The sequence below is a fragment of the Orbicella faveolata genome, unplaced genomic scaffold (assembly GCF_042242905.1).
Source record: "Orbicella faveolata isolate gen_17 unplaced genomic scaffold, um_ofav_v1 contig_12, whole genome shotgun sequence".
In the NCBI taxonomy this organism is placed as follows: Eukaryota; Metazoa; Cnidaria; class Anthozoa; order Scleractinia; family Merulinidae; genus Orbicella; species Orbicella faveolata.
Genome location: NW_028301539.1, coordinates 1,229,119 through 1,512,834, shown reverse-complemented (window position 1 = coordinate 1,512,834; position 283,716 = coordinate 1,229,119). Strand labels below are relative to the sequence as shown.

The following is a 283,716-nucleotide window of genomic DNA, read 5'->3' as shown; positions in this document are numbered from 1 at the left end:
TCAGATGCCCCTATATCTCAGATGCCTCTATTTGTCAGACGCCCCTATTTGTCAGATGCCCCTATATGTCAGATGCCCCTATATGTCAGACGCCCCTATTTGTCAGACGACCCTATTTGTAAGACGCCCCTATTTGTCAGATGCCCCTATATGTCAGATGCCCCTATATCTCAGATGCACCTGTTTGTAAGACGCCCCTATTTGTCAGATGCCCCTATTTGTCAGATGCCCCTATTTGTCAGATACCCCTATTTGTCAGACTACCCTATTTGTAAGACGCCCCTATTTGTCAGATGCCCCTATATCTCAGATGCCCCTATATCTCAGATGCACCTATTTGTAAGACGCCCCTATTTGTCAGATGCCCCTATATGTCAGACGCCCCTATTTGTCAGACCCCCCTATTTGTCAGATGCCCCTATTTGTCAGATGCCCCTATTTGTCAGATGCCCCTATATCTCAGATGCAGCTATTTGTAAGACGCCCCTATTTGTCAGATGCCCCTATATGTCAGACGCCCCTATTTGTCAGACCCCCCTATTTGTCAGATGCCCCTATTTGTCAGATGCCCCTATATGTCAGACGCCCCTATATGTCAGATGCAGCTATTTGTAAGACGCCCCTATTTGTCAGACGCCCCTCTATGTCAGACGCCCCTATTTGTCAGATGCCCCTATTTGTCAGATGCCCCTATATGTCAGATGCCCCTATATGTCATGTGCCCCTATATGTCAGATGCACCCATTTGTAAGACGCCCCTATTTGTCAGACGCCCCTATATGTCAGATGCACCCATTTGTAAGACGCCCCTATTTGTCAGACGCCCCTATATGTCAGACGCCCGTATTTGTCAGATGCCCCTATTTGGCAGATGCCCCTATATGTCAGATGCTCCTATATGTCAGATGCCCCTATTTGTCAGATGCCCCTATTTGTCAGATGCCCCTATATGTCAGATGCCCCTATATGTCAGACGCCCCTATTCGTCAGATACCCCTATATGTCAGATGCACCTATTTGTAAGACGCCCCTATTTGTCAGATGCCGCTATATGTCAGACGCCCCTATATGTCAGCTGCCCCTATATGTCAGACGCCCCTGTTTGTCAGATGCCCCTATATGTCAGGTGCCCCTATATGTCAGATGCCCCTATTTGTCATATGCCAGTATATGTCGGAGTATACAAGAGAAATGCCAAAACATTAATATATGCTGTTTGCCGTAAATGGGAATTATTAATGACTGGAATCTTACCTCTCTAAATACGTGTACGTAGACAAAACTTGAGAGCCAGGCATAAGAGATGGTAAATTTATATCTGTTTACAATTCAAACAGAGTATTTTGATGGCAGTGGAGCGTGACATGGAGCTACGATCGCGTTTGTAGAAAAATATATAACTATCTCAAGTTTTGTAGCCTTTTTAGAAGTTGGAGCATTAGGAAATGTGCTTAAATCCAAATGCTCGTTTGCTCAATACAGATAATCGATCGCCTAGATAGGCAAAGTAAGTTCCAGATGTTTAAAATATTTCCGGCCGTCATATTTAGTTGACCACGAAGGTAATCCAACACGGCGTTTCCGTACTGTGGGCTCCGTAAAGTTCTGTGAAAAATTTATACGAATGTCTTAAGTTTGGGAAAACGCAAAGACCTAACTCTACGAAAAATAATGATCTTCTTTACCTATTTCTTGACTTTATCCACTAGTACTGTATGGTGTTGTATTTATTTTCTTATTGCGTGACATTGAAAACGACCTACTGTATTTTTCCCGTGATAGATACGATGTAGATTCCTTCGCAACAACGGCTGCGAAAGAGACTACGCGATAGATTGATCAGTTTTGAAAACATGAAACATTCATGAATTTGCCAAAACGCGTGGCTTAAGTTGTTTGTAACAATTCTGTGACAATTTCAGGAACAGATCGCCCCATTCAAATTAAAGTTTACTGAACTTGAGTCGCAATACATGTAGGAGGAGACTTCGGCCATTTATGACTCTCTTAAGAATTATGAAATTCTGAAAAATATTCCGAATTTAGAAAGTTTAGGACTTAACAAATACTGACAAAGAAAGCATTCGTTGTAGTGGATCTAGATGGATCTTTCTTCAGTGGATCTAGGTGGATCTTTCTCGACACCTCCATTCTTCGAACCTCAACTCAGCGAACCAATTCATTATTAGTTTTTTCCTTCCCCTAGAAATCAAAAGCTGTCGTTTTGACACTTTTTTATAAGTCCAAAGCTGTCATTTTAAACCTTTTATTAGTAGTGTGACACATCAACCATGCAGAGGCAATGATAAACTTTTGGTATTTTGATATAGCGCACCTATATGTCAGACGCCCCTATTTGTCAGGTAGCGTTACCAACCCCGTTCCCGATGTCTGCTAGAATTTGCTGTGTTTAGACCGTCAATATAGCCAGAAATATGTTCAGGATATCAGGAACATCTGCTTGACTGAAATGAAATTGAAAGTTCCATCTTCTCCATTTTTCTCGGATGATATTAGTCCAAAAAATTAACATCGAATGGCGCCAAAACTTTGCATTGATCAAACGATCGAAAATGCCACCACTCGTCGACTCACCCGCCAAAACCCTACGCATGCGCAGTCGTTTTTCAGCTCTGTCCCCGGGCGTTAATTTTTCCCACCTCGTGCGCGGGAAAACATGGCGGTCGATACGAGACAAATTTTATCACTCTAAAACCAGTTCTCGCTTTCCAAACTTTGACGCTAGCAACGCTTGGCAAATTGGCCACAACTCACCAGAGGGTATTTTTCTTGGGCAAGAACTGTTCTTTGACTTTGCTACCTGGATCGATCTGACTTCGAACGCCGATAACACGATTACGGTATATCAGCTGCCTTCGAAGTTCCAGAACACATTTTGATTCTTTAAAACGTGCTGATGACTTACGGGTTTATCGAGGCTTTATGATGCCTCTCAACCACCAGGCAGGCATACAAGGTACTTTAAAACAATGCTTAAGATATTAGTTAACAGAGCTCTAATGCGGCACATCTCTTTTTTTTTTGATGGCATTTCGTTTGACGCTCGATCGATTCACGTATTGTGTTCAGGTCACAATAACCGGTGTAAACAATCCGTTCCCAGATTTCCGCTCTATATGCTGTGGGATTTGGTTTTGACTTCATACACTATAAACAGTCTGCCTGTTTGCTGTTCAACAAATAAACTCCTAAAGACATGGCTAGGAAAAGCCAAGTTTTTTTGCCTACGTTTTAACTCGAAAACAAAGCAAAACCAGCGACAAAAATACAGAACCATGTTTTTCTATTACATTGAAGGCCACATGCAAAAATTCAGCTAATTTGGAGCAAGAAAAAAGAAAAGCAACCAAAGTCGTCACTTATCCCCTTTTATGACTAGCTTCTTCATATTTCGAAGCAACATAACGCTCCAGATGCTCCGATCAGAAAATGTATTTGAGTTAGGAGGTATAATAAATTTATTTTAACACTGTTGACCACTGCTGATATTTTAAATCTCACTTGCCAGAAAGACAAGAAGTGAAGCCAGGATTCTTCCAGAAACATTCAATCTACAAGGACGTTGGCGAGGATGTGAGAAGCAAGGTAATGATTGTGCACATGGTAAATGGACATCCTTGTGTTTATTTATAACTTAAGCTATTTGGCTTACTTATGTCACTGGTCAGGAAGAGTTTTCGCCTGATAACAGGAGTTCTGATTTGTTTTCCAATTGGCCCAGTTCAAGCACTGTAAAATAGTCTTACACACATAATCTCCAATTCAACTGTATGTTTTGGCATTCTGAATAGACTTCCTGGTGGTTGTCTTGTTTGAGTTTTGTGCACTTAATAGCACTGAACTTTATGCTGTCAGGCAAAGTGAGCTGCAAATGGGAATTGAGCAGAAAGGGGGCGGCAGGAGGTGAAGATTTCTCCCAATCATTAGTTCATGTGTTAGTCTCACACTTGTCATCTGGTAACATGTTTGAAGCCAAAGCAAAGAGCTTGTTAGGACATTTGGATATAAAAGTTTCTTTTATTAGGTCAATCAGCTGGAAATAGATAACAGTAGACCTCCAACTGGGACTTCACCTTCTGAGGAAATGCCACTTTGGAATGTGGCACTTCTGCAAATTCTAAAGAAGAAACTGGAGCAGAGGAAGAATAATGTTGGCGTGCAGCCAAATGATCCCAGTTCACCTTTTTACTCGGTCAAATCATTTGAAGAATTGCCTCTGTAAGTACCCTTACTATTTTATGCTTCCTTTGACTTTTGACTTTGACTTTCCATTTTTATCCATCTTAAAGGCTGTAGTCGCTCAAGACATACAGTAGTTTACTGTGCATTTCATAAAAGAAATCTGTTGTTTTAAAGGGCTTTCTCTCAGTTTAAACCCAAGATCTCTTATGTGGGTGTTCTATTTTTAGCTGGCCAATCAAAAACCAAGTTAGTCTAGGTGGTGGAGAAATCAGTCATGTGACAATAAATTGCATGTGCGGTTGTCAGCGCTAGCAGCCCTTTGATTGGCTTGCAGATATCTTTTAAAAGTTTGTCAAAGTTATTGAAACTTTTTCCATGTGCTTCATTTTCCATTCTGAATAAGAAGGCTTCAGTTAAACGCATTGAAACAGTCCGCATTGTTTAAGAACCGTGTCGCGACTGTATCTAGCCTGATTTGTTAAGCACTCCGGATGCGATTGCTCTCTAATCTTGGAATTCTGTTACAAGTCGTTTTTCGTTCAGCATTTAAAGGTCAAACTGACAATACTGTGAACTGCTTTCTACAGTGTGTTTGCCTTGGCTACTCTATTAACTCTCTAAACGAAAGGCGAAGAAACAAAATAACAACAATAAAGTCTGGGGTAAATGGGAAAGGGCTCGGAAGTGATCCCTTCCAGTTAATAGAAATTTCCCGCACTGGAAAAGGTAAATGTACAAGGAATATAACAACAACAAATAATTAGGGAGGGGAAGGGGGGGAGTGAAGCTACGTTGTGCACAAGCACATGGCGAATGAAGTACGTAGAGCGCATGTCAGAGAAAACTAGTACCAGTCCTCTCCCCCTTCCTCCAGAGTTAAATACAAATAAATGTAATTATTTTAGACTTAACTTTATGAACGAAAGGCGAAGAAACAAAATAACAACAATAAAGTCTGGGGTAAACGGGAAAGGGCTCGGAAGTGATCCCTTCCATTTAATAGAAATTTCCCAAGGGAGGAACGACCTAACCCCAGATGAAAAACAGAGCAAGGAAGAAAATCTAAACAAACAAAGCCAGCCGACTAACTGCTTGCATTCTGTCTTTAACTGGGATGTGAACATAAGATCTATAAGCATCTGACTGCCAGTCTCCTAAGCGTTTGATAAGTTCTGCTGGGATTTGAGCTTGAAAGGCCAGAGTGGCCCCGCCTGATCGAAAACTATGTCCGCTAAATTTAGATGGATCTAAGTTCATCGTGGTTGCCAATAATTTAAGTAGGGAGTTAAACTTTCCATACGTCAGAGGGACCAGACCTCCCTTGGTTGAAGCTGGGATGACAAAGGCTGGGCCTGATAAGGAGGCTGGTACTAAGCTGAAAGCATGCTTGAGAGCTGTATAAGGGCAGAGTGGGTGCTGGGCAATGTGTGGTAAAGGTATAGTCAAAATGCGCTGACTAAATTGGATTGTTTTTGACCATCTGTTGATAATGATGGCCCAGTCTGTAAAGAAGAAGATGTCCCCTCGACGCAGATGCTTTGATGGGCTGAAATGTGTTAATCCTCTGCATAGCAAGTTAGCTTTACGTAGGAGGCTGATGAAAGCTACCAGACAGACTGCCCAAAATGTTGCATGCAAAGGATCATCTAAGTTTAAGTGATTCTTGAAGGCTAACAGGATCTGAGGCGTAATTGGTTTCTTTTGGGATACTGATAAACCTTTTATACATTTAATTCCCCAAAGTATAGTTGCCAGCTGAAAATTGTTTTTGGTTGGGTCTGCAAGTCCATGTTCAAGATGAAGGATGCGAACTGCATTCAAATAGGCTGGGATGGAGGATGCTGAAAGTGATCTTGCTAGGAAGGCTGTGTAGCAGTTAAGGGTTGATACTGATGCTGGGATAGGCTGGTAACCATAGTATACACAAAAGGAGAGGTATGAGCGGATTTGACTAGGTGGACTTGGTAGTAGGGGCATATGCTTGACGCCGGAAATTGATGACTTCGCGGTCAAGTTGCTGCTGATCCTTTGTATCTAAGGAGTGCAAGAGACAATGAAGACATGTGAGATTCTAAATCATATGATACAGGGGATTCGGAGAGCCATGCCTGGAATGTTGGCCAGTAGTGTACATTGTCAAGGCGTGAAACACTATCTGCTAGGGTATTGGTTGTTCCTGGAATGTGTTTGACTAACAGGCTGAAATTGTAATACTCCTTAAGCCAAAATAGAGAACGAATCCAGTCCATTATTACTGGGCAACAGGTTGAACCTTTGTTTAAGATAGCCGCAGCCACCTGGCTGTCTGACTTGACGACCACTTGATAACCTGACCAAAAGGGTGCCCAACGATGGGCTGCCAAAATGATTGTGAATGTCTCCTTGTAATTGATGTGCAGAGAGCAGAGAGCTGGGTAGTCTGAGGCCCAGTTAACATACATCCAGTCAGTTTCCCATACGCACCCCCCACCAGACAGGGAAGCATCCGTAAGCACTGCTGTAGGAAGTTCTGGGGTTGCTGAGGGGAACAATGTTTTACAGTTGTGTGCAGGTAAGAGGGAGGTCCACCACAGGAGGTCAGCTCTGGCGCATAGGTTTAAATAAACATGGTGGTGCGGGCGTTTAACAGCATTTGCCAAGGTGATAAGACGCCTGAGAAACGTGCGGCCCCCTCGAACAACACGTGCTGTCCAATTGAGCTTGCCAATGAGTCAGAGGTGAAGCTTGGAGCATTTACGTTTTGAACTGGTTTCCTTGAGAACGAATAACAACTCAGATACACGATCCTCTGGGAGGCGGAGTTCACACTTAACAGTGTCAATTTCAACTCCCAGAAAAACCAGACATTGGGCTGGGAAGACAACTTTTGTCCAGTTGACAGTGAAGCCAAGAGACTCTAGTAAGTTTAGTAGAATGTCAAAAGCTGCTTTGCACTGAAGCTGAGTTGGTTCAATGATGAGGAAGTCGTCCAGGTACGCCAACACAGTATACCCTCTTCGGGCCATCATTCGACAGACTGATTGTGTAAGGCGATGAAAAATTATTGGAGAGGCCCTGGCTCCAAATGGGAGTCGCTTATCATAGAGGTAGGTAGAATGTTTAGAGTCCTTGAAACACCAAGACATCCCTGTAACTTGCCAGCTGTTGGGGTGAGTACCAACACTTCTGTAAGCGTGTTTTAAGTCAACTTTTGCCAACCAACAACCTGGTTGACAGAGGTTTGCTGCATCATCAACAGTAACATACTTGTAATGTTCTAAATCCATGTATGAGTTGGCATTTGCCATTAACAGTCGGCTGCAATCCATGATCATCCGTAATTCATTCGAGTCCTTTTTAGGTACAGCCCCAAGTGCATTAACGATTATGGGCATGTGGGACTTGTCTGCTACAGCAAAATGGTCTTCTTGAAGACCCTTAACCAGTTGCGCTTCAATTTGATCTTTAGCTCCAGGTCGTCGAGCAGATTTATTGTTGTGTGTAAAGGCATGTGAGACCATTGAATCAGGAGGGAGTAGCTGAAATCCATTTTGAACACCATCGAGAATAAATTTCATGTCCGGGTCATTTGATAGTTCTGCTGCCCAGGTCCCAAAAATTAAGTCTGTGGAGACCTTGGCTGCTTGGGGCTGCTGCATAGATTCCAAGAAGGCCCCTACTTTAATAGGTAAACTTTCCCCACACTCTGCGGGACAGCATGTCATTAAGGCGGGATCGGTCCCTGCATGTAACAATGTGGTCGAGATATCTCCTGCTAGTTCTGCCGTTAAAGTACAATTTGGAGAGATCTCTGCAGTTGAGTGTGGGTTCAGTATTGGGGGTCTTGAGCAGTAGCAGACTGGTGTTGCCATTGTGGGTGGGTTCCCATACAATGTGGTTCAATGCAAACATGATCATATCTACAGGAGGAGCCAAAGTGGCAACCTTCACGCCATTGGAATTCAAAGCAAACCTGCTTCCCTGTTGCTTGGTTTATGACTGGGCGGGACGCTTTGCAAAGAGGTGGGCGTGTGGATGTGGGAGTTGATGGATCTGGTCTGGGAAGCGTTTGATGGGATATGAATTGGCTGTCAGATCCCCATTTACAGCTTGTGGCAAATTGCATTTTGCAGTACAAATCATCATACTGCATCACTTTTGGCAAAGGGTAACACTATGCTAGTTCAGCAATTTTTGAACTGTACACAATATAATCGAGAATTTCCTGGGTGGACGAAAGAAGGCCATCTTTCATGAGAGTATGGATAATGCGAAAGTTAGCCGCTGACCACTGTGGGAATGAAATTTTGTCAAGGGATAGCTTCTTTTCTTGAGGGGATTTTAACACAATTCTAACATCACCAGAGGTTCCAAGCACGGTCTCCTTATCCTCCTGCAGAATGATGGGGAGGGAACTAATGAAATCAGGTATAAGTAAAGGACGTTTACCTCTTGAAATAGTGGGCTCTAACAGCTGTTGAGCTGGATCCTGCTCCTCTTCAGTTAAACCCAGTAAAACTGGATCTCCCAAAGAGTCCATGAGAGATTTAAGCTCCGATTGAACGGTAGGATCTTGCTGAAGGCTTTTTAAGGTTGGTTTTGCGATAGGATTATCATTAGGTGTTGTTGTGATCGTCGTCGCCATCTTGGGGGTACTGGGCTGCACTGAATCTTGCTGTAGCTTCAGCAGCTCGAGTTTGGTACGAGTGAGGTCCAATTCTAGCTTCAAGTTCTGGTTTCGAAGATCTTCTACCGCTCTCTCTTGCTCTACAGTGGACTGCTCTGCTTTAAATTTTGTCGGAGAGAGGTCTTTGATCATGGACTCAACCTGACTCAGTTCACGTTCAACTGCTTTGCTCATCTGTTGTGGTGTTGATTCTGCTATGAAGCCGTCGATGTCGAAATCTTTCAGTTTAAGCGGAGGTTTTGTTCTCCTGCTGCTCTTTCTAGAAGCCATAGTGTAAACATTGAGATACGTATTGTAAAGAGGAACTCTGGAAAGAAACTTGCGTTGAGCGAAGCTACGTTGTGCACAAGCACATGGCGAATGAAGTACATAGAGCGCATGTCAGAGAAAACTAGTACCAGTCCTCTCCCCCTTCCTCCAGAGTTAAATACAAATAAATGTAATTATTTTAGACAAAAAATATCAAATACTAACCAGAAAGATCGAAATTGAAACAGCGGCACGTTCAAGCATACATGCTGCGAGAAAGTGTCGTCCAGTTAAAACTTTAGAATGTTTAGCTCTAGTACATCATGTGGCTAGAAAGATCCATTTATCCATCTCTCTGTTATGGTTCGATCTCAAACTCGACAGAAGTTGAATTAAATTTGTTTAGGTTAATTCTTAATTGAGCAATCGTTCATTAGGCTGCTTTGAAATTTTTGCTGCAGCGATTTTGAATGCATGCTTGTCATTTGTTACTATATGAGTTTTGTTCACTGATAGTTCATTTTGTTCCAAGAATGAAACGATAAAGAAGCATCAGTCACTACTGGAGGGTGCCATGTGAAATGTATGTGAAATGTATGTGAAATGACCATGTGAAATTACAGACATTTCACATGGTTATTTCACATCATTTCCATTTGAAATGACCATGTGAAATGTTGTCCTCCTTTCCACATGGTCAAAACATGTGAAATCAATGTGAAATTTTTTTAGATCAAGTAGTCATAAAACATGTGATCATGAAATGGGTGTGAAATTTCGTAAAACACAGGCTAAAACTATTCCGGAACACACAAAAAGAATCTGGAATGAACTAATAAGTATGCGATAAACCAATCACAGATCGCTAACTCATTAAGTTGACTTCACTGTACTGAATAAGTATTTACCAACCAATCAGGAAGTAGGATGAAGACAGGTCACCAAATTTGAACTCAATGAGTAGAAGGACGACTTCTTTAGTACAAAATAAACCCAATCAGTACGATTGTGAACTTAAAAAGTCTGCCAACAGCAAATCAAAAGCTAACATTCAGAATGAAGCGTTCGTGTTCAGCTTTGCTCACCAAAATATGGCAAAGAAGGTATTAGTTGTCAATCATCGTTTTCCTTAATAAAAGCGCGTTGATAAATTGTAGCGCGAAAAGTTGTCCTGAATATTATATCCTAAAATGTCGCATATGTCAAGAAATTAAATAATACAGCATTTAAGTCGTATTGATGGCAGCATTTTCGGCGAAAATTGTGCTGTCCGTTGATGTATTTTCAACTTAGGATAAACGCGGCCTCGATCGCCTTGGGTTATCAACAACCTCCCGAGAAAACCTACAATCCGGCAGAAACAAATATCTCAATTATTGGAAAGCCGTTATTTCTAGCTTAGTTTAACCTCGCATTTAAGTCGGAATTTACAACTAAATAAATTACGGTATCAATTCTCATTCTAATTTACCAGAGCTCTGTATTATTCACGCTTACCTTGGAAAGTCGGAAAACCCTGCCGCCACTAGCGCATCGAATTCAAGGTTTTAACATCCATCCTCATGACTCGAAGCATTAGTTTTCCCTCGATGTATATGATATATTTCCCCTCACTTTCGTTGGATTATCAATAATATTGATACACTGGAGAAACACAAGTACTTGAGCACAGGTACATGTAAGTTTTTAATCGTTCAGCCTTTGCACAACATTGAGCACTCGACACGCGACGAAATTCGAGACTGTTCACGCAAAAGAGTACGTCACTCAGCAGTACGTCACTCTTCAGGAATGAATGTGAAGGTGTCATATGACTTAATTTAGTGCCCGAAAACTCTCACCTTAGTATTAATTGCCTAAATTTCCACTTGACGAAATACTTCTGGGACTAAAAGTGACGTTGCAAGTAATGGCTAAGTCGCTTCTATAATTGTTTTCAGGGGAAGAACCAAGAATATAGTAAACAAGTTATCATATTTCACAGACAACAATTCGTCCCAACACCACGCACTCTATTTCTTTGTTTGTTACCACTGATACTTTCTACTCGGTAATCTTGGTGTGAAAGAGCAAGTGATGGCAATGTTCTTCGAAAGGTCCGTGAAACAGCTCAAAGCATCTAGTGCAGAGCAGTGCTTATATTTTATTGCGAGAATATAATAGTTCACAATACAGGACCACAGCTATGTGCGTCTATGCCGCCATTGTGATGCTCAGTACTCAGTGAGTGCAAATGATACTCTTTAAGTAAACCCAGAAGAAGACTATCAAACATCGACAGCTTGACTGAAGATCGAGAATTACGCTTAACATTAAGTCAATCGCTATCTCGTACTCAATGAGTACAAATTATACTCGTTAAGTAAAACTAGTAGCAAGGCTACTGAAGATCGAGAATTACGCTTAACATTAACTCAATTGCTATCTCGTACTCAATGAGTACAAATTATACTCTTTAAGTAAAACTAATAGCAAGGCTACCGAAGATCGAGAATTACGCTTAACATTAACTCAATTGCTATCTCGTACTCAATGAGTACAAATTATACTCGTTAAGTAAAACTAGTAGCAAGGCTACCGAAGATCGAGAATTACGCTTAACATTAACTCAATTGCTATCTCGTACCCAATGAGTACAAATTATACTCTTTACATGTAAGTAGAACCAGTAGTAAGACTACTAAACATTGACAGCTTGACTGAATATCTATAATTACAATTGAAAATGAAAAGGTTTCACAATTTCCTTTTTAATTACTTTACAAATTGCTACTTTTAAAGAAGGCTACCGAAGATCGGAAATTACGCTTGACATTAACTCAGTCGCAATCTCGTACTCAATGAGTACAAATTATATTCTTTAAGTAAACTAGTAGCAAGGCTACCGAAGATCGAGAATTACGCTCAACATTAAGTCAATTGCTATCTCGTGCTCAGCGAGTACAAATTATACTGAGTTGGCGATGTCATACTCAATGAGTACAGTAGATTTTTTCTTTGTTGTAGAAAAGCGAATATTTTTAAGCCGTGTTTCTAAATAAATTTTTCATCTATTCATCGCAGTTGAACGCACTGAGTACATGATTACGTGACGCAGGGAACTGCTTGGAACATAAGAAGTATTAGAAGAGCACTAAGTTATAGCCGAGTGCTGCGCCAGTTTCTCGGGCCAAATAAGTCTTATTCAGTTTGTGTTATACTCTGCATTTCAGGTAGCAAAGAAAAAGAACGAGATAGAAACAGGGAATAGAAAAAGAAACGGCGACCAAGAGGAATCAGAACAAAGCAGAAATATAACGGCAAAGAGAAATAAAACAGCTTAGCAAAGAAGTTGAGGTTGCAACCGTTTGTTCTCTGTAACCGTACCGTATTGCTTTTTACTTACACAGTATAATGTATAGTCACTGAGTTTCACATCACCAAAGATTCAACTGCAAGTAAAATTCTTGGTCTTTGCTCATTGCTGTTCTTGACAAAAAAGAGCGGTATAATTTGTACTCATTGAGTACAATGTCACCACAGATTTATCTTAAAGGATAATGTTCGGCAGTCTTCATCATAGAAGCACTAGGCATGATGCTAAGACAGAATAAACCCGTATCAGTGACATTTCCAGGGCCGCTTATTCGGTTGCTTAGCTTTATCAAGATTTAAGATTTAAGCGTAATTCTCGATCTTCGGTAGCCTTGCTACTAGTTTTACTTAACGAGTATAATTTGTACTCATTGAGTACGAGATAGCGATTGACTTAATGTTAAGCGTAATTCTCGATCTTCAGTCAAGCTGTCGATGTTTGATAGTCTTCTTCTGGGTTTACTTAAAAAGTATCATTTGCACTCACTGAGTACTGAGCATCACAATGGCGGCATAGACGCACATAGCTGTGGTCCTGTATTGTGAACTATTATATTCTCGCAATAAAATATAAGCACTGCTCTGCACTAGATGCTTTGAGCTGTTTCACGGACCTTTCGAAGAACATTGCCATCACTTGCTCTTTCACACCAAGATTACCGAGTAGAAAGTATCAGTGGTAACAAACAAAGAAATAGAGTGCGTGGTGTTGGGACGAATTGTTGTCTGTGAAATATGATAACTTGTTTACTATATTCTTGGTTCTTCCCCTGAAAACGATTATAGAAGCGACTTAGCCATTACTTGCAACGTCACTTTTAGTCCCAGAAGTATTTCATCAAGTGGAAATTTAGGCAATTAATACTAAGGTGAGAGTTTTCGGGCACTAAATTAAGTCATATGACACCTTCACACCATTCCTGAAGAGTGACGTACTGTTGAGTGACGTACTCTTTTGCGTGAACAGTCTCGAATTTCGTCGCGTGTCGAGTGCTCAATGTTGTGCAAAGGCTGAACGATTAAAAACTTACATGTACCTGTGCTCAAGTACTTGTGTTTCTCCAGTGTATCAATATTATTGATAATCCAACGAAAGTGAGGGGAAATATATCATATACATCGAGGGAAAACTAATGCTTCGAGTCATGAGGATGGATGTTAAAACCTTGAATTCGATGCGCTAGTGGCGGCAGGGTTTTCCGACTTTCCAAGGTAAGCGTGAATAATACAGAGCTCTGGTAAATTAGAATGAGAATTGATACTGTAATTTATTTAGTTGTAAATTCCGACTTAAATGCGAGGTTAAACTAAGCTAGAAATAACGGCTTTCCAATAATTGAGATATTTGTTTCTGCCGGATTGTAGGTTTTCTCGGGAGGTTGTTGATAACCCAAGGCGATCGAGGCCGCGTTTATCCTAAGTTGAAAATACATCAACGGACAGCACAATTTTCGCCGAAAATGCTGCCATCAATACGACTTAAATGCTGTATTATTTAATTTCTTGACATATGCGACATTTTAGGATATAATATTCAGGACAACTTTTCGCGCTACAATTTATCAACGCGCTTTTATTAAGGAAAACGATGATTGACAACTAATACCGTCTTTGCCATATTTTGGTGAGCAAAGCTGAACACGAACGCTTCATTCTGAATGTTAGCTTTTGATTTGCTGTTGGCAGACTTTTTAAGTTCACAATCGTACTGATTGGGTTTATTTTGTACTAAAGAAGTCGTCCTTCTACTCATTGAGTTCAAATTTGGTGACCTGTCTTCATCCTACTTCCTGATTGGTTGGTAAATACTTATTCAGTACAGTGAAGTCAACTTAATGAGTTAGCGATCTGTGATTGGTTTATCGCATACTTATTAGTTCATTCCAGATTCTTTTTGTGTGTTCCGGAATAGTTTTAGCCTGTGTTGTAAGCAACTGATCAGCATTTTGATATATATAAATGATAAATTAAAATAAATTAAATTAAATGTATATATGTGTGTGTGTTCAAATATATATAGCAGGAATTGAAATTAAAACGATGTGAAATAGATGGGAAAACATTCGAGTACATGTGAAATGGATGTGAAATGACAAAAAAATATGTCAGATCATGATCATGCATGATCAAATAATTAATTAATTATAAATGGGATGGGGATGTATGTATAATCCTAGCAATGTTAAATAGCCATCAAAGCATTTTAATCACATGGACACTGACCACCCTTGTGAGATAACTTTAAGAATTCCTAGGAATTCCTAGGAAAAAATTCCTAGGAATTCCTAGGAATCTAAGGTGTGAATTTTCACGGTAATTCGGACTCGGAATTCCTAGGAATTCCTAGGAATTCCAAGTTTACATAGAGCTGACTTGGAATTCCTAGGAATTCCTAGGAATTCCAACTGAAATATACTCACCTTGAAAATTCCTTAAAATTCCCAAAAATTCCTAGGAATTTCTGAGAATAACTTGGAATTTGTAGGATTTTTTGAGAATAGGTTGGAATTTTTTGGAAAATCTGAGAAAAACTGGGAATTATTTGTAGGCCAGGCAAAATTTTGATGATTAATGCCCGGCATTAAAATAACAAATAAAGTCACTGATATCACATCAAACAGGTGTTAAATCAATGGTTTATTACATTGGTTTTCATGAATTTAAACATAAGAATAATTATCCTGTTTCTTTTTCATTACATCAAGAATCAAAAGTTAAAAAAACAGATATAAAGGTCAAACTTTTACATGTTTGATAAAAAGAGAACTTTTTCAGATAATTTACTTACTTTTTTAGTTTTCAAATCCAACAATTTTCCATACACAAGATTTTAGCTTAAACTATTGTTATTATGTGGAACAAATCTGGATTTTCATGATTGTACAGAATCAATGATAAGAACAAAATTGAAACATTCCATAAAATTAAAAAAGGCTGAGTTTGGGCAAACTTAGCTGCTGTTCAGTTATTTCTGTTGATTCCGTAGCTTCTTTTGTTGCCGTCTAATTAGGGTGTCAACAGCTAGCCTCTTCATCTTCATCTTTGTTGTATGACATCTAAAACAAAACTAAAAAAATACATTACATTGTGATATATATGAGGTACTGTAAGACTGAGATCCAAATATTTATGTGCTCACAGTTTAATACATGGAGCTAATTAAGACCTGACTGTAAGCTGGTTGAAATGTTAAAGGAGAAGACTTGATAATTGTGAAGGTGCTTGTATACCATTGATAAATATGTTACATAAATCTTGAGCTTACAGTAGATTAAATCAAGGTTTTCCTTCTTCTATAAGTGTATCAACAACTCTCGAATTGGAGGATATATATCACGGTTTTTAGCCAAATTTAGACATTAGAAATATTAAAAAAGACACTTAAAACATTAAAGGAACATTTAAATAACAGAGTAAACACAAAAGAATATACGGATCGACAAAAATTGAAGATCAACACGGATTGCCATACAGTCAGGCTGAAACACCCAGGAGATATTATCAAACTCATGCACACTGTGGCTGCCTCGTTGGAGTTTTTGTCAAGAACTTTGACTGGGATCAGAGAGAACTGCTATATTTGTTTCGTTTGAACAAGTGTGGCAAGAGAAACAACTTGTTATTCGCAAATCAAATTGTTTAGGCACACACTCTGGGCAACCTAAATTGTTTAAACTTTGCTTTAGCCAGAATTCATTTCATGCCATGACTGAGTGACCCACTCGTGTATGATTCGTGATGATAAAGTTCATTGAAAAGCTTTTGTCTAAATACAAGAATTTACTTTGTATAATGTAAGGTTACTTGAATTTGATTACTCACCAAATAATTTTGTATACGGCTAATCTGTCCTTTGAATTTTTCCCCGTTGAAACATCCACAATAAGACTTTCTTTTAGCTCCAAATCTTTGCCAAGAATAACTTGTTTCTCGATAATGACACTCACGCTGTTTTCTTCTGGTCACAGGACCGCAGCAAAAACCATTTTGATATAATTTTGGAAGTGAAATCTACTAAAACGCACAAGCGATCAACCGTTAACGATGAATTCAAAGATGGGCGCCAAAAGAGAATGAATAAAGTGATCTTTGTCACATTCAGTCACTACGATAATCACGTGAAAATTCGCGTGCTGTGATTGGTGCAGTCGATCAGTTGAGGAGAGAATGGAAACAGGAGAAGAAGGAGAGAGAGACTGGCAACGAGGTTGCCGGACCAGTCACTTTCGATGGCAATTCTGTTTCCATTTGCACGCTGTTTTGGTGGTCTTTTGAGAGATGGGTCTTGCTTCAAAAGGAAAAAACTACACAAACTTTTTACGAAGAAATCAAGGAGGAAAATGGAACGTACTTTAAGTGGTTGATCTGTTCCCGACGGTTGTCAAGATAATAAAGGATCGTGAGGCACTTACATCAAGTTCGCTGCAAAGGTAAGGAATCCAGTTTTATAGGGATTTTCTGTTATGATAAGCTATAATTGTAAATAAATCAAACTAAGCAATGCATTGGGTGCTCTTTAAAAACCCCAAAAGCCGAAATTCACCTAAAAGGTTTAAGATCGACTTGAGGAAACGAGATAAATTCTGCGAAATAAGCTTAAGCTTGTTGTAAGTCCACCAAATCTATTTTCAACACCCAGTCAGCACAATGCAGCAAGTATAAATTTGCAATGCTTGTCATTTTTCCTTTGAATTATTTATAAGTATTAACATGATATGAGATCTATAGTCTTTTCAATACATCAAGATGTAGGTTTTTTTTATTTGTCATTTATTTATGTCAGTTATTTATTTGTTTCCCACTGACTCATAATCTTTTTGATTCTTTTGATTTTGTTGTGTCATGAATTAAAGTGACTGTGAGGACAAGGAAATGCAAGAAACATATTGATGATCCCACTATACCCATACCAAAATCTACAAGATTCGACCACATAAATCGCTTAAAGCAGTCTTCCCAGGCCAGTTGACGTCATCTCCCTCCCGTGCATCCCTTTTTCCTGGAGATCATTTCCAGCACCATGAACAGGACACCTCAGAGTTTTCCGCTCACCTGAGTGAGATGGCTGTTGGCAAAAATGTTGTGGATGACTTTGATGGATTATGAAGTGAACCTTTATGCAAGAATTGAAGCTTCACAGAAGCATTTGATGAAATTGAGTTCCCTATACCTGCAAAGACTACAGAAATACCAATTGATGTAATACACAACAACTCAGATTTGTCCACAGACAGTGATTTAGATAATGATGTTGAAGTTTCAGTTCCGACTCCTCTGAAGAAATTGAGAACTCTTACACTGATGGCCATTCACTGGACTCCCCTGATGAAAGTGAAACTAATGGTTCCCGAGAAAAAAAACATTTTCTGCCAAAGAATATGCCTGTATGGCTATTCTGGCCTTAATTTCAAGACATTGTATGACAATGACAGGCTGCTAAAGATATCCTTGTTTCAATGAAACTACTGGTAATTTGTCCAGAGAATGTCACCGTACAGTTTTACAAATGTACAGCAAGAGTGTGGAAACTGTGAGCTTTTCATTTATGACATCTGTGAGAAATGTCTTCCTCTTTTTCCTAAAGTCAGAAAGGATCAAGTCAAAAATTGTTCAACAGTGGGCTGTGATGGGTATGTGTGTGAATCTACAATTATATTAAATATATACATGCACATATATACTTTTGGTTTTATTGAAATTGTAAATAATATATATTCATTTATGCTGACAGATTTTTTTGCTTAATCTATTTATCAAATCTAAGAGCATCCATTTTTCTATCAGTTAAACTCTGGGTGTTTGATTTAAGGGTCCATACGGGCACATATACACTAACAAATCATGTTGGATCTAAAAAGCAGTGTTATCAGTGCTATAGCTTTATGTTGAGTTGTCAGACTTAAACTGGAATTAATGGACATTTGTTTGGAAATAATTACCTTGGAGCTTGACAACAATAAAAAGGTATGGAACTCCAGAGAAATGATCCTGTTGATTTTTACTAATTCACAGAAACTGATTCATGCACTGAGTTCATCTTTAATTTTGACATTTTGGGAAATTTACAGAAATTTCCAACAATGTTTCATGTGTTTTAGCTATTCTCAAAACTTCCTAGATATTCCAAACACATTTTTTAAAACAGTCTGGAAATTATAGGAGTTCCTAGGAATTCCCAATAATTCCCAGTCATACTTTTCACTATTCCCAAATATTCCAAAATATTCCAAAATATTCCCAGAAATTCCAAGGTCTTGGATTAAGCATAATTTGCATGACTTGGAATAACTTGGAATTCCTAGGAATTCCCAATAATTCCCAGTCATACTTCCACTATTCCCAAATATTCCCAGAAATTCCAAGGTCTTGGATAAAGCATAATTTGCATGTCTTGGAATAACTTGGAATTCCTAGGAATTCCCAGACTACTGGGAATTTATTTCGCAGGGGCATATAATTATCAAGATTGAATGATCATGATCATGATCATGAGTGAAATTATATAGAAATACATGTGAAATGAATGTGAAATCATACAGAACATTTCAAACATGCATCTTTGTAAAGGTACCCTAAAAAAGTGTCATTCACTTTAATTTCCGATGGTTTAAGTTTGGTTAAACTACTTCATGAGTGAAGACAATAAATGAAATTCAAAAACAGCTGGCTAGTCATAGGCACTGATATTGTTTATTACTTTTTTCCTTATGTACAGCTCATGATCAGTGCAGGTCGGCAATGTATATTCTCTTCTTATAAATATTTATACCAAAATAAAGTAATGTTGCAATCATGAAATACATATGCTTATAAAAAATAATGTTTGGAAATCCAATACAAACATTACATAGGGAGTATCTTACACAAGACCAAATTTCAGTCTAAGATGTCATACACGATTGCAATGGTGTACCTAAAACTAAAAATAACGTACAATCCAGTCTATAATTATTTAAATAATTCCATACAGCACTCATTAAAAAAAAATGTCAGCAACAATAGAGAAAAGCCAAGATCGAGAGGAATTATGGGTTTTTGTAATCCATATCATGCTCATAACACGTACAGTACATACATTTTGGCCAGACTTGTAAAGAACAAGAAAAAGACATACTTGAAAAATATAATTGAATGCAATTTGTCTATATATTTTTATATATTTCAGTTTAAGGTTTTGACCGTAATTTCTCTCGACCTTTGCTTTTTCCTTTTAACTCTTCAGCACTAGTGTAGTTTAATAACTGACAAAGTCCTCATTCTTTTTTTGAGGCCGATGTCTTTTTGGTGGAAGTTGTTCCTCAACTTCAGTGACAATAGGAACATATTCCCAAGATGGTTTCTTTCTCTTCTTGCCAGCCTCACCCAAACCTTCACCAGCAACAACACCCTTAACATCACTGCCAGCCCTCTTGTTTTCCTTTTACATTTCCCATTTTGAAATTAGAATTTCACATGTGGATTTTGTCTTTATGTTATTTCACATCCATTTCACATGCTTGTGATGAGTTATTTCCATTCCACAGCAATTTCACATTCATGTGAAATATGTTTTTCTATGCTAGAAATATTTCACATGTGTTTCACATGTTTCATTATTTCACATCATCAATTTCACATAGTAAATTTCACATGTTTTGCACTTCACATCCAGTTCACATGGTATTTCACATGTTGCTGCCCAGTAGTGAGTATTTATGACTGTGGCTGGTTATCTTCGCGATCAACATGGTATACTTTGTGAAGGTGAATTAATCAACATGACACGAGCGTGGGACAAAGAAAAATTCTGAGTCCCCGACAGGAATCGAACCCATGACCTCCCGAACACCGGGCGGGTGCTCTATCCACTGAGCTACGAGAACTCATGGAGAGCAAGGTCATTTAACTGAGTTCATATATGACAGGTGTCCTGCATACTGCTAGGATCAACGCTATCGAATTCATCGAGAGTAGTGATAAGTTAATAAAGATGGTGAATTTTAAGCTCAGTAATGAAATGTGAAGGTGAATTAATCAACATGACACGAGCGTGGGACAAAGAAAAATTCTGAGTCCCCGACAGGAATCGAACCCATGACCTCCCGAACACCGGGCGGGCGCTCTATCCACTGAGCTATGAGAACTCATGGAGAGCAAGGTCATTTAACTGAGTTCATATATGACAGGTGTCCTGCATACTGCTAGGATCAACGCTATCGAATTCATCGAGAGTAGTGATAAGTTAATAAAGATGGTGAATTTTAAGCTCGGTAATGAAATGTGAAGGTGAATTAATCAACATGACACGAGCGTGGGACAAAGAAAAATTCTGAGTCCCCGACAGGAATCGAACCCATGACCTCCCGAACACCGGGCGGGCGCTCTATCCACTGAGCTACGAGAACTCATGGAGAGCAAGGTCATTTAACTGAGTTCATATATGACAGGTGTCCTGCATACTGCTAGGATCAACGCTATCGAATTCATCGAGAGTAGTGATAAGTTAATAAAGATGGTGAATTTTAAGCTCGGTAATGAAATGTGAAGGTGAATTAATCAACATGACACGAGCGTGGGACAAAGAAAAATTCTGAGTCCCCGACAGGAATCGAACCCATGACCTCCCGAACACCGGGCGGGCGCTCTATCCACTGAGCTATGAGAACTCATGGAGAGCAAGGTCATTTAACTGAGTTCATATATGACAGGTGTCCTGCATACTGCTAGGATCAACGCTATCGAATTCATCGAGAGTAGTGATAAGTTAATAAAGATGGTGAATTTTAAGCTCGGTAATGAAATGTGAAGGTGAATTAATCAACATGACACGAGCGTGGGACAAAGAAAAATTCTGAGTCCCCGACAGGAATCGAACCCATGACCTCCCGAACACCGGGCGGGCGCTCTATCCACTGAGCTACGAGAACTCATGGAGAGCAAGGTCATTTAACTGAGTTCATATATGACAGGTGTCCTGCATACTGCTAGGATCAACGCTATCGAATTCATCGAGAGTAGTGATAAGTTAATAAAGATGGTGAATTTTAAGCTCGGTAATGAAATGTGAAGGTGAATTAATCAACATGACACGAGCGTGGGACAAAGAAAAATTCTGAGTCCCCGACAGGAATCGAACCCATGACCTCCCGAACACCGGGCGGGTGCTCTATCCACTGAGCTACGAGAACTCATGGAGAGCAAGGTCATTTAACTGAGTTCATATATGACAGGTGTCCTGCATACTGCTAGGATCAATGCTATCGAATTCATCGAGAGTAGTGATAAGTTAATAAAGATGGTGAATTTTAAGCTCGGTAATGAAATGTGAAGGTGAATTAATCAACATGACACGAGCGTGGGACAAAGAAAAATTCTGAGTCCCCGACAGGAATCGAACCCATGACCTCCCGAACACCGGGCGGGCGCTCTATCCACTGAGCTACGAGAACTCATGGAGAGCAAGGTCATTTAACTGAGTTCATATATGACAGGTGTCCTGCATACTGCTAGGATCAACGCTATCGAATTCATCGAGAGTAGTGATAAGTTAATAAAGATGGTGAATTTTAAGCTCGGTAATGAAATGTGAAGGTGAATTAATCAACATGACACGAGCTTGGGACAAAGAAAAATTCTGAGTCCCCGACAGGAATCGAACCCATGACCTCCCGAACACCGGGCGGGTGCTCTATCCACTGAGCTACGAGAACTCATGGAGAGCAAGGTCATTTAACTGAGTTCATATATGACAGGTGTCCTGCATACTGCTAGGATCAATGCTATCAAATTCATCGAGAGTAGTGATAAGTTAATAAAGATGGTGAATTTTAAGCTCGGTAATGAAATGTGAAGGTGAATTAATCAACATGACACGAGCGTGGGACAAAGAAAAATTCTGAGTCCCCGACAGGAATCGAACCCATGACCTCCCGAACACCGGGCGGGCGCTCTATCCACTGAGCTACGAGAACTCATGGAGAGCAAGGTCATTTAACTGAGTTCATATATGACAGGTGTCCTGCATACTGCTAGGATCAACGCTATCGAATTCATCGAGAGTAGTGATAAGTTAATAAAGATGGTGAATTTTAAGCTTGGTAATGAAATGTGAAGGTGAATTAATCAACATGACACGAGCGTGGGACAAAGAAAAATTCTGAGTCCCCGACAGGAATCGAACCCATGACCTCCCGAACACCGGGCGGGCGCTCTATCCACTGAGCTACGAGAACTCATGGAGGGCAAGGTCATTTAACTGAGTTCATATATGACAGGTGTCCTGCATACTGCTAGGATCAACGCTATCGGATAGAGCGCCCGCCCGGTGTTCGGGAGGTCATGGGTTCGATTCCTGTCGGGGACTCAGAATTTTTCTTTGTCCCACGCTCGTGTCATGTTGATTAATTCACCTTCACATTTCATTGCGGAGCTTAAAATTCACCATTTTTATTAACTTATCATGGTATACTTTGTTGTTAAAACCAAATTTCACAATGTTTATTATTGTTGATAATTAATGAATCATGCACTGCCAGATAACAATTCAAAGCTGCTCTCCAAACAGAATTCTGTTCTTTCAAAAAAAGAACAATTAGCTATTTATTATTGACACTTACATATATATTTTTCCATTTTAATATTATTCTTTCTCTTTTCCCACCTATTTTTGTATATATTTGTAGTTGTCATTTTTTCCATTTTTAACCATCTCAGGCTGTAGTCACACGGCCAAAAGCTCACATGTTTAAACTTAATACATAGCCAGTGAACATTTTTATAAATTTTTAGCATTGATTTATTGTTTTATTTTCCATGTATATAACTTTTTAGGTCAGAACAGCTTTGCCGTGGTCTATATGATATGGGCTTCAACAAACCATCCAAAATTCAAGAAACAGCCTTGCTGAAGCTTTTGGTAGACCCGTGAGTATGGTGTTAAAATGTTACACTTCTTGAATGTAAAAACATTTTGAAATGGTTCTGAAAAGCTAAACCGTTACACCACAAGACCATATGTCCTTCTAGATTTGCTCTAGTTTCATCTAACAAACATTTTGACAAAGACAGCAGCTTTCAAGTGGGTTGTAAACTATTCTGAAATTTCAACAAGAGAAGAGGCTCTGCCATTCTGATGAACGTAGACATTTCTAACAGTTCTTAAACCCTTTTAGGTTTGCTATTATTTTCAAAACAGTTAGTTACTCTGGAATTTCAAATGGTCCATTGATAAAGTGATGAACTAAAACAGAAGTAGAAAAAATGCTTGAAAAGTGGACCCTTTTGTTTTCCTTTGTCTAGGCAAATAATAAGTAATTGTGCCAACTCTGTAAAGAAACCCTGAATTTAACAAAACTGCCATTTTTTTCTATTTTCTGGCAAAAGAAGTTATTATTCTGGTGACCAACACAAGTTTCCAGTCTCAGAATGCAAAAAGCAGGCTCAAATGCAGATTATACTTGATGTAGAAAGCATGTTGTGTCCCCCAAACTGTGCTGTGATATTTCAGGGGTTTTACATGAAGTGCCAATCAGTTTCATTCATAATAACATAAAGTATTTGCCTATCTTGCCTTGTATGACTGAGAATCATGCAGAAAACCTGATTTGTCTTCTATACTTGGCAATGATTCACATAGCGTAAAGTCCGCAATGTTGGTTGTAATTTATGTGACGTCAAATTTCAAGTACCCTTGCAAAATTGTGAATGTTGGTTAAAATGAAATCAGCCTTTTTGGGTCACACAACCACTAAACTGCATATATTTGGAACAGTTGATACAATGCAAAATCCCCTGATACTTCACAGGAATTTTGAATTAATACTATGTACTTAATATATATTGTGGTTGTTTTTTATGTAACGTCCGCGACAGTGTTTTTTTGCTCTATATTTCTAATGGAAATCGGTCAATTGGAAAAATTGTATAGCCCACTTAACATGTCAGTAGGCACAAATATGTTCATAAATGGAAAACTGGATAACTCCTTTTTATCCTTTGTCTGTACTAAATTAAAGTTTCAAAATTGAGTCTGAATGTAACGTCTGCGACGGTGGAATTGCCCTGTAACATGTTCCTTTTAAGGACCAGTCCCAAGCAACTAAACTGGTTTTATGTTTTGTTTGGTTCAATCGATATTTAGATTCAAAAACATGATATTACAATCTCAGTCTGGAACAGGAAAAACAGCAGTCTTTGTACTGTCCATGCTTTGCAGAGTAGATGCAACAAAAAACTTCACACAGGTAAACTTCCAAAAGTATTTAATTATGATAATAATATCGTAATCACTCATGCAATAAATAAACAGTACTGTTAAGTTGCCGAGGAGGTAAGGGAGGGTAATCTAAGAGTTGTTTTATGGACACACTTGAATGTCAACAGAAAAGTTATTATTATTATTATTATTTGTTGCTGTTGTTGTTTACATGTGCTTGAAACAATTTGTTGATTTTTCTTCTGTTGTGTTGTTGTTGTTGTTTCTTTATAAGGCGATCTGCCTTTCGCCAACATATGAGCTGGCATTGCAGACAGGCCAGATGGCAGAAAAGATGGGGAAGTTTTGTCCTGAGGTTAAGATTGGTTATGCAGTGAGGGCAGAAAAAGGTAAGAAACTTCCTCCAGCATCCAAATATGCCATAGTTGTCTCAAAAGCTGATCTTCCTTCTAATGTAATTTATTACGAATTTTGTTTCCCTTCAGTGTCAAGAGGCCAGAGAGTGACAGATCATATATTATTTGGCACACCAGGAACCCTGCTTGACTGGATTTTACAACACCGTGTTATCGATTCAAAGAAAATCAAGATGTTTGTATTGGATGTAGCCGATGTCATGATTGCTTTACAAGGACATCAAGATCAATCTATCAGAATTTACAAGTCAGTAAACTATTCTTGGAAGGTTACTTTCAGGGATTATCACTTCCTTGTGCTTCTCAGGAAAACATTTTTTGCAAAATTTGGAATTCAGACTTTACATCTGGGAACAAATTTTGTTGCCTGGATAATTCAAGTTCTGTCTGGTATTAATTATTTTCACGATCAGAATTTGTAAATAACAACCAGGAGATGTAATGTTGCCTTGTTTGTTTCAGTCATTCACTCTTTCCTGTTTCCTGAGTACTTTGGCCAATGTTCATAGACAATTTTACGATAACTGCAGAAATTCTCGCGTGCTCATTGGTTAATTTTTATTGTTAATAAGCGGGCAGACACATGAATTTATAATTTATATGGTGCGTAAACGAGCGAGAGTGGACAATTTGTCAATTTGTTATCGCAAAAGACAAACTGATGTGGATCCACAGCTACTTTGACAATGTTATGACCAAATTCATGATCAATAACAGGACAGACGCATGAAAAACTGACGTCAATTTGTTAAATTGCATGTGAGAAAAATCGTTGATGGGTTATAGCGCATGAGAGTTTTATACTTCTGCTTCTTTTCCCACACAGGACATTACCAAAAGATTGTCAAATGCTGCTGTTCTCTGCAACTTATGATGAAGAGGTGATGAAGTTTGCAAAATCAGTCGTGCCTGATCCACTCATCATTTGACTTCGCCGGGAAGAGGAGAGCCTGGATAACATCAAACAGTTTTACGTGGTGTGTCGTGATAAAGAAGACAAGTTCCAGGCCCTCTCCAACATGTATGGAGTTGTGTCTATAGGACAGTGCATTGTATTTTGTCATGTAAGAACATCTTCCTTGTTGTAAAAGGCCATTAGTTTCGGTACTACTTAAGTTTGTCAAACCAGGGCTGAGTCGTTTTCCTTTACCTTACAGTGAGTCAGGTTTTTGTAATCATTGGGGGAGCAGGGATAGCAGAGTGGTGAGAGCACTTGTCACCCACCAGTGTGGCCCGGGTTCGATTCTGGCCCGGTGCCATATGTGGATTGAGTTTTTTGTTGTTGGCTCTCGCCTTGCTCCAAGGGTTTTTCTCCGGGTTCTTTGCTTTTCCTTCCTCCACAAAAACCAACAATCCAAATTCCAATTAAACCAGGATAGAGGACCTGCATGAAAATCAGCTAAGACTGATGTGGCTTCCTCTCTAAATATTATAATATTTTTTATTCTTAGGGGTACAACCCAACTTTAATTTGAGGATAACATTCATTAAAACAATTGGGTACAGGGTGATCCCGACCATAGTTCCCACCACAGCTGATATTTCATGACTTTATTTCGTTTATTTTCTCTATGACAGTTGTTTTTCTGTTATTTCAGACTCGTAAGGCAGCCTCGTGGCTGGCGCAGAAAATGACAGAGGATGGACACGCAGTGGCGCTCTTATCAGGCGAGATGACAGGGGAGCAGCGTATAGCTGTGTTCAACAGATTCCGTGACGGCAAAGAGAGGCTGCTCCTCACAGATATGCCCCTTTGGGGCTTAGATGTCGAGCAGGTAAATAACGCGCATGGATCTGATCGGTAGCTGCCGGTTTCGCCCCATGGCGAGTTCGCCCCTACCGAGTTCGCTCCCACATCGATTCAACTTGATCGAGTTCGCCCCCAACTAGATCGAGTCGCATACAGAGACTCCCTGGTGGTGGCGAGATGACCGGTACCCGTTTGACTTTGTTGCTATGTGCGCGCCGGCTGCAACAAGCGAACAATCATCATCTAAGCTTGTCAAATGTACGTAGACTGAAATGGTTCTTCGAAAACGTTTAATAACTCGATAACAACTACGTAAATACGAACACAACATTTTGGGGCGAACTCGAAATTGAAATTTTATAGTGGGGGCGAACTCGCCATGGGGCGAAACCGGTATCATTCTGTCCCAGATATGGGCGAGAAGGCGCCATGTACCTCTCCAACGGCTTAACAGGATTGTTCGAGAAGGCAATAATGAACAAAAAACAGATGCAATGAGCGTAGCCCTTAAAACAATAGAACTATGATAGCGAGAGCTATTAAAATGGAATTGTGTATAGGTTCTGAGGAAGTGTGTGGCTTCTTGTGGGTGAGGGAAGAATGGGGGCGCACTATATAAAGGCGTCGAAAGAGGGAGAGAGGGGTAGCGAATGGGTCGTGAATGACTTCGGACGACATCTTGCTTTGCTTAACGATCAATTATATATCATTTTAGATAAATATGATAGTCATATGGTTGCTTATTGCAGGTAACAGTTGTGGTAAACTACGACATGCCCGTTGAGCCCACAGGCAAACCAGATTTCAAAACATACCTGCACAGGATTGGCCGGACCGGCAGGTTTGGCAAGAGTGGCATTGCAGTCAACTTTATTGTTGATCAGCGGTCGATGGCGATCATGAAGGAAATCGAAGACCACTTTGGAAAGAAAATATTACTTTTGGAGACCAATGATGTTGAGGCATTGGAGAAACTAGCGTAATATGATCACTGTTTCAAGTGGTATTTCAGCTGCAAGACATTTTTCAAACTTATTTGAGACTTGAATTCAAGACATACAGTAGTTTACCGCGCATTTCACAAAAGAAATCTGTTGTTTTAAAGCGCTTTCTCTCAGTTTAGACCAGAGTTATGGCGGTGCGTGACATAAAGCCACGATCGCGCATGTCAAAAAATATATATTCTTAGTCATTTGAGAATTTAAAGTAGTCTGAAGATTAAAGTGTTTATGTAAATGTACGTTTGTGCAGTACAGATAATCAGTGGCCTAGATAATCAATGTAAATTTCAGATGGTTACACTATTTTCCGGCCGCCATATTGGTGCACCAAAGAGGTACACCAACATGGCGGCTCCAACTGGGCTCTGTAATTTTGTGCGAAATATTTCGACAACTATCTGAAGTTTAAGATAGTGCAGAGGCCTAAAACTTGAAGAGGTGTTTTCTTTATTTATTTGCTAGAAGTTCTCATTTTCTTGACTCCATTTACTTTTTTGTATTGCGTGACAGTTAATAACGATCATTATTATATGGCTAGCTCCGTGACCGGCAAGATGAACCAAGTCCTGCGCTGTGATTGGCTACCCGAGCGTGCAAGATGGAGCTATCTTGCCTGCTCGGGATTATCTGCTGTGTCCTGCAAGAAAATATTCCCCGAAGCCATATAGTAAGTTCGTTATTGACTAAACTTGTTCGGTCAAGATGGCTGGATATTGGCATATTTTTGCGAGTTTATGGACCTGGACACCGTCTCGGTCCATAAACACGCAAAACAAGAACTTTGCCAATATCCAGCCATCTTGACCGAACAAGCTTGGTCAATAACCCACATGAAGCATAAAAGATAAGAATCAAGTTTTACAGTCAAAACAGCTCAAGCGTTCCTGCCAAGGGTGAATGAATGAGTTCATTATCGGAAATTTGATTTCATTACTCGTTTCAATAGTCCGTTCTTCAAGTGAAGAGTAGAAAATTCAAAACAAGACTCGATCCAATACTCGAATTTTGATTGGATTAATGAACTTTATTTAAAACGAACCTTTTCAAAAATAGTTAGGTATGTTGACGTAAACCTACCTTTTCTGTCCCTTCCATAAAACTTGCTTCGATGTCAGCCATCTTTGATATCTTTCCCGCCACTACGGGAGAAGTCCTGGTGCGTAGCATTCCAAATATGGCATAACCGTATTGTTCATTAATCCAATCAAAATTCGAGTATTGGATCGAGTCTTGTTTTGAATTTTCTACTCTTCACCTGAAGAACGGACTATTGAAACAAGTAATGAAATCAAATTTCCGATAATGAACTCATTCATTCACCCTTGGCAGGAACGCTTGAGCTGTTTTGACTGAGAAAAAGGCGTGTAAAGGAAATCTAGCCCCACAACCTCTAACCGACTGGAAGAGATTTAAAACGGTCGTATTCGCCCGCTGGAGGGGATGAAAAAGCTTGTTTGGCCCCAGCCACCGCCTTTTCAAGTTTCGTTTTGCCCCAAATTTGAACAAGAAACCTGGTACAAAGTTCGCTTCATAAAGCGTTCCGTTCAGGCTGCAACGAAAGTCTTGCTCAACAGTTTGAAATACTTTATTTTTCCACTGTATACATTGGCGAACTAAACTTTTGTTCACTATGTCACATGATAAATTATTATTTTACACATTTAAAATGAAATCGGTTCGCTACTAACAAGAAAACCATGAATGATTCAGTGCGGTGTGCTGCTTGCACCCGTGTCAACTTTGTCACAATTTTTACTTGGCGCCCGTCTCTACTAATATGGATTACGTGATTGTGTGACGGCATTGAGTTCCTTGTTGCTGGGTCATAAGTGATGCCTAGTCAAGTTTGCTCTAAGAGCCAAGGTGTATTCCGATTGGTTAACTCAGGAGGCAACTGAGCCCCATTAGCATAAAAGACATTTTAAAAGACTTTTTTTTTTTTTTTTTTAATTCAGCGAATAATTTTACTCTGTTTCTCATAACTGAGCCGGCTTTGCACCCAATTATCGTTGTGTTCTAGCCAGTTGTAACCATCTGTATCTCCTAGGAGTGACCAAGTAAACCAGTCCCTGAAAATCAAAATTTAACCTGTCATTGTATAAGGTACAAGTCTCGATTTAAAAAAATATATATCTATAAATTACCCTAAGTCCTCGAATTAGCGCCAGGGGCGCTTATTTCAAATTTAGGAGAAGACGGGAGGCGCTTCTTTAATTTTACCCAAATCGTGGCCTGACATGATCATTTTCTTAATACATCATCTGAGCGTAAACAACAACATAAGCTGTTTATTGACATAAAAAGCTGATCCTAAAGCACCGTTAGTACTTAACGTGTTCACAAACTGAAACAACGTACAAATCTAATACTACATGACGAAAACTATACATCCTTTGTTGTCTCATCACTCGTCCACAAAATGGGGGAGAGGGGAAGGGGGGGCGCTTATTCGAGGGGGGGCGCTAATTTTAAATTTTGGCTGATGAGAGGGGCGCTTATTCGAAGTGGGGGTGGGGGAGGGGGAGACTAAATCGAGGATTTACGGTACTACTGCAAAACTAAGACATAGTTACTTGCCAACAGAGATTTGGAAACTTCTCAGGTCATCGGAACATACGCTTACCTTTGAAACCTTCTTCAGGGGCATTGCTTACTGTTAAAAGGAAGAAAAGCAGAAAAGTTATGAAGAAGGATAAACCTATCAAAGTTGAGCTGTTAATGTAGCCTGTACTGAATGGAGAGCCTTTTCTTTTGTGTACTTAGTCCACTCGGTTTCCAAATACTTCACGAAAGTAGCCGACAGCAGTCGGGAAACCATTATTTCAACGGAATATTTACAACACTTGGGGGAGCAGGAGGGTTTTTCTGCCAGAGAATTTGATTAGCGAGATGAAGTAATTAAAACTGACGAGACAATTTTGAAAGCACGCTATTACTATGTTTCGATTGGACAATAATTGAGAACTATTCCGGTATTATTACAAACGTTTGCCAATAGCAGTGCTTGTTAACCCAACCGATAACAGGTCGTAAACCTCGTTCTCATTTTCGATTTCCGAATATTTTCCGACGGCGAATGAACTGACGTGACGACTTCCGTTCGCAGAGGAAAAGAGTGCGAGTTGCAATCTAGTTTCAGGTAGAAAACAGTTCTAAGGATGATTAAAGAAATGAATAACGAAACGAAATATCAGCCAATATTACATGGCAAGGTGTCCTTAAGTAAATTCGAGCGTTCTGATTGGTTCTTTCTTAGTCGGGATTTTGCCATACGGACCGTTTCGTGAATTATTTGGTTTGGGAAGCTGGCAAATTCAATAGACAAGCCTGACCTAACTTAGCTTGCTTGAGCCGTACTTTTGAATATTGGCCCTCGGTCGTTTTTGTACGGACCTCGCTGCGCACAGTCCGTACTGAAACGACCTCGGGCCAACATTCTCCCGTGCGGCCCTCGCGCTCGGTTAGTAAGAGGTTAATATCATGGGGAAGTATTAAGTCTGTCAACAAGGAAAATCACGGCGCAAATTTGCTCACCTGGTAAAGCGTCCTGTGAGATGGCTCCCTGTGGTTCATCAATCTGCAACAGAGTTCAACACTTAAGATTAAAAGCTTTAGCAGAACGATCTAGATTTTATCAATTAACATCGTAAATAGCCGAGTACGTAGTTAAACCGAACCCGTGATTTTGATTATGGTGAATTCTCCCCACTTTCTGCCATACTTTATTTGTAGTGCCAGCTCTGACGACAAGTTGTCATTCTCCAAAACTGTTGGAGTACATCAACAGGTATTGGTCACCGAAGAAGTAATGCTCCTCCTCTAGTTAGCTTAAGACAAACCTGTAATAGCAATAAAGATCCTGGCTTGATTCCCAAAGTTATAAGCGTCGCGTCATTGTTTGAGAGAGGCACGCCATTTAACGTGAGATGTTGATCCATGGGCATCACAGAAAAACTCTTCATCAGCTGAAAAAAAGGGGCGCGTTACAAGATATCCTGATGGTTTGGCTGCCTCCTATCTCGCATAGCCAAAACGATGACGCGCGCGATGAGAGTACAGGCGTGACAAAATGTCACGCACGACGTTAAGTGCACACGAAGATCAGTTTAAGGAACTCAGTCACGGTATTTTGAGTTATTTTGGACACGCAAAAGATTACATTTAAATTGAAGGAAACCTGAAAATAGAAGTTTACTAAGAGAGAAAAACAACACAGAGATGACAATAAACCATAAAGGAAAAAGGATCTTTAAGGATGGAGAAGATTAACACGGATTACAAACGACGAACTAAACTTATCAAGATGGGCAAACCGTGACGCAGATGCAGAAGACATAACAGAAAGAGAGACAATACAAGAAACACCACCAACAACAACATCAACAACATCTTTCATTTAAACACGGTGGGTTTTAAAGCTAATATAGCTTATGGGGCCGTGTAAAAAATGTTAATAAAATTATTAAAAATTATTAAAACTGAATGTAGACAATAAAAAGTAAGATATGTACAATAAAAGATATGAATAGATTTAATAAAAGACGAAATCCCTGTCAATTTGGGGACGGCCCATTTGCGGTGACTCTTCATTAAAGTTCAAGTTTCTGAGGGCGTGAGACTTTTTTGCTCTCTTGGCGTAGTCCCTAGCGCTGGCAGCGGATGGTTCTAAAATATTCCAAACAATGGATCCTCTGTGAGAAATAGAGTTTTTCATATAATAAGTTTCAAAACGTTGTATGTCAACACGATGTTGATGACTGAGGTCATCCTTAGACTCTTTCCTTTGGATTATATGTTCCAAGCATGATGGAGTTATGCGGTTGTAGATATTATACCACATAATAAAAAAAAGATAAAGAATGTTCCTCACTGATTGAGTTATGTTTCGTTTTTGTCACAAAATTCCGCGGACGAGCAGTTGATGAATTTCTTTATTCTCATCACCTGTCTGTTTGACATTGCCTTGCTATTGTTAGTTGAGAAATAACATGTCGATGCCACAAAACAGAAGTTCACGATTGTTACCTGTAATTTGACATCTCGTAAAGTCTCGGTTGATCCAACAGTCAGTGAGACTTCTCCGCGCTGTTTACGGTGCCTGTAACGGGCGAAGAAATACTGAATATCCCATAAAGAGTAGCAAAGGGGAAAAAATAAAACAAAAACTGCAAATACCTGGAACTTCGACGGGCTCGACTATCACGATTCAGCTTTGGTTTCTTATTGTTCGGTGGTGTCTGCAAATAGAGAGTGGACTGGTGAGATGCACGTGACATGCACATGTTTGAAGGCGCGGTGGCCTAGGTTATGATACTTTCAAGCTCACAGTGTTCTGCTTTACTTCTAGCAGTGCAAAACGTTGCTAAGCTCTAAAATTGTGACACATAACTACCAGGTAATGTAATCAAGATCATGGTAATTTGTTGGACACCAACCTGGAAATCTGGATCGAACGAATAGACATCTTTGCTCGAGGTACTCTGTTGACAAAAAGCGTAAATGACAGGGGCAGTTACTAAATATACTGTAGCTAGCACTTTTGGACTCCTAAACGTACCTTTTTGGTACGCTTCGGCGGCATATCAAGCTCGTTTGGTCTCGCCATGGGTATTTTGGCTCAACTACGTCTCACCAAATACGAACCATGGCTCGACCAAACTCGCTTGATATGCCGCCGAAGCGTACCAACAAGGTTTGATTGAACTATTGTCCTGAATTGAAGGGAAAGTGCAATGTTCTGACCCAGGCTTTTCAAGAGCTGAAAAAGGACTAGGGAAAAACAGAAAGACAAAGCTTACATCATTCAAGGCTTGCTGTATGTCCTTCTCGGTGTGATCCTTTGTTATTTTGCGCACGTAGATTGTTCCGTAACGATAATTCTCCACGTGATGTGCTCGTTCCTGTATCCGCGCATAGCAGCATTCCGTGCACACGTCTGAAATACAAAACGTACTGTGAACAATCCTTACGGTTTTAATTAAGGTTGAAATGTTCCCACTGCTTTACTCATTTCTTGGCCAATCACAATCAAGTTGATCAGGGAGACGAAGAAGGCAAAGTGGCCACGTGATGATAAGTTGCATGTGTGGTTTCTAGCTCTGTGATGGGCGGGAAAGTTTGAAAAACCAACTAAAAGATATCAAAAATTAATCGAAAACTCTACCAAGTAGCTGGGTATCAAGTGTCTCAGTGAAAGATTAAAATTCAAACTATGAAAAATTAGACTCGATTTAATCTAGCCTAATAATATGCCTACCTCTGGATGAATGTTGAATACATTCACTTGCTCCTCCTACAACACAAAGACTTACCGGGACTAGTCACCAGTTCTCTCACGTCGTCTTCTGTTACACTTTTAGTAACCGTGATCACGTGATCGTAAGGGTAGGTTTGGGTAAGTGTGTTCCACTCGTGTTGCCAGATATAACATAACCTGCAACAAGAGTAAATAGTGTGATTTCTGAGTTCACATAAACCGCTTTACACTGGACGCGCCGTCAAAGTCGTGATTGGCTGACTGATTGACTGACTGACTGACCGACTGACAGACCATCCTAACACCAGTTGAAGTGATTTCGGTTGTTATCACAACACAAAGGCACGTGCGATTTGTCCAGATTCTGCACCTGACTGGTTCCAAAAATTATCGCATTTGCTTTAATAGGCTGTTGTACATTGAATGAGTGTTTTTATTAACCTAATATAGAGAGCTCAGCATACCAGGAACGCATGTAGTTACTTTTAAGCCTACACTATTGTGCTTCCAGAGACAGCAACTTACTCTTCATTCGCACCATCCATGTCGTCATCACACTCCGGATTGAAGAGGAACTTTTCATGGGGACACAGCAGAGGGGCATTGACGATACTGTCCGGTGGGACATTCCTTGCGGGGTACCTGTTGAACCGATTAAGAAACCTTCAAAGGCGTGAATCGTATGCTTATACACAGTCATTATCGATTGTCTGACACAGACCGCAGAGGTTCAACCTCTCCCTGACCTGGAGTCAAAAAATAATTGGCGTAGTCTGATGACCTATATATATACTGCCACACACGCACGCTTGCTTGCGTGCGAGGAAGCGTGCGTGCGTGAGCGATAAGTGGTCGCATGTTGGTAAATGCTGTAAATCAAGAATAAAAAGAAGCCCCATTACTGTTTTTCTGGATCAGTGGTTGACTTTAAAGTTCCTAGCTTTTTACCCTTTCTCCCGTTTATGACATACAGTAAAAACCGCGTGTAAGAACCTACTATGGTTTCAGAACTTGCTGGCAGAAATTTGCCATTTTAAAACCCAAAAATATAACCTGTTTAGTGTTAACAGCACCATTAGCTCAATGCACCTTACCTTAAGAATTGCCTCCACTGATCAAGAAAACTTTTTGAAATGGCACAGGCAACGAATGGATCCTGACGAAATGTAGCGAAAATTAGAATTTTACTGCAGGCTACAAATTTTTTTGAACGGAAACTAAAAAAAATACTAAGAAATGTATTTTTTTCTACATCTTGGAAGGATACAGCTCACTGGAAGGCTATCATTTTCCCGCCATTTAGACTGTTGCAGCTCTATTTTGCCGCCAAAAATGACCTCGAGATGAACTAGACGAGCAAGGCTTTTGCGACTGAATTTTAGATAATTAAATATGTTACTTACGTCGTTATCAAGTGACGGCCGATTCCTGTCGAGATACAGTTGACTAACAGCAGCTCTCTGCTCTGATGCGAGCAATTTGTACGTCTCATTCTTCAGTCGTTCTTCCTCGTCTTCTGCCTGTGTAGTTAAAAAGAACATCTTTAAACAAAATCCCATCTTCTTTAGCAGTCACTTTTAAATACCTGTTTGCGGCTATTACTGGTATGGATCTGTGTCACTATGGCATATAAGATTCGTACCTGGCACGACCTACATACTGGGTGAACAGCTTGAAACTCGGGTGCGCAAGAAAAGTAGTACTTTAATCTCTGCCACACGACATCTGGTACAAGCCTCCGGCAAGACTCGTCCGAAGAAAGGTCTCCTGCAATGTAATCAAGAAAAAACGCCTGTTGAAGCTATTCTAGAAACCTGTTTCGCTGCAAGAGTTCATTGGTGAATCTTCTGTTATTACGTTTACTCTCCCTGTATTACACTGTCACAGTAACGCAACATTGAATTGTTACCTTAGCGCAACATTGAATCGTTTTTGCGACGCAACATTGAAATGGTACAGAATCATGATGATCATGCAAGAATGTCGAAATCCGAGTGTTGAGCGGACAATTGTAGTAGTAGCGCTTTCGTCTTATGGCAATGATGTGAAAAGGATGGTATTGTAAATACCTGAAACACCGACATTCCTCATGTAAACTTACCGTGCTCACAAAGCAAGTCTTCGTTGAACTTAGAATCGCTGTCATCTTCGTCCTCCTCAGCACCAATCTCCTGTGGATTCTCGTCTATCTGCTGAGGTGCCTTCTCTTCTTCCGTCATGCTAACATAATGATCTTCAATTCCTTTGACCTTAACTTCATCATCTTCCTCCGCGTCGTAATTGGCTGTAACTTGACATCTGTCCATCAAACTCTGGCGTGCCTCTTCATGATGGATTGCTAAAGCTTTCCATCTCAGAAGTGACCGCCGACCAACCCAAAAGAACTTGTCACTGCAAAAAAGAACGAAAAAACGAGCTTATAAAACAACCATGTGAACCAGAATCATGTGACCATTGGAATAGCGCAGCACTGGGGTTGCTTGTTTTATTTTGTTTGCTTTATTTTTTGCCATTTATAAATATATTTACAAACTTTCAATGCATAAGACAAGGAAGCCAAAGGAACCTCAAGGAAAGGACTACCTAAAGATACCTAAGACTTAAACAAAAAATGCTGTCATCACCACACAAAATGATCATAATTTAGGATAAAAAGTAGTTAAGCATAGCAAAACGCGCAAATGCGCAAAAGCAAAGAAAGACAAAAAAGCGAAAAGAAGCACACACAAGCACACTAAAAAAGTAAGATATACTGATACCAAGAAAGATGACGAGTGTAGAGGTGAACACAGCAGTACTATGGGCACTTTGAATTTCAGTGCTCGGAGACAATTAATATAATTTGGGGCCTTCAAAACGGAGTGCGAATTTCCTTAAATTTGTCCTACAGCAAGGCAAATGGAAGGTTAACTACCTGAGTGATGTTTGAGACTTCAAAGTATCGGACACAAACTTGTAATCTTCAGCCAGTCTGGATTCGAAACGTATTCTTCTGCATTGTTCTTTGACACAGTTAATACACATTGAGTCACTAGATAATAAAAGTATAAAGTAGCAAGATTATTCACTCCGGCAGTGAGGCTGAGACATATTTTGGCATTTTTAGTTTGTTTTCGCCGAACAAAATGAGTCTTAATTCCCTCATTAAACCTTTTTTTCATTTTCTTATATTTTCTGAGTATTATAGAACATACAGGAAAATTATATAACTACCTTTGAAGTCTTGGTAGACCACCATATTTTCTGAATATTTCATCTGCCTATAGAAAAAGCAAGAACATGAACTTGAAAGCAGTTGAAGTAAATAACTGGGAATTTCTCTAAATATTGACAACTTACAGCTTTGATGGTAATTCGCTTGGCATTCAGAACTTGACTTGGATTGAGTCTGGAGTAAAAACGAAAAAACTAGTTGGCTCAAAACAACATTATATTGCACTTTGTAACCTCCTAAAAGCGACCTGGTTGCCTACGGGATGTGGTCGCTTACGAGGGCTTAGACCATATTGGGTCATAATTTTGCCTCGTTAGCATATGGTAACTTCCGACACTTTAAACTGTTTTATTCTACTTCCCGTTGGGGAGGTGCGGTGGCCTCATGGTTAGTACGCTCGTCTCCGGATCGAGTGGTCCGGGTTCGAGCCCTGGCCGGGGACATTGTGTTGTGTTCTTGGGCAAGACACTTTACTCTCACAGTGCCTCTCTCCACCCAGGTGTATAAATGGGTACCGGCAAACTTAATGCTGGGGGTAACCCTGCGATGGACTAGCATCCCATCCAGGGGGGAGTAGAAATACTCCTAGTCGCTTCATGCTACAGAAACCGGGATAAGCTCCGGCCTGATGGGCCACTTGGCTCGCATGCAGACTTTACCTTATTCTACTTCCCGTTGAGAAAATTTTCGTCTCTTGTACTAACCAGGAATGCGATAATGTTTCAACACGTTATTATCCAGTTTCCGCTCTATTATCTGTCAAGTGGTTGCTTACAAGAGGTGAAAAACAAAAGAAAATTTCAAACTTTCAGCCCTAAAAGTGGTCGCAGTCGCATATAAAGTGGTTGCTTACAAGAGGTTCCAAATATAGTGATTTGACTCGGAAACTTTTGGTATTTTGGAAACTGGTCGCTGAGGTGAGGTGAGTTGGACTATACTTGTAATCACTTACTTTCCATGACAACAGAGCAGAGACGAATTGTCCACTGGTGGTGTTTCAGTTTTCTCGTTCATCCAATCTTTCAACCATTTTGTCAAAATCCATTCATATTTGGTTTCTGAATAGTGAAGAAAAAGCAACAAATCTCTCTCTATTTAACAATTAAATTATGAGCTCGAGATTTCTACGGATTAGTCATACAAAGGCCTCATCAACTATCGCCTCATAGAAATCGAGAGCAAATAATCTAATTGTTTTAGTAGAATTCTCACTAAAATTTCCTTCAAATAATGATTCCAACTATTTCTGGTGTTAGTAAAAAACTTCATGCTTTAGAGGATTCTCGCAGACTAAATTAATTGAATGTAAATTTAACATTTGCAGTTGTGTACACTCATTTATCGGTTTCTTTCAAGAATTTCGAACTTTTTAATTCAAGAAACTGTAAATGCCCTCCTTTTAGTCTTCCCAGGAATTTTGTTTATTCATTTGTTTCTAAATATTCTTTCAAAACTTCGGAGAAATGAGGAAACATTGCAATTTTGTCGACCATACCAACTTGAAGCCACTGCACACCAATGGCTGATAGTGTGCAGTGGCTCAGCCAATCAGATTACAGCATTTGCGTTAGTATACCAGTAGAATTCTACTAAAAGTCGTTGCTGGACTGTTGCCTAGCAGCAAAACTTTGATTAGTTGTTGGCATCTTTACATAAGGTTTCCCTTTCTTAACCAATCAAAAGCCAAGTTAATCTGGGACTAGGAGTAGTCAAAGTAGTCACCTGCTGTTTAATTACACACATCGTTTTTCTGTGACTGACATGTCTTGTACTCTAAGCGCTCCCCAATCTTCTTATGACTGTATGTTGATCATAGAAAACATGAGAGTTCTAACCATTATCAACTTACCCGAAGTTACTGGCATGTCCTGATATAGCTTTCTTATCTCAGCTTGCCTTGTCTTTCCTTTGGAGACCAACTTTGCCTTTAAGTCAAACACAGAGTGTATGCATTATTTCACAGCTTTAACCCACCAGCTGAGTGCTGCCAAACCCAGGCCTTCAAATCTGAGGTTTAATACACCTTTTAGCCAATGAGATCAACATACACAGTTACATTGCACACAGCTCAAAATAACCTTGAAATCCATCTTGCCCTTCGAACAAGTAGCTCTAAAATGTTGTTTGCCCTGGGCAAGTCTTAGTTAACTTTCTTTTTACTTACTTGGTAGAAAACTTGCTTGGGCCTTTGCCCATTGGGCAAATGAGAATGAAAACTTACTTGCCTGGCAGGAAAATCTACTTGTCTCAGACGACCAGATGGCACTTTTTTCAAGCCCTGATTATACACATATCATGCCCTTACCCGAAATGCTTTGACTTGCGTAACCCAATGTTCAAACCGACTATTGTCAGTTGCTACCAGCTCTAGCACATGAGACGGAACTTCAACATCATCATCCTCACTCCCTTTAATAACAAAGGCAAAGTTTGCATTGAGAAACTTAACCTGTCCAGAGGGTGAATATCTGTTATTCAAAGCATACATCATTTACATTAAGGGTGGGTTGGCCCAAGATTTGTCCAAATGCTCAACCAGGAATTTCTTTAGATTAGTTTTCAACTGACAACAATAGGGACAGAAAAATGAGAAAGAAGTTGTGGTTTACCTTCCCCCTACCCCCCACCCCTTTGCAAGTGCAGTGTATAAATTATACCAGAGGCAATTAGGGAATATAATTTTTTAGTGATTCAGCTTTACAGACTAGCTATCAAAACTTTTGTCTTGGTCAAATTTGCCCTTAAAATTAGAGCGAAAACTATCAAATGCTCCCTTACCAACACCCTTATGTCCTTGGAGGGTGTACACCAACGTGTAGGCATTCTTGGACACATGGTAACCTTTTGCACATTTGGGTCTTTTAGCCAGCTTAATGGTGGTATCTGGAACAGATAAAAGGAGCATGGACATAACACAGCGGTATTATACAGGTCTGTAAACTATCTTAGTTTACTAAAATATCTGGAGGTAACTAGTGTTGGAAAGATTTAATTTTTTTATTATATCAAATGAAATAAGAAATCTATTAAATGGTGGCATGTTTGAGGAACACGCATACAAGTGCTTCCACACCAGACTCCTCCCCACTGGATCAATTAACTTGCCGACTCACTCTTTGATCACATGTGAGTAAAGAAAGCTTAAGAAAAGAAATAAGCTTGACAATAACTTAATAAAGGGTGCATAACCTTCATAAAGAGGACGAGAGGGAGGGGGTTACATACCCGCAGAATCTTCATCTTGCGACAGTTTTAACTTTCCCTGCATCTTAACAATGTCCTCATCATTAAACTTGTACCATGAGCCTGACTGAAAAAAGAAAAAACATTGGCAAAGCATCAGAATCAACAGCTTTCCAACACATCTACTGAAGATAAAATAATTTCCTGTTGAGTCTAAGGCAAACCTTTTTATCTCTGATGTGAGCCACGTAGTGTCCTGAATAAGCACTCACTCCAAAGTGGATCAACACTGCACTCAACTCGTAAACTGAGTCAGATCCTGAAGATAAAATGAAACATATTTCATTATACATGCAAGCCTGCAAATAATTTTTGTCTCTAGGCAGGTCATTTGTCAGGACAAGGACCAGTTTTGACCTGACAAAAAGCCAGTCTGGTTGGACAAAAAGAATTGTTTGTCGTTAGAAATTAAAAAGAGACATTTGAGACATTTTGATATTTTAGTGTAGACTCTTCGCCAAAATATTGGTTGCAAATTCGAAAAGCTTACAAGTAAACTGAGTGTAAAATCGGTACTAGCACCAGCAAGGGGACCTTTACATTACTTCTGGTATTATTTTACCTGTTGAAAATTGACAAATTTACAAATGTTTATACCCCTAGTCACACAAGCGTTTCCAACGTAACAAGTTTCCCAAGATGTGTAAGGAAAATGGGAAAAGCGATGAAACAATCTCCTGCGTGGACATTCAGAGACTTGAAAATTGGCTGAAATGAATTCTTCGACTTTTTCTGAAAGCAAGTTTCCTCTGGATGTTTTTGGGGTCAATTGAATAAAAAATTTACGTAATTATTTAAAATGTGGAATTGGAGGTGGTCGTGACTATAAAGCGTGACTAATCTGTACATTCACGCTTTTCACAAAAACATTTCTGTGGTACGGAAACTGTATTTCAACCACACTGACAGACATAAAAAAAACTATAAGAGTTAAAAATTAAACTCATTTTTGATCATATGGATTAGAAAAACATTTGGTCACGTTTTAGAGGTTTTAAAGTTTTTGAAAGCAATTGCATTCCTGAAGATAAACGAAACGTGAGTATCTGGGCCTTGTATTCAATTTCCATACTATTATAATTTCGGGTCAATGTATTACGACGGAAAATTAATTCCACAACACTTGGTAGCAACAAACAACGAGTAATTAAATAAGACCTCAGTTTTTAGTAGTTTTTCAGATGAACGTAATTCAGACTAAATGGGGCTTCATGATCTTTCACAACGCCACCGTAAATTAACATGTAGGGATAGTAGCGCTGATGTGATGTGTTTACAATTCGACATAATTATAACATTTGAGATGACGCACTGCACGTGATAAAATTCTTAGAATTAGAATAAAAACAAAACTGATAACAAAGCTTTTTTGCGTAGTATTGTGTGGCAGTATAACTAAATAACTTGTCCCATATTTGGCCACAAATTTCCAGTTAAAATATTTCTCATTTTAGCAGAAATGCCCGGTCAGAGTGTCTGACCAGGCTAAACTTTTACCTGTCAAAACCTCAAATTTACCGGACAATTGTCCGATGACTGACTGTTATTTGCAGGCTTGTACATGTAATTACTCAAACATGTATCATATTATTTTATAAAGTTTTTCAATGTACATGAGTTGCTTACCAATGCATCCATTTTTCACATGGTCCTTCATATCAAGGACATCAGGAAACTGAATGAACGAGTTCAGTTTCTTCTTGTAGCCTGTTTTCCTGTTAAAAAAATAATAAAGAACATTTTTGGTTTATACATCCTCAGAGAAAAATTCTGTACTTTTATTTTTATTTTTTTCATCCAATCAGCAGTAAAACCAAAACATATGCCCACTTCATGTTTATGCTTGATTGGTTAATTAATATTCTGTGTGTTACTTACTTGCACTTGATATGATTTAAAATTTTAAAAAGTCATTATGCTAAGAAAACACAGTACTCTGATATTCCCACCTGTCAAACACAAATCGTAATAGTTGAAGATTGAGAACTGGAGGCAGGGAGTGCAATTCAATGTAGCGAGCAGCATTCTGTTTGCTGTTACAATGGGTACAGTAATATTGATTATCACCATCTAACTTCTCTTCCTGTAAAACAAAATGAGAATTAATAAAAATTAGTATTTATTACCAATCACATGCTTCAAGACAAATACAACTTGAAACAAATATAAAGCATAGCAGGTTACAATTTGAAATATTATACCTAACCTTTAGAAACTCTTTGATGCACTGGTTGAGTGACGAGTGTCCTTGTATGTTCAAATCCAGCTCGTAAAAGCGAGATAGCCTCTTTGATTTGTTCCCACAGCTGTGACATCTAAAAAGAAAAGAATTTTAGAAGATGTACAGCAAAACAAACATTTCACAATATTGATTCAAAGAAAAATTCAAATTGCAGGAGGAGTTATTTTCAAGAAGTCTTCTTTTGAGTTTTCATTAATAACTCAAGGCAGCCCTGAAAAAGTGCAAGGAAAATTTTATCTCCGTGGAAAACCCATGTTTTACCAGCTGGCCTGATTAACAGCTCTGTAATAGATTCAATTAGTTACAACTGAATTAAATAAACTTGGAAAAAAAAAAAGAAAAGATTTTTATCAAATGAGAACATTTGCACTCTTGGCTTACTCTGTGACGTAAAAGTATTCTCCACCAAACTGAGTCTGAACAACATTCTGCACCTCAGGCTCAGCCTATAAAAATAGAAGTGAACAAATTATAAGGACCCTTGATCTTACCTGAATTAAGTTTGTTGTGCATTATGCTCAAATTTAACTCAGTATTCATATACATGTTTAGAACTAACCTGTTTTGAGAAAGTTTCTTCAAGTAAAGATGTAAAAAGTTTGCTAAACTCCTGTGCATCCTAAATCAGGAAACATCCGATTGAAAACAACAAGACAATCAAAAAGCATAGCAACCAATTATCAGATTAATAGACCTTGTAGATTTTGTGGATGCAAAAACAACAAAAATATTTTCCACATACAAGCTTTGGACCAAAACAAAAACAAAATTGTGAATAAGAACCTTTAAGCTTCAATATTTCAAGTCAAGTAATCTTGATTTAAGTAAATGTTGTAGAAATCACCATGTACCTGCTGCTGTGCAGTATCCAGTCCTAAACTGTCCACAAATGGACTGGGATCAATGTATCTAAAGAAAGTGAAATGTACTGTTTACACGACTGAAGCAGATATTAAGTCTTTCCTGAGCCTGATGGTTCGACAGGTCTGTGTTTAATAAATTATTCTGATGTCTGTTGCACAAAGACACCATGAGACAGTATTGCTACAGGCTGTTGACGGGAAGTTGGTCTACAGTAGTTTTGTCAGGGTTATCTTTTTGCCAGCTCAATATGCCGTTATAGAGCTCACTTCCCAGTGGAGGGAGGACTCCCATTAAACAAGGATGGGGATGTTCCTCGGAAATTTTGAAAAGAACCCCCAAGAAGTACCAATGCCCTGTTTTGTGGGCATGGCTTGAAATTTTTTACATGCCTAAGCAGTACCAATTCTTAAAAAACACATTACCTGACATTGACTTAATTTTTTTGGCTCAATACCCTGAACACCCTATGAGGTACCAAAATCAATTTTTTTTTAACCACCAAAAGGTATGATGAGCACCCCTGCGCTTCTTGCATGTATATAGGAGTCTCTACCCCACTCCTTCATGGCACACTTGCTAAAATAGAGAAATGTGGGACTGTGGGAATTTGTTGATATGCTGAAAATCTGTTCAGCTGCCAAACTAACACTATGCATTTGGTAAAACTACTAGCAATTTATTTGAGTTGTCCTTTGATATGACAAGCCATATTCAAGTTGCCAAATAGTCAGGATTTAGTAAAACACACATGGACATTTTTATTTGAACAAGACTATACAGCCCTGTTGCATACATGTACGTACCTTCGAAAACTGTATTGTAACTGAGCAAACAGCAACTGAAGATGACCGCAGACTGTCGTTGGTGCTTCCTCTGAGCTCAGCACGGCGGTAGAAGGAAGTAATGGGACCAGTTGGTTGTTTGATGCTTGATCGGGTGTTACAGCAATAGAGAAAGGCTCATCCAGTGCTTTGCTATCCTCACTTTTGTGGTTGCTCAGCTTAAGAGAGTCTTTTGTGTTTGTAACACTCTGTGATGTTGGCAAACCATTCACAGCTAAAGATTTAAAGGAACAAAAGAGAAGATGGATTTTAGAATAATTTTTAATATTAATTAAAACAAACTTTGAGAACCTTCGGTTAATGAGTTAAACATATCACAATGTAGCATCAACATCTAACTTCATGAGCTCATTGAGGTTATTTGCATTGCACCTAAAAGCTGAATGGTAAAGTCACCAGGGAGTACTTACATCTGTTATCTTCTTGTTTTGATTTACATCCAGGAATCGTAGGAGAGATATATTTGTACATAGCTGAGCGAAAAACAGGATTATGAAACCAGACCTACAAGAAGAAACAAAAGTGATTTGTGACATGTAGAAAAAGACTCATGTGTATGTTGTGTCTTATTTGTGTTTGTAACACCTCCATGTGGGCTTACAACATTTAATAACAAGAGATTTTGCTGAAAGACATTTGGTACTTCAACACGCTTCTCTTTAAATTAGCTTACCTGTAGAAATGTGTTCACATAGCATGTGGCACCAAGGTTCTTGAGACCAACAAAAGCATTCTAACAAGGGGAAAACAATCCAGATGTTCAAATCTGATATAAGATAGTACTGTACATAATCTATCAGTGAAGACAAGGCTTGAAAAAAACTTGAATTCCAGCTAACCCTTGGGACAAGTAACTCTCAAATTTTGCTTGCCCTGGGCAAGTCTTAGTTTGCTCTTTTAACAATTTAGTTGGCAGATAACTCGCCTGATCCCTTGTCCATCAGGCAGTAAGAATGGCAAGTTACTTGCACAGAAGGAAAATCTACTTGTCCCTTTCCGTGCTTTTTTGGAAATATATGCTATGCAGGCTACCCCCTCCCAGGACCATGTACTAACATGAAGAACGCAAGGTAGATACTTAAATTGCTTATAAATGTGTTACCTCAGGTCTTCTTTCATTTTCTGGATCTTCACAATTCAACCAGTAGTCATCTGGGAATGGAATAATTACATATATATTGTTTTGCGCATCTTACAACTTGAAGTTTATCAATGCTGGTGATTAATTATTTTATTAATTAAAACAGGACCAAGTTACTGGTAGCCATGAATAGATGAATTTCTGCAAACTAATAAGCTTGAAACTGAAAATGACTGAAAAAGGAAACCACAAAACAAACCATTATTGATCCAATCTATATCTCAAATTCTAAAATTTTCATTTTTCATTTTTATTTTTTCGCTTTTGTGATAATTGCACAGCACAAAAACTTTCTTAGTTATAATCAGCCAAACCCTTGTGAGCTGCATTTAAAAATTCATGCAACAACCCAAGTATGCAAGTTTGACAAGCATGCATCCCTTAAAGGTGGCAAGTCTCTCAAGATTTTTTGACACATTGTCTAGGCTAACTGGGCGTTAAATGGTAGATAGACTAACCAAGGCGCTATCAAGGCTGACTAAATAATTTGCTATTTGGTCTTGCACTGATAAAAGGTGCTTTTGCTTCTGAAACGGCCACCCTGATATAAATTAAATATAGGTGTCTGTCTGTCTTAAATGACCAGTGATTCATTGAGATATGAGTCGTCGACTCATTTAACCCTTTCATAAATTGGGGGTCACCTTAGCTTGATAATAATTTATGCTGCAGCTTATTAGCTAAGTACCTTTTATTTCACCAAGCCAAAACTTTTCTCCAAGGCAATTGAAACAGTTAGGATTGGCTTTACAATTCCTCCTGTGAAAAATTAGAATAACAATAAACAACTAGTATAAATTTTTCACGGGATGTACGTTATTATAGAAACCAGGAACTATCAATTTTAGCGTTACTGTAAGTCATTTCAATGGATCAATGACAGACGGAGCGATAAAAACACAGACAGTGTATCAAATATCACCTGCAATTTCCCTGAGAACAACCAGTCGTATTTACCCGGTAGGCGCTCTCGATATTTTCTCTTGTGATATTTTCGGGTTCCGTGTGATCAGCCCATTCCCAAGCTTGCTTTACTACATTTCCCTGTTGTTTCCGATTTGTTGTTCGACGCGCCATCTTGGATTTCTCCTTCCCGCGCCGTGCGCGCGCATTTTGGAGCGTAAAACCGGCGAGTCCGTGGGCTCAAACAGTCCCATGCCGCTCTCCCCGCTCTCCTCGCTCTCTCCCCGTTTCGGTCAGTTCAGGCAAATTTGTCAGAAAACACATTTGTGCACTACGCTATAAACCAACTACAGATCTGTGATAAATAAACCGACCATGCGACCATGGGAAAGCTGGCGTGGAGGTGGGGGGAGGGGGGGGGGGGGGGATTTGATCAGCATGCACCAAAAAGACACAACGTATCTATATTGAGTTTCATCATTATTCAGCGCACTATCATTTCGAGAAAGACTCGACTGCGTAGCAGCTGTTTCCTTTCCTTTTCCAGGCGGACTGATAAAACAAGCGAGCGAGCAAGCGGGCGAGCGAGCGAAACGCTTGCTACCAAGGCTACTTGGCTTTTCGTTATATATGTGAGATATGTGTAGAACTGAAGATTACCCACCACAATATTACGAAACATTTGAACAAATCTGGCACTGATTCTTTTCTTTTACGTCAAGATTTTAATCAAATTTCCGCTCTCAAGTGGAAGCAGGTCAGTGACTGAGTTCAGACAACTGCGCCTGTCAACACACTAATCCGTCACGAAAACGGAACTTCTCGAAAACGCTCTTCAAACTGGTTTAATTTTGAAGACGAATCTTTTCGAAAACAATGACGTTACGATAATCATGATATTTCGCTGCCCGAATTTTCCTCAAACACATCACCTTTTAATAGTGTGGTCGCCTCTACAGTGCGTGACAATGCTTGACAATGCGTGACAATGCGTGACGAAACGTGACGGATCATTGAACCGTAGAGGCAGAGCAGGAAAACAAAACGTGACGCGGGTAATTATTTTGGCTGGATCGTTGTGAAACAATGCGTCATATCTTTGGTAATTGACAGAAATTTCTTTTTAAGTAATTGGGAGTAATCCTCTGCCCGTATTTAATTTGACGTTGGCTATAAAGCTCAACTCGATACACGACCGAGCTCCAGGCGAAGGCATACAAAATGTCGCAATACGCCGGTGGATATCCGTCGAGCGATTTGAGCCGTGGAATGACTCTGAGAAATGCTAGCGAAAATCGAAGGCTTGTTGGTCATCTTCAACATCTTGATCTGCAGCTCCATCAGAATCTTGTGAATATGCAAGCAGAGATTATGCACTTGAAACTCTCGCGCAACGGAATGCAACACTCACGAATACGGCGACCCAACACAACAATGGGAAAGAATCTAACTGATCCTAGACACGTGCAAGAAAGGCAGCTTCGCGCGGCTGTTAGGATCTCACCTCTTGCTGTACAGGGCAGCAAAAGAGAAATTTCAAAGCCGTTTTTACCACAAATTAGCACAAAACAAACTGCTTTGGTTGGCAAACGAGCGGAAGGTGTCGAAACGAGACCTAACTCCTCAAGGCATCCCGGCAGTCCCCGACGATTTCGGGAACTATCGACCGATGGCGCTAATCCTTTGTCCACTAACACTACAAGTAATCTATACAGACCGAGGTCCACGCCAGACTTATGCATATCGCCAGCAAAATCAGAAAGCAGGCCAGCTACAAGCAAACCAATGTCTGACTCTGTCGCGGATGGGGGAAGCACTCGTTCTCTTGATAAAACCACTTCGCGAAGCCGAAGTTCCGAAGTTATATCGCAGCCCTCCTTGGAGTTAAGTGACCGAGTTACTGATTTCTTAAAGAGACCTAACACCAGCTCAGGGGAGCGAATCAAAGAGGGGGAAAATGAACAAAAGCAGTCTGAAAAATGCGTGGTACCCACGATAAATGTCGAAGATCAAGAACAATCTAACGAAGAAATTGAAGAAAACCCTGACGAGAGCATACAAGCAGTCAATGAGGGCGACAAAGGTTATCTGCTAGACGCAGAACTGTTTCGAAACTCTCTTCTCTTAAAAGCTAGTCGAGATGATGACTTTTCTAGATCTATGCCGGATTTATCGAGTCTGGGATTCATGGACTTTAATGAAGTTATTGATCAGCGTCTTCGAAAAGTCAAAGAGGAGATTCCTTCTGAAGAAGAAATGAGAAAAATTCGTTATCTTAGATTTCGGGACGAGCCAGCACCCCTTCCTATTTTATCAGTCTTTGAGAAAGAGAATATTCAAGAACTGGATAAAATTAACGAGTAGAAATTAAATTTTGATAAATGAGTAGGAGACCTATAAAAGATTTAACAATGGCTACAAGTTTATAAGCCGTTACGGTATCAGACACTTGTCTTATGGACAAGCAATAAACCCTACTCATAGCTGACAGGACGCTTTACTATACGGTATGCAAGCAATATTTTGGTGTCTAATTCCTTTTACTATTGCATGCTAAGTCTTTGTTATTGTGTTTTGACAGGGCTGGCTTACCTACCTACTTAGAACAACATAATAGAGAACCTCGGCGTCTTTGTGAACCACAAAAGAAGAAATTGAAGTTTTAATACTAAGCGTTGTTTTTACATTAGCGCGTCTTATTCTTGGAGGTCATTGAAACCTAAGAATTCTCTTCTTCAGGCAAGTGTGAGTAGACATGACGTAACAAAAATTGCATACTTTATAAACCATACTTTCACACTGTTCTTCTTCAGCTTCTTTGGTCCATGAATTACTTTTGTCAAGTAGGAACAAAACAATTTCCTTGACGACTTCGGAATTTTCGAAAAAATGTCGAAAACTCTTTGTGTTGTTTTCTTTTTGGCTGAACTCGTTAAGTTCTGCCCAGTCGCACGAATCACTGAGATTTTTGAAAAAAAATCGTGAAGAATTTGAAAACAGCGTTGTTTTTTTGTGTGTTCCTAAAATATTTACGTATTCTTTAATTTCTACTTGAGCATATAGTTTCACGCTAGAGGGGAGAGCTTTGTTTTATTAAGAGAAATAAACAAACAATTTATCACAGGAACCAATCTTTATTATCCAAATGTTTGTAAGTCTGGCATGATGTGAATACTATGACGTCAAACAAGGTCACTGATGTTATTAGACAGTTTGCGGTCCTTTGTCAATGAAAATCCAGGTTATTACCGAGTACATTGTAGAAATACACATTGTAAAGGGTTTTGTGTGGCTTGTAACCGAGCAAGCTTATATTTGGGAGAATTTATGAGCGGCCTAAAAGCATTTGGAAACGGAAGAATGTCTCTTTTGCTGTGCACAGAATTCTGTAACGGTCTTAGTTCACTTTCTCCTCCGATCCGAAGAGCTGCCTTGACCGTGGCCTGCTATCGCAGACGTATTTCCGGCTCCGCGGACAAGCGACAGCCGGAAATACGTTTGCATTCGCAGGCCTGACCTTGACTGTGTCAGCTAGCAGTTCGGGGGTTGGGGAGAGTGGAAGGAGAACGCGCGGGAAACGCTTCTCGTCCACCTTTTCACACCTAACAGACCTGGTGGGACCCGACCCAGTGGGTTACTTTGCCCTCCCTGGTAGATATTTGTTTCTATAGTTATATCAAGATTAGGTGGAAAACAAGTATAAAAATGTCGATCAATCTGCCGAACGTATTTGACAAAAATTGTCGTTTTAGAACACTAGAAATGGCGTTTCAGAGTATCAAGATTCCAAAATGTATTAATTTTTCAATAACCGGTTTAAAAAGTTTCTATTGTTCACGAACTTTGCTGGAAATAAACGCTTCTTGAAGCATGCAGTGATCACTAGGAATGATGACAAACTATGTTTTCCAGTGGTTCAAATTCTAAGCCTTGCATTGTTACTGAACCTTTCATGCTATGATTCGATCCATGGCTCAAAATACATCCCTCTTTTCCACTGCGTTCTGGCCAAAACCTTTCGGTAGCAACTTATACCAAGAGAATGGGTTCTAAAGAAACCGTTACGCTGAGTCACCGAGCAAGTGGTTTAAGTTGTTACCGTGTACTGTTATAGAAAGCTTGACATAGTTTTGGGAGCTTGCCTGTGATGAATTTGCAATATTTCTAGCCGCGTTGGGAGAATTCTGATCCAAGGAGCGCTCTGTTTGACGGTAAAAGACAAGATAGCTCAGAGGTCCTTTGGTTATATATTTATGCCTCTCTGGAGAATTTGGTTCTTGGTCAAAGTGTGCACGTGTATTTCTTCATTGCTGTCTTTTTCAATTTGTTACTGGAAGTGTTAAGAGTGTTAAAAGTTGATCATCGATGGTTTAAGAGGGCATGCACAGTGGAGAAACAAGAAGGCAGCCAGTGCAAAGGATAACTGATTATCCGATGCTTCGGAATTGTCACTTGGTGCAAAATACCCACGTCTAAAAAGCTATACAAAGTTTTTCAACCGTTCGGTAAATCTTAAGTTTATTTTAGTATTTTCGTTTCCTGTCAGATCCCTAACTGAGTAGAAAAACTGGCTAAGACCATGTAATGGGTGAACGAAGAGCTTTGAAAAAGTCATTTCACGTTTTGTAGCTCTTTTTTAAGCGAAGTACAGCAAGGAACGTTCATCGACACGCGCGAGCGCGCGCGTGTCGGCTTCCGCGCAAATTAACTCTAGCGCGAGGTTGGTTTTTCCATTCATTTAATTGCTTCTGTGACGTTTAATTGAATTTTAATGAGAACATGGATTGAACACGATCACGCCAGCGCCACTTATCACAAAGTGGCCAGCCAAGCTACCAATCCATCTCGGTATGGATTGTTTGCCAGAAATAGTCATTTTACAAGTATTTTCTTTCCTACCAGTAGCGGACTTGGGAAGGGCTGCCAAGGTTTGCAATGACTGGCGGAGACTGGCGTACGACCACTCGCTGTGGAAGCGGGTCAACATAAAGAGACAAGCTGCTAAACTTGACGAAGATACCTTGCACATGCTTATAAGGACAAGGTTTTCTCATTCCCTTTCAATACTTCACTTGGGTGGCTGTAAAATTTCGCTCGAGCTGCTAAGTGAACTGAACAGAAAATGCAAAAGTTTGAAATATTTGATATTTAGCCGTGGGTCAAAACTCCGACCGCCGACTCCACCTCCGAAGTACTCTGAAGTTACATATGAATTCCCTTCCCAGCTGGAATTGGTGGAATTGAGGCCGATCAAAGGAGATTTCGCCTTCCTGGGACGGATATCAAGGCACTTCTGCGAAGTAAAATACTTGGGTGTTGGAAATAACTCTTCGAAGGGCGCGGTTCCCTCAATGTTTACCAAGATGCAAAGACTGGTTATCCTGGACTGTACGAACTGCGATACAATTACAGACGATGTTATTGGTAAAGTCGCCGAATGCTGCCCGCTCCTAGAATCACTTTGCTTAAACGGATGCAAATACGTCTACGGACGGACCTTTTGTACGCTGTTCCGATCGTGTTCTCGGCTGCGTACGATTCTCCTCCGCTACACGCCAGTGCGAGATGACTGTTTCGTGATCCCTGAGTGGAAGTACGTTCCTGTAGAGGAATTGGATATTTCTGCGTGTTCAAACATAACACAGATAGGCCTCATTAGCCTCGTCACTCACGCCAAGACTCTGAGGTATCTCAATTTGTCCTACTGCGGCGTGGGTCGCGCGGTTACAGACTCGGTTTTACTGCAAATGGCGCGACTCGACACCGGGACTAACTTAGAAATGTTGGACGTGCGGTGGAGTTTAACTCTGACTCCAGAAGCATTGTATATTTTGTCCCGATCCTGCCCTAAGCTGAAATGCTTAGGAGTGTATCAGTCTTCAAGCATCAACCCATCAGCCATGGCAGAGGTCTTAAGAATGCTTCCCAAGCTAGAGGTTCTGGAATACGGAGCGTTTGGTAAAGCCAGTATCTCCGAAAGCATGTTTTTTCCGAACCTCATTCGCCATTGTGAATCTCTCGAGGCGGTGTCCCTCATAAACTTTGCTTCAATGGACTCGGTTGCGGACGCCGTGTTGATGAACGCGCTGGTCGAGAACTGCCGTTGTCTTAAACGTATAAATCTTTGTGAGCCAGATCCGACATTACTCGATTTAGTGCAAGAATTACCTCCATCCTCCAGGGCAAAGGTGACGCAAAGATGGCAGTGTGTTCTACCGCCACCAGATCACACTCTAGATGCTATTATCGCCAGATTAAAATACAATCCTCCACATCCTCCTCATCCTTAGCGCTATAATTTCAAAGACGCTGCAAAAATGAATTTTACATATGCAATCTTAAATACTTTATTCGTTTATGTGCGCTGGTTTTTTTGTGTTACTATAGACCAGAGTCATTGCAAAAATACCATGGACATTTCTCTACTGAAACGTGAAAGATTTTTTATTCAGACAATTCATTACAGAATCCATGAATATCATGGTGTTACCTGTAAAGTTATCAATTTTCACTCTCAACTTCATTCACATTCGCATTCACATTCGCTTCTGGTCGATTTTAAGTCGTTGTTAGTTAGGCGAAGTTATCATTTTTGAATTCATTTGCAACTGGACTGAGTGGATTTCTGGAGTTAACACTAAATGAAGAGAATTCATTGCATATGAGTATTTTCAGTTAGGAATCATTTTTTTTATGTGCATCACTGTAATAAAATGGCAGTTTGTTCTTTGAGCTTTGTTAACAGTCTTTAGAAGTTCTTGTTTTCTTATAAAAATTCTGTTGCAAGCTTAAAGAGGGCAGACACTTTAATCGGTAGTGCGGTGTGTCGAGCTATGTATAGTGAGATAGGGAGCTTAGTCCATACAGTTTCACCAACCCTTTCCCCTCCCCAAAGTGTACCCTTTTAAGCTTTTAAAAATCTGCATTTCGCACCAGCAGTGCAAATCAAGAGTCTAGGGAGGGGTTGGGTCGAGAATCGAGCCGACGTTCGTCACTGTCTGAGAGGGCGCGGTTACAGTGGTCTTACAAGTCATACAAAGCCCGCCTTCTTAGACAAAATTTGTCTATAACGTAAGAAATAACAGGGATGTTTAGAACGCAGACAATTTAAAACGTTTGCGCTTTCCTTAATTTTTATTGTACTTACCAAACAACAAACAATGTCATATATAGTATGTACGTCCTTGCGAAAAAATAAGGATAAATAATGTACACAAAACTATCAATTACAAATTTCGACACGGTTTTGAAATGATATCACTTAACTATCGAGCCTGATTTTAAAAAGAGGAGGAAACAAAGAAGCTGTAGTTAAGGGGATGTGTCTTATAACAATGATTTCTGACGCAAATTAATGGTTTAAAAATATCCACTAATTATTTGAAAGACCTAGGCATCTGTAATGATCCTAATTAATTCGGTTTGCGATTACAATATAATCCTGTATAACGATTTCTCAATAACGTGTGTAAATAGAAGCCGATAATTTCTTTGAAAAGTACTTAATGATAGAGAAACAACGAAAATTAACAAGATATAGGAACCGAACTATGTAAATGCATATATCCTCACATGAATTCAAGATGCAAGTCTTTCAGTATAAGATGTAATGAAATGGCTTATCAATTATGAATGAGATGTCGACAAAAACTACATAAATCATGAAATAACTCACGAACAAAGCCGGTGAAGCTTTGCTATGTTCGCTCCCAAATTACCAAAAAGCAAAGGTTTTTTTAGAAGAGTTTCTTTGCCGACTGAAAATACTTTCAACATTGATAATGTTTTCTCGAACTGCGACTTGAGGCGGTTTGGGATCAGTGTACAATCATCTTCGCGATGGATTCTTCCGGAACTTCTTTCACTGGCGCATGTTTTAATAGTTTCTTCGCAAATTGCTGTAGAGTCTCATGTTGCTTGTGTTGCCGAAAATGTACGTTCTGCTGGAGAGGGTTGTGTTACCGAGACGAATTCCTCTTAGAAAAGTAAGTTGAAATTAAATCTAAATGTGATTACTTTTAGTTGAATAAATTGCTATCATGCTATTGTGATAATATTAGTTTAACAGTTTTAAAACCCAAACGAAATACGTTTAAATTGGAACGCGAAGTATTTAATCAGAGTAAATCGTTTGCCAAGTGATTTTACGTGAAGAGTTTTAGTTTGCGATTTTACCTAAATTTTACGATAGTTTGGTCTGTGGTATGTTATGGCTTGAGAAATTCTTCCATGCATGTGTGAAGGATGACTAGATCAAATAAATAATTCAATCAAATCGCTTCTTTCGGAAATTTCTAACGAAACACACGGCGAAAAATAAAATAACCACGCATTGGTCGTATCATGGCTCATTGAAGTGCATTTTATGCTCTTAAAAGGTTGTAAGAAAAACTTAAAGAAAGATAATTTGCTTTGGGTGCTTTGCAAATCGTGGGTTTAAGGTTTAAAGTTGCTTATTGTTTTTAAAAAGATGGGAAGAAAATTGCCATTGGTACACAGTGACAACGTAAAAAACTTAACTATCAACAATTCCTTAGATTCGTAGAATTCTTTCTCGTTCACAGTTTTTATGAAGAAATTTCACCTCAAGAGTGGAACATGATTGAAAAAGAGGCTAGGAAGGTAAAAGGTGAGTTCAACGGGAGTTTCAACTAATATAAGGCATAGAACTGCTAGCCTTCCCTTCGGGAGGGACTCGCACATGAGAAGGACAGGAGTGCTTGTCGTACCTTTTAGGGGTTAAAAAAACGGTTTTGGTACCTCTTAGGGGTGTTCAGCCGCAAAAGGTCCACAGCGGGAGTTTTTACGGTACGTTTAAGGGTATTGAATCGGAAAAATATGACAGGAGATTACGTGTTGTAAAGAATTGCTACCACTTAAGGGTGAAAGAAACTTTAAGCCACGCCCACAAAACAGGATTTTGGTACCTCTCAGGTGTTCTTGACAAAATTTCCCACGAGCAGCCCCGTCCTTGTTTTATGAGAGTCCGCTTCCAGGAGCCTTGCATTGGATGTTAGTATTCTTTCTTAATAATCAAGACGACTAGAAAACCATTTCGAAAGAATTTATTATTCTAAAAACCGATATGTTGTACTTTCCAGGCGACCTAGGGGAGAAAATTGTTTTGGTGGAGACAAATGTTTTGCCGTCTTTCCGAGAACATGTCGCCACCGCAAGCGAGAAGGAGATAACCAAGCCTTCGCGGACATTGGTGGATTATCGGGCAAGCGACTTCATCAATGACGAGGAAAGCCATGAAGCTAAGTCTTCCAAGGAGCGCTTAAACACAAAAAAAATTCGATCGTACACTGAGCCGGATTTCATGGCCGAGATGTGGAAAAATCCTAGCAAGACGAAGCATTTGAGTGGGATATTTCGGAAAAGAAAATATTCGCGTTTTACGAATGAATGTGATGAGGAAGGTTCTTCCGGGGACGAGTACCCACAAGTCAAGTCAAAATTAAATTTGCGGACTAAAATTCTCACGAGGAGGAGTCAACGCCAAAGAAATGAACTAGAAGTTGCCGAGAATGGAACTAGAAGTTTATCTCCTTCATCCATGTTTAACGATTATCATGGACAGATTGAAGCTAGCTTCTCTTTTGCAGCGCACGTGCGGAGGCAAGGTCCCGGATTTTCAGCTAGTTGTACCCAGACCTTGCGCACAGGTGACCTCTGCTCTCTCAGCGACTTGTTTGAAAGCGAAGTTCACAGCAACGTTACTTTTAACCCTCTCTTCGAGGACGACGACGGCGAAGACGAAGAAAACGTCAAACGAACGCGACCGAGGAGGTATCGATTGTACACTATCGACGAGGAATCGGAATATTACGATTCGGGCCCATGATTTTCGCCTGGAAAAACTTATGGGGCAAGTGACAGATAAGCAAAACCGATATGGAAGTAAAAAAATGATCGAATGCCCGTCAAATCTAAATATTAACGTTGAGTTGAAGACTTGTACATGAAGTTTATGTGCAGCATGAAAGTTGATTGCCCGCAAAATTTCCGATTCCAATCCTCAGTCTACCTTTGTTTTATAAAGCGTTTCCACCAGGAGCCCTGTTTCCACTTATCACGTCAATAGCAACCATATAAATTTATTGGAAGAAAGGAAGGTGTTTGCGTAAGAAAAGAATTAAACTCCCACAGGATTGGTTTGGTACACCAGCGAAGCCGCCTTTACATTGTTCCGGGACACCGAAATGGCTGCCGTGACGTCATGTAAAAACGGTCTTTTTGTTGCCTCGGAAATTACTGCTGTCTCCATTGTAGGTCCGCAGGTGTACTTAAGTATTCATCATGCAAAGAGTTTTTGTTTCCCTTGATCAGCGGCGTTTCTGCGCCGGTCGCTTTAACTTTCCCAAGGGCTGAGCTCTGGGTATAGTTAAGTATGGTAAAGTATTTTCATTTCTAGGAGAAAAATAAAAAAAAAAATATAGAGAACTAGAAAAACCATTGCCTTTATGTTTATAATTTAAGAAGCACTGTCACAGTCACTTTTGAACTGCTATAGATTAACACGAATAGCGAACGAACTTCCTTGAAAATAAAGCAGTCTGTATTCCTCTAAGCTGCTATTATTCTTCGAAAAAAGTTGTGTTGTGTTCTTTTTTTATACGAAATAATTTTACCGAACAATTTTCTTTTTTAAACAAGGGAAACGGTATTTGTTCCAAGGTACAAGCTGTCACCTGTGCAGTTTTGATTTTGATATCAAAATAAACGTATTTTTGGTGTCGGTGAAGATCAGTTGTTTGTAATTTTTCGAGCGAAGTACCCGCTGTTCACAGGTCACGTGTGATCAACAAAATAACGAGTGAAGATCGTTCCTTTGAGGGTGTTTGGAATTTCAGTCTCATGACATAAATTCCAAGATCAAAACTTCTTCTAAGATTAAAACTTCTTTTCAACGACAAAAAAGACAAGAAATAAAAAAGGTAAGACATTTCGTTTGCTTCGTTTCAATTTTTACTGAGTAAAGCAACTTTTTTTTATAAAGCAATTGTCTTGGTCGGCTTGCAGTTTTAGCGTTGAGGTTATGTTATGGTGTCAAGGTTATTGTTTTAGAACTGACAAGTATCATTGCTCTTCAAACTGCGTATTTAAAGTCCACGAACGTCCCCTTTCGGAACTTGAAATCACTCAAAGCATTTTATAATTCGTGTTGAAGTTTGATTTTATAAATAATATCTGAGTAACCTTAAACGTTTTCCAGAAAAAAAGAAAAACCGTTTTGGAACGTAGGTGTCAAAAGCTTATAAATAGTCTTCTTTACGGTTTTTATGAAAACAGTCAATTTTGAGAGGAGTAGTTCTTCTTTTCCTGTACACGTTTTCAGTTCAGTGGTTGGCACTAAATTTTTACTTCATTTGCTGTTTCTTTAACTATAAAATTATGACATGTGCTCTATGCCTTTACTTGCCAAAAGTTGCGTCAACCGACAATATTCTTTCCTTTTAAGGCCGGCTTAAACAATTGGTACAAGTTAAAAAACAACACTTCTTAGACTGTGACTGTAATAATGTAAACCTCAGGGCTTGTGATTAACTTGTGTCGAGGGATAATGTGAATCGAATGTTCAGTATTTGTTGTTGACGCAAGGTGCTTGTCACTCGTAAAGGCCTCCCTCGATGATGATGAAAGTTCATTGGAAATATTTTATGACAAACTGTCAAATATTATAAAAGAACGAGACTAAATTAAACACTACTCGATTCTGTGCTCACTTTGCCATTAAGGAGATATACATTACCTGCAAAAAATTTCGGACGTCTTTAATTTCGGAAACTTTCCTGATAGAATTTGTGTTATCCTCCCTTCGGAATATCTGTAAAACCTCGAGTGTGCTGCAAAACTATCCTTTTCACAGGTGTTGTTTCATTCTAATTCTTGTTTTGTTGGCGTAAATTTACTTCAGCTATGTTTCAGCAAAGTGTTTGAAATCTTTGTCCGAGATTTGTCCGAAATGAGATAAAAAGTGTCCGAAAACTAAACGTGCGAAATTTTTCGCAAGTAATGTTAAGTATGCTGTGATCTATCGACGTACACAATATTGTATGAATCGAAATTCATTCGTCTAGCTAAACATTTAGTCTCTTAATTGAGTGTCTGATTTCCCTCTTAGGAAGGTATAATGGACAGACGACAGCTCCTATTGGCTGCTGTGCTGTCAATCACGTGCTGTGTTTATGCTCAGCAGGCACAACACACAGGTGCGTCATTAAAACACGGGAAAATTTTGTCGCTGTCGCCATCTTGTTCATCAATCTCAATTAACCCTTCCACCCTAAAGGAACTGAGCAAAGCCCCCCTCAAAGTATACCATAGAAGTATAAATATCTCTTAACTCTCTTAGACACAATCATCTCAATTGGGTCAATTTTTGCTTAACACAAGCAGAAGTAGCTTACTACATAGTTGTTTCCCCGATAGTTGAAATGAAGAACGTTTTAGAAAACTCTGCTGTAGACTGTAATTTGATTACTTTTCGGTTTTTGCCATGGTTCTTGGAAAAGGAGGGAAAAAGTTACCAGGTAGGCTTCTGATCAAATGATTAATTTACTGAAAGCGGTTACAGCAATTGCTAAGTTTCATCATGTTTAATTCTAACAAGTTAGTAACTCTTGTCTTGTAAAAAGAACGTTTCGCCCCAAAATACATCAAAGATCCAATTAAATTTCTTTGAAGTAAGTTTCGTGAACTCTTTTCACTTCTTCTCTAATTTATGAAGCTTCTTACTTCTTTTTTTTACCATTTCAGACATCAAAGTTAATGGTGTCAAAATGAACTTGCATGCCCCTCAAGCAAACACAGGGGCTCAGGAACCAGGGGCTCTTGTGCAAGGACCTCCAATAGGTACACGAATGTTGCACTGTTCATAAATTCAGCTTGTGTGAGCATTTTTGAGCAAAATATCTCAATATGGTGTAATTAATATGCGAAAATTGTTCTATCTTTACAGAGACAGCAACATTCATTGTTGGAGGCAAGGCGTCTAATAACAAGCCTCCAGTGATGGCAGGTCAGATTATAACTATCATATCTTTCTGATAGAGCGGGTTTCAACTGAGTGTGGTAAAACCAAAACCAATGTAATCCCTGCGATCGTCACAAAGGACACAGACAATACAGTGAACCAATCAAAACTCGAAGTTATTACATGTAGCTGACGGATAGCGCGGGAAAATGAGTGTGAGCGAGTCACAGTTGGCTTGGTTTTACTTCTGATTGGATGAAAAATTGATGCCAGTTTTTTAAGCAAATCGTGTGCCGTAATGAGTGTAAAACCAATTACTTTTCGACAATAAGTGAAAACCGCTTTCTAACTTGAATAATCACATGTAATGACATATGATTAACTTGAAGATAATGGACCGGTACTTGCAGTCTCATAATATCGGCAGCAAAGTTAGTTAACCTTTCAATTTCTTGTTTTCTACAGAAGCTTTGGTAATGCCTGCAGCTAAAGCGAACAAGCCAAAATCAGGTTCGTAAAATGAAAAGCTGTTTCAAAACTATTATTATAGTATTTTTTTTTGTCAAAGGACAAGTGTGCTAGGTATGACATGACGAATACTCAGTATTGATAGCCACGGTCAGAAGATTGGAACGAGTCACATGAAAGTATGGGAAGAGTGGCCGAGTGGCCAGGGCGCCGGACTTGAAATCCGAAGGTCGCGGGTTTAAGTCACGCTCTGACCACTTAGCTGGAGTTGTTTCTTGGTAGACCCAAGTTCAACTCCTCTGTCATGCTTGTAAATAGCCAAATGGTCTGCCTGCCGCCAGTAGGCATTTTTAAGCCTATTATGTTTATTTGAAATATTATATTTCTTTCTTTCAGTTTAGGTGGCATGCCATGCCTGAGAACTAGCAAGTTGTAGCTAAGCGCATCGACCACTATAAACATTCAACGTTTGACATTTTTTTTAGGCTTCCCCTACCTTCCTTGATCGAAATGCCTAATTATTGTAAAATGATTTTTTTTTCATTTAGCCGCACCGAAAGCAATGGATGACCTTAAATTAACCAAAGAAGAGAAAAGTAAGTTTACATCCCGACTACTTTGGCAGATATTTCTATCAGCCTTGGGTTTGGTTCAAAGAGATAAACAGCTTTCATCGAACTCTTTCTTTTGCAGAGAAATTGTTTCCGTGCCATGATTACAAACCTTACTGTAGTAATTACGCCAAAACTGGCCAGTGCAGAGATGTATGGATGCAGAAAAACTGCAGGAAGAGCTGCAACTTTTGTGACAGTAAGTCAATAGTGTTTTTGCATGACGTCACGACAGCCACATTGGTGTTCCAAAACAATAAAACTGCGGCGATTTTGTGTTCCAAACCAATCCTATGGGAGTAGAACTCTTTTGTTATGTAGACACTTTCTTTTGTTCCAACAAATTTATCCTACGTGATTCGTTAAGTGCGCCAAGCGCTAATCAAGTCAAAACAGTGTATAAAAGTCAATATGTAAGCCTATGCCTAAGTTGGCTGTGAATCCTCGCAAAAGAATTACAAAAAAACGATTAAAACTCCTGCTTGGTTGACAGGTTCAAAACTGGTCAAAACACAAATTGGTCCTGTGGATGAAAATATTACATACTTTAAAATGCGATTAAAAAAAGACCATGCAACAGCACTGCATGACACTTAAACACTAAAAAGACTAAGCGAATTCTTTGCATTTCTCTTCAGTTCCTTATGGAGTGTTCATTGGCTGTCAAGATTTAGATGTCTGTAAAAAGTTTGCCGCCTCCGCTTGCATGGTCCGCTGGGTTAGGGAGACTTGTAAGAGCAAGTGTGGACAATGCGGTTACGGTGAGTACATAAGGAAGGAAATGTTTGCATTTGGCTAAATAAGCGTCGAGTCAAGCCATGTCTTGCACACGTAGTGTCACCTAATGCCACAACCTTACTAAAGAAAACAACTGAAAGAGACAAAATTCCAAAATAGATTAAGGTGAGAATCGAAAGATGTATCTTCATTTATCATCTGAAGAAAGGAAACATTCAAAGGCGGCCAGTGCTTTTAAATATGAAGTGATCAAACCGTTATTACTCTTTAGAAGAGCAACAGATTGTCCAATAGACAGGTGATGAGAATAAAAGATTATCATCTGGGAGGCGGGTCTCAGAAACAGTACCAAATTTTGAGAACCAAAGAAAATAGAAATTATGGCAATCAAAAAAGAAAATAAATATTTCAAGTTTTGTACTAAAACAGTTAGCGTTTCATGAGCAGCGTTGTAAATAATTTACAAAGTAATCTTTTACCTCTAGAACGTCAAGCCAACTCTCACATTACGATGGGCAAAAAGAGACATTTCAGTGATGGTAACACAAAGCAATCAGACCAGACCAAACATGTGGTGAAGGCTAAAACACTGAAAAACGTCCTTACAAAAATGACCCAGAAAGCAAAAGATACAGTTAAACAAGCAACAGCTAAGGTTAAACAACAGAGGAAGGATGACAAGCCTGCATTGAAGCCTAAAGTTGCTGTTGTTGAGAAGCCAGTGATCAAGGTTAAAGAAGCTCAGAGTAAGGACATCACTGAGGAAGAGAAAGACAATAGCAATGATGATGATGATGATGACGATGATGATGACGTAGCTGATGATAACAATGTTAATAATGACGAGGTAAGAGTAAGAGAAATAACTAACGTAGTGCTAGAGGGTTGATTGAAGTTTGACAAATATACGTCAAGTTGTTATGTGATTGCTTTTAATTAGAAACGAATCCTCAGAAATATAGCCCAAAGTCTCCTATAGTCTCCCACCAGAAAATATACTTATGACGTCACTTTCTCACCATTGTGCCGAAAACTGCACAACCGTAATTCGAGTGAGAAGTAATATATCAAACACGAAGGACAGTGTTTGACCACATTTCCAAACGTCGAGAAGAGAGTGAAAATACGACGCGTAACGGAGTATTTTTGATGAGTTTTAAAGTGTGTATACGGCCAGCAGGGTTTTTGTGGTTTTGGTATCTCTATAATGCGTAAAAAGGTATCCTAAGAAAAAAATTGGATTCCGACATTTTAACGCCCAAAGATCTAACTTTAAAGTTCCCGCTTCAGCCACGCCCAATGAAGTTGACCGTGAGTCAGTGCAAAAAAAGAGTCTGGGTTTCTGAATGGGTCGTGATGTCAAGTCAGGAATTGCCAAATCCTGCTAGTTCAGGTCACTGTTGTTTCAGTAGTGGTTAGGAGTTTTCTTCAACAAAAAGCAAACAAACAGAAGTTGGTGAAACAAGAAAAATAAAAACATGAGGCTCTAAGATGTTCCTGAAGTGACGTCATTCGTCACCAATCTTTCATTACGCGGTCAACTTCATTGGGCGTAGTCGAAGCGGGAAATTTAAAGCTTGATTTCATGGCAAAAAAGCACCGGAATTAATTTTTTTGGTTTGAATACATTTTTAGATGTTATAAAGATACCAAAACTACAAAAACCATGTTGGTCGTATAGACACTTTAAGGTGTTTGGAAATGTGGTCAAGCACTGTCTTTCGTATTTGATATATCTTCTCAATCGAAACTAAAACTAAGGAGAAAACAGAGAAATAAAATCCTAAAAATCTAAGTTAATAGGCCAATTCCGATAAATTAAAATTCTAACTTGGCTCCGAAGCTTAGGGGAATAAAACAAAAGAAATTGCATCGAGGATGAGGGATGAGTAATTAATTTATTTTATTTTATTCCCCTAAGCCTCGGAGCCTAGTTAGAATTTTAATATATCGGAATTGGCCTATTAAGATCAGATATCCAAACACCGTCACTGTCGTGATTTCCTTTGTTTAAACTTAATAAATTTTTAGTGAGTTTGAAGGATTTTGAATGATATTCAAACGCGATCAAGAACGAGTGCCTATGGGAAATGAGATATAATCCAATGATTTTCGTTCTATTAATAATAGTTCTTTTCGTGATATTGAAAAAGGACCAAGACGTTAGTGGAGAAGGAAGCTCGCAAAATGAAGACGAAGATAATGACGATGACCAGGATAAAGCTTCAGGGGAAGCCAGGACTAAGGACAAACCAGACGAGCCAATCAGATTGGACACAGATCCAAGAGGCGAGCCAGTGGTTACTAAGCTGATCAACCAGCCAATCAAGTTTAACGACGCTCCAGGGAAGGCGATGCATGTAAAACACGTGAAGAATAAGAAACACATCAAAACCGTGAAGGACGCGCAACCAAAAGTTGAGCAGCAGAAGAAAGTGGCTAAGAAAGTTGAAAATGATCAAGTCGAGAAGAAATTCAAACAAGTTAAGAAACTACAAAAAAGCGACAAGCCAAAGACCACAAAACCGAAAAAGCTGAAAAACTGACTTCGATCAGTACAACGTTTTCCTTTTGATGGAAAGTTTTCTCTGGATTAAGTTGCCTGAGCATAAGTTTCTTTAAACAAAGGTCGAACAATAATTTATAATCCTCAATTTTTAATGATAACTTTTGCTGATGTTAGTACTTAGTTTTCTGTAGGTGGTTTAATTTGAGACTTGAGAAATTATTCAGAGTGAACACGGTAATAACACTAGGAGATAAGTACTTCATGTAAGACGCACGATATTTTGTTAATCTTGCTCCTTAATTCAGCTTGCAAATTGATTAACTGACTATAGGCTTTGAAGATGTACGCTACAGATTCAGAAATATACAAAATAAACATTTTTTCTTTACCTTACTCTTTTTTCTTTATCTTTCTCCCATTGATGTGTTTGGAGTTAGCTTTTTTCTTTCCGTCCCATGCACTAGACCCGACTCTTCACGAATTACCATGAAAATATTTTCAATCGTCCCAGGGAAAAGCAAGCATAATTAAAAAGTAACTCATTTGAGACAAACGCCTCTTTCCCTATCCTAACTTTTTCAACAATGTAATGTTTGGCTCAGTAGCAAAACATCAGCACGACGGAGTCCATGTCTCGCACTGAGAGCCTTTGTTCACCTGACCAGCGGTCTTGCTTCTCAGGTGACCGATGTTCGTGGCATACGTATGTACTGCGTAACTGGAATGTTGTTGTTTTTTTTAGCCTAACATATTCATCAGTTGTTCTTTTAAAAGCCATGAGCCCGACAAGCAATCGGGAGAATGAATGTATTTAGTCCAGTTCGTGACCTATTTGACACAGAATTACGTTTCCATTGATCAAAATAGCATGGAATTCTCACTTTAAGGTGGCGATTATCTCGCAATAAAACATCTACATTACTCGCAAAAAATTTCGGGTGTTTTATTTCGGATGTTTAGTTTTCAAACACTCTTTCATTTCGGACAGCAATTTCGGCCCCTATGCTGAAACAAAGCTAAAGCACATTTACGCCTACAAAACACAAATGAGACGGAAAAAGATAATTTTATTGCACCCTCGAGGTTTTACAAATGCACCGACGAAAAATAATGAAATTCTATAAAGCCAACTTTTGTTCGATCCATAAAGCCCGGCAGAAAGGAAACTAGGAGCTTTAATTTTTAGAGCGAACTTCAAAGTTTTATCACTGTTTATACTGTCCTGTAAATATTTCGGACGCTTGAAATTTTGGACTGTTTTATTTAGCTCTTATTAACCGAGCAGGAGGTCTGTATGGGAGAATCTTGACCGAGGTCGTGAGTACAGACCGAACGCAGTGAAGACTGTACACACGACCGAGGTCAAGATTCTCCCATACAGACCGACTTAGCCCGGTTAATAAGATGTTTATTATATGGCAAAGAAGAAAACTTTAATTCGTTTAATTTAACTGGTTTGCCGACATTTTGCTTGCAAACGGAGATGAGCTTAACTTAAACCTGCCGAAATTTGCTCGTCTTCTTTACTTTTTTTTGTCATCAGGTTTTTGGTACTTCCATAAATGATTGAGAAGAAAGTAAAAAAAAAAAAACGGTGAACTTTTTGTATTTGAGTTTGCCACTTTTTCAACGCAAAATGAAACCGGTCTAGACGCCGATCTAGATGGGAAAATCTAGACCGCGGTCAATATCGATTTCAGCCAATCAAATTCGTGAATTCGGTAGTTCCCAGTCCTTGTGAGACACAGCCATATAATAATTGTCCGAAATGAAAATCGTTCGAAAGGTTTTTTTTGCAAGTAATGTAATACATAAGTTTCTATCATCTGTTTTAAGTACGTTTCTTCATGCAAGGTTAAGCAGAATCAACTTCCAATATTCAAAGATGTAAGCATTAGAAAGTGACAGCTATTAGAGTTATGCAAACAAGCCAGTTTTAAATTCATACCCAGCTCACAGTGAATGGAATATTCCTCCCGGACAAACAAGCACGTGACACGCCAAGGATCATGGGAAGTATCTTATCTTAATCAATTGAAAGAGCTGCTAAATTATTGTTTTAAATCTTATCATATTTTTGAAATTCAAAACAACTTAGCGGAGGAGCCATTGATAATTTCCTTTATGTCTTCTTCATAAAGATAAAGTTATCAGGTAAGCGATAGCCATTTAAAAAGTTTCTTCAAGAGTCAACGATTCAGTTCTTTTACGATCACGAGCTGGGCTCGAGTGACATTGACAGAAAGGTATAACAGCTAGTCAGAGTTTTTCTGACCTGACCTGTTATTTCGATTCAATTCCTTTATTGAAAGACTACGTTTCAAAGATCATTTGATTTCTATAAATGCATTTCTTTAAAATTGATCAATGAACAAAAAAGTATATATGACATTTGTAGCACGCTTGCTAAATAAATCAAGGCTAATTGGCATTGTTATTTACTTCCTAGACTGTGATTTATGTGAATTACTTGACGACAGGATTATACGTGCAATAGAAGGATTGTACTTGTTTGGTTCTATTACTTGGCTAAACCTATGTTGGCAAAATACGTGAAAAGTGCATAGTTAAGGGTAAAAGTATGTTGTTAAGGGAAACTTTGGAGGCATCGTTGCGATTGAGTGCATGCAAATGAAGGCTCGATCACTGCTAACAACCAGTGCACTTTCACAAACTGGTCTGTAACCTGCTCACCCTTTGTTTAATAGAAAGCGATATGTGGTTGACGAGGACAGAGTACGGCATAAAGGCACTGTTACTACTACTTTGCTTTGGCCTACAGAACACGCTCTTGGACGCCAAAGGTAAATACGTGATTTATCCACTGGTGCACTTCAATTTGGATTTATTTAATTTAATTACTGAATTTATTGTCTTGAATGCTTTTCTTTCTCGCGTTGATCTATAGGAAGTTTATTTACTGGCGTATAAAATTAATTCAATGGATAAAAACATAGCGAGGTTTTTCAGATTTGAGCTTAAATGGGGATCGGCTCATATAGTTGATTCCGTCCATTGAACTGCAAGCTTTTCATACAACATTTCTCCATGTATATCCATTTTATTATTCGTCTGACGAAATGGTTTCTCTCCCATCGCTTTGAATAATTTATAAGGGCAGTTTTGCCATTTTCTTAAAACAGCACCCGTTTGTTTTTACATACAACCCGATCAACGATACCTGTTCCTGCCTTTAATCTCTACGAAAACATCATTTCGTGGGCAAAAATAAACTGGGCAACGACGACGAAATAATATGTCTGTTAACATCGCCTTTTGGATGCGCTATAAACTGTTTAACATCTATTTTATACATATCTAACTATGCGTGCGTGAAGTAAGGAATGCTTGTTCATTGCTCCTGTTTCGCTATGAACCGAGTTGCCTTCGAACGCTCCTATCAAGTTATATCGTTGTGTACAGTTTGATAACCATTTAATTCTCTCCCAAGTTATCTTCTGCGCCTGAAGAAAATCCTGCTTGAATATCAATTTCCGTCTTTTTCCTGACGGTGATCAAGAGCTGAATTCTCTTATGATATGAATGTGTTGCCAAGCACACAGGTGATGAAAAGAAAGACAATGGTCCACTAGTGTTAGCTGTATTAGTAGCATTTTGAAGTCTTGCAAATTTTTCAGAGTCAGCATTTAAAGAAATGAGTGCTCGAAAAATTGATATTCAGTTCAGCACAAGGCTGAATAGTTCTTTTGTCCATTTTTTTATTTTACCGATCGAAAGATCAAAAATTACACGGGTACTTGTCAGTTCATTAAGAGGCGGTAGTTCGCGAAGAAAACACCCGCTTTCTCAATGAGATCACAAGCTGTGAAACTCTACACATTGAATTGCATTTAACGAACATCAGTGTAAGACAATGACAATTGTGATTAGTTGTTGTTGGGTGCATATAGAAATCTGGAAAGCTGTTTCTGACTGTAAAATGTTCGCTGTGAGCGATATGGCCTAGGAGGGGGTGGGGGATGACTTTACAACGCCAAACAGGTTGTCACCGGCTGAATAAACAAGGAAACGATTAAAAGCATAAAAGCCCGACCACATAAAGTTTTATTTCAAGTTTTTTTTGGATAGAAATGCCCATTGAAAATGTCAGAAAAAGCTCCTCATCGGCTGAATCAGTGCATGCAGCCGAAAGCGTAGCTTTCTTTTACTAAATGACACTGTTTCGTATCGCCACACTTTCGGAAAGGAACAAAGCTTGATTGCAATCACGAATGGTCAATTCTCTCTATGAAGCGCCTGCAGGGAATCATGGTAAGTTGCAGTCATCACCTTGGACTGGATAACGTTCACTGCCACTTAGAAGCGCCCCTGCTTCTAAAGTACCCCGGGTATGGGCCCAGTGACCTGTAAACCATAAAATAAATCCGGTTATAAGCCTCCTTGGATACAAGCCCCCTCTAGTTAATTCTCCTTGTTTTGAATTCGTTTTATTATGATGTTTTAAAGCTTCATTAAAAACCAGTAAATGAAAAACCTATTTCGATCAATACAGCTGTAGCTCGTTTCCAAACGGTTGTTTATTCCGGTTATTAGCCTAGTCATATATAAGCCCTTTCGTTTATAAGCCCATCTAAAAGTTCTTACAAAGTTGTGTAAGCTCTGGGCTTACAAGTGGCATTTTGTAGTATTTCTTTGTATGAATACAACTACCATGATTCCCTGCAGGCCCGTCTCATTAAGGGAATTGGCCATTGCTACATGCACTGATCAGCATGTAGATTGCAACTACTCAGCGACATTGTATATAGCACCTTTCTTGTCGCCTATGTGATCTTGAAAAGCTAAACTAAGCTTGTTTATTGACATTGAGTTGCTATGCTTATTGTTCCTTTGAGCAGCTATCAAGAAATCCAAACATGCCATCCATAAAAGCGCGAGCAAGAAACACGACGGTAAGTATACACTTTTAACTGCAGATGCATCAAGTTACTTTCTCTGCCAGATCTTATGGAGGTTACGTTTTTTCACCTGAGTTTCACAGGGTTCATTTTGCCTTCTCACAGCTCCGAAAGGAAGCTTCTGCGTCAACCACTCATATTGTGTCAAGTATAGCGATTTGGACTGCGCTTCTGAATGGGTTGAACTGAATTGCCCCAGGATGTGCAGGCTCTGTGAATATGAAGGTAAGCGAAATACGCGTTAAAACGCAGCAATGGTTTATCCGCAGTCTGCCGCTGTCACTTATATTGATTTCCGCAACGCTTGCAAGCGAGCTCAGTCTGTAGCTTTTGTTGGGGATATTCACTTGGATGTTCTGTCCTTAATTTCTTGCTAATATTTCCAATGTTAACCGGGAGAACACCCCGCCCTATAGGTAGCAGTGACTCAATCATTTTAAGAGGCATTACTGATGCAGTAGCAAACACTATTATAGGCCCTGATATCATGAAGCTTCCAGCAGTCTTGTACTACAAGAAGGGAAACAAGAAGCATGGAATCACCAAGAAGGGAGACAAGAAGCATATTGTTACTTCCAAGAAACACCGGAAACACAAAATTGAACACGCTTCCAAGGTCATCGATAAGCGCGACAATGATGATGGCGGCAGACGTGACGTAGTGTTCCTCAGTCGTCCATCCGACTACTCGCCAACCAAGCCTCCATCTAATCCCCCGACCACCAGCTACTCTCTCTTTGACTACAAAAGTAATTACAGGAACTGGCTTTTCCTGTACCCTGACCAGCATCCTGTCAATATGCAATATGTTGACCAGGGAAAAGCTGCGGACCCTAATCAGCAAAATGGTGCTCAGCAGCAGGCTGCCGCTACCCAGGATGCTTCTGCGGCTGCTGCAGCTCCAGCAACTGGTACTGCTGAACCCGCAGTAGGTGCTTCGGCTGCTACTGCTCCTGCAGCACCAGCTGCAGCATCCGCCGTTTCCGGTTCTGCACCCGCGGTTGCACCTGCAGCTCCCGCTGCGGGTCAAACAGCTGCGCCTGCAGAGGCTGCTCCTGCTGTCGCCGCCGCTCCTTCTGTGGCTGCTGCCACTAACCCAGTCGCTCCTCAGGTGGGGCAGGCGGCTACTGCTGCTCAGCAACCTGCCGCACCGGTTGCAGCCCAGCAACCTGCCGCACCAGTCGCAGCTCAGCAACCTGCCGAACCAGCTGCAGCTCAGCAACCTGCCGCACCAGTTGCCGCTCAGCAACCTGCCGCACCAGTTGCAGCTCAGCAACCTGCCGCACCAGTTGCAGCTCAGCAACCCGCCGCACCAGTTGCCGCTCAGCAGCCTGCCGCGAACCAAACTATCCAGTTGATCAATCAGACAGTGTCCCCAGCAGTTAATACCACCTTTGAACCGAGTGTGGCTAATGTGAGCCAAGCAAATGAGACCATCATGGTTGGAGGAATGCCTGTTGGAAACAATACCTCAAACCAGACTGTCGCAGCGGGTAATGTTGTACATACGTAATGTTAAATAATTTGCTGATCTTTAAGTTATGCGAAACATAATATTTAAACCTTTATTACAACGGTCAGCATTTGCTAATCAAAATTGACAGTGCGAGCGTTTAGAGGGCGTAACTGGTGCTCTATTAGGACGATTTCGAAATTAATCCCCGAGTTAATTTCTTTGGCTTTGGCTTTGGCAAACGCATGCCAATGGGAGAGGAATTGTTTTATTTTGCCATATTGCTTCCATCAAAACGATCCTTTTTGTTTTTGATCGCCATGCATATATTAAGAACATAGTTAGCGACCCATATCTGTTCTCATCACAAGCTCGTAACATAACATAATATTAAGATATTGTTTGGAGAAACTAGATGCTCATGTTTTCTTGCACAAGGTAACATCACTTCACAAAATCAATCTCAGTCATTGGTAGAGACACTGCCACAGAACTCGTCAATATCGCAGAATTCATCTCTGTCACAGAACTCGTCTCTTTCACAGAACTCTTCTCTGTCACAGAACGCATCTCTGTCACAGAACTCGTCTCTGCCACAGAACGCATCTCTGTCACAGAACTCGTTTCTGTCACAGAATTCATCATTGCAAAATCAGACAGAAACACCAGCACTCCTACACAATGAATCCAGTTCACAAACCACATCAACTGCAAATGCACTTGGCACCTCAGAGCCCCGCAAGGATGAAACATCTCATAGTGAATCACTTGAATCATCTTCGAGCTCTTCATCAGTGCAATCATTGCACGTGTCAGAACAAGAGGTAACATCTCAGCACAATCTTCATCTTTTCAATTCGGATGAATCGAGTAAGATGCAGGGACATTTTAACCCTAACGGTGCGAGTGTGGCTTTGTCCGGTCCAGGTACCATGGATCTGACAACCACAGGTCAGTCCTTTACTCAAGATGTCACGATAGATCCACAAGCAGGATCGGATGATCAGTCTGATTACAGCTGGACATGTTGCAAGAAACAACCAAGGCCAAAGGATTGCAAAAAATGCCCCGACCTACCAAAAGCGCCACCACGTGAGTAGTAGCATTACCTTAGCTTTCTCTCAGCCACGCTCGATTGTAAAGCCTTCGTCAGTGAAGCCTGCAGAATTTCTTCACTTTAGTATGCGGAAAATGGGAGAGATGGAGCAATATGATTTTGCCTGAAGGAAGGGGTGATTACTTGGGAGGGAGAATAATTAAATTTAATCTGGACCAACAAGAGAATTGTTAATACCAATAAGCTGTAAATTCATTTGAATCATTGGTTGTTAAATTTTTCTTCGTCACCGCATATTTCATGGATTCTATGTCTCTCGCGTCCGTACTTAAAATCCTGATTAAAATACAGATACCTTTTTCGTAGTTGATTTCACAATAACTATGAATTACCTTTGTCGATTACATCTCTTTCGGAAAGGTAACCTAGTCTTATTATGCTATATTTTGAACCATAAGTGCATCAATTATCGGCTGGAAAAATTTGTCAAAATTGCCATGTTAACATTTATTTCAAAGGGGACACCTTTAAACACGTTGTTGACCACACAAAGTTGCATCTCCTGTAATTCTCGTTTCTTTAAATATAACTGATTAATACATTCATATTTTCATTTCCATTCCAGTGCAATATGTGTTCAACGTCTACTGTGATGACTTATACAAAGATTGTGCTTACGGATACTCTAACTGTAACGACACCTGGTGGCAGATTCATTGTCCTAAGAGATGCAACCTCTGCAAGGGTAAGATTAAAATAGATTGAGCTACTTTTAAGGGTTTTGGGACTTAAATCGACGCACATATTAATTTACTTTTGCTGTGTTACTAGTCGTTAAATGGAAAGCCTTATCTTGATAGAAAGAGGTGATTATCAAAAAGAGGAGAGGGTATGAATAAAGGAGGGTTCTTTCTTATACCAGTAAGGGAGGGAGCGTTAAAGCGAAGATAAACGGTAGCGGGGCACTCTTAAACAAAGACTGGAATAATTGTGTTTTAAATTCCGTAACTAGCAATACAGTTAACACGTACTGAAGTCGGCATTACAACCAGGTTCAGCTATTGCAGCCTTTGTGAGCCTCAGTAGCATTGAAGAACAGATGGAAGAGGAACTCTCAACTTTAATAGGATTTCTAACATAAACCATTTTGAAAGGATGAAAATGGTCTATATTATCCGAAAGTATTACACAGTTGACTGGAAACTGGTCCTGAAACTGGTTTGATCCATTTAACAGCCTTTAATGGTTGCATTGTATTGCAAACTTAGTTCCCTAGCCAGAGCCATTTCCACGACTCTCGTAAAGGAGATAGGTTACGGTTTGCCCATCTTGAAAAGTTTAGTCTTGTTAATTTTGTCGTTAATTCTATAATAGGCAATTTACATGATGGCGTCATTTGACTACAACTACCAGAATCCTCCACTTTTTCTGTTTCTTATGCTAATTAGGGCAATTGTTGTTTAAACCCCACTGGGAAGTCAAAATTTGAATAATAAAGAAGAAAACGAAAGGAATTCTGATAGTTGTAGTCAAATGACGACGACGTGCAAATCTGCTATTCATGTCAATCTTCTACCATTCTCGTCCCCAGAGCCTCCGTTTCTTTTGGTCACGTGGTCGGAGAAATGGAGGGCTCTGGTAGCAGCCATTACCGGATGTCCGTAAATCACGGACATCCGGTAACGCATGCGTAATTTTGGCCTGTATATCTGCTCATGCTCAGAAACTAATCCTGAGGGAGGGGAGAGAGGAATAGAGAGTATTCTTCAGATGTAAACAGATCGGAACGCTGACATGTGTTTTCACTTCGCTGAAGTTAGGTGATTTAGAGTTAAAAAGAGAGTAGAAAGCGGCCTTAAATGCCGTCGCCGCTTCAAACACGATTGCCAGCTTGTGTAATATTTTACCAACGGGTTTCGCGGTGCATTTTGTGGTGGACCGTCCAGAAAAATTCAGGAATCGATAGCTGTGTTCTAGTTGTTTCTTCTCTTCATATTCGATAAAAAGGAGAAGTTTAAAGAGCGAGGTGCAGTTGTGAGAGCTTTCAAGCAAAGTAATCAGGATACGGCATGTATTACGTCTATCGATGACACGGTAAAATTTGTTTATGGACACACGGAAGCGTTTGTGGAAATCAGCCGTGGAAATTGCATCACTGACCAGAGGATTTAAATATAAGCCGTGCTGATAGATGAAGGGAAAATTTTTTAATGGTAAGAACTATTTACTTCCTGGTTATTTACATAGGTTTGTAAGCTGCAGCAGAATAAAAATCTGTTGAACTCAGGAAAGTTTTGTTGTATTGGAGTTTTGCTCATGTTTCCTTGCAAGGAATGTAATAAAGGTGGTCACTTTCATATGATCTTTCATGTCCTCATTTTTTCAAGTAACCCCATTCTGTTCTATTTTTTTTTACAAAAAAGGGTCTTACACAATCAACAGATCATTAAACTGTCAAATTAAATCAATCGATCAACTTTTATTGTGCATTATTTACAGAATTAATTTACATCAGTATTATAATTAAATAAATATGAGAAGAGAAATCTATTTTGCATATGGCTATGGAAAGAATAAAAAAAAAATGTGTGTGGTAACCAGGGTATAGGGTAGCAATTGGCCTTTTGAAGTGGTTACAACCATGTTAAGAAAAACGCCAAGAAAAAAATAAAAGTCCTATGCCAGTTGTTATCGAGTGGTTATAGATGTGTGCTGGGGGCTTCCATAATGGCTCTGCAGCAATTTTAATTAGCTTATCTGGAACATCTAATGATGGTTTTTGTAAATTCAGGCTTGAGAAAAGCCTGTAGACACTACAAAACTAGATATAGGGCTATTCCACCATTTTGTCCCCCATCCCCCACTGCTTTTGTTGATGTAATTGTTTTTGTTCATTTTATACCTTTCAACCAGCTTATATAAAGCTTAATCTTTTGGGTGCTTTCAACAACAACAACAACACCAATTTATTTCAGTATTCCCATATGAGTACATGGTGTTACCAAAAACATAATACAGCTAAAATGATGCAACTATAACAATAGTATCTGGCATTGGTATACATGTAGAGGTTCCTGATGTGAAGAGAGTGATTCATATTGGTGTGCCTCAATGTACATTAAGGAAGATTTTTTTTTAGGAAACTGCATGAACAAAATGAATGGGAAACAATGCAATGACATTGCTCTTTTACAATTCATGTTACTTCATGGTAATAAGGCCTGTTATACAACCATGTGCAACAACAAATCTCAATGTATGGTTTCTACGTCTTGTGGTTGATCAGAACATCAGCCACATAGCTTTACTGTCAACAATGGTTCTTTCTCCATCTCCTTTTTTTTTCAGTATTATTTATTGAACTGCAAGAGCAACATTCCTATTTGAATTATCCATAAATGGTCATCCTTCAAGGAATTTATGTAGCACTATTATGGTCTGAAAATTAACAAAGAATAGTAAATAATGGCAGGAAATAAATTATCTTTCAAAGGCTAACAAAAAGATTATGATATTTTTCTTATGGGGATATTAATGTAACTCTGTACACCTTTAATGTTTGATTTGTTTTTAGTAGAGATAATTCCCACATTACATTTGGAAACCCACTAGTCCTGATGATTCGTTAACAGTTATACATGTATAAATAATTGTCTCTTTTATTTGTTCACAGTTATTTGCATGGATGATAAATTATTGTTATTTACTGATTAATGTTATTGTGACGGAATAAAGTTTTGCTAGTTGCAGTTGCTTCCTAACTAAAGTGGGGAAAGAGGAAAGGGCCTCAAATTTCAGCTTTGGTTATCTATGGTTATTTACCTTTACACATCATTTCCACAAGTAAATTATAAAAAAATAATAAATAAATTTGGGTGAAGGCTCTAAAGCAAACTAAACTCTTGCCTGACCACAAAAGGTTTGTTCGTGTTTTTTCGGGGGAGACTATAGGGGAGGTCTCAATAATAAAGAGAGGGGAGCTAAAAAAAAGATATTATATATATATCTATAACAGCAGAAGCTTCTTAACAGATAGTAAAAGATACATACATAACAATATGTGGAAGAAACAAACCAAACTTCATGTTCAGACCATTTGCTACAGCATCCAGGTACGTAGCAGAGTATTATAACACGGACCTTTGACTCATTTTGGCAAGTTAATATCAATACATTTTGGACTGCTAGAATCTGATCTCCTTGATCTTTCAGAGAGAGAAAAACACACTCACCTTCGCATTTCCAGTGCCACATTTGCTTAGCAAGAGTGATATTTCTTCGTCTTTTCACCCGGCTCTAGGTTTCCTTTTGAGCTTTTCATAAAGGAAGACAAACGTTTCTTAAAACCCACTGCCGATTCGAACTTAATTTTATGATTTCTTGGGGTATGGTCAGCGACAAAGTAATTGTTGTATTAGCTGGTTGATTCTCCGAGTTCTAAACGTTTCTTCCCACCTTCTCCGCTGCTACAACAAAGGACGATGATTACGATCGTGAATGACATCGTTGCAGGCGACGTACTCCTTTGGTTACGTGGAAACTTTAACGATTCCTTCGGATCGATTGGGAAAGGTCACCATTTGTTTTTTCGTAAAGCGCGCCTGTGTCAACTGAGCGAAGGTGCCGCCATCCGGGCCGGAAGTAAAATGGAATGCGTAGAGCTTTGTAATTTTCATTTCTGCTGCGCATTCATTTTTTGTCAGCCAATGAAAAAATTCGAATTTTTGGGTGCGTCCAGAGCTACTCGTCAACGACATTTTAAGACGAGTAGCACTGGGGACGAGAATGATCTTCTACATGCTTAACCGTGCTTGTTCCTTGATGGTTTGTCAGTATCTCTTTGGTGTTTTTCTATCTTAGTAAACTATTATTTTCAGGTTTCCTTCAGTTTAAAGGTAATTTTGTACAAGTCAAACTGCCATGACTGAGCTCCTTCAATGAGAAAATAAATGTCTTACAATTTACAATGTCTTTTCAATTTGTTTTTTCAGCCCAAGATCAGCAGAATACAACGGCGACACAGACCCAGGAGATTTACCCGAATGAGGTGAAGAGCCTTTCAGAAACTTCAAAGATTGAGTCTGATCTGGTGGCACCTGCCCCTGGAAGGAAACCACTGGTAGCCAAATACACTCTTCGAGTGAAGCCCAAGCTGTTGAATGGGGTGCCACAGACACAGGAGATCCGCATCATGCCACCAAACAAGGCTGGAACTGCCGGATATGTCAAACCACTGATGGTACTCAAGCAAAATATCACCAAGCCTATGATTGAGAATATCGAGATCGATGTTCCTCAAAAGGGCGCGAAATTTAGCTCCAAGCCGAGCGTGGAGGTTATTGAAGGAGATCACACAGAGATGCTGAAAGTAAGCAAGGGACAAGCGATTGTGGAAGACCCAGTACAGAAGTCCAAGACACAATCGGAAGGTATAATGGAGTAAAGGGGACTTCTTCAATTGTGGGGAATTAGATTGCGATTTCCTTTCATATTAAAATAAATTTTGTTTTCCCTCTACTACAGAAATCAAAGAAGCTGAACCCGAACAAGACGCATCCGCTCAAACCACCACTGATCAAACCCAGTCCTCATCCGCCACACAAGCAGCTGCCCAGACCACAGCTTCATATCAGCCAGAAACTCAGAGCCAGTCTCCACTGGACACTCAGGTCGCACAAACCACTGTTCCAGCAACGCAGTCCGCTGCTCCCGTTGCTCAGCCTGTAGCTTCAGCAACCCAAGCTGATACCACAGCAACCCAGGCCGATGTCTCAGCAACCCAGTCCGCCACTTTAACAACACCTCAGACAGCTGCTGCTCCAGTCACCCCAGAAGTTTCAGCCACCCAGACCGCTGCCTACACCAACAGTAAGTGGTTTCTACGCATCACAAAGAAAAACTAAAAGAATAACTCGAACCCTAGAAACGTTTGTTCCCTAAGTACACTTGCATTTAGAATGAAATCATTCTGATAAGCTGTTTCCTAATATAATCAAAAGCTTTAAACTCACTAATTTACAAACAAAGAAAGAGTGCCTAATTCATGTTTCGTTCTCAGCCGAAACCTGCACAGATGACGGCAGATGCAAATCATATACCGCTGACCGCTGTTCTGATCCATGGCTGACGAGTAACTGCAAGAGCATGTGTAAACTCTGTTAAATAAAAAGGTACAGACGGGTTTTTGTTGAACAAAAGGAGCTTTAAATAAAAATACGTAGAAACGATGGCCGAGACATTCTTATGTCCGGAATTCATCTGGTTACTTGTAGTTCTACTTGTCCTATTGGTGATTTATTAAAGGGGAGCAATATATAGCATGGTGGCAATACAGGAGACAGTGAGAGTGTGTCGGAGATAGGACCTAAGCCCAGTAAACATACTGAATTTTCAAGAATTTCTGTTATCTATTATTGCACCAGGAGGCATGGTGGAAAATTTAACCAAAATGCATCACGCTGGTCCTTCGTAAGACCTCTCAATCATCTCAGTCTTAACTGTTCTTGTTCACTTTTGGTTTGGTCTGACAACAGCTTTATTATGAAAATGTTTCATACAGAAGAAAGGTGGTAAATGTGGAGATAGGAGGGTGTTTGCGGAAGGGGAAGAAGGGGATAGGAGAGGGACGAGAAAGGAAGAGTAAAATTAAGGTTCTGTGCCATTACACGCTGTCCCACAGACACTAAGTTGATGATTTCTTCTCATTCTCAGATTTTAGACACGACTGCCAACTACGAGCAGTCATGTGATCCACCAGAAGCAATAAAGCCCAGATTTGTAGATAACAAATACTCTATACAGTAGTCAAGTCTCCCTGTCAACTCAAGTTTTAATCTCATTTCACAAAGCTGCTGTGGGGATTTCGATTTCGATGAAATAATTAGATTTTACTTTGATTCCCTTCCTTGGAAGGTTAGGTGCGGTTTGTTTTTCTTAGTTCATTGGATTATAATGTATACCGTTGGCCGATAAATCAACGCTTAGGTGCCCCATTATTCTACTTTAACATAGATAAAATGTAGAATTCAAAACGAGGCCATCATTAATCGAGCACAAGCTATTCTATGAATGCTATATTTTTGGATTTGTGAAAGTCTTTATTGCTTGTGAAATACACGCTTATTCTTTAAATAAAAGATCGTCCTATATAAGCGAGTTTGTAGTTAAATTGCGCGCCATTTTGCAGGCACGCGTCGATAACAGCCCCTACCAAGTTAAACGGTATAAATCCACGTTTATTTACTCTCTTCCTTTTGTCATAACTTGACACTCCACTAAGAGCTTACGGGTTTTTAAAGGGCCTAATTGAATGCGTCACATGTCAGTTGCGACCACTGATATTTAATTGAAGTTCTCGAAAGCTCTCTGAAATTGCGTGAAATGGGTCAATACCAACACTATGTTACCGTTATCGTTTATTGAAGTTAGTCACATCATTTTTCCTAATCTTCAAATTAAGGGATGTGTTTCTTTATTCTCCTGTAACAGCCATTAAAAATATGGCCTATCAGAGTATCGTTAACACATTTTTACATAACGCGTCCCAAAGTGCATGAAATTCATAAAATTGTCTCTGAGGATTCAGAAACGAACTGTTCTCCTTTTTCAACTTTTCACGTCAAAATCTACCAGCTAAATGCTTTCTGATTTTCTTCAGTATATAATAAACCATAATATCATTATTTATTCCATGGAAGGTTTTTAATGTAACAATAATATGTTTCCAGCTCATTAAGCAGAAACGTCACCAGTTGAGCCTAAAAGCTTCTTAAAATTTTCGTGACCTGACATCTTCAAGCGCGAGTTAGACGAGCGAATCCATTATCCCTAAATACGACTTTTTGTCGCTTCTTAAAAATGTTCAAATTTGTGCTATTGCTCGTCTGCCTGGCAGTGACTGAGGGTAGAAATATCCAACGGTTTATTCGAGGTAAGTGGGAAATATTTGTAGTTTTATCACTTGGAAGTCAAAATAATTTTGACGCGACATTATTAACATGCTCTGAACGGGTCAGTTTAGAAATAAGAATTCCAACAAAACTCATGATCAACCGCAACTGTGAGCCGAACGAACAGAACATCACATAAGGACTGGCAGATAGAATCAGCCGAATAAGAACGTCTTCGAAAACAAATTATGACAAGAGTTGTAGGCAGATTGCTAAAGTCAAGACAATGTCAAAAGATCATTAAATCATCATGGGTTTTCGAACTTGCCAAACTGGGCGTGAACGAAATAAGCGGTCACACCAATCAAGAGTTGCTCTAATCATATCGAACAACAAGAACGGACTGTGGACATGACTCGCCCTGCAAAAATATATTTTGAAACTGTCTCGCAGTTAAATCAGTGATTTATAACCTCGTTTAATTTAAAGACTGTTTTTCGGAAAAGACGAAAGATAAAGGCGATTTAGATGAAAGCACCGACTCTTTTGTTCTGCTTCCTAAAATTCACAACAGAACACAAAAAAATCTAAATTTGTTTTCACTTTTTTTATTTTCCATACTAAGTAAGAAAGACCACACAATGGAAATTCCTCGCATTTTCCGCTCTCAATTTTACATAGTATTTGGTCATGCGTGTCGAATTTCATACGAACACCTGTTGAAGGCTTTGAAAAAGCTTGGTTAGTTGTTTGAAGACAGAGGAGAAAGCGTTTTGTTCTGGTAAAACACAAAGAGAAAATGACATGTTGATATCAAAGCGAGTCTTATAATCCCAAAGGAACCTTTGTTAAATTCTTCTATGAGACCTTTCCTTGCCGCGGAGGTGGGAGACTGGGCATTGTCAATTTATTATAAAAAAAATACAACTTGACGAGGAATATGATACATAGGGAGAAAGGACTGGGGAGGAGTCTGTAACGAAAGTTTCGCAACAGCCTTTTTAACTTCTCATTTGTATTACTTGATCCAGCATGTATGCGAAGAAATTTCGGGCTATTTTGTAGTATCAACCCGAAATTGTCTAGCATCTAGGCTGGATTACATTGTAATACAAATGAGAAAACTGAACGGTGAAAAGAACTATTACTAGAGAGGTTAAGCATGACGTTAACGGCAGACGGCAAACGGTGATGATAACTTCTGACTTTGAGTTCTTTTCTTTTAATCCGTAAATAAAGCACACAAAAATAGAATAACTCCTCCTACTATTCGCTGCAAACACAAATAATTTCACTCTACTGTACACACAGCTGAAGAGAGACGGCGAAAGTTACATTTTTGCCGTTTGCCGTAAACGTCATGCTTAACCTCTCTACTAGCCAAGATAAAGAATCTCAAAAGCCTTAGGAGTGTTCAGTCAAAGTGGGGAAGATGACAGAACCTATTCATTATACGAAGTTACTTACTGATCCGATTAAAAATATATTTCTTTGAACTTACCAAAGATGAAAGCAGTAACTCCACGGCTAGTGATATCGATCTAAAGAACGCCACAGCGAACGCCGAGGATGCTCCGGAAGTCTCCGAGCTACAGGCGGACCTGGTCGCTCCGGCTTCGGGACCCAAACCACTGGAGGCGAAATACACAATACGAGTAAAGCCAAAGCTAAAGGATGGCGTCCCGCAGATCCAAGAAATCCGTATCATGCCTCCAAAAAGCAACTCCACGAACGGTTTCGTCAAACCACTGATGGTACTGAAGCAAAACGTTACTAAACCTTTGATCGAGAATATTGAGATCGATATTCCGGAGAAAGGAGTGAAGTTTGCCTCAAAGCCAAGCGTGGAAGTCATTGAGGGTCAACGTAAAGAGATGATGAAAGTCACTAAGGGGCAGGTGGTAGTGGAGAATGCGGCACAGAAGTCTGAAACGAATTCTGAAGGTATGTTGGTTTAACTGATACGATTTTATCGCGCTTATCACTCTCTCCAAATCATCAAGGTTCCACGATTCCAGAGAATATTGACTTTTAAAAGGTTTAACAACAAAAATTTGGTGGCTCGTCTGCATCGTCTTAAAGTAGATATCTACGAATCGAAGTTACCATTTCTCTGACTGGCAATATAGCATTCTCAAATAAGATTTAAACCTTAAGTCTTTATTGTAAGAAAACAGGCAGAACATGAGATTACAATAAAAACTGCGTGAACAAGCAATGATCTGGAAAACATTCCGCCACATAAAACATCTACTTAGCGACAAATGTGCTGCTCGCCTCATGTTTACTAACGTAACATGCTTGAACGTAAATAACCATATTAATTTTCTTTCACAGATAAACAAGCCAAGCCTCAAGACCAAGCTGTCTCTCAGAACACAACTGCTTCATCGTCTTCCCAGAATACAACAGAGCCATCTACTTCCAAAAATGCAACAGATTCAGCGTCTTCTCAGAAACCACCAGAGAAGTCAGCCTCCCAGGATGCACCAGAGAAAAATATAACTTCCTCAACTCAAACACAGGCGGCTAATCAGACACAATCACCAGCTACTTCCCAAACACAAACAGCAGCTGCTCCCCAGACACAAGCACACGCCGCTCCCGAGACACAAACAGCAACAGCAACAGCTCCAGAGACACAAACACAAGCTGCTCCTCAGAATACAGTCAGTAATTATTACCAGTCCACTTACCAGACCCAGCCCTCTGCTCCGGCCGCTCCGATCGCCCCAGTTTACTCGCCGCCAGCTCCAGCAGCCTATAGCAGTGGTAAGAGAAAACAAATTTAAATTTCATTGGATTTAATGTTTTATATCTAAAATTTAATTTAATGTTTTATATCTGTTTTATATATTTTTGTAGTCTTTTGGCTGATGCTTTTTCGTTTTGTATTCTCCATTGTTCAGTAAGTCGAATTAAACTTCATTAAACACGATAAACTCTTGAAAAGAGGAATTAGAATTAAAAGTCGTTAAATAAATGTACTAGATGCCTATTCTTAGACGAAACGTAACAGCACCTTTAGGAAAGAGAGTAATTATACATCTTGTTTACACGAACACTGTTATTTGCTGGTAGCATTTTAGAATAGTTTCGATGGCTTCTATAAACCCGCCTTGAGACCAAACTGTCAATGATACCCCTATTATGCCTTATAGTATCAGTGAATACTGCTGCTTCATTGTTTTAACTCGTTTTATGAACTTGTATTCTTCTTGATTTTAGCAGTGCCTCAAACTTGCACCAATGATGTCCGCTGCCAAGTTTACCCTGATGACCGCTGTAGAGAGCAATGGTTGATGACTAACTGCAGGCTCAAGTGCAGACTTTGTTCGAAGTAAACACGAAAATAACCTGGAAAATATTTCAGTATAAAAGGCACCATTACATTTTAAACAATTTGTCTGTTCCAGACTCTCAGATCTTAGGGAAAGAGGCCAGACTAACTGCACCTGCTCCCTTGTTTTCTTGCATTTTTATCCCCAGCATGGAAGCATTTAATTTTCTTTGACTAAGAAAATCAAGTGACTCGAAAGATGGCTAGTGTTCCTTATAATCTGAAACGCCTGGAATGGACTGAATTGGGCTGTTATATATAGAGAGAACCTCCAAGTGTAACGTTCAACTATTTGCAGTATATCTATTTTTAGCTGGCCAAGAGTCAAAGTATGCTTCGATGAAGCCCTTTTATCTTGCCATTCGATTGAAAGCTTTTAAATGGAACGTCCCTGTGGGAGGTTTCAGTACGTCGCTATAGAGTGGATGTAAAAGTTGTTTTTCGGCGTTTTAATTTAATTTAGCTAAGTGTAAAAGAAACACAGAACGTTGCAGGGCCACGGTTACAATTGCTTGTGTAGCGTCTTAATGTTTTGCTACCTAAATTGCTTGTTATGTTTGTGAAAGTTTGTAAAGCACTTTGTATTTTTATTTTTTGTTTTCGCTCCTATACTTGCTACTGAGCATTCTCGTGAAATTCCCTCTATTTACTCTCCAAGCATTTTTCCTACCCGTATTTTTTTTGTTTGAGTCTAATCGACGGTGATGGTTAGAAATTATTTCCCTACAGGTTTTAAAACATTCTTATACCCCGTTCACACCAACATCTCAAACATGCTTAAAAGTGGTTTAATAAACAAGGTTAGAGATTAGTTGCTCATACTGTACACGCCCCACAACTTAACAAGGTAAAAACTTGTTTGATTAAAAAATATTGGCAAAGTGATTTGAAATTTATCTTCTCAAAATGACTGCAAAGTGTAATCGGCAAATCGGAAAAACCTGACCATGATTTAGTTAAGCTAGATTAGTTCGTGTGAATGGGGTATAAGTTTACTTTTTTGTGTGCCAACTTCCTTTTTACTACCTTTAGCGCATTTTATCCTGTCTAGCTATTTGTCCTAAAATAAGCTTTTTCCCAATTCGGTACCAGGAAAATAGTACCCATCGGTCAAGTGTGTTTAAAATCTGATTGCACAGGAGATTTAGGGCCCCCAATATGGAATATTAGACTTACACCAACAATAAACGCGCATAATTTAATAACTATACAGTATTTCATATTCTATACTCAGTATATCTCGCATTCCTTGTGATCATTCATGACAGATTGCCGAATTTATTTTCAATTGCCCAAAAATAGAAGTTAAGCCAAAGAAATAAAGCAATAAATAAATAAGGTCACTCTGATGCATTATTTTAATGACAAAATAAAATCATCGAGGGCAACACTGGGGTAGATGGTAAAAATCCCGTTTCACGCACGAATTTTAGCTAAATTCACGCGTGACGTAGACATTCACGCATTATTTTGGCCCTTTCGTTACTCTTCAGTCGTCACGCACTAACTTTTACCCTCATCACGCGTCCCGCATATCTCATAAATGTTGGAAGAAGCTAAAAGATTACGAAGTATGGTGTAATTAATGGCAAAGATGTCACAGTTACATCCGGACAGTCCTACTAACTACCAAATTTGAAAAATGTACGCAAACCTTTTTCCAATACGCTGTTCGCAGATAACCTTTGCTACTTCGTCTTATGTTAATCCACAGATATAATATTTTCATTCGCTTTCAAGAGCTAAATACCGGCACGGGGAAAACCCAAACTGTATATAGTTGTATCGGACTTTTTTACCTGTGTTTTTGTGTCATCTTAAGGCGTTTTAGAAAGGATTTCACCAACGCCAAGGCTGTTAATTCCTTCAAAGACCGTTTCTTCCAACGCGTTGGACTCAATATCCTGTTTCATTTATTAACCATTCAACTTTCTCATTGATATTTAAATCGTTTGTTAATAATTGGGAAACATGTGAAAGAGGAGACCTAATTCTGTTCTCTGGAGTCCAGAAGACTAAGCTGTGGCGATCCCGAGGAAAGGGGTGCTATGCAAAGTTTTATACGGGGGAGCTCCGCCCCGAAGACCAATCCCTTACCCTTGTATACCATTTTGACAGAAAAGGTACCCGTTTCGTCCTTTAGTATTGAAAAAGATCCCCCTTTCACGTACTCTCATAACTGGCCCTTATTACGAATAAATCGTCAACAAAGGAAGTCATCTTGTCATTTCATGTAATGTCTAATAAATGAATTGATACAGCCATAAGGTGAGTCTGTTCGAAATATTTTCAGTAATAAAATGCCCTTTAAAATAACTAGATGACAGATTTCCCTACCCTTTCATGTACCTAAACATGTGAAATCTCTACCTTTTTATACACTTGAAGCCTGAAAAAGTTAACCCTTGCAGGCGTAGGTTCCCCGTATAGGCCATCATACGGAGTGCCCCCATCCCCCACACCGCACTGGCGATCCTGTTCAAAAATCGCTTGAAAAAAAATATAAAAATACCCCTTTATGTTCTAAAACACCTCGAGATGACCGCCAGTATTCGGGTAAACCAGTAAGTCTGAGCATCATTAATATTCGGCCGGCTATAGACCGTATGGAAGCCTTTGTACGTGTCATGAACCATTGAAGGGCGTTTACTGAAACTGTTATTGTACTAATAAGACCCGTTTAAGGAACCCCCATTGAGGTAATTTCAATAAAGTTTGTAACAAGTGTGATCACTGTAGTAATGTTTGCGTAGAACCACTAACTCCATAACACTGGTAGCTTAAGTAGTAGACAGTGTAAATTTTAGTAGCCATTACTTGAACTAAGGTTAAAATAAGGTCTCAAACTTATGGGGTTAATTAACCGTCAACCAACAAACGGTCTTGTTGAGGTAAATTCAATAAAGCCGGTTTCTAACAAGTACAAGCACCGTAGTCATGTTTGCATAGAGCCAGTAACTCGATAATAGTAGACAGTTTAAATTTTAATAAGAGCCATTAGTTGATCACTTAGTAGCTAAGGTTAAAAGAGTGTCTTAATGGGGTTAATCGTCAACCGTCAAATGGTCTGATAAGAAAAAAAACCCGAACATTTAGCTGTCAACCGCGTTAAAAAGCTATAATTGTTAATAGATAACCTTCTAAGGTAGCCCCCCATTAAGACCATCTTAAAAGTTCTAGTTGAATTAAAATTTAAAACCAAAGCTTTCTAGACTCCTCCAGGTCCTTTTCAATGGAGTTAGGACTAGACTCGACTTCGCGAACGGATCCTTTTCAAACAGTCAGGTTCGCAGCCAGAAATGACTGAGGCAATGCCCGTGAAAAAATTATGATTGAGGCAATGTCCACGGTTAAATTATCTTCCGAAATATTAAGGGTGTTTATTATGACTATATATAAACAGCAAAAAACGAAAACTCTGAGACGCATATAACCGCTAAAAAAACGAGACTGCGAGACCCGCAAAATTAGACGAAAATTTTGCGAGGCCCATGAATGGTTTTTGATGGACCATTCACCACCCTTGTTCTGGAATTCAGGAGCCTAAGGACTTCTCATTGAGGTAAATTCAATAAAGTTTCTAACAAGTACGAACACTATAGTCATGTTTGCGTAGAACCCGCCGACTATTTCGATAAGACTAGTAAGTTAAGTAAAAAATTTTAGTATTCATTACTTGAATTAAGGTTCAAAGGAGGTCTCGGTCTTATGGGGTTAATTAACCGTCAACCATCAAACGGTCTTATTGAGGTAAATTCAGTAAAGCCGGTTATAACAAGTGCGAGCACCGTAGTCATGTTTGCATAGAGCCACTAACTCGATAAGACTAGTAGCTTAAGTGGTAGTAGACAATGTAAATTTTAATAAGAGCCATTAGTTGATCACTTAGTAGCTAAGGTTAAAAGAGTGTCTTAATGGGGTTAATCGTCAACCGTCAAACGGTCTTAATGAAAAGAAAAAAAATTACCGAACATTTAACCGTCAACCGTGTTAAGAAGCTATATTTGTTAACAGTTAACCTTCGCAGGTAACCCCACATTAAGACCATCTTAAAAGTTTTAGTTGAATTAAAATTTAAAACCAAAGCTTTCTAGACTCCTCCAGGTCCTTTTCAATGGAGTTAGGACATAGAATCGACTTCGAGAACGGATCCTTATCAAACAGGTTCGCAGCCAGAAATGACTGAGGCAATGTCCATGAAAAAATTATGATTGAGGCAATGTCCACGGCAAAATTATCTTCCTAGATATGAAGGGTGCTTATGATGACTATAAACAATAAAAACGAAAAAAAAAAAGAAAAAAAAATGACTGAGGCAAGTGCCTAGGTTTGCTTATTACTTGTTTAAGATAGTTCAAGATACAACTGAGGCTCTGAGTTTCTGGGCGTTGAAATTAAACGCTGTTCAGCCATATTCTTCTGCTGTAGGTTTAGCCTGGTGCAGAGGTTCGATTTAATAGCAACCAGAAAAGCGGCGAGGGAAAAATACTGAACCGTCCTATTTTTTATTTCGCCTTTTTTTGCGCTGCTGCCAACAAAGCTAACTCCTGACACAGGCTAAGGTAGATTCCACATTCCAAATAAAATTAAACAAAGTCGAACTACGCCGATCTTCGTAACTCCTGAACAGAGTAGTTTCGGGACAAATCAGACAACCATTCTCTTTTGCATGGATGCACGGGCCTTGATTCGTTATGACTGCGAGCTCATGCGTAAAATAAAATATTAGGATGTAAAGGAAATAAGGCAAACCAAATTTCTTTATGATTGTGAGGTTTAAATTAACTATGGCTTTGTCAACTTACAGACGCTAATTTCAACATAGGGGCATGAGTAAAGCACAGCAACTGCAACAGCGAAGAAAAACTGCGTTGAGGACGTCGCTGAAAGGAAAAGGTTTTTTTGAAAGAGCAGCGCTATAGTTTTGCACGTGCGTTATATATCTTGGTACACTTCGTTTCCGTTTCCTGCAGACAACAACGTGCATAATATCAAGTTCTGCTTATTTAGCCGACAACGCATAACACGATGCCGCTAAGTATATATCTCTATTTTTACCGACACTTTTGAATGGTACTAGAAAATGTCAAATTCTAAAGTATTTACGGAAATAGGCAGTACATCTCATCGACGCTTCCCTGTATCACCATTGTGTTTTATCTCATTAGTGGTCAAAGTATAAGAAGAACATCTTTGAAACTAACAGAGTCCTCTTCGAAGATCGAGCAAACGTGAAGTCTTCAGTCTTCTCAGAGTGGATATATGTTCAAAGTGCGAGTGAAAGAGATGAAATGCTATGACTCGAGCTTGGCAGGGTTCCTTGTTTGAGATGCACAAGTAAGACTTCAAAAACCTTGGTAGAAATGATTACGCATGTGATAAATTTGAAGGTGACGAAACAGTAGTCAAGTTTTGCAAGAATTATTGGTGACCCATGAAATTCTTCACGAGCTAAAATGTTTAATGATTACACCTGCGCCCGAAGAAGTCTTAACCTTTAAATGGTACACTAATTAACGAGTAAACAAACTTGACGGAGTCAATCAAATTCTGTTCATTTTTGTACCGCACCCAAGTGTTTGGAACAGGTACTGGAAGTAGCCATTAAAACTATATGAGTGAACGTTTGTTATTAATAAAAATAATACGGAACACAGAACGAAAAAAGTTTATCCAGTTTTAAATAAATTCAGTAATGCCCTAAACACGATGATCTCAAAGAGCTTCTAGCACTTAACAGGTCTGGTAACCATGCAATGTAAAATTATAGTACAAGCATTTTAGCAACGGAATTATTCAGTGATGTCGTAGACAGGTTCGGGGTCATTCGGTCGCGCACCTGAAAAAGAATATTTTATCACCGAAATAAAAGTCGAAGCGAGTGGCGCTAGGTCACAGTAGTTTTCGGTTGTTCTTGCGGTAAAATGTCTCGTTTTTTTGTTTTGCTGATTTGTGTGATAGCAGTTGTAGTACAAGGAAGGCCGCGGCTACATCACAAGCACAAACAAGGTACGTATATATTTCAAAGAAACACATATTCACAATCGAGAAGTGTAAAATTCATTGACAAAATCGCACATGAGACTCACATAGAAGAGTTTTGTATATAGCTGTTTCTTAAAGCAACAATTGTTAATTACATTTTTTGTGTTGGTTTGTGTGAAAGCCTGAGGTTTAAAAAAAACTGTCATTGACTAAATACACGAGTACTTCCAATCTAGGATAAGATGAACGGGCAAGAGTTATTTAAAAGGCTTGAAAACAGCAGGACGTTCGGGGCGTCAAATTGAGAAAACTTCATTCCACACTAAAAAAATGTCTTCAATTATATAAAGAATGAAATTCCAATTGCTTATTGAATGGCTCTGGACTAAGTAGGGACGATTTTCCTCCGTGTCTTGACAGAGAGACTTGTTTATATTTCCATTGTTCAGACAAAGACAGTACATAATCAGTTGTGTCTTCAGTCAAAAGGCCGTAAATTTTAATAGAGCGTAACTTTTTTCCTGTCAAACACTAAGCAAATATGTCACAATGGTGGCAGTACAGAAAGAAGAGATAAACGAGGGCATTATTAGTTTCTGACATTATTAGTTCATTTTCATGGTCTTCAGCCGGAGAACATTGTTCATTGATTCATTTCAAGCAGGCGTCGCCACCTGTTGGCCTTCTTCCTTTGTTCTCACACATAAGAAGTACCGCTGCAATCTAAATATATTCTTGTCACGAGTTCAGTGGATCCACTTTATTAACTAATAGGTCGAGAGAAAAAGCCTTGTACTTGGCCTACCCTGGCTGCTCAAAGGGGTATTATCTGAATTATTAAGTACTTATTTAAATTATTACTAAAACGTAAACAGGAAAGAAACGCGAGAGAGAGCGGATGTAATCTTGGTTAACAGTTTAGACTTGGAATAGCACTCATAGATTTTCAACAACACAGCCAAGGGTTTGACATTCTTCTGAATTTGAATAGACTGAATTTGAATTGGAAAGACTTTGCTCGGAGTCAGTTGTGATTTGGAGTTTAATCAACCATTAAACTTTGACTGCATGATTCAGCTCGGTTCCTCACATGTATCTGTGGAGGCGCGTTGGCCTCATGGTTAGTGCGCTCGACTTCGGATCGAGCGGTCCGGGTTCGAGCCTTGCATCGCGCAGAATTCTATTGTCTTTCGCGACATATACTTGTAGTGCTAAGTTTTGCAATGCGCGGAATAATAATTACAAATATTAGCTGTCGGAATTCCGACTGCTCTCGTCAATGAATCGGCGGCTGTCAATCAAACGGTCTGATGTGTGAAGTAAATCCCAAGGTGTAATAAGCTAACAAAAGCGCTCTAATTTAAAGGCGGCCTGCGCTCTTCACAAAGACTTTTGTCAACAAAGTCGTGTGCAGCGACATTCTCACTTTTTTTGTTGACATGTCACACACGAAATGGTTTGAGCGCGGGAGCCAAAAGTTCTCCCACAAAAAATTCTTCTTCCAAAGCGTTGCCAAATGGAAAGAACGGTGCGTATAAAACTTTCTTCTACTTTATCGTTGTCCTCTTTTACTCGACCGGTCAAAGCAGTTCATCAGACGTAGTCTTTTACTCGATCGGTTCACGTAGTCTGTCGTTGATCGAGGACTTAAAAGAAAACACAGGTCTTTATCTATTCGAAAGATGAAGAGGAAAATAAATGACATTTCTGTTTGAAATCCACAGCCGAACAAAAAAAGCAAAGGCACGCAGCGCGTCTTACGCCTGAGTGAGCATTGTTCTCCACTGCATGTGTGAGATAATTATTCAAAATTGGAACCGTTTTAATTGATCAAAACATTTAAAAGGCCCAGGTTCGAGTATTTAGTTATTAGAATCCTCTTTGGAGTAACATGTCAAAGCGTACGAGACAGCAGCTCGGCTTTTACGCATCACTATTTGATGACGCTTATGATCGTCGCCTCAGTTATAAGTACCGACCCAAGCAAAAGCCCGTTGTTATGGGTATTTATGAAGTTAGGTGCATAGTCTCTCAACGAAATCAAGGGGGCAAGGCAGAGTATTTTATTCAGTGGAAGACTTATCCTTTAACTGAAAACACCTGGGAGCCGTCCGAACACTTCTTATGTTGATGAAATTACATGTAAAGTGATGTTAAAACGACGTTCCGAACACTCTGAGATCTTTTTTTCAACGAAAATCAAAAATGATCTCTTTGAGACCAGCTGAGGATGAAGTACTCTGCTTCGCTTCCTTTAACTCTTTTATCTCTCTGAGATCATTTTTGCCTGACATGTGCAAGAAAGCGGAGTTAACCGGGGGTTCAATGAGCCCTAAAAAGAGCTCCCGATCAACGCGCTGCATTTCTTGCACAGATGACAAGCTGAAAATTCGTTTATTGCAACTCGCGCAAAGCGTTACTTTAAATACGATGGTTAAGTGATACATTTTATCACCTCTCAATTTCAATGCCTTATAGCGTCGGCGTGTGTCCTATTGTTTGTGGAGGCGGAGCTTGGTATATATTAATATTCTGCCGGGAAATTCAAAAGAGTTTCGCTCTATTGTTCTTCTAGTCTCCGAGGCGAACGAAGGTTGAAAGATCGTTACGAGGGTTCGAAAGTTGGCAGAACGACCACTTCGAAACATTATTTTTCGTTAAAACTTGGCATAAAGCTTCCTTTAACAACATACATTCAAAGCCGTATGATAACCGTTAAGAAGGGCACTTTGAAGGAGTAAAATTCTTCCTCCAAATATTTCCTCATACAATATTTTCCCTCAAATGGAGCAAATTCAGGAAAAGAAAACGACTAAATCCACTTTTCGTAAGATTTCAAAAAATGTCTCCTTTATTCCATCAATGTCTCATCTACAAAAGCCCTATGATAACCACTACGAAACACAAGTATGAAGCACGTAAACTCTAAACAAGTATGCCTAGTCGGCCATTTTCTGGTCATTTTCTTTATTGTTTAACCATCGGCAGCCGAATTAATAATTAAATTTCGCGCGCACTCTACATTTAAGTCCCGGATATGTCGCGGCATTCTGCGCGATGTGGCTGGGGACTTACATTGTAGTGTGTTCTTGGGTAGGACATTTTACTCTGAGAGTACCTCTCTCTACCCAGGCCTAGGTGACAAACGGGTACCGGCGATTTTAATTGGGGGGGAGGACTGGCGATGGTCTAACATCCCATCCAGGAGGGCAGGAGGGGGGGGGGGGGAAGTAGAAATACTCGTAGTCGCTTCACGTTACGAAAACCAGAGATACAGTAAGCTCCAGCCTGATGGGCCACTTGGCTTGTGTGTAGACCTAACCCTCACATGCATTTTCCTACAGCTCATGTACAGAACCCAGGAAGTGAGGATCCGCGGGCACATCGGAGGCAGCCCGCAGATCACCATCCACTTTCCGATGCTCCAGCAGGCCCACAGGATTTGAGCATTTTCGACGTTAACGTGCATAAAATGGCAGACAAGAACAAGGTGTCTGGTCACATTGCTCCGCACAGTGTAGCTGTGTCCATGCAAGGTCCTGGTACGGTATCTCTGAGCACCACTGAGCAGGTGGTAGGACCAAGTGAAGCCAAACCAGACCATACCGTTAGCATGGTGAAGGACACTGGAGGCTGCAACGGTCCCGAATGCAGCATGGTCAATGTTAAATCAGGTAAACCAAAAAATACTTTTTCACACTTGGTGCCCAATGTGGACACACCGGCTTTTTTCTTAGTATTGATCACATGCACAAGAATTCGGGCACAGTGCCCGTGCCCGGGTACAAGATCTTGACTTTGTACCCAGGCACTAAATGGTATTTGGGTACTTGGAGTACCCAGTGTTTGAACACAACACTAATTTTGTGCCGGTGCCCAGGCGCCAGTGTTTGGGCACCAAGTATGAACACAGCCCTCGCTGTCTTTTCTTTTTGAACTTCGTGAGAGCCACACTGTACTTTCTACCTAACACTAAGAAGTTTAATTCATCAACCATTGCATCTCCATGCTCTGCTTAAAATGATCTCTTCTCCATTCTTGGTACTTGAAGGCAATTTTCCCTGACAACACCTTTATTTGTATCCAAGACTATGCTGCATCTAGTTGATAGTTTTACTTAGTCTCATCACATTTCAACTAGCAAAATTTACTGATATTGTGGGAAGACAATAAATCTCGATCACTATTGCAATTTATGCCGTAAGCATCACATTAACATTTACTGTATTTTTTGTTCCATGAGACTACTTAGACTAATTGAAAGCTTTTTGTCTTTCCTCAAGGTCACCAACTTCCCATGGCCCTTCCGCTAACAGGGCCATCAACACCCATACAGGAACCAAAAGAGGTAAAACTCCATGATCTGAAACCTCTAGCTCAAGCCTCAAAAGAACCAGCTAAACTTCACGGACATGCTGCCGCTGATCATGGAAAGATGGGCCATGTTGTTGTACATAATCAAGTGAACAAGAAGCAGGCTAACGAAATAATTAATGGTCTAGAGACCAATATACCTGTTGCGGCCCATAAACCAAAATGTGAGTAGAAATTTAAAGAATGTTTTTCAAAATTCGTGCCTTCAGCTGATATTTTGAACCATTTTTTTCTGTTCAAGACGAGCATCCGTCCTTGGAAGAGAATGTGAAAGTGCATGCAGCCGCTGAACGTTCTGATCACGGAGTAGTCAGCCATGCTCATAGTCACATGACCAAGGAACACGCTAACGACATGATAACAGGTGTACAGAACGGTGTACCTGTAGTAACCCATAAACCAAAAAGTGAGTGGCAATTAAAGAGATGTATTTGAAATTTAAATTCTTTCAGTTGCTATCTTGAATTATTCTATTTTTCTTTTTAATGTATTATTAACTAAAACTTATGACTGTTCCAACTTGCCAAATATAAAGAAAAACGGTGATAAATAATAACATGTGTTTAAAGCTGTGTTCAAATATTCGGTAAATAATGGTAAACCACAATGGAGCAAGTCTAACAAAGACCAATTTCCTGCGACGATATCAACAGCGCCTCAAGTGCCTTTCATCAATGACAACAGTATTCTGTGGATTTTACTGACTTAAAAAACTTATGCACGTTGCTTTGTGCATGATTAAAGATAATTAGAGAACTTAGAATACCAGCTCTTGATGAGTCATGCCTGCCCTACTAAAATACAGTTTCTCACTTGGTGCAGTCTCAAAGAAATCTATTGCACCGAAAACAATTTATTCCATCCAAAAGCGAGCTGGGTACAAGTAGAGTCAGAGTTGGGTAACGTTGTGTACACAGTGATGTTTTCATCAACATTTGGGACAAACGATTCTAAAGTACCCAGTGACATTTTGAAAAGAGGAGTTGGACAGGGTACAAATATAGTTTTGTTGAGATATTTCTATTTTAGTTTCAAGTAACCTCTATGGTTGACTCTGGAGGGTCAGGGAATGATGCTGTAATGATCTTTTCATCATGTTATCCTATTATACAGAGGATGTACAAGTTAACAATGGCCATAAGGTCTTCATAGGCAACCCAGGCAGTCCGCAGAAGGTGTTTGGACAAATGGACTCCAATAATGTGGGCGTTACATCGCAAGGACAAGGTACAGTGACTGTGACGTCACAATTTGACATTCCACAGCTTAGCCAAACTGTCGTTTTCGATCCCATGGAACCATGCTCCGGACCGTCATGTCCGCCAGGCACTGCAAAGGAAAAAAAGGGTGGAAAGCACCATTAATAAATTCCGGTAAGGAATTGAAGGTTTTAATTAGAAGTTTCCCAATTAATCAGTATGCATTTCCTTCAATGTTAGTTCCGAAAATTTGCTGATACATAGAGACAACACCATCTGCAACAGGCGAATCTTTGCTGACGTCATTGTTTACATTTTTGCTCATGATTAAAACTTACGACTTTGCGTACACAAATTGACTACCAATATAGCTTGTGAAACTTAGTAATTGGTGAAACTCTTGACTCTTTGAGTGTAATACTCGACGGGAAATTTGCTTCGAAAACTGTAAAATTTCTGGGTAGTAAAAGCGCCAATGATCTCATACATTCCTTGTTACAAAAAATACTCCATACATCGGGCTCAAATTCATTGGCACAGTTAATCATGCTGTACCCTTTCGCTATTGAGAGTTAATGTTTTTATGATTCCATCAGAAACTGCATCGCTTATCCTAATGAGGAAAATATTGTAAACAAAGATTCTCCTATAACGGGGTAGTATGATCTTGACAATTGCTGGTTGAGGGTATTTATCATGCTTCAAAAGAGGACATCCTCTTTTTTGCGTCATAGGTTCCGGGTGAGTCGTACCTAGACTTCCCCACACTACATAACTGAGAAAAGATGGAGGTACAACATTACGCCCGACTTAAATGCTTTCCTCCACTTGCATCACCAGGCGAACTTACGGCTATTATCTAATTGCTATTTTTTTTTTAATTTTCCTTCTTCACGCAGACAGAAGCCGGTTTTACAGTGGTTTGACCAAACAGGACATTCACCAAGAAAGAAAAAAAAGAAGAATTACTAAATTAAACCTGAGAGACACACTCAGTGAAGGATAAAATAAGAAGATATTTGAGTTCTGCCAATTTACTCACATTATTTTATTGCAAACATCATCGCTTAACCCTTAATGCAAAAAGCTCGGCCTGACGGGCGGTTTTTCTCGCGAGATGAAAGATTAATAGTGGAGAAAAAGCAAGTAATCCAGTCTTAAGTCATTTCCTGTCCTGTCCTCTCGTGAACGTCCCAGTCTTATCCTATCCCGTCCCGTTCCGACCCGACCCGTCCCGATCCGACCCGTCCTGTCCTGTCCCGTCCTCTCTTGCTCCTCCCTGTCTTGTTCTGTCCTGTCCCGCCCTGCCCTGTCCTGATCTGTTCTCTGCTCCATCTTCTCTCTACTTCACTACTTCGCCACCCATTTTCAAGCTTTCTTTGACCACTAGTTATCTTGCAATCGCGAAAGAAATGCCTCCAGTTATGTCGTTTATAAATGTAAGTCATGAAATTTTTTCACCCAAAGTGGGTTTTGCCTAATAAAGGTCTTAAACTTAAAACACCAACGTGTTCTATTTCTAAGGAAAAGAAAAGCTGTTATGTCGTTGTTTGAGATCCATCTCTGAAGTTTTGGTTTGGACTATTGTTCAAACTAATCCGCCACGAAAACGGAGCTTTTCAAAAACGCTTCTCAAATCGTAGGAATTTGGACACGCCAGCTTTTCGTTTCCGTGTGGACGTAAAACAATTTGAAAACGGGGCTTTTTGAAAACAATATAGTCACGATAATCATGGGACTTTCCTGATCGAGTTTTCCTCGACTGGCACAAATCTAAAGTGACTGGTGATTGGTGCGTTTCTAAATTCCTTCGGTGTATTGTGGATGGGGACTTCGGTATTCTGTCGATTCCGTATTTGACCACTGCCACTGCATATCAATTGCTGTCTATCTTTAACAACAGGCTCGTTTAGCATCTTCTCGTCTCTCCTCCATATCGGTATCAAGTCGCCTATCGTAGGGAGCGCTTGATTTGAGAAGTTCCCATAGCGGTGGTCTTTGATCCTGAATACTGAAATTTGTTCATATCATGCAGACTGTTAAATATCATGATCGATGTTTTCCTGATTGCTAAATACTAATATTGTTGAAAAAAGCAAACTAAATGATCAGCTTTTGACTTTATTCTTTCTTTGCGCCATGTAAAAGATTCGGACAAACCAGTTCAATATTTACACTGGCAGCTATAATTATTTGTTAACGGTCTGATAATCTATCATATCCCAACGACCGTCTTTCTATCCTCTGGAAAATACCAAAACTTTAAAGTTTTGCTACACTAGCTATAAAGCACAATAATGTCAGGAACATGCAAGAAAACTTAAAGAAAGGTAGTTTCTTGGTATTGTGGATGGAATGATCAGCAATTGACGTACAACGAGACTCAAAAAAATAAACAGTAACATCGCAACACCAACATTCAGCGTTAGCAACACGTCAAAGACCAAAGCATTTACTTTTAAGCTAGAGGGAGGTTGCGCGCTCGTTGTTCTGTCATGTCCTTGCCGAGGAAGATGAGGGGGTCTGGTGGCGCTATGCATGTAGCATTGAGGAGAATCCGTGTAACCCTACCGAGGTAGACAAAATTGTTTTTTTGGTAGTAAAAGTTATAATCAAGGAACAACTATTGAAAGCGGAGGACCAAACAACGCACAAAGGCATGTTTGTTTCCAGATCTTTCGTTTCCCAGCTGCTCGTAGCAGAGGTCGCTTGAGGTCGTGACTAAAAAAAAGTGCTTGCAAAACTCCCACTGTGGAAAAGTTAAGGTAATATTTAGTGGACAATATTTTAATTAGCAGAGCTAGTCTTCAGTGACCTTGCGGGAGATCCAGACTAAAACTCTCTCAGTTGAAATATTGGCCAATAAATCCGTTTTTTCCTTTTTCCGTTGCTTTGCAATCAATCTGTCATCGCGATGTTTTAAAGCTGTATCTCAGATGAGATGAATCCTGGCTGCTCTGCTCGTGAGGATTAGGCATACGACAATAAATTAGGTGAAGATTACCCAGATTCGTTAAATAATGAAATGAATCAATGAAACGAGCCACCGTAAATAAATTCGACGTCACGTGACCATAGAACTGTCGCAACGGAACGCGGGGACCGAAGTGTCTAAAAATGCGACTTTTATTTCATGACCGGGTAATACCCGAGTTATTCATATTGCTGATTTGTTTTGTATTAAGCAAAGGAGAAAGGCACGTTCACAAGAAGGACGGTAAGTTTTGAGATTTTTATCTACTATGTTTAATCAAAATATTTTTTCCAAACATGACAATGTTACGGAATGGGAAATTTAATCAAGTTCTTGACTATATTTTGGTTGTTTCGTTGTTGTTATTTTCCAATGCGTTTTATCTATGAGCAAATTTAGTGCACTAGAGAATTTTCCATGGCGTTGAAACAGGTGGTGTAGTTTTATGTTCATGAGACATCGCTGATAAATGAACGATACTTTGAGAAGGCAATTGCCGTCTAATTGTTTGCTTTGTAAACGAAAGTTACCCATGTCTAACATGTCTGTTATTACATTTCATAACTCAATAGTAATTAATCGCTTCTATTATCTAGAAGTGGATTAACGAGCCTCGAGGTCGTCATGAGGGAATTCCTGACGATTTTAACAATTTTACGATTTGATCATTTGTAGTTTGCTACGGTTCTCCTTACCACCTGTTGAGCTAACATTTCTTGTCAACCTACCTGCTACAATACAAAATGTTGTTTGCTGATCAAATGATTATACTGCAGATATTTCAAAGGAAAGCAAGTCAACATTTATCACCATCAGAATTCCTGCAAATGTGGCAACACATAATCAAGGTAAAGAATGCTCTTTTTATTTCATTTCTTTTTGTAATTTTGTAAATTATAGGATGGTATATGTAGGACTCTTATTTAGTTATGTAAATCAACTCCCACTGGCAGGAATTGCACTTTCTTTCAGACTGGTGTGTAGTTCACGGATTTGATTCAAGCTGGAAGATTTCGAGTGTCTTACTGATAAAAATTCTTTCTCATATTTCCGCTGAACGTTACATAAAATGTCATCCGTTCCCGATAGTTTGTTGTTATTTGTACCTTCGGATCAAAATCATTTCAAAGTACATTTGCTTGATACTGTAGTAATTTGAATTGATATTATACTCTCTTGCGTCCACGCAATTCACACAGATTGTATGTATGAAGGAGTGGTCCGCCATCACGGCGATGCCTGGTCTCCAGGACCCTGTATTCCCGAATGTCGATGTAAGCACGGGCACGTGAAATGCTCCAAACTAGAATGCCCGGATTTGAATTGCGATAAGCCTATCAAGAGGAAGTGGAAATGCTGCCCAGAGTGTTTACCGGGAATGGAAAACGGTTAGTACTATCAGTATCTGGGCTGGGTTGTTCAAAGCCCGATTAAGCTAACCAGGATTAACGAGAAGTTTGATTTCATTTTTGTAGCCTTTCAGCAAGGTGTTCTGTTTATATTTTTTGCCCTTCAGTTTTTAGCACGAGTAATCTCAAACTACACAAAACATAAGCGGTGGATAACATTTTTATAGAAGAAAAATTGTTACCCCGGTTAACTTTTAATCCTGGGTTAGCGTTAACCAGCTTTTGAACAACCCAGCCCACCACTGAGTCCAAGTGACATGAATTTTCTGTTGCCACACTCATCTCTTGTTATGTACGTTCTGAAGATTTTGGTAGTATAACAACACCACCCATGCCCTCTCTCCTCTGTAAAGGTTCGTAACGTTCGTTATAGAAAGCCGTTTTGTTAGGTGAGTGCAGGCGCAAACCATGCGCTTGCACTTGCACTATCGTTCAGCGAATTCTCCCCACCCAGAAAAATCCTTTTGAACCTTTGCAAAGGAGAGAGACCCGTGCCCATGATTAGTTTTCTTTATTTTTCTCAATATTTGATAAATGTTTTGACATTGCGAGGAAACATTATCAAAAGGTTACTGCACAATTATGATCACGAATGAGTTTCTTAATTTGCTTTCACGGCCTGCCGTTCCATCGTTCCACAGTTCCAAAGTTTCTGTCTGGCCACTACTGAGTTGTTCTCATATTACTATTTCTTTTGTTTAGGAACCTCATGCGGCGTAAGGACCAAGGACGGAAACGCTTATGGCGGTTGCTGTGTGTTTCCTTTTAAATACAATGGCGTGATGCACTATACGTGCACCTATCTGGACCACAATATGCCATGGTGTTCAATCACAATGAATTATGACCGGGATGGAGTCTGGGGAGAATGTATAGGTACATATAGTAACGGCGACGCACCGCCGACATTCTTTTCTTAGTTTAGCGTATTTGTAAGATGTTAAGTGCACTAGGAGCATCTAAGACAATTTTTGATGAAAAAAAGTAAGCAGACTTAGTGTCCTGTATTCATTTAATTCCACAACGAAGGTTGTGTGTTTTATCAAGGTTAGAAAATCTGCTTGTCAGTATGGCGATATGGCCAGACTTGCAAGCGGCGTTTATTAGTTTTATCTCAAGAACTAGGTACTGGAAATGAACTTGGTGATCATTCTCATTGAAAGACAGACGGAAAGATGAGGGTGGCAAAATACGTAAGAGAATATAACATCCGAGGACAAAGTTGGAACACAGACAGAAAATAGACGTCCGCACTTTGGTAGTCAGCTAATGGTTAGCGGGTCGTCAAAAGTTCAAGCGCAGCGGACGGTTAATTTCCTATTTTATAGTGAAATCTCACAGAGCCATATTTCTATCGAAAGATGTACGATGGAGTACCGGCGGATAACTTAACTACATGTTCAGAAAAGCTTCGAAACCAGGACATCAGCGCCGGCTGTTTTAAAGGAACATATATAATCGATTATAATGCACTGAATCTCTATATACTTTCGTTTAATATAGATAACGGTGATTCAGAAAAGACATTAAGATTCAAACATCACAGAGGGAAAGCAAAGCACAAAATTCATCACCAAGACAACACAGAGGCTCTGGTGTCCAACATAGCAAACAAAGTGGCAAACGGTCTTGCGAACGAAACGGCCCAGCCGACAACAAACATTACCAGCCTCATTCCAACAGCACCGGAGCCAAGTGTGCAGTATGGTAACGCTACAGAACTGTTACCGGCACCTACAGCATCAGCGACAACACCAAACGCTGCTTCCAGTGTCCAGCCTTCAGCAACCGAAGTCGTACCAGTTGCATCGTCACCATCATCAAACGCTAGTGCAGGTGTCAGTTCCCAAGCTGTTCAACCATCACCCGCAACGTCACCTCAACCACAAGCAACCAGTTCAGGAGGAATTCCCTATGCCAATGCAACGGGATTAGTCCCTGCAGCAACTTCAATACCATCTCCGTCTCCGAGTGCTGGAGTCCCTGTGGTGCCTATTGCTTCTGTTGTTCCATCAGCCAGCGGTCAGACTACCCCAATGTTAGAGACGTCAGTAGCTGTAGCACCAACTTCTCAGCCGACAGCTACCCAGCCAGCTCCTCAGCCAGGACAGGTAAAAGGAAAAGAGTTTCTCAAGAATATGCTGTTTAGTTACAGTTTTTATGGGAAATAGAAGAAAACGTCCATCCTAGCTATTTTAAAGTGCGAATAAGTACGATCCTTCTTCGTGTTTTTCACTCCCATAAAATAATCAACACAAACAGTAAAGGGAGAGAGACATTTTCTTCGTACCTAAACTGGTTTCTTCTGAATTTCGATCTATATCTTCTATTTGATTCTCGAATTTCTGAAAACCCTAATTCCTGCCGTTACTTAGTCTCTTTTATTTGTCGTTGTAAATTACCGCACCAAGACCTATTTGGTAAGAAATCTTATATTGAGAGAGAGTTTTGATTTCTTAACAACTGTTGTAATCTTAAAGTCTGTAGTGTCAGGACAAGGAGCTGTACCGACTCCATCCCTTGTAGCAACAGTCACCGGTGGCACCATACCCTTATCACCTGCACCGGTACCACTGGTAACCCAGGAACTGGTACCACAGCCAACCCAACAACCGGCTCCACAGCCGACCCAGCAACCGGCTCCAGAGCCGGCCCCTGCACCAAGTCCACCAGCTGTGGAAGGCGGAATTCCCGGGTACCCTTTTCCGATATCTCAGACAACTCTTAACCCAGGGCAGACTCAGGCTCCAGGTCCGCAACCCGGTCAAGCTGTTCATGAACTGACGACAACAGAGATGAATGTCAACCACAATATTACTACTACAGAGTACTGGTTTGGCAAGGCTAACGAGACTCTAAATAGAACCAATGGTAATGTAAAAATAATAAATAATAAATTACAACATTAGAGAGGAAGCAACATCAGCCTTAGCTGGTTTTCATGCAGGTCCTCTATCCTGGTCGAATTAGAATTTGGAGATGTTGGTTTTTGTGGAGGGAGGAAACCCAGAGAACCCGGAAAAAACCCTCAAACTCAACCTACATATGGTACCGGACCGGAATCGAACCCGGGCCACATTGGTGGGAGGCGAGCACTCTCACCTCTGCGCCATCCCTGCTTCCCTAGGTCCGCAATCACAATTTACTTTTCGTTCTTCCTGGGAAGTTTTGATGATGATGATGATGACGACGATGGTACTGATGAAAACAATCAACTTGTTCATGATGACCTTTTTCTTGCGATGTAAATACAGCTACTAAAGTTTGCCCTAACTTTTGAAATAGATTTGCTTCTTCAAGACGAAACTAGCGCTCTGCAAAACAAAAGTTAGTGAGATTTATGGAGTGCTATGATATGTAAATTAAGATAACTCTGAGAGGCTTAAAGATTGAAGATATATCAAACAAACCAAAACTGATGAATGTTTTGATATTGAAGAATAATGCTTGACAAACGGTTTGAACCCAATTGGAAGTGTATTGTAGTGGGGACAAAGATATCGATTTCAATATTACTTTTTGTTAGAAGCGAATTTCTTAGTGCCGGAGTTTGAATTCCAAGAGGAAGCTCTGAATTTTGTATTAACTGCAATTTCAGTGGTAGTAAAATATCGTTCAAGAAAGTATATGTAATAAATATTTACATTATTTGTTCTCAGAGATTATGAACCAAACTGAACCGTTACCGGGAGGAACTGGGAACCAACAGATCCTAACCAATCAAACAACAGCAGGAAACGAGACTGTGACCAACCAGACCGTGACCAATCAGACCATGAGCAATCAGACCATGAGCAATCAGACCATGAGCAATCAGACCATGAGCAATCAGACCATGAGCAATCAGACCATGAGCAATCAGACCATGAGCAATCAGACCATGAGCAATCAGACCATGAGCAATCAGACCATGAGCAATCAGACCATGAGCAATCAGACCATGAACAATCAGACTCTGAGCGACTCGTATAACAATGGACAAGGCAACCAGGCGTCGTATGGTTACCAAGCAGCCGCGTCTACCAGTTACTACCAAAGTCAGAGCCCGGCTCCCTACATGGATCAACCGAGTGCCTCGCAAGGAGGCTATCCATCTTATAACACACAAGGATACAGCGACAACACAGCTTACCAGGGATACAATGGGTATAGTAACACAGGTTACCAGACAAACAATGGGTACGGTGACACAGGTCACCAAACTAACAGTGGGTACGATAACACAGGATACCAGAGAAGCAATGCATATGAAAACACAGGTTACCAGACTAACAATGGATATGAGAACACGGGCTACCAGAGAAGCAATGCATATGATAACACGGCTTACCAGCAATACGGGGAATCACAATCTCAAAGCAACGTCGGACAAGCCGGATACTATTTCAACGGCCAGCAATATCAGAATAGTGCGGATCCAGGATCATATTACACGGGATAGAGCATGAAGTACACATGGCAGTTTCCGTAAACTGGCAGAAATCGTCGAATGGAGTTTTGAACAAGACCCTTCAAAACTGTGTTTTGTAATAACTTTTTGAAGCCATTTGACTCGCTGAAACGCGACAGAGTGTATTGAATGACCACCAAAAACAGGAAATGATCTTCGTTATCCGTCTTGGACTTGCGTTTCTGCGATGGCAGAAGCACAGCGTTTGGATTAAGCACTATTGCTCGGTTTATTTAGTGACGTTATTAAAGAAAGAAAAACGATTACCGGTCGTTTTTCAAACACTGCTGTAAAACTGAAATTGGAGAGTTAATAACAAATGTCAGAAAACTTTTATTTATAACTAAACATTAATTCTTATGACTTGAGTGAGAAGTGCCTTGAATTGAATCTCACTGGTTCGTGTTCATGCATTATTACTCCGAGATTACAGGATCATAAATCTGTCCCCGCCCAGCGATTTAATAAGCTCAGCCCCCTTGTAATCGACGCCTGCTGCATAAACTTGAACGTATAGAACTGTTACCACGCATGTAAAGGCGAAATATCACTCACAATTTTTTAACTAAAAAGAAAATCCTTCCCATCTCTTTCATTTTCTGATCTGTTCCAAGGTCCGATAGCACGATCCGCTTAGCTGTGTGATAATCCATGCTACTCTTTCAGTAGAGAACCAGGAAAAATGTAATAAGATGATGAGGAAGGCTTAGGCTGTTCCCGCCTTAGAAACGTTCGTCTCCGGCCCATACTTTTATTATTCGTTTCTTCCTTCCTCAAACGTTTTAGTGTTGTAATATGTGGAAGGGTGACAGAAATGAACCATCGCTGTATAAGACCTTCGTAAGATATAAGGGAACAAGTAGTTAGAGTCATGCACACCGGGGCAGTCCGATACCACCTCTTGCTTTGCTCAGTTTACTTACAATCCGTCTGCGCAGGGGTGGGCCAGGGGTTAATAACCGATTGGGAGAGAATAAAATAGACAATAAATAGCCTGAGGGGGAAGCTGCTGCCCAGTTTAGCACACATCTTCAATGTATAAAAGGGTATTGAGACACCTGTGTTGAGAACGGTTCGTACAATCGCTTCTATGAACTTTTATCAGCTTTGACAGGCACGCGACTGCCATTGAAGGGCTGTAAAGATTTGTGTGTACTGGCTTGAAGATAGTCGAGAGCAATCAAAACAAACAATGATCATTATAAACTACACCACTTTGCGTCATTGTTAAGTCCCAGTATACATCATGTGAAATGAATACCACACCTGTCGGTAAAAGAAAGTGGGCAATTACAAGCCCGCTCGTTCTTAAATTTTGATCTTTGATCTTTGAAAGTTACCAGTGCAATGCAATTCGATAAAATTTTAACTGAAGAGGTGCGAAAAAAAATTCAGTTTGTTTCAACTAAAAACTAAGAAAGGAAAGGAAATTCACTCAAATTGAGCTTTTCAATCAATTAAGCACTCCAAAATTGTTTTATTACACTTTCTAAGCAGCGAGTGAAATCGATGACAGACCATTTTTTCGTTTTTTTTTTTCGCTTCTTGGCGTGCAGCTTATCATAGAGGGGACCTTGCACTAGTGAATAATAAAATCAAAACAAATGAGTTTTGACGGCAAATTTCGACAAGCCTATCAATTGATTGTTCCAAACAGAATGACGGTTGATACATTTACTACAGTTTTCTATCAATTATTGTTGTGTTAAAGATGGACCTTATTGAATGAAGTGCTTTCATAATGTTAACTTTCATTATTGAGACTTCTCTAACCGTGAAGTGTTACTCTTCAAATTTGAATTAACCTAAATCTAGCGAATGCAGCTTAAAGCGAAAATGAATAAAGCCGAAACCTTTCGGTAACAGCCGTGCTGTTGTATGAGGGGTGACTGAAAAACCCTTTCCACAGCTGTCTGCTGTGAACCTGTCAGATCAGCAACAAATCTGCGGCTTCCGGTTTTCCTGTTAGTCGTGACCCTACCAGAAATGCTAAGAGTTCTGTAATTGGTCCACCAGTCACATCACAGAAAGAAGACACAGCTTGTGTAAACAGTTGGTGCCTTATTTGATTACATACGTGGCCTTCCTAACACGCATGCGCGAATGGCGAGCTCGCATTTTTGTTAACAAAAGAATTAGTTATTTGCCGGCTTGTAGTTTCAGGGAGGAAATGTCGATATACGATACAACGAAATGGAGGTAAAATTCGACGTGGTAACAACGTAACGGTAAAGAGGAGGACATTTGTTTTAATTGGCCGCTTTCGAAGGTAAGATACAATGCTCTTTGAAATTATTATTTCTTGTATTGTTTTCCAAAGGGAAAGAGTCTGTTTTATATTTCTGGCTTGTCTTGTGATTGATCTTTTACTTGCGAACTAAAGTTCAGTTTTAAGGGCGGGAGGGTAAACTGAATTTAAGCCCTATGATAACAAGCAACTTTAAAGACTTTACAGGAAACTATTAATAGAAACAAAAAATAAACCCCGTATCTTATTATCATGTATTTCATGATCGTGAAATAACCGCTGTGAGAAATTGCTGTCGGATAAGCAACTGGTGGTTGAGGCAAGGAGAGAATAGAAGTCTCGGGATTTAAAAAAAATATATATTTCTTCTGAAAAAGTAAAAGTAGTTTGTTGGTAAATTCAAATCAGATCTGATACGTTTTTACAATCTTTGAACTTATACTTTCTTATGATGGCTACTGGTAACCAAATCAATATAGCACCATTCTAGGAAACGGGTTGTCAGGAATGAAATACCATCAACACAACTTCACCAAAACCTCTTCCTCGATCATGCCCCACTTCCGGAACACTGTCATGTGAAGCTTTGCTTCAAAGTCATTCGTTTAGATACTTTTTCATTTTTGCAGACCCAAAGCAAGAAAGCGAGTGGCAAGACAAGATTTAGATTCCTCTCCTTTGAGAAGGAACGGGATATTAGCAACCAGAGGAAAAAAGCAACTAGCAATGAAGACTCTTCGGTGGATACACTTGATCGTTGTTATGCACTTTGTGCAAATCATCACAGCTTCGGACGGTAAGTTCTATCAAGTACTCCTGTTTTATAAGATACACGAAGGCGCTAGATCGGCAGCTGGCATCTTATGACGCAATGTACGATTTGCTTGGTTTAAAACTTTAAGCCAATCCAAGTTTGCTGTTTGTCACTCCAAAAAAATGACTGGGAGCTTAAAAGAGAAAAAATTGAAATTTATACCACGAAATTCGATTCTGTTGAAGATATCTCAGATTATGGCGTAGACTGAGCAATTTCGTCGGTTGTAAAGTTTTCCGCACAAAATAAAAGGAAAATTAAAAAGGGAAAATTTCTGTACTAAACTGGTGATGGGTTTTAATACAATTAGTTTCAAAGCAGATAAATTTCTTTCCCAATTTCAAAATTTAGTGGGCTATTTCTCTCTTTAAAGTCTTAAAATTTTTGACATTTTTCCTTTCCCGCTTGTGTGTAAATATTTGATGAATATATACTTTTCAAGGACAAAAAAGAACTGGTCTAACACAGCAATCAATTGTGCCACCAGGTCAAACAATTTTCTAACTTGCAAAAGTCTTACGTAAAAAGCTGCTCTCTGCGATTGCGTTATCAAGACGAGACTTTATTTGGTGAAAAACAATTACATGAGTTTTCCTCAAAATCTGTCAAAATTGCTATCGGCTACAATCATTTAAATGGCTTTGCAAGATATGCTTGAACGCATCTGTAGCCTAGCCAGCTAACCGTGAAGGTGATTAGCAGTTTACCTGCAAAATACAAGCTGCTTTCAAATCAAAGATCAACTGTCTTTATGAATATGCATTATTGTAAATGTTTTCGACGGTGACATATTTTGAAACCGTCGCAAATGTTCCAGAGAGTAATTCGATTGCGATCAAAACCAGTCTTCGAATGGTGCTAGTTTCCTCTGATAAAGTGCCCGCCTTTACGTAGCATTTCAATTGACAATTGAACTAAGACCTTATATGCTTCCTTGATCATATGATTTTAAGCGAAATAAACACTAAAAGAAACACACAGACTGCACTTAAATTCATCGACAACTGAATGGTATCATTCATTGTTAAAAAAAAAAATCTGCTAAGTAAACGAAAGAGTCTTAAGGTGGTTTCTTTCCAGACAACGTGAATTTAATGAAATAAGCCAGTGTTCATAATATTATGAGCATAAGAAGTCAGAACCCAAAACTAACTGGGTTGCCGAATTTTCGACAGTTCATCAGTACTTTTGGCATATAATAACAATGTGTAAAGAAATCGTTTCACAACTGATTTCGTCTACGAAAATACACATCCATACATAATAACCATGGTTTTAATGAGAAAATAAAATTGCAACGGGGTGGCCCAGCCTACTAATATGACCTTATATTCTTTTTGTGGAAGAACGAAAACAGGAGAATTCTGTGAACGCTCCTTTGAGTATGTCGTAACTAAGTGACTAACTCAACCATCATCTGACACCAGGTCTAAGAACTAACCCAGCACATAGCAGCAAGAACAGTGCCACAAACCAAAAGCGCTAACGGCCTGTAAGCCAGAAAATTTGACGGTTAAACAAATTTAGCCCAAAAGACAGAGCTTTAGTTAACGTCAGGCATTTGCAATAAAGCCATTTAGCTAATAAGCCATTTCCAAGTTACCGTGTTCCTCTGATTCAAAACGAGTCTTCGTGCCAAACCTTTCACATGAAAATGAGTTTGATTTGTATGAAAATGAACCTGTACGCAGTGCACACTTTTATATGAACGGCTTCGCACGAAGGCAACTTCGAAACGCCCTTATTTGATTTCGCATTTAGACTCCGATTTGTCTTTTCATCATACTGGTTTCGTATATATTTCTGACACATTCTTTATACATATAAGTATATTACACTAAAATACGAGTCTAAATTAACAGTAAAATAACCGTTTGCATTTGCAAATGTGGGTTGTTAAGCATTTTAGCAACATAGCTTGTAATGTAATACGGAATGGATGCTTTGTTTCTCAGATTCATGGTGTGTCGACCAGATCGCATGCGCAATGTATGGAAAGGATCACTGCAAGTCATATGACTGGATAAACCTTAACTGTCCCAAGCTCTGTGGACATTGTGGCAATGGTAAGTATCATAATTACGTCACTTGGTCTACACACATGCATGGTAAACTATAACTTGACTGCACATCTAATGGCATGTTTCACAAATTTCATTTCTGACATTTTTTTTTTTATCTCAGTTCGACAAAATGCGAATCAGTGCAGGCTGTGAATATACACTGTATGGAAAGCGGTTGGCTCTCTCATCCAAAACTTTTTTCTTGCGACATCTGATTATAATACGCCATTTCCGAGTCACCTTGTGCCTCTGTTTCAAAACAGTCTTCGTGCAAATGAACCACTAGCTTGGGCGGAACACATTTTCATATGAATGGTTTCTCACGAATACTATTTTTGACACAGAGGCAAAGGGCAATTCGGAAATGATCTAATCCCTCCTGCCTATTCCCAAATGGCTGGAACAAAAGAGTATTGCCTTAACTGTTAATCTCTGCACTTATTCTCTATTCAGCGGATATCCCTATTTATTTTTTTCCCCAGAAGCAGCACCAGTTGCAACAGAAAAAGTTGCAAAGTTCGTAGCACCAACTGCGCAGCCAACAGTAAATCCCTTCAAGGGATGGGAGGACGCCCCTACCAGCGTGCCAGACACTTCAAAAGTAGTTCTCAACCGTAACTACACCTACCCTAAGGTAGAATATCACGGTACAGCACCTCTTATAGCAACTAATGAAATAGCAAATGAGACTATATACCAGGAAGTTTCAGTTCCGGTTGAAAACTCTCCCTCATATAACTTATATAACAAGACAGTAGGATCTGAGAACCTTCTTCCGGTTGCTCAAAGTAGTACTACTTCAGGTTCGGAGATTGGAGTTTATGATTCATCGACGCCACAGGAAGTACTTCCGGTACAGGCAGGAACACTGGAGCCCACTTCACAGCCGCTTATTGTTATGAATGCTAATGAACTTCCGGTTGTACCTGTTGAGGAAATGGAGGTTTTGGAAATTAAGGAAAACCCGGACTGGGTTGTGGAGATACCTTCAAATGTGCAACCCGTGGAAAACAACGGCGTTGAGCAAATAAAAATTTCTTTTATCGACAAAAACAAGCCCGTGCAAAGTGTCAATGAAGTGTCTTTACAGCCACCAGTAGAAGGAAACCAGGAAAACATTAAAATATCTTTCCTCGGAAATCAAACATCGCCAGTGAACGTAAATGGAAATGCGTTAAGTTTGGAATCATCTTTGCCTCCACCGGAACATCAAAGCATCAGGATTTCATTTGAAAAAGAGAAAGAAAACGTGGCCCCTACAGGGGTACCGTTAGTACACCAACTCGAAAGTCACGTGACGGCATCACTGCCGAGTACTACGCATGTTCTGGCGACCCCGGCTCCCCCTATGCCCAGTGGTCCTGGAGTAGTGAATCCATTTGAGGGAGGAGTGGTGGACAAAATTATCAGCAACGCCACCGCAGCCCCGCTGACTCCAAATCAGAATATCACAGTGGATTTTCTACACAATGCGGAGACTGGTGTCCCTGTGGAACCGCAGCCTCACGTGACCATGCAACAACACCGTGAGTAGCAGTTTTACGATCTGTTTTTGAATGTGTGTTTTTTTTCCAAGGAAGGGGTACGAAAGCGAAATTGGAAATTGTTTTGAAAGCTTGTCAATATGTTGTTTAGCGGAACGCCTACAATAGAGAAATACGTATTTGGATTCAAAACGCGATGCAGTTTTTTCATTTTTTTTTTAGAATCTTCAATCAGAGACCGATACTTTCACATCGATTTATCAATCAGTCTCCTGCCTGACTTATAGAAATATATGCCGCTAATTAATAAATCAAAAGACGACCGTTAAGATCAGAGGATACCTCTATTTCTTATCGCGATCAATTCAGTTCGAACATCTACTTTGCCGGGGAACCATCGAGAACTCGCGTATAATATTAACCTTTTTTACACAGCCTCATGTGCGATCATTCCAACTCTCGATATCTTCTAATGGTATGCTTTATCATTACTTAACAAGTCGATACAGCTGATGGCATTCAAGAATTCGGCACTAACCTAATGGTTAACTAGTATCTTAACAGCTAACTGAAAGTAACACCCCAGCTTTTAGTGGAAACAACTTGCATATCTTAGACCAAACGTTTGGATAAGCAGTAAATCGTAACCATTCCGTTAGAGTGCCCAGAAACAGAACGTGACTCAATCGATAGGTGTTACGACCCGCAAAGTGGTAAAGGTTTGGTGTGAGCCCTTAAAAATGTCTAGCTTTAAACTAAAAAAGACAAACCATTTTTGATAAACAAACCTTTTTCGCCGCCCAACATTAATTTTTAAGCGCTACAATTTTTGTTTTCACTCGCTGTTGAACTGCGCTTGACAGTGAGCGCCAACTCTCACTGCTGTGTGTTCTTCATTGTCTTTAGTAAACAATGTCGTGTTAGAATCGCACTGTTTTGTGAGATTAACGGGTGGCCATTGCAGTTGTTTAGCACACCGGTCAATCTTTGCATTAATGTTAATGAATGCACGGCTCGTGGAGGTGTCTCTGTTTGCCATGTGAGAACTAAGATGATAAAGGCAAGTCTGGAGCGGCGGAGAGCATGAAAAAGCGTTTTCCCCTTCAAGTGATTCTCTTGTCACTAGTACTGGTAAAGGTCGCCGCACAAAGTGAGCTTAATGTACTCTGTTTTGTCGCTTTTAAATCAAAAAGGAACTGTTTTATGTGCGCTGACCTAAAAGATTATAAGTTAGTTAGGTTGCAAAATCTATTTAATACAGGGACAGAGGCCGTCTCCAATAATTTTGCCTTATATATATTAGCGTCGAGAATACATCTCACGTTTTATACGAGTACTATTATGATTTTCATTCTGCAGCCCCTGAGCTGATTATATTGTGTGGAATTTTGGCAGCTCAAGATGTGTTCATTCAAAATCGAAAAATCAAATTTATCAATTGTCTTGCTTTCTTTTCCCGCTAACAAAAACATCGCTAGCTTACGAAATTGTCTTTTAATTTGCTAAAATGAAATTAACAAGAGAGTTATTAGCTTATTATGAGGTACGTTCAATTATGGCAAGATAACTGTATTATTTCACTGTAGCTGGCTAGACTTGGTAAATTAATTTCCGCAATAAGTTTAATTCAGCTGGTCATAACTTTGATTTTGCACGTCTTTTTCGCTAATCGTGACTTGCAATATACATTTAACAATTTGTCGAGTTTGATGTGAATAACGACGGATATTTACTCACAAACGTAACGAGGTAAATATCCTCCTGATATTTCACCAACTTGAACACGTAAAATGGATGTGTGATTTTTTGACTAGTCAAAGCAAAGAGAGCAGAGTTTTGTGGCGAAATTAAATGCTAGAGGCATGCATGTACCTACTGCTCTCATACAGATCCGTGAATAGTGAGGAATACGTCAAGGCCACGCGGGATAAGAGCGCGCGAGAATCTCCATTCAGTGGTTTCGGCTATTCTATCTGAAATTTGGAATAAATGCAGAATTTGACAATGGTTTTCAGCTAGTAGTTAGATGAATTTTAGAATGAATTATATTAGAAAATTTGTGCTTTTTCATCTTTGAAAATTATATTTCGATCCGCAGCTGTTGTGGAGCAGAACGCTACAGCTGTGCCTAACGTTTATGGTAAGTTCCTGATTAACTATTTTGTTATTGTGTCCTGATTTGAAGTATAGATCAAAAGCGAAGTTTCCTGGGAGTTTTCTTTACTTCCTCAGAAATCATCAGTGACTTTTGCAATTTCAGGAAAAGCTGTCTCGCTTATTTTTAGCTATATATACGCAGAGATTTATAGCATAACAAGACAATAACAAACATCCCAAATATTTTGGCTTGAAGTGGATATTAAAATAAGGATTTATTTTTAATAACTGACTGATTTTCACACCTTTTTACTCTCCCCAGAAACATGGTGTAGCGACAATCCTGTCTGTAAAAATTACACAGAGGTCAACTGCCATGAAGACTGGCTGAAAGTTAACTGCCCAAAGAAGTGCAAAATATGCGGCAACGGTCAGTAGCGACTCTGTTTTAACTTTATTTTTTAGCACCAAATCGTCTCGCAAAACTAGAAAATGGACCTGAGTGAGATCACCGTGACTTGGCGTAAGGCTAGATCAACATAAGTGGAAGGCAAAAGTGGACGCGCTATTCCCCCATGGGACAAAGAGGATTAGATGATATGAGTGAAAATAACTGACCTTATAGCTGACTTGAACGCAAGTCGGACAACACAAACATTGCCTTCCAGTTTAACCTGAAAGGCGGGGTATTCATCTACTCAGTCAACATTTTCCTTGTTTATCACAAAGAGATTTTAAACACCTTCAAACGATGTAATGCACTTTTGGATTTATTGTACAAAGTAAAAATCGTCTTTCCCTTTGCTAGCGACTATACTTATTACTCTTATTTTACAGGGACTGCTTCTACTGCTACAACACCGCAACAGGTCAGCAAAGAAGCGACCAAAAAGGTGACAGAAAAACCATACACCGAGCTCTCTGTCACAGTACCATCAGAGGTGACTAAATCATTGGAGACGTCACGAAAGCCTGTACTGGTGAACATTAAAGGTGAAAATGGAAAGCCGGTGCTGGCAGACGAAGAAGCAAACAAGGCGCCAATGGTAGAGACGATTGTTGTTAAGCTTCCTGCGAACATAAAAGCTGAAGATGAAAACGCAGCCCAGATTAAGATTAAGGGCCCAGCGAAAGGTCATATTAACGCGACTATGAGTCATGGAACAACCATCCTTGAAATACCAGAAGGTAATAAGAAAGAGGGATGCTCTGTATTGATTTCTTTTTGAGACAAAGTGCGCTTTGTATCAACAATATGCGATAAGTTCTTTGTAGCTAGTGGTCTCGTTTGATTTGATATCCCCGCTTTAAGAGTGGCGGGAATGCCCTGGTAATGGTGGTTCACGATTCGGGAAATCGCTTATTTCAAAAACATAAAAAGACAAGGAAATTGTTTTGAATGCATGGAATCGAATCAGTTCTGTTGACAAACAAGAAATGCACTGTTGATGAAAAGAAAAGCTCCTCAAATAATTAATATAGTTTTCTTTCCCCGACGAAATAAGTACAACGATAGAAAAGATAATAAACTAATTTACTTATTTATTTATTAATCAAAACTATAACAAAATTCTCGAACGTGATTGGCTATCAGCAGCCCAATTTGAGCATTAATTGGACAGTGTACGCGTCATGCTTGTAACGGCCGGACAGTACGCGTCATTTTGCGCGCGCTGCTGCGGTGCACTTTGTTGAGTAAACTGCTGCTGCGTTTTTCAGCATTCATAACGACGTTTAATCGTTCAGTCATCATTCGATGGTTTGTTCGTTTCGCGAATTTTGTCATAGTTTTGATTAATTGGTAACAGGACATCGTGTCGTCCAATTCAGCCTGTAATCATATTCGTGATTAACAAATCGGACTCCCGCTTCGCGGTCGGCCGATTTTGTTAATCACTCGCATGATTACAGACCGAATTGGATTCCACTCAGTCCTATTACCATTATTAATTTATCTTAATTGGTATTATTTGTTTCATTATTTTTAGCTCCATGGTGTAATGACAAGAGTGAATGTTCACGATACTCTAGACACCAGTGTAATGATGATTGGGTTCAACTGAATTGTCCGCGAAAATGCCAATTCTGCAGACGTGAGTAGCCATTACTGACCCAGACAAATTGTGTACGCCTTGCGTGCCTGTTCGGCTTGCTTGCCTGTCTTTCTTTGCGAGGAGACTGAGTTCTACCACAACAAACATGGCGGATAAAGCGCGCAAAAATTTTATGTTGCTCATCATGGCCTGAAGTGTCGGGAAATACAGGCAGAATTTAGCTCAGTGATGGCCCCTAGTGTCTTTAGGAAAGTAAACAACCCTGAAGAGAGAGAAAAAGTCAAATCGCTCGGGGTGCATCAGAGCCTGCGCTTATTTTGATCAACTGTGTTTCCGGTGTTTTTCAGCTGTTTGTAAAGATAATCCTGAATGCAGTCGATACTCGACAGAAAGCTGTGAAAATGAATGGATGAAAACAAACTGTAAGAAGAAGTGCGGATTCTGTGAAGGTTAGTGCACAGGGTGAATCTGATGACTGGTGTTGTGGAAGGCTTTATGACATTTTCATACTACTGCATACTGCAGACGATGTCAATAATGGCGCTCCGGTTAGCCTGAATATCACTCAGGTTGGCCTGAATAGCGCTCAGATGTATAGCCTGTTTTCGGTAAGCTCTAGGTAAATGGGGATGGGAATACGGTATCAATTAAAAAGTCCTGCAGTCTGCAGCCTGTAAATGTCATACACCGTGTGTGGACAAAGCTATGGAGTCCAACCGATTGAAGTCCTACAGTACCTATATCATTGGGAAAGAATCAATAGAGACAATAATCAGCTTGATTCAATAAGATTTGTGCTGTAGAATAATGTGGATTGCGCTCAAAGCTCAGGTTGTTCTTGTGAATTAACTAATACATACATACATACATACTTTATTGACTTTCCCTTTAGAGGCTTTTCAAAGACAATACAATAATAATTTAAAACTACTTAAAAACTCTAAGATTCATTAAGATTAATTAACTAGAATTAGGAATCTATAAAATCCTTAATAAGTTTACGTTTAAGATAAAACTTAAAAGCAGATACTTTCTCGAGAGTTGTCAGGAAACATTGGGGGACAAGCAACCATCCAAAAGACAGGGAATGAATGTGTACACTAAAACATTGCATGTCATTTAGACACAAAACGCACATTATAGTTGATTGCCAATTGTCCTGTTAGAATAAAATAGTAATGGTTGCAATGGTGGTGCTAGTGGTGGTGGTAGTGGGAGGACAAAGACATGGAGACAAATTAGACTAATGAGAGATTCTAATTAACTTTTAGGTGCATAGGCTCAGCAGCCAGCTAATGTTTGTTAAGTCAAATAAAATTTAAAGAAATGTGGCACTAATGTTAACATGCACTGGCAAGTCTTAACCAGGGATGAGGGGGAAGGGGTACTATGCAATGGGGGGGGGGGGGGGGGGGAGAGCTCTTATAGCACTTTGGTTACTTTGAAGAGCACTCTGGTTAGCCTGAATAATGGTCAGGTTGGCCTGTTAACCCCTACCCTTACCCACTGTTTAGACCTGCCGGTTAACACTGATGTAAATATAATTTATTAATGGCTAATTTATTAATGCTGTGTTTAATCAGTTGACTTACTAATAAAACTACTATGGTATCAATAAAAAATAATTTATAAGTGCTGTTGATTAACTTGAAACCTGCTTACTAACATCTGCGTTTCTAAGAAAAAACTAATGGATGGCTTAAATTCTAATAAACCTAAAATTATGTAAAAGTGTGAGGATTGTAGAATACAAAATGACGAGACATACAGGTGATAATTTAGCTGTATGGACTCACTGAATTGAGTTATTAATGAAAGAAATGATATCAACTTTTGTTTTTCATTCAATATCACCCATTGAATTTATTTCTTTCAATCGTTCTTTACTGGAGCTCAAAATTTTGCCCTCTTAAATAACGTCTTTCGATTTTAGGAGTAGCATCCCTTGGAAAAGATGAAACTGAAGGTGAGGTATTCTCCAACTGGGACTTATAGAAAAAAATCACAATAATAAATTTTAATTCAAAATCACCTCGCATTGTAGTGACGCAAACTTATATTTGGGAAAGTAAAGTTTAAATGTTAAATAAATACCACAAATTAAAATAAAATATTTAGTAAAATTAAAATAAATCCATTAAACCAAATTAAATAAAATTTAAAAGACCTGTAAATTAATTATAAATAAAACATGTCATTTATGTCAATCTAGCTGTTATGCCGTCCTTAACCATCCTTTGCAATTAACACTAACCACTAATATTTTGATGCTGCATCTATAAATAATACTTGATATTGCATAATCACATAATCATGCCATACACCAAGGCACATTCCTTTGTACTTACCCAAAAGCGATGTACAATCTTTCTTGCCAGGACCTTGTGCTGCAAAGGATCATGAAGATTGCAATACCTACCCAATGTACGCATGTCACAATGAATGGTTGATAAGGAACTGCAAAAGAAAGTGTGGCTTATGTCAAGGTAATTGCAGGTCTACTTTAGTTAGATCTTTTGCTATTTTGAAAGGAAGTTAATTCTCTTAATGATGGATTTTCTTAGGCCGGCAGATTAAGCTAATCCAGAGTCAACATGGTCTTTGAGTTTCAAAGAAATCTTATGTGAATAGTAAAGGACTTTGCAATGCATTTTTTTTTTAGCGCCAACCCAGGCCCCAATTAGTTTGGCTGCACCTACAGTCCCACCCTCCCATGGTAGGAAATTTCATTGTGTTGTTGTTTTTTACTTTTATTTGCATTTGCTTTGTTTACAGTTACTGTTGATTTACAGTTCCGTTGATGAACTGAAGGTCTCATCGAACAAAAAAGGGTATTATCAGAATCGGCTGAGGACTCTTAAAAACAAACAAATAAACAAACAAACAAATACACATGGAAAGACAAAAGCAAACATTTCATAATGTTAAAAGTCAGTTTCTTTCCTTGTGCAAGCTTAACGCAACTTTTTTTTTCCAGCGGTCTAGACATTGTGAACCTTGCCTAGAAACACCCAGCGTTTTTGCTTTGAAACTTCATAGACGAAGCTCATTTCTCCGTTCTTCTTGTTTAACCGAATGTGAAAACGTCTTGCTAAGAAACGCAGTTATTTATTGCTTTTGATTATTTATTTGTGGTAAATTTGAAGCTGTAAACCCCACAGACTTTTGTTTTCGACATCACCCTGTATTTTAATATTCTTTAATTTGTTCCATTGATAGCCAATGAAACGAAGGTTTTGCTACCGCTAGGAAGAGCAAGTAAGTTGTAATTGTGCGTCTTCATATGTATTAGATTTATTCACTTTGTTCAAATTCCAGTGTTTCATTTTCTGTTCAAATAAACTCGTTCTTTTCTTTGTAGTTGCGTAGGCAGCCTCCTCCTGCCTTTTCATGGGGCGGGGGGCAGGGGTGGAGGGGAGGGGGGTTCTTTGCTTACCATCAACTACGGAGAAGTGTAACGTCTCACTGATATTAAACGTACATGTAACAACTAGGACGTTGTACACACTGTCAAACTCAAATTCTTTTTGAAGTTCTTGCTTTATAACAACGAACTTGAATAACATGCAGAGGACTACTCGTTTTCTAACGAAACAAAAAAATATTTTCCTTGAAACGTTATTTTGTATGTGTTTGTTTGATTATTGTTTCGCATTTCTTTTTTAACTCCTTTCAGATTGTTACTATGACGGTATTTTACACGAGCACGGCGAACGCTGGTCTCCAGGCCCTTGCACGCCAGAATGCAAGTGTGATGATGGAAAAATCCGCTGTACATTGATCGAGTGTCCAGAACTGAGCTGCAGTAACCCCATAAAGAAGCGATGGAAGTGTTGTCCGGAATGCCCTGTAGAAGAAGGTAGAACAAATAGCGCTTATCGCGTATTGAACTACCTGCGGTACACTGTACCTGGTTCGGTGGGTCGGCAAAATCCCTGAAGGGTGACCTCGGTGATTTTCTCCGTAAATGTTACTAAGCAACGCCATGTTCCCATGGCGACAAACTGACGCAATAATATGGAGCGCGTGCTATTTCTTATTGGAAAATGAGATTCGAGAACTTTTGATTGGCACTTTCACTGAATGAGATGCCTTAGACTGGTATGTGATTACAACAGAAATAGTTTAAAGGAGCTATGTCACAGTTTCCCTAACTTGAAAAGTCGAGCCTAAATTTTTCAAGTTCGTCGTTTGTAATCCGTGTCAATCTTCTCCATCCTTAACCATCCTTGTTCCTTTGTCGTTTATTATTATTATTTTGGTGTTTTTCTATCTTAGTAAACTGCTATTATATTTCCAGGTTTCCTTCAACTTAAAGGTAATGTTGTACAAGGCCAAAATTACTCATAATGCCATGACTGAGCTCCTTTAACAATCCCTTGATCACTTGTTCATCGCAACAATCACTGTCTTACGTCCACAGGTCTGAATGCACGCTGCGTAGAAACCGAAGGCGGAACAAGCAAAGGCGCGTGTTGTGTTTTCCCGTTCATCTATCATGGGACTCAGTATTTTGAGTGCACTGACAAGGACATCAAGAAACCTTGGTGTGCTACAACATCTAACTATGACATTGACGGAATGTGGGGACACTGTCTTGGTAAGGAAATAAACAGGACTACCAGCCAGATGGATAATATTCTCTTCTTTGCGTGGGTTATGTAACTAACCTCCTTCAAAAATGCAGCTGCTAATTTTTGCGATCGCAGGCACTAGCTTTTCAATCACTTTTCTCAGTTTATAATCAGTCTCAAATCTCGTCTTCTAGGCGAAACTCGGGAAACTACAGAGGCGCCCAAGGCAACAAAATTCACATCGACTGAAGGTCAAGCGGCTACTACTGGAACCCAGGCCTCTTCCGAGTCCACTTCCGTCACCGAAGGTCATGTGACAAGTCACGCGACGCACGCGTACACCTCAGGGACTAGTGTAGCCACTGAGACTCCACTCTCAGACGAGTTTCAGCCTTCTTCCACAGTGGGAACCACGCCCATGCCTTCAACATTTGCGGGTAGGCTACAGGGTAGTGGCTTGTGCGGTTGGAAGTCTCCACACATTCTGGCTTAGCCTGCAATGATTTTAGTCAGTAGGAGCTCAGTGACGTGACCGTGTTTCGTATAACGTGAATAATGTGAACCATGTTGGGTTGCTTTAAACGTGTTTTATTGAGTAATTGAGAATGTAACATGTTTCACCGTTAATGCTGGTAAAGTGTAACAACAACGGCAATTTTTTTTAAGAGAGCATAAGTAAAGGGGAAACGAACTCTTTTCCGTTGGTATCTTATCGAACAGGAAGCGGAAAGTGTAACAGACTTAAAAATATAGGAAGTATATTGATAAATTTGATAAAGTCAACTAGTAAAATGCATATTTCTGAAGTAGAGACAACTTACGAAATGTAGAATAATATTGTAAAAGATCTTCTGTAACTAACAAAGCTAGAATATTGTTTAAGTAACCTCGTTGGAGTGGAAATCTGAAATATCAATCTTGAACGGTGTTTATTTTGCGGTCCATAGCTCCAGTCACAGGCGTGTACTCTGATTGGTCCCATTGGTCTTTATGCTCGGCCACCTGCGGAGGAGGGACACAGGAGAGAACACGAAAATGCACCTTCCCTAAAGACACCAAGGGTGGGGTGGACTGTTCCTCTCTGGGACCCTCGTTAGAGACTCGAGAATGCAACGCCCTGTTGTGCCCAGGTGAGCGATTAAAGATTTTGCGCGCTGCTGGTACATGCAGCTTTGAAACTGCAGGCATGTTTCTTTACCGGCTTTGGACTGAAAGAACGAGTTATTTATTATCATAAATTGTAACGCAACTTGTAAAATGATTTAACTCACAACTGAAGATGGTCGCTGAACGACCAAAACATGTCCCTCAAGGTCAAGTGTGTCGTCTTCTTTCTAAATATTATAGTTTGTCTTCTTTTATCCAGATTATAACCCTGTAATCAAGTTTTAACTTTTGACTTTTGGGATCTTTTTTTTTTTAAGAGCTTTCTCAGCACAAGGCTAAAATACGTTCAAAAATAATTCCGGAGAATTTTTCCCGCTAGTCCATTGCTTTGTGGAAACTCACGATGTTTTCTCCTTGTTTGGCGTTATCAAATTATTTTTTTTTCGTGACCTTCTAACCACAAAGAATATACAGTGTTCTCATTAAATAGTGTAGCTGCTTACGTTGGAGCAGTTTTAAAAATATTCTATTTTGTCCCACTAAATTTCATTTGTACGATTTTTGTTGTTGTTGTTGATGTGTTCCTAATCTCTCCTGTGGAATATTCCTCAAATGTGTTTGTATTTTATTGTTCGCAGAGGATGGTGGGTACTCGAAATGGAGTGATTGGTCAGCATGTGACGTGACGTGTGGAGGAGGAGTAATGCAGAGATACCGGACTTGTGATAGTCCTGTCCCGTCCAACGGTGGCCGAGACTGTACTACAAAAGGCCTGGGTCCTACCATGGAGTCTAAAGCCTGTAGTCTTGTAGCTTGTCCACGTAAGTTAATAGGTTCTATGTGTTGTTTCCATGACATTACTTGCTGTGAAGATTAAAACTCTTCGTTTCAACCGTAGCCACAGTGATAGTATTAACGGATGGAAAGACAACAACAACAACCAACCATTTTATTTTTCCAGATTTACAAAAAGAAAAAAAATAACAGCATACTGTAAAAACAATAAACTTAATTAGACAAAAAAGAAAAAAAAACTACTCAGAATAGTAAGAAAAGTAAAGAAGCTGAGTAGATAGAAAAATAATTAATATGCTTTACCTTGGTGACAACATTCATAATCAAAGAGAAGGAAAAAAACACACAAAAAAGATACGTGTACAAACAAACAGTTAAGTGAATGATAAAAACAACAACAAAAAAAAGAAAATGAAAAGTAATCTAACCGTACCAGTTAATGATAAGACCAAATTTGTATGTAGTTTTGTTTTGGACGAAAAAAAAAAAAAAAAGAAATAGGTTCGATAATAATACTAAGCCAGCACTAAGGAAACGCCCACACAAGGAGCATTTAATCAGATTACTGTAACAGGATTGTTTTCTTTTTCTTACATCAAGGATTTTCTATTTCTTTGCTAGATAATGGTGGATATACTGACTGGACCGGATGGTCACAGTGTGACAAGACATGCGGTGACGGCAAGAAATACCGAACACGCCACTGTACCAATCCCCCGCCGGCTCACGGTGGGCATGATTGCTCGTGGTTTGGGGACGACAGAGAAGTGTCTAACTGTAATGATGGACCGTGCGAAGGTGAGAAATGTCTTCTACGCAACAACAACTCAATCCCCTTCGTTCCTGAATGGTGTAACACAGGTCGTCCACTAGTGCTTGCCACCTGACCCTATTTTGAGCAGTGCGCTTCACTTTCTTCCAGTGAGCTGTCTGTCCTTACATTCCACTGCCCGATCTTCACACATGCTTTTGGCGACAGCAATTTCATCGGCGGTTTAAGCGTCATTCTTTACTTGGCACGATGCTCCAATCGGGCGTTGACATCCTGTACCTTTGCTTCCCTACAGTAGGGCGCAGTGGCAATACCAGTATTTGAATTTTCTTCTAGTCTTAGAAAAATTGAATTTTAGACCATTTCAGAAATTCGTTTAAGACCAGTTCGAATTTTGTAGACCGACTTCATTAAAACTGAGCGATCAAGCCTCTTTCATTAAACATCGGTACTTATTCAACTGTTTATTGTTTGTTTCTCTCAGTTGACGGAGGCTATACGGCTTTTACCGACTGGTCAGCATGCAGCAGGAGTTGCGGCCCAGGAGTGACATCTAGGCACAGAACTTGCTCCAATCCCCCACCCACTGCGGGCGGCAAAGATTGCACGAACCTGGGACCGGCATTTGAGCAGCGCTCGTGTCTATTGGCGGAATGTCCAGGTTTGTAGAGACTACATCAGCACGACTGTGCTGAAAACTCGCATGGAGCTTTGACTTGAAAGTTGGCAAGCTAGTTCTGCATTTTTCTCGAATGTTTGTCAGCTCGGCAATCGTGAAAATAGCAGTACTGTCAAGTACTATTTTACGTCTGATTACCTAAAAACGAACAGCTATAAAACTTTTTATTGGAGGTTTACAATTTTACATTTCTCGCATAGAAATCGTGTACATTTTTGAGGTCATGCCGCAGTTCTTTGCTAGTTCTGTAAAATCTAGCAAACTCTGTACTTTGCTGCGCAAAATACGCATCCAATCTTGAACTGATGGCGTTTTTATTTAACTGTTCTGTTCTATCACTTGATTAGCAACCGGGAACTGGACCAACTGGAGTGACTGGAACCAGTGCACACGGACGTGTGGCTCTGGTATCCAGTTTAGAAAGCGAGTCTGTATTCACCCCAAAGGAGAGCTTTTCTGCTTAGGAGAGAAAGTACAATCCCGACTGTGTAACAGCCATCACTGCCCAGGTAACAATCTTGTCTCATTTTTACTGAAATTGTTGAGATTACTTTTTTGTTATACAAAGGTAAGATGTTTGCATTGGAAGGTATGTTATTTATTTCTGTAGGAATTGGGGCGAATTTTCGCGCTTTTTAAAAGTAGACTGTACACTCACGCACGCTTTTCGGGATTTCAAGTTTGGGTGTACTGTAAAAGGACAAATGCTCTCCTAAAATGAAAGTGATTAGATAATTATCAATGGAAGAAAAACGAAGGGTAAAATATGGCGACATTAAAATGGTTGTACTGACCAAATCTTTTAATTTTGACTCACATAAACTTATACATTGTGTTCTTGCTAACAACAATTTCGTTTTATATGCACTGTACTGTGACGGTTTCGTTCATTGAAGCAATTCTGTTGTGTTCTGTTCACAGTCAATGGTAACTATACGAACTGGTCAGTTTGGACTTCATGTTCGACCACTTGTGGTGTCGGGGTCAGAACTCGCAACAGAACATGCTCCAACCCAATGCCCCAGTTCAAAGGAAAATCATGCGAAGAACAGGGCTTGGGTCTACCAAATGAAGCTGAACATTGCTACATGCGACAGTGTGGAGGCAAGTGGAATCTAGACCTAGATTCGTCTTGGCGATTGCCGAATCTTTCTTTTTAATCGTATTTTTTAGTCTTATTTATTACACTGAGGAATAATCGCCTTTTTGTTGTATTCTGTTTAGAGAATTCATTGTTTATTATTTACTGTTTTATTGTTATTTTCCACAGTAAATGGTAACTACACGGAATGGACTGATTGGTCGACATGCTCGCATTCTTGTGGACCTGGGTTCATGCTTCGAAGTCGAACTTGTACCAATCCCCCTCCGTCCAACGGTGGATTTGACTGCACAAGACTGGGACGACCTGTACAGAGCACTCAGTGTTACCTTGTGGACTGTCCAGGTAAAGAGAGAGCACTAGAACGGATTATACAGTTTCTTATTATCTTAGTGCTCTTTATACCTTTTACTGTGTTTTCTGCTTTTTCAAGACTGTCATCCTTGTTGTTACAGCATCGCCCCACTTCACGAAGAATTTTACCGCTGGCCTTGCTTTACCTTTTCCTCTTCCTAAAACTAAACGCTAACTAACATTGCTTTTCTGTAGTTGATGGGAATTACACAACATGGTCGAACTGGACCGCTTGTTCAGCGACCTGTGGCGAGGGAACCACAACAAGGACCCGCTCCTGCACCAACCCTCCGCCGCTCCATGGTGGCAAAGACTGCACTGAAATAGGCTCCAATATTGAGATTCAGCCCTGCAAGAATCAGGATTGCTTGGGTAAATTACAATTGTGAACGTTGTTTTATAGTGTAAACATACGTTTGTTGTATCGTGTAAGAATTATCAACCTTGTCTCCAAAAACATGACTGGTTCGCGGTTTTCGTCTAAACAGTAGGGAAGTAACATTATGTAACTATTTATACTGCGTCATGCTAGTGTAATCGCTCCTGGAGTACTCTTGAGTGATCCCATAATTTTGTGACGAATAATTTCTTGATAAATTCCCTTCATCACGATATTTTTTTTATATATTGAGCGTGTAAGAACGTGCAAGACAAATATAAAAACGTGGCGGAAAATTATCTAAATTCATTGGTAAAAAAAGTTTCGTCAAGTGCCTATCTTCCAAGGATTGAAAAAGCTAGCAGTTTTAGTGGCTTTGCCTAGATCTTTCATTTAACGTTCACTTGTTTTGATAACTGTCCGTCATTTGTTTATTGTGTAAACTAATTTCTTATTTCCGATGTTTTAGTAAATGGAGACTACAGTGAATGGTCCAGCTGGAGTATTTGCAGCAAGACTTGTGGGCGCGGTTACAAGAAGCGAATCAGAGCTTGCAACAATCCGCTTCCTTCTAATGGCGGGAAAGATTGTTACGAGCAAGGACTGGGACCCAGTGAGGAACGCACTCATTGCTTTGAGCGATCTTGTCCACGTAAGTAAGCTCTTTGCTGTTATGGCGACGTATGTCGATTATCCAGTTTCTGACGGGTTTATTTTTTGATGTTATAGTGGACGGAAGCTACAATGATTGGTCAGCTTGGACCACATGTTCAATGTCGTGTGGCGGCGGCGTGAAATTCAGACACAGAAACTGCACCAATCCAGCACCTATGCACGGGGGCCGAGACTGTTCTCTGATTGGCCCAGCTACCGAGAGTGACAGCTGTCATAGCGAACCGTGTCCAGGTAGGCGAATCAGTGACGTCACGGATTCTTCGCATCGCATGTTATTTGTATTCGTGTCAGTGACGTTCTTGTAATCTTGATGTTTATACTTTATTTTTCTGTAGTTAACGGCATGTACGGTACATGGAGTCTGTGGAGCGAATGTGATCGAACCTGTGGGGGCGGTGCTCGAGTCAGGTCTCGCTCGTGTACCAACCCCCCTGCGCAGTTTGGTGGCTCCGATTGTTCTTCACTTGGACCTGACAAGGAGACAGAATTGTGTAACTTAAACAGCTGTCCTGGTAAGAAGTTTGTCTAGCGCTGAACTATTAAACTTACCGTAGTTTACTGAATGATTACTTTCTTTCTATAGTTAACGGAAACTTCAGTGAGTGGACTTTGTGGACACCATGCTCAGTGACCTGTGGCCAGGGAATCATGACCAGAAAGAGGTTCTGTACCAATCCCCCTCCGACAGTTGGTGGAAAAGACTGTTCAGAATTAGGACCTGATCATGAGAAAACCAGCTGTCAGCTCGTCGACTGCAGAGGTAAATACTTTACATACATAGACTGATTGCACAAAGGACGGCAAATTGCAATAAAAATACATTAGAAAACTTAGCCTCGTGCTTAAGTTGACAGACAGAGGATTTCTCTCATCAGTGCGCGGTTAAGGTCCCGTCTACGTACACTACGCCAGAGGAATTTGAGAGGAATTTTAAATGCAAAATGATTCTTTATTGTTGCGCTTCCAGATTCCTCCGGCGTAGTGTGGACGGGCCTAGGGCCTTCTAACGTAATGTTTTTCAAATGCTGTGCCATTTTGATTTATGAAATCATTCCATTGCCGGATGTATTCGTGTTCCCAGGCTAGCTTAACTTACCACGTCACGTGCTCTCGCATGTGTCCTCAATGTAATCTCATTAACTGTTATGTTTGTGATCTGCAGCTAACTGTACATGTGGCACGTGGACTAAGTGGTCTGATTGTTCTCACTCATGCGGAGGCGGCCTGCAGCACCGCGAGAGAGACTGTGTACCACCCAAATACCAGAGAGACATGTCATGCGAGAACGATAAGAAAGAAAGCAGGCTCTGCCGATCAGAACCATGTCCGAGTAAGTCAAAACCTTTAAATGGTCAAAACCTTTAATTATTTCCTTTACCTTGTAGCCGAGCAGCTCTTTAGAGACTAATTCTCCGATCAGTCATTTGATTCACTCATCTGTTTATTGACTGATGAAAAATTAAACTCCTCTATCATCAGTTGACGGCAAATTCAGTGACTGGACTCCATGGTCACCGTGTTCAGTCACGTGTGGAATTGGAATGAAGAACAGAACACGCTCGTGCATGTCACCTGAACCACAGTTTGGCGGGAAATCTTGCACGGAGCAGGCACTGGGACCAAGTATGGAGGCGACTCAGTGCTATCTGACGCCGTGTCCAGGTACGTGACAACCACGCCAAACACAACGGCAGTCATCATAAAAGCACTGACGAAATGCAAAAGCAACGCTATCGATACCGATTAAAACAGGGGTAGTTTGCTCTTCGGAAATCTTGGGAGTTTGATTTTGGAAGATATTTTGTGATTTCAACTTCGAACAAGACCAGTTCTCAGTCTGCTATCTTGAAGATTTAAATTGATCTTTCATTCTCACCACGTGCTCGAATTGTAACAGTCTCAAATGCATCTCCTCGGCAACAGACAAGTGGCCAGCCGTCCACCCGTGGGATATTTAACAACTTGAGCATCACTTAACCAAATGGCTTTCTTCATTCGCTTTTCTACCTAGCTTAGCGGTGAAAGATTCATCGGAAGCTAAGATTTCTTACTGATGCCGTTGGCGTTTTATCATATTATCATCAATTGCTAACTAATACTTTCACGTCATAGTGAATGGTGGTTACACTGAGTGGAATGGATGGACGCCATGTTCGGTCACGTGTGGTAGAGGCATCAAAAAGAGGCAGAGGTTCTGCACCAATCCCGAGCCGGCCTATGGCGGTGTCGCCTGTGGACACTTGGGATCTGGGGAGGAAGTTGTGCAGTGCTATGACGTGAACTGTCCTGGTGAGTACTTAGTTGATTGACAGCTATTAGCCAGTTTATTGATAGGTGTCAAATTGTTAAGTGGCAGAGCAGTCAATTGTCAAGCGTCACTACAAATTGATATCTCAACCACATTGTCTTTGTTTTTGTAGTCGATGGTAAGTACAGCCCGTGGTCTCAGTGGTCAGCGTGCTCCAAATCCTGTGGCTACGGGATTCAGACAAGAAAACGTACCTGCACAAACCCAGAACCACAACATGGCGGCCGTGACTGTACTGACCTGGGAGATCCAGAGCACATTCGACCGTGCCAAGTTATACAGTGCCCCAGTAAGTGCTTGTTACAGTTTCTAAAAAACTGACGCGAGTGTAAACCTAGCATGCATAGCGAGTTCTCTTACTTTTAAGTTTAACTGGACCAGAAATGTTAGGTTTGTTCATGCAGTAAACGAGGACTAGCCATACAAGCTGCTCAGTATAAAACTGATTAGAAGCCAGACTTAGATATATGACGGTAGACTCAGTAGAAAAATGCTTCACATGCGCAAGAAAGTTAGAAAAGGAGAGTACTGTGGAAAATCTTAATCGTAGCTTTGAGAGGTTAAAAATACACTGACCAAGATCATAGGAATCCCACCAAATAGTTTTTAGCCTAAATATTGATGTGATTGTTTTGAAAAACAAACGAGGAGTGCTTCTGTTCTTTGCCTGTAAGCGATGACAATTGCGTGTTGTTTTAAATTGTTTTCACTACCCTTCCTAGTTCACGGAAACTACTCTGTGTGGTCCAACTGGGGCACGTGTTCAACGTCCTGTGGGCCTGGGGTCAAAAAGCGTACCCGTACATGCACCAACCCTGAACCAGAATACGGCGGGCTCACATGTAGAGAGAGGGACCTGGGACCTAACATGGAGCCTGCGAACTGCAATCTTGGAACTTGCCCAGGTGAGTGTTTGTTTCGTTTTTACAATAAAATGGTCATCTAATTATTCAAAAGCCTTTCTTGGCAATACGTGAGTAACGAGGATTGACATTGTTCTTCTCTTACCAGTGAATGGGGTTTGGGGCCCATGGTCTATGTGGTCAGCCTGTACGACCAGTTGCGGCCCAGGGACTAGGGAGAGGAAACGATCGTGCAATAGTCCTGCTCCTCAATTTGGCGGCAAGCCTTGCAGTGGCTCCGAGAGACAAGTTGGAGACTGCAGTTACAGGCCGTGTCCAGGTAAAGAATATCGCAGTTTCGAAAGTGCTCTTGTGCTTGTTAATCCAGACTAATCCAGAAAGCTTTGCTAATGAAGTTCGATCAAGTAGAGAGTGGAATTTTTTTAAAATGAAAATGAAATGTATACTTAAGCCAATCGTGACGTAACTCGGCACGCCTTGTTTCCTCCCGCTTGTTATCTGCGACCGATTTCGATTTTCCCCGCGGTTTACTATTCCCACGCTTGCCACCATCTGTTGTTGAGTTTTCTTCCGCGTTTATCACGGATTATAGGTTTTCCCGCCCTTTCCGCTGGGCTGGAATACGCTATTAATATCAGTTCAGTTCAGCTTACTTCGCTAGCTTTCGAATTAACGACTTCTGGTGTTGTTTAGCTGGTCTTAAGTTTTATCGAAAATCGTTATTTTACCTCGCTCCTATTTTGTGCTCTCTCCCTCAGTGGATGGTAATTACACGGAATGGACTCCCTGGACTGTCTGTGATAAGACTTGTGGTGTTGGTCTCATGACACGCTGGCGCGCATGCTCAAACCCAGCGCCTCAGTTTGGCGGCCGGGATTGTTCACTGTTTGGTTCTGACACCGAGACAAAGACATGCGAAGTGAAGGATTACTGCCCAGGTAAGTGATAAACTTGATATCGCCCGTTCAGTCGGACGAAATACATGTATATGCTTTAAGTTAGTCAAAATCTACGTTTAAAAAGTATTGAGCTCACGTTTTTAGCCAGAAGTTGCTACGTAACACAGCAATTTTTTTTATAACAATACGACTCATAGTGTATTCCCGAATACGTAGTCACTCTCGGAAGAGTAAACCTACCACGAGGCCTTATCTTATTTACCGTAGAAAATATAGATGAAACGTTTTGTGCATAAATACGATTTCAACTGATACAAAGAGTTCCCTGTAGAAATATTCACCCGCTTTCTTTTTCGTTTCGATTTTAGTTGATGGAAACTGGGGCGAGTGGTCATCCTGGAGCGCTTGCACCAAATCTTGTGGGGTTGGTGTAAGAATGCGAGTGAGGTCCTGCGATAATCCGCCCCCTTCAAAGGAGGGCAGAGACTGTGTGGGACATAACACCCAGAAAGTTGACTGCAAATCAGGAGACTGCTGTAAGTACTAGAGGACAAAAAGCAGTTTCAATCTTGATAATCTTCTTGTGTCAGAGGAACAAGGCAGCGTGGCCGAATGGTTAGGGCGCTGGGCTTGAAATCCGGAGGTTGCGGGCTCAAGTCCAGCTTCGACCATTAAACTAGAGTTGTTTCTCAGTAGACCCTACATCTACTCCACGTTCATGCTTGTAAATAGCCAACTGGTCTGTCTTCCGCCAGATGGCATTTTTAAGCCTATTGTGTTTATTTCAAATATTTCTTTATTTCAGTTTAAGTGGCATGCCTGAGAAGTAGCTAGGTGTAGCTAAACGCATCGACCATTATAAACATTCAACATTTAACAATTTTTAAGATTTTAATCGAATTCCCCCATTCTATCCATTTTTCGTAGAAATCTGTAGTTCTGTTTCAATCTTATTTAACATGGATCATCTGTATTCTGAGAGTTCTCGTTATCCCTTTGTTTTGGAGATTTCTTTACTGTTTATGAACCATCTGCACATTTTTCCGAGTCAGCGGTATCTCCCTCGTTTAGTAGCTCTTTGCTCTTCAGATTTTTTGTGGTCTATCGCGTTGTAAGGCACTAAACTAGCAAAACTGTTTTATCGCGAAAAACAAAAACCTGACCTGTGAAAACTCCATCATCCAAAGCAGGGCGTGTCTTACCTTTTGAATGGTTTCTCTTCTTTGCAGGTTCCGTACCCATGAGGCCACTCGGTTGCTTTGTAGACAACAAATCGCCCAACCGACCTCTACCCGAGCTTATTTTCACCGATAATGACCCCGAGAGCACTGTGTACAGCGGTGTTAGCGTGCAGGCTGATGATTGGGAGACTTATATGCCAGACTTAGTCTGCAGGTCAGTGACTCTCTCCATTCCTCCTCTCCAATTTAGTTTCAGCTCAGTGCATTAACTTTAAGGAAACCATCTCTTCTAAAAGCCCCTAGTCAGGACTCGAACCCAGACCACTCGATCTGGAGTTGAGCGCCTTTTGGGAAGGGTTCTCCCTCGGGATTATGTGTCAATACAAAATAACCTATTTGATGATTTTCCATATTCTCATCACTTGTCATTGTGATAATACATTGCTGCTGTGATCATACTCCTTCAATTTTCCTAGGTGCGCTAAGGCGGCGTCGATGAAGAACTACTCTCACTTTGGTATCCAAGGTTACGGGGAATGCTGGTCAGGACCCAACGCTGCCGAAACGTTTTCACGTGACGGCGTGCAGAACAGATTCACTCAGCGACCCTCGCCAAAGCCCTGGGTCGGCTGTGTTGGAGAGGGATTTGAGAGATGTCGAGGTGGAAACGACCAGTGTGTGGGCCAAGAGAAAAGCAACTTTGTTTACGCGTTTGTCAATGGTGAGTAGTTTGGAAGAATATCGTACGTGTATATTGTAGACGATGGGAAAATTGAACTGAGAAAAACAAGTGACGTTTCCTTATTGAAACACTTTCAGTTTTTTTTAATATTAGCCGCACAGTACTTGTAGAGCGGTTTTCATTTGAGTGTCGAAAAGTAATTGGTTTTCCATTACTGCGCTAAACGATTGGCTTTAAAAAAAAACCCACGCCACTTTTTCATCCAATCAGAAGTAAACCAAACCTAATCGTGTCTCGTTCGCACACGTTTTTCTCGCGCTTTGCGTCAGCTACATATAATTACTACCAGTTTTGATTGGTTTACTGTTTTGTCTGTGTCTTTTGTGATTGGCTAGCTAGAGTGATTACTTTGGTTTTGGTTTTATGATACTCAGCTGAAAACCGCTCTATTGTACAAATGGAGGTAATTCTTAGAATGAACTCTGTAACACTTTTAGTTGCTGAGGTAATCTCTTTGCAAGCGTTAGCCCTAAGTTGGGAAATGTGGCCACACGAGGCACGAAAATACTTTTGACCTCGAAGAAAATTCGAACTTAGCTGCGAAGCCAGGTGGGAGTAAGTTGTGGATTATCTCGTGGTAATTATCTGCAAAGTAGAAGTGAAGGGTACAATTGCAATTCAGTTCTTATACATTTCCAAATGTGGTCTCTTTATAGTGAAACCAATCAATGGAAACTATGGTCCTTGGTCTGCTTGGACGCCGTGCTCCAAATCATGTGGTGGCGGCGTGAGATCACGAGTCAGGAACTGTACCAATCCAGCCCCTGCGTTCGGTGGCATGGATTGTTCTGCGCTGGGAGAGCCGCAGGAAAGCGAGCCTTGTAAGACGAGGCAAATTTGTCCAGGTCAGTGTTGCTTTTATTACTCCTTATAACTGGAATAGATCTCTCGTACTTTGGTCAGTTGCGGACCTCATTCAGTGTACATCTCAGTTGTCCGTTTTGAATTACCTCGGGAGAGGAAAAAAATCTGTAATTGGTCGAGAAAGTGCTCAGGTTGAAAGCAAGTGAAAATCTTTCTTTCGCATTTCGGCCATATGTTCGTTTCCTCAAGTCTGTAGCCAACTGCTCTTTGTTACTTCATGGATGGGGCATACGTTGAAGAATTGAATCGTTTGTAATGCTCGTCAGTCTTGGCGATCGTTTGTCTAGTTTGGTTTATTGTTTTCTTTTGGTTGTTTTTCTACCTAATAATAATTTTGACTCGTCTTTGTTTATTTTAGTTGATGGCGCATGGAGCGCATGGGGCAACTGGACCGCGTGTTCAAAGACCTGCAGCAAAGGAGTGCAGCATAGAAGACGACTCTGTAACAGTCCCGCGCCGTCTAATGGTGGCCATATGTGCCTGGGACCGGCAAATCAAAGCTTGTCTTGTAACCAAGGCGACTGTCCAGGTAAGTTAAGGAGGCCATTTGTAATTTGTAAGAAAGAAAATATATGACTGTTAGACTAATTCTCATTAGAGAGATTTTGGACCGAGTTTCCGCGTGATTGAACCATTGCTCGGAATTTACGATTTCGAATTTTTCCCCATGAAACGGAGTCATCTTGGCATTGAAAATTACCTCTGGGCGCTAATGAACGCGAACTAGCCATGAAAAAAAAAAAAAATGATACAAACAAACAAACAATCAAAAATACTTAAAAAGGGTATTTAGTTTGGAAAGTAATGATCCACTTTATTTCCAGTGAACGGCAGTTGGTCAGCGTGGAGTTCGTGGCAAGCATGCTCCGCCACATGTGGTGATGGACTACAGATCAGGACTCGAGTCTGTGACCATCCTTCTCCTGTTAATGGTGGTTATTCTTGTGAAGGAGACGCGACTGAGGTGAAGCCTTGCACAGTGCGGAGATGTCGTAAGTTGACGCGTTGCTATACACTGTAGTGTGACATATAGGTAATAACATGCGTGACACTTGTTCTGGACGCTGTTCTAATGCATTGTAACGCAATAGAACAATGTGGAAAGGATGTAAGGAACCTAAGTGTCACAGTGTTAGAAACATGATTAACCCCAGAAAATTGGCTTAGCTAAAACTGAAAAAATGGTGTTACGATGAATATAATTTCGCCGTGATGAGAAAGGATGTACCAACCTAAATCCACTTAATATGGGGTCAAAGAAACTATCGGTCCATATCTACTTCTTCATATACGAATACGATGTATAGAAATAAACAAATCAGCAATTAGGGAATATTGTCTTGATGTACTACTGCATTCTCAGAACTAACACTAACGGAAATATCTGGTAGTCACCAAGGAGAATCTATATTTTGATCTTGGGACAGAAACGTTAAAATTGTATGTTCTCATTGAATTGCAGCCATCAATGGAAACTACTCTGATTGGTCGGACTGGTCTGAGTGCAGCAGAACATGCAGCGGAGGCATTAAAACGAGGACACGCGAATGTACCAACCCCAGTCCCCTGTACGGCGGAAAGGACTGTAAGGAGATTGGGTCTGCATTTGAGAAAGTTCATTGTAATCCACAATCCTGTCCAGGTATGACTTGAGAATTGTTCTGACAACGTGTGTTTTCTAATGGTAGGAAAATAGAAAAAGCGTTTTGCACGAATTGAGATACTTTTCCAAAGTTTAAGAAAACCAGGTTTAAAATTCGCTACATCTTGACCTCTTTCTGTATGGCTCGTTCAGCTCAAAATGACGTGATCTTCTCAAAATGCTTGCGACTGGTTTTAAGTGAAAATGCCTTCGATATTTTCTATTCCTTTTTTTTAGCTTTGTCTCATAGACTGCCTTTTGAGATCTAACAAATGCCAATATGTAATGATTTCGAAATTAGTCAAGGTTAACATACGGTATTTCAACAGTCGTCACCGGCTTCTGTTTTTTAGTACTTAGTTTCTCTCGACTTTTGCAGTTCACGGGAACTGGGGCTCATGGAACATGTGGAGCTTCTGCTCAGTCAAGTGCGGCCCTGGTAAGAGGGAACGCATGCGCAAATGTGACAACCCGCCGCCCAAATTTGGAGGAGAAAGCTGCGTGGGCTCAGACAGACAAACCATGCCTTGTAGTTTGTCAGATTGCCCGGGTAAGTCCGGTAATCTTAAAATAAGTAGGAAACGTAAAGAATACCAAGGTGACAGTTCCTTAAGGGCAGGCCATAACTTTTTTTATTTGACCTAGCAAATATTAGTAAATGTTAATGTTGGCTTCGTTTGGTAATTTAAAGTATTTTTTATGTAGTTGATGGCAAATGGGGTCTGTGGTCTCCGTGGACTGCGTGTTCCGCCACATGCGGTGCCGCTAAACGTTCAAGAACACGCGAGTGTGACCATCCTCCAGCCGCGCATGGAGGAAAAACGTGCGAAGGACCTGAGAAACAGGAGGAGTACTGTAAACTGCAGCCATGTCTAGGTCAGTGTTAAGGTGTTTTTGATGAACGACTATCCTTGCAGAAATATCTTAGACATAACAAATACATGTAAATGGTGTCGACCCGTTGGCTCAAAAATAAGTTAACTAACGTAACTTTCTGACGGGGTTTCATTGACTTTTGTGTTCTCGTTCTCTGCGGGGCTGGAGTTGTGACTCTTCAAGAAAAACTAAGGCACAATTACAAACCCCTTTAAACGGAGTTACAATTTTGAGTTTGCATTTCCTGTAATGATAAAAGTGCTCTTTATTGAAGAAGTGAGGATTGGATCGGAAGAGGGTAGTGGGGGTAGGGGGTAGGGTAGTGTTTTGTTACCAGATTGATTGGGCCCTAGCCAGGTCGGCAGCCAGGTCTCTTAGCAGCTGGTCATACAACTATGAAATCCCGGAGATCGATCAGCATTTCTGACATTCTTTCGATTTTCAGTTAATGGCGGCTACACAAACTGGGGTAGATGGACCGAGTGTGACGTCACATGCGGTGGTGGTCATCGACAACGGTCACGTGCCTGTACCAATCCTGTGCCTGAGTATGGTGGGCTGAATTGTACGTACTTGGGAGACACTGTACAGTCTGATGTGTGTAACACCAGGCCTTGTGCACGTGAGTATTTCAGAGAGGGTCGATACCATCATTGGTGTTTCATTGGTGTTTAATATCAGAGAGTGACTACTGATAATATTGTTCACTGAAGCATAACATAGCGTGATAGCAACACCTACCAAAAAGTGACTATCCCTTACAATACGAATCGCTTAGTCAGATTCAGCGCAACTTGTATCTTCTAATATTAAAGAACCGCAATTTAAATTACCAAATATTTATTCTTAGCGTTACCTGTTCTTTTTGTCGCTCTTTTCTAGAGCCCGGTGGTTGGTCCGGCTGGTCAGTGTGGTCTCCCTGTAGTCGCTCATGCGGAAGCGGAAGTACGACAAGAAGACGAACATGTACCGCACCTCCACCCTCCTACGGTGGGGCTGACTGTACGGGGGAGGGTCAGGAGAGGAAAGCATGCAAGATCCAGGACTGCTGTAAGTTTTGTTTTGCAGTGTTTTCTCTGCGTTGTAGCTGCGGAATGTTTTAGTCAAATGCGCACAAAAATAAAAGCAATGGAATGGTGCTAGTGGTCTGTGAGCTTGTTTACATATTTTATATCCATTTCCTTTTTAATTGTGTGCAGAATTACTTCATTTTCACCTGTTATGGAGGTGTCTTAAGTCCATTTAGGTTTATTGTTTTATGTATACTATTATAAAATACTGCCTGAACGGAGCACAACAAAAATCCTACTTGAGACATTCAGTCACTCCGCCTTCGTTTTGGACGAGTGTCTGACTCCATATTAACCTTTCAAACAGGTGTTTTAGTTCTTAATATTGCATTCTGTAATATCATGTTCAGGTGAGATCCCCTACAGAGCTCTTGGCTGTTTCCGTGATGATCATAACCTGTACAGACCGTTGCCAGAGCAGCTGTTCAGTGATCCGCAGGAGAAAATCGATTTCAAGGACTGGCCGAACTATTTGTCTGATGTTATCTGCAGGTAAATACTGGTATAACTCTGTGTAACACCCTACGAGCATTTGTGTACGAAGTTAGAGGGAGTTAAAAACTTACAGGTGTAACGTGAAATCCGGGGAGAGAATTTAATAGGATCTCCTCGCACCCTTAATCCCTACAGTGACAAGGAAACGTAGTTAGAACTGTCGAATGAGACACACGGAACAAAACGACCAAGTGCCGAAGTATGATCGTTCCAGGATGCATATTCTACGGACAACGACATGAATTTCCCAGAGCTTATTTTAAAAGAATTGTATGGTAATTAGTAAGAGGAATTTGTATTTTCATCGTAGAAGCGAATCTGATAAAATGACGTTCATCTGATTATCTTTCACAGATGTGCGCGCGAAACGCAACGGAAAGGTTGGAGGACATTTGGATTGCAAAACTATGGCGAATGTTTGTCAGGTGACCGAGCGAGTGACACGTATTTGCAAGAAGGCGAACAACTGTTGTTTATGGCGCCAACTCAACCCAAACCACTGCTGGGATGTGTGGACAATGAGATGAAACTTTGCTCTGGAAGTAATCTGGAATGTGCCGGACAGGAAAATTCAAACTATGTGTTTTCTTTGGACGATGGTAAGTTATAATAATTGAAGGTCGTTTGTGAGCCATTCAAGGGGAGCCGTGGGAAAAAACGAGCAAGTACTTTCTGCGAATCAGGTTCTGTGTTTGACTTTAAAAATTATTGCACAACTTAAAGGTGGTCCGTCCCTTACTGGTCTGTTTTACACGGTGGTATGGTTGGTGCAGTGGTGAATTGGCTTTAGGAAAGACTTTAGAAAGCCACTGTGATATTGTAAAATTAGTGTGAAACTCTAAGATTAAGAACAGGCAATAATCACCGCGTGACATTAATCTGTGGTATTCTTGCAGTGAAAGCAGTTCAAGGGAACTACACGGAGTGGAGTGAGTGGAGTGACTGTTCCACAACCTGCGGGAATGGAGAGAAGTATCGAACTAGAAACTGTACCAATCCCCCTCCAGCGTTTGGAGGAATGGACTGTTCATTTATCGGCATGGACAGAGACGTACAGACCTGCCAGAAAAGAGCTTGTGCTGGTGGGTGTTATGGATGCTCTATGCAACACTTGTGATTGAAAAACTGATTTGAGGTCTTATACTTGAGGCATAGTAGGTGAAAACAGCAGAAAAAATAAGCTTAATTACGATTAATTACGATTCTACTCTCACCACTGTTTTGTCTCCGTAGTTGATGGTAACTGGGGAGCATGGGGCAACTGGAGCACGTGTTCAGCCACGTGCGGTCACGGTACAGTTCACAGAAAGCGCACGTGCGACGGCCCTGCACCTGCTAATGGCGGGAAACCGTGCGCGGGCGAGGGACATGAGACAGCGGTGTGCACCATGACACCATGCCCATGTAAGTTAGAAGCCTTTGAATGCTGAATTACTCGTCACAAAACAGGAAGGGAAAATTATACTTGCAAACCAGTCTATCGCCCTGTGATGTCCGCACAATCTTCCCCAATCTCTATCCATCCTTGTTTTTGATTAGTTTATTTTTCTTATAATTAACTCTTATTTTGCGATTTCCATACTGCGTATTTTGTGCATGGTGACAAGTGACTCAACATGTCAATTGTTATCTTCTTTAGTGAACGGTCGTTGGTCCGGTTGGACTTCATGGAGTCCATGTTCTGTGACTTGTGGTAACGGCCGACAAGAACGCATGCGTAAGTGTGACAGTCCCGTGCCGGAGTATGGCGGGAAATTCTGTGACGGACCCGCGCGAGAATTCCACAACTGTGAAGAAGATGACTGTCCAGGTATTTCGTCAAATATGTGTACAACAGGTTTAATAAAGTAGTTACATACACAATGTAGTAGAATTGAACAAAACAAAAATAAAGTTTTATGAATATTGTAGAAAATGTTAGGGATGTTTTGCTTGAATTTGCAGGTTTCTGGAGCGAGTGGTCTGCGTGGAGCGCATGCTCAAAGACCTGTGGTGCTGGTGGAAGGCGTGACAGAACGCGCACGTGTCAAGGTGGAGCAACGTGCGTGGGATCCGCGCGCGAGATTGAAGTCTGCAAAGTGCAGGATTGTCCAGGTGCGAACAAAGAAACGTTTGAACATTTTATATGAAAAACACTAAACTAATGGAAACATGAAATCTTTACAACAGTGAACAAAAAAGATGATTTAAGCAGTCTCAAGGTAGCTTATCCAGCTAGAGGCAGGACTGTTTAGGAATTTTAACGAAGCAAATGGTGAGTGATTCGCTTTTCTTTACAGTTTGCCACAAGTCTATTGACTTGGCCTTCGTCTTGGACGCCTCTGGAACAGTAGATGACTCTCAATGGAAACTTACCAAAGATTTCGTCCACGGTGTCAGCAATGGTTTCGGCCTTGCTTCCAACAAAACACGAATCTCTGTTTTGGCCTACTCCACATTACCGCAAATTGAATTGAAATTCGATGACAGAAATGCTTACGAAAACATGGATGATTTCCTTGAATCCATGTCGCAGCCACGCGGTGACACGCGCACCGACCGCGCCCTGAAAATGACACGTGATAAGCTAATAACATCTGAAGCAGGCGCACGCGACTTCACGCCTAAAGCAATTGTTATTGTTACGGATGGCGGAGATGCGCCTGACACTACGGCGAAGTTTGCTGAGCAACGCGCTCGCGAGCTGAAGGACATGGATGGCGCGACAATTGTTGCCCTAGGGGTAGGGGACAAGGTGGATCAGTATGAACTGAGACAGCTAGCGTCCGATCCTGATCACGCATTTTTAGTGACGTCATATGATGACATCATTGGTTATGTCAAGTCAGCGGCTGATGCAGTTTGTACAGGTGAGTGACGTCACTACTGGTTATATACGTGCGCCTGAGCTTGTGTATTGAATGTTTTTTATGAGATGAGTGTTTTTATAGTATGAAGAAACTGAACATGATTTTTGGAACGAGTTTCGATAGTAATTGTGTCTTACGTAGCTTTGATTTTGTAATAAGAATTTGCCAGAAAACTTCACGCAAAGATAAGTAATCACGGGTCAAAGCTTTAAGCTCGATTCCCTATCAGTCTGGAATAAAATCTGCTACTTAACTCATGACCAGGAAGTTTTATGATACTATTTTCCATAACTGACAGTAATTTCCCTTTCTTAGTAAAAATATTTTGCTCTCTGAAAGTAACCAAATAAAATGTTATCCACAACATTGACTGACGTAATTATTTTCTGATCTTTTTTCCTCAGCAAAACCGCCTCCTCCTCCACGTAAGTATTTATTTTAATGTAGTCAATTACGTAACACTAACCTTATAGTTGCTGTCGATGTGGAGCTGTGTTATAGTCTAGGTGATCCCCAGGTCCTCACTGGTGACTGTCGTAACTGTTCTTCACGGGAACGGTTAGAGTACATGAACAATTTAACCCTCATCTCTGGCAAATCTATTCAGCTTCTGCGATAGCCATCAGACAAGCCGCTAAGGCAGATAAAGTATCGTCAGTTTACAGTTTGACGCCACAACTCTTAGACTAGTTGTGAGTGCTTTTGCACGCTCGAGTGTTCTATTTAGGCCCCCAGTTTTGACTAAAAAATGCCCTTAGTCAATTGTAGAAGCAAAACATTACTTGCTCGACGCTTGAGCTTGTTTTAGAAGAGAACAAAAAGACTAATTTCGTTGATAATAGCCACCATGATTTAATCGACTTATTTTTTCCTCATCACAGCTCGTTGGGGCTCATGGACTGAATGGAGTCCGTGTATGAAGACTTGTGGCACGGGCGTTAGTTTGAGGTCACGTAAATGTCTAACCGGTGCGAATTGCAGAGGAACTGGTACCGAGACAAAGAAGTGCAAGATTCAGGATTGCCCATGTAAGCCACTTATTGCGCTAAGAACCAAACAGTTTAAAACCAACTCTGAGGCACAATGGTTGTAAACTTAATAACTTCAAAGGTCGGTTGGAAGTGCTAACTATTTTAATTGCACCCATCCGCCTCTCCCCTTACATACAGTTACCAGAATTGCTTGCCCCCGCAACTAGTTCCAGCACTAATCGAGGCGGGGGCAAGAGTTTATATCAAAAAGGAAAGAACGAAGTAATGATGATTTACGACAAAATTACAAAAGGTACAAGTAAACAATAGAAGCAACTTCAAGTAACCGGAAGCAACGTAACAGTGTAATAAATGCACACATACACAAGTGACTAGAATACTATTGTTAATAAACTATGTTAATTTGGAGAACTTCTGTATCAGTTGGGAGACTTCAATATAGTCATCTTCACATTGTAACACATCAAGGAATGGTTCCTTGATATGTTTGTATCAAAATATACATATATGAAAACAAGGTACCACTGATCAACTGATGTGAATTCTGTGTCTTTAGCTTGCCAGTTGGCCACAGACCTGGCTTTCATTCTACCAGTCTCTTCTAAAATAAATGACACCGAATGGCGAGAAGTGCAGAACTTCGTAAAGGGCGTGGCAAACGCGTTCAACATTTCTTACCCCGGTACCCACGTGGGTGTCTTGTCCTATTCATCCCAGGCCACCATGGAGATGAAATTCAACCGGTATTATTATCACTCCGACGTGTTGAACGCTATCGATAATATCTTCCCGGAAGCTAAAAGCGACCACGGCACGCGGCTGGACGACGCTTTGGAAATAGCCAATTACGAGCTGTTTACTCCCGCGGGAGGGTCACGTGATCAGGTCACCAAGACGCTGGTAGTACTGGTGTCCGACAAGCTGAACGATGGAAAGGTCGCTGGAATTGTGGGACGGTTAAAGTTTGGTGGCGTGACACCCGTGGCTATTGGTGTTGGCTCGGGTGTTCAGCGCGACGATTTGTTAAAGGTCGCAGACGGTAATCACACATTCTCCGTAGCCTCCTTCAATGATCTTATCACGGTGGCTGAAAAGGTTGTGAAGAGCGCTTGCGAAGGTAAGAAAGATTTTGCTTTGCTGATTTCAACTGATAAATCAATTCACACACACAAAAAACTTCCATGTTGGCTTTTCTGGGATCTTTTTAATAATTGCTTGAAGTGAAAATGAGTTTGACTTTATTGGACTCAAACAAGTGCTAAGCCAGTTCAGAATGCAGTCTACTGTGAACTCATTGTTGACTCTTTTGTCAACTAATTTCTGTGTTACCCACCACGATGTTTCCTGCAACGTTTATCCCAATTTTGTCGAGACTCGGCGACTCAAGTGGCGCGGAAAAAATTCCAGGCTTATTGCACCTAATAATTGCCCTTTCTTTTACAAAGATCTTGATATTTGACCAATTGCTCCAGTTAAATTGCAATTTTAATCTTAATTTGGAACCCTCCTGATGATATAAATATTGTGGTTTTTTTGGGGTGACTCATTACAATATTACACTGTGCCTTTTTTGTATTCGCAGTTCCAAGCTATCTCTTTAAACAACTTGACGCTGACAAACATCAGCCTCGCCCTGAAGCTGAACGAGTACCAGTTTTTAACGTTGCTGGATATCCAAAAAAACCTCAAGGAGTCACCGCAATGCCAGTGACACCAGGTCAGCAGCAGACCATGAAGGGTTATACGCCTATACAGCAACCTCAGGCTGTAAATCAGGTTCCTATAGCCAATCAGCCGTCTTACTCGAATGCTGCATCAGCACAACCTGTTAAACAAGTTACTTCTGCTCCACAAGCTGTCAGTGCAGGCGCTTCACAATCCCCGCTACCAACAAATCCGGTTACAAACGTGGCTCAACCGGTTTTCTCAAACGCGACTGCGACTCAACAACCCGTTGAACAGGTTACCTCAGCTCCACAGGCTGGCAGCGCAAGTGCCACACAATTTCCACAACCAACAAGTCCGGTTACAAACGTGGCTCAACCGGTTTTCTCAAACGCGACCTCAACGCAACAACCTGTTGAGCAGGTTACTTCTACTTCACAAGGTGTCAGTGGAAGTGCTACGTCAGCTCCGGGACCTACGAATCCAGCTACGAACGTTGTTCAACCGGTTTACTCAAACGCAACGTCAACTCAACAACCTGTTGGACAGGTTGCTGCCGCAGTGTCACCGGTTTATTCGAAAGCCACAGCAGCACCACCTCAAAGTGTTTACACAAACGCTACACTTGCTCAGCAACCATCGACACCTGGTCCAATCCCCCCGTCAAATGTCACTTCCGTGCAGCAACCTGCCATTCCAGTTTCAGGAGCGCAGCAACCAGTTTACTCAAATGCCACAGGGTCACCTCAGCCGCCTCAAGTTCAGTATGGTAATGTTAGTGCCTCTGGAGTTGGATATCCTGTGACTCAACAGCCCCAAGGTGTCTATTCAAATGCCACTGCTCTGCAGCCGGCATATCCCCAACAACCGCAGTCTGTTTATTCAAACGTTACAGCTCCTCAAGGAAATGAGACTGTTGCTCCGCCACCGGCAAACGGAACTTTGATACCCCCGTCAGGTCCTCAGGCACCAAGTACTCCGGGTCCTGAAACTATTCAAGTGGGAGCAGGAGCTGAAGCTAATGCTACGGCCCCGCAAACTCAGTCACCACCTTCTCAGGTTCCAGCAATGCCGGCATACAATGCCTCGGTATCTCCAGCAATGCCGTCTTACAATGTCACAGTGGCTCCAGTAGTACCGGCATACAATGCCACGCTGCCGCCAGCAATGCCAGCGGTTAATGCTACAGTCGCACCAGTAATTCCGGCAATCAATGCCACAGTTACACCAGCAATGCCGTCATACAATTTCACGATGGCTCCGGTACCTGGAAATGTCACTGCGCCTGTTCAGAATGTAACTGCTGGTCAGGCACCCGTTTCAGCTGCCAACCCAACTGCTGCACCCCAAGTAACTGCTGCTCAATTACCTGCGCCTGCACAACCAAGTCAGCCATTGCAATCCCAGGAAGGAGCTACCCAAGGAGCGATCCCATTGACTTCCTCCGGTCCTCAGCCATTTGGTAAGGGTTACAATGTTTCCTCAAGCGTCTTAGTGGCTCGGAATCCTGAAACCTAGAATTTGATTGGATAATTACGCTGTGCAGTTTTTCACGATACGGACCCGAGTGACGAATTGCTCACGTTCCCATGCTAGAAACTTGAGGTTCTGGTTCACTTTAAACTATGTAGGATATGTAAACGCGACAAAAAAAGACCACGCAGAAGCAAAGAGACAGAGATTCGGGTAACGGAAAGCCAAAATATTTAACAATTATTGGACGTGTTTGAACAAAATACCGTGATTTGCAGTGGTGAGCAGATCAGTTATTCGCCTGAGATTAATAATTGATCTGCGAGACACTGACAAATCACGATATTTTGCGATAATCGAGTTCAATAATTGTTTTATCATTCAATCACCAAGTTTGTTTTCATATTTGAATCACTCTCTTGCAGCTTAGGGAAGCGATCTGCCATTTTTCACCTGAGAGTGTGGTTACAGTTACGAGTGAGCAGAATATTATTTGCCGCAAAACGCATTTACCCGGTACTACGCGTGAGCAGACCATTATTTGTAGGTCACGTGGTGGGCTCTCCGCCGATGAAACGAGAGAAAAAATGCAGCGAATGATAAACGTTATTATTTTCCCAACAGTGTGTCCACACGCTATGGATCTCGTCTTTGCCCTTGACTCTTCCACTGACGTCGATGAAAATCAATGGACTCAACAAAAAGACTTCATGAAGAAAGTTGCTGACGGTTTTAACATTCAGGACAGCGGAACGCACGCGGCCGTGGTGGCGTATTCCACGATACCTTCCATCAATATGAAACTTGGAGAACGAAATGTAAAACAAGAGGTTGATAAGGCCTTTAATGACCTGCCACGTGATCTTGGTAACAGAAATCTGGTAAGTTAGGACTCTGTGCTGATAAATTTGTTGGGTGGGATTTTAGTGTTTTCATTTTGTCTTTGAAGAAATACTTCAAATCAAACAAAACCACGAGTATGACAAGTTACTCAAGCGCGCGAAATTTAACCGCATTTTTACACATAAGGAAAATAACGCGACTCGCTCTTTTCATATGGTTTTGGGCCGTTTGATGTTTGGGTACCAACTTGCTTTGTTCGTAAGATCAAATGGTTTTATGGTCAATTCTTAGGTCATTCTGTTGGAGATGGCTAAATTTGAGGTGTTCACCAAGTCCAGTGGTATGAGGACCCATATCCCTAAAGCCCTCGTGGTGACGGTCCTTGGACCTCAAAACGACCACAACACCAACGCTGCTAAGAGCCTGAGGTCCTTTGCCAAACAACTTGAAATCAGTGGCGTAAAGGTGAGAAAAACAAAGGCAGAGTAATGAGTAGTATGGAGTTTGTAGGAGTAATCAATGTCAAATTCTGCTTGCAATCCCAATACACTGCTGAGGAGACAGGTAATGAGAATTTTGAAAATCAGCAACTAGGGAATGTTACGACGCGCGTGAGCTACCAAAGGAGTTGTCTCGTTTGAGGCGAACCTTATGTTGAAATTTATTGTTTTGACTTCTTTTCAGGTCATTGCTGTAGGCAGCCCTAGCATCGCTGAAAGTGATCTTAGAACCATGACCACTGAACCGAAATACGCCGTGCGAGTTAACGATTTACAGTCTCCGGCTGAAGCCGAGAAAGTTTCCAAAATTATCTGTAACGGTAAGTATATTTTCTTTGCCGATAAACTATACTTTAATCGATTGATCGAAATTAAAACAAAAACGATGTCGCACACACTGACAATTCCAAGACAATGTTCCGTTTTTGTGAAGTTTACCATAGTTCAGTATCTCAGTTTAAATTTTTGATTTGGACACAGTGATAGATTACCATCCCTCCAAGAGGAGGATCTTGGTATCTGATGGATTAGTATCCCCTCCTAGCGGGGATCCGACTGTCCTTACTTGATGCTACATGACAAGGCGCCTACGATGACTAATTCCCGCTTGGTATTCAATGCCATTAACATCCGTTTATCTGTTCCATTCCCAGTGGCTGCCGACTTCCCAACAACAGGCAATGATCAGATGCAAGTTCCTTTTGCAGCATCACTTCCCACTGCACAGCCAGTGGTTCAAGTTGGAGCCCAGGCCACTACTCAGCCTTCCGTAGCTGCTACATTGCAAGCATATAATGCGGAGAAGAGATCAGGTACATGTGTGTGTTTTTTTAATATCCTACCACATGTAGCCTTGCATTTGAATCCTTTCTCCCATCCCCCCCCCCCCTCTCCTTTCACTAGACGCCCAAAAGTCACGATTCCTTGTCCCTCCATGTCTACAGTCGAACCTCTGTATTTTTCTCCCTGATCGTGCACCGGTCCAAACACTTTACTCTTATTGAAAGCTCCTCACAACGGCCATCTCTGAGCAACGGCCATATCTTTATTTAGGACAAGGCCCCTACCTTATATGGCCAATTCATGCACTTTACCCTTATTAAAACGTTTAAACAACGGCACCTCTGTATCGCAATTGCCAGTAAATTCTACCTCATACTGGCTCAGTATTGAAAAAAGGTTCAACTGTAGCCTGATTCATTGATGTTTAATCTTTGATTGTACTAGCGAGGTAATTTGTTCTTTTTGTCTTTCAGAATACCCGTTCAACTGTCAACCAGTGCTGTATTATGATTTTGACAAGATGTGCCGTGGGGAAATTTTCGACGAGTCAGGCTCGGGTAATAACGGGATGTCCCGCGGGCGAGTGATTGTTGAAGCAGGCTACAACCAGGACAATGGTGTAGATCTATCTGACGGGTTTATTCAATTGGACGGAATGAATTTCAAGGTATGGTGGGGAATGTTGAGAGCTTTCTCAACTAATCTGTCCAGGTGCGGTGGCCTCTGGGTTACTGCACTCGTCTCCGGATCGAGCGGTCCGGGTTCAGGCCCTGACCAGGGACATTGCGCTGTTTTCTTGGGCAAGACACTTTACTCTCACAGTGCCTCTCTCCACCCGGGTGTACAAGTGGATTTATTGCTTGGGGTAACCCTGGAATGGATTAGCATTGCATCCAGTGGGGAGGAGAAGTACTCCTAGTCGCCTCATGCTACAGAAAGTGGGATACGCTCTGGCCTGATGGGCCACTTGGCTCGTATACAGACTTAACCCTTTACCTTCACTAACCTGTCTAAACTTCTGATGAAAAGCAAGTTGCTGATTTTTCGCTGAAAACTTTCATTGTCCCGTACAACCATTTGAAGACAGTAACTGTTTTCCCTTGATTTAGTTCTACCTTAATGATTTTAATTGATTTTAACGGAAAGCTTTTTTCGTTTTTCCAAAATCCCTGTTCTCTTCAATTTTTGTCATAATAACGTCATTCTATTGAGAGGAACTAGGTCAGATTTTAATATTGAGAAGTTTAGGTTGGTTGTTCTTTATTCGCCCCAACCTTCTCCAATCATAACCATCGTTGTTTATTATTGCTTTATTATTACCAATTTGGTGTTTTCTGCCTTATTAAAATATTTGCGAACAAGTTTCTAAATTGAAAACTTTAAAGGTAATTTGACCTAGACCTGTATTTTCTTTGATATCGCAAAGAGCAGAATAAAGAATGGGCATATTTTAGGAGACGAACCAAGATGTGAGAAAGTTATATTTTCTGACGCGCAACTCATTTTCTGTCACGTTACAGATAAGTTTTTGCTAAAGCTGTGACTGTTCCTTATTAGGGTAAGCCAACTTTGGGTGTTACCATAGCAACCTGGGTTAAGGTCAAGAACGTCACAGGTTCGAATATAAACGAGGTATTCGTAACAGAGGCCCCTGGAGTAACAGACCCCACCAAACAAGGACAGTATCACTTTGAAATCGTGGACAAGGGCAGAGTGCGCTTCTTCCAGCGAAACAAGGACAAGACAGTGTATGGACGAACAACCATTGAGGGAATCCCGGAAAATAAATGGGTTCATCTGGCGGGAAATTACAATCCCAACACAAAACAAGCCACGATCTATATCAACGGGCGCCCCGTCAAGGCTTACGACCAGACGGAACCTCAACAGACAGAGTCTCTGAGCACAGATTGGAGCAAGGCCGCTTATATTGGAGCCTTTAAGGACGATCAAGGGCCTCCACGCCAGTTCAAGGGAGCTCTAGATGAGTTCTATATTTTCCCCTGTGCTCTTTCAGATGATCAGATTGTGACCCTTAAGGATACACACAGGATGCGTAAGTTTGTAAATTTCAGTTTCCCTCAGTTACTTTTGAGAATTTTGTGAGATTCCGACGTAGGAACCGATTTGAAGATGACTGAAGGCTTCTCGATTGCGTCCGAGCAAAAAAAAACGTACGTTCGACTCAGTTTCTTTATCCCTAGACGAAACGAGAAATTCTCTGCGTAATGTAGCAACTACCAATTAGAGACGCCTTTGGGATCTTTATAGGGGCAGGGCATCATCTTTCTCCGGGCAGAAGTGAGGCTCTTGCAGCGAGCCTGCTGTCTCATTCGTCATCTCTAGTACATTACAGTTGAAATGATATTTTTGCCTCATAACAGCCAAGTTTGTAGGTCCATACCCAGGCGTCAAGCGCGACGTGTGGCGCGGCATCAAAGGAACCACAATAACAGACCTGGCCACTCATAAGAACTACCCAGACCACCCCACTGAAACGTCCATCATTGCCGACTTCGACGCGCCTAAAAACGAAGGTGACGATTATGGATCCCGACTTCAGGGCTACTTTGTGGCACCATACACGGGAACTTATTCGTTTTCGTTGTCTGGCAATGATGAAGCAGAGCTGTTCTTTAGTGGATCGTCACGAGAGAAAGACAAGGATTTGTTTGCTGTTGTCAAGGGAACTGGACACAACGAGTTTGCACAGTAAGTTTTGCGCTGAACTTGTCACAGTTTGTGTCTTTATATGTTGCATTGTAGTTTGTTTCTTGATCTTCTTTAGTAAACCCGCTCAATCTTTCCCACATCTTTGTCTGTTTTCGCTTTGTTATCACCTCGTATGCATTTCTCTATCTTAGTAAATGAATTATCATGTTTTGATGTTCCCTCTCAATTGAAGAAAGTTATGTACATTTAAACAGTGACTGAAGAGATTTCAGGGGTTAGAACCCAAGCAAAGCCAAATGATCTCCTCATTTTTGATCCTTATGGTCTTATACTGCTTGGTCGGTAGGTGAATTATGCGCAGTGATGTGAAATGGCAGTTAGCATGCGACGCTCCAAGGGTCTTTGGCATGGTGCTTTTAATTCCTTGGTCAGGAATAACGTTCTGGAAAAACCTACACAAGCAATTGCATGTATCTTCTTTAGAAAACTGATAGGCATTACTTAAGTTTTTTCAAAAAGCTCTTTCCTTAATGCTGACTCAAAACAACGTGTATGGAGGTTTTTCTTGTTCACAGTTTCACGTTCTTTTGTTCCATTATAGAATTCCGTTCCAGCAGTCTGGCTACATTCCGTTGGAGGCTGGTAAATATTACTGGATTGAGGCCCTGCACAAGGAAGGCGCCAGAAGGGACTCTCTTTCTGTTGGGTACACCTTGGAGTGCCCTAATGCACCTTCGGTCCTTTCCGAAAAACCCATCCTCAAACCAAGTCTACAGCACAAGATTCCAAGTAAGTGCTGTTGCTCATCTGTGATAAATGTCCTCAGCTTAGCTGAGGGGCCGAGCAGAGCCGTAGAGAAGGAAAGTGGGGCACTTGCCTCAGTCGTTGTTTTCCGTTTTTGTTGTTTACAGTCATTTTAAACACCCTAAATACCTAGGAACGTAATTTAACCGTGGACGTTGCCTTAGTCGGAATTTTTTCATGGACATTGCCTCAGTCATAATTTTTTTCTGGCTGCGGCCCAGACGAGCCAGAATTATTTTACGTCAACTATGTAGCTCACATTTCTAATACACTCGTAGGTGTTTTTTATTCAGTTAAGTTCAGCTTTAGCGTAGTTTTCATTTTCCATAGCAGGCTTCTAAGCTATCAACGTTACCTTATTAGTGCGAGTCTGATCAAATTTAACCCAAACATTGTATTTCACTGTATTGTGAAAACGGCTGTAACTAGGTTATTTGTTTGATCAGTCCTCTGGTTTAGTTCATTGGAAATGTCCGGTAGAAACGTAGAGTTCATCTGATTTTTTTCTCGATGCCTTTACTGACCCCAGAACGATGTATCTTTTCCTGTACCCAGGGAGCTGTTCCGAAGTGAAGAAAATGTGGCCTGGGTTCAAAGATGACGAATACGTCATACAGATGACTCCTTCATGTAATCCTGTCCGTTTGTATTGCCATGGACTCAACACAGCAACCCCCCGTGAGTACATTACTCTGCCAGCTGGTCCCGATAGGAACTACGCCAGTTTCCACAGGGGTAGGCTGCTCAACTTCGAAAGCTGTTCGGGTCCAGTCAACGCTGAACCTAAACTGACAGCAAATTACTGGGGCACAACGAGGTACGTTTTGTTACAGAGGAGATATTTTTCTCGTCGACATTTTTAAATTTCAAAGTCGGGTCGAAAAGAGCAGCACCGAAAATATAGAAAATATGTAGACAATAGTGGGGAGAAATTTGGAGTTGATGTAATTCTTTGTTTGTTGTATTTCAGTTTCAACAAAATCCGAGTCGATCCTGCGTCGGGTCTTGTACACAGAGATGACTTTCAGTATGCTAGGACCGAGGGCAACCGGGTACGATTCGGCCGCGCAGGAGACTGCTACTCAGCCGCCTCCAAATGTCAAAAGGGCAAATTCCAAGTAGATCTTTCGGGTACTGGCTTGCGCATGCGTAAGGACGTGGACTGGGAGACCTGGGGAACACCCAAACTTCCTCAAAGACTGCTGAACATTCATAAGGCAGAGGATGGTACAATGGCGTATGGCGAGTGTGGCGGGTCATGTGGAGGATGTCAGCCAATCAAGGAAAAGATGTTTGTTGAACCGGCAGCTTGTACAGACCAAAGTACTACTGGTAAGTACTAATACCACACTCGATCAATCAAGGAATCAGGCAGGCAGGCAGGCAGTCAGGGAATCAATCTGTCCGTCTGTCGGTCGGTGAGTGAGTGAGTGAGTCAGTCCGTCAGTCAGTCAGTCAGTCAGTCAGTCAGTCTGTCAGTCAATCAGTCCGTTAATCAATCAATCAATCACTCACTCAATCAATCAATCAATCAATTAATCAGTCAATCGATCGATCGATCGAGCGATCTATCAGTCAATCAGTCAGTCAGGCAGTCAGTCAATCAATAGATCAATCGATCAATCAATCATTCATTTAGTCCGTCCGTCCGTCCGTCCGTCAGTCTGTCAGTTAATAGATCTATCAATCAATTAGTCAATCAATCAGACAGGCAGGCAGGCAGGCAGGCAGGTAGTCAGTCAGTCAGTCTGTCTGTCTGTCTGTCGGCCAGTCGGTCAGTTGGTCAGTTGGTTTGACAGTCAGTCAGTCAGTCAGGTAGGCAGTCAGGCAGTTGTTTTCAAAGATAACGCCAAGACGTTGGTGTGTAGAGGGGTGTTGGGATGAGGGGTTGTATAAAAGTCCCTGACTTCTTTATCCTGTTTTGATCTTTGCTCCATTGAGTTGATCAATTCTCTGATAAGTGGTATTGATATCTTTCAGATGCCGTCGCTCGCCAGTCGATTCCAGCTCCAAGCGCCAAAAATGACCAAAAAGGAGAGAAGAAATCTATTGTCAAACTTCCTCCGAAAGTTCATGTTAGATCCGAGGCACCCTACCCACACTTGAAAAAGTTTTTCCGCGCGGGGCCTGGGCTTGATGATACAGAAATTGAAGTAATTGGTCACGTGACAAAGAAGAAGAAACGAAGCGAAACGAAGAAGAAAAAGAAGAGAAAGCGACATCTTAGTGAATAGAAGAAAAAAACAACACACAATGCACTTTAGGACTCCAGAACTTCAAAATTTCATTTAAAATTTGACGAAAGACACGATAACAATTGCCGTGTTTATTCTATTATGTACAAAACTTAACGGAGGATTTCGTGCCAAAGCATCAAATTAAAGTGGAACTTCTTTAACACGGCCACGAAAATCAAGACGTACAACTCACTAAGCTTTCGTTCGTGGCGTAGAACGTGGCTTTTATCATAAAACGAATATATTTACGAGGTAAATATAGGTAAAAGGCGGGATTTTCACTGTAGTACCAAAGTAGGTCGTATCTGTAGGTCCAATGGGTAGGTTATGTTTCATTGACGTCGCCTTAAAGAAATCTTTGGTTTCTTTCGTATAGACTAAGAAGCCTTTTATTTCATCCCGTTATTTTCTCAGTATTTGTCCAAAGTGGTGTAGGGGACCAGGACTCTCTCCCACAAAAATACAGGGGCCTTGCTGGGCTGCAATGCATGAAAAGTAGCGCTCCAGAAAAACAGAATACAATGAATGGCGGAAACTTTCTTGAATTATAACAGCCACGCCTATAGTGATATTGTATTATTTATAATTGAATGGGATTGTTTAATCATGAACTACAAAACTGCGAAGGAAATGATGACAAAAACGACCTTTTTGTTTTCGGAGAGTGCCCAACCAATCAATATATATAAAGTAACGAAGACAAGGGAGAATTTTTCTGTATTTCATAAATTGGTCAGCGGTGGCATAAAAAAAAAGCTTTTGACATAAATGATTGACATTTGTGTAAAGCCGTCTCCTAGGAAACAAATTGAAACGCGCCGTAGACGTTACAAGAAACTGTAATATTGTTTCAAGTCGCAAGACAGAATTATTTTTCTTTTATCGTTAGTTATTCGTTTTACTAGTATTAACACAACTTACCGTAGCCTTAGGCCCGGTCTAAGGCTTAAAAAAATGTTATATAAATTTTATTTTGACCACGTAGTTTTCAATGGTGAGGAATAGCCGCAGTCGCAGCACGTGTGCCGGATTTTAATCGTTCAATGTCGGAATGAAAAGAAAAGCAAACCAAACTTCTTCGTTTTTTCCTTGTAAATGGCGAGTGTAAAACTCTTCGCTTTGTAGGTCCGTTTATTTTTTCTTTCAAACCGTTTGCCTTTCAAATTGGGAATTTTCTGATGTCTCTCTCAGTCCGGCTTAAGACAATGGTTACAAAGAGGCGAGCCTTTGCAGTCAAACAAAATCGCACGTAACAAATCAGTAATAACATGTATCGTTTTGTAACATTATGCAGACGATTGTACTGTTGTAAAACACACGCATGGATCATAGATTATTTTTGATGTGAAAATAAACATTAAATATTCAGTATGCTGTTTGCCCAGATGTTACGCCCGTTTCCGGTGGAACTGGGTGCAGTGGACTCTGGATTGAGCTAGAGGTCTGAGTTAGAGTCTGTCTCCTCATTTGCTGTTCTCAGGCAAGCTGCGGTACTCCCAGGGGGATAATGAATACAGTGGGAGAATAAGGTGGGGGTGGGGGTCTTTTGCACTAACCCTAGTCTACACACCAACGAAACATCGGATATGCGAATCCGCTAAGTTGACTCCCCGTCTTTGGTATGACGGGCCTTTTATGGTATCCAATTCGCCTTATATGCTTTATGCTGTGACATAAAGTTCCTTCTATCCCATGTCTGTCAGTGTGTTCATAACCTGTTTTAAAAACAGTCCACCTCCATTTATTGAAATAAAAAACTCTGAATCCAAATAAATTTGATGAGTTCCTTGGCCGGGACGAAACGAGCTGTGTAAGACTAGCCACGAACAATGTATTATCACGAGTAACTGTCAACTTTGTTGTGAATACTAATAGTCATAGTAATCGTAATAATTATTAAAAACAGGTTGTGTGTCTTTTAGACCGATTAACGTGGAAATTAAATTTGCCACGGTTTGGTTAAGGGGGTTTTGTCACACTCCGTTGCCACGGCTAGATAACCATAACGGAGAGCCAGGGACATGCCATGACAAATATGATCTCACAAAACTATTCACTTTCTACAACTACTTCTAGTTCTTCCGCCATGCGTATAAAGGCTCAGTTCCACTAAGGAGGATAAAAGATTCAAAGCGGTTATATCTCATCGGCGACAGCGTTGCAGTTCAATTAGTACACTGTATCACACAGTAATATCTATCAGGAACCCTGAAAACAGAAAGGGAAAACAGACGTCACTAGCTGAGGTTGAATCACTCATCACCGCTTGGATTTTACATGAATTTCCATATCCTCTGTGGGGCGCCGTTTGTAAATCCATTACTTAACATAAATTGTGTCATTTTTTTCGTTATTTTGAACTGTTTCATAATATAACTAATTCTGGGCAAAAAGTAGTTATTTGACATAATCCGTTTTCTCAAAAGTGTTTTTTGATATAATCATCTTATAACACATAAAAAAAAAAAATGGTTATGTCGTATTTGTAATAACTACTTTAAGGCAAATGACGAGAATTTGGTTATTTCAGACAACCACTTTTCCAACAGTACCCGGAAACGTTTGTGTCACAAAAGTGACCCTGCAATTCATGTTAAATAACTCACTTTATTTGTAAACGGCGCCCCATAATCATCAAGGTCTTCAGTTTTCTCTCCTTTCTAACGTTGGATAGGTAGCGCTCAACTTATTCTCTCCTTTAAATCGCGAAATATCACACTTTTGATACTAGCGCGCGCATAACAACTTAGACGTTGAAAACTCCCTTGCGCGCTTAGGAAACAAACTTGTCAACCCACCGACAAGAAATACTTTGAAAAATTTGTGAGCAAGAGCCACTCCTTTTAGTGTTAAGAGTGTGTATTGTGTCAGTTGCGTGTTTGCCTATTTTTTCGTTAGTTAACTTTACCAATCAGTGTATTGTATGCTCCAAATTGTACCGGAGTGATTATTTATTGGTCAGTAGTTTGTGACGGACATAAAAAGTTACAGCAGTTTTGTTTTGTTTTTGTTTTGTTTTTTGCCGGTTCTGATATATTTTTCCACCTGCATCTGAGTGTTTGCTAGTTAAGTCTTTGCATTTTGTCTCAAACAATAACCAAATAAACAAGAAGTATAAGATACAAGCCTGAGCGAATTGGCAGTGCTTTACCTGAGTGGTCTCCTGCACACTCTCTTTCACTACTCTTGATCAAGGTCAGTCATCGATCAGACATGTACACAGACATTCAAAAAGGTTGCCGCAATCATCATCGCCAGGTGTTGAAGAGTCGCACTCACAAATGTTCAGCAAACAACAGATACACGAACCAATCGCATTGCCTGCAGAAAGGACAAGAAGAACACTACTACAACACTATGCCGGTGTGAATTAACGAATTAATTAAAGCATATGAATTTTCAATATTTTCTTGGTATTTTGTAGATTTGCAAATACATTTGCGTCAACTTTGAGTTGAGCCACCGCTGGCCTAAAACGCTCGCAGGCTCTGAGTTCAAGATTGACGGCGACTTTCAGCTACTTTCAGGTGTCGTTCGTGGTCAAGGAAAACGAGAGTAAGAGTACGAGATTTGCTGCGTTTCCCGTCAACAGCAGGGTTCTGACTTACAATTTGCGCCGGCGTGATCAGGATTGAAATAGTGGCTCGTAAATGTTTACTTACAGATGTCGCCGCAGGCTGAGCTCCAAACTAAACAGCAGTTCCGCAGTTCAATGCGCCAGTCAACGCTCTCTTGCCGTGCAATGCGCGGTGCAGGTCGATCTACAACATCGATCGCGCGGATGTCGTGGAAACTTGCTGACTGGTCTCCTGTCGGGGAGTACCCTACCTGGGGTGGTGGATCAACTAGCTCAGCTGGGAGGTATCCAGGTTGCGGGGGTTCATAAGGCGGGGGAGTTGCCTCACTGGGACCTTCTTGTGTTGGCGTAGATTTTTTAGAAGTTTCGTCAGACATGTCGTCGGGATCATCTGTCCCCGCCACGTTGAACAAACTGGTGAGGGTAACAAGAAGACTAAATTCAATTTATCACTTCAGTTCCAACTGATTTGTCGGAAATATGTATGCTGAGTTTGTTATACCGAATACGAACCTAACTTCAGACCTCCACCTAGACTACAAGCAGTGCTTCTTTCGCCGCTTAGATCGCTAAGCGTGAGGCTAAAGGTCCAGATTTCGCGCGGCCATTTTTTCTCGCTCGGCGAACTAAGCGACGAAAAAGGGACTGCTCGTAGTCAAACCTCCACACAATCATACGTATTTTCCTCGAAGTAAGATAAATAATGATAATTTCCTTTCTTCGTGGGTAAACTCAGGTAAGAAAGGAAAAAGAGTGAAAGCCTGCTCACGAACTCTAATGTCTGTTAATTCATGCGCATTAATTAAAATATTATGGGCTTTCTGTTAGGGAATTTTTACTTTGTTTTGGAAAGTTTATCTACTGCCCATCCAAATCAGGGATAGCTTTCCACACAATTGAATACTTCTTGAGAAAATGTAAAAAAGAGACAGAAATGAGTTTCTTTTTATCAGACCTGACCGGCTTCTGTGTATGTACTGATGGAAATAGATCAGCCCATTACAGAGCCCTCAAGTTGACTGGTTGGCAAAGAGTGAGATCTGCGACGGCGTAGCCGTTGTTTGTAACGCCGCAGGCGTCACCCCGCCAGGGGGGTCTGGGGACATGCTCCCCCAGGAAATTTTGAAAAATGAGCAGAAATGTGATGCTTTAAAAGCAACTGTTTAGATCCCAGAATTTTCTTTTTATTAGACCAATATCAACTCTTTCTTAACATTCTGACTTAGTGTATCTAGAAGTCAAATTAACATGTTATAACGCTTGTTGTACATGCTGTCAGTCTGATCACTGGATCAGATCAATATCAACTCTTTCTTACACCTTTCCTAACATCTGACCAGAGAAACGCTGGTTCTGCACAAGAATAAAGTGTTCGAAGCGAGTAAAAACCGAACGAGGATTAAATTATATCATAAAAGATAATTTATTATGAAGGAACTTCACTAAAGCAGCAAGGAATCTTAAATGCGTGAGAAATAATAGTTTCAGCGTGAGAGCGTAAGATTGAATTTGTTTGCGTGAGTCTTACGCTCAATGCGTGACACTTGAGAGCTCTGCCATTATAGTCAGTGGATCGATGCCAAGAGCTTTTTTTATATCGTTCGAGTTGACCTTTGTAGTCCAACCAAAAGTGTCTTGATTACAAATTATTTTAACCCTTTTCCGATTTCAATTTTGAGTTGCTAATGGACCATTTCGCGAGATTTTCAATGATCTAATTACTAAACTAATTCCATGTGGAATAGCTCATCAATGAAACTAACTCTTCAATACAAGTAGTGTTTCGCAACCGCTGTCTTGAAACTCAAAATTCGCTTACGAGGGACTCCAAAGGGAGACTTTGACTGAAGTCAGTTCTCAAGCCGACGATTTGATGAAGATAGGCTCTCCATTCGAAAGAAGATGACCATCTGGTAATGATAGCACGTTTCAGAGCATGCTTCAAAGCACAGATTTCCGGGTCTCTGATCTCGCGGAAGGCGATGCGAACTGGTCTATTAAAAAGCGAAATCAAACTGGACTACAGTACCTTTTTCTTTGTCTTTCAGTCTTCGGCTGCCGCCTCAATCCGACCCCTGATGTCCAAGAGGATATCTAAGTTGTAATTTCTTATTAGTTTGTTCAGTGATAACAATCCCTAACGACAACATGAAGCCGATACTGTCCTTTACAGCCGCTCGGGACGAAGTCACGCAATGTTGCGTGACTTCGGCATTTAGGGCTACGAACAAGACTAACATGAACAGATCGATATGAACCGAGAAATGTCGAGTTTCCTGTCTCTTCGTTGTCATGATCGAGTCACGCAAAATCCGTTCACCTGTCTGACTGAATTTTGCAACTGGTGTGAACTGGCCGGGAGTGCTAGGAAAATTTTGGCAGAAATAGTTTCTGACACTCGTCCCTCCTCTGATGGAAGAAAGAGGGAGAGTTTCATGGTCGGGAAGATCGGACATTTTCATTCAAGAAGGTTATTAAAAATCTCGGGGGAGCAGTTCGGAACAGGGAACGATTCTTTTATTATCTTGATGTTCCGATGTGTTGACCCAATAAGAAACTCGCCCCAGTTTTCACGGATGACTGAAAAATCTAAGATGGCGGACAAATGAATTTCTGTTGACACGTACATAACTGTACATGTGCATCTTTCGCAAAAGCCGAAATGCGAAAGCACAGAGGGAAAGCGAAAGAAGCTTCACACCATTACAAGTTCAGCAAGAGCTCTAGGTTTGAACATGCTTTCAACACAACGGAAGATTTCGAGAGTTTCGAGAAGAATACAACAGGAGGTGAGGAATGTTTCGATCAAGAAGTCACGTCTAATAATTTTAAGAAGCCTTATAACTCTGTTACTTTGGCCGTCGTATGGGTAAGGGGTGAAGGATCTGAAGCTTACTGCTAAAATTTCAAACCAGATTTGTCACTTTTTAACCGCACTACCAACTGAGTTAACCGCCTGATTACCTCAGTTGGTAGAGCGCCAGTCTGCTGTGCGGGAGGTCGAGGGTTCGAGCCCTAGACCGGACCAACACTCAGGGTCTTAAAATAACTGAAGAGACTGTGCTGCCTTTGTAATGATATCTGCAAATGGTCAGACGTTCAAGTCTTCTCGGATAAGGACTATAAACCATAGGCCCCGTCCCCTGCATCCCCAGTGTTACATGGTTAGCAGGGGACGTTACAGAACCCCCACACTTGTCGAAAAGAGTAGGGGACGTAGTTCCCAGTGTGTTAATCTATCTCTATCTCTAGCTTCATCTAACATTTCATGTATGGGCTGGGTGGGTGACATGGGTGAGATCAACTATGGACTGATAGTGGCAGCCAGAGGCGCCTTGACAAGCTGATGTCCAATCTCACCCAATAGAAGAACTGTAAACCGCCATTTGGCTATCTTATATGTGCGCTATATAAATACATTAATAACATACATGAAAAAATTACTTGATTCTGATTGGCTGAGAGCAGTGCAGTTCAAGTGTAACACCAGTGCAAAAAGTGTAACACCATTAAAAATTACACTTTGTAATTCTGGATTGTGATTGGCTGAAAGGAAATAGGAACTTTTCTGAGCTGATGATAACATGTAAAATGATGACCAATATTTTGTGCGGAAACTTTGAAAAAAGTTTTCTCAAATGAGAAAAAATGGCTTCTAGAAAGATCTTCCAGCACTTCCTTCACGCGAATTTTTTCATCTTTATGTTATTAATAAGTGATCATACCGTTTTTCTCATTTAATTTGGAATTGGCTGAAATTGCTGAAATTGCACTCGTTGAAGCGGCTTGTGCAATTTCAGCTTTTTGAAAAACTCTCTTGTGCAAATTAATTCCAAATTGAACGAGAAAAACGGGAGAAGAGCTTATTTTTGGTTCAAATGGTGGCATATTTGGGATGGTGGGGGGGGGGGGGGGGAGAAGGGCTTAATTTTTGGAGGGGCTTATTATTAGAGAGAGTTTTGCACCTCAAAATTGTCTCTGCCAATATTTTAGAAGGGACTGTGTTTCGTAAAATGTTAAGGCTTAAGTGGGTATATTGAATTGACTGCTAACTCAAGCCTATCAGACCATAACTGCAAATGAAGCTATGATCAAGCCATGTCATGAAATGAAGTTATCAAGAATATATGTATATGGGGACTTCTTCCCTAATCATTTGTGAAAATTGTTCATTTTGAAAAAATTTCAGTTAAAAAGCGAAGAAAAAGTAAATCTTTCAATGAATTTAGGTTGTTGCTGCACGTGTATCATGCAGGACGAAAGGGATTTTCTACAGTGGTGATTTCATGTGACAACACTGATATATTCATGCTAGCCCTTGCTTTCAAGAGTTTCATTGCTTCCTCAGTGTATATTAAGTGCAGAGCACAGGCCAGAACAAGGTATATTGACATCACGCATGATGTCCAGCACCACGGTTCAGAGGTGTGCAGATGTCTTCCTGGACTACACGCCTTTACTGCTTGTGAAACTGTAAGTGCCTTTTCCAGAAAAGGCAGAATGTCTGCATTGAGGTTGACGAAGTGACAGGTGAGATTGAGAGAGCTCCTCCAACTGAAGGGTACAGATCGGGGTGTGTCGGATGAGCTGTTTTCACGTCTTCAGGAGTTCACCTATTTCATGTACAGCTCAAATCCAGGAATGAAAGATGTCAATGACTTGCAGTACTGTCTCTTCTACACCAAGAAAGGGGAACTTGACTCTAACCAGTTACCACCATGCTTCGACACTCTGCCCAAGAGCCAACTACCAGGCTGTGATCTGGTGCAGGAGTCTCCAGAGCCACCCACACACAGCGCTTCGATAGATCATGCAGATAACAATTCTAGACCGCTCCCCAATCAGTACTCTATTCTTTTAAAAAAGAACAATTAGTTTATTAACACTTATATTTTGCCATTTGAATATATTCTTTTTATAGTTCCACCTATTTTTGTATATATTTGTAGTTATCTTTTCCATTTTTTATCCACTGAAGGCTGTAGTCTGGCAGCCGAAAGCTCAAAAGTTTTAACTTTATATAGCCAGTGAACGTTTTTTATAAATTTTTTATTAAGACTGATGTATACAATGCGTTTACAGCGCATTTTGAAACAGGCCTGACCACCAAATCCCTATTAATAGTGTTTTACACTGGATGATGAAAATACACAAGAATCTATCAGACTACCCACTAGCAACATAACATTATACGTGATAAAATAATTCCATGATCACCTTAAGAACCTCAGTGGACTCTATCACGATAATGTGCGACTCTACACAATAACAATATTGAAATAGGGAGCTTAATTAAGCAATTACGACGGCGACGCCCAGGACGACACCTAAAAAAATTTAGATCTAAAACCCTACTCAAAGATGTGACGCCAGCGATCAATTCCAGAACAGAATACGAAAAATTAGCCGTCGTAGCTCACGCTCTTCAAACTACGCAAAACTTGGTAATTCACGTTGTTGTTTTGCAGGACGGAAACGAAATCTACAAAGATTTCTAACGCACGCGCACAGCCATTGTTTTGCTCATGTTTGGTGACGTTCTCGTTGCCACTGCCGTCGTGGTTTGCTCAAACTCTCTATATTATCAGATAAAAGACGCCAGCGTTTCATCCAAGTTCTCACAAACTTCACTTTTTATTCTGTTGCACGCGAACAGCATCCTTCGTGCTGCGTGTCTGATTGGCCAACGATAAGACGGATAACGACAAAATGTCACATTAAATTTCAAGACAAGGGCCGGAAAATATACACAGATAAATAATGATTAAATAGCTTTGCAAGTACCTGTGGGGCAGACACATTCCAACCATTAAAATTTATTCCTTCTAAAGAATTCCACGGAATATATTTTTTGTAAGTGTTGACCGGAAGTAATTGGCTATCAAAATATATAAATTCTTCCTACTGGGCAACAAACATTGTTTGAAGTACAAGTTTCCTTTGAATTCTCTTTATTTTGTTGAGAAAGTAGGTCATGGTCAAAAAGCCTCATCAATTCCTAAAACGGTTTTTTATTCCCGTTTTAAGCCCGCTCGCATATAAGCCCCCCGTTAATAAACTAATCTAAAAGTACTTACGAAGTTGTATAAGCCTAGGGTTTATAAGCGGCAGTCGACAGTTTACCATTACCACAACTTAACGAGTGTTCCTAAAAGCACAAAAGTCCTCTAAGTCGTCTCGCGAGCGAGATTATAAAACATTGTTTATCTTTACAAATACTTGTATCGCTCTTAGAAACTCTTTGCAACGTCACGCAAAGTTTTGTGACGACCATATACCGCGCGCAAAACCTGTGTGGGAATTTCCACTCACATGAACAAAATCTATCAATGTGCCCCCAAAATAAAGTTGTCCCCAGGACCACGCGATCATAAAAGCACTTTAATCAACTGAACAGCGTAATCTTCTTCTCGATCGGTTTCCTGCACATAGGACAAACTTCCAATGACGTGGCACACTCCACGCACGTGCCGTGTCCGCACATGAAGGCCACGTTACGCGCTTTCTCGAGGCAAATGGCACACATGGTGGCGTCCTCTATCTCCCTGACATGCGCTTGGAGTGACAGCAATGAATGAAGCGTCTCTAGGTATTTCTCGTCCGTTTCGCTTAATTCCGCCGCTGGTTGGGTAGATGTCTCTTCTACAAACAACAACACCAACAACAAAGATAAAATTCAGCTCCTTAACAGTAAGAAACTAAAACCTAAACTTAACTAATGCACACGAAGCCAACAATGCTTCAAAATTCCGAAAATTCACCCCTCTCCTCCCCGATATAATTTTTTTCTATTCTCTTTATGCCATTCTTTTACCTCTGTCTCAAATCGAGTCTTCGGGTGAAACCATGCATATGAAAATGTATTCCGCCGACGTGTTCATTTTCATTAGACTAGATTTGAAACAGAGGCACAAAGTAACTCGGAAATGACCTATTATTTTATCACAAGGACTAGACGGAAAATCTCGTTCGGAACGTTAATATTTCCAACCATTTTTGAAACGCAAAATGCCCTCCTACAATAACCAAAGCATAATAAACAAAGCCTGAGTCAAGGATTACTCACCACTTAAGATTTTTCTTTCAATAACATTCTTGCATTTCAAACACTTCTTCATTCGCATGGCACAGTCTAGTGACAGGAAAATAACGTGAAACACAAGAGTATTCATTATGTTATAACAAACTCATACAGCGTCCTTATGGATTACCAGTTATACAAGTACAAAAGAGTGCTTTTTACGTGTGGTACCTGATATTTTTTAATACACTTGAAATAAGAAGTTTTAAAGAAATCAGTGTAAATGCATTTTTTTGGTTACTAGTCAGCAAAACAGGACGGATGGAAACTGCATCCTTCGATAATCAGTTTCCATTTGGGTCTAATTGAGCAGAAACCGACTTATGATCAAAGTGCTCCATATAAAGGTTGGCGATTCAAAACGACTAATACACTGCTTTTCCACTCATTCAGGAACAATAACTGAATTATATTTTCCCGAAAATATACCTGTGAATAGGTCTATTAGACTTTCAACCGGAAAAAACCAATTTAATATACAAGTCGAAGGCGGCGAAAACCCCATTAGGATTCATTAGCCAGCAAATGCAGACCGACTTCCATCTGGCGTACACAACAAGGGAAAATTCCTCCGCTAAAGCGTCTTCCGATCACTGACAAATTAATTTCGAAAGGAGAACAAAGTTAACATAATTATCTCAGCATACCTTTACAAGCTATCACGTGACCACAAGGCTCAAACTTGACGGAGGGTGGCTCATCCGAACACACTATACACTGTACTTCCTCACTCTCCCCTCCCTGAGGTACTTTGTTAAAGGAATGAACTACACTCTGAGAAAAGGATTAAGAGGAAAAGATATATTACATTCCTTGCAAGACAGAGTTCTACTAAATTAATCTCACTCGGAAAACGACACAGGAAGAAAACGACACAGGAAGAAACCTCCACAGAGAATGTTCGAGTGATGTTCTTGCTAACGCCAAAATCAGTATTGCATGTCACTGTACAAAACGATCGTGCCAGTGGGTGAAGTTATTTCATGGCCGTTGTCTTTTCAAGCGTCAAAATATTTTACATTAGCTACTACTGACGCTGGCATGCGCCAGTAAAACGACTGAGAAATATCGGGAATTTTCTTGTTTAAGTAAATCTATTGAGTGAGTGGCCGTAGAAAGCGTTTGGTGACTGGTTAATACGATCTTCAAGCTATTCCATGCCATGCAAATAATCCCCATGAGGAGTGAAGTAGTGGACAATTCGATTGCATTGACTAAAACCATGACTAAAAAAAAGTCACCTTCAGGATAACGCTGGTAATTTGCAAGAATCACTAAATCATCAACACACTACATTTTACCTTACAACGGAAACACTTCTTCAACATTGTAGCGCATTCCATGCAAGCAACTACGTGACCACACGGATCAAATATGGCGTTTGCAGGTAAACCGCACACGCGACATTTAACAACTTCAGCACTCGGAGTAATCTGGGTCGACATCGTTACATAATCTGGAGAGGCGCCATTTTGCGTATCAGCGGTCGTCTTCGGTGTAGAAGACCTACAAAAAAAGATCAGTGCGCTCTTTGTAACGGCGTCCAATAAAACAATCTTTGAATGATCGAGTTTAATGAATGCCATGAAATAGTTTACTACTTTTGGTTCAGTTTGATTCCATAGAGTGATCAACATTAAATTCTCCTTACAATATTAATTCACTGCTAAGCAGACAGGTAATGAGAATTACTCCCTTAAAAGAGACCGATCTGTGCGTGGCTCGAGCTTTATTTGACCCCAACAAGATACCATTTAAAACAGAATAGGCTTGATTACCAGCCGCTGTTCTGGAAGTGAGCCCGCACTAGTACACTGGACTCGAGAGACAGGTGAAAAACGAGCGTAAAAACGGAAATAAGAACGGTTGTTAAATATTTCTTCGAGTGCACCCTAAAAGATACTTTGGCAGCTAAAATTAGTGGCGTTAACGTTTCGTCATGAACGCCCCGCGTGAGACCAGAATCCTTGATTTATACCCCTAACCGAGACGAGCATCCCTGACCTTTTCATGTGGGAGTCTTCTCCCCCGGGACTGAATCACTATATTCTCGATCAGCGGTAACTTTGGACAAGTCAGATTTCGTTGTTAGGGGAGAGTACTCACCGTTCTGGTGTTGAAGTACTGCTACTGCCAGGCAACATCATTTCTCTGAGCCTTGGATCCCTGCACAGCTGTAATGGCGTCTTTTCATGTTTGTTCTGAAGTGAGATGTCAGCGTCGTGATCCATCAGTAGCTTGGTGATTACAAATGTAGGTTCGCTTTCAGACACCTACATGGCCAAAATGATTATATCAGACAAACCGTGAAAAGCGATGAAGGCAGACCTGAATCAGAGCAAACTTTCTCCTGCGAAGTTTGTAAACGGTATTCAAACTCTCTACAGAAAACTGTATATATTTGACTGGCAGACTGTTGAACAGACAAACGGAGAGACAGACAGACAGATAGACAGACACACACAGACAGACAGACACACAGACTGACAGACTGGCTGACTGGCTGACTGACTGGCTGACTGGCTGACTGGCTGACTGACTGACTGACTGACTGACTGACAGCTGGATGGATAGAGGGATGGGCATACAGACGGACGGACAAACTACGAGATGATAAAAAGAACGAGCGACCACTCTTTCACCTGAATTTCCAACTGACCAACAGACTAAAACTCAAACCCGTTTCCGACCTCAACCCACCTCTTTCTTTGGAGTATTACTTCCTCCAAACTTCAAGGAATGATACATGACCACTACATGAAGTGGCGAGTCACCAACATCGTCTTGCGCATTGACTTGAGCTCCGTTATCTAACAGCAATTTGGCAATAGTCACGTGTCTCTTATCCACTGCTAGCAAGAGAGGGGTCTGCTGACGACTGTTACGAAGGTTGACGTCAGAATGAGGGCGAGCCTGCAATCAAGATGTATGGGCTATTGACCGAACGTGGATAGTTAGATCGACCGAGTTTTTATTATGAGTGTTTATGGACCAAGACGGGGCCGAAAACCTTTGCGAGAAAATCTTAAGAGAGTTACAATCTCGCAAAAAAGAACGAGGCCAATATCCAGTCATCTTGACCGAACAAACTTGGTTAATAACGGATTTATCGTATTGCCTTCGGGGAAATTGTTATCGTGGGACACAGCGGGTAGTCCCGAGTGGGCGAGATAGTGCCATCTCACCCGCCTGGGTAGCCAATCACAGCGCAAGATTTGGTTTATCCTACCCGCTCATGAAGCTAGTCGTAAAATAAGACAAGGTAATGTAGGAGTAAAACTAGGAATAGGGGTCGGAGAATGAAGTGTAGTAAGGCCTAACCCCAGACAAAATTGCTTCCAACAACAGCCCCCTGGAAAATGCTTTTGTAGTTCGAAATCAATAGTATGTCAATTAAATCGTCTGCTAAACAATATCACTCATGGTGTACCTTAATAAGGCATTCAACAACACTGTGATGTCCATTTAGTGAAGCTAAGTGAAGTGCAGAGAATCCATCATCTTTGACAACATTCAGTAAGTCTGGAGACTTCTGTACAATCAACGATGCAGCCCTGTGTGTTAAAAGAAAAAAAAAACGATGCAGAGGTCGTTAACAGATTCTCCTTACGCATTTCCATACTTTCCAAATAAAACCAGTTGAGAGAATTCAGTTTTTAAACATCTCTGCCAAACAAAGAACCAACAACCTCACAAGGCATGGTGTTGGCTTCGAATTTTTAGTTTGTTGGTCGTTCATTAGAACGACGCCTTACTTCCAACGTTCCATCACCCTCTTATAACAAGGAGTGCTGGCTGTCTCCTCCTCCTCCCACCTCCCCCCCCCCCCCCCCCGTCCCCTAACACGCAAAAAACCCAGACATTTTGGTAGGCCGTTGCTTGTCTTGTATTTGGATTAAGATTGACAAAACCAACATAGCGATGTCATAAGGAATAGAAAACAGAACAAGAGTGAATGAAAGACCACGAATTGTTAAATTAAACTTCCAGACAGTGGGGACGGCTAAAGGTCCCTTTCCGGGGCAACGGGTACATGCCCCTATAATTTCCTCCTAAATTTAATTTTCCACTAATAAACAAAATAGTTAGTGTTCACCAAGAGCTCATGAAAGGCGTATGGCCAACGAGGAAAAGCGGGACAGCTGGAACCCTGCGAGACTCGGCGAGAGAAGGGAAAAGAAAGAGAACCTCAGCCTCGAAAGGTACATAGATGTACAGTGTAGTTGGTTACCGTGTCGTGAATTTGTACAGACCTTGTATTTCCTTTTAAGGCAGCGTGATGGAGGCAGTTGAATCCTCGCTTGTTCTTGAGAGACAAGTCTACTCCACGGAAGTTTATAAGAAGTTCAACAATCTCAGCAAAGTCCTTGGCAATAGCATCATGGAGAACAGTGTCGCCATATGAATCCTGCGAATAAATCATTTTAATGAGAATACAACAGGAGCAGCGAGAAGCAGAACTTTAGAAATGGTGGTTAGGTCTATAGAAACACTTTTTGCATGCTATGAAACTATAAAACTAAAGATTGATGTGCCATTTTTCTTAGGAACTTGTAATGAAGGAACACAAGCAAATTACGAGATCTAACTTTGTTCCTCATTCATTTCATACAGCTTCTACATTGTGAAAACATCAAAGATAAACAAAGATGTATTGTAGAGTGCGTGTACAGTACAGACCTGTGCATTGACATTACAAGAAGAGCTGAGAAACGTTTTTACAACTTCTGTGTAGCCTTTGTTGACAGCAACATGTAGAGGGGAACATTTGTTCTTGTTGAGTCGATTGCCATCTGCCCCTCCCTTCAGCAGAGCTGCAGCTGTTTGAGGTTGATTTCTGGGTAAAATACCAGTTCAACAAAGAGTCAAGTGAAAAATCATTTAACATAGAAAACAGCATAACGAGCATCATTTGTCAACAGTCATTATTTCTAAATATTTTTGCACAAGATAATAAACTCAAAAAAATATTCGCGAAACGTCACGCAACAATCCTCGAAAGCGTAACGTAATACTCTTGAAAAGCGTTGCGTGACGATGCTTACATGTATAACAACTATGAAATTGTTCAAACTCAAGATCCGTAGGCGTGAATTCTAATAGACAAAACAAGCTAAACGGCAAGCTTGCAATTTTGTTGCTTTCTTAGGAGATATCTTCTACTGAGTATTGCATTACTCTGGCTTGTTCATTGTGTTACCCTGGTACTCTACTCACCCAAATGCTGCGTAATGAAGAGCAGTGTCACCTTCAGTGTCCTGTAGATAGCAAGCAACTTGATCAATATTTTAACAGCAGAACACATACATCTATAATGGTGAAAGCTGTGAAAGAGAGGTTTCCTTGACATTTTCCCTCACTTGATGAAACTGTGAATGGTTTGAACCCTTGAGTAGAGTACTGGGATTTTTTCTAGTGTGGTCATCCACGTGAGGGTAGTTCTCTAGCAAGCGAAGCCATGCTCAATTTTTTTTGTACTTTTCAGTTTGGTCAGTTGACGATGATTGGTTAGAATTTGGTCAGGCTCACCTGTAGATTGACATTTGCACCCAACTGAAGAAGAAACTCCACAACTCTAGTAAAACCTTGGTGGCTGGCAATCTGCAGAGCAGTCTTGTCTGATCGTACAATGTTCACCTTAAAAGACATCGATTTTATAAGTTAAGACACCAAGGCAGTGTTGTTTGGAAGCTGGTCAATGCTAACCCAGGATTTAAAGTTAACCAAAGTTTTTAAATTGTCTTGTATAAAAATGTTTTTCGCTTATTCTGTTTTGTGTAATTTGAGAATATTCAAGTTCAAAATTAAAAGACGAACATTAAATTATAAACAGAAAACCTCACTGAAACGTTGCAAAGCTGAAATCAAAATTCCCGCTAATCCTTGGTTAGCTTAATTGGGCTTAAACAACGCAACCCAGGTCAATAACATGTGCATATACATGTACATGTATATATTACAAAAATAGTTAAACCAATATACCGTGAAACTGTCAACATATTTGTCACATTGATATGACTGGCGTACAATGATGCAACCAGTTCAAGGTTCGTACTCAGTTGAGCTGTTAAAATTCCATGACTTCCATGACCTTTTCCACGACCTTTCTGTCTGAGTTTTCCATGATCTACGATAAGCAGTTGTTCTCAAAGCATTGTCAAAACAATCTATTAGGGTTATTTATTAAGGCATTGTCCCACATTATGATGCATAGAATGCGTGCTAGTGTCTATTTTTCACTAGGATTAAAACCGGTTTTCTGATTCACCTGTTACTTTTTCAACTTTTAACCTTTTCCCATTTTATTCTCAGAAAGTATATTGCTTTTACATGGATTTCCATGACCCACACTTCAAGTTCATGACTTTCCAGGCCTGGAAAATGAAACTACAAAATTCCATGACTTTCCAGGTTTTCTATAACCCATACAAACCGTGCAGTAATTGAAACTTGTATCATACCTTATCTGGATGAATATGTAACAGTTCTTTAAGTTTGTCCAAGTTTCCTCGTCCTGCTTCGCTGATTATCATCGATCCAATGTCAGTTGAGCTGTTAATACGCAGGTGATCTAACAAAGAACTCAGCGATTGGTCTACAAGGAAAACAAGCATGAAAATAAGAACTTTGAACTCAATCCTATCACTGAAACTCAATAGTAAAAGTTTATGACAACGATAGAGATTGGCTGGGATAACAGTTGTATAAGCAAATACAAACTGTAATTGGTCAATTTAGCAGGCTGTATTCTACTGTTAGTAGGCACACTCAGTAAAATTTCAGCTGTTTTTGTTGCCAAAATGTTTCATGATTTATTGCCAAGTAAGTAAAAGTTTGAAACTTTCTTAAAAAATTACTTTACACATTTGTGTACTATTAAAACATGCTAATGACTTACAACCACTTCAATTTGACTTGTTTTACTTTCGATGTTTGCTAAAAATTTGTAGCCTTATCGCATGAATAGAAAATAATCGTTCCTGACACACAGTAGCTTGACATAACAAATATCTTATCAACCTTGTCTTCTCGGTTCCTAATGTAAGTTAAGGATCCTCATTTTTCCCTCTTCGATTTATGGCCGGTGTCCTTCACACTTGGGCCATACATGTAAATCAAAGGGGAAAAAAAGTGGTCCATATCTTATAGTATGGACCTCAAACTCGGTTATTAAAAGGTAACAAGTTTTACCTATTTCCCTTTGTGACCGTTGAGATTGTCCTGGTTCTTCAGCTGTTGAATATGGATGCTGCTGCCGTTGTGCAGAAGATGATGTCGATGAAGGGGATGGCTGCAGGATCCCTTGGAGCTCTCCACGCTGTGATGTGGATTGTCGTGGTTGTTGATCTGTAGGCGTGGCTGCAGATGCTTCCTTTACAAGTACTGCTGGATTGAAAGTCCACGCATGGTCTGCTATGGCTACTCTAACATCGCCATCGGAGTAAATCTTTAAGACCCTACCAACTTTGTCTAAGGCCTATTGAGGCATAATTTAGATTGGCTATAATTTTATATCAATACAACATCACAGACCAACCAATTCAACTACACTGTAGGGAATAGTAGAAAGACCCTTATTGTGGCTGCGTGGAGTTACATGTAAGACCTGCTATGCTCCCCAAGGCTAAAGACAGACTTTAAATTTAACAGACTTCAAAACAGTAAAAATATATTTCTGTCAATAAGAAGTCCATCCAAAAAGTTCTAAACACAATACACTTTACTCTCACATTGCTTCTCTCCACCCAGGTGTATAAACGGGTACCAGTGAATTTAATGCTGGGGATAACCCTAAGATGGACTAGCATCTCATCCAGTAGGGAGTAGAAAGACTCCTAGTTGTATCATGCTACAGAAACCAGGATAAGCTCCAGCTGTATAGACCACTTGGCCTGGCCCAGACTTTATCTTTACCACAACACAACACCTACAATGTAGCAGGTCAGTTATCAGAATTTTCCAGCACAGATATCACAATACTTACCACAATCATTTCATTGGCCCACTCTCCATGCCCAGCCTGCAGTTTCTTGACTAATTCTTTATCTTTCATTACACGCACTTTGTCATTAACATGAAACTCGTCAACCTAAATGTAATGTTTAACGTAATACAGACATACATGAACACTGTAAGGTAGATCCAGGCTCAAATGCATGATAAATTACATGTATATTCTTTTCTGTTTGCTGTAATTTTCAGTACTTTTTGTACTATTATTTTTATTTTATTTTGGGAGTGCCTTCAGTGGGAGGCACAGTGGCCTCATGGTTAGTGCGCTCATCTCCGGATCGAGTGGTCTGGGTTCGAGCCCTGGCCGGGGACATTGTGTTGTGTTCTTGGGCAAGACACTTTACTCTCACAGTGCCTCTCTCCACCCAGGTGTATAAATGGGTACCGGCGAACTTAATGCTGGGGGTAACCCTGCGATGGACTAGCATCACATCCAGGGTGGAGTAGAAATACTCCTAGTCGCTTCATGCTACAGAAACCAGGATAAGCTCCGGCCTGATGGGCCACTTGGCTCGTATGCAGACTTTACCTTACTTTTTGTACTATTAAGTTTCTTTTGATTCTCAACACCTCTCTACAGTACGTAACTAAATATATTTTGGAAATTTTTGTTTATTTATTTATTTATTTATTTATTTATTTGTTTAACTTGATTCCCTTAGGAATGAAGAATAAAAGAAAATTAAAGTCACTGGAGTGGAAGGCATGGTGGTCTCATGGTTAGTGTGCTATTTTGACTCCGGATTGACCAGTTCTGGTTTGAGCTCTGGCTGAGACATTGTGTTGTGTTCTTGGGCAATACACTTAACTCTCACACTACCTCTCTCCACCCAGGTGTATAAATGAGTACTGGCAAATTTAATGCTGGAGGTAAACCTGCGATAGACTAGCATCCCATACATGTACTCCTAGTCACTTCATGTTACATAAACTGAGATAAGCTCCAGCCTGATGGGCCACTTGGCTTTTATGCAGACTTTACCTAATCTACATTTGTACAGTTACTGGAAGTCAGAAATTGAGTATCAATTGCATGCATCTTCCCATTGTTTTATCACTGTTTACTCGCATGAATCACTCTGCATAATTACCTTTGTGAGAGAGGCTGGATGAAACGTCCATCTGTTGGCAAAGCCAGGGTACTGTACTCTAACATCACCTCGCTCAGTGATCCTATGAACTGTACCCATAAGACCAATAACCTGGAAAACATTAATGAATAAAATCTATTGTTAAATGTTGTTGCTGATGTGTATTTAGTCCATCAGTCAGTCAGTAGATCCATCAATTGATCTCTGTCTTTCAGCCAGTCAGCCATTCATTTGGTTAGTTGATCAGGCGGTGGACACGCTTGACTTGTTTAGCTCATTAGCATATTTGTCATGCGCAGTTTGTTCAGTTAGTTGAAACCTCATGGTCGATTGAACTGTCATGTTTTCTATCATGCAAGTTTGTTGTGTATGGTCTCATAGAAGTTTATCAAATACAGTTCTATAAGAAGAAGGCTCGTCCAGGCGGGTTGTCAGTTGTTTATTCAGTCATTCACTCACACACCCACAGTGCCAATTGAGCACATTAACCATCCATTAATTAAACAACTAAATCAGTCAATTAGATAGTCAGTTGGTGGATGCAAAGTCAGTTAATCAACCAGTCATTAGGTTCAGAATGTAGCCCACTGGTCAGTCAGTGATTAAATCAGCCAGGGATGTAGAGTCAGTTAGGATGAAGAACAGAAAATGTCAACTGTTCTCAGAGTACCTCTTCCATTTTATCATTCCATCCACCATGACCTTCCTGTAAGTCCTTCAGAGTAGCCACATCCAATGTCACTCGTACTCTTTCACCAACTTCAAATGGTACAGTGTTAACAGCTAAACTAGATGCTTGATTGCTTGTTGAAGGAATGATCAGAGATTCTGGATTCTGTCCAAGCTTTGCTAAGTGGTTCTTATAGTAGAAACCTCCAGAACCATCAGAAATGCATTTTAGATCCACCTGAAAAGGCAAGTAACTATGAAATCTGTAGACATACAGGTCTGTACTGTTAGTAGTGAGTTCATGTAATGACAAATATAAACAACAAAAAATTTATTGAACAAAAATTTGATGGGCCTATTGTACCAAGGGCTTGGGATCACTTGTTCTGTGTGAAATCCGGTCACAATTTTATACTTTATAGTGTGAATCAGAAAAGCAAAAAGACTACTGAGATAACAAAAGAATAAGAGACAGAGTTCTCTCTTATCAAATTTGAAACTGCTTGAAATTCTGCAGTTATAGTCAATCATACTGTAGTCTTTGCTGGTTGAAAAGCTCATTAAACCTGAAAATATCTAGTGGTGGTTGAAAAAATCATAATCTTCCTCTTTCCAAACTCTCCTCCAAAGTCAATCTCATCTGATCCAGTCTTAGGTCACAAATGCAACACAAGCAGAAAAGAATACACCATTTTTTATCCTTCATCTTTCATTAGCAAGCATACCTTGCCTTTATGGCCAACACGGTAAACATTTGTACTTGCAGGCTTCCACATCACACATGCTACACTTCGAAAACTCTCTGTCTCCCATCCCCTCACTTCCAAAACTTGACCAACACTCCGTTCCCCTCCGTCCTGATTTCCCCAGTCCCAATCAGGCCCTCTCATGACCTGTGCTCCACGAAATATTCCTTTGGCCTCAACTTTGCTTTTCCCAAGTCTTCTACCAACATAAACCCTGTTAAAATACAAAAAAGGAATAGAGGCTTAATTAACCAGAAACATGATCACTGCAGCTGTACCACTGGCAAACTGGTTTTTAAACTTGGATGATGTACAAGTATGTATTTTGTTATCAGCATGCTCACCATCAGGAAGATTTGAATTAACGTGGATATCCTTGATATAATATTTTTCTATAACCAGGTTAGTTGCTACAAGATATCCCCTGGTACATACATGGAAGCACAGAGAGATCAAGAATTACCAAAGGAGGCAGCATGGCTGAGTGGTTTAAGGCGCTGGTGTTGTAATCCGGAGGTCCTGAGTTGAAGGTCTCCACCCTGCTACTAGCAGGATTTGTTTCTTGGTAGTCCTGAGTTCAAATCCTCAGTCACGCTTTGTAAGTAGCCAACTGGTCTGCCTCCTGCCAGTTGGGATTTTTATTTGAAATATTTGTTTCCTTTGTTTCAGTGGCATATCTGTAAACTCGCTAAGCTTAGTGCTTGTATAGCTACATGTAAGTGCATGACCATTATATAATAAATAAGATTTACATTTACACTTGTTTTTTTAATAATTGACTTTAATTAAAAGTGCATCATTATTTTTAGCCAGTGAAGTATACCTTTTAAAAAGATTATTCATTTGAAATGATTATTTTCCTTAGTTGTTCTATTACCTAGTAGACCTTTCTCTACTGCAAAAAAATATTTGTTGATGACAAAGTAAGAAAAGAGTTTCTCTTTATGATGATTTCCCTGCATCAACAATTCAACATACAATGTTACATGAACGTGTAAATATTTCTAAATACTCTTAAAACAACTTACCCTGGTTTACCACGAGCTTCAATTCTATTAAATACATGATCCAGCGGATGTTTGTCGTTCATATAACATGAGCTACACATATTGAAGTTCACACAGTCACTGCATTCCCAGCGAATGCCTTCGATTGATTGCTTCTTACACTCACTACAGGACACATTAGTGTGTATTACACCTGGTAAATGGAACAATCCTGTTGTTAGACACTCAGGTACAATCATAGGGGGAGGGGTGGGGAGAGAGGCAGGACAACAAACATGGGTCAACTTAAGTTCACTTAACAGTAAATAGTCTTATTCAGGGCTGTGCTCTACTTTTGCCTTCAGGTGACTGGAAAAACTGACCTTTTTCATATAAGCTTAAGTGTGGGGCACCTGGGATTTCACAGTCTGCAAATTTTAGGCCCCTCATAATTTTTCTTAGCCCGCAGCCTTGAGTATTCATAGCCACTTGACACATTGTTTAGGGAGGCGGTGACCTACATGTAGGTCTAGATACTGCCATTTAGCTTCGCTGCAAGTCTAGAATTAATTATTCATAAACTACTGTAGTCTAAAATTGAGGCTATGAGATCAGCATGGCTTGACTTGGGCAAACATTTGCTCACAAATTGCCAGCAAAACTAGACTTGATTTAAATGTTCCAAAAAATTTTGGCACACAATTAAAACTCAATAAAAACACAGAACTAGCACAAGGTGTCGATGTAATGATGGCGTGGGTAAAGAGAATTTACATTTTGATCATCAAAGTAGATAAATTGTTTTTTTTTTTTTTATCACGGTATTTCCTAAAAGAAATAGAAAACATGTTCTCCATGTTTCTATTGAGTTATAGAAACACTTGTGAAAGTTTGGGAGAACTCCAAAAAGCTGTGGAAACACTTGTCTAACGGCTTGTGTTCCCAAAGCATTTCTCATTCTCCCAAGCTTCCAACATGTTTCTATTAAACAATTGGATTATGAACTCAAGGTTTCTACTGCATGTATGATAACTGACAAGGGCGCAGCCCGATTTAACTGTCACGCATAGAAATCGAGAGCAAATAATCTAGTTGTTTTAGTATAAATGTACTAGTCAGTTTTAGCCAATCAGAGAACGGCATTTAACTTTTAGTGAAATTAAACATTAGACATTAAAACATTAGACATTAAACTTTTAGTGAACAACTTCTTAAAAAGTAATTCAGACCGTGAACATTTTACCGTCTCTAGAACATTTTGAAAATGTCTTGTAATATATCCAAATACATTTTATGTACATGCTGTATTATATTTTAACTTCTTCAATATTTTAACATTTTTTAACTAAATATATATATATTTTTTTTTCACTCTTACTTTTTTTTTTATATAGCCCACAATGTAAACTACTGGGTTACCGGTAATTGTGTCAGCTATTTAAGTGTTTTATTATTATTATTATCATTTGTGATGGAATGCTAGTAGATTTATACTTAAACTCATTAGAGACACGGTACAAGTTCTCTGTTTCTTAAATACTAAACCCATCAAAATCAAAACAAAATTCAGAAGAATGAATGGCACAGACCATGATGGTGTTATGGCAATATCAAATTGCATGCAAATGAACTGAAAACCTTCCTGTCACTCAGCCTCATGGCTGATACTTGTTTCAGAAAAGAGAAAATCCAATTAAGTTGAGGTCCAATTAATTTTAAGGTGCTCAAGTATCGAATGTTTTCCAAAGCCATACAAGGCAATGAGTACATTACGTACAATTGTTAATCCCTTTCCATAGATTTACCAAGAATGTGCGTTAAAACTTCTGAGAAACTTTAAAAATAGAATTTTCCAGTTCGTTCATCTAACGACGAAAAGCACTGAAGCAAGACCAGTAATTTTAGCAATTTCTTCCACAACCAATCTACGTGAAACATAAATTACGGTTTCCTTTTCAAGTGTGTAGCGTTTTAGTTTCTACTTCTTCTCTGTTGTTTGAAAATTCTGTTGATAAAAGCCTTTCATAAGTCTTATCACTTGCATCATTAATATGTCGTGCAGATAGAATATAAAAGCTTTATATTACATGTAGCTAACTGACATCGAATTATCGGTGCCTAAACATGTTTAACTTAACGTAATAAACTCAAGCTTAAGCTTCAGCTTATTGCAATCACAAGCTTACCAACTGGTCCGTTATCAAGCAAACATAGATCAAACGCTCCTTGATATCCACATCTGTAGTTAGTCCTCGTTCCGCCGTCCCACTGAACAACAACAGTTTTGTCTGGTGAAGACACACTACCGCTCCGGCCAACGACGACCACCGTACCTACATGGCCTTCGCCGCCATCTTGATTTCCCCATTTCCAATCGGGACCACGCACGACACGACAGCCGGCTTCCATTTATCCTTTCAATTAAATTATTATTCGCGAGAAAGCATTCCTTCAGAAGATCTAGCCAGGATAGGACTGACTGCTCGATTCATTCGCAGAATTATAAATCATGTTGTTGATTTTCTTCGAACTCGTCAAGACCGAGTTCCTGTGGACAGCGGATTAATCTCGACCCAGTTCCTTTACATCAAATTCACGCCCACGGCCGGATGTGGTGAATATTGTGAGGTCACTTTGAATCGTATCCATGTGCTTCTTGTAGACGCCAAATGTCTGGCCTCATTAGTAAAAAATGTTTCCGGTTACACCAGTTTAAACTATCAGAGATGATGCTCACGAGAAAAACGGAGATGCAGTTGTATATACGTCACTAGAGTAAGTAATATCGTTGGCTGCTAGCTTGTTCTGAGCTCTTCAACTCATTTAAATCCTATTAACTAAGTATAATCCCCATTCAATCTTTCACCACAGGTGAATAAGGAAATGTACCAACGTCATCAAAGTGATTCTGGTGAGATCTGTTTTACCTTCGACAAACTTCTACGCTCGTTGAACGCGAAATTGACCACCGTTAAATTGAAACTCGAATTCCCCATCACGTGCTTTCTTCCGATACTTCGCACCGGACGCGGCACTCAGATTTGCCTACAATTTCAAAAGTGATTAAAATGCCATCATTGACTGTTTTATAAAGTGGATTCAAGCTCAGCGATAGCTTTTCTACTAAAATGAGTCTTTCTTCCAAAAGGAATTCTCCGAATCCTGGTCGGATAACAAACAAACGATCAGCCCTAAACAGTCGTCCGGGGTGTGGCGGATAGTAAGCAGAATTCCTCAGTTAGCGTCCTTGAGTAGTTAATGTACTCAACGGATATTGAAAAGGTCAAGGCTACCGCAACTGATTTAGAGAATGCCAGAGAGAGTTTTTGAGATAGAGCTTTCGTTGAGGACAATCCGGAGGGAGGGCTGCTTGGCTCCAAGCGGTCTCGAAAATTACGAACACTTGTAGGGATGGATTAAATGGTCGAGTTTATCACTTTGAACAGCTTTCCACGGGTTCCGTCAATTGTATTTTAAAGTCTTGATCCACCGAATAAATAGTACTTCGAAAGTTTAGAATATACTGTTACTTCGAGACGACATTCCTGCCGTGAAAAAGTCAAAACTAAATGTAACAATAATTTCTTGTCCAAAATATAGCTAAGTAAATCTCTCGTGCACATATACTCACCCTCTGATAACTCTGTGGTACCAAAGACCCTAAAACGTTTTATAACATAGGGATACTATAAAGAAACTGTACTGCTGTACTGCTGTATGGAATACTCAAGTTTAGAGACAAAATTCGGTGTGCCGTTGTTATTGTCTGAGAGGAAGGGGAATGGATAGAACTCATTAATGTTTATCTCGTTCATCTGTTATTCAACGATGTTCATGGCTAAAGTTTCTGGAGTTATGGTGTCCGAGCTTGTTCAGTTCATGTTTTCTTAGGGAACAACAAGTAATAAATAATTAAGGTGATACAAGCCTTAACTGGAGTCTAATTGGCACGGGCTCTGACTGTTTCTTCTTTTGAGAGCATGAAGGATGATCGACTAATCATGGTATAGTTAATACATTCCTTTATGCCATACAACATGACTCGTCTCTTTGCTATGGTATATTGCAATCCGGTTCTCTCTTGTTTCTCTTGGGCCATCAAATGAAATGAGAAACTCTGCGGGAGAAAAATTTTGCGCGGCCGCCATTTTTTTCTCTCAGTCGAAGCAATCGTACAACAGTACAGGAGCCAACAGAAGGAATCGCCGCACACTTAATTAATAAACAGATTGTTTGAGATCAAGTATTAAAAATCATTTATTACTACTGCTATTATCTCATCAAATAAGCATAAATTGTAAGAAAATCTAAACGCTGACAATTACTTTAACGCTATTGTAATATATTATTATAGCGCTCCTTAAACAAATTGTCCAACATTTCTGACTGATTAATTGTTTCTTGTTTTATTTCACAGCACAGCAGTGTATATTAGAGGCAAGAACGCCAAGGGAAAACAATAAGGCTTGTGTAAAGGAATACCTTAGTTCTTAAATACCTAAGTATTAACAAGAGATTAAAAATGCTGTCATCGGCACACAAAAAGGTCATAACTTATCCCTTTAACTAAAAGACCGCGATCGTACAGTTTGTTAAAACCTTTCCGATTCAAGTCGATAGGAGGTATAAAATCAGTAAAAGTCGTTGGACAAATTGTCTAAAGAGTTAAAAAATTCTCAGCCCAAATCAAGCTAAAACTATTAATAGATCACCATAGTGGGCCCGTCTTGGGCAAGGGGAGGGTGGGCATTTTTCAGAAATCAAGGAGAGAAAGGTTTGCAAGGTAGGAATGTTTTCCAGCTTGGGTACAAGTTGTGCTAGGTTCTGTTTTTGTTTTTTGAAACGCGCAAGTACTGCACTTAAATCTATTCTTGTTGATAAACTGCCCACGGAATTCTGCTCTGGATAATGTTGCCTTGAGCGAATTTAAGTAAGAAATGGCTCCCCCTTTTCCTTGATCCCTAATGGCCCAACCCGAAAAATACGTATATGTTGAGAAACAGCTATCGCAAACCTCACTCGATTCTATCAAAATTTAATTAAGTTCTGCTGGGAATGTCTTAATGTGCCTCCTGTCTCTCAGGAGCGGGAACGGTGATATGGCATGGAGCAATTCAGTAAATGTATTGGTCCGTCCTCAACATTGAAAACTTGTTTTTCAGTCTGATTTTCATTGCCAACTTAATTAATTTGGAATTCCAGCGAAGTTTGCGATAACATCTTGACTATTAGACCTACTTAAAAATCTTTAATATTTTAGCTATTAATCGTACCTTAAAATTTGTTTAAGAAAAGAGAACCTTCACCAAGCTACCTATGTGAATACGTGTTAAGAGCTAAAACAAGTTAGACACGAAAATCTCATGGATTAAAAATTACTACCAGTATCTTTTAAACAACCCTATCCATCTACTAGCATAAAATGAAGTTTTCTTTTTTTGACTACTACTAAATACTACACTACTCAAAATAGCACAGCTAACCTACCTACTTAGAGTAAGTACTGGTCGTCATTAAGCATAAAATGAAGTTTAGAATATAATCACTGCTGTCACATCGATCGAACTATCGTTGTACTGCAAGCATTTTAGTTTTTTTTTTTCCCGGTTTTAAAACTGATGTTGTATATACGGAAAGCACATCATATTTTTATGATGTTAATTCTTGGTCAATTCTTTTGTCCTATCACTTCGGATTTCAGAGAGCTTTCATCATTGAATTTTCATCATTTGCAAACTTAAACGATCTCGAAAAATTCAAAATGGTTTTAACACTTTGATGATATTTTTAACTCTACAGCCATGCACAGCTACCAACTTTCAAAGTGGTGGCCGGCCTCCCACTCATATTGTAGTCTTTAATTTGTAACGTTCTTTTTAGATCCTTTTACAATTTTTTTGAGCATTTTTTTTCCCTTTTACCTCGATTTTTTTTTATTTCTTACTACTTAAGTTTAAGGGACTTTCATATACTTTAAAACGGTTTTATATACTTCAATGACATTTTATCTGTACACAGCTCGCCACTTTCAAATGGCGGCGTCCTACTCCTATTGAGGGTTTTAATTTCTAATGTGTTTTTTCTATCCTTTTAACACTTTTTTTTAATGATTTTTAACGATTTTTTTGTTTCTTTTTTTCTTGCATTTTTGTCTCTTTTATTTCTTGTTCAACTAACTTGAGGGCGTACCAGTTGGTTTGCAGAGTGCGACTCGATTCCTAGCACACCACTCTAAATTTATTTTATATCATACAGTATCAATAATTAAAGTGGCATTTTCTAGACAATAAATTGGTCCGATCATACACTTTTTTTCTGTTGTTTTATTGTACACCTGAACTAATTAACTGTAAACCAAACCGAATATCCTGTGACGGTTTTCGTGCTCCAAGTTTTCAATATGTACATACAATCGGCTTTAAGCTGTTCACGGAACTATGATTAAGTCATACACCGTCTTTACGACTTACTTGTAATCTATTTCTATTAAAACTAGCTATGAATGAATAAATGACAACTTTATCTACGTCTCAAGTCTTAATAGCCGAGCACAAGTGCTCTCCTAATTGGGGAGACTAAAATATAAGATAAAATATATTGAAATAAGATCTAGTAACAGTTAAAATTAAAACTAAGACATAATCTGTTGATAATGTTTTCATAGTGTTATCACCTAATAAATTATTAATAACTAACTACATAGATGAGCAGCAAGAACAACGCATGCTTCCGTCGTCCAGCAGAGAGCTAACATCAAACTTTCGAATGATGCTTTTAAAATTGTTCAAAGTTTTTGCTGATCTGATATTGACGTTCCGTGTGCATATTAACAGGCTAAAACAATATCAATTACCTATCACAAATTACACAACTCGTTTATAGGTTGAAGTTGTAGTCGTTTATATACAACTGAGATATCTACAACGCGAACACTGGTTCGCTATGATGGACCCCTAAATTTTCCAAATGCCTTTTTGTATAAACGAACACGAGATTTTAGGCACTCCTGGACTGGCAAGGAATACAAAATTTTAAAAATATGGGTACTACTAGCTAAAATGTAATAACAATAAAAGATTCCTTTCATTTGGTTACGTTTCCTAATTAAGTCAGTGCAACAAAATTAGAGCTTTTAAAAAAGCTAAAACTACAATTTGATTAAGGTGTTATCCAAACGAGAATCGTTTACCGTAAAGAGGCTCTCCTGCCAGTCGTAATAATATCATAATGCAAAAGGTCCCTGTTTTCCATTGGAACCATTTTACCCGGTGCTTGCTGACTGACTGTACAGCGGATGACGACAAATTGGGCAATTGCGACTGTGGAGGAAACAAAAGAAATTCGGTTTACCCAGACTTACCATGATGGCTTGCGTGAAGCTATTTCTGTGAGAATATTCCTCTAAACATAATGCTGATAAGAAATATTAAAAAAAACTTTGATTTTCGCACAAGTCATGAAGTAATAAGGATTTTTTTGCGTCAAAGCCATGAATTGACTTGAAGTAAGCGAAGCTTTACTAAATCCGAGCCTAGAACTTAGTGGATGATCGGCAACTGAAAGACGATTTAAACTGTGGCATGTCACAGGGATTTCAATTAAGCTCCTCGTTATTCATTCACCAATTAAGGCTGCTAACATAACACTGAGATCATACGGGACTCAATACCTTTTGTCACAATTATCAGACGGCAGAGAGGCCTGTTGAGATGAAGACAGCTTAAATATACTTACACGCCGTTTTGTATCATTGCAATGGCGCACTCCCTGTGAACCTTGTGTGAGCATGGCAGGATCTGGCAGCCGCTGAACGCATCCTGGAGATGTGATTAAAGAGAATTACAACATTTCATTTCATATTCCAACTGCGTCGACATTTCTACATCTCAAGAAATTGTTATTTTTCGCATGAAAACAAAGTTTAAAATATTTCAGTCAAGATCTCCCCAGGGAAATATGCTTCGGTTCGAAAAACTGACATTTCTGTCTGGTGTGGGTAAAACCTATTGAAACTTTCGCACGCTGCGAGGTGGAAAAATATTTACGTAAACATAAATAGCTGGAGGGCGGGAAGCATCTTTACTCTCTGAACCTATATCCTCTTTGAACCAAATTTCACGATTTTGAATACTCTGGACCCAGAACTGGACCCAGTTGTTCAAAGAATAGATAACGCTATCTGACTGATAAGTCACTATCCAATGGATACGTGTTGGCAAAACAAACCGGGTTATCCATTGGATATTAATTTATCCGGTGCACGTGGATAGCGATATTTATTATTTAAGCAATCGGGGCATGGTCTATAACGCCCTTGCTGAAACTTTTTGAAACCCGTCAGGGTCCTGCTAATGCTGGTTTCCGTTCACTTCAAAGTCAGGAACACTTAAACAGACACAAGTCTAACATTTCCTATTTCTTTTCTGTGAGTCATTGTTTCACTCAAAGATGAATTTTCCCTATAAATCTAGAGAAATTCATTTTCTTCAACGCATACTACTATAATACTACGCATTCTTCAGATATCATAACCAATTTCAAACTCAATACCATATATCGGACCCGCTCGAAACAGTACCCTTGAAATAATAGCTTTTGTTGGGGAAAACTCCCATCCCATCCCGTTCCCTACTGCTCCACTCTGCTCTTCACCCTTGCTCCCACTTTCGACAGAAAGGTAATGCCATTTCAAGGCGTATTCTGTTTTCTGTTTTCGCGCATAACGGACGGTAGTTGTCAGGATCTATTTAAACAATCTGCAACAGACACAAAAAGAAACACGCAGAAAAGATACTCTGCAACAAACTGATGTGTTACATGCTTTTATTCCGCTCACATCACAGCTGTTATAACAACATTCATGACAAAACTTTGGAGAACTAATTTATCTAATTTCTTTCACAGTTCCAGTAGGATTTATCACACAATTATCCAATGGGGCCAGGGTTAACTTGAAAATTAAAAAGCACGGCACTTAATAAAAAAACTTGATTGTAGTTACTTAGTCTATCTGTGATTGCTTCCCCTATCGTTTCAACTGGCTGAAACAAACAGCGCTTTACCAGAAGGTCAAGGTCAAGGTCAACTTTATTTAGGCAGGGTGGCCCAATCAGCACTTGGCTGGTATCAAAAGGGGCCCTGCGTAAATTAAGACTACATTAAATTTCTATACATAGAGATTAACGTTTACAATTATAAAAAGAACTAGTTAAATTGGACCCAACGAAAGAGAAACCCTTCTTCTGAAAATCACGTCTGCCCATATTTAATCGACACCAGTTTAAAATTAAACGTTCACTTAAGAGGATTCTATCTTAGAGTTTTCTTGTTCCACCACAATGACTCCAATTCCAAATTCTTCCGTTCTACTAAATTCATCTTGCTCGGGATTGTGAGCTACCTTCCACATGCCTTTCAGGGTAGAGAAAATCTCAAATGTGTCCTGTTTGCAACTTCCGTCTTTATCTTTCTCCAAGGTCAATTCAAGGCTCTCCTCGTTACTTCGTTTCCTCCCTCGCCTGGGTTTGGCGGCTTCGGTTTCGGGAGTGTCCCAACGCCGCTGCTTCCGGACTCGCTATCGCCTGTCAATGCTGCATTCTTCAGCTGGTGAATGGTTGAGTGCAGCTCCTTGGCAAACACAGCCAGACCTTGAAGATGCTTTGCAGCACTGGGCAGATTTTCTTCGCCGATAGCCCTCGTCAGCTCGTACAGCAAGATCTGTGGATTCACTTTTTCCAAGTCTAGAACTCCAACTTGCATTTAGTAGCAGAAAGCGTTCTGGAATTCAGTTTTGAGCCCGCTGGAGGTAAACTCGTATTTTCACGTCATGTAATCGATTCGCAGGAGGCTGTTGTTGGCATAGATGACGTTCAAATCAACCTTTTCTGTCTCACTCGCTGAGGAACTCGTTCAGGGCGACCTTGATGAGGCTAGTTATCCCTTGCAGAAAGGATCCAATCATGGACTCGCCAATGGCGCCAGCTATCGCTGGATCTGGTGCTTCCTTCACCTTGATTTTGTACTTCTGCGACTTGTCCACGACTGTCACAATCGAAGACTCTTGTCTTCATGATCAATGGCTGCATACTGCATCTGGGCCGATGTCGCTGCAGTCTTGTCCACCATCATTTTGTGAACCTTTTGAAGCTTTTCAATTGTCTCGGCATCATTTTTGTCTTGTTGTGCTCTAATCGTATCTAAGATGTTGCCCAGTCTTGGGCCTTCCTACAGGTTTGGCTTAAAGAAGGCTTTTAGACGGTTAGCCTGGGAGCGCCTGTTTTCATAATTTGTTTTAAATTAGATTTCCATGTAAAGCAAAGCAGTTGCTGGGCAAATTTTTTTTTTAATGTGGGGTATTCCTTTGACATGTAACTTCTATTATTCCAGGTCAAACACATTTTCAATAACGGGCCTACCGAAGTGGATTGCAAGCGCAATAATGTAGAAACCCAAACGAAGAAACGACATGCAGAAGATGACGGTTTATATTGACGTTAAGCTGCTTTCATCACAAGATCTTCTGCCTCTGTTGGGCACAGTGGGTTAGTTATGCGACGTTAATTAAAAACGCAAAAATCTGGATTTCCATGGAGATTATGGGCGGCATTCATACTTTGTACATACTTGGGTCAGTGTAAATACACCCAGTATTGGAACAAACTGCATTGAACTTAAAACCCGGGTAGTGTAGAAAACCAGCCAAGAATGCAATATACCTTAATACAGTCACTTGTTTATCATCCATGGAAACATTTCTATTGATGGAGAAAGTGTTCTCTGATATCTGTTCATCGATTATTGCATTCTGTACTGAGATAATCGTTCTGTTTATTGCACACTCAGGGCATGTTGCATGCAGGCAAGGAGTTGTTACAAGTAAACGCGTTTGAGGTGCAAAAGTCATTTAATGTAATTTGAAACAATGGCAACGATGTTATCGATCGCTTTTGGAAGTGTTTTGATTTGACGGGGGAAAACGCCTTACTATCCATCAACAAAAAAAGTGAGTGTGGATCTCTCAGAAAATGAACTTATAACTGGGAGAATGGTTCATTACCATTACGTAGATAATTGGCTTTTGATCATTTCAGACCATTTGAACGTTAATTAAGACAAAATGTACAGCTTTGAGGTAATACGATGTCAAGTACGTAAAAACAACAATACGCGGCTAGCAAATGCACTGACATGAAAAAAACATAACTCTCGGACGAATAAAAATTAATGCCTAACCCCATTGTGTTATCACTATTGAGATTAAAATTACAAGGAGCCGCTTTTTCCACGAAGTAATATTGTGAAAGCAATTTACTTTTAGTTCTCCATTTACAATTACCATCTTTTAATTAAAATATAGGATGAAAAGGCCTTTTATTTTAAAACTAAATGTCCGGCATATTTTGAAAGAGGCACTGTGACCAAAGTGGCCTTTTCCTAAGGCACGAAGAATGAAAACTTCAGTCCTATTGCAACACCTGGATAGAGTACGTGCATGGACGCATGAATTGGTAGGTTTGGATTGATCAACTTATTACTTTTCAATACTGATTTTGCTTTGGACCAAAGAAAATAACACGCAAAATGAGATTTTCATTGCCTGGCAACCGTATTTTATGCTTGTGAATTCAATAGCTTGCGTTTTTCCAGTTTCAGCCAATTGCAATAACGTTCACAGAACCTGTAACTAACACTCCTTTTGAAATAAGAGAGAAGTCAAGAGAAGTCATATTAACTCGCGCACCGTGCAGATAAGACTCCAGCGAGTTGAACATTGTGATCTTTCCATCGCGATAACATGGGGACTGCCATTTCGACTGCAATTAAGGAGCAACAAGAAAAAAATGATCAAGAAGTAACGGAAACTATGCAGATGATGCATAAGATGCTGGCGAACAAAATTGCAGCCACATCGTCCAAGATGGAGAACGATGCCATTGAAGACAAAAGTTTGCCTATCGTGGCAGTTGTTGACAAGTCACAAAAGTACAAGATCAAAGTTTCCAGCGCCCCGAGTCAGGAGATAAATGATGCTATTGGCGAAGTCCTGAAAGGGGATTTTCTTGACGGGCTGAAGAATCTAATAGGTGTTGGTCTGCGCCAAATGCTTGGAGATGCATCGGCAGGAGAAACGGAGAAAGTCGACTTCCATATTGTTTTCGCCAACAACAGTCTATTGCGAGTCGACTACATGATGTATAAGTATGAGTTCACTTCTAGAGGCATCATTGACAAGGTCAAGAATGTCTTCTGCTACTACCTACAATTTGGAGTTCTCGATTTGGAGAAGGTGAACCCGCAGATCCTGTTGTATGAGCTGACGAGGGCAATTGGCGAGTCGAGGCTTCCAGATGCTGCCAAGCGCCTGCAAAATCTGACCGTGTTTGCCAAGGATTTATACAAAGTGGTGCACGAGTTGGACAAGTCTACAGCTGGCTCGTCACTAGAAGCGGAGTCCAGGCCAAACACGCTAGCAGTCGGCGGGAATAAACCAGGCCGTGCAGATGACAAGGAGCAGAAGAGGAAAAAGGCGGTCCTGACTTGCTATCACCAACACAAACATGCTCCATTCTTTAGACGACGGCCAGACGGTGGTTCATCTCCAGTAGAGCCGACTCCATCGTCACAATAAAGACAGCTCACAATCAACCGCTCAACTTGAACTTTGTTTAATGTAAGGTTAAGGGAATGACAGTTATTTGGAAACTGAGTTTGTTTGGAAAACTATTCATTATATTCGCGTCTGAATTCGCTTGTCTAATTGTTATTAGGAACGTAGCCGATAGGAAGAAGATGATCCAATAAAAGAGTGTTTTTCCAAACCCAACCTAGTGTTCGCCTTAATTTTATCGATATTTTAAGTGGTTAATAAATAGTAGGAAAATTGTGAATGGTGATGTTGATCTATTTTTCAAGCAATGTCACATTTCGGGAGATGTTTGTAGCATCGCCCAAAATTTAACAAAAATTGAAGTAAATTAAAACAAAAACCGCGCAGGTAAGAGTTGTTGATCGGCTTTCCGTCATGTCAGTTTTCGGTGTAACCAATTGTATTTACAATGCTGCTCGGTTTTCAAACACGTTGATATTAAGTTCTGTAGCGTTCAGCTCCGAGCAAGTCAACGCCATAGATAATCTCTGACCGTCGACTTGTTTCTTAGCCTTTCCCACGCGTTACTTACATACTCCGCGCGCGTTTTCGCGATCACAAAAAAACGGCATAGCCTTTATAAGTGATGCATGCAATTACCTCCAAGCAAATGCAGCACTCATCGTGTCCTGAATCTGGTCTGCACTTGTGTTTTCCTTGAAGTCGTTTGTCAAGACAAACGTTGCACACGTCACAATGAAAAGATCTGTCCTTGTGAATCCTGAAATGATTGAAAGCGATATTACTCAACTAGAAGACGAATACTCTACCTCTCCTTTACTATTACTAATACCGTGTCTCTTCATGTAGCATGTAGTAACAACACATTACACATTATTGGAGTAAATGGTCTAGCTGGCAAAAAATCTCTCCGAAGCTTATTGGTTAGAGTGCCCAACCGGTATCTGGGAGGTGTAAAATCCGGTTTGGTTACGTAGTGTTAGCCTCTTCCGGTCACATGACCAAGAGCGTGATGAGTTCGTTCGTGTAAGTTATTCCCATGCTTGTGTGTTTTTGCATATTGTTCTAGTTCGTCGAGTCTTCGTAACATAACGTTTTGAACCTGTCTCTTGCCTGGTTTACTGGTTCATTACCACGGCAATTATGGGTTCGAATCCTGTCGGGGACTCAGATCGTTTCTTTGTCCTATGCTCGTGGCAAAAGAGCATTTCATCTTTATCAATACATTTCTCTATTTTAAAACAGTCTGTACGTAATGTTTCTCACTTACCGGCAAATGCCACATTTTGTGCAATGGTAGGGATGTTTATCTTCACCAGTGAAGTGTTTACAGATTGAGCAGAAGTATGCCGACATCCTTGTATTACATCTGGCACAAGTATGGGCATCTCGGTTGATCTTTATACAAAAATGTGGAATAATAATTCAGATGATTAAACACACCAAACGTATAAACGACACGATGGCTTTAACGTTGAGTAATTTATAGTATATCGAGCTCCATTTCTTCCTTACTTCAGGTGTTATAATCGTTATGAAGTCAACCTTAAGTACAGGTGAGATAAAGCATTTCGAATAAGAAATGCATATTTCAAAAGCTAATGCAAAATTTCAAGGGAATCCAAACTTAGTCCTTTGTTAAAGACGTCCTTCTCCTGTCCCCCCTCCCCTCCTCATAGAGAGGTTCAGATTTTCGACCTTGCCCTTGTGGTTGTCATTTATAGTCATACGAAATGGCTTCTTATAAGCTTCAAGAAATCAATTAGTTCATGAGCTACAAATCGATATGCCTAGACTTCTAAAGTATGTATCAAGTCATGTAATAATCACTGTGAAAATGTGATCCAAAATAATCACTTCTTAAATTAATTTGATTTTCTGGAAACGTGCTTTGGAAATTTTTGTCAAGTACCGAGAACTAACGTTGGAAATAGATCTAACCATAACCTTTGTTTGCAATTCTCAAAGTCTTTCTCTTTTCTCTTTTCTTTCAACATAGCATACATCCGTCATCAAGACGGAAACCTTGAAATGCTCATGCGATAAACCGGGTCGACGAATCGAATAATTTTCATGAAAGAAGCAACAACTGAATTTCCGCATAAAAGTGTTTTAGAAAATAACAATAAAATAGCTGAGAGTTTTACATACCACTTGCTGGTGTCTACAAACCGAACATTCGATATAAAACGCCTCTTTTGCTTTGCAGTTATGATTTTCACACTCGTCTGAGTTGTTATGGCAACGATGACACGGATAGAACTTTCCACAGCAGGGGAACTTGACACGACACAGTCGCTGATAATGTTCACATAGCCATTGTGGACTCTCAGGGAGAGCTGCACGCTCGGAAGGAGCCTCCTCTTCGCTGCCTGTCGAAGTGCCTCCGGTTTCATTTCTTTGCATCGTTTCTCTGGCCTCTCGTTCTCTTCTTTCCTGTTCATGTTGTTCTCTCCTGGCACGCACTTCCCTTTGTCTTCGTTCTCTTTCTTTAATCGCTTTCTCTTTTTCTTCTCTTTCTTTCATGACTCTTTCCACCAGTGAGCAAGCTTCGGCTACGCGTCGCTCGAGGGCAGCCAAAGAGTTGTCATCTGAGGTTGTCCCTGAATTACTGTTTGCCAGGTTTGGCTGCATTGTTGTACTTTCATCATCAGTTGACACTCTTGCCGTGACCGTTTCTCTCTTGATTCTTTCTCTTTCCTGTTGCCTCATAGCTCTTTCTGATGCCAAGGAGGTTTCTGCTTGTTCGGAAATAAAATTTGGTGTGGTTGATGTCGCATGAACTGAAAACGCAGACCGACCAATTTCCCTTTGATTGATTCCGGTATTTTGTCCCCCTGAGCCAGTACTGTTTTCGGGATTCGTGAACCCTGCAAACCACGTTGAAGAGTTCGAAGATGTCTGAGCGAACAAACTCGCATCAGAGTCGATAGGACGCCAAGTTCTCGACTGGACATCACCAATGTCAAAGCAATTTTCTGACACGTGGTGACGCTCTTGAGGCACATCGTATGGAAGACCAGGAAATTGAGGAGGTGGTGGTGGTGGTAGGCTCAAGATTTCCTCGTTTTTAGGACTTCTGTATTTGCTATTGTAGGGAAGGGAGAAAGACTGCTCGGGCTGATAACTGTTAAAGTTAAGAAAGCTCTGAGCGGGAGACGTCAGAGCAGTGATAGAAGCGCTAGCAGTGTCTCTTGAAGAACATTCTGCACAGTCTGGAAATTGACAAAAACTAGCACAGTGAAGCCTTCCCTCGGTTTCATCCATACTACAAGACATGCTGTTGTCATTGCTATGGCGCGCGAGAAAACCAGACTTTATTCCAAGGTGACTTGATTCGGAGGTGCATGGAATGTAAAGGGAACTGTGGTTGGAAGAAAATTCGTCTCGTCGCCCTCCTTTTAAACCAAGAGGTTCTTTACGCTTCTTCTTTGAGCCGCGTGCATTGGCATCTTTACCTTCAGCGCCTTGAGGATAGCAGCTGTTCTGATAACCACAGGCTCCAAGGACTTCATCAGCATGATTAGCATCACCATTATCTGCAACAACATCTCCTCCTCGACAGAAAGAGGTATTGGCGTCATTCTCTCTGCTGTTGGCAAGGCTTCGTCTTTCTTTTCCGTTCTTTGAAATGCCCGTTCCTTTCACCCCGACTTGTTTAGGCGACCTTTCAATTTTAACCACCGTTCCGTTTCCACGAGTCTCCCGATTTGAGGTGTGAAGTTTTCTTTCTTGCTCTTTGTTGTGGTCTTGTTCTACAGTAGTGCCTTCGGAAGAAGAAACTTGAAAGGTGGCAACGCCATCTGTGACATCATCAGCAAAGTTTTCTTGCCGGTCGTCAATAACGCATGGCTTCACTGAAGAATCTTCCTGTGTACCGCTGACTTGCTGTGCTCTGTTCTTCGATGTCTGTCCTTTGTCTGCTTTCAAGGTCGGGGGAGAGTACCGACTTCCATGTCTACTTTGGTTAGATGCTGCATTTCGTTTAGTTTTGGCCTTCGTGCACGGTTCCTCTGTATCTTCGCTTTTATCCGTGGTCTGGATGACATCATCACGATACTGAGAGAAATCTTTGATCGGCAAAACAATAGAATCTTCTTTGGCTTTGTTTTCATCCACCTTTGAAAAGGAACAGGAGGAAGTAATTACTGCAGAAATCTCGTTTTCATTTTTCTGGCCATGAGATGGGAAGCTAAATTCTTCTCCAGAAATTAATTTTTGTTCTGTCATCGTCCTTGGCAGAAGGGAAGCATTCGGGTTTTCTGAGACTTTTGCTGCCACATCCCTTGGAGAAAAGCTCGCCTGAAATTAAGATGAACATAAATTACCCAAGTCGTTGTGTATGAAATTTTCTAGGGAACTACAATAGGACTTAATACTCTTTTTGCCAGTTCGCAAGTCAAACGTCGCTAAGTATGACTAAATTAATTAATTGGTGAACTGCTGGTGGCTGTTGAGCTTGTGACAGAGAAGCAGATACGAGATAGTTGTTAAAGCGTCTTGATATCTTTCTTGACACTTCCGGTGGACAATTGGGAAGAATATAATAAAACAATGGTACTTATACTCACACTCGCACCAGACTCTTCATCGTCAAAAGAATTTTGATCGCCGTGGCTTGCTCCAATCATGGCTTTCACGTTCGGCGTTTGCGTTTGATTCATCAACAGCTCACCAGAAATCTGACTTGGACAGGGGCACGGGGACTTTTCAGTACAAGTTTCGTAGGGCACCCCAAGAGTAGTCGCACACGTTTTCATCTCCTCGACCAAGACTTTGTTTATATCCGTACAATTGCATGGAAGGGATTCTTCGTAGTTAGCGGCAAGGCTCTTCTTTGCATATGTGGGCTGGGTATTCATTTTTATACTCCTGTCATGGAGCCACACAGTGATCTGTCCAACTGATGGTCCTCGTATTTTCAGCAAATTATTGGTCTTGACTAATTCTGAAATCTCGCCAAACTTTTCCTCGCTTTTAATAATTCGTTTGACAAACTTTTCAAACAAAGACGAGCTTGCAATGCTGTCTGAAAAAATGAACTCTTGAGTTTTTTTGCAATGTTCATCGGATGGCGTCTTTGCGATCGATTGACTGTTCAAGATAATTTCCTCTTGAGAACTTTCACACAGTAATAAACGTGCAAGAGCCGCATTACACTTCGACACTTCCGGATGAGTTGACGCAAAGCCAGCCCTTGTGTATATACTCAAGGCTTCTTCGAAACAGTTCTTTGATGACACGTTTTCTCCCATCAGAGAAAATGTGACACCTTGTCTATAAAGAAGCGACGCAAAGGTTGGATGGCTCTTTTCAAACATTTCTTTCCAATTCGATGCCCAAAGTTCTAATATCATGGACACAGGTTGCACACTTCCTTGATAAAGGTGAAAATCAACTAAATTTGCTAATGTCGCAACTGAGAAATCCCAAGGTAGCTTCCCATTAGATTTAGGAAACACTTCAAACTCAGAAGAAGAAGAAGGAGGAGGAGACGACGGCGGTGACGACGATGACGACGATGATGACGATGATGATGATGCTAATGATGACAATGATGATGACGATGTTGATATCGATGACGACGATAACGATGATGATGATAATGATAATGATGATGAGGATGGTAGCCATGATGACGATACTGAGGGTAAAAATAACGAAAACGAAGAAGAAAGAGATAATTTCACAGCGATTTCTTTCGCAGGAGCCACCTCCTTCATCAACAAATAAACCAAACAAATTTTAGAAGAAATAAATTCTTCAGGCATTCCACTCTCGTCTTCCAAGATCTCAGAGAGAGACTTCAACTCCTGCAGTTCTTTTAATGCTTTAACAGGATCTTCAAGTTCTAAGAACAGTTCTGCTCGATTGTAACGTATAGCAGCAACCATTCGAAACGGCAGTCGAAGATGTTTGGCTTTAGAAACAAGATCATTTTGGAGCTTTAGTGCAGCTGAGTAGTTTTGTTGACCCTGAAGCACTAAACTTAAATTGTTTTCTACCGCAAAAATGTCTACTTCCAAAGTCACTATATTTTTTTCCAGTTTGAATCTTTCCAAACTCTTGAGCGCACATTCTAGATTTTCCTTTGCTTTTTCTAGTTGTCTCAGAATGAGGTAAACACAGCCTACGTTAGCCTTGGCTACAGCTACAGAAAACTCAAAATCCACTTTGATTTCACGATGAGGCGGAGAATCGGTACCGTTGCTATTCATAGCCAGATTAAATACCTCAATAGCCATGTTGTATTGCTGGAGCTTAAATGCAAGAGCACCGAAAACAATGGTAAAGTTGATGTACAGGTGGTCATCCTGGTCTGAGTCCATCTGGTCTAACAAAATGACACCGCAGAAGGGAGGTCCAGACACACACTTCAGAGACATCTCTTTCCCACGCCTCACTTGCTGTTTTTCGTAGTCAGTTGGGTTACAAAAGCTTTTCGGTGTTAACGCTAGAAGATATCTGTACCCACTTTGCAAAGTTCTTCGCGCACATCCCACCTTGGAACTTTGAAGGAGATCCATTGCGTCAGCAAAATCTTTAAAAGCCCTTCGCCGCAACTCATCACCGTTGTAATCTTCGCCAAGTTCACGTTCTTGGGATTTAACATCAAGGGAATCTTTGTTGGAACTTATCGTCTCTACTTCATCCATATCTTACAGTTCTAAACCAAATTCTCTTCTCCTAAAAAGTAGAAAATCAAAGCGACTTATCATTGTATGTTTTGTGCCGAAATTCGACTGTGCTCGCATGCGCAGGCTAACGAGGTAGGCACCAAACCTTGATAAAATGCGCTCTTATTGGAATAGAGACTTTTATATCCACGTTTACCGCAAACGGCGAACGGTTAGGGGTCATGTGATCAGAGCCAGACGTCATGTCATCAACTTTAAGAGGTAGGTTTTCACGTAAGTCATTTACCTCAGGCTTTATTGCTTTGAATTTTAATTTATTTTATGCCACGTACAAACGTACAAATCGACTAAAACAGCCCTTTTTCAACAAATTGATAATTTTTAGGGAAATAAGTAATCACGTAACCTTTCGTTGTTATTTGTAGAAGGGCACTAATCCTTAGTGGAAATTCAAAATGTGAGTTTTATCATGCTTTACTTCTTTAGCAAGCTACGCATGCTAGAAAACATACTTTTAGTTGGCGTAATTTTGACAATTTTCAATGCACTGACAGGATGATTTCTATTCGCTCCAGTTTACTCCAGTCTAAATCGACTAACGTACGAACGGCGAACGGCAAACGTCTAACCTCAAACTGTAGTTAGACGGCAAACGTGGATCTAAAGGTCTCTAATAAACCGGAAGCGGGCTAACCCTTGCGTGACGTCTGCTTGGAGATAAACAATCGTTTGTTTGTCTAATTGCTGTGGCTAAATGACCGGCAGCCGGTCAAGGTTTTCAAATCACTAAATGATTGGCAGTCGATCTAAAAAAGTGTCACAAACCATGCTTGCGCTATGTGAGCTGAGCGTGAGCCAAGCGTTAGACTTGCGATCTATACAGCTCTTCTGGATCGCTTGGCAGTTCTTAATGGACATATGATAGTTTGAATTGGATGGATTCCTTCGATTCCTTAAATTTGGGAAAAATATCGGACTGCCGGTTATTTAGTGATTTGAAAACCGTGACCGGCAGTCGACTTAAAAAAATTCTAAGTGTCACAAACCATGGTCTGGCTCTCTGAGCCGAGCGTGAACCAAGCGTTATACTTGCGATCTATACAGCTCTTCTGGATCGCTTGGCAGTTCTTAATCGACATATGATAGTTTGAATTGGATGGGTTCATTCGATTCCTTAAGTTTGAGAAAAATATCAGACTGCCGGTCATTTAGTGATTTGAAAACCTTGACCGGCTGCCGGTCATTTAGCCACAGTGGCCACAGCGTTGTCTAATCATTCCCAACCGCTTCAAATTTAGAGTAACTCATAACTTATAACTGATGGCTCGCTTACTCCCGGGCTTACTGGATCAAACGAAAACTGCGTTGATTGGCGAAAGAGGAAGCTGAGTTTATTTTGTAATAACTTAGATTAGATTGAGAGTGGGCTTCTAAGTTTTTTCCGACAAATTCAGACAGTTCAGAGAGCAGAGATAAGTTTACATGAAGTTTAGGCTCGGTCGTGCTTCGCATGAGCCGAATCGAATTCAATGAATAAAAATCATGTAAAGTGCGGCATCTCAACCGGGCCTTTAGTGGATCCGATCTTGGAGTAACTAATAGATACTCTTCTCCTCGTAACGCTTAACGTGTTTAGCTGATGCAAATAGCTCAGTTCGTGTGAGTGTATCGAACAATTGATGAAGATTTGCTCCCATTTTGCAAACTGACAGATAATTTGAAGAAAATAAGTGCACAGGAGTTCAACTCCGAACTTAAACGCCCCTGAAGCCCAGGTTTGCTTTACGAACACAAGACCTAGAGGTGTAACACTACCGTACCTTTACCACAAGTGAGAGTAGAATTAATATCGAGCCTATTCGATCCTATACTAGATACTAACCTTAGCTTCAATCTGATTGTGGCCCAATGCAGCCCGATATATACGCGATGCAGCCTGCAGGCCATTAATCGAGACTCTAACGACTTTGTCGACTTTATTTTCAGTTGCGAATTTTGGCGCAATCAATTCAAATTTATTTCTTATAAGCAAACAACCAATCACCTGTTTGCTTTCAAAGTGTACCAGCTGTCAATGTGTTGCTGCTAACAATCAGGTTAACAATGAAAAGCTGGGCTCGCACGACTTGGCACTGTGGTTTCAAAGGAATTCAAAATTATCAAAACAGACCACGTTTAATACACTATCACTTTCAGTTTCTATGTTTCTCGGCTATCTCAATCCACCGGTTCATCTTGGTAAATCAGGCATTACAGACTTAATTATGCATCTAGAGCGGATTGAAAGCAAAAGCAGACATCCAAATCTCCAGCAACACGTATTTGACCTCATCTTGCTTTCTTTCGATCAAATCCGGCTGGAAGGGAACTGATATGTAAGCCTCTGTTTACCTCTGGAAATCGGGCGCTATATTCAGAAAACAGTAATTTTTTACATACGGACATAACTTTGTTATCTTCATAATGCTTTGCCGAGATTTTGGTTTAATTCTAGGATGTTGGTCATTAAAACAAATGCAAACAAAGGCATATCTGGATTCGGCGAGAAGGCTCTTTTTGGCACGCTGCGAGCAGAGTCTCCTTGAAGCTCGCAATCCCTTTATGGCTCAGCGCTTGCGACTATAGTCTCCGTCGCAGTCGTTATTTTAGCTCCCCCAATAACACTGCATGCTGGGAAGAAGCGATGCGTGATGACTAAAATAATGCCTTGTTGACAACGGATGAAATATGATAATGCATTGATCTAAATTGGGAAGGTCAGTCTTGCACACACTGAAGTTTGGAGTAGTCGCAGTCATTATTTTAGCTCCCCCAATAACACTGCTGGGAAGAAGCGATGCGTGACGACTCAAATGATGGTTGAGCCGGAATACGTTGTTGTCAACGCATGAAATACAATAATGCATTGATCTATATGTGGGTGGGAAGGTCAGTGCATACGCAGACAGTACGGAATATACTGTTAAATGAAGGATCAATTATTCGTACTGAACAAGGATCTTTTTACCCGGGATTTTTACCCCTTCTTTTGTTTCCTGAAGGGTTGCAAAGCTCTGGTGTGGACGAGAGCGACCGCACTTTGGTTTTTAACTCTTGTTTTAGTACTGTTGATTAAGAAATTGGAACAGAACAAGGCCAGGCTCAATGTAATACCTGAATAATTAATAGTTTCTGGCTTGTATGAATTTTACAATTTTGTTTTGTGAAAACTGGACAACTCGGCCCATGTACCTGATGTACCTCTCCATAATCTAACCTTAGTTGCACGGAAATCGGTTACCAAATACATTTTTCCCATGATGAACTGCTGCACTGGTGCACTGCTTCGCCGACTCGACTAAGCAGCATACGCATCAGTGCAAAACGCATGCAAAGCATCTTTGTAAACAGCCTGCAGCTGGCGCAATCAGAACCTACGACACACACCTCTTAACAAACTCATACCTTCCTCTACAATTCGCCAGAATACCGGTACCCGTGCATGGCTAATATTGGCCGCCATTCTTGACTTGCCTGCTTATAAAACAGGTTTTCTGCCGCGTTGAATTCAGGCTACGGCATGTTCAATCAAGGCACAAGTCATGTGAGGCTAGTGTAAACTTACGCCTGGTGAGCTAGCCAGAGTTTTAATTTATCACAGGTATCCCAAGCTCACTGCGTGGTCCCCTTTGTACGGTATCATTGACGCGACAGTGGAAATACAAAAGTTTTTATTACATGGCTGAACTACCGTGTGGGCACGAAAGTTCTTGCGGTTTTTTTTTCCACGATCCGCATAAAAAAGTTCCCGTAAAGATAATGTTCCCGCCGAAAATTTTCCGGCTGCATAAATTTACTCCACTGGCAAAATTATACATGAACCTCTCATGTAGAATCTTGTTGATGCTATGCAACAAATTGATACCCAGCTCGAAAAACCAGACTTTCACAATCGAAAAAATAGTTCCCACAAAATACAAAAAATTGCCGATCGGGGAAGTCCGCGATGAAAAGGAGAATTCTGACTGGCTTCCTAGGCGGTTCGAGTTTTGCAATGCAAACTGCTCATGGACCGCCCGCGCCCACGAATTAACGAACGCATTCCGCCAGCAGCAATATTGATTTATTGACTTATTGATTTCTTAAAACATTTGCCAAGTGGCACAAGGCATGACTACCTAAGCAATCCAGTTGAAACTCGAACTTGGGCCCAACCCACAAAAGAATCAAAATTAGAAATATCGAAAATAATAGAGCAACAATACCTTTCTCGTTATCTTGTGCATTTGGTTTTTTTAATTGTTGAAGCTAACACTCATTGAAAACCAACCTCCAAGGCAACTTAAGAAATGACCAAAAGAAGCAGGAAGGGCATTTTTACCGTATTGTTTTCTGCTGAATTTCCATATTAGCCTGATCTCGGTTTGTGGTGGAGCGGGCGAAGAGGAACGAGGCCTGTTTTGGGCTCGCCCTTCGCGACGATACCCGCTCCATATACGCGGCTCCAACCTGCGCTCACGCAATGACCTTGGGATACCTGTGGATTTTGCCCTGCAGCATGTTATGTGAATTATAATTCTCCGTCGAGGCGCAGCCGTTCTTCGCGCCCTATGATGACGGCCGCGAAGTAGACTATAGCGCCCATTGGTAGCTCAACTTCATTCTAAATCGAAGCACTAAATAATGTATTCTGATACACGCACGAATGGTTTTGCTCCCATAAAGAGGCCAAACTTAGACTACATCTCCAGACTGAATGAAAAATATTTGCTAGATTTGCGAGCTTAAATTCCCACTCAGTCGGCGATGTAGCAACGCGATAGTTAGGGCAACTATCGGGCATGCTCTTGATGAAATCTCGAGGCGATGGAAGCTTCTGACGTAAACTTATGGTTAACATAATATGTTCCTTCGGCCCGACATGATTTCTACTTCGCATTCTTCCAAGCCAAACAAACACGAAGACCACGTGGTCTTGCGAGATACGGGTCAATTCCCGTATGTGACCACGAAGAAGAAGAAGAAAAAAAAAAAAAAACAAAGAAAGAAAGAAAGAAACTCGACCGAAACTTTGACTCGATGCGGCCTGCCTCGGTAATCCCGCATAATAAGTCCTTAAGTTTTGAGTAAACACAAAAAAATATTTCTCTACAATCCGTGTAGGGCAAGTTTTAAGCGAAAAGAGTGCGATCTTGCTAGACGAGCGGCAACTTAGCCTCGATCGTGTCCACGTAGGCAGAGAGACGCTTGCCGCTCCGTTATCGCGCTGTGCTTTGGCGTCTATAATTCTTCCTTATCTTAAAAGCGCCATCTGAATAGAAAGGTTAGTGTGAAAATTTTAAGTATCTGCGTCTCGTTTTAATATTGCCGAGAGATTTCGAACATAGAAACCTTTATTGCAGATTGTTCAAGCATACTATTGACATACGTTTTATACTTCCTCACGAACAGTACCCAGGCATAAGAACATCATCGATCGAAGGTTTAAATTCTCAATACGAGTTTTTCCCCATTACAGTCATGTGACTGAACAATTCTTTCTTTTCATTGCGAAAGGAAATTTCTATTCGTGGACATCGAAGCAAGTTCGGGCTTGTCCTCGACCTCGTAATTAATTTCAGCGACTAAAATGTAAACAAAATAGGAATAACAAAAATGTCTCACACTGACCTTCTGAGCCTCCTGATGATTTTTTCGTGACCACAAAAAACATTAGAAGATGTTCAACATTAAAACCGTGAAACATTTGTGGTGTCAGTAGAGATGATGATCATGAAACGGTTCAAGTTTCGCGTTAAATTATCATGATTTATTCAACGCTTCAGTCTTGCCAGAAAAGTAAACACAGTTATTAAACTAGGGCCCAGACAAACTGCACATTTACATTTTTATAGCAAACGTATGGGATTTAAAGAACACTTCGCAGAAGTACATAAAATCACGAATATATGAACAAATGCTTGCTCAATAAAAGTAAATGTATCTTACGTATGATGCACTATCGTTCTTTTGGCTCAAAATCGCCAATTTTAGCAGGTTTTAAGGATTTAGTTTACGTTCGCGGTTTACTATGCATATAATAATAAAAGGTTGGAAAGTCCAACGGCTCAAAACTGGAAAAGCTCAGCGTCTAGGCGGTTTTCGACCTGAAAATCCCATCGCTCGGCTTCCAAACTAAACAGCAGAAGAGAGGAAAGTTCCGCGAATCTTCTCGTACTATTCAATCGAAAATTCATCCAAACGTCCCACTACTAGCATTCCAACAAACCTCAGGACCCAAAATTACCAAGCCGTCAGAATGCGTAGCGACAAAAAGTCGTGCCGGAAGGAAACCGCTTTTACTTAGCCTCTGTCTGATTGGATACAGTTAAACAATGGCCGTTAAAATTCCTTCCTGTGGATTGGGTGACATAGGCAAAACCATGCGTAGACTACGAGTATTCCTTCTTTCGCCTAGTCCGTCGATTTCGCGTCACGCACGACGGACTAAGCGAAAGAGGGACTACTCGTGGTCTAGCAAAACTAATACTCACTAGCATAGGCAGTGATGTCAATGGGGCGACATAACCCAGGGACCCTTAGGCAGTTACGACGAAAGATGACGCATATTGCAAGAATGTCATCGAACAAAACACTAAGCACAACAAAGAGCTTTGCACGGGATTTATCCACGTGAACTGTTTTGCAATCCTCTGCAAAACAACGATGTGAAAATCTCTATTCTCAGCGCTTACGTTTTTCGAGGCTATAAAAAAAATCCATTCTTCGCGAAAATGAGCGCTTTCTCAATATTGTCAGAGCTAGCTTTATACGTGAAAGACATACCAGACAGATCTAAATTATTGTTAAATAAATTAGACAATATTTTACGGTTTGTAAAATACTGCTCGTAATCAGGAGCCATAATAGGCCAATTCCGATATATTAAAATTCTAACTTGGCTCCGAGGCTTAGGGGAATAAATCAAAAGAAATCACATCGACGATGAGGGATGAATAATTAATTTCTTTTGTTTTATTCCCCCTTAGCCTCGCAGCCAAGTTAGAATTTTAATATATCGGAATTGGCCTATCGGGGACAGAGACCGTAAGTCTTGAGATCCGCGCGCACCTATGATAGGGGACAAGTTTGCTATTTTTAGAACAAACTGAGCTTACCCTGACGACGTATATCCGCGCGGATCCACGCACAATCATGTCGTGGGTTCTCGCGTGCACGTTATCATGTTGCGTGATCAATTGGCGAGAATTGCCAGATTCTCTTGCGGATTTTTCACAGCGATGGCAGGGAATATTATATGTAGTTTTATGCTCTGAGCTAATGGAAAAGGTGAGTTTTTCACGGTCGAAAACAAGACTTCAATTTCGCGCTGTGAATGAATAATATCTGCTCGCGCTAGTTGTACGCTAGCTTTTGTGTTTGTTCTGTAATATACCTGTTTTTGATAGTTTCTTATTGTTTCTGCTTGTTTGGCGAGTTTGCAAAAGTTTTTGAAAGGTAAGTCTGAGGCGTACAGGTAGCTCATTTGCAGAGTGCAGCGCGTGCACTTTCAAGTCCGAGTCAGTGTTTTCAATTGTCAACAAATCTTGACAAAGATTTCTTTCGTTATCTTTTGTGCCGAGATGTTGCAACAATTTTCACCAACACCAAAAGGCGACTAACATCATGTGTGAAATTTTACACTGCGGAAATAAATTAGACAAGGAGTTTTGATAAATCAACCAACAAATCGAAATAGTTATTCGAGTTGATTAAAGAAAGCGTCATTGTAACTTTGCTGACTATTTCTGCTTGTAAGTCATGGAATGTATTTACATGTTAAATCAAAAGTCCTCTTAAATATATAGCTCGAAAGCGGAAAATCATGCAGACAATCAAACTGTACCTTTTCACTTTCTGATGGAGGTAAGAAAAACAACATTCTTGATTGGGAAAGTTTTTGATGTCCTAAGCAATATGATGAAGCTGGATGAAGTACGTTATCTCATTTCATACTCCTTCACATCAAAATACTGAAGAAGTCTATACATATTTATAGCATACCTCTATATGTCACTGCAACGTCTGTAACTTCCGCAGGGAAACTTGACTGAACATTCGCTAGAACCTTGCTTAAATCAAGTCAGCTCTTGTTGTACAAGGTAATCAATTTGTTCCTTAGTTCAACCCTAGTTTCCAAAACATGCATCGTTGATTTACTTGCAAATATTTAAAAACTGACAAGGCGAAAATTAAACGCTACGTTAAAGCCCACTGAGCTATCTTATGCGTTTCCGTTTTGTAATGACACAACTATTTCACAAATTTCATCATAACTGTCCATACATAGAGAACAGGTAACCAGAACGATAGATATCTACTAACCTTGTAAAGTACAAGAACGTGGTATGTAAGCGATGATTTCAGATGCTAAACATTACATTAATTTAAGAAACTAAGTAAAACCTGGAAACGAGGCCCTTAACTATAGGTGCCCTGGGGTTCAGAGCGGAAAAACGTACCGCGCAACTTTCTGCGCATCCCTAGTCCTACTTGCGGGCTCAGGTAATAATGCAAGCCGTAATGGTTTGCAATGGTTGGAAAGAGCGGCAGACTGTAATAAGGTACGCGAGGATGTCGCTCGGTTGATTTATTTACATTTGGGCAAGCATGAATTTTTTTCGGCATTTCACTGTTAAGAAAACAAGTCTCCCTCTACTTGCTGAGAGGCTCTCTTGCTTATATACTCAGGGGGTTGCTTATATGGATGCAATATGTAAAGACTGTTTGGATAAAATGTGTCTTCGCACCGAAATTTCTTGTATACCGTGGGAAAATAAAGGTTTCAGAAACCGTCTTTAGCTTAAATTTGTCCGAAAAAAATTGATTCTCCACGAAAACAATACACCAGCTTTTCATTAGTATAAAATGTTTAAGCAAACAACCAGAACGATGATCCTGCTGGTAAACGTTGGATCAATAGTGATTTAACTGGCTTCATGTGTGAAATGAAGAATACCAAAGCAGAAACCGACACAACCTAGGAAATTTTTTGAAAGTGTACTATCTTTCGGCTGGCCAAACCAGCCATCTTCAGGTACAATGAAAATTTTACATTGGGACGTGTTTTTATGTAACATATTTTCCTAATACCGGAAATACTTAAAACTAATTGACAGTGTAAATTAAAGATAAGCATAAGGTAAAATAAAATAGTAAAAGAACATAATAAATGAACTTAATAAAAGGAAACAATTAATATATTTCTTCACGGATGTTCAGACCATGCTAGTGAAGAGGTCACGGTCTGTTGATACATTGCGTGACGCCGCCAGTTTCTGTAGACTTTCAAGTTTCATAGGATATTTAAATCACGTACATTATTCTAAGCTAACATTTGCAATCGCGTGCTCGGTTCGCGTGGTCGTTCATCGTAAACAAACTCCGTGCGACTAATTCGAGTCTTTATCCGGTCGAAATTCTATTGTTTGGAATCGGTGGAAAAGTACTCTGAAGACAAGATCCATAAGACTACTTTATTCATCAGGGAAAATACTGAGCTATCTGTCACGACTGGAACTAATCAACAAATGCAATCAAAATGTGGCTGTTCCACGGTTATCATCCAAAAGCCAAGTCGTGTTAATAAACAAAGACAATTCCCTCAGATTTCGATAAATGCTACCGTCGAAGCGTCAAAAATTCGCCAAAATCTAACGCTGAGGGCAAATAATAGCGAAGCGTACGGCGACTGAATGGAAAGAAGTCAAAGAAAGATCCATCGGAAAGACGAGCTCACATGGCCTGCTCACATACTCACATGTTCGCCACATGTCGTATCACATGTCTTAGCTTTAAACGGTACCAGTTTACTGGCCGTGACATGCCCCTGCAAAAATCAAGCGGGGTGGCCATTTTGGTGTCCTTACAGGAATGTGGGTTTTTCGGCCTAGAACCGTGCACAGGGCAACCAACTCTGGAAAGCCACAGGTCAAAATTAGGTTTGCGTTCCACCTCGTCGAACGCAATTACTTTTGCGTATTTCCGGTATTACGTAAATATCGGCTACATAAAAACACGCACCAATGTAAAATCTTCCGTTGTACTTGAAGAAGGTTGGTCTGGCCAGCCGAAATATAGTACACCTTCAAAAAATCATTCTACGTTGTGTCGGTTTTTGCTTTTGTATTCTTCATTGATTGATTGATTGATTGATTGATTGATTGATTGAACAAAGTGGCTCTAAGCCAATGAACAGCCGCAATTTCGAGGCCACTGCACTAAGTTCTGGAGAGGATAGCAGTAAGTAACAACTCACTGACATTGTTAAGAAATTAAGAGCAGCTTCGCCTAAATATCAACTAGACTTGGAAATAGCGAAAAAATCGAATTTCTTCAAACTCGCCCAGAATGAAGCCCTACGGGCACTAGTTACAAAAATATCGTTTTAAGTTCGATAAATCAAAAATTATTTTTTTCCGCAATTTTTCCGTTTCGATGCCCCAAATCGGCCAAAATCCATCGAAAATGAGCGGCATATTCAGAGGCTCGTAAACTCAAAAGCAAAAATCTTCATTACAAACTGATTGCACGTCGTATTTGTACTTCCTTTCTTGTCTATTTAGAGCTAAATAGATCGTGATTTGATTTGCACTTAAATATTTGACGAATTTTTTAAGTTAACGACCCAAGACAGCTTTACAAGAGGTCTACATTTAGCCTATTTTCAAATGCTAAAAAGGCGTTCTGGTACACGGCTTTTCCCAAAACGACTAGTTTGGTCTGAAAGAGCATTGTTTCTTCTTCAAATTAGTGAAATAAAATTTTTGGGTAAATAAAATCGCGAGCGCTGAGATAGCGAACTAAATGCAGCACTTCGTCCTGAAAACGTGACCTTTGACCCGAGGGTAACGAAACCGATTACTGCAAGAAAACCCGGAAGAAAAGCAAACGCTTCGTTATTTTGAAACAATTTCTAGTGATATCTCTCCGAAACCATGATTGCAAGAAACTATTTCCAGATATGAAATCTTGCAGGGTCAAAGACGGGGCTAAAGGGCGCATTTTGACACAATAACTTTGTTTGCTGAGAATTGAATTGCAGTCAATTCCAGTGAAATTTGCAAACTTGACGCATGTTAGCCGATACTTACCTGAATATTTATATTTATATTTATAGAAGAGTCGTCTTTGTAATGAACTTTAAGGTTTAAATAACAAGGACGACAGCTTTGTAAAGGCTCTGTAATTCCTGGCTCAACAGGTCAACACAATTTAACTCGTGGTCGATTCTGACTAAAGCGCTGGGCGACCAGGTCGTATTACATAATATCGTTACATCCTCCTCTTTCTTAAATACAACATGACACAAACTCCAAGTGGCAACAAATAAAACAATATCACGATTAAGTCTGTAAAATAAAGAATGAAAGATGTCCACAAAGGCAGATTTAAATGCCCTGCACAAAGTCCATCCTAACATAGTTCAAATGGAAAACACAACAAAGTTACAGTTCTGCTTGACTGCACCCCTCAGGGTGGGCAGTAGTCTTTGAAACGGATTGGGGTCCTAATTAAACGCCCTCTGGTGGATCTTCTTTCAGATGGCTGTGGGATCTCTGGCGGCCTTTGAGGGGTCCCTGGTCGCTCTGGAGTTGTGTGGGCAGGTAAAGGCGTGCCTGGCTGAACTGGGTCAATGACTCTCTGGGACTGGTCGTCCGACGGGAGTGGCTCATCTGGTTCCTCTGCGTGGCTATCGATTGCAGGACTCTCTTGTGTCGCTATCAAATCCTTTCTGTTTCTCCTGTATCTCTTCCCTTCGATGACTACTTCATAGGATCTTGGCGCAACTTCCTGGAGACATGTTGCTTTCTTCCACAGCTTTGTTCGATCTTTTGGATCTGGCTTCATTCTTACTATATCTCCAGGTTTGAGCTCTTTTAGTAGTTTGGCCCCTCTGTTGTAGTAATGTGCTTGTTTCTGCCTTTTCTTTGTTATGAGTTTCTTGACAGGCTTTGGAAGTTTGGGTTTCAATAATCTTGCTGAAGTTGGGAGGAGAGTCCTGGTTCTCCTTCCCATCAGCCTCTGTACTGGGGAGGAATCGAGCCCTTCGGTTGGAGTGTTCCTCCAGTTGAGAAGAGCCAGGTAGGGATCTTTGTGGTCTAGCTTTGCTTTCTTGAGGATTCGTTTGGCCGTGTTAACTGCATTCTCGACTTTGCCGTTTGATCGAGCATGGTATGGAGAGGAAGTGATATGCTCGAAGTCCCATTCTTGAGAAAATGTTTTGAAATCTGATGAGGAGAATTGAGAACCATTATCACTTCTGACTGTGTTGGGGATGCCGTGCCTGGCAAACTGCGACTTCAGACTTGTAATTACTGACGAAGCTCTCGTATCGGACAGGGCTCGTAACTCAAAGAAGTTGGAGTAGTCATCCACTATAATGACATACTCTGTCTTATCCAGTGTAAACAGATCCACCGCAACCTTTGACCAGGGCCTGTCGGGTACTTTCTGTGGCATGAGGGGCTCTTTGGGTTGTTCCATGCGAAGTGAATTGCATGTCCCGCAGGAAGAGACACAGTCCTTGATGGCTGAAGTCATTCCAGGCCAATACAGGATTTCCCTTGCTCGCCGAAGGCAGCCCTCAATGCCAATGTGGCTTGCGTGGATTTTCTTTAGCATCTCAGATCTCATAGCTGCTGGCACTACGACTCTGTTCCCTCTGAAGAGTATTTCATCTTGTACTGTCAGTTCATCTCGGTAAGAGTAATATGCACGGATTTCTGAAGGGACTGCTTCTCTTCTCTCTGGCCACCCCAGCTCAATAGTCTGCTTCAGCTGCTGCAGGACTGCATCATCCTTTGTTTCCTGTTGAAATTCTGCGAGACGCTCTCTGGTCACAGCAAGATGTTTGGTCATGTCGACTTCCTCTACAGATCGAATGAATTCTAGTTCATTTTGTGAGATATGGTTTGGTAAGGGTAGGTATGCCCTGCTCAAGGTGTCTGCGATGTACATCTCTTGGCCTTTTTTGTAGACAACTTTAAGCTGGTAGTTCTGCAAGCGCATCATCATTCGCTGGAGTCTCTTTGGGGCTGTGAGTAGTGGTTTCTTTAGTATAGCCTCCAGGGGCTTGTGGTCAGTCTCGACGGTGACCTCTCGGCCGAACAGGTACTGATCAAACCGCTCGCACGCGTGTACAATCGCGAGAAGTTCCTTCTCAATCTGAGCATAATTTCTCTCTGAGGTTGTTAGCGCCCTTGATGCGAAAGCTACTGGCTGGCCCTCCTGCAACAGAGCGGCCCCAAGACCTGATTGAGATGCGTCGCACTGCAGGGTGACCTCTTTTGACACATCATAGTAGCGCAGCACGGGATGATTAGTGATGAGTTGCTTTACGTCTGTGAAGGCTCTTTCGTGGACTTCATTCCAGTGCCATTCAACATGTTTGTCTTCTAGTCGCCTCAGTGGTTCCGTGACTGTGGACAAATGCGGCAAGAACTTTGAGAGGTAATTTGCCATTCCCAGGAACCTCTTTACTGACTTTACATCAGTGGGCTTTGGCATCATCAGGATTGCCTCTACTTTCTTTGGGTCTGGTTTCAGTCCATCGGCTGTAAGCAAATGGCCGATGTAAGGTACTTCAGTAAGTCTCAAACGGACTTTGTCTTTGTTGAGGGTGAGATTTCTCTCTCTGGCTCTTTCAAGGACGATCCTTAGGTTCTTGTCATGATCTGAGGTGGCAGTCTCCATGTCGTCACCTTCTCCGTACACCAAAAGGTCATCAGCAATCACTGCAGTGCCTTTAATATCTCCAAAGGTATCATTCATCCTTTTCTGGAATTCCTCGGGTGCTGAGGAGATGCCAAAGGGCATGCGCAACCAGCGGTACCGACCAAATGGGGTATTAAAGGTCGTAAGTCTGCTGGAAGCGTCATCTAGCGGCACCTGCCAGAACCCACTTTTGGCATCAAGTACAGAGAACACCTTTGCTTTGCTTAGACTGGTGGCAACTTCTTCAACAGTAGGGAGAGGGTAGTGAGGCCGCTTGATGGCTCTGTTTAGATCTTTAGGATCGATACATATTCTGAGCTTGTTGGGCTTGACCATTGTAACCATACTTGATACCCAATCTGTTGCTTCGCTCACTGGGGCCAGGATGTTCTCATTTACCATTCTTTCCAATTCCAGTCTTAATGGCTCTCTTAGGGTAACAGGTACCTTGCGGGGTGGGTGTATCACTGGTTGTGCTGTTGGGTCGATCTCTATGTGGTAAGGGTCTGCGAGGCATCCAAGGCCTTCAAAAACATCTGCATACTCTGTCAAGAGGTCATCATCAATGACTGTCTTCAACGTTGATGGTGTAAACTGGCTGTCTTGAGTCACTGTATCCACATGATGGAAGGAGTCTTTCACCAGCACTTTTAAGAAATTCAACCTTTGGCATGTTTCTGCACTCAGAAGTGGTCTCACATCTCCGTCAACAACTTGGAACTCAAGGACATGGGACGAGCCATCTCTCGTGCACTTGAGCTTGCACTTCCCCACCGGGTACATAACGGCTCCGTTGTACATGGTTAACTTGGCCTTGCTTTTCTCAATATAGAGGTCATCAGGATCTCCCATAACTTTTGCATAGTCCTTCAGTGGTAGAAGGTTACAGGTTGCTCCACAGTCAAGCTGGAATTTGACATATGCATTGTCGTTTACCATCATCGTCACAAACAACTGACTTGCAACTTTATCATTACTCTCGGTGTGCAGTGCTCCGATTTTGTGAGTGACCATGTCGATAGCGAATTCGTCTTCAGTATCATCTTCTATTTCAACCAGGTGGAGTCGTTTGCCTGTTTTCGGTGGTCTTGTTTCCCTTGTTTTGCACTTTATTGCAAAATGGTTTGCTAGACCACACTTCTGGCACTTTGAACCATATGCAGGGCAAAGATTCTTGTTTCTTGGATGTCTTCTGCCACAAAATTTGCAATCAATCACAGGTAATTTACTAGGCTGTTTTTCAGGCGGTTTCTCAGTGTTAATGGCACTAATTGATTCATCGGTTGTTTTGTCTGCTGCCATTTGCTTCAGTTGGATTTGAGTGAGCTCGGCTGACCTGACTTTCTCGGTTGCACTTTCCAAGGTTAGCTTTGCATCTCTCAGGAGTCGTTCTCTTACTGAGGAGTCTCGTATTCCAAAAACGATCCGATCGCGGATAAGCGACTCTTTGAGTGCTCCAAATTCACAAGTGTCCGCTAAGTTCTTCAATACAGTCACGTAGTGGTCGATGGACTCACCACTGTCTTGATTTCTCGAGAAAAAAACATAGCGTTCATAGATAGTGTTCTTCCTCGGGTTGCAAAACAGCTCGAACTTCTCCAAGACTTTTTCAATTTTGAGCTCGTCGCCTTCTTCATCCCACGTGAGCGTGTTGTAAACATCGACAGCCTCTTCGCCGATTACGGTAAGTAGAGTCGCGACACGTGTTGGTTCATCTTTCTGTGCTACGCCGGTTGCTATTTCATAATTGCTCCATTTCTGTCTGAATTTCTTCCACTTCTGGGCTGTGTTCCCTTGCTGGAGTTGTAGAGGCTCCGGTGGAGGCAAACCAAATGAAGCGGCGGCCATGTTGGTTTTCTAGGTAAGCTTGTTCGGGTTTGTTAGTTCGTGGCGTTCACGAGTTCACGCGAATCTTTGTGTGTAAATCCAAGGTAACCACTCTTCTGACACCATGTAATGAACTTTCAGGTTTAAATAACAAGGACGACAGCTTTGTAAAGGCTCTGTAATTCCTGGCTCAACAGGTCAACACAATTTAACTCGTGGTCGATTCTGACTAAAGCGCTGGGCGACCAGGCCGTATTACATAATATCGTTACAGTCTTCTAGGATTAACCTTCAAAAGAAGCTGGACCCCGATTGGGAAACCTCTAAAAGAAGAAATGTGTAATATTCCGTGACCTACCCGATGCTATAGACTCCATGCACATGCCAACCGCATGTTTGTCGTAAAATCAACTGAACTCCACTGACAGTTTCCATGGGCAACCCCAAAATAAACAATCCCCAAAAATGTAAAGTGAAATTGGCTGTCTTAATGAACAGTTAGAAGCTAGAGTCAAGTTCCATTACCTTTAAAAAGTGCTTGATTTTATTTGTTTGCGTCGACTTTGTTCACTACTCTCACGTTCGAATGCTGCGAATCGGTCACGCCAAAACGGTGCAGACCGTGCAGACTGCAGACACTTGTTTGGGCTTTTCATTGTGACTCCTTTTTTTGGGTCTAGTTACAAAATAGTGTTAAATATATCTGAAAGCTTGTCATTTACCCACAGGCTGCACAAGCGCAGTATTTGACTTTTGATTCAATAGACAAACGCGTACAAGACTTTGTATGGGAAACTTACTCAGTCTGTACGGTCTGCAGTGTTTTGGCATGACCGATACTACGTGGTATTCGAACGTGACAGTAACTACTGAGTGAACAAAGTAGAATCAAGCACTTTTAAAGGGTAATGGAACTTGACTCTAGCTTTCAACTGTTCATGAAGACAGCCAATTTCACTTTACATTTTTGGGGATTGTTTATTTTGGGGTTACCCATGGAAACTGTCAGTGGAGTTAAGTGAGTTTTACGACAAACATGCGGTCGGCATGTGCATGGAATTTAAGCTAATTTATAGCAGCGGGCAGGTCACGGAACATTAAACATTTCTTCTTTTAGAGGTTTCCAAATCTGGATCCTGCTTCTTTTGAAGGTTAATCCAAGAAGATGACTCCTCTATTAATATAAAGATTCAGGTAAGTATCGGCTAACATGCGTCAAGTTTGCAAATTTCACTGGAATTGACTGCAATTCAATTCTCAGCAAACAAAGTTACTGTGTCAAAATGCGCCCTTTAGCCCCGTCTTTGACCCTGCAAGATTTCATATCTGGAAATAGTTTCTTGCAATCATGGTTTCGGAGAGATATCACTAGAAATTGTTTCAAAATAACGAAGCGTTTGCTTTTCTTCCGGGTTTTCTTGCAGTAATCGGTTTCGTTACCCTCGGGTCAAAGGTCACGTTTTCAGGACGAAGTGCTGCATTTAGTTCGCTATCTCAGCGCTCGCGATTTTATTTACCCAAAAATTTTATTTCACTAATTTGAAGAAGAGACAATGCTCTTTCAGACCAAACTAGTCGTTTTGGGAAAAGCCGTGTACCAGAACGCCTTTTTAGCATTTGAAAATAGGCTAAATGTAGACCTCTTGTAAAGCTGTCTTGGGTCGTTAACTTAAAAAATTCGTCAAATATTTAAGTGCAAATCAAATCACGATCTATTTAGCTCTAAATAGACAAGAAAGGAAGTACAAATATGACGTGCAAACAGTTTGTAATGAAGATTTTTGCTTTTGAGTTTACGAGCCTCTGAATATGCCGCTCATTTTCGATGGATTTTGGTCGATTTGGGGCATCGAAACGAAAAAATTGCGGAAAAAAATAATTTTTGATTTATCGAACTTAAAACGATATTTTTGTAACTAGTGCCCGTAGGGCTTCATTCTGGGCGAGTTTGAAGAAATTCGATTTTTTCGCTATTTCCAAGTCTAGTTGATATTTAGGCGAAGCTGCTCTTAATAGCGCAGAACACAACAGGCTACGAAACATTAATGAATTCGTCTTTGTCTGAGATGTTCCCACAAGGAAACTACCGCGTCCCGTCTTATCACCCAAGCTAAGCCCTGTCGGGCGGGGTAAGTGCTTGGATGTTTCAATGTTTTGGTTTCGAATCCAAGCATCATATATACCTTGCATGCTCTTATCTTGTAAAACTGATAAGGTTCAGTAAGTAATTAATTAGGGCTCTTATTCTTGTGACATCCTCTTGGACCAATGTGAAGTCATCGATACTAGTAAAAGAGCATGTTAATGCGTCTCAGACATATGCACATTAAATTCGTGGTTTGGCAAAAGAAAAGCTATTGTGAAAGCGGATTCAAAGTTACATGGATCAGTTCGTCTGAATCTTGTTTTTACTTAGACTTAATATATGTCCGAGGCATACACGTTTAATGCATTTGTTTTATGCGTCTTTAAACCCTGTCCCCGGGACCTTTTCCCCTCCCTTCCCACATCTGAAGTTAGCGCCCTGGGAACGAGGTAATTGCGTCTGTAACGCGTCTCATTTTTCGTTTTTACCAACACACCGTATTATTTTTCTGCCTAAGTAAATACGGGCAATGTTGCACGTAAGTGGGTCGTAGAATGGGTCTGAAATACCAAGTGTACAAATGAAATCTATTTAGTAAGGCCTGCTTCTGACTGAAGGGGCAGGATTTGAGAAAATTAAGATGTTTCTTTTTCGTCATAATAACAAGAATTGAGCACGCCGCAGCTGATGCAGTTTTGCTCCTAACGTTTGGAGATCTTTCAAGGTAACGAAACAGCGTGATAGGTGTTTTTTCAACCACATGCTAAAAGTAATTAACTAATGTTATTTTAATTTCAATTCCTTTCCTTTCAATATCACAGACTTTCCGGTGACGAAAGTGAGTAATGGGCTTATAAGTGAACTTGATAATGTAGTTATAGGTCCAATATAATTGAAGACCTTCCGACCTTAAAAATCAAATACGCCGATTTGAATTGCCAAAATATATAGAAAAGGCAATCTCGCTAGAACAGAAAACAAAATACAGAGTTAAAGCTGACGAGAAAGCGAAATGCTCTTACGAATAATAACTAACTGAACTTTATAAGTTTGAGGCTTGTGCTCTTACAGCTAACAACAGTAAAAAAAAAAATAGACGTAGACCTCCTGGACGTTTTACTGATGAACTCTTTGCACGCAGTGATGCTTTATCAAGTGACATGACGCAGGCAAAGTTGAATGGCAACTCATTTTCATTTCATGTACACTCCGGTTGTCTTCTTAGATAGCTCACTTACCTCTCAAAATGTCGATTTTCGGGCGCCAGTAAAGTTCAACACAAGCAACTAGAAGTCACATTGGATGGTAACTGTGTGCCAGCTCCTGTCATATTTTCTGCTAATGATTTTATAGTGGAGATGAATATTAAGAATGACTGGATACTGTAAGCCGTCAAACTGAAGTAAGTGTTGACGTCCCAGGCTTTGCGCGGTCGTATGGTCTGGACCGCCACCCTACCATCAAGGCGGACATAAACTCCTCGGCTTGAAACTCACTTGAGCGCAATTATGTGACTGTGTTTGTGGAGGCGCGGTGGCCTCATGGTTAGACCGCCCGTCTCCGAATGTTCGAGCCCTGGCCGAGGACATTGTGTTGTGTTCTTGGCAATACACTAAACTCTCACAGTGCCTCTCTCCACCCAGGTATACAAATGGGTACCGGCGAATTTAATGTTTGGGGGGAGGGCAACCTTGTGGCAAAGCATTTTCCACTTCATGTGTAGCACAGTGCGTAGGTTTTTATTCATTGCGTATGCATGCGCTCGCTGTGCTTGCCTGCTGATCATTGAAAATACAATTTCCACAGATGGACTAGGCTGTCTAAATTAACTACAGTTTTAACAACGTCTTCAGTAAACCGCCAAGAATTTAGAACAGATTTAGATTCTGCTGAGTAAATTTTACCAGTTCCCGTTCTTTCCATCATACAAATATTTGTTTAAAATAGGTAACAGAGTTTACGTCGTTGTTGTGTTGACACAGTTTGAGAAATGTATCCTTAATTTTGGAAGACCGCTCTTATCTTCGCCCCCGTCTGCCTCCCCCCCCGACCCCGGGGATGTACTCCCTTATAGGGGCTATATAGGTATGTGCGGCCCCAAGGTATGGTTTTTCAGCCATTTTGGTCATAAATAGGGTAGGGTTTTTGCACTCTAGCCTTGAATTGGTCATGTTTTTTAGAAGAAGCTACTTTTTCCATCATTATCCATAAGACCATCAACAAAATACCTTCATAAATTATGTTTAGGGCAACTGTGCCGGCCGCAACGGTCAGAAATAGGATATCGAATTTCTTGTCACGTCATAAATAGGGAAGAGGAAATCGAAGATTTTGGTCATAAATAGGGTAAGGGGGAAGCGGGCCACACATCCCCACCCAATTTTTCTCGGAGTACCCCTCCGAGTCTTTCCCCTTCTCTGCTCCGCTTTGGCTCAAAGGAGGTTTCCCGTGTGGGTAGAATTCGCTGAGTGATGTCAGTGATAGTCTGCGAGCAGGCTTACCTTTGAGTCACGCGTGCGAGCGGCGAAGAGCAAAGCGATCCAGCGGGAAGGAGCCTGGTGAAGAGGCTCCAAGAAAGTGAGCCTGCCTTGATCTCTGTATCTTTTTCATTTCTGTTTCGCCTGAGCGCAGTGAAATACCATTGGTCGAAAAGCGGGAAAGGCGAGAAAACTGTCAAACTATTATGTTTGATGAGGAGCGATTAGATCCCCATGGAGTCGGTAATTCAAAAAATAATAAGTCGTGAAAATTTGGAGTCAGAGGAAGAGTTGAATGCGTGTATTACTGAAGTTTGAACAGAGTTCCAGTCTATTTCTGGTTAAATTTCAAACTAAAGAGGGAGCAGGAAAGCAGTTGAAAGTATGTGATTGAATCAAGACGTACTTGTTGTGTTGCCGACTGCGTATGGGAAGAGCTAAATATTCAGAATATTACAAACGTATGTGATTACAAGCGGGCAACGAAATAATACGAAGGCGCTTGTCCGTTTACCAGCATCATCAAAGACCAGACTGCCAAAGCAAGATCACTTGGAATCAAATGTGTGTCCTTGCTAGACGTAAACTTTGACGGTTTTTCTTCGGCAAAACTTTATCAACAACAGATACCGCGCCTGCATGTCGTTATGAAAAAGATTTAAAATTTTTCCGAGAAAAAAATCTGAGCTGCCAACGGCTTCCGGGATGGAAATGAAAAATTTGCAGAGATCAGAGCAGGCTCACTTTCTCGTCTCGCGGCTAGGCCGCGCGCTTGTGCTCTAACGTAAGCCTGCTTACAGGCTACGTCAGTAAAGGCATAACTAGTAAAATAACGTTGAATCATTTGACTTTCCGCCTGTACACACCTAGCACAGCGAATTTCTATAACGAACAAACTCGTGAACCTCCGCGGAAGAGAGAGATTTTACCCAATTCCTAATATTACCACTGTTACGTCATTTGACTATTTAAGCGGTCAAGAGAACGTAGGAAATACGACAGCGTATTACGCAGTACCGGCTTCCTTGTGGCATGGAGCAATTAATTTAACAATAGAAGTTTAGTGGACACGAGACACGATGAGCATGGACGCTTGAATAATACCCGAGGGGGTACTCTCTTATATGGGCTATATATATAGGTATGTGCAGCTCCAAAGGGTAGGGTTTCAGAGAGCCGTTTTGGTCATAATAGGGCCGTATCGATTTTGGCCATTTTGGTCATGATAGGGTATGGTTTTTGCACTCTAGTCTTGGAATGGGTATGATTTTTTTAGAAGAAGCTACTTTTTCAGGTCATAAATAGGGTAGGGAAAATCGCAGATTTTGGCCATAAATAGGGTAAGGGTTTTGGAAAGCGGGCCGCACATCCGCCTCACCCAATTTTTCTGGAAGTACGCCCCTCGGGAATAATACATATACAGCCAGCCGTGAGATAGCACTTGATCACATTTCTAGACTGTGAACTATAAGTAAAACCATCGAAAGGGGCTAATTGTTAATCCTTTTTCAGCCTTTTAGCTCTTTGGTGTTTTCCTAACTCAGCATATTACAACCACTCCGTCGCTTTCATGAGCGAAGTTTTCGTGATAAATCTCTTACTGAAGACTAAGCTAGGGTAATATTTTCATTACGGTTGTGGTACAGTGATATATTTCGAGTACGAGATAATTCCGGTGCTTTTATAACTGAAAACAAAATATAGGTATAACTCTTAAAACAAGCCTAAATGATATCAAAAATGTGCACATTGAATTAAATTACTCGGGGAAAGACATTCAAGCAAATGTATCAAACTACCACCAAACTACCGTGAGCTCTAAAATTCAATTGTAGACCATCTCCTCTGAAGGTAGCAGTCGCATCTACTTCGTTCAAGCCAAAGTCTCAGACGTGTATTTTTCTGTGCGCGTTCAAGAATTGCAAGGCGCTATAAACGCTTGGTGATATGTATATCAACTGACCTGCTACGTGATGTTTGATCGATCCTTTCAGTCGACTTTTCACAGTAGGCGCGAAGAGGACAGCATGTGACTGTAATTGAGATCTTGATGATCCCCTCATGATTACTTTTTTTTAACAGAACAGCATCACTTCCAGATCCCTTGACGAGAAATAAAATAACGAATTTTAAAAATAAATATGATTCCTGAATACCACGAAGTTTCAACGATGATAGCTTCAGTGTAGCTTGACAGGAAACGAATAGAATCTTCTCACGTTTTTGAAAGCCCCGGTTGGAGTGGCGACTTTCTCCTGACAATTGAGTGATTTTTGAGTCGATTTAAGCTTAATTACTCGCTCAGACTTACATATATCATCTCGTGACTAGAAAACAAAACATTTTGCCAATGCGAACAAATTATGAGAAAGCCAAAGAAGGATATATATGCTTTATCGATATGAACTACCTGGACTACATGATTCAATTAACTAGACTGAGAACTTTACAATCAGAACGTATATGACCTTACCTTGCGCACGATCTGGACCTTCACCTTCAGCGAGAGGAATTTTCACTTCCAATTGCAGCTCAGTATTTTCAGGAAGCCAAGGCAGATCTTTTGGAATCCTAAGGCAAAGATATACAAAAATAAATAGGAGATACGTGTACAAAGAAACCCCCGCCGGACATGGATCAAGTTGCCAGTTACTTGCAGAGTACAGCCCACCGTGCCTCTTCCCCAGAACGTAATGCAGCTTCCCGGGCTTAGAAAAACCAAGGGCTCTGGGGAAAAGTATTTTGAATAGACGCAGTGACCTAATGCCGGTTAAGTGATGGACTCTGGATCGAGCTGGCGGTGATCTTTGCGTTGTGAGCAAGAGACTGAACTCTCACAGTGCCTCTCCACCAACATACTTTACGCTTTGTAATCCCCATCCAGACCATTCCCCTGTAAGCGCATTTGGGAGTGAAAGGATCAAGACGATACAAAACAGATTTTTTGAATTTAAGCGGCATCTTTATTTTTTCATCACATCTCATCTCACTCTAACTTGTACCTTATCTTATCTCATGTTATCTTATATTTTTTCGTGCCAATCCAATTTTATTATGGCTTCCTTAGGTTTGTTTAATTTGTTTGAAAATCTCTCCTTCTCGGAATCGCAAGAAAAGAAATCAACAAAACTTTCATGACGGCAAAAGAATGCCATACAGCATAGAAGTCACAGAGTGAAAATTGACATCAGCAAATTCAAGTTTTACCAATTTCGAGTTTTTTTTTTTTTTTTTTTTTTGATTTATCGTTTCCATGGAAATATCGATTGCCCTAAAAATGCATTATACAAAACTTCAATCTATTTCCAATAACTGCTGCAATTTTTCACTTCGAACCCACGAAAGAAATATATTTACAAATACCAAATCTATGAGGCAAGGGAAGCCAACAAGGCTTATGTAAAGGACTGTTTTTTGAGATGTACGAGACTAAACAAATTAAAATATCGGTGTACCGACAACCGACAAGACAAAAGACGTTTGATTAAGTTGGGGTGTGGTTTCCTTTCTAAATTCAGAATACGTGATGAAAACCGCACTGCTAGTTTGTACAGAATTTCAATCATACGGTTTGAATCATTGGTTGTGGTTCGAGCTCCAAATCTTGGCTTAGCCTGCGAGCAGGCTCAACTTTGAGTCACGCGCGCGAGCGGCGAAGAGCAAAGCGATTCGGCGGAAACGAATCTGGTGAAGAGGCGCCCTTCTCGACTTGCGGCTTCGCCGTTCGAGTTCGCGCACGCTTGTGCTCCAACGTGAGCCTGCTCGCAGGCTAATCTTGGCTTGGCTGGCTCTATCGTTCACAAGAATGTCCTAGATTATTCTGTTTTCTTATTAAAACACGTATATCATGATTTATTATTTTACGAATCACAAAGACCTTTTGATCTATCAAACCAACACGAAATCATGTCCTAGACACGACATCCTCTTTCTCGGATTCATAAGTCATTCAAATTGCTTCGTCTCAAAAGTCAGCAGGAATCATTGCTGTTTCTGAGTTTCTCCGAGTTCGCTTTCAGCCCCTAAAACAGGACAACCTGAGTCTCGGTTAAACTGACCCGATCACCCAACCAGACGGAATTTAACCCTTGCTTTATATAGTATCAATTCGAATAAACAGCATATAAGAAATAACACGCAAACTACGGTGATAAAACAGCATATAAAATGTCGCCGGTCAGTCAAGTCAGGAATGGCTTCGTGCGAAATATTCAACGAGGGATATTCCCTCTTAGCTACGATCATGTGACTGGGAAATATCATCGCCCCAATAGGAAAATTCATCAGCTACAATACAAGAAAGGACCTATCGTTCTTATGTAAGAAAAAGTTTTTACTTCTGACTGAGAAACTAAAAACAAAGACATGTCCCTCACACTCACCTATGTGGCTCTGACAATGATCCTATCGTTCTTATTCAAGTTCAGCGATGAATAGATACTAACAAATTAGTGCGTTTGAGTGGAAAACGGATCATTTTCAGTACAAAGTTCGCGTGCGTACACGTATTTAGGCCGTTTGAGTTATAACATTTATGGTCGTTCAAAAGGTCAATCAGGGATCCGGGATTAATATTTGGCTTATTAAGAGGCCCTGCGCCTAACAAACGACCGATGATTTCCGGCTAAAAAATAAAATCGGCCGATTTTTATCTCCCAAGCAGAGGTTACCGAATACTATTTAAAAATGAATTTCTTTTGTTTCAGTTTCGCTTTAAACCAAAAATATTGAGCCGCAAACTTTTTCCGTCTGATAGCAGCAAAATCAGGCCGAAAATAAGCCCCCGCAAAAAACTGTTCAGAAATTACTATCGCAACGCAAAATAATGAGAAAACTACACAATGTTGAAGAAAAAGTCCTTTTAATGCAATATCATTCGATAAACATCAAAAAACTGCCGAAGCGATTAAAAAATAAAGTTTCAAATATTGCATACTAAATTAGACGGAGCGTTGGAGCTGATTTTAAAATAATTATTTCTCAAAAGTTCAACGCTTTTGAAAGCAATCACAGTGATGAATTAGACATTGGAGGGATACACATCACGTTTCTGGAAAAACATTTTTCGGCCAAAGTATATATTGATCTTGTACAAAGCGTTCAAAGTTACCGTGTTTACCGTTATCCTGCTACTTCGGCGAAACACTTCTCTTTTGCCAATACGGCCGTAGATAGCGTGTTAAACGCCACTTTAAACCTTGCTAGGTATTCAAAGACCATCCTAAGTAGAAGGATGTAGAATTGAAAGAGAAAGGAAGATGAAAAATACGCAGAAAAAGAAAATAACTCGAAATTACCATCGGCTAACGAAAGTTGAATCTGGAAAATGTTGTGGCGTGACAGCGGCCATTGACGTCTTTGTCACGTCAAGTCGCAAGAGCGTGGGAAAACGAGTCTGCAATGTCCTTCGGGCGGTCAGCGGCTAGGGATCCAGTCGTGACGCCGTAACTCAGAGCACGCTGCGGCCAAAACGGTGTGGCGGTTGGGGAAGTTCTTCTTTTTGAGTGATCATCATTTGTGAAAAATAAAATAACAATGTTCCACTAAACGTTTTCTGGCCGTGAAAAATTGTTTTCCTATTTGTGCATTCGTTTGGATTCCGCCGCTATTTATACAAATGACGTCAATGGCCGCTGTCACGCTACGACATTTTCCAGATTCAACTTTCGTTAGCAGATGGTAATTTCGAGTTATTTTCTTTTTCTGCGTATTTTTCATCTTCCTTTCTCTTTTAATTCTACGTCCTTCTACTTAGGATGGTCTTTGAATGCCTAGCAAGGTTTAAGGTGGCGTTTAACACGCTATCTACGGCCGTATTGGCAAAAGAGAAGTGTTTCGCCGAAGTAGCAGGATAACGGTAAACACGGTAACTTTGAACGCTTTGTACAAGGTCAATATACTTTGACCGAAAAACGTTTTTCCAGAAACGTGATGTATATCCCTCCAATGTCTAATTCATCACTGTGATTGCTTTCAAAAGCGTTGAACTTTTGAGAAATAATTATTTTAAAATCAGCTCCAACGCTCCGTCTAATTTAGTATGCAATATTTGAAACTTTATTTTTTAATCGCTTCGGCAGTTTTTTGATGTTTATCGAATGATATTGCATTAAAAGGCCTTTTTCTTCAACACAGTGTAGTTTTTTCATTATTTTGCGTTGCGATAGTAATTTCTGAACAGTTTTTTGCGGGGGCTTATTTTCGGCCTGATTTTGCTGCTATCAGACGGAAAAAGTTTGCGGCTCGATATTTTTGGTTTAAAGCGAAACTGAAACAAAAAAATTCATTTGTAAATAGTATTCGGTAACCTCTACTTGGGAGATAAAAATCGGCCGATTTTAGCTTTTAGCCGGAAATCATCGGTCGTTTCTTAGGCGCAGTGTCTCTTAAAAGGCCGGGATTCGGGATTTCGATGGAAAAAGGGGACGGGATTCGGGATTGTAATTATGACCGGGACACGGGGTTTGGCTTTTTTAAGGAGGCGGGGATCGGGAAATGTCACTTTAAAGAAACCGAGTTTCGGGAATTCCGGATACGAAAAGGTACAATTAAATGAAATCAAGCTGCCATCTTAGTTAACGTCGGAAAAAGCCGAACAAAGACCTACCCCCCCCCCCGCAAACTTCCAAAAGTAACGACCCCCCGAAAGTAGCGACTCACTGAAAGTAACGTCAAAAAATTGTGACCGCTAATAAATCCCGAAAGTCGCGACCCCCCGAAGGTAACGACTCCCCCCGAAAATAGCGAGCCCATCCCCACCCCACCCCCAATCGAAAATAGTGACACCCGGGTTTAATAACATATTTTTCCAATTGCCATCTAGATTGGGTCAGGCCAAGTAGATTTTGTCTGGACAATAAAGTGATTTCCCTTACGTGACCAGCAGCCATGCAAATTTAATGGAACAAAAAAAAGTGTTTACATGAGAAAAGAGTTCAACTCACGAGATTGGTTTGGTACACCAACATCGCCGCCGTTTCAATGTTTTGGTAAACCAATATGGTTGCCGTGAAGTCACGTGAAAACACTCCACATCAGTAGGTATCAGTGTGGTTTTATGGCCTGGGCTGGCATTAGATTGGCTTGCTGGATTCAGAACTGAAGTACACTGAATACCATCATGAAAGTTTAAATGAAATGTTCAGAATTTTGCACACAGCCGTGTTAGTCTTTCTGATGCGCGACAGCAAACAGTCACAGAGAACAATTGATATGTATCTGGCCGTTTAAGCGCGCGAGGAAGCAAGAATCATTTCAGACTGAGAGAATAAATAATATTGTCGCTACTTCGTGAGGCATTCTTTATATCCTCTTTTAAGCTAGTGTTTCTTTTTCATTCTTTTCCCTAAAAGGCCTAAGTATTTTGTGATGTTTACATATGTTGGAACTGAGAGAATCTATCGTGCAGAAAATTACGGTCACAGTTGATAGCTGCTGCTCGTGTAACAAAACTATTCAAGATACAGAAAACTCACCTTCCAAATACGAAGTTCCAAATCTTTGCGAGCAAGTGAAAATGTATAACTAAATGAAAACCTAGGAGAGCATTTTTTGATTTCAGAAACAAGGAAATAAAAGTGACACTAGATCACCAGTCCGGACTGTCAACAAAACGTAATCATTGTAGCCATGGAAACGAGTGGAAACAAGGAAGAAGAAACTGAGTGGGAACAAAAGCATTTGCAATTAAAAATGCAAATTAGAGATTTTTTTCATTTACTCGCCACTTCCTCGAGTCCAGTCTTCGTTCTTCCTTCTCCTCCTACTGCCTTCAACACAGCGGTCAAACGTCTGCGCATGTGCGAGCTATGGGGCAACTAAAGGCAGCCAAAATATTTTCATAACCTTGTTCTTTTCGTGGGTCATCGGCATCCTATAAATGACATTGTCCTCGTTATTTATATATTTGTTTGTGTTTTAACTTGTACAACGAGAGCTAACAGAAATAAGAGTTAAAAATTGTTCTACCTTCTGCTTGTTGCAGGTGTTTCCTTTCCGCGGTATGTATTTTCCATGCTTCTTAAATTTTTTGTCCGCCTCGACTTTGCATTTAGTGCAACAGTTTGTCCAAGGTTTGTAGTTTGGAAAAGATTTTCCCACCTGGTCAAAGACCTGGTACAGGCGGTTTGGGATCGGTATTTTGGCCAGCTATGCCCCCATGCCGATGGACATGAACATCGTTTGTAGTTCGATTCATCTCGTTCCTGTGCTTCACACAAATCCAGGATCCGGACGGAATCCTCTCAGTCCTTGCCAAGATTTTTCCAGCTCGTCTGAGCGAAGTCGAATCACTGCAATTGTCTTTTTCTTCTCCAGGTTTTTCTTCTTTTACACACCGCTTGTCGTCCGTTTCCGGCGTCACGCATCGTGTGATTAATAAAAACAAACAAATGTATACTACGCCGTCGGCTCGTAGCATGACACTGGTTTTCAAGACTTATAAACTTTTTTGGTAAAGCTTAAAACAAAATGGTAAATCAACAGAATACCGGTAACTTAATTAACTTTGTGTCTGAAAAGTCTTAAGTTTTCCTTTTACCTGCTTTCTTTTCCTTTTACAGATTTCTATGAACTTTTCAATTTTTTTCGTAAATTTTGCGTGACACCGGTTGTTTCCCATATTTTCCTTCAAATTTTTGCGCGGGAAATTGGCGCGCGGCTGCCAAAAATGTACCCATTTGCGCATGCCCAACGTTTGACCGCTGTGTTACTGCCTTCGGGTGGAGGAGCGCGGGCTCATTTCCCGAGCAACCGCTGGTAATGGAGCCTACTTGACCTAACGCTCGATCACTTGGCTTTTTGATATGTAAGCAAAGAAATTTTGGAACGTTGACCAAAATCACATAGTACACTTTGTGTGCATGTGTCTCTTGCTGATTGGTCGGTCTTCAAAGCAGCATCTTTTATTGTTATTTAATATTCTTATATTCCGTCTATCGGCATCTTTGTCCTTGTTGAAATTGTCGCTATATTTGAGAATTGTGCAATACTTGAGGGCTCAGATAAGATTCCAGGGAATTTATTTAGAAGGGTTATCAAAGCGTCTTTAAACTTATCTTTGGCATTGATACTTCGCACGATCGAAATTGTCTCTGGAAAGCTCAGCAAAGTAATACATAACAGACCCATATCTGAATTAAGCCAATTCTACAAAACTGCTGCCATCGACGCCCTTTTTGGGGAACAATAACTGTTGTTAGCGTTCACTGTGTTACTCGCATGTTTGCTTTCACTATGAACCTGATACAGAAACAAATTTAAATTCATTTGGCTTCACGATCACAGTACAAATGAAACATGAACCGTTTGTATTCGGCTGCAATACCACTATTCATTTTCATTTGATATAACTAACAAAAATTTGTTTGCCAAGTTTGGTGTCTATTTTAGATACATTTACCTTTGTTTTGCCTTCGTGACCATCTGTTCAGCATGTGACAAACGTGTCTCCCAATGTTTGTTTTATTTCTTTTTTTTTTTTTTTGAGATGTTTGACCTAGAAATTGTCTACTTTACCACCATGTTATCACCAGCCAATCACATGTAGACTGCAGAGTGCATACGTCTACTTGCTCGCAGGCTAATCACGTGCAGTTAGAAAAGGACAGTTCTTGGAATCCTATCCAAAGCCCAAACAATATTTTTTTTTGTTTTTTTTTAGTGATGTCTACCCAGACTGAGGTGAGATTAAGAAATACAAGATCGATAACGTTGCTTGAGAGAATTGGAAACTTGGATGAAAGCTCTGTTTTGTGTAACTCTGCAGAAACATGGTAAACTGGAAATAGAAAACACCTTGTCGGTACAGAAACTTTCTGGGATACTAAGTTCGAAGGAACTTTGTTGGCTCAGCGTGAAGTTTTGTTTTCCCAGACATTACGCGTCCCTCTCTCACTCTATAGAAATAGGAAACGCTGTCTAGTTTTTTTTATTATTATTTTTATATCAACGCCTGTCCTTCTGCTAGTCGCGGCTGTTGTTTTCTTTCGCAGTCTAGTACAGTAAATGCAAGTACAGTATGCCTTCCTTTGGGAATCGAACGGGAAAAGGACCCAGTCCCGCAATGCGAGATGGTTTTACATCAAAACCTTCAAAAAGCATGTGTTGCATACGTGCGTCTCAATGAATAGAGTCAACATACGAAAAAAGCTTTTTAATCTTGGCTATCAATCAGGTCGGTTCAAATTCCGCTTAAAAAGCTAAACAGTGCTGACTGTTGACGTACGTATAGCCTGTGCGGAGCCCTGAGTGGTTTCTGAGAAACAATACAAAGATAACAAAAGAGCCAATTTAAATATTGCAAATGGCCTAAGCCCACGAGAGATTAACGTGGCCTTCAATAGGGAAAAAAAAATCATCTTAATTCAACCACTGAATCGCAAACCAGTGTTGCGAGTCATCGGGATTCGCAACTGTACGCCCATTTTTGCGTTTTCATCCTTTAAATCGTCCTTACATACAACAGAAATTTGTCTCGCAACTCCTAAAGAGGTGACAAGTTAAATTTTCACGTTTTGTATTTCGAAATTTTATCTACTTCCTTCCGTTAACGTTCAAGTCTGAGCGAACGAACGAACTCTTTGCCTTTGCAGTTTACCGTTTACTTTCCTTAGGTTTAATAGAACTATACAGCTTTGTGCCTTGCCGACTTAATTTTATCAAAGCTCCCTTGTAGTTGGTGATCACCGTTCCGAAGCCCGTGAATTAAATTATTAAAATTATCAAAGCCGTCTCAGATTATCTGTTCAAAATGGCCGCTTGCAGGAATGGTAGTCTTGTTCCCAGTGCAATCGCTTTGGCAAAGTCACGTGTCTGTAAACCTTAAATTAATACACGTACACGCGACGTAAATTTTTAGAAATTACGAGATGGCGTGCATGGGTTTGTCTTTGTCTCTACCTCGTGATGGTTACAGTTCAAAGCCTGATGAAATTCCCTCGAAAAAAAATCTCAACATAATGTCGAAAATGAACAAAAAAAGCGACTTACCGTGACTAATCAACTTTTGCTTTGTCAAAAGAAACTTTCGGCCATGTCAGCGACTGTTTTGTAGTCTTTTCATCGGTGGAGATTCAGGCATGTCTTGTCGAAAAATACACTGCGCAATTTTAAATATGCAAAAAGAATATGCAAATCATATAGACAAACAATAATTGAAAGTAGGGGAATCCCCGAATTGCGAACAAAGAAGACGTCAGCATATTGAAATGTCGAACACCCATACGTTTTCGCATAAAAAAGCAAACGTTTTGATGTGTTTTCGCGTATCCACACTAGAGCTACCGAAAACACTGATGAAAAAGGTGGACCGTTTTGAAAACGCATCGTTTCTAGTGCAGACAGGTGAAAACGGAGGGAGTTTAAAAAACGGTGACGAAAAAAAGCGTCATATACTGTCATTTCCATCAGCGTTTTCATCAGCGCATTTTAGTGTGGACGATGGGCGAAAACGTCTTTAAAATTATGGGTTTTCAAATGAAAAGGTATCAGTGTGGGCAGGCGGAAACAAAACGAACGCGCTAGTGTGGTCGAAAAGATTTTGCTTCGTTTTCTTCGAAATAAAAACGGAGACTTGAAAATATGCATTAGCGTGGTCAGGGCCTAACTTATAACACAGGGCTGGGGAAAGCGTTTAAAACTGAAAAGATTTCTAAAAGTTACTTTCTATATCAAAATTAAAGCAGTAAAAACCCTTTAGCTCTTTACAATCGCATACCTCGCATTTATCAAGTTCAATGCTTTATCAAACAAAAATGCTTAATAATTCAGTTTATTACTCATTAAACTTTTTTCCCAGAAATCCGAGCCAGTCACTTTCTAACAATCTCGTACCCTGGACATTTCCCTTAGCTCAGCGATTGGGAGGGGTGGAACTCTGAGGGAAAAGCCCTGGACACGAGGTTGACTTTTCTTTTTTAAAAAATCTACTTTTGAGGAAAATTGCACATCCAACTGCTGTTATTATCTTACATTCAAAAATTCTTTAACACTTTTGAAATAAAACCATATATAATACATTACCGTTTATTTTGTACCTGTGTAGTTTATAGCTCAGTCTCATGACCCATGGTTTTCTCTGCTTTTTGACTGGTCTTCGGGAAGTTTACCCAAAAGCAGAGTATAAAGTTACTGAGGAACTGTTCTGGTAGCTACTGTCATATGAAGTTCACACATGATCTAGCCGCTCCATCATGAATGAATGATTCCATAGACTTAAATTGTCACTGTTTGTGGGAATACTTTAAATACTGAGGAATATTAATATGACTCTTTTAATACGAATTTTCAGGGAACCTTCCTTCCGCGGACACCCTAAATAAAGTAGACATTAACTTAGCAGGGTTCCGAGGGTGTCTGTCTAATACAGGTTGGGCTGTATATGTACAGCTTTGTTTCTGCAATGTTCCATGCAAGTCTCGAACTCAATTTTACTTGTCGAAATAAAATCATATACGGCCAGTGTATCATTGTTTACTACTGAATGTCAGCTTTCCTGTTGTGGTTCCGAAAGAGCCTCAATACCTTGTTCAGGAACTTGTGCAGCCTGTCAAGAGAAACCAAAGGAAAAAACCTAAGTGACGCGAGTAGCACATTTCTTAAAGTTCTCAGCCTACTAAAACAGTCATTTAGGCAAACAAAATTGTCGTGAAGCCAAGATTACAACACACCCGTAGTGTTCACTTCTCCACGGTTACTACACCACACAGTTATAGCTCTAGAATCTCGTCACCCTTATATGCTAGACGTCTTTGTGAAATATTCTCAGTTGCATTTCTATTAACTGGTGATGACTGGGAGCAAAAAGATTGATGATCCTTCGGCTGACTGGTTATTACTTAATTTTTAAAATAATGCATAATTAACTGAGGAGCAATTTGAGATCCAATATAAAAAATGTTTACAGGATAACCTGAAGAGTGAGCGGGCGAGCGCCTTGCATTCGGAGAAAAAAAAAAAAAAGAATTGTTGGTGCGATTGGATATGGGAAAACGGGCCCTTAAACTGGGAGTAGGAGCGAGACAGAAAGAAGAAAGTTTTGCGAGATATAAGACCGCGAACAAAATTGTTCAACTCTCGCCCACCAAAAAGCTTGTTACAGGCTATTGAGGGTGAACCTTGGCTATCCGACACGTTTCGCCTAATAAATATTACCAAGAGAAGATCAAAGTACTTACATTGATCTTCTCTTGGTAAGACTACTAAACTTACCTCCTGACCCTCATCAGCACACACACACCAAGGCCCAGTGATGGCCTCCTGTTGTTGCGGCCACATGCTGGCCTCCTCTAGCTCCCTTGCTTCCCTCTCTCTTTTCTTTCGTGCTCCCTTTTCTCTTATTTCTCGTTCTTTTCTTTCTATTTCTCTTCCAAATTGTTCCCGCTCCTCTCTGATCCTGAGCACTGGTTCATCCAAAGGACAAGCGTCTTCAACACATTGCTCCAAGGCAGGCAATCGGGTTTCGGTCAGGCTGGGATTTATGTTCGTGTCAGAACCTCTAGAACTAAAAGAAAGCAACAAACAAACAAACAAACAAACAAACAAAATTACAAAAAGAAACACTTTTATGAGATAGCTAAAGACGAACTAAACTAGCCCCGTTTTATTCCCAAACAAATATTTCTTCAACTTGCATTTGCTAACTTTATTATTGACTTTTCTGTCCGACTAGTTGGGTGATACTAAAACAATTAGACCCTTCGCCCTTAAGGGCTATCGGGCTACGGGACTAATTAAAAATTAGACCCGTAGCCCGCAAGGGCTACGGCTCAATAGCCCATGAGGCGAAGCCTCATGGGCTATTGACCCGTGGCCCTTGAGGGCGAAGGGTCTAATTGTTTTAGTATCACTCAACTAGTCGGACAGAAAAGGTAATAATAAAGTTAGCAAATGCAAGTTGAAGAAATACTTGTTTGGGAATAAAACGAAGGAAAGCGTCACGCTCGATTGCGCCAATTTCGCTACTCGAGGACTATTACTAATAGTCCTCTACTAGCGTAGCCAATTAAAATGAAGGATTTGCATTAGTCCACTAGTTGGGTGATACTAATTGTTAATTAGAACCAATCAGTCAAGCAACTCTGGAAAGTACACTAGTATAGTTTGAAAGCAGCGAAAAATCTTTCTACTCAAACGCCAGGAATAATTCGGCACGCAAAAGATACGTAATCCCAATGGAGTACTTTGCTTTGAAAAGGAAAGAGTCGTTACCAGAAGAACTAAGTTCCGCCCTCGACTAAAGGCTGTGATGATAGGGACGTACGCGCCCTACACGTTGCACTCAACCGCAAGGTAAAGCGGTGGGCGGGTGAATCCAGTGTGTAATGTTTCCTCAATCAAGTAGTTGGCAGTAACTTACACGTATCTTCTGTGCATGTGTTAAGAGGAAGTTGCTTTGTTGTGGAAAGGATAGAACGACCAAATTCATTCTACGGGAGCGCAAAGGATCACTATCACGTCAAGCATGAATGATCACGGTGAAATGCAAAGAGATTGCTTCAATTTATGCTAGGAGCTAATTAATTATTCCTCACTCAAGCCTAACCTCAATTATTCAGCTATCAAAGTTTACACCATAGTTAGTTAGCAACAGCCTGAGTTACAGGCATAGCGGACGACGGGCCTCTAAACCATCGCAACGGTACACCCAACATATACACCAACAAAAGATGGGATCAAACAGCACAGAAATTGTTGTTGAAACCCTGGAAGAGCTTAATCTTGCCTCGAACAAACGGGACCAGAAGCAAATTAGCGAACGGAGAGACAGATAGCAAGGTGAAGATTTTTGCAGATGGCTAACACTTACAAGTATTTTTGCCTGCCACAGTTTCCACAAATCGAGTTGCGTTTAATCTGTAAAAATAAAAAAGGGAATCGTAAATAACGGTAGTTGGAGTGACTCAAATTTACGTTAGCTGTCCAGCATGAAATTAGTTATATTTGGCCACCCTTGTACAAATGATGATCAAATGTTTTTACGTATACTCCCGTCAGACAAACCCCACAAGTGTTTTAGCGTACTAGTTTCGGTCAGGCGGTCAAGTGATATTTTATGTATTCATCTCTCGCAGTATTGGTGTCTTGACAACATGCTGTCTGAGAGATCAGAGGTCGAGGAGAAAACAAAAAATACGATCTTCTTAAGAATTCACTCTACAGAATGTACCGAAATGAGAGCTATTCACCGTCTCATGAAGACTTGTGCACCCAGGCCCAGTAATCGCTCCCTGTTGTTGTGGCCAATTGTTAGCCTCCACCACTTCCCTTGCTTCTCTTTCCATCCTTTCTCTCGCTCTTTGTGTTCGTTTTCCCCTTTCCCTTTGATTCATTTCTCTCCGCCACCGTTCCTGCTCCGCTCTCTCCTCCATCACCCTGTGCATTAAAGATGATGCTCTGGCCACTCCCTGCTCTAATGCAGCAGGACTGTTGTTCGTAGATTCCATCGACTCAACAACACAGAGAGGGATGTAAGCCACAGGCAAAACTACGGCTTGTACGGAATTCTGAAGAATAAATACAACAAAACAGAGAATTATTTCCTATCACATCAACTTCGACCATGCTGTATACATTGTGAATGTGTCAAAAAAGACGTTGCAGACCATGCGTAGAACAAATGCGACTTCTAATTTAATATAAGCACAATTAAGAGGAAATGCTAATCCATACTATTTGAACGTTTTTATTCTTTTACTAATAAACGATCACCCAAAATGCCAAGCCTATGTGGTCGCTCAAGGGAGGTAGTCGCTTACGAGAGCTTAGAACATATTGGGTCAAAATTTTGCCTCATTAGCATACGGTAATTTTAAGACATTTAGGTCGTCTCTTTTACGACTGATAGAGTGCAGTGTATGTGTATATTATCTTTAAATTTTCAATGTTTTATTCATGTGAAAAATCAATTTCGAGAAAAAGTCTGGTACTACCCAGGAATGCAATGATGTTGCAACACCTTATTATCCAATTTTCGCTTTAATATCTGTCAAGTGGTCGCTTACGGGAGGTTAAAAACAAAAGAAAATTTCAAACTTTCAGCTCTAGAAGTGGGTCGCGGTCGCTTACGAGATTTGGTCGCTTACAAGAGGTTCCAAATATAGTGATTTGACTGGGAAACGTTTGGTATTTTGGAAAACTGGTCGCTGAGGAAAGGTGGTCGCTTACGAGAGGTGGTCGCAACTGGAGGTTCGACTGTACTACAAATGACTTTAACTCAGCCCGCTGACCTTACCTGGTCAGTTCTAGGACGTAGCCTGGGTTCATCTAATGATAATAACTGTATCATTTACCTCCGTTAGTCTCCCTGTCGGTCGGTTGGTTGTTGAGCTTGTTGAAAGCAACCGGAAATGCAATTCAGGGTCTATGGTGTGTCTAGCAACGAACCAGTCTGCCAGTCCGTTTGTTTCGTTGTCCATTTGGTTCCAGGAAAGCTCAGCTGTAAACGCAAAACACAGCTGAGATGAAAACTTTTTTTGAGTTCATGTTTAAATATACTCGCATCCGTTATTTTAATAACGCCGTGATGATTTTTTGACTTGCTTTATGTTTTCCCTGACAAGGGCATCCTCAGAGAACCAGGGGCTGTTATTCGAAGCAACAAAAGAGTGTCTGCCCCTGAGCCGATTACTTTTATCACATTTATTCAAGAAGTGTTGGAAATCTCAATCTCTCATTGGGCACAAAATTCGTGTCATTGTGTTTTTGTGTCCAATCGGGGAGCTACATTTCATGGCCTCACTTTCATGCCTTTTTATACACCCTAACTAAGGTCACTAAAATATAACCGCCCCTGAGTCTTGGAAGTTTTCAATAGACCAATTTCGATATATTAAAATTCAGCCTAACACAATAGACCTCAGCACGAGGCTCCGGGGAATAAACCCCACAAACTATGTAGTTATTCCCCGGAGCCTCGTACTGAGGTCTATTGTTTTAGGCTGAATTTTAATATATCGAAATTGGTCTATTCCACTGGTTAAATACCGTCTAATAAATAGCCATCTCCTCTATTGATTGATTGATTAATTAATATTTTTATTACAATCCATCAAATATTTTCGCTCGCGGGCGATTTGTCTAAACGCGTCACATGACTGAATATTCCCCAGCTAACTGACTGGGGAATGTTCACATGATGTTCCCCAATTTTAAAAACTGCGTGGAAGGAAATTGCTATTAATGGTCACTGTTGACCTACAGCTACCTAAACAAGCAGGCTGCGTTCACGTTAGGCTGCCTGTAAGACTGGGGAACTTCAAGTCTGATTTAAGCAATGAATGACTGACTGACTAATTGACCGACTGACTGACTGACTAATTGACCGACTGACTGACTGACTAATTGACCGACTGACTGACTGCCTGACTGACTGCCTGACTAATGGATTGACTGACTGACTGCCAGTTATAGTTCACCACTAAATTTTCTCTGATTCTTATTGCTTTTAATTGATCACGTGACGCGACAGTGTTCATCGGATAGTGCCCGTTCGAGGAAAATACCCGGATAGATAGTACTCGTCCATGAAAATATTTCTGTAAACAAGTAGGCTTACAGGAAAAATTGAAAGAAGCAGTTTGTTGTAATAAAGGTTTTTTGTCTGCTTTCCTTTTCAAATTATAGAGAAAAATTGAAAGAAGCAGTTTGTTGTAATAAGGGGTTTTTGTCTGCTTTCTTTTTCAAATTTTAAATTTGGCTCTCAAGCCTTTCAAAATGATTCAGTATAAGTTGATCTGGCACGCGGAAGAAAATTTGGAAACAGTTGAGACAATAGATATAGGCTGTTTATGTCTCGGAAGTTGCCCAGCGGAAATTTGACGTTCATAAAAATAGCTTATTTGCCCGAGAAGCAAAGGTTCCAGGGCAAATATTTGTTTTAAGAGCATCAAATTTCCGCCGGCCAACTTTCAGTCGATAGTTCCTTGACAGTGACACTCTATTGTTTAAATAGGCTCTAACATACCCAGTCAAGTACAAACACCCCGAGCTAATCGTTTGCTGAAGAGGTGGCAGACGTCACACGTCTTGAGCACGTGCTGACGGACGAAGCAGCCGAAGACGAATTTTGCTACATAATTCGATCTCCAAATCGTCAATTTTTACAGAGAAATGTATGCCGGGGAGCAATGCTTTGATAAATTGCTATTTTTTGTTTATACGAAACTATGGAAATTGTTGATATTGCGTGACATCGTCAAAAGGGTCCATTACCCAAATGCTAATTTTTATCAAATATAAGAGACGTGAAGGAGGGTTATGTAATGATGCGGTATCCCTTTTTCTCTGAAAACTAATTGATTATCCCGGCCGAATCATCCGGTAATTTGTGTAAAATTCCCGGCAATAATGTGCTGTGTCGTTGTAGCGTTTGCAATTTGATCGCCGGATGTCAGCCCCATGTAACGCTATGCAAGTCTAGCATTATAGGCCGGCTATTTCGGCTCAAAATAAAAATTAATTGATTCCCCCAAATCTTCCGGTAATTTGCTTAAAATGTCGATGTAGCGTTTGTTAGAGATGTCATTCCGCGTAACGTTCTAACAACTGTAATAGTTTATGCAAGTTCGCACACCAACAGAGAAGTGACAGAAGTCAACAGAGCTATAGCTCGGCTACTTCGGCTCAAAAGAAAATCAGACGAGGATTTGATTCCTGATTCAAACAATGACGTCACTGATTATGAATCGAGCCAAATTGCATGGAGAACAAATAATCTTAAGTCAATCACGAACAGAGAAAACAACAGTGGTTTAAGAGATTGTTCATGGAGTGCTGACCTTCTTGTTTTATGAGGGGGCGTGTGAAGCGTGTTAGCGTGACGGGAGGAGTGGAGAGGTGGATGACAACTTCAATAAACGCTGTTTGAGCGCTAACATCACGTGTCACGTGATGGTCGTCTCGAAATCCCGAAGTATCCTCCTGACTAATGCGATATTCCTTGCTCCCTGAAAATATATTGATTCCCGAACCTTCCAGCAATTTGTGTAAACATTTCAAAATAAAAATGAGCGATAGAAATTTTACACAACGTTTCGATGTCGTCATGACATCATTACATTAACATAATGTTAATGAACAATCACACCTCTCACCGCATATATAACACTGTTGAACCGTTATTTTCTTGTCACTTGATGATGATGTCATGACGACATCGAAACGTTGTGTAAAATTTCTATCGCTCATTTTTATTTTGAAATGTTTATCAAAATTTAATCTCATTCAAATTTTGTGTAAAATTTCCGGAAATACTTTGCTGTGTCGAGGTAGGGTTTGATGGTACAGATGAAATTCCCACGTAACGTTTGTTAAGGGTGATAATTTATGCAAAATATCAGTCGAGCGTTTTACTTCTTTCAACGACCTTATCATGAACCGAGCCATTAACAGTTTTGTACTATGCATAGACTTTATAGAGTCCTAGCTGATTTCCCCGTGAATATTTTTGCATAATTACATGTATTTTTGTTTCTGACAGTTTTGCGAGCAATCTCTATTGTTTTATGATGATATCATATCACTCGGGGTAGGGGTCTGATTGGCTAAAGCTCATTCTGATATTGACCCAGTGAAACGTGGGCTGGTAACTGTGTTCAAAATGAAAGCTATAAAGACAACTTGAAATGGTTATGAGGGTCACGCGAGTGAGTTTTTGAGTGAAATTTGTTAATTCTGCTACTTGCCTAGGTGTTACGATTGATAAAAATCTCTCTTGGCATGCCTATGTAGATATAGTTAGGATCTCTTTTTCCAAAAAAGTCGGTGCTTTAATAAGAATGTTGTATTTACCTAAGTCAGTTCTAGTAGAAATATACTTTAAAACAATTATACCTAGTGTGACCTACGGATTATCAATATGGGGAAATTGTTCCCAATCATTACTTAACGAATTAGATCATATTCATGCCCGAGCATGCCGAATTATTAATCATCTTCCTTCTTCATTAGAAGGTAGCTTATGCCTGTCTCAATGTAGGTGGCTTCCTATTAACTATTTATATAAGAGACGCATATTACTTAAGATGCATCAAGTCTTCACAGGGTCTGCTCCTAGACAAATTTTAGATTTATTTTCTAAATCAACAAGATCTACAAGATTCAGTGACCAATTTAATATTATTAGGGTGAAAACAGAATTAGGAAGAAGTTCCTTACAATACAGGGGACCAAATATTTGGAATTTTCTGAATACAATAGTCAAATTTTCTTTTATTAGTAAAGAAGGCTTTAAATCAATTTTAAGAAAATGTTCTAAAGACATCCTCCAATTTTCTTTTAATAAAGAAGCCATTTTGATTTCAAACAAGAAAGATGATTTCATTTATTATTAAGGTGGCCGAACACAGTTTTCGAGCGCGCTTTTGCTGATGTAATTCAGCGCGCGTACAAGGATTGCAAAAAACAAACATGCCGTCAATAGAGCGATCATTTTATTTACTCAACACCCGCACTATCTGTGCCATTTTTCTCTATAATTGAACGCAGCGTATTGATGACTTTAGTCTTTTATTACAAAGATATGTTAGAAAAGGTAACGATGCAAAGAACCCAGCAATTCTCACCTTTTTCTTTCTTAGCGAAAGAACCCAGTTAAATGCAGCGCATGCGTAGTTAGTCAAAAAATTGCGATTGAATGAAAATTGCACTCTCGGAAATACGCCTATTTCTCGAAAACCACTCATTAGAATTTCACGAAATTTGGCACGAAAATACTTTAGGAAATAAGTAACTGGAATATTTAAAATAATTGAACTTTAACAAAAGAAACTCTAGATATTCCAGTGAACCGTCAACAAGGGATAATTAAAGATCTCTCTGTTGAATTATTAGCAAAATGGTGTTAACTTGTGAGAAACGTTGCAAGCTTGTTGCATGCAAATTATAAAGAAAATCTAATTACTAGATTTTCTGCAAATAAACAAAATCGATTTTAAAGGTCTCCTTATATTTATTCATGTTGCCATGGCAACGGCACTTTCGTCAGCTTAACCGTCAAAAAACCAAAGTTTGTGTTGTTAGCTAGCTTGGTGCCATTTTTGACGACTGAGGGATCAAGGGTTTTAGAGAAAAAGGTCAATGAAACACACGTATGAAAAACTGTGTTCAGCCACCTTAAGTTAATAAGGTATTTTAATTCTAATTATCGTTTTAGTTTTATCTTAGTTATTTTAGTATTATAGCAGGTCCACATCAGCCTTTTGGCTGCCGATTCAATATTGTTCATTCAATCTTGTAATTATAAACCTGCTCTAACAAATAAAGGATTGATTGATTGATTGATTGATTGATTGATTGAAAAAGCTGAAACTACACTCGCCGCTAAGTTAGCAAGACAAGTAGTCACTGAGAACGCGCTCACTTCCTACCACCGAGCAGACCAAGCACTACATACCGCTCTAATGTATGGTTTATAGATGGAATAAGTTACAACAAACATATCAGAAATGAAAGATAACACACACACACACACACACACACACACACACGAAAAAAAAAAAAAAAACTATGATCACAGAGCGCCCGGCACCTACACTCCGATTTACGGATATTGTTTACAAGCAAGTGCTACGGTCAGTTTCCGATCCAATTCCATCGCAATTGCATCTTGCGCTAATCATTTGTCCTTCAGATCTCGTCAATTTTAGTATGTACTATGCAGTAAATTTAAGATACCTGAAGCGCTATGCGCCGAGTAGCGTGAAGAGAGATACGATGATAAATCGAAGATGATGATGAAAAACAACAAAAAAAAAAGAAATGTCTCAAAATTCCTCACCTTACGCTTTGCATAAGGTCTGTTTGCCCAGTTAGCTGTTCAGCGCTTTTTAAATAGACATATATCTTTCGTTTTCTCTACTGATCTTAGAAATAGTACATGAGCAAATTTGGTGCTCACCGGTTTCCCCAGCTTAAAGGATGTCCACGCTATGCGATGCTTTTGTGACAATGATGAATGTAATGCATGACGTACAGTACAAGTGCTTACAACTAAACTGAATGATAATTCTACAACTTCCTAGCGTGAAATGTCAGTCATCTCCCGCCCTCAGCCTAATCCCCGTTTTTATAGGTTAACATCAACACGATCGTCATTTTCATTGTCGTCAAAAATGTTTGAACTTTGAGATTTCATCTGTAGAGTAGTTGTGCAAGTTTTGCATCAGTGAGTTTGCAGATCCGATCTGCAAACTCACTGATGCCAAACTGACACCGATGATCGGAGAACAAAGAAAATATGTCATGAAAACTACCTTGACTGTCTTGCTTGAGCTAAGTTAGGTAAGGCCGAGCCGATTCTTGTGTCGCCGGCTTGAGTGTTTCTTTTCCTTTTATTGATCGGCGACTCATTCCATGCCCACTGTGCAGCATCTTCTCAATACCAAAGCGTTAAGGTTGAAGAGTGGGTGCGCGGAGGGGGTGCATGCAGTTTGACTACGTCGTGACGGATAAATATGACATGTGGGTTTTTTTCCAGAATCGTTGAATAGATTAATTATGAATAATAACGAGAAACGTGAAGCTCTGTACAGTCAAACTTAAATTAGGCGGACACCCTCGGGACCCGTGCTATTGTCCGCTTAATACAGGGTGTCCGCTGAAAACAGGTCTTCTTAAACGGGTCATTGATATCCGTCAGCATTAAGACCTTGAAAGGGACAAATAGCATTCTCGTGAACGATCGATAACTCTGAAATACCGTACTTCCACAAACAATGACAACTATGTGAGGTAAAGTGATTTACGTATACAGAAACAGTATCTATACTGATCGAATCATGTGAAGGTTCACAAAAGCAAATAAGAACAAAAGTTCTGTAAAAACAAAACCGAATAACAAAATATTGCATTTCTGTGACAGCTCAGTTTGTTGGCAAACTTATATGACCGATCTACTAAAACGTGGACAAAAAAATCATGCATTCTTTTTGCAGTGTCCGTTTGATACTATTTACATGTATATTTTATACTCGATCACAAACATTACCCACGTAGAAGAACATCGATCGTAGGTTTCTATCCACTACAATCATGCGTCTTAACAAATCTCTCGAATTCTGTCCACGACCACGTGATTAATTCTAACGACTGAAATGTAAACAATATATAAGGAACAAAATTTCTCGCACATATGTACACTGACCTTCTTAGCGTCGCAATGACGTTTTCTCGACCACAAAAATTGAGAAAATGTTCAACATTATAAAACCATGAAACATTTGTAGTGTTAGACAATTGCATCTTGCGCTAATCATTTATCCTTCAGCTCTCATCAATTTTAGTATGTATTATGCCGTAAATTTAAGATACTTGCCGGCAGCGCTATGCGCCAAGTAGCGTGAAGAGAGATACGATGATGAATCAAAGATGATGATGAAAAACGAAACAATGTCTCAAAATTCCTCACCTTACACCTGCATGAGGTCTGTTTGCCCAGTTAGTAGCCTGCGTAGCAAGCGTTTCCGTGGGGTTTGGAAGCAAAAAAAGACCAAGGAACGGGAGTTTTGGTGTTTTGCCTGCGCGGAAAATGGGGCGAGAGCCAAAACAAAGAAAGAGGGGGTGGGAGTGGGGAAGGAAGACAATGTAGCTTACTGAACTATCGGGAGAGAAGGCGTAAGAACCAAAGGAGATTAAGCTTGTTATTTGCTGGCTGGTCCTGAGAGGTAAACTCGACTGAAATTGACTCAAATTTTACGGCGAGAGCAACACTGGATTACGCGCCAAGCTGCAAACAATCAAGCAAACTTTCACAACTTTAAAACACTCAATTGAATTTACTTACAGTGACTTTCCTCATTGCCATTTTAATGTGAACAGAGATAAACTTGCGTTGACTAATCGTCGATGGATGTGTAAAAAAAGGTAAAAGATTGACGATTACCGCTAACTTTTAGGAGCGAAATTTAGGCAGCGGGGAAAAAATCTGGCCCGTGGGCCGTATCGTAAAAAGCTGGACCGGTCACGTGCGTATGATTAGCCAATCAAATTCGAGGATTTAGGGTTCTGGCCCGTTCAGATGCTTGAGGAAAAATATATATCGAGCGATCAATGCTTGTAGTCAACATGGAGGTAAAGATTTCAGCCTAATTCGTGGACACAAACGGAAATAACGGCTGAGAACAGTCGAGTGCTACCCTTCTGGGTTGAATGACAAGAAACTCGAATATATGATTCTGCTTCGTATTCATTGCATTGTCTCCACGACACAACACAGAAACTACTCTTAATTAACAAGACGAACTGTTTTAAGTTATATTCAGGTCTTAAATGTGCTAACGCGATTCAGTTTGAAAAATTTCAATGGCACAAACCCAAACTGCAATTGGCCTCGAGGCAAGACTATTGTGTGAGATGTTGTTATTTTTAGTATCAGTTAACTTGCAAGTTGCGAGTTGCGAGTTGCGCGTTGCGAGTTACGAGTTGCGAGTTTGCGAGCTTAAACTCTGAGAACTTTAAATAATTTATAAGAGGTAAACAGCTTCATAACATTCTTCAATGTACTCTTCAAAGTGCGACAATGAATATCAGAAATGAAAGATAACACACAAAAAAATATCACAGAGCGCCATAACAGCTACGACTCTAACTCCGATTTACGGATATTGTTTACAGGCAAGTGCTACGGTCGTTCCGATACAATTCCATCGCAATTACATCTTGCGCTGACTTGATTCATCTTTCAGCTCTCGTCAATTTTAGTATGTACACTACCGTAAATTTGAGATACCTGCGGCCCTATGCGCCGAGAGGCGTGAAGAGAGATACTATGACAAATCAAAGACGATGATGAAAAACAAAAAGAAACAGTTGTCACAAAATTCCTCACCTTACTTCTTGCATCAGGTCTATTTACACAGTTAGCTGTTAAGCGCTTTTTAAATGGAAATATATATTTCGTTCCCCGTGCTGATCTTAGAAATAATACATTTGTAAATTTTGATACTCACCGGTTTCCCCAGCTTAAAGGATGTCCACGCTATCCGATGCTTCCGTGGCAAAGATGAATGTATGACTTACGATTAAAATAATAATTCTACATATTCCTAGCCTGAAATGTCAGTCATCTCCCGCCCTCAGCCTAATCCCAGTTTTTATAGGTTAACATCAACACGATCGTCGTTTTGATTGGTTTGAAAAATGACTCAGCTGTGACGTTATCTATAGAGTAATTGGTATCTTTTGGGGGAGGTATTTATAAGCATGTCTAACGATAATTACCTGCATACACTATGAGTTGCCATGCACTTTGGGAGAACAATTATTATCGGAGAAAATTAATTATCGTGAAGACTACCTTGACTGCCTTGCTTTGAGCATTTCACTGGTAAGTTAGCTAAGGCCGAGCCTATTCTGTCTATTCTTGCGTCGCCGGCTTGAGTAATTTTTTCCTTTATTTCCCAGACATAAAGAGCATTTACATAATGCGCACAACTGTATATATTCTGGACTGTCTGCAATGCACGCAAGACTGACCTTACCGTCCAGATGAAGATCCATGACATTTATTGTATTTCATGTTAAAGCCTAAGGCTATAAAGCTTTCTTGTCTTGGTTTCGTGTAGCCTGCGTTCGCAGGCTAGTTTTCGGTTTGGCGCGAGAGCCGCTCGCGTTGAACCCTCAGATAACTTCACTCTCCACCCCTGAATGAGGTCCTCAAAGAGTTACTGTTGGATATTTAGATGGTTGTTTTTACTTTCAACCCTGTCTGGGTGAGTTTGCAAGTCTTCAATGTTTAGAGCTTCTAAGAAGAACCAACAGAACATATATAGACTATATAGAAAGTGAAAGTGATAGTGGCAAGCTAAGGACTGTTCTGACCTAGAGTACGAGTAGTCCCTCTTTCGCTTAGTCCGTCAAGCTAGACCGTAAATAAACCACGAGGAAAAAATGGCCGCGTGAAATCCCAGGAGTTCGCGTGCCATTTTTTTCTCGCCGTTTTCTTTCGCGTCAAGCACGACGGTCTAAGCGAAAGAGGGACTACTCGTAGCCTAGTTCTGACCTGTCCTGTCTTGATTATTTATACATATCTCAGAAACCAAAGTGCGATTTGAATGATGTGTGACGCATTATTGACAGGTACAATTTGATAACAAAAAGCCGATTGGTTATTTTCAAGTAGTTGCTTAGCTTATAAAAAAATAAATTTGAATTTATTGGCGCTAAGCAAACACTAGGCAACTAGTGTAATAATAATAATAATAATAATAACATTTATAATGGGCAAATTTCATAAAATGTTCAAATGCGCATAACATGATTAAAAACGGAATAAAAAGACTAAAAAGCTAAAATTACAATTAAAAGTAAACTTACAATGATTTTAAAAAGCTAAAATTACAATTAAAAGTAAACTTACAATAAAAACAACTATGATAAAAATGCATGACGGAAAAGGTGAGTTTTTAGCTTGGCTTTAAAAATACTAACAGTGCTGGCGCTTCTTATGTCAAATGGTAGCGCATTCCAAAGTTTCGGTGCAGCACAGCTAAAAGAACGGTCACCTAGTGTAGCTTTTGATTTACAACGCGGATAACTAAGTAAACGTTTATGGCTAGAATTCCTTAGATTATATTTGGATGGGAGCCTAAGAGAAATAAGAGACGATAAATAAGTAGGCCCTCAAAAATTAAGAATCTTAAAAGTAATTAAAAGTATTTTAAACTCGATTCTGTATCTAATCTGTATCCAGTGTAATTCATAAATTAGAGGCGTTACATGGCAAAATTTCTGTTCTTTAAAAATCAGTCTGGCGCAGGCATTCTGTACTCGTTGCAGTTTATTTGTAATAATCTTTTGATGTTATCTAAGGGTGCGTTTCTTTAAGAAAATCCAAGATTGGATTCTTAAATCCGAAAACGGATTTTGCGTTTTTTCTCTAAACAGATCAATCCGAGATCTCTCGGATCATGGTGCGTCAGAGGAACCGAAGAATCCACGTATGGTAAGGATTCTTCGAGTAGTCCCTCTTTCGCTTAGTCCCACGTGCGTGACGCGAAAGAAAACCGCGAGAAAAAAAATGGCCGCGCGAAATCCTGGGGGCGAGGAGCGCGGACTCCTTTCACGCGCTCCTCGCCACTAGGATTTCGCGCGGCCATTTTTTTCTCGCGGTTTTCTTTCGCGTCACGCACGACGGACTAAGCGAAAGAGGGATTATCCGTGGTCTACCTCCTGTATGGCGTTCTCGTTCTGCCAAGTAATGCAGTTTTAAAATAAAGCGACTGTTGATCAGTGAGTGAGTTACACTATTGTTACCCATACAATTAAAATAAACAAGATTTGTATTTTAAGACTCCCACGCCCGCTTTTTTGTTTTGGCGCTTTACTCACAGCTGGGTACAAACATTTCACTTGGACCATTGCCCTTTATTGTCATTCCCACGCTCCAAGAAACAGCTAATAGGGCTACCTATTAAGGCAACAGCGAGAAACAACAACTGGAAATGTGTTCTAAGGAAATGGGCTTTTGTTTACTTTTTAGACTGAATTTTGGATGGTCTCACCTGGAACGCTCGACCTGGTTTGAAATCTACCCATTAATGCAATTAGCGATTGTAAATGACATCGCTAAGTTCGCTATAGTAACTGCAGGGTAAATATGACAGTGTAACATATGAAGAGTATAAATGTCAACAAAGAGCACTGTCTACTTCTCTGCAACTCTGGAGCTTATAACGACACGGACTCCTTTCGCGCTTCCCGCCCCCAGGATTTCGCGCGGCCTGTTTTTTTCTCGCGGTCTTCTTTCACGTCACGCACGACGGACTAAGCGAAAGAGGGACTACTCGTAGTCTACCCCGTTGAAGGCTATACCGCTATCATTCTAGCCTGTGTCACAGCCGCCTCTCCCAGGAAAAAAAATCGATTCTTTTTTCTGGGGAGAGACGGCTGTGAGACAGGCTACTATCATTCCTCTTTTTTTTCCCCTTTTCCTTCTTTACCATTTATTTGCTGATTTGGTTTATAAGCTGCTGAATGTTTCACGGCAGACTTCGCTACTCTTGATGTGGTCATGAGGCTAAGTTAGCAGGACAAGAAGTTCACAGGAAACGCACTCACTTCATCCCGCAGAAATAGCACTCCAGACTGCTCTAATGCATGGTTAGACGGAATTAGTTTCAACAAACACATCAGAAATGAAAGATAACACAAAAAATTATCACAGAGGGCCCGGCGCCTCCACTCCGATTTACGGATATTGTTTACAAGCAAGTGCTGCAGTCATCACAATTGCATCTTGCGCTAATCATTTATCCTTCAGCTCTCGTCAATTTTAGTATGTACTATGCCATAAATTTAAGATACTTGCGGCCTTATGCGCCGACGAGCGTGAAGAGAGATACTATGATAAATCAAAGATAATGATGAAAACCAACAAAAACTGTCTCAAAATTCCTCATCTTACATTACGTCTGTTTGTTCTCAGTCGGCTGTTCAGCGGTTTTTGAATAAAAATAGATATTTCGTTCCCTCCACTGATCTTAGAAATAATACCTTAGTCAATTTGGTACTCACAAGATGTCCACGTTATGCGATGCTTCGGTGGCACTGATGAATGCGAAACATGAATCGCCACCTTATTTAACTGCAATGGTGTCACCGCAAACCACTATTTAACACCACTTGTTAAACAGTGGTAGTAATCATCCGTTAAAGTGTAGCTGTTGGAAAAGTGCTAGCAACTGTTGCCAGTGTCCTTAATGAGGCTATTTTTCCTCCTTTCGGTAATTTCTGTGATTGTTTGTGCTATTTCCATCGGTAGAGATTCAGGCATGTCTTGTCGAAAAATACAGTGCGCCATGTTATCTTGATCATGCAGAATTATGCAAATCAAGTGGACAAACATAATTAAAAGTAGGGGAATCCCCGAATTCAGACCATTGTAGACGTCAGCAGGCGTTATTGAAATGTTTTTTTACTGTCGAACACTAAGGCCCCGACCACACTAATGGGTTTTCCGTGAAAACGCATACTTAATTTGATGCGTTTTGGCCTATCATCCACACTAAAACGACCGGAAACGCTGGTGAAAACGAAGGCATTCGAACATGGTTTCGAAAATGGAGCGTTTTGAAAACGCTCCGTTTCTAGTGTGAACAGGTGAAAACGGTGCCGAAAAAAGCGTCATATACAACTGTTTCCATCAGCGATTTCGGGCGTTTTTTAGTGTGGACGATAGGCGAAAACGTATCAAAAAGTGTGCGTTTTCGAATGAAAATGAATCAGTGTGGACAGTTGAAAACGAAACGAAAACACTAGTCGTGGTCGAAAATATTTTGCTTCGTTTTCTTCAAATGAAAATAGAGACTTTTGAAAGCGCGTTAGTGTGGCTGGGGCCTAACTTATTACACAGGGCTGGGGAAAGCGTTGAAAGCTGAAAAAATTTCCAAAAGTTACTTTTTAATTCACAATTAAGGCATTAAAACCCCTTAGCCCTTTACAATCGCATACCTCCCATTTATCAAGTTCATTGCTTTATCAAACAAAAATGCTTAATAAAATAGTTTATTACAAATACTTATTTAACTTTTTCCTAGAAATCCAAGCCTTACACTTTCTAACAACCTTGTACCCAGGGCATTTCCTTAAGGATTGAAAAGGGCGGATAAGGGAAAAGCCCTGGAAAATGAACTTTTGAGGCCGGAAAATTGCACATCCAGTTCCTGTTATCGTCCTACATTAAAAAATGCTTTAAAACTTTTGAAATAAAATATGTATAATACACTGCCGTTTATTTTGTACCTGTGTAGTTTATAGCTCAGTCTCAGTTGGCCCATGATTTTCTCGGTTTTTTGACTGTTCTTCCGAACGTTTAGTCTAAACCAGAGTATAAAGCTACTGAGAAACTGCACTGTTAGCTATTACTATACTAAAACGAATTCTGAAGGAACATGTTCTCAGCGGACACCCTGCACGGATAAAGCAGACTACAATTATGTACAAAAATCTTGGGACAAATTTGCACTTTTGGCGCTTTTGCGCACACGCCAGACGTGAATACAACTTCAACTACCTAACCTCCTCCCCTCCCCCCCCCCCCCCCCCACCTCACATACACTGTTGAAAACTAGTACCAGCAATTCTTAAACACAGATAATTCGTTACATTACACAAGAGTCCCGAGGACTTTTGTCTACGACTGTAGCTTAGCAAGGTTCCGTCGAGGGTGTCTGCCTAATATAATTTCCGGGGGGGGGGACTCCCATATGGAGTGGACGGGGATGCTCGTCGGAAATTTTGAATTTAACCCCTAAAAGAGACCAATCTGGGCGTGGCCGAAGTTTATGCAGACCCCTAAAAGAGACCAGTTTATAAAACAGACAAATAAAAGTACAGTGACTTTTAATGATGGCGAATTTTTTTTACATGAATTGAGTAAATATAAAGAATCAAAATTCTTTCTGTTTTGTTATTTCTTCGCGTGCAACCCTTAACGAGACCTTGACGGCTAAAAACAATGACATTTTGCCCAGAACACCCTAAGCGAGACCAAAATCCGAAATTTACAACCCTAAGCGAGACGACGAGCATCCCCGCCCATTCCATATGGGAGTCCCCCTCCCGGGGAACCTCCGTGGAAGAGAGAGATTTTACCCAATTCCTAATATTAGCGCTATTATATTACGTCATTTGACTATTTAAGAGGTCAAGAGAACACAGGAGATACGACAACGCATTACGCAGTACCTGCTTCCATGTAGCATGGAGCAATTAATTTAACTAAAAGTTCAGTGAAATAATACAAGACACGATGATCATAGTCTCTTGAATAATACCCGAGGGGTACTCCCAGCCAGCCGTTTTGGTCATAATAGGGTTTCGATTTTGGCCATTTTGGTCATAAATAGGATATGGTTTTTGCACTCTAGTCTTGAATTGGGTATGTTTTTTTAAAAAAAAAAAAAAAAAGAAGCTACTTTTTCATAAATAGGGTAGGGAAAATCGCGGATTTTGGCCATAAATAGGGTAAGGGTTTTGGAAAGCGAGCCGCACACCCCCGCCGAATTTTTCTGGGAGTACCCTCGTCGGGAATAATACATATACAGGCAGCCGTGAGATGGCACTTGATCACATTTCTAGACTGTGGACTGTAAGTAAAACCATCGAAAGAGGCTAATTATTAATCCTTTTTCAGCCTTTTAGCTCATTATTGCCTCTTTGGTGTTTTCCTAACTCAGCATATTACAACCACTCCGTCCCTTTCATGAGCGAAGTTTTCGTGATAAATTTCTTACTGAACACTAAGCTAGGGTAATATTTTCATTACGGTTGTGGTACAGTGATATATTTTGAGTACGAGATAATTTCGGTGTTTTTATAACTGCCACAACAAAATATAGGTATAACTCTTAAAACAAGCCTAAATGATATCAAAAATGTGCCCATTGAATTAAATTACTCGGGGAAAGAAATTCAAGCAAATGTATCAACAACCACCAAACTACCGTGAGCTCTAAAATTCAATTGTAGACCATCTCCTCTGAAGGTAGCAGTCGCATCTACTTCGTTCAAGCCAAAGTCTCAGACGTGTATTTTTCTGTGCGCGTTCAAGCATTGCAAGGCGCTATAAACGCTTGGTGATATGTATATCAACTGACCTGCTACGTGATGTTTGATCGATCCTTTCAGTCGACTTTTCAAAGTAGGCGCGAAGAGGGCAGCATGTGACTGTAATTGGGATCTTGATGATCCCCTCATGATTACTTTTTTTTTTTTTTAACAGAAAAGCATCACTTCCAGATCCCTTGACGAGAAATAAAATAACGAATTTTAAAAATAAATATGATTCCTGAATACCACGAAGTTTCAACGATGATAGCTTCAGTGTAGCTTGACAGGAAACGAATAGAATCTTCTCACGTTTTTTTCGCTTGTGCTCCAACGTGAGCCTGCTCGCAGGCTAATCTTGGCTTGGCAGGCTCTATCGTTCACAAGAATGCCCTAGATTATTCTGTTTTCTTATTAAAACACGTATATCATGATTTATTATTTTATGAATCACAAAGACCTTTTGATCTCTCAAACCTACACGAAATCATGTCCTAGACACGACATCCTCTTTCTCGGATTCATAAGTCATTCAAATTGCTTCGTCTCAAAAGTCAGCAGGAATCATTGCTGTTTCTGAGTTTCTCCGAGTTCGCTTTCAGCTCCTAAGAGAGGACAACCTGAGTCTCGGTTAAACTGACCCGATCACCCTACCAGACAGAATTTAACCCTTGCTTTATATAGTATCCATTCGAACAAACAGCATATAAGAAATAACACGCAAACTGCGGTGATAAAACAGCATATAAATGTCGCCGGACAGTCAAGTCAGGAATGGCTTTGTGCGAAACATTCAACGAGGGATATTCCCTTTTAGTTACGATCATGTGACTAGGAAATATCATCGCCCCAATAGAAAAATTCATCAGCTACGATACAAGAAAGGACCTATCATTCTTATGTCAGAAAACGTTTTCACCCCTGACTAAGAAACTAAAAACAAAGACATGTCCCTCACACTCACCTATGTGGCTCTGACAATGATCCTATCGTTCTTATTCAAGTTCAGCGATGAATAGATACTAATAAATTAGTGCGTTTGAGTGGAAAACGGAACATTGTCAGTACAAAGTTCGCGTGCGTACACGTATTAGTCCGCTGGAGTTACAACATTTATGGTCGTTCAAAAGGTCAATCAGGGATCCGGCATGTATATTTGGCTCATTGAAAGACCGGGATTCGGGATTTCGATGGAAAAAGGGGATGGGATTCGGAATTGTAATTAAGACCGGGACACGGGATTTGGCTTTTTAAGGAGGCGGGAATCGGAAAATGTCACTTTAAAGAAACCGAGTTTCGGGAATTCCGGATACAAAAAGGTACAAATGAAATCAAGCTGTCATCTTAGTTAACGTCGGAAATTTTTTTTTTAGTATTATTATTATTATTATTATTGTTTTTTTTAAAGTAATACTAGTGAGCAGCACTTCAGCAACAGATCTTGTCAACTTGCTTTATTTTCTCCGACCGGTTTCGTCTGATCATACAGACTTCATCAGGGAGTTTGAACAAGATACATAAAGGAACTTATTTTATACCTATTCTTTAGAGTACAAATCACGTTCCAACTAGGGTGTGAACGGCAAAAAACACCTACAGAACTGCGTGCAGGATATGACTAAAATCCTGCGAATGTGCAATGTTTAATTTTGGGGCTCACGGATTTAACGTTAAAAAGTGTTTCGTACACCAACATCGCCGCCGTTTCAATGTTTTGGTAAACCAATGTGGTTGCCGTGAAGTCACGTGAAAACACTCCACATCAGTAGGTATCAGTGTGGTTTCATGGCCTGGGCTGGCATTAGATTGGCTTGCTGGATTCAGAACTGAAGTACACTGAATACCATCATGAAAGTTTAAATGAAATGTTCAGAATTTTGCACACAACCGTGTTAGTCTTTCTGATGCGCGACAGCAAACAGTCATAGAGAACAATTGATATGCATCTGGCCGCTTAAGCGCGCGAGGAAGCAAGAATCATTTTAGACTGAGAGAATAAATAATATTGTCGCTACTTCGTGAGGCATTCTTTATATCCTCTTTTAAGCTAGTGTTTCTTTTCCATTCTTTTCCCCTAAAAGGCCTAAGTATTTTGTGGTGTTTACATATGTTGGAACTGAGAGAATCTACCGTGCAGGAAATTACGGTCACAGTTGATAGCTGCTGCTCGTGTAACAAAACTATTCAAGATACAGAAAACTCACCTTCCAAATACGACGATCCAAATCTTTGCTAGCAAGTGAAAATGTAACTAAATGAAAACCTAGGAGAGCATTTTTTGATTTCAGAAACAAGGAAATAACAGTGATACTAGATCACCAGTCCGGACTGTCAGTGGGAACAAAAGCACTTGCAATTTAAAATGCAAATTAGAGATTTTTTCATTTACTGGTCACTTCCTCGAGTCCAGTCTTCGTTCTTCCTTCTCCTTCCACTGTCTTCGGGTGGAGGAGCACGGGCTCATTTTCCGAGCAGCCGCTGCTAATGGAGCCTACTTGACCTAACGCTGGATCACTTGGATTTTTAACAGCAAGCAAAGAAATTTTGGGACGTTGACAAAAATCACATACTACGTACACACTGTGCACATGTATCTCTTGTTAACTGGTCGTTTTCTAGAGCAGCATCTTATATTTTTATTTAATTTTCTTATATTCCGTCTATCGGTATCCTTGTCCTTATTAAAATTGTCGCTATATTTGAGAATTGTGCAATACTTGAGGGCTCATATAAGATCCCAGGGAATTTATTTAGCAGGGTTATCAAAACGTCTTTAAACTTATCTTTGGCACTGATATTTGGCACGCTCGAAATTGCTTCTGGAAAGCTCGTTGAAGTATTACATAACAGACCCATATCTGAATTAAGCCAATTCTACAAAACTGCTGCCATCGACGCCCTTTTTAGGGAACAATAACTGTTGTTAGCGTTCACTGTGTTACTCCCATGTTTACTTTCACTATGAACTTGATACAGAAACAAATTTACATTCCTTTGGCGTCACGATTACAGTACAAATGAAACATGAACCGTTTGTATTCGGCCGCAATACCACTATTCATTTTAATTTGATATAACTAATAAAAATTTGTTTGCCAAGTTTGGTGTTTAGTTTAGATACATTTACCTTTGTTTTGTCTTCGTAACCATCTGTTAAGCATGTGACAAACGTGTCTCCCAATGTTTGTTTTATTTCTTTTTTTGAGATGTTTGACCTAGAAATTGTCTACCTTACCACCGTGTTATCACCAGCCAATCACATGTAGCCTGCAGAGTGCATACGTCTACTTGCTCGCAGGCTAATCACATGCAGTTAGAAATGGACAGTTCTTGGAATCCAATCCAAAGCCCAGACAATATTTTTTGTGTGTTTTTTTTTAATGATGTCTGCCCAGACTGAGGTGAGATTAAGAAATACAAAATCGATAGCGTTGCTTGAGAGAATTGGAAACTTGGATGAAAGTTCTGTTTGTGTAACTCTGCAGAAACATGGTAAACTGGAAATAGAAAACACCTTGTTGGTACAGAAACGTTCTGGGAAACTGAATTCGAAGGAACTTAATTGGCTCAGCGTGAAGTTTTTGTTTTCCTAGACATCACGCGTCCCTCTCTTAGCCTATAGAAACAGGAAACGCTATCGAGTTTTTTTATTATTATTATTTATATATCAACGCCAGTCCTGCTGCCAGTCGCGGCTGTTGTTTTCTTTCGCGGTCTGGTACAGCAAACTAACGGCATAGCCTGCCTTCCTTTGGGAATCGAACGGGAAAAGGACCCACAGTTCAAATCTGTTTCAAAATATACTGACTAGCCCAATGCGAGATGGTTTTACGTCAAAACCTTGAAAAAGCATGTGTTGCGTACGCGCGTCTCATTGAATAGGGTCAACATACACAAAATGCTTTTTAATCTTGGCTATTAATCAGGTCGGTTCAAATTCCGCTAAAAAAGCTGAACAGTGCTGACTAGTGACGTACTTATAGCCTTTGCGGAGCCCTGAGCGATTTCTGAGAAACAATACAAAGATAACAAAAGAGCCAATTTAAATATTTGCAAATGGCCTAAGCCCACGAGAGATTAACGTGGCCTTCAATAAGGAAAAACAAAATCATCTTAATTCAACCACTGAATCGCAAACCAGCGTTGCGAGTCATCGGGATTCGCAACTGTACGCCCATTTTTACGTTTTCATCCTTTAAATCGTCCTTACATACAACAGAAATTTGTATCGCAACTCACAAAGATGACAAGTTAAATTTTCATGATTTGTATTTCGAAATTTTATCTACCTCCTTTCATCAACGTTCAAGTCTGACCGAACAAACGAACTCTTTGCCTTTGCAGTTTACCGTTTACTTTCCTTAGGTTTAATAAAACTACACAGCTTTGTGCCTTACATACTTCATTTTATCAAAGCTCCCTTGTAGTTGATGATCACTGCTGCGAAGTCTGTGAATTAAATTATTTAAATTATCAAAGCCGTCTCTGTTCAAAATGGCCGCTTGCAGGAATGGTAGACTTGTTCCCAGTGCAGTCGCTTTGGCAAAGTCACGTGTCTGTAAACCTTAAATTAATACACGTACACGCGACGCAAATTTTTAGAAATGACGAGATGGCGTGCATGGGCTTGTCTTTGCCTCTACCTCGTGATGGTTACAGTTCAAAGCCTGATGAAATTCCCTCGAAAAAAAAATCTCAACATAATGTCGAAAATGAACAAAAAAAGCGACTTACCTTAACTAATTGACTTTTGTTTTGTCAAAAGAAACTTTCGGCCACGTCAGCGATTGTTTTGTGGTCTTTTCATCGGTGGAGATTCAGGCATGTCTTGTCGAAAAATATACTGTCATTTCCATCAGCGTTTTCATCAGCGCATTTTAGTGTGGACGATAGGCGAAAACGTCTTTAAAATTATGGGTTTTCAAATGAAAAGGTATCAGTGTGGGCAGGTGGAAACAAAACGAACACGCTAGTGTGGTCGAAAAGATTTTGCTTCGTTTTCTTCGAAATAAAAACGGAGACTTGAAAATATGCATTAGCGTGGTCAGGGCCTAACTTATAACACAGGGCTGGGGAAAGCGTTTAAAACTGAAAAGATTTCTAAAAGTTACTTTCTAATTCAAAATTAAAGCAGTAAAAACCCTTTAGCTCTTTACAATCGCATACCTCGCGTTTATCAAGTTCATTGCTTTATCAAACGAAAATGCTTAATAATTCAGTTTATTACTTATTAAACTTTTTTCCTAGAAATCCGAGCCAGTCACTTTCTAACAATCTCTTACCCTGAACATTTCCCTTAGGTTAGCGATTGGGAAGGGCGGAACTCTGAGGGAATAGGCCTGGAAACGAGGTTGACTTTTTAAAAAAAATCTACTTTTGAGGAAAATTACACATCCAGTTGCTGTTATTATCTTACATTCAAAAATTCTTTAACACTTTTGAAATGAAACTATGTATAATACACTGCCGTTTATTTTGTACCTGTGTAGTTTATAGCTCAGTCTCTCGACCCATGGTTTTCTCCGCTTTTTGACTGGTCTGCGGGAAGTTTAGTCAAAACCAGCGTATAAAGTTACTGAGGAACTGCTCTGGTAGCTACTGTCACCAGTGGTCACATGAAGTTCACACATGACGTTAGCCGCTCCATCATGAATGAATGATTCCATAGACTTAAATTGTCACTGTTTGTGGAAATACTTTAAATACTGAGGAATATGATTAATATGACTCTTTTAATACGAATTTTCAGGGAACTTTCCTTCCGCGGACACCCTGCATAAAGTAGACATTAACTTAGCAGGGTTCCGAGGGTGTCCGTCTAATACAGGTTTGACTGTATACGTACAGCTTTGTTTCTGCAATATTCCCTGCAAGTCTCGCACTCAATTTTACTTGTCGAAATAAAATCATCTACGGCCAGTGTATCATGGTTTACTACTGAATGTCAGCTTTCCTGTTGTGGTTCCGAAAGAGCCCCAATACCTTCTTCAGAACCTTGTGCAGCCTGTCAAAAAAACAAAAAACCAAAGAAAAAAGCCTTAGTGACGCGAGTAGCACATTTATTAAAGTTCTCAGCCTACTAAAACAGTCATTTAGGCAAACAAAATTGTCGTGAAGCCATGATTACAACACACCCGTAGTGTTCACTTCTCCATGGTTACTACACCACACAACTATCGCTCTAGAATCTCGTCACCCTTATATGCTAGACGTCTTTGTGAAATATTCTCAGTTGCATTTCCATTAACTGGTAATGACTGGGAGCAAAAAATTGATGATTCTTCGGCTGACTGGTTATTACTTAATTTTTAAAATAATGCATAATTAACTGAGGAGCAATTTGAGATCCAATATAAAAAATGTTTACAGCATAACCTGAAGAGTGAGCGGGCGAGCGCCTTGCATTCAGAGAAAAAAAAAGAATTGTTGGTGCGAGTGGATATGGGAAAACGGGCCCTTAAACTGGGAGTAGGAGCGAGACAGAAGGAAGAAAGTTTTGCGAGATATAAGAACGCGAACAAAATTGTTCAACTCTCGCCCACCAAAAAGCTTGTTACAGGCTATTGAGGGTGAACCTTGGCTATCCGACACGTTTCGCCTAATAAATATTACCAAGAGAAGATCAAAGTACTTACATTGATCTTCTCTTGATAAGACTAAACTTACCTCCTGACCCTCATCAGCACACACACACCAAGGCCCAGTGATGGCCTCCTGTTGTTGCGGCCACATGCTGGCCTCCTCTAGCTCCCTTGCTTCCCTCTCTCTTTTCTTTCGTGCTCTCTGTTCTCTTATTTCTCGTTCTTTTCTTTCTATTTCTCTTCCAAATAGTTCCCGCTCCTCTCTGATCCTGAGCACTCGTTCATCCAAAGGACAAGCGTCTTCAACACATTGCTCCAATGCAGGTAATCGGGTTTCGGTCAGGCTGAGATTTATGTTCGCGTCAGAACCTCTAGAACTAAAAGAAAGCGAAAAACGAACAAACAAACAAACAAACAAAATTACAAAAAGAAACACTTATATGAGATGGCTCAAGACGAACTAAACAAGCCCTGGAGAGAAGCAATAAGTTTCTACTCTTTATTAGTATCACCCAGCTAGTGGACTAATGTAAATCCTGCATTTTAAATGGCTACGCTACTAGAGGACTATTAGTAATAGTCTTCGAGTAGCGAAATTAGCGCAATCGAGCGTGACGCTTTCTTTCGTTTTATTCCCAAATAAATATTTGTAACCGTCGATAGCAATACTGTTCCGAAGATCAAACACTCGACTAAACAAAACTGCTTGTGCCTTTAATCGCGCCGTAAGTTTCTTTGTTTACAACGCCCTCCGTTTCCGCGAACCTTTCCGTGAATAGACGAGTAAAGACCGTTGACGATAAGAATCTTGAAATACAACAAATTTAACGCCGTGAAATTTGCATAGATCCGCTGAGATACAACCTTGTGTCGGACAGTGAAACACATACTAAACTACATTTGACACTTGTCTGAGCGGAAAACTGGTAACTATAGCACAAGACCGCTGTACAAAACTAATGCGAAAGCATTAACAATATTTCTTCAGCTTGCAATTGCTAACTTTATTATTGACTTTTCTCTCCGACTAGTTTGGTGATACTAAAACAATTAGACCCTTCGCCCTCAAGGGCTACGGGTCTAATTGTTAATTTGAAGCAATCAGTCAAACAACCCTGGCAACCACACTAGTATAGTTTGAAAGCAGCAGAAAATCTTTCTACTCAAACAATAGGAATAATTCGGCACGCAAAAGATACGTAATCTCAATGGAGTACTTTGCTTTGAAAAGGAAAGAGTCGTTACCACAAGAACTAAGTTCCGCCCTCAACTAAAAGCTGTGATGATAGGAACGTGCGAATGCGCGCCCTACACATTGCACGCAACCGCAAGGTAATGCGGTGTGCGGGTGAATCCAGTGTGTAACGTTTCCTCAATCAAGTAGTTGGCAGTAACTTACACGTATCTTCTGCGCATGTGTTAAGGGAAAGTTGCTTTGTTGTAGAAAGGAAAGAACGACCAAATTCATTTTCCCGGAGCGCAAAGGATCACTATCACGTCAAGCATGAATGATCACGGTGAAATGCAAAGAGATTGCTTCAATTTATGCTAAAAGCTAATTAATTATTCCTCACTCAAACCTAACTTCAATTATTCAGCTATCAAAGTTTACACCATAGTTAGTTAGCAACAGCCTGAGTTACAGGCATAGCGAACGACGGGCCTCTAAACCATCACAACGGTACATCCAACATATACACTAAGAAAAGATGGGATCAAACAGGCACAGAAATTGTTGTTGAAACCCTGGAAGAGCTTAATCTTGCCTCGAACAAACAGGACCAGAAACGAATTAGGGAAAGCAAAGACAGATAGCAAGGTAAATATTTTTGCAGATGGCTAACACTTACAAGTATTTTTGTCTGCCACAGTTTCCGCAAATCGTGTTGCGTGCAATCTGTAAAAATAAAAAAGGGAATCGTAAATTACCGCAGTTGGAGTGACTCAAATTTAAGTTAGCCGTCCATAATGAAATTAGTCATATTTGGCCACCCTTTTACAACTGATGATCAAATGTTTTTACGTATACTCCGGTAAGACAACCCCACAAGTGTTGTAGCGTACTGGTTTCTGTCAGGCGGTCAAGTGATATTTGATGAATTCATCAGCTCCCGCACTGTTGGTGTCTTGACAACATGCTGTCTGAGAGGTCAGAGTGAAAAACAAAAAGGTGTGATCCTAAGAATTCTCTCTAAAGAATGTACTGAAATGAAGGCTACTCACCATCTCATGAAGACTTGTGCACCCAGGTGCAGTAATCGCTCCCTGTTGTTGTGGCCAATTGTTAGCCTTCACCACTTCCCTTGCTTCTCTTTCCATCCTTTCTCTCGCTCTTTGTGTTTGTAATTCCCTTTCCCTTTGATTCATTTCTCTCCGCCACCGTTCCTGCTCCGCTCTCTCCTCCATCACTTTGTGCATTAAAAATGATGCTCTGGCCACTCCCTGCTCTAATGCGGCAGGACTGTTGTTCATAGACTCCATTGACTCAACAACACAGAGAGGGATGTAAGCCACGGGCAAAACTACGGCTTGTACAGAATTCTGAGGAATAAATACAACAAAACAGAGAGGTGTTTTCTATCGCATTAACTTTGGCCATGCTGTATACATTGTGAACGTGTCAGAAAAGAATTGGCGGACCGTGCGTAGAACATATGCCTCTTCTAATTTAATGTAAGCACGATTAAGAGGAACTGCTAATCCATATTAATCCATATTGTTTGAACGTTTTTCTTCTTTTCCAAATATTACAAATGGCTTTAATTGAGCCCTCTGACCTTGCCTAGTCAGCTCTAGGGTGTAGTTCGGGCTCATCTGATAATAACTGTATAATTTACCTCCGTCAGTGTCCCTGACCGTCGGTTGTTTGTTGAGCTTGTTGAAAGCAACCGGTAATGCAATTCAGGGTCTATGGTGTGTCTAGCAACGAACCAGTCTGCCAGTCCGTTTGTTTCGTTGTCCATTTGGTTCCAGGAAAGGTCAGCTGTAAACGCAAAACACAGCTGAGATGAAAACTTTTTTAAGTCCCTGTTTGAATATACCCGCATCCGTTATTTTAATAACGCCACGATGATTTTTTGACCTGCTTTATATTTTATTTTTGCCTGTCTTTCAGTCAAAAAGATCAGTCAAGTCCTCGCCCCGAAAGAGAAGAAGCCGTCGGTTGTCAACAATCAGTGCGTGGTCTACAAATTTCAATGTGATCTGTGCGACACAGATTATGTCGGGTACACAACCCGATACTTGCACCAACGCATTGGCGAGCATAAACATTCTGCAATTGGAAGACACTTGGAAGACCATGGCCTATCGAGGTCTGATTTGAAGGACAAACAATTCTCGATTTTGAGGAAATGTAGAACGAAGTTTGACTGCTTAATATTCGAGATGTTGTTTATTAAGGAGCTAAAATCTGGGCTAAATACCCAGAAGGACTCCGTTCGTGCTAAATTGTTTACGTGACACTGCGTGCAAATATTTCTCGCATTTAATAGTGCTTTATTTAAGTCTCTAAGGATTTGTTTTGTACATTTATATTCAAATAACGTTTTCTTATTCATTTTGACTTGAAAATGACGTTGAGTAAACAGCGAAACGTCGTCGCTTTTTAGAGTTTTTACAGTTTGTTAGAGTTTTTAACCGTGATGGTTTTAACTTTTGTCTTATCGCAATGTTTTAATTTCTAAGAAATAAAACAAAGAAATCTATTTGCCTGTGTGTATTTGGGCGTTATAAACATGTTGTTCTTGTTTTTCTCTTGAAAAAAAAGATTATCGTTTTTTTTTGTTTTTTGTTTTTTTCATTTTTTGATATGGATTACCCTTTTACTTCTGAAAGAAGCAATGTATTTGTGATCTTCACCGATTTGAATCCTTGCTTCATATCTTTCCGACGGCTTCCCCTCTCCAGTGCGATAGATACCAGCAACTACCTTGACTATAGCTATAGTTAGCCATGGATAGCAGAGCCGCTAGTCATAAAGAGAAACTGAACAACAAGGTCGGAAAATAGCGACAGCTGTCAAAACGTCAAGGCGGCTGTCAAAGAGCATGGTAAGAACCATTTAAAAGACACATCCGCCATTTTCTGGCGTTGTGAAATGACAGTAATTAGCCGAATTAGTTAAACGACGCGCAAAAAGAGTTCTTTACAAGACAATTGAGACAATGACAAAACAATTGAGCCTTGTCTTATAAGTACTAGGCTCGTACTCTATTCGGCATGAAAAAAAAAAAAAAAAAAAAAAAAAAAAAAGAACTTTTTCAATGAAATTACACTGAACTCAGCCTTGGCTGATAAGTGCCAGGCTCGTGCTCTACTCGGCAGGCACTAAAAGACGTATTTTTTCAATAAAATTACACTGAACTCAGCCTTGTCTTATAATTACTAGGCTCGCACTCGATTCGGCACGCACTAAAACGTGTATTTCTTCAATGAAATTACACTGAACACAGCCTTCTCTCATAAGTACTAGTCACGTACTCTATTCGGCATGCAAATAAACAAGTACTAGCATGCAAGTACTAGCGTGGCACTTAAAAGAAGAAGCTGAGTTTAGTTTAATTTAGTTAAGATATATAGTTTATTATATATATAACTTTGCAACCAAAGAGTTGAGTTACGTCATATTTACATGGTAAAAAGATTGAAAAATATAAAGGAAACACAAGCGGAAAAATAAACTGAGATTGAGCTCTCAAAACACAAAGGCGGCGCTAGTCAGGCTGGAACGGCCATTGCCATTCAAAGGGCTCATTTAAAAATGGAAGTTCTTTTAATTCCTCTCGGGGTAAATCAGCTGAACTCAAGTGACATAAATGTCCGTAGGCTTACCACCGTTCTTGACCACGTCCTTTTCGAATAGTGTGCCACTTTAATCCAGGCCGTTCAGGAAATTATTCAGGCGACCAAGTTCTTCATCCTTGTGAAGTGCGCTCTTTAATATCAGGATGTTGGCTTAACAAAACGGCCAGCAAACCAAACTTCAAATCCAGAGCATGCTTTGCGCAATTTGCCACGATAACTGAAGCTGTCGGCAAGGCACAACGATCAAATGTCCACCGCGCTTTTCTTAAAATACTGTATCGGACTTATGGCACAAACACGATGGGTCAGCACATGCCAGTTTTTTTTTTTTTTTTTTTTCCAAAGAAAGATCTGGATTGATGATGCGAGCGAAGGGATAAAAGATCTTCCTTAGCGCCATCTTCGCGGTCAAATGAACTCGTTAGGTCAAGGCAGGTCACGAGGTGAAGTTTCGCTGTCATAAGAAACAATGTTTTACGTAAAAGAACCCAACGTTTTCCAGATGCCGACGGTTAGCGATATGACACATGACTGAAACCGCAAAGGACAGATTATAACGCTTTCCACAACCGCAAACCAAAAATCTCAGCAGGAAGAGATAGTTACAGTAGGGCATATTGTAAACCATGGACTGGAGTGGACTGGAGTGAAGTGGACTGGATTTGTAAAACATGGAGTGGATTTGTAAATGGTGGATTTGTAAAAGGTGGGTTTGTAAAAGGTAGATTTATAGAAGGTGGATTTGTAAAAGGTGGATTTGTAAAAGGTAAATTTGTAAAAGGTGGATTTGTAAAAGGTGGATTTGTAAAAGGTGGATTTGTAAAACATGGATTTGTAAAAGGTGGATTTGTAAAACATGGATTTGTAAAAGGTGGAACTTGTACGTAAAACTAATTGACAATGTAAATTAAAGATAGGCATATGGTAAATTGAAATAACGTAATAAAAGAACATAACAAAAGGAAACAAATGGAAACAATTAACATGTTTCTTCACGGATGTTCAGACCATCAGGATCAATTGTTCTGCCTTTTTGAATTAAAAAAGCTTCCCTGCCCTTATGGATAGAGTCTCGGTGTCTCACAAGGACTGGGAACTACGAAATTCACGAATTTGATTGGCTGAAATCGGTATTGAAAGCGGTCTAAATTTTCCCATCTAGACCGGCATCTAGACTGGTAATGTTTCGCGGTGAAAAAGTCGCAAAGTGAAATGCGAAAATATTAACTATTTTCTTCTAACAATATTTATTTATCGAGGTCCCAAAAAACCTGATGAGAAAAAAAGTAAAGAGGACGAGCAAACTTTGGCAGAATTAAGTTCAGCTCATCGCCGCTCGCAAGCAAAATGTCAGTTACCTACAAACCAGTTACATTAAACGAATTAAATTGTTCTTGTTTGCCATACAATATTAACCGAGCTTAGTCGGTTTGTATTGAAGAATTTTGACCGAGGTCGTGAATACAGACCGAACGTGAGTACAGACCGAGCTGCGTTCGGTCTGTACTCAGGACCTCGGTCAAAATTCTCCCATACAGACCTCCTGCTCGGTTAATAAGAGCTAAATATTGTCTGCTAATTAGTATCGGTGTGAGGGAACTAATACGTTGTGGCGTGTACAATTCCACTATCTACTTAATTCACGGGTTAAGTAAAACCTGGCACTGTAGAATCTAACAGTCACACCGTTTTACATCCCTCGTGTGTAGAGTTGCTCCCTTTTAATCTTGGAAGGCACTCAAAAAGGTAGTTACTCTTCATTTTTTATAATGTGCAAATAGCCAGAGCATGAAAATTATTGTCCGTTCATTGTGTCATTGGACAGTTCATGTCAAGGATGCTGTAATTTTTTGTTGCAACCATTCAAATAAAAGAAAAAGAAAAAGTTGTTTATTATTATTTCTAAAAATCATGTAGTTTATATCGCTTTGACCACATTTTGAATACGGAGTTACCATGGCCATGAACTGAAAGGGGTCTAAGACGTAAAACAAATGGAAATAAACAACAACAAGGGAACATCAGTGAGCACTGGGTAATATGGTGTATTTGAGCCAGGAAAGGTGAACGACGAAGAACAGAGTTAAGTTTAAGGCCAGAAGAAAAATGAAAAGACAATTGTGTCAGTAGAACAACTGACAACATCTTCGAGCAAACGACTTTATGCTTCCCGGCCTGACGCTGAGCATGCTCCGTCGTTCATTTATTCTTGCTTCCAAACAGATTCTGGTCAAGACCCAAGACGAAGTACATTTTTTTTCTCTTTATCAAAGCACCCACTAATTCGTTGATACGCTAGAAATCTGAGAAACATTGTACAATTTCTGTTAGCGATACATCAGACCAAAAGATCGTCGAAAAATAGCACTGAACGCTTTCGTTTATCGGCTGAGATTGGCAAAGTACTGAATAAATCGGTCTGATATTCACGTAGCAAGAAACTAATTTCTGTTAACGATACATCAGAACTAAACAGCTTTGAAAAATAGCACTGAACGCTTCCATTTATCGGCTGAGATCGGCACAGTACTGAATAAATCGGTATGATATTTGCATAGCAAGAAACTAAAGCACAATTTAAGTCTACAGTCGATGAAGAAGAAAAGCCGGCAAATAAAATAAAACTATAAAATCGAATATGGAGGCCGATATGAATCGAAAGCTCCGTTTGTAAAGTAACAAAAGAAAGTTTTGTTTACCTTTCGATATATACCCAATGCTGAAGCAAAATCCTCAATCTACCAGAATGTAAAGCTATCGCTCTGTTGTTAATATGTAAAACGAAAGCCGATGAAAACTATTGACAGGTGAAAAACAATTCCAGGGCGCTGCCTGGCCGTTCCCTCTCAATCGGATTTTTTGGCAAGCATATTTCGGTTGTTATTAAAATGCGCTACACGTTTGCGTGATAGCGTTGGGGCAGCTTGGCATGGGGCCCGGGCTCGAGCGAGCTCGAGCATAGTCTCCTCCGCAGCCGTTTTTTGGGATGTCATGCAACGCTCCGGGAAGCGTTACGTGACATCCCAGAAAACGGCTGCGGAGGAGACTAGCTCGAGCACGACCAAGATCATTGTGTTGCGGTGTTTATGAGTCCGGCCCTCTCTAGTCTCAAGGCAAGTAACGCATGAACACTCACAGTGTCCGACTCTTTCCAAACAGCAGTATAAATGAGTATACCTGCGATCTTTTGTTTCACTAAAGTTTACTCCACATATAACCAAAAAAATATCGCTTAATTAAGAAATTCCACATAAGAAATTACATCTAACTATGAAACAAAAATTGGAATGAACAGAAGCATCCGAAAAGCACCAGAGGCGCCATGTCAAGGATGCAGAGCGAAATCTGTTTGAAATACCTGTCAAAATCTGGGCCAACCGGCTCTTAAAATAAAACGTCTGGTTATAATCTCTCTTTTCCTTTTGTTTAGTATGAACGTCAACAGATTTTGTCTACTCATAGACTACGAGTAGTCACTTTTTCGCTTAGTCCGTCGTGCGTAATGTGAAAGAAAACTGCGAGAAAAAAATGGCCACGCGAAACCCTGGAGGTGAGGAGCGCGTGAAAGGACGGACTACCGCCTGGCATATTGTAAAATATAGACTGGAGTGGACTGGACTGGACTGGACTGGATTTGTAAAACATGGAGTGGATTTGTAAACCGTAGATTTCTAAAAGGTGGATTTGTAAAAGGTGGATTTGTGAAAGGTGGATTTATAGAAGATGGATTTGTAAAAGGTGGATTTCTAGAGGTGGATTTGTAAAAGGTGGATTTGTGAAAGGTGGATTTGTAAAAGGTGGATTTATTGAACGTGGATTTGTAAAAGGTGGATTTGTAAAACGTGGATTTGAAAAAGGTGGATTTATAGAAGGTGGATTTGTAAAAGGTGGATTTGTAAAAGGTGGATTTGTAAAAGGTGGATTTGTAAAAGGCGGATTTGTAAAAGGCGGATTTGTAAAAGGTGGATTTATAGAAGGTGGATTTCTAAAAGGTGGATTTATAGAAGGTGGATTTGTAAAAGGAGGATTTGTAAAAGGTGGATTTATAGAAGGTGGATTTGTAAAAGGTGATTTATAGAAGGTGGATTTGTAAAAGGTGAATTTATAGAAGGTGGATTTGTAAAAGGTGATTTATAGAAGGTGGATTTGTAAAAGGTGGATTTATAGAAGGTGGATTTGTAAAAGTTGGATTTATAGAAGGTGGATTTGTAAAAGGTGGATTTGTACAAGGTGGATTTGTAAAAGTTGGATTTGTAAAAGGTGGATTTATAGAAGGTGGATTTGTAAAAAATGGATTTGTAAAAGGTGGATTTGTAAAAGGTGGATTTGTGAAAGGTGGATTTGTGAAAGGTGGATTTATAGAAGGTGGATTTGTAAAAGGTGGATTTGTAAAAGGTGGATTTGTAAAAGGTGGATTTGTAAAAGGTGGATTTATAGAAGGTGGATTTGTAAAAGGTTGATTTATAGAAGGTGGATTTGTAAAAGGTAGATTTGTAAAAAGTTGATTTATAGAACATCAATTTGTAAAAGCTGGATTTATAAAAGGTAGATTTGTAAAAGGTGGATTTATAGAAGGTCGATTTGTAAAAGGTGGATTTGTAAAAGGCGGATTTGTGAAAGGTGGATTTGTAAAAGGTTGATTTCTAAAAGGTAGATTTCTAAAAGGTGGATTTCTAAAAGGTGGATTTATACAAGGTGGATTTGTAAAAGGTGGATATATGGAAGGTGGATTTGTGAAAGGTGGATTTATAGACAGTGGATTTCTAAAACGTGGTTTTGTAAAAGCTGGATTTGTAAAAGGTGGATTTGTAAAAGTTGGATTTGTAAAAGGTGGATTTGTAAAAGGTGGATTTATAGAAGGTGGATTTTTAAAAGGTGGATTTGTAAAAGGTGGATTTATAGAAGGTGGATTTGTAAAAGGTGGATTTGTAAAAGGTGAATTTGTAAAAGGTGGATTTGTAAAAGGTGGATTTGTAAAAGGTGGATTTGTAAAAGGTGGATTTATAGAAGGTGGATTGTTAAAAGGTGGATTTGTAAAAGGTGGATTTGTGAACGGTGGATTTGTAAAACGTAGATTTATAGAAGGTGGATTTGTAAAAGGTGGATTTATAGAAGGTGGATTTGAAAAAAGGTGGCTTTGTGAAAGGTGCATTTGTAAAAGGTGGTTTTGTAAAAGGTGGATTTGTGAAAGGTGGATTTGTAAAAGGTGGATTTATAGAAGGTGGATTTGTGAAAGGTGGATTTGTAAAAGGTGGATTTGTAAAAGGTGGATTTATAGAAGGTGGATTTGTAAAAGGTGAATTTGTGAAAGGTGGATTTGTAAAAGGTGGATTTGTAAAAAGTGGATTTGTAAAAGGTGGATTTATAGAACGTGGATTTGTAAGAGGCGGATTTGTAAAAGGTGGATTTGTAAAAGGCGGATTTGTGAAAGGTGGATTTGTAAAAGGTGGATTTATAGAAGGTGGATTTGTGAAAGGTGGATTTGTAAAAGGTGGATTTGTAAAAGGCGGATTTGTAAAAGGTGGATTTGTAAAAGGTGGATTTATAGAAGGTGGATTTGTGAAAGGTGGATTTGTAAAAGGTGGATTTGTAAAAGGTGGATTTGTAAAAGGTGGATTTCTAGAAGGTGGATTTGTAAAAGGAGAATTTGTGAAAGGTCGATTTGTAAAAGCTCGATTTGTAAAAGGCGGAGTTGTAAAAGGTGGATTTATAGAACGTGGATTTGTAAAAGGCGGATTTGTAAAAGGTGGATTTATAGAAGGTGGATTTGTAAAAGGTGGATTTGTAAAAAGAGGATTTGGAAAACGTGGATTTGTAAAAAGTGGATTTATAGAAGGTGGATTTGTAAAAGGAGGATTTGTAAAAGGTCGATTTGTAAAAGGTGGATTTATAGAACGTGGATTTGTAAAAGGCGGATTTGTAAAAGGTGGATTTGTAAAAGGTGGATGTATAGAAGGTGGATTTGTAAAAGGTGGATTTGTAAAAGTAGGATTTGTAAAAGGTGGATTTGTAAAAAGTGGATTTGTAAAAGGTGGATGTATAGAAGGTGGATTTGTAAAAGGTGGATTTGTAAAAGTAGGATTTGTAAAAGGTGGATTTGTAAAAGGTGGATTTGTAAAAGGTGGATGTATAGAAGGTGGATTTGTAAAAGGTGGATTTGTAAAAGTAGGATTTGTAAAAGGTGGATTTGTAAAAAGTGGATTTATAGAAGGTGGATTTGTAAACGTTGCATTTATAGAAGGTGGATTTGTGAGAGGTGGATTTATAGAAGGTGGATTTGTAAAAGGTGGATTTATAGATCGTCGATTTGTAAAAGGCGGATTTGTAAAAGGTGGATTTGTAAAAGGAGGATTTATAGAAGGTGGATTTGTAAAAGGTGGATTTGTAAAAGGAGGATTTGTGAAAGGTGGATTTCTAAAAAGTGGATTTATAGAAGGTGGATTTGTAAAAGTTGGATTTATAGAAGGTGGATTTGTAAAAGGTGGATTTGTAAAAGGTGGATTTATAGAAGGTGGATTTGTGAAAGGTGGATTTGTAAAAGGTGGATTTGTAAAAGGTGGATTTCTAGAAGGTGGATTTGTAAAAGGAGAATTTGTGAAAGGTCGATTTGTAAAAGCTCGATTTGTAAAAGGCGGAGTTGTAAAAGGTGGATTTATAGAACGTGGATTTGTAAAAGGCGGATTTGTAAAAGGTGGATTTATAGAAGGTGGATTTGTAAAAGGTGGATTTGTAAAAAGAGGATTTGGAAAACGTGGATTTGTAAAAAGTGGATTTATAGAAGGTGGATTTGTAAAAGGAGGATTTGTAAAAGGTCGATTTGTAAAAGGTGGATTTATAGAACGTGGATTTGTAAAAGGCGGATTTGTAAAAGGTGGATTTGTAAAAGGTGGATGTATAGAAGGTGGATTTGTAAAAGGTGGATTTGTAAAAGTAGGATTTGTAAAAGGTGGATTTGTAAAAAGTGGATTTATAGAAGGTGGATTTGTAAACGTTGGATTTATAGAAGGTGGATTTGTGAGAGGTGGATTTATAGAAAGTGGATTTGTAAAAGGTGGATTTATAGATCGTCGATTTGTAAAAGGCGGATTTGTAAAAGGTGGATTTGTAAAAGGAGGATTTATAGAAGGTGGATTTGTAAAAGGTGGATTTGTAAAAGGAGGATTTGTGAAAGGTGGATTTGTAAAAAGTGGATTTGTAAAAGGTGGATTTATAGAACGTGGATTTGTAAGAGGCGGATTTGTAAAAGGTGGATTTGTAAAAGGCGGATTTGTGAAAGGTGGATTTGTAAAAGGTGGATTTATAGAAGGTGGATTTGTGAAAGGTGGATTTGTAAAAGGTGGATTTGTAAAAGGCGGATTTGTAAAAGGTGGATTTGTAAAAGGTGGATTTATAGAAGGTGGATTTGTGAAAGGTGGATTTGTAAAAGGTGGATTTGTAAAAGGTGGATTTGTAAAAGGTGGATTTCTAGAAGGTGGATTTGTAAAAGGAGAATTTGTGAAAGGTCGATTTGTAAAAGCTCGATTTGTAAAAGGCGGAGTTGTAAAAGGTGGATTTATAGAACGTGGATTTGTAAAAGGCGGATTTGTAAAAGGTGGATTTATAGAAGGTGGATTTGTAAAAGGTGGATTTGTAAAAAGAGGATTTGGAAAACGTGGATTTGTAAAAAGTGGATTTATAGAAGGTGGATTTGTAAAAGGAGGATTTGTAAAAGGTCGATTTGTAAAAGGTGGATTTATAGAACGTGGATTTGTAAAAGGCGGATTTGTAAAAGGTGGATTTGTAAAAGGTGGATGTATAGAAGGTGGATTTGTAAAAGGTGGATTTGTAAAAGTAGGATTTGTAAAAGGTGGATTTGTAAAAAGTGGATTTGTAAAAGGTGGATGTATAGAAGGTGGATTTGTAAAAGGTGGATTTGTAAAAGTAGGATTTGTAAAAGGTGGATTTGTAAAAGGTGGATTTGTAAAAGGTGGATGTATAGAAGGTGGATTTGTAAAAGGTGGATTTGTAAAAGTAGGATTTGTAAAAGGTGGATTTGTAAAAAGTGGATTTATAGAAGGTGGATTTGTAAACGTTGCATTTATAGAAGGTGGATTTGTGAGAGGTGGATTTATAGAAGGTGGATTTGTAAAAGGTGGATTTATAGATCGTCGATTTGTAAAAGGCGGATTTGTAAAAGGTGGATTTGTAAAAGGAGGATTTATAGAAGGTGGATTTGTAAAAGGTGGATTTGTAAAAGGAGGATTTGTGAAAGGTGGATTTCTAAAAAGTGGATTTATAGAAGGTGGATTTGTAAAAGTTGGATTTATAGAAGGTGGATTTGTGAAAGGTGGATTTGTAAAAGGTGGATTTATAGAAGGTGGATTTGTGAAAGGTGGATTTGTAAAAGGTGGATTTGTAAAAGGTGGATTTCTAGAAGGTGGATTTGTAAAAGGAGAATTTGTGAAAGGTCGATTTGTAAAAGCTCGATTTGTAAAAGGCGGAGTTGTAAAAGGTGGATTTATAGAACGTGGATTTGTAAAAGGCGGATTTGTAAAAGGTGGATTTATAGAAGGTGGATTTGTAAAAGGTGGATTTGTAAAAAGAGGATTTGGAAAACGTGGATTTGTAAAAAGTGGATTTATAGAAGGTGGATTTGTAAAAGGAGGATTTGTAAAAGGTCGATTTGTAAAAGGTGGATTTATAGAACGTGGATTTGTAAAAGGCGGATTTGTAAAAGGTGGATTTGTAAAAGGTGGATGTATAGAAGGTGGATTTGTAAAAGGTGGATTTGTAAAAGTAGGATTTGTAAAAGGTGGATTTGTAAAAAGTGGATTTATAGAAGGTGGATTTGTAAACGTTGGATTTATAGAAGGTGGATTTGTGAGAGGTGGATTTATAGAAAGTGGATTTGTAAAAGGTGGATTTATAGATCGTCGATTTGTAAAAGGCGGATTTGTAAAAGGTGGATTTGTAAAAGGAGGATTTATAGAAGGTGGATTTGTAAAAGGTGGATTTGTAAAAGGAGGATTTGTGAAAGGTGGATTTCTAAAAAGTGGATTTATAGAAGGTGGATTTGTAAAAGTTGGATTTATAGAAGGTGGATTTGTGAAAGGTGGATTTATAGAAGGTGGATTTGTAAAAGGTGGATTTATAGAAGGTGGATTTGTAAAAGGTGGATTTATAGAAGGTGGATTTGTGAGAGGTGGATTTATAGAAGGTGGATTTGTAAAAGGTGGATTTATAGATCGTCGATTTGTAAAAGGCGGATTTGTAAAAGGTGGATTTGTAAAAGGAGGATTTATAGAAGGTGGATTTGTAAAAGGTGGATTTGTAAAAGGAGGATTTGTGAAAGGTGGATTTCTAAAAAGTGGATTTATAGAAGGTGGATTTGTAAAAGTTGGATTTATAGAAGGTGGATTTGTGAAAGGTGGATTTATAGAAGGTGGATTTGTAAAAGGTGGATTTATAGAAGGTGGATTTGTAAAAGGTGGATTTGTAAAAGGAGGATTTATAGAAGGTGGATTTGTAAAAGGTGGATTTGTAAAAGGAGGATTTGTGAAAGGTGGATTTCTAAAAAGTGGATTTATAGAAGGTGGATTTGTAAAAGTTGGATTTATAGAAGGTGGATTTGTGAAAGGTGGATTTATAGAAGGTGGATTTGTAAAAGGTGGATTTATAGAAGGTGGATTTGTAAAAGGTGGATTTATAGAAGGTGGATTTGTGAGAGGTGGATTTATAGAAGGTGGATTTGTAAAAGGTGGATTTATAGATCGTCGATTTGTAAAAGGCGGATTTGTAAAAGGTGGATTTGTAAAAGGAGGATTTATAGAAGGTGGATTTGTAAAAGGTGGATTTGTAAAAGGAGGATTTGTGAAAGGTGGATTTCTAAAAAGTGGATTTATAGAAGGTGGATTTGTAAAAGTTGGATTTATAGAAGGTGGATTTGTGAAAGGTGGATTTATAGAAGGTCGATTTGTAAAAGGTGGATTTATAGAAGGTGGATTTGTAAAAGGAGGATTTATAGAAGGTGGATTTGTGAAAGGTGGATTTATAGAAGGTGGATTTGTAAAAGGTGGATTTGTAAAAGGAGGATTTGTGAAAGGTGGATTTCTAAAAAGTGGATTTATAGAAGGTGGATTTGTAAAAGTTGGATTTATAGAAGGTGGATTTGTGAAAGGTGGATTTATAGAAGGTGGATTTGTAAAAGGTGGATTTATAGAAGGTGGATTTGTAAAAGGTGGATTTGTAAAAGGAGGATTTATAGAAGGTGGATTTGTAAAAGGTGGATTTGTAAAAGGAGGATTTGTGAAAGGTGGATTTCTAAAAAGTGGATTTATAGAAGGTGGATTTGTAAAAGTTGGATTTATAGAAGGTGGATTTGTGAAAGGTGGATTTATAGAAGGTGGATTTGTAAAAGTTGGATTTATAGAAGGTGGATTTGTGAAAGGTGGATTTATAGAAGGTCGATTTGTAAAAGGTGGATTTATAGAAGGTGGATTTTTAAAAGGTGGATTTGTAAAAGGTGGATTTGTGAAAGGTGGATTTGTAAAACTTGGATTTTTAAAAGGTGGATTTTTAAAAGGAGGATTTGTAAAAGGTAGATTTGTAAAAGGTGGATTTGTAAAAGGTGGATTTCTGAAAGGTGGATTTGTAAAAGGTGGATTTGTAAAAGGCGGATTTGTAAAAGGTCGATTTGTAAAAGGTGGATTTATAAAAGGTGGATTTATAGCAGGTCGATTTGTGAAAGGTGGATTTGTAAAAGGTGGATTTATAGAAGGTGGATTTGGAAAAGGTGGATTTATAGGAGGTGGATTTGGAAAAAATGGATTTGTAAAAGGTGGATTTGTAAAAGGTGGATTTGTGAAAGGTGGATTTGTAAAAGGTGGATTTATAGAATGTGGATTTGTAAAAGGTGGATTTGTAACAGGTGGATTTATAGAAGGTGGATTTGTAAAAGGTTGATTTATAGAAGGTGGATTTGTAAAAGGTAGATTTGTAAAAAGTTGATTTATAGAACATGAATTTGTAAAAGCTGGATTTGTAAAAGGTAGATTTTTAAAAGGTGGATTTATAGAAGGTCGATTTGTAAAAGGTGGATTTGTAAAAGGCGGATTTGTGAAAGGTAGATTTGTAAAAGGTTGATTTCTAAAAGGTAGATTTCTAAAAGGTGGATTTCTAAAAGGTGGATTTATACAAGGTGGATTTGTAAAAGGTGGATATATGGAAGGTGGATTTGTGAAAGGTGGATTTATAGACGGTGGATTTCTAAAACGTGGTTTTGCAAAAGCTTGATTTGTAAAAGGTGGATTTGTAAAAGTTGGATTTGTAAAAGGTGGATTTGTAAAAGGTGGATTTATAGAAGGTGGATTTTTAAAAGGTGGATTTGTAAAAGGTCGATTTATAGAAGGTGGATTTGTAAAAGGTGGATTTGTAAAAGGTGAATTTGTAAAAGGTGGATTTGTAAAAGGTGGATTTGAAAAAGGTGGATTTGTAAAAGGTGGATTTATAGAAGGTGGATTGTTAAAAGGTGGATTTGTAAAAGGTGGATTTGTGAAAGGTGGATTTGTAAAACGTAGATTTATAGAAGGTGGATTTGTAAAAGGTGGATTTATAGAAGGTGGATTTGAAAAAAGGTGGCTTTGTGAAAGGTGCATTTGTTAAAGGTGGTTTTGTAAAAGGTGGATTTGTGAAAGGTGGATTTGTAAAAGGTGGATTTATAGAAGGTGGATTTGTGAAAGGTGGATTTGTAAAAGGTGGATTTATAGAAGGTGGATTTGTAAAAGGTGGATTTATAGAACGTGGATTTGTAAGAAGCGGATTTGTAAAAGGTGGATTTGTAAAAGGTGGATTTATAGAAGGTGGATTTGTAAAAGGTGGATTTGTAAAAGGAGGATTTGTAAAAGGTGGATTTGTAAAAAGTGGATTTATAGAAGGTGGATTTGTAAAAGTTGGATTTATAGAAGGTGGATTTGTGAAAGGTGGATTTAAAGAAGGCGGATTTGTAAAAGGTGGATTTATAGAAGGTGGATTTGTGAAAGGTGGATTTGTAAAAGGTGGATTTGTAAAAGGTGGATTTGTAAAAGGTGGATTTGTAAAAGGTGGATTTATAGAAGGTGGATTTGTGAAAGGTGGATTTGTAAAAGGGGGATTTGTAAAAGGTGGATTTCTAAAAGGTGGATTTATAGAAGGTGGATTTGGAAAAGGAGAATTTGTGAAAGGTCGATTTGTAAAAGGTCGATTTGTAAAAGGCGGAGTTGTAAAAGGTGGATTTATAGAACGTGGATTTGTAAAAGGCGGATTTGTAAAAGGTGGATTTATAGAAGGTGGATTTGTAAAAGGTGGTTTTGTAAAAAGAGGATTTGGAAAACGTGGATTTGTAAAAAGTGGATTTATAGAAGGTGGATTTGTAAAAGTTGGATTTATAGAAGGTGGATTTGTGAAAGGTGGATTTATAGAAGGTGGATTTGTAAAAAGTGGATTTATAGAAGGTGGATTTGTGAAAGGTGGATTTGTAAAAGGTGGATTTGTAAAAGGTGGATTTGTAAAAGGTGGATTTGTAAAAGGTGGATTTATAGAAGGTGGATTTGTAAAAGGTGAATTTGTGAAAGGTGGATTTGTAAAAGGTGGATTTGTAAAAGGTGGATTTATAGAACGTGGATTTGTAAAAGGGGGATTTGTAAAAGGTGGATTTGTAAAAGGTGGATTTGTAAAAGGTGGATGTATGGAAGGTGGATTTGTAAAAGGTGGATTTGTAAAAGGAGGATTTGTAAAAGGTGGATTTCTAAAAAGTGGATTTATAGAAGGTGGATTTGTAAAAGTTGGATTTATAGAAGGTGGATTTGTGAAAGGTGGATTTATAGAAGGTGGATTTGTAAAAGGTGGATTTATAGATTGTCGATTTGTAAAAGACGGATTTGTAAAAGGTGGATTTGTAAAAGGAGGATTTATAGAAGGTGGATTTGTAAAAGGTGGATTTGTAAAAGGCGGATTTGTAAAAGGTGGATTTGTAAAAGGTGGATTTGTAAAAAGTGGATTTATAGAAGGTGGATTTGTAAAAGTTGGATTTATAGAAGGTGGATTTGTGAAAGGTGGATTTATAGAAGGTGGATTTGTAAAAGGTGGATTTATAGAAGGTGGATTTGTGAAAGGTGGATTTGTAAAAGGTGGATTTGTAAAAGGTGGATTTGTAAAAGGTGGATTTATAGAAGGTGGATTTTTAAAAGGTGGATTTGTAAAAGGTGGATTTATAGAAGGTGGATTTGTGAAAGGTGGATTTGTAAAAGGTGGATTTGTAAAAGGTGGATTTGTAAGAGGTGGCTTTTTAAAAGGTGGATTTATAGAAGGTGTATTTTTAAAAGGTGGATTTGTAAAAGGTGGATTTTGTAAAAGGCGGATTTGTAAAAGGTGGATTTGTAAAAGGTGGATTTGTAAAAGGTGGATTTATAGTAGGTGGATTTGTGAAAGGTGGATTTATAGAAGGTGGATTTGTAAAAGGTGAATTTGTGAAAGGTGGATTTGTAAAAGGTGGATTTATAGAAGGTGGATTTGTGAAAGGTGGATTTATAGAAGGTGGATTTGTAAAAGGTGGATTTGTAAAAGGTGGATTTATAGATCGTCGATTTGTAAAAGACGGATTTGTAAAAGGTGGATTTGTAAAAGGAGGATTTATAGAAGGTGGATTTGTAAAAGGTGGATTTGTAAAAGGCGGATTTGTAAAAGGTGGATTTGTAAAAGGTGGATTTGTAAAAAGTGGATTTATAGAAGGTGGATTTGTAAAAGTTGGATTTATAGAAGGTGGATTTGTGAAAGGTGGATTTATAGAAGGTGGATTTGTAAAAGGTGGATTTATAGAAGGTGGATTTGTGAAAGGTGGATTTGTAAAAGGTGGATTTGTAAAAGGTGGATTTGTAAAAGGTGGATTTATAGAAGGTGGATTTTTAAAAGGTGGATTTGTAAAAGGTGGATTTATAGAAGGTGGATTTGTGAAGGGTGGATTTGTAAAAGGTGGATTTGTAAAAGGTGGATTTGTAAAAGGTGGATTTATAGTAGGTGGATTTGTGAAAGGTGGATTTATAGAAGGTGGATTTGTAAAAGGTGAATTTGTGAAAGGTGGATTTGTAAAAGGTGGATTTGTAAAAGGTGGATTTATAGAACGTGGATTTGTAAAAGGGGGATTTGTAAAAGGTGGATTTGTAAAAGGTGGATGTATGGAAGGTGGATTTGTAAAAGGTGGATTTGTAAAAGGAGGATTTGTAAAAGGTGGATTTCTAAAAAGTGGATTTATAGAAGGTGGATTTGTAAAAGTTGGATTTATAGAAGGTGGATTTGTGAAAGGTGGATTTATAGAAGGTGGATTTGTAAAAGGTGGATTTGTAAAAGGTGGATTTATAGATCGTCGATTTGTAAAAGACGGATTTGTAAAAGGTGGATTTGTAAAAGGAGGATTTATAGAAGGTGGATTTGTAAAAGGTGGATTTGTAAAAGGAGGATTTATAGAAGGTGGATTTGTGAAAGGTGGATTTATAGAAGGTGGATTTGTAAAAGATGGATTTATAGAAGGTGGATTTGTGAAAGGTGGATTTGTAAAAGGTGGAGTTGTAAAAGGTGGATTTGTAAAAGGTGGATTTGCAAAAGGTGGATTTATAGAAGGTGGATTTGTGAAAGGTGGATTTGTAAAAGGTGGATTTGTAAAAGGTGGATTTGTAAAAGGTGGATTTATAGAAGGTGGATTTTTAAAAGGTGGATTTGTAAAAGGTGGATTTCTAAAAGGTGGATTTGTGAAAGGTGGATTTGTGAAAGGTGGATTTATAGAAGGTGGATTTGAAAAAGGTGGATTTATAGAAAGTGGATTTGTAAAAGGTGGATTTATAGAAGGTGGATTTGTAAAAAGTGGTTTTGTAAAAAGAGGATTTGGAAAACGTGGATTTGCAAAAAGTGGATTTATAGAAGGTGGATTTGTAAAAGTTGGATTTATAGAAGGTGGATTTGTGAAAGGTGGATTTATAGAAGGTGGATTTGTAAAAAGTGGATTTATAGAAGGTGGATTTGTGAAAGGTGGATTTGTAAAAGGTGGATTTGTAAAAGGCGGATTTGTAAAAGGTGGATTTGTAAAAGGTGGATTTATAGAAGGTGGATTTGTAAAAGGTGAATTTGTAAAAGGTGGATTTGTAAAAGGTGGATTTGTAAAAGGTGGATTTATAGAACGTGGATTTGTAAAAGGGGGATTTGTAAAAGGTGGATTTGTAAAAGGTGGATGTATGGAAGGTGGATTTGTAAAAGGTGGATTTGTAAAAGGAGGATTTGTAAAATGTGGATTTCTAAAAAGTGGATTTATAGAAGGTGGATTTGTAAAAGTTGGATTTATAGAAGGTGGATTTGTGAAAGGTGGATTTATAGAAGGTGGATTTGTAAAAGGTGGATTTGTAAAAGGTGGATTTATAGATCGTCGATTTGTAAAAGACGGATTTGTAAAAGGTGGATTTGTAAAAGGAGGATTTATAGAAGGTGGATTTGTAAAAGGTGGATTTGTAAAAGGCGGATTTGTAAAAGGTGGATTTGTAAAAGGTGGATTTGTAAAAAGTGGATTTATAGAAGGTGGATTTGTAAAAGTTGGATTGATAGAAGGTGGATTTGTGAAAGGTGGATTTATAGAAGGTGGATTTGTAAAAGGTGGATTTATAGAAGGTGGATTTGTGAAAGGTGGATTTGTAAAAGATGGATTTGTAAAAGGTGGATTTGTAAAAGGTGGATTTATAGAAGGTGGATTTTTAAAAGGTGGATTTGTAAAAGGTGGATTTATAGAAGGTGGATTTGTGAAAGCTGGATTTGTAAAAGGTGGATTTGTAAAAAATGGATTTATAGAAGGTGGATTTTTAAAAGGTGGATTTGTAAAAGGTGGATTTGTAAAAGGTGGATTTATAGAAGGTGGATTTTTAAAAGTTGGATTTGTAAGAGGTGGCTTTGTAAAAGGTGGATTTATAGAAGGTGGATTTTTAAAAGGTGGATTTGTAAAAGGTGGATTTGTAAAAGGTGGATTTGTAAAAGGTGGATTTATAGTAGGTGGATTTGTGAAAGGTGGATTTATAGAAGGTGGATTTGTAAAAGGTGAATTTGTGAAAGGTGGATTTATAGAACGTGGATTTGTAAAAGGGGGATTTGTAAAAGGTGGATTTGTAAAAGGTGGATGTATGGAAGGTGGATTTGTAAAAGGTGGATTTGTAAAAGGAGGATTTGTAAAAGGTGGATTTCTAAAAAGTGGATTTATAGAAGGTGGATTTGTAAAAGTTGGATTTATAGAAGGTGGATTTGTGAAAGGTGGATTTATAGAAGGTGGATTTGTAAAAGGTGGATTTGTAAAAGGTGGATTTATAGATCGTCGATTTGTAAAAGACGGATTTGTAAAAGGTGGATTTGTAAAAGGAGGATTTATAGAAGGTGGATTTGTAAAAGGTGGATTTGTAAAAGGCGGATTTGTAAAAGGTGGATTTGTAAAAGGTGGATTTGTAAAAAGTGGATTTATAGAAGGTGGATTTGTAAAAGTTGGATTTATAGAAGGTGGATTTGTGAAAGGTGGATTTATAGAAGGTGGATTTGTAAAAGGTGGATTTATAGAAGGTGGATTTGTGAAAGGGGGATTTGTAAAAGGTGGATTTGTAAAAGGTGGATTTGTAAAAGGTGGATTTATAGAAGGTGGATTTTTAAAAGGTGGATTTGTAAAAGGTGGATTTATAGAAGGTGGATTTGTGAAAGGTGGATTTGTAAAAGGTGGATTTGTAAGAGGTGGCTTTGTAAAAGGTGGATTTATAGAAGGTGGATTTTTAAAAGGTGGATTTGTAAAAGGTGGATTTGTAAAAGGTGGATTTGTAAAAGGTGGATTTATAGTAGGTGGATTTGTGAAAGGTGGATTTATAGAAGGTGGATTTGTAAAAGATGGATTTATAGAAGGTGGATTTGTGAAAGGTGGATTTGTAAAAGGTGGAGTTGTAAAAGGTGGATTTGTAAAAGGTGGATTTGAAAAAGGTGGATTTATAGAAGGTGGATTTGTGAAAGGTGGATTTGTAAAAGGTGGATTTGTAAAAGGTGGATTTGTAAAAGGTGGATTTATAGAAGGTGGATTTTTAAAAGGTGGATTTGTAAAAGGTGGATTTCTAAAAGGTGGATTTGTGAAAGGTGGATTTGTAAAAGATGGATTTGTAAAAGGTGGATTTGTAAAAGGTGGATTTATAGAAGGTGGATTTTTAAAAGGTGGATTTGTAAAAGGTGGATTTATAGAAGGTGGATTTGTGAAAGCTGGATTTGTAAAAGGTGGATTTGTAAAAGGTGGATTTATAGAAGGTGGATTTTTAAAAGGTGGATTTGTAAAAGGTGGATTTGTAAAAGGTGGATTTATAGAAGGTGGATTTTTAAAAGTTGGATTTGTAAGAGGTGGCTTTGTAAAAGGTGGATTTATAGAAGGTGGATTTTTAAAAGGTGGATTTGTAAAAGGTGGATTTGTAAAAGGTGGATTTGTAAAAGGTGGATTTGTAAAAGGTGGATTTATAGTAGGTGGATTTGTGAAAGGTGGATTTATAGAAGGTGGATTTGTAAAAGGTGAATTTGTGAAAGGTGGATTTGTAAAAGGTGGATTTGTAAAAGGTGGATTTATAGAACGTGGATTTGTAAAAGGGGGATTTGTAAAAGGTGGATTTGTAAAAGGTGGATGTATGGAAGGTGGATTTGTAAAAGGTGGATTTGTAAAAGGAGGATTTGTAAAAGGTGGATTTCTAAAAAGTGGATTTATAGAAGGTGGATTTGTAAAAGTTGGATTTATAGAAGGTGGATTTGTGAAAGGTGGATTTATAGAAGGTGGATTTGTAAAAGGTGGATTTGTAAAAGGTGGATTTATAGATCGTCGATTTGTAAAAGACGGATTTGTAAAAGGTGGATTTGTAAAAGGAGGATTTATAGAAGGTGGATTTGTAAAAGGTGGATTTGTAAAAGGCGGATTTGTAAAAGGTGGATTTGTAAAAGGTGGATTTGTAAAAAGTGGATTTATAGAAGGTGGATTTGTAAAAGTTGGATTTATAGAAGGTGGATTTGTGAAAGGTGGATTTATAGAAGGTGGATTTGTAAAAGGTGGATTTATAGAAGGTGGATTTGTGAAAGGTGGATTTGTAAAAGGTGGATTTGTAAGAGGTGGCTTTGTAAAAGGTGGATTTATAGAAGGTGGATTTTTAAAAGGTGGATTTGCAAAAGGTGGATTTATAGAAGGTGGATTTGTGAAAGGTGGATTTGTAAAAGGTGGATTTGTAAAAGGTGGATTTGTAAAAGGTGGATTTATAGAAGGTGGATTTTTAAAAGGTGGATTTGTAAAAGGTGGATTTCTAAAAGGTGGATTTGTGAAAGGTGGATTTGTAAAAGATGGATTTGTAAAAGGTGGATTTGTAAAAGGTGGATTTATAGAAGGTGGATTTTTAAAAGGTGGATTTGTAAAAGGTGGATTTATAGAAGGTGGATTTGTGAAAGCTGGATTTGTAAAAGGTGGATTTGTAAAAGGTGGATTTATAGAAGGTGGATTTTTAAAAGGTGGATTTGTAAAAGGTGGATTTGTAAAAGGTGGATTTATAGAAGGTGGATTTTTAAAAGTTGGATTTGTAAGAGGTGGCTTTGTAAAAGGTGGATTTATAGAAGGTGGATTTTTAAAAGGTGGATTTGTAAAAGGTGGATTTGTAAAAGGTGGATTTGTAAAAGGTGGATTTGTAAAAGGTGGATTTATAGTAGGTGGATTTGTGAAAGGTGGATTTATAGAAGGTGGATTTGTAAAAGGTGAATTTGTGAAAGGTGGATTTGTAAAAGGTGGATTTGTAAAAGGTGGATTTATAGAACGTGGATTTGTAAAAGGGGGATTTGTAAAAGGTGGATTTGTAAAAGGTGGATGTATGGAAGGTGGATTTGTAAAAGGTGGATTTGTAAAAGGAGGATTTGTAAAAGGTGGATTTCTAAAAAGTGGATTTATAGAAGGTGGATTTGTAAAAGTTGGATTTATAGAAGGTGGATTTGTGAAAGGTGGATTTATAGAAGGTGGATTTGTAAAAGGTGGATTTGTAAAAGGTGGATTTATAGATCGTCGATTTGTAAAAGACGGATTTGTAAAAGGTGGATTTGTAAAAGGAGGATTTATAGAAGGTGGATTTGTAAAAGGTGGATTTGTAAAAGGCGGATTTGTAAAAGGTGGATTTGTAAAAGGTGGATTTGTAAAAAGTGGATTTATAGAAGGTGGATTTGTAAAAGTTGGATTTATAGAAGGTGGATTTGTGAAAGGTGGATTTATAGAAGGTGGATTTGTAAAAGGTGGATTTATAGAAGGTGGATTTGTGAAAGGTGGATTTGTAAAAGGTGGATTTGTAAGAGGTGGCTTTGTAAAAGGTGGATTTATAGAAGGTGGATTTTTAAAAGGTGGATTTGTAAAAGGTGGATTTGTAAAAGGTGGATTTGTAAAAGGTGGATTTATAGTAGGTGGATTTGTGAAAGGTGGATTTATAGAAGGTGGATTTGTAAAAGATGGATTTATAGAAGGTGGATTTGTGAAAGGTGGATTTGTAAAAGGTGGAGTTGTAAAAGGTGGATTTGTAAAAGGTGGATTTGCAAAAGGTGGATTTATAGAAGGTGGATTTGTGAAAGGTGGATTTGTAAAACGTGGATTTGTAAAAGGCGGATTTGTAAAAGGTGGATTTGTAAAAGGTGGATTTGTAAAAGGTGGATTTATAGAAGGTGGATTTTTAAAAGGTGGATTTGTAAAAGGTGGATTTATAGAAGGTGGATTTGTGAAAGGTGGATTTGTAAAAGGTGGATTTGTAAGAGGTGGCTTTTTAAAAGGTGGATTTATAGAAGGTGGATTTTTAAAAGGTGGATTTGTAAAAGGTGGATTTGTAAAAGGTGGATTTGTAAAAGGTGGATTTGTAAAAGGTGGATTTATAGTAGGTGGATTTGTGAAAGGTGGATTTATAGAAGGTGGATTTGTAAAAGATGGATTTATAGAAGGTGGATTTGTGAAAGGTGGATTTGTAAAAGGTGGAGTTGTAAAAGGTGGATTTGTAAAAGGCGGATTTGCAAAAGGTGGATTTATAGAAGGTGGATTTGTGAAAGGTGGATTTGTAAAAGGTGGATTTGTAAAAGGTGGATTTGTAAAAGGTGGATTTGTAAAAGGTGGATTTGTAAAAGGTGGATTTATAGAAGGTGGATTTTTAAAAGGTGGATTTGTAAAAGGTGGATTTCTAAAAGGTGGATTTGTGAAAGGTGGATTTGTGAAAGGTGGATTTATAGAAGGTGGATTTGAAAAAGGTGGATTTATAGAAAGTGGATTTGTAAAAGGTGGATTTATAGAAGGTGGATTTGTCAAAGGTGGATTTATAGAAGGTGGATTTGTAAAAGGTGGATTTGTGAAAGGTGGATTTGTAAAAGCTGGATTTGTAAAAGGTGGATTTGTAAAAGGTGGATTAGTAAAAGGTGGATTTGTAAAAGGTGGATTTATAGAAGGTGGATTTGTAAAAGGTGAATTTATAGAAGGTGGATTTGTGAAAGGTGGATTTATAGAAGGTGGATTTGTAAAAGGTGGATTTATAGAAGGTGGATTTGTAAAAGGTGGATTTGTGAAAGGTGGATTTTTGAAAGGTGGATTTGTAAAAGGTGGATTTGTAAAAGGTGGATTTGTAAAAGGTGGATTTATAGAAGGTGGATTTGTAAAAGGTGAATTTGTGAAAGGTGGATTTGTAAAAGGTGGATTTGTAAAAGGCGGATTTGTAAACGGTGGATTGATAGAACGTGGGTTTGTAAAAGGGGGATTTGTAAAGGGTGGATTTGTAAACGGGGGATTTATAGAAGGTGGATTTGTAAAAGGTGGATTTGTAAAAGGTGGATTTGTAAAAGGTGGATTTATAGAAGGTGGATTTGTAAAAGGTGGATTTTTAAAAGGTGGATTTGTGAAAGGTGGATTTATAGAAGGTGGATTTGAAAAAGGTGGATTTATAGAAAGTGGATTTGTAAAAGGTGGATTTATAGAAGGTGGATTTGTCAAAGGTGGATTTATAGAAGGTGGATTTGTAAAAGGTGGATTTGTGAAAGGTGGATTTGTAAAAGGTGGATTTGTAAAAGGTGGATTTGTAAAAGGTGGATTAGTAAAAGGTGGATTTGTAAAAGGTGGATTTGTAAAAGGTGGATTTATAGAAGGTGGATTTGTCAAAGGTGGATTTATAGAAGGTGGATTTGTAAAAGGTGGATTTGTGAAAGGTGGATTTGTAAAAGGTGGATTTGTAAAAGGTGGATTTGTAAAAGGTGGATTAGTAAAAGGTGGATTAGTAAAAGGTGGATTTGTAAAAGGTGGATTTATAGAAGGTGGATTTGTCAAAGGTGGATTTATAGAAGGTGGATTTGTAAAAGGTGGATTTGTGAAAGGTGGATTTGTAAAAGGTGGATTTGTAAAAGGTGGATTTGTAAAAGGTGGATTAGTAAAAGGTGGATTTGTAAAAGGTGGATTTATAGAAGGTGGATTTGTAAAAGGTGAATTTATAGAAGGTGGATTTGTGAAAGGTGAATTTATAGAAGGTGGATTTGTAAAAGGTGGATTTCTAGAAGGTGGATTTGTAAAAGGTGGATTTGTGAAAGGTGGATTTTTGAAAGGTGGATTTGTAAAAGGTGGATTTGTAAAAGGTGGATTTGTAAAAGGTGGATTTATAGAAGGTGGATTTGTAAAAGGTGAATTTGTGAAAGGTGGATTTGTAAAAGGTGAATTTGTAAAAGGCGGATTTGTAAACGGTGGATTGATAGAACGTGGGTTTGTAAAAGGGGGATTTGTAAAGGGTGGATTTGTAAACGGGGCATTTATAGAAGGTGGATTTGTAAAAGGTGGATTTGTAAAAGGTGGATTTGTAAAAGGTGGATTTATAGAAGGTGGATTTGTAAAAGGTGGATTTTTAAAAGGTGGATTTGTAAAAGGTGGATTTCTAAAAGGTGGATTTGTGAAAGGTGGATTTGTGAAAGGTGGATTTATAGAAGGTGGATTTGAAAAAGGTGGATTTATAGAAGGTGGATTTGTAAAAGGAGGATTTATAGAAGGTGGATTTGTCAAAGGTGGATTTATAGAAGGTGGATTTGTAAAAGGTGGATTTGTGAAAGGTGGATTTGTGAAAGGTGGATTTATAGAAGGTGGATTTGTAAAAGGTGGATTTGTAAAAGGTGGATTTATAGAAGGTGGATTTGTAAAAGGTGAATTTGTGAAAGGTGGATTTGTAAAAGGTGAATTTGTAAAAGGCGGATTTGTAAACGGTGGATTGATAGAACGTGGGTTTGTAAAAGGGGGATTTGTAAAGGGTGGATTTGTAAACGGGGCATTTATAGAAGGTGGATTTGTAAAAGGTGGATTTGTAAAAGGTGGATTTGTAAAAGGTGGATTTATAGAAGGTGGATTTGTAAAAGGTGGATTTTTAAAAGGTGGATTTGTAAAAGGTGGATTTCTAAAAGGTGGATTTGTGAAAGGTGGATTTGTGAAAGGTGGATTTATAGAAGGTGGATTTGAAAAAGGTGGATTTATAGAAGGTGGATTTGTAAAAGGTGGATTTATAGAAGGTGGATTTGTCAAAGGTGGATTTATAGAAGGTGGATTTGTAAAAGGTGGATTTGTGAAAGGTGGATTTGTGAAAGGTGGATTTATAGAAGGTGTATTTGTAAAAGGTGGATTAGTAAAAGGTGGATTTGTAAAAGGTGGATTTATAGAAGGTGGATTTGTAAAAGGTGAATTTATAGAAGGTGGATTTGTGAAAGGTGGATTTATAGAAGGTGGATTTGTAAAAAGTGGATTTGTGAAAGGTGGATTTCTGAAAGGTGGATTTGTGAAAGGTGGATTTATAGAAGGTGGATTTGTAAAAGGTGGATTTATAGAAGGTGGATTTGTAAAAAGTGGATTTATAGAAGGTGGATTTGAAAAAGGTGGATTTGTAAAAGGTGGATTTATAGAAGGTGGATTTGTGAAAGGTGGATTTATAGAAGGTGGATTTGTAAAAGGTGGATTAGTAAAAGGTGGATTTGTAAAAGGTGGATTTATAGAAGGTGGATTTGTAAAAGGTGAATTTATAGAAGGTGGATTTGTGAAAGGTGGATTTATAGAAGGTGGATTTGTAAAAGGTGGATTTCTAGAAGGTGGATTTGTAAAAGGTGGATTTGTGAAAGGTGGATTTTTGAAAGGTGGATTTGTAAAAGGTGGATTTGTAAAAGGTGAATTTGTGAAAGGTGGATTTGTAAAAGGTGGATTTGTAAAAGGCGGATTTGTAAACGGTGGATTGATAGAACGTGGGTTTGTAAAAGGGGGATTTGTAAAGGGTGGATTTGTAAACGGTGGATTTATAGAAGGTGGATTTGTAAAAGGTGGATTTGTAAGAGGTGGATTTGTAAAAGGTGGATTTGTAAAAGGCGGATTTATAGAAGGTGGATTTGTGAAAGGTGGATTTATAGAAGGTGGATTTGTAAAAGATGGATTTATAGAAGGTGGATTTGTGAAAGGTGGATTTGTAAAAGGTGGAGTTGTAAAAGGTGGATTTGTAAAAGGTGGATTTGTAAAAGGTGGATTTGTAAAAGGTGGATTTATAGAAGGTGGATTGTTAAAAGGTGGATTTGTAAAAGGTGGATTTATAGAAGGTGAATTTGTAAAAGATGGCTTTGTGAACGGTGCATTTGTAAAGGGTGGATTTGTGAAAGGTGGATTTGTAAAAGGTGGATTTGTAAAAGGTGGATTTGTAAAAGGTGGATTAGTAAAAGGTGGATCTGTAAAAAGGGAATTTATAGAAGGTGGATTTGTGAAAGGTGAATTTATAGAAGGTGGATTTGTGAAAGGTGGATTTATAGAAGGTGGATTTGTAAAAGGTGGATTTATAGAAGGTGGATTTGTAAAAAGTGGATTTATAGAAGGTGGATTTGAAAAAGGTGGATTTATAGAAGGTGGATTTGTAAAAGGTGGATTTATAGAAGGTGGATTTGTCAAAGGTGGATTTATAGAAGGTGAATTTGTAAAAGATGGCTTTGTGAACGGTGCATTTGTAAAAGGTGGATTTGTGAAAGGTGGATTTGTAAAAGGTGGATTTGTAAAAGGTGGATTTGTAAAAGGTGGATTAGTAAAAGGTGGATCTGTAAAAAGGGAATTTATAGAAGGTGGATTTGTGAAAGGTGAATTTATAGAAGGTGGATTTGTGAAAGGTGGATTTATAGAAGGTGGATTTGTAAAAGGTGGATTTATAGAAGGTGGATTTGTAAAAAGTGGATTTATAGAAGGTGGATTTGAAAAAGGTGGATTTATAAAAGGTGGATTTGTAAAAGGTGGATTTGTAAAAGGTGGATTTGTAAAAGGTGGATTTATAGAAGGTGGATTTGTAAAAGGTGAATTTGTGAAAGGTGGATTTGTAAAAGGTGGATTTGTAAAAGGCGGATTTGTAAACGGTGGATTGATAGAACGTGGGTTTGTAAAAGGGGGATTTGTAAAGGGTGGATTTGTAAACGGGGGATTTATAGAAGGTGGATTTGTAAAAGGTGGATTTGTAAAAGGTGGATTTGTAAAAGGTGGATTTATAGAAGGTGGATTTGTAAAAGGTGGATTTTTAAAAGGTGGATTTGTGAAAGGTGGATTTATAGAAGGTGGATTTGAAAAAGGTGGATTTATAGAAAGTGGATTTGTAAAAGGTGGATTTATAGAAGGTGGATTTGTCAAAGGTGGATTTATAGAAGGTGGATTTGTAAAAGGTGGATTTGTGAAAGGTGGATTTGTAAAAGGTGGATTTGTAAAAGGTGGATTTGTAAAAGGTGGATTAGTAAAAGGTGGATTTGTAAAAGGTGGATTTGTAAAAGGTGGATTTATAGAAGGTGGATTTGTCAAAGGTGGATTTATAGAAGGTGGATTTGTAAAAGGTGGATTTGTGAAAGGTGGATTTGTAAAAGGTGGATTTGTAAAAGGTGGATTTGTAAAAGGTGGATTAGTAAAAGGTGGATTAGTAAAAGGTGGATTTGTAAAAGGTGGATTTATAGAAGGTGGATTTGTCAAAGGTGGATTTATAGAAGGTGGATTTGTAAAAGGTGGATTTGTGAAAGGTGGATTTGTAAAAGGTGGATTTGTAAAAGGTGGATTTGTAAAAGGTGGATTAGTAAAAGGTGGATTTGTAAAAGGTGGATTTATAGAAGGTGGATTTGTAAAAGGTGAATTTATAGAAGGTGGATTTGTGAAAGGTGAATTTATAGAAGGTGGATTTGTAAAAGGTGGATTTCTAGAAGGTGGATTTGTAAAAGGTGGATTTGTGAAAGGTGGATTTTTGAAAGGTGGATTTGTAAAAGGTGGATTTGTAAAAGGTGGATTTGTAAAAGGTGGATTTATAGAAGGTGGATTTGTAAAAGGTGAATTTGTGAAAGGTGGATTTGTAAAAGGTGAATTTGTAAAAGGCGGATTTGTAAACGGTGGATTGATAGAACGTGGGTTTGTAAAAGGGGGATTTGTAAAGGGTGGATTTGTAAACGGGGCATTTATAGAAGGTGGATTTGTAAAAGGTGGATTTGTAAAAGGTGGATTTGTAAAAGGTGGATTTATAGAAGGTGGATTTGTAAAAGGTGGATTTTTAAAAGGTGGATTTGTAAAAGGTGGATTTCTAAAAGGTGGATTTGTGAAAGGTGGATTTGTGAAAGGTGGATTTATAGAAGGTGGATTTGAAAAAGGTGGATTTATAGAAGGTGGATTTGTAAAAGGAGGATTTATAGAAGGTGGATTTGTCAAAGGTGGATTTATAGAAGGTGGATTTGTAAAAGGTGGATTTGTGAAAGGTGGATTTGTGAAAGGTGGATTTATAGAAGGTGGATTTGTAAAAGGTGGATTTGTAAAAGGTGGATTTATAGAAGGTGGATTTGTAAAAGGTGAATTTGTGAAAGGTGGATTTGTAAAAGGTGAATTTGTAAAAGGCGGATTTGTAAACGGTGGATTGATAGAACGTGGGTTTGTAAAAGGGGGATTTGTAAAGGGTGGATTTGTAAACGGGGCATTTATAGAAGGTGGATTTGTAAAAGGTGGATTTGTAAAAGGTGGATTTGTAAAAGGTGGATTTATAGAAGGTGGATTTGTAAAAGGTGGATTTTTAAAAGGTGGATTTGTAAAAGGTGGATTTCTAAAAGGTGGATTTGTGAAAGGTGGATTTGTGAAAGGTGGATTTATAGAAGGTGGATTTGAAAAAGGTGGATTTATAGAAGGTGGATTTGTAAAAGGTGGATTTATAGAAGGTGGATTTGTCAAAGGTGGATTTATAGAAGGTGGATTTGTAAAAGGTGGATTTGTGAAAGGTGGATTTGTGAAAGGTGGATTTATAGAAGGTGTATTTGTAAAAGGTGGATTAGTAAAAGGTGGATTTGTAAAAGGTGGATTTATAGAAGGTGGATTTGTAAAAGGTGAATTTATAGAAGGTGGATTTGTGAAAGGTGGATTTATAGAAGGTGGATTTGTAAAAAGTGGATTTGTGAAAGGTGGATTTCTGAAAGGTGGATTTGTGAAAGGTGGATTTATAGAAGGTGGATTTGTAAAAGGTGGATTTATAGAAGGTGGATTTGTAAAAAGTGGATTTATAGAAGGTGGATTTGAAAAAGGTGGATTTGTAAAAGGTGGATTTATAGAAGGTGGATTTGTGAAAGGTGGATTTATAGAAGGTGGATTTGTAAAAGGTGGATTAGTAAAAGGTGGATTTGTAAAAGGTGGATTTATAGAAGGTGGATTTGTAAAAGGTGAATTTATAGAAGGTGGATTTGTGAAAGGTGGATTTATAGAAGGTGGATTTGTAAAAGGTGGATTTCTAGAAGGTGGATTTGTAAAAGGTGGATTTGTGAAAGGTGGATTTTTGAAAGGTGGATTTGTAAAAGGTGGATTTGTAAAAGGTGAATTTGTGAAAGGTGGATTTGTAAAAGGTGGATTTGTAAAAGGCGGATTTGTAAACGGTGGATTGATAGAACGTGGGTTTGTAAAAGGGGGATTTGTAAAGGGTGGATTTGTAAACGGTGGATTTATAGAAGGTGGATTTGTAAAAGGTGGATTTGTAAGAGGTGGATTTGTAAAAGGTGGATTTGTAAAAGGCGGATTTATAGAAGGTGGATTTGTGAAAGGTGGATTTATAGAAGGTGGATTTGTAAAAGATGGATTTATAGAAGGTGGATTTGTGAAAGGTGGATTTGTAAAAGGTGGAGTTGTAAAAGGTGGATTTGTAAAAGGTGGATTTGTAAAAGGTGGATTTGTAAAAGGTGGATTTATAGAAGGTGGATTGTTAAAAGGTGGATTTGTAAAAGGTGGATTTATAGAAGGTGAATTTGTAAAAGATGGCTTTGTGAACGGTGCATTTGTAAAGGGTGGATTTGTGAAAGGTGGATTTGTAAAAGGTGGATTTGTAAAAGGTGGATTTGTAAAAGGTGGATTAGTAAAAGGTGGATCTGTAAAAAGGGAATTTATAGAAGGTGGATTTGTGAAAGGTGAATTTATAGAAGGTGGATTTGTGAAAGGTGGATTTATAGAAGGTGGATTTGTAAAAGGTGGATTTATAGAAGGTGGATTTGTAAAAAGTGGATTTATAGAAGGTGGATTTGAAAAAGGTGGATTTATAGAAGGTGGATTTGTAAAAGGTGGATTTATAGAAGGTGGATTTGTCAAAGGTGGATTTATAGAAGGTGAATTTGTAAAAGATGGCTTTGTGAACGGTGCATTTGTAAAAGGTGGATTTGTGAAAGGTGGATTTGTAAAAGGTGGATTTGTAAAAGGTGGATTTGTAAAAGGTGGATTAGTAAAAGGTGGATCTGTAAAAAGGGAATTTATAGAAGGTGGATTTGTGAAAGGTGAATTTATAGAAGGTGGATTTGTGAAAGGTGGATTTATAGAAGGTGGATTTGTAAAAGGTGGATTTATAGAAGGTGGATTTGTAAAAAGTGGATTTATAGAAGGTGGATTTGAAAAAGGTGGATTTATAAAAGGTGGATTTGTAAAAGGTGGATTTATAGAAGGTGGATTTGTCAAAGGTGGATTTATAGAAGGTGGATTTGTAAAAGGTGGATTTGTGAAAGGTGGATTTGTAAAAGGTGGATTTGTAAAAGGTGGATTTGTAAAAGGTGGATTAGTAAAAGGTAGATTTGTAAAAGGTGGATTTATAGAAGGTGGATTTGTAAAAGGTGAATTTATAGAAGGTGGATTTGTGAAAGGTGGATTTATAGAAGGTGGATTTGTAAAAGGTGAATTTATAGAAGGTGGATTTGTAAAAGGTGGATTTGTAAAAGGTGGATTTGTAAAAGGTGGATTTATAGAAGGTGGATTTGTGAAAGGTGGATTTATAGAAGGTGGATTTGTAAAAGATGGATTTATAGAAGGTGGATTTGTGAAAGGTGGATTTGTAAAAGGTGGATTTGTAAAAGGTCGATTTGTAAAAGGTGGATTTGTAAAAGGTGGATTTATAGAAGGTGGATTGTTAAAAGGTGGATTTGTAAAAGGTGGATTTATAGAAGGTGAATTTGTAAAAGGTGGCTTTGTGAACGGTGCATTTGTAAAAGGTGGATTTGTAAAAGGTGGATTTGTGAAAGGTGGATTTGTAAAAGGTGGATTTATAGAACGTGGATTTGTGAAAGGTGGATTTGTAAAAGGTTGATTTGTAAAAGGTGGATTTTTAAAAGGTGGATTTATAGAAGGTGGATTTGTAAAAGGTGAATTTGTGAAAGGTGGATTTGTAAAAGGTGGATTTGTAAAAGGTGGATTTGTAAAAGGGGGATTTGTAAAAGGCGGATTTATAGAACGTGGATTTGTAAAAGGGGGATTTGTAAAAGGTGGATTTGTAAAAGGTGGATTTATAGAAGGTGGATTTGTAAAAGGTGGATTTGTAAAAGGTGGATTTGTAAAAGGTGGATTTATAGAAGGTGGATTTGTAAAAGGTGAATTTATAGAAGGTGGATTTGTAAAAGGTGGATTTATAGAAGGTGGATTTGTAAAAGGTGGATTTGTGAAAGGTGGATTTTTGAAAGGTGGATTTGTAAAAGGTGGATTTGTAAAAGGTGGATTTGTAAAAGGTGGATTTATAGAAGGTGGATTTGTAAAAGGTGAATTTGTGAAAGGTGGATTTGTAAAAGGTGGATTTGTAAAAGGTGGATTAGTAAAAGGTGGATCTGTAAAAAGGGAATTTATAGAAGGTGGATTTGTGAAAGGTGAATTTATAGAAGGTGGATTTGTGAAAGGTGGATTTATAGAAGGTGGATTTGTGAAAGGTGGATTTATAGAAGGTGGATTTGAAAAACGTGGATTTATAGAAGGTGGATTTGTAAAAGGTGGATTTATAGAAGGTGGATTTGTCAAAGGTGGATTTATAGAAGGTGGATTTGTAAAAGGTGGATTTGTGAAAGGTGGATTTGTAAAAGGTGGA

The 283,716-nt window shown here is 39.7% G+C and overlaps 17 protein-coding genes, 3 long non-coding RNA genes and 3 pseudogenes across 32 annotated transcripts; 12 read left to right on the top strand and 11 right to left on the bottom strand.

Moving 5' to 3' along the window:
* The first annotated feature begins 3,434 nt into the window (after positions 1 to 3,434).
* On the top strand, positions 3,435 to 28,071 carry LOC149116058 (ATP-dependent RNA helicase DDX19A-like; annotated as a pseudogene). The gene is made up of 10 exons (XR_016203440.1): positions 3,435 to 3,468; positions 3,530 to 3,606; positions 4,046 to 4,239; positions 23,282 to 23,374; positions 24,591 to 24,693; positions 24,940 to 25,054; positions 25,151 to 25,328; positions 25,908 to 26,145; positions 26,680 to 26,856; positions 27,581 to 28,071. The product of XR_016203440.1 is annotated as an ATP-dependent RNA helicase DDX19A-like (transcript).
* On the bottom strand, positions 5,160 to 9,211 carry LOC149116060 (uncharacterized; annotated as a pseudogene). Its single transcript, XR_016204847.1, has 2 exons — positions 8,632 to 9,211; positions 5,160 to 6,237 (listed from the first exon to the last, which is right to left on the bottom strand). The product of XR_016204847.1 is annotated as an uncharacterized LOC149116060 (transcript).
* LOC149116059 (uncharacterized) lies at positions 15,093 to 16,554 on the bottom strand. Its single transcript, XR_016204850.1, has 2 exons — positions 16,295 to 16,554; positions 15,093 to 15,528 (listed from the first exon to the last, which is right to left on the bottom strand). It is a non-coding gene; the product is annotated as an uncharacterized LOC149116059 (long non-coding RNA).
* Positions 28,072 to 29,399: 1,328 nt separating the features above from the next.
* Positions 29,400 to 46,922, bottom strand: LOC110067482 (ubiquitin carboxyl-terminal hydrolase 48-like). The gene is made up of 35 exons (XM_089281906.1): positions 46,557 to 46,922; positions 46,323 to 46,393; positions 45,596 to 45,645; positions 45,167 to 45,226; positions 44,904 to 44,997; positions 44,455 to 44,707; positions 43,639 to 43,696; positions 43,347 to 43,406; positions 43,169 to 43,233; positions 42,752 to 42,860; positions 42,495 to 42,628; positions 42,172 to 42,260; positions 40,710 to 40,804; positions 40,528 to 40,612; positions 40,081 to 40,185; positions 39,608 to 39,711; positions 39,152 to 39,227; positions 38,255 to 38,360; positions 37,428 to 37,476; positions 37,302 to 37,348; positions 37,003 to 37,119; positions 36,190 to 36,479; positions 35,731 to 35,855; positions 35,492 to 35,608; positions 35,183 to 35,244; positions 34,614 to 34,730; positions 34,144 to 34,265; positions 33,631 to 33,767; positions 33,268 to 33,312; positions 33,008 to 33,069; positions 32,858 to 32,930; positions 31,672 to 31,797; positions 31,367 to 31,409; positions 30,456 to 30,485; positions 29,400 to 29,901 (listed from the first exon to the last, which is right to left on the bottom strand). Exons 1-35 carry the CDS (start codon positions 46,709 to 46,711, stop codon positions 29,876 to 29,878), a joined length of 3,357 nt encoding a protein of 1,118 aa, XP_089138032.1. The 5' UTR covers positions 46,712 to 46,922; the 3' UTR covers positions 29,400 to 29,875.
* A 603-nt stretch (positions 46,923 to 47,525) lies between these two features.
* Positions 47,526 to 49,820, top strand: LOC110067515 (uncharacterized). Its single transcript, XM_020774855.2, has one exon. It carries the CDS (start codon positions 47,759 to 47,761, stop codon positions 48,899 to 48,901), a length of 1,143 nt encoding a protein of 380 aa, XP_020630514.2. The 5' UTR covers positions 47,526 to 47,758; the 3' UTR covers positions 48,902 to 49,820.
* Positions 49,821 to 51,116: 1,296 nt separating this feature from the next.
* LOC110067556 (F-box/LRR-repeat protein 4-like) lies at positions 51,117 to 52,827 on the top strand. The gene has a single exon (XM_020774901.2). It carries the CDS (start codon positions 51,388 to 51,390, stop codon positions 52,825 to 52,827), a length of 1,440 nt encoding a protein of 479 aa, XP_020630560.1. The 5' UTR covers positions 51,117 to 51,387.
* A 1,386-nt stretch (positions 52,828 to 54,213) lies between these two features.
* Positions 54,214 to 57,439, top strand: LOC110067457 (uncharacterized). Its single transcript, XM_089281879.1, has 3 exons — positions 54,214 to 54,522; positions 55,102 to 55,166; positions 55,639 to 57,439. The coding sequence occupies exons 1-3, from the start codon at positions 54,377 to 54,379 to the stop codon at positions 56,382 to 56,384; spliced, it is 957 nt and encodes a 318-aa protein (XP_089138005.1). The 5' UTR covers positions 54,214 to 54,376; the 3' UTR covers positions 56,385 to 57,439.
* Positions 57,409 to 64,235, top strand: LOC110067436 (uncharacterized). 2 transcript variants are annotated; one of them, XM_089281873.1, is made up of 11 exons: positions 57,409 to 57,477; positions 58,665 to 58,744; positions 59,027 to 59,073; positions 59,300 to 59,395; positions 59,502 to 59,561; positions 59,982 to 60,026; positions 60,533 to 60,580; positions 60,678 to 60,794; positions 61,234 to 61,356; positions 61,819 to 62,180; positions 63,487 to 64,235. In XM_089281873.1, the coding sequence occupies exons 2-11, from the start codon at positions 58,674 to 58,676 to the stop codon at positions 63,877 to 63,879; spliced, it is 1,362 nt and encodes a 453-aa protein (XP_089137999.1). In that variant the 5' UTR covers positions 57,409 to 57,477; positions 58,665 to 58,673; the 3' UTR covers positions 63,880 to 64,235. The 2 variants fall into 2 exon arrangements, with proteins under 2 accessions (XP_089137999.1, XP_020630422.2); XM_020774763.2 differs by lacking the exon at positions 59,027 to 59,073 and having other exon boundaries at positions 58,665 to 58,752.
* Positions 64,236 to 65,654: 1,419 nt separating this feature from the next.
* Positions 65,655 to 78,422, top strand: LOC110067507 (uncharacterized). 2 transcript variants are annotated; one of them, XM_020774845.2, is made up of 11 exons: positions 65,655 to 65,996; positions 66,551 to 66,646; positions 68,702 to 68,755; positions 68,867 to 68,986; positions 69,238 to 70,254; positions 70,653 to 71,306; positions 71,897 to 72,016; positions 76,263 to 76,700; positions 76,795 to 77,139; positions 77,330 to 77,441; positions 77,983 to 78,422. In XM_020774845.2, the coding sequence occupies exons 2-10, from the start codon at positions 66,559 to 66,561 to the stop codon at positions 77,431 to 77,433; spliced, it is 2,940 nt and encodes a 979-aa protein (XP_020630504.2). In that variant the 5' UTR covers positions 65,655 to 65,996; positions 66,551 to 66,558; the 3' UTR covers positions 77,434 to 77,441; positions 77,983 to 78,422. The 2 variants fall into 2 exon arrangements, with proteins under 2 accessions (XP_020630504.2, XP_020630505.2); XM_020774846.2 differs by having other exon boundaries at positions 65,659 to 65,996; positions 71,142 to 71,306.
* On the bottom strand, positions 73,731 to 76,062 carry LOC149116057 (uncharacterized). The gene is made up of 2 exons (XR_016204814.1): positions 75,504 to 76,062; positions 73,731 to 74,709 (listed from the first exon to the last, which is right to left on the bottom strand). It is a non-coding gene; the product is annotated as an uncharacterized LOC149116057 (long non-coding RNA).
* Positions 78,423 to 79,008: 586 nt separating the features above from the next.
* LOC110067509 (uncharacterized) lies at positions 79,009 to 83,843 on the top strand. Of its 2 annotated transcripts, none has more exons than XM_020774849.2 (4): positions 79,009 to 79,201; positions 80,667 to 81,104; positions 81,498 to 81,932; positions 82,392 to 83,843. In XM_020774849.2, exons 1-4 carry the CDS (start codon positions 79,129 to 79,131, stop codon positions 82,502 to 82,504), a joined length of 1,059 nt encoding a protein of 352 aa, XP_020630508.2. In that variant the 5' UTR covers positions 79,009 to 79,128; the 3' UTR covers positions 82,505 to 83,843. The 2 variants fall into 2 exon arrangements, with proteins under 2 accessions (XP_020630508.2, XP_020630507.2); XM_020774848.2 differs by having other exon boundaries at positions 79,012 to 79,201; positions 82,389 to 83,843.
* A 4,521-nt stretch (positions 83,844 to 88,364) lies between these two features.
* Positions 88,365 to 95,559, top strand: LOC110067508 (uncharacterized). The gene is made up of 6 exons (XM_020774847.2): positions 88,365 to 88,509; positions 91,830 to 92,159; positions 92,769 to 93,023; positions 93,101 to 93,265; positions 93,973 to 94,232; positions 94,958 to 95,559. Exons 1-5 carry the CDS (start codon positions 88,425 to 88,427, stop codon positions 94,221 to 94,223), a joined length of 1,086 nt encoding a protein of 361 aa, XP_020630506.2. The 5' UTR covers positions 88,365 to 88,424; the 3' UTR covers positions 94,224 to 94,232; positions 94,958 to 95,559.
* A 1,573-nt stretch (positions 95,560 to 97,132) lies between these two features.
* LOC110067458 (uncharacterized) lies at positions 97,133 to 103,259 on the top strand. Its single transcript, XM_089281837.1, has 7 exons — positions 97,133 to 97,275; positions 97,809 to 97,880; positions 98,232 to 98,420; positions 99,144 to 99,317; positions 99,945 to 100,552; positions 100,922 to 101,312; positions 102,101 to 103,259. Exons 1-7 carry the CDS (start codon positions 97,176 to 97,178, stop codon positions 102,880 to 102,882), a joined length of 2,316 nt encoding a protein of 771 aa, XP_089137963.1. The 5' UTR covers positions 97,133 to 97,175; the 3' UTR covers positions 102,883 to 103,259.
* A 1,746-nt stretch (positions 103,260 to 105,005) lies between these two features.
* Positions 105,006 to 151,218, top strand: LOC110067408 (uncharacterized). Of its 2 annotated transcripts, XM_089281819.1 has the most exons (68): positions 105,006 to 105,160; positions 105,769 to 105,935; positions 107,909 to 108,019; positions 108,499 to 109,542; positions 111,599 to 111,640; positions 111,920 to 112,027; positions 112,435 to 112,785; positions 113,586 to 113,690; positions 113,999 to 114,100; positions 115,585 to 115,617; positions 116,030 to 116,137; positions 116,314 to 116,367; positions 116,871 to 116,909; positions 117,328 to 117,510; positions 118,075 to 118,251; positions 118,420 to 118,662; positions 119,173 to 119,355; positions 119,971 to 120,153; positions 120,749 to 120,925; positions 121,384 to 121,560; positions 121,926 to 122,087; positions 122,500 to 122,682; positions 122,849 to 123,025; positions 123,230 to 123,406; positions 123,883 to 124,065; positions 124,143 to 124,319; positions 124,424 to 124,600; positions 124,672 to 124,848; positions 125,251 to 125,418; positions 125,568 to 125,750; positions 126,201 to 126,377; positions 126,509 to 126,685; positions 127,119 to 127,301; positions 127,408 to 127,578; positions 128,018 to 128,197; positions 128,527 to 128,694; positions 129,388 to 129,553; positions 129,816 to 130,060; positions 130,738 to 130,926; positions 131,304 to 131,474; positions 131,770 to 131,937; positions 132,408 to 132,587; positions 132,967 to 133,137; positions 133,293 to 133,463; positions 133,909 to 134,085; positions 134,346 to 134,513; positions 134,884 to 135,025; positions 135,383 to 135,627; positions 135,925 to 136,110; positions 136,262 to 136,432; positions 136,668 to 136,838; positions 136,973 to 137,122; positions 137,308 to 137,877; positions 138,282 to 138,302; positions 138,759 to 138,905; positions 139,426 to 139,986; positions 140,452 to 141,996; positions 142,632 to 142,888; positions 143,142 to 143,315; positions 143,535 to 143,670; positions 144,004 to 144,162; positions 144,607 to 144,800; positions 145,691 to 146,189; positions 146,518 to 146,845; positions 147,408 to 147,595; positions 148,166 to 148,427; positions 148,581 to 148,942; positions 149,591 to 151,218. In XM_089281819.1, the coding sequence occupies exons 2-68, from the start codon at positions 105,866 to 105,868 to the stop codon at positions 149,842 to 149,844; spliced, it is 14,838 nt and encodes a 4,945-aa protein (XP_089137945.1). In that variant the 5' UTR covers positions 105,006 to 105,160; positions 105,769 to 105,865; the 3' UTR covers positions 149,845 to 151,218. The 2 variants fall into 2 exon arrangements, with proteins under 2 accessions (XP_089137945.1, XP_089137949.1); XM_089281823.1 differs by lacking the exon at positions 115,585 to 115,617.
* A 463-nt stretch (positions 151,219 to 151,681) lies between these two features.
* On the bottom strand, positions 151,682 to 155,646 carry LOC110067409 (uncharacterized). Its single transcript, XM_089281832.1, has 4 exons — positions 155,454 to 155,646; positions 153,510 to 153,838; positions 152,999 to 153,168; positions 151,682 to 152,055 (listed from the first exon to the last, which is right to left on the bottom strand). Exons 2-3 carry the CDS (start codon positions 153,799 to 153,801, stop codon positions 153,044 to 153,046), a joined length of 417 nt encoding a protein of 138 aa, XP_089137958.1. The 5' UTR covers positions 153,802 to 153,838; positions 155,454 to 155,646; the 3' UTR covers positions 151,682 to 152,055; positions 152,999 to 153,043.
* Positions 155,647 to 155,996: 350 nt separating this feature from the next.
* On the top strand, positions 155,997 to 159,257 carry LOC149116056 (uncharacterized). 2 transcript variants are annotated; one of them, XM_089281812.1, is made up of 2 exons: positions 155,997 to 156,213; positions 157,773 to 159,257. In XM_089281812.1, the coding sequence occupies exons 1-2, from the start codon at positions 156,087 to 156,089 to the stop codon at positions 157,949 to 157,951; spliced, it is 306 nt and encodes a 101-aa protein (XP_089137938.1). In that variant the 5' UTR covers positions 155,997 to 156,086; the 3' UTR covers positions 157,952 to 159,257. The 2 variants fall into 2 exon arrangements, 1 of the variants encoding a protein (XP_089137938.1); XR_016204804.1 differs by having other exon boundaries at positions 156,076 to 156,213; positions 157,654 to 157,906.
* LOC110067461 (E3 ubiquitin-protein ligase MIB2-like) lies at positions 159,029 to 174,579 on the bottom strand. Its single transcript, XM_089281805.1, has 19 exons — positions 174,197 to 174,579; positions 172,053 to 172,224; positions 171,004 to 171,238; positions 170,280 to 170,516; positions 169,610 to 169,720; positions 168,490 to 168,594; positions 167,697 to 167,982; positions 166,967 to 167,100; positions 166,035 to 166,142; positions 165,723 to 165,763; positions 165,186 to 165,342; positions 164,759 to 164,913; positions 163,936 to 164,059; positions 163,206 to 163,418; positions 162,612 to 162,778; positions 161,807 to 162,011; positions 161,153 to 161,279; positions 160,491 to 160,556; positions 159,029 to 160,066 (listed from the first exon to the last, which is right to left on the bottom strand). The coding sequence occupies exons 1-19, from the start codon at positions 174,417 to 174,419 to the stop codon at positions 159,810 to 159,812; spliced, it is 3,123 nt and encodes a 1,040-aa protein (XP_089137931.1). The 5' UTR covers positions 174,420 to 174,579; the 3' UTR covers positions 159,029 to 159,809.
* Positions 174,580 to 176,249: 1,670 nt separating this feature from the next.
* LOC110067510 (uncharacterized) lies at positions 176,250 to 247,761 on the bottom strand. Of its 6 annotated transcripts, none has more exons than XM_089283516.1 (9): positions 247,656 to 247,761; positions 213,853 to 213,950; positions 213,343 to 213,482; positions 189,189 to 191,304; positions 186,769 to 188,919; positions 185,888 to 186,015; positions 185,257 to 185,377; positions 179,745 to 179,827; positions 176,250 to 179,329 (listed from the first exon to the last, which is right to left on the bottom strand). In XM_089283516.1, the coding sequence occupies exons 4-9, from the start codon at positions 191,271 to 191,273 to the stop codon at positions 179,272 to 179,274; spliced, it is 4,626 nt and encodes a 1,541-aa protein (XP_089139642.1). In that variant the 5' UTR covers positions 191,274 to 191,304; positions 213,343 to 213,482; positions 213,853 to 213,950; positions 247,656 to 247,761; the 3' UTR covers positions 176,250 to 179,271. The 6 variants fall into 6 exon arrangements, with proteins under 6 accessions (XP_089139642.1, XP_089139648.1, XP_089139645.1 ...); XM_089283522.1 differs by having other exon boundaries at positions 186,769 to 188,736; XM_089283519.1 differs by lacking the exon at positions 247,656 to 247,761 and adding an exon at positions 220,780 to 221,691.
* Positions 181,217 to 182,675, bottom strand: LOC149116055 (uncharacterized; annotated as a pseudogene).
* On the top strand, positions 183,755 to 184,787 carry LOC149116054 (uncharacterized). Its single transcript, XM_089283559.1, has one exon. The coding sequence runs from the start codon at positions 183,805 to 183,807 to the stop codon at positions 184,636 to 184,638; it is 834 nt and encodes a 277-aa protein (XP_089139685.1). The 5' UTR covers positions 183,755 to 183,804; the 3' UTR covers positions 184,639 to 184,787.
* LOC149116053 (uncharacterized) lies at positions 223,864 to 227,794 on the bottom strand. Its single transcript, XM_089276783.1, has 5 exons — positions 227,669 to 227,794; positions 226,565 to 226,882; positions 226,186 to 226,232; positions 224,532 to 224,880; positions 223,864 to 223,923 (listed from the first exon to the last, which is right to left on the bottom strand). The coding sequence occupies exons 1-5, from the start codon at positions 227,792 to 227,794 to the stop codon at positions 223,864 to 223,866; spliced, it is 900 nt and encodes a 299-aa protein (XP_089132909.1).
* LOC149116052 (uncharacterized) lies at positions 242,274 to 244,030 on the bottom strand. The gene is made up of 2 exons (XR_016204799.1): positions 243,886 to 244,030; positions 242,274 to 243,526 (listed from the first exon to the last, which is right to left on the bottom strand). It is a non-coding gene; the product is annotated as an uncharacterized LOC149116052 (long non-coding RNA).
* Positions 247,762 to 248,517: 756 nt separating the features above from the next.
* LOC149116051 (uncharacterized) lies at positions 248,518 to 252,052 on the bottom strand. The gene is made up of 4 exons (XM_089278401.1): positions 251,726 to 252,052; positions 251,353 to 251,399; positions 249,588 to 249,879; positions 248,518 to 248,925 (listed from the first exon to the last, which is right to left on the bottom strand). The coding sequence occupies exons 1-4, from the start codon at positions 251,981 to 251,983 to the stop codon at positions 248,866 to 248,868; spliced, it is 657 nt and encodes a 218-aa protein (XP_089134527.1). The 5' UTR covers positions 251,984 to 252,052; the 3' UTR covers positions 248,518 to 248,865.
* Positions 252,053 to 283,716: the final 31,664 nt, after the last annotated feature.

Excerpts from the sequence above, each read along its gene's own strand:
- LOC149116051 (XM_089278401.1), bottom strand. The coding sequence starts at position 251,983 with ATGGAGTCTATGAACAACAGTCCTGCCGCATTAGAGCAGGGAGTGGCC. Across the intron at positions 251,400-251,725 it reads GCACAAGTCTTCATGAGATG|ATTGCACGCAACACGATTTG; the intron begins GTGAGTAGCCTT and ends TTATTTTTACAG. Across the intron at positions 248,926-249,587 it reads GTGCTGATGAGGGTCAGGAG|GCTGCACAAGGTTCTGAAGA; the intron begins GTAAGTTTAGTC and ends TTTTTTTGACAG.
- LOC149116053 (XM_089276783.1), bottom strand. The coding sequence starts at position 227,794 with ATGGACAACGAAACAAACGGACTGGCAGACTGGTTCGTTGCTAGACAC. Across the intron at positions 226,883-227,668 it reads CGACAGGGAGACTAACGGAG|AATTCCGTACAAGCCGTAGT; the intron begins GTAAATGATACA and ends TTTATTCTTCAG. Across the intron at positions 223,924-224,531 it reads AGTACTTTGATCTTCTCTTG|GCTGCACAAGTTCCTGAACA; the intron begins GTAATATTTATT and ends TTCTCTTGACAG.
- LOC110067508 (XM_020774847.2), top strand. The coding sequence starts at position 88,425 with ATGTCTCGTTTTTTTGTTTTGCTGATTTGTGTGATAGCAGTTGTAGTA. Across the intron at positions 92,160-92,768 it reads CATGGTCAATGTTAAATCAG|GTCACCAACTTCCCATGGCC; the intron begins GTAAACCAAAAA and ends TCTTTCCTCAAG. Across the intron at positions 93,024-93,100 it reads TGCGGCCCATAAACCAAAAT|ACGAGCATCCGTCCTTGGAA; the intron begins GTGAGTAGAAAT and ends TTTCTGTTCAAG.
- LOC149116054 (XM_089283559.1), top strand. The coding sequence starts at position 183,805 with ATGGGGACTGCCATTTCGACTGCAATTAAGGAGCAACAAGAAAAAAAT.
- LOC110067461 (XM_089281805.1), bottom strand. The coding sequence starts at position 174,419 with ATGGAAGCCGGCTGTCGTGTCGTGCGTGGTCCCGATTGGAAATGGGGA. Across the intron at positions 168,595-169,609 it reads ATCCAGCCTCTCTCACAAAG|GTTGACGAGTTTCATGTTAA; the intron begins GTAATTATGCAG and ends CATTACATTTAG. Across the intron at positions 164,914-165,185 it reads CTTGTAATGTCAATGCACAG|GATTCATATGGCGACACTGT; the intron begins GTCTGTACTGTA and ends ATTTATTCGCAG.
- LOC110067458 (XM_089281837.1), top strand. The coding sequence starts at position 97,176 with ATGCGACTTTTATTTCATGACCGGGTAATACCCGAGTTATTCATATTG. Across the intron at positions 98,421-99,143 it reads TTTACCGGGAATGGAAAACG|GAACCTCATGCGGCGTAAGG; the intron begins GTTAGTACTATC and ends TCTTTTGTTTAG. Across the intron at positions 99,318-99,944 it reads AGTCTGGGGAGAATGTATAG|ATAACGGTGATTCAGAAAAG; the intron begins GTACATATAGTA and ends CGTTTAATATAG.
- LOC110067436 (XM_089281873.1), top strand. The coding sequence starts at position 58,674 with ATGGACAGACGACAGCTCCTATTGGCTGCTGTGCTGTCAATCACGTGC. Across the intron at positions 60,027-60,532 it reads AGCGAACAAGCCAAAATCAG|CCGCACCGAAAGCAATGGAT; the intron begins GTTCGTAAAATG and ends TTTTTCATTTAG. Across the intron at positions 62,181-63,486 it reads ACAATGTTAATAATGACGAG|GACCAAGACGTTAGTGGAGA; the intron begins GTAAGAGTAAGA and ends ATATTGAAAAAG.
- LOC110067409 (XM_089281832.1), bottom strand. The coding sequence starts at position 153,801 with ATGTCTGACGAAACTTCTAAAAAATCTACGCCAACACAAGAAGGTCCC. Across the intron at positions 153,169-153,509 it reads CTCAGCCTGCGGCGACATCT|GCAATGCGATTGGTTCGTGT; the intron begins GTAAGTAAACAT and ends TCCTTTCTGCAG.
- LOC110067509 (XM_020774848.2), top strand. The coding sequence starts at position 79,129 with ATGTTCAAATTTGTGCTATTGCTCGTCTGCCTGGCAGTGACTGAGGGT. Across the intron at positions 79,202-80,666 it reads TATCCAACGGTTTATTCGAG|ATGAAAGCAGTAACTCCACG; the intron begins GTAAGTGGGAAA and ends AACTTACCAAAG. Across the intron at positions 81,105-81,497 it reads GTCTGAAACGAATTCTGAAG|ATAAACAAGCCAAGCCTCAA; the intron begins GTATGTTGGTTT and ends TTTCTTTCACAG.
- LOC110067515 (XM_020774855.2), top strand. The coding sequence starts at position 47,759 with ATGTCGCAATACGCCGGTGGATATCCGTCGAGCGATTTGAGCCGTGGA.
- LOC149116056 (XM_089281812.1), top strand. The coding sequence starts at position 156,087 with ATGCGAAAGCACAGAGGGAAAGCGAAAGAAGCTTCACACCATTACAAG. Across the intron at positions 156,214-157,772 it reads CGAGAAGAATACAACAGGAG|TGTATATTAAGTGCAGAGCA; the intron begins GTGAGGAATGTT and ends TTGCTTCCTCAG.
- LOC110067507 (XM_020774845.2), top strand. The coding sequence starts at position 66,559 with ATGTGGTTGACGAGGACAGAGTACGGCATAAAGGCACTGTTACTACTA. Across the intron at positions 68,756-68,866 it reads CGCGAGCAAGAAACACGACG|CTCCGAAAGGAAGCTTCTGC; the intron begins GTAAGTATACAC and ends GCCTTCTCACAG. Across the intron at positions 71,307-71,896 it reads CCTACCAAAAGCGCCACCAC|TGCAATATGTGTTCAACGTC; the intron begins GTGAGTAGTAGC and ends TTTCCATTCCAG.
- LOC110067510 (XM_089283516.1), bottom strand. The coding sequence starts at position 191,273 with ATGGATGAAGTAGAGACGATAAGTTCCAACAAAGATTCCCTTGATGTT. Across the intron at positions 188,920-189,188 it reads ATGAAGAGTCTGGTGCGAGT|GCGAGCTTTTCTCCAAGGGA; the intron begins GTGAGTATAAGT and ends TCTTAATTTCAG. Across the intron at positions 179,330-179,744 it reads GCAATGATACAAAACGGCGT|TCGCAATTGCCCAATTTGTC; the intron begins GTAAGTATATTT and ends TTTCCTCCACAG.
- LOC110067457 (XM_089281879.1), top strand. The coding sequence starts at position 54,377 with ATGGATTCTTCCGGAACTTCTTTCACTGGCGCATGTTTTAATAGTTTC. Across the intron at positions 54,523-55,101 it reads GACGAATTCCTCTTAGAAAA|TTTTTATGAAGAAATTTCAC; the intron begins GTAAGTTGAAAT and ends TCTCGTTCACAG. Across the intron at positions 55,167-55,638 it reads AGAGGCTAGGAAGGTAAAAG|GCGACCTAGGGGAGAAAATT; the intron begins GTGAGTTCAACG and ends TGTACTTTCCAG.
- LOC110067556 (XM_020774901.2), top strand. The coding sequence starts at position 51,388 with ATGGATTGTTTGCCAGAAATAGTCATTTTACAAGTATTTTCTTTCCTA.
- LOC110067482 (XM_089281906.1), bottom strand. The coding sequence starts at position 46,711 with ATGGCGCGTCGAACAACAAATCGGAAACAACAGGGAAATGTAGTAAAG. Across the intron at positions 42,629-42,751 it reads GCATCAAAGAGTTTCTAAAG|GAAGAGAAGTTAGATGGTGA; the intron begins GTTAGGTATAAT and ends TTTGTTTTACAG. Across the intron at positions 39,712-40,080 it reads CCAAGGACATAAGGGTGTTG|GGAGTGAGGATGATGATGTT; the intron begins GTAAGGGAGCAT and ends TTGTTATTAAAG.
- LOC110067408 (XM_089281819.1), top strand. The coding sequence starts at position 105,866 with ATGAAGACTCTTCGGTGGATACACTTGATCGTTGTTATGCACTTTGTG. Across the intron at positions 129,554-129,815 it reads ATGCCAGACTTAGTCTGCAG|GTGCGCTAAGGCGGCGTCGA; the intron begins GTCAGTGACTCT and ends CAATTTTCCTAG. Across the intron at positions 131,475-131,769 it reads TAACCAAGGCGACTGTCCAG|TGAACGGCAGTTGGTCAGCG; the intron begins GTAAGTTAAGGA and ends CTTTATTTCCAG.